At 49.9% G+C, this 246,608-nt stretch overlaps 4 protein-coding genes across 20 annotated transcripts; 2 read left to right on the forward strand and 2 right to left on the reverse strand.

Annotated features, from left to right (window-relative positions):
* Positions 1–1,577: 1,577 nt before the first annotated feature.
* AK8 (adenylate kinase 8) lies at positions 1,578–133,389 on the reverse strand. Of its 7 annotated transcripts, XM_082400801.1 has the most exons (13): positions 133,133–133,389; positions 130,411–130,495; positions 123,463–123,512; positions 121,127–121,240; positions 111,624–111,692; positions 86,972–87,053; positions 86,372–86,443; positions 85,677–85,877; positions 82,120–82,251; positions 74,543–74,632; positions 53,760–53,901; positions 3,095–3,175; positions 1,578–1,914 (listed from the first exon to the last, which is right to left on the reverse strand). In XM_082400801.1, exons 1-13 carry the CDS (start codon positions 133,271–133,273, stop codon positions 1,677–1,679), a joined length of 1,497 nt encoding a protein of 498 aa, XP_082256927.1. In that variant the 5' UTR covers positions 133,274–133,389; the 3' UTR covers positions 1,578–1,676. The 7 variants fall into 7 exon arrangements, with proteins under 7 accessions (XP_082256927.1, XP_082256928.1, XP_082256931.1 ...); XM_082400802.1 differs by lacking the exon at positions 111,624–111,692; XM_082400805.1 differs by lacking the exon at positions 130,411–130,495 and having other exon boundaries at positions 133,133–133,195.
* A 484-nt stretch (positions 133,390–133,873) lies between these two features.
* On the forward strand, positions 133,874–143,258 carry SPACA9 (sperm acrosome associated 9). 5 transcript variants are annotated; one of them, XM_082400843.1, is made up of 6 exons: positions 133,874–134,014; positions 135,225–135,417; positions 138,901–139,078; positions 141,213–141,415; positions 142,174–142,321; positions 143,191–143,258. In XM_082400843.1, exons 3-6 carry the CDS (start codon positions 138,932–138,934, stop codon positions 143,200–143,202), a joined length of 510 nt encoding a protein of 169 aa, XP_082256969.1. In that variant the 5' UTR covers positions 133,874–134,014; positions 135,225–135,417; positions 138,901–138,931; the 3' UTR covers positions 143,203–143,258. The 5 variants fall into 5 exon arrangements, with proteins under 5 accessions (XP_082256969.1, XP_082256966.1, XP_082256965.1 ...); XM_082400840.1 differs by having other exon boundaries at positions 133,880–134,014; positions 135,763–139,078; positions 142,174–143,258; XM_082400839.1 differs by having other exon boundaries at positions 133,881–134,014; positions 142,174–143,258.
* Positions 143,259–144,248: 990 nt separating this feature from the next.
* TSC1 (TSC complex subunit 1) lies at positions 144,249–192,957 on the reverse strand. Of its 6 annotated transcripts, none has more exons than XM_082400715.1 (23): positions 192,743–192,957; positions 183,707–183,769; positions 176,890–177,075; positions 175,331–175,434; positions 174,080–174,232; positions 171,997–172,141; positions 170,298–170,452; positions 169,840–169,913; positions 163,581–163,756; positions 162,848–162,963; positions 162,359–162,470; positions 161,927–162,045; positions 160,107–160,176; positions 159,591–159,695; positions 158,745–159,303; positions 157,620–157,663; positions 156,839–157,005; positions 155,859–156,041; positions 154,851–154,961; positions 153,585–153,707; positions 150,334–150,521; positions 150,091–150,252; positions 144,249–149,682 (listed from the first exon to the last, which is right to left on the reverse strand). In XM_082400715.1, the coding sequence occupies exons 3-23, from the start codon at positions 176,993–176,995 to the stop codon at positions 149,181–149,183; spliced, it is 3,474 nt and encodes a 1,157-aa protein (XP_082256841.1). In that variant the 5' UTR covers positions 176,996–177,075; positions 183,707–183,769; positions 192,743–192,957; the 3' UTR covers positions 144,249–149,180. The 6 variants fall into 6 exon arrangements, with proteins under 6 accessions (XP_082256841.1, XP_082256840.1, XP_082256842.1 ...); XM_082400714.1 differs by having other exon boundaries at positions 183,707–183,909; XM_082400716.1 differs by having other exon boundaries at positions 192,714–192,957.
* A 22,832-nt stretch (positions 192,958–215,789) lies between these two features.
* GFI1B (growth factor independent 1B transcriptional repressor) lies at positions 215,790–222,345 on the forward strand. Of its 2 annotated transcripts, none has more exons than XM_082404487.1 (6): positions 215,790–217,145; positions 217,653–217,793; positions 218,217–218,488; positions 219,079–219,216; positions 220,048–220,312; positions 221,151–222,345. In XM_082404487.1, the coding sequence occupies exons 1-6, from the start codon at positions 217,046–217,048 to the stop codon at positions 221,327–221,329; spliced, it is 1,095 nt and encodes a 364-aa protein (XP_082260613.1). In that variant the 5' UTR covers positions 215,790–217,045; the 3' UTR covers positions 221,330–222,345. The 2 variants fall into 2 exon arrangements, with proteins under 2 accessions (XP_082260613.1, XP_082260614.1); XM_082404488.1 differs by having other exon boundaries at positions 220,147–220,312.
* The last annotated feature ends 24,263 nt before the right edge of the window (positions 222,346–246,608 follow it).

Consider the following 246,608-nt stretch of genomic DNA (forward strand, 5'->3'; position numbering starts at 1 on the left):
GTCACTGGCTACTGTGGCCAGCGCCAGGGTCAGATCTTTGCTGGAGGGACTCTGGGCTGCTCCAGGCTGGAAGGGGCTTTAGCCATTAGGCCTGGAGTCCCCGAGCTGCCCAGAGCCCAGAGGCTGGGGTCTTGGGCCCAGGCTGGCCTGGCCTGCTGAGGCCCGCAGGCAGAGAGCACCAGAGCACTGGGTTCGGGTGTGCCAAGGGTCTGGGTGACCTTAGGCAAGTCACTTACCCTCTGTGGCTTTAGTGTTCTCTTCTGTCGATGGAGGGAATCACCCAAGTATCTTTCTAATGAGGTAAAAAAATAACTGGGTGGGGGGAGGGGGCTCATGAAAGAGGATCAAGAGCTCTGTCAGCCTAAGATGTCACTGTCCGGTCCCTCCAGGATCTCCTCCTGCTTCTGTGGGCTCTGGGGGACCCAGAGGGGCTATTTCGGTGGGAGGTGAAGGCAGGCCTTCCGAGGGGCTCCAGCAAGTCTCAAGAAACAGCTAAGTGTGTCTAGAGCTGCCCTGACATGACAACCACTCACCACATGTGGCCATTTACATTTTTTTCTTTTATATAAACTTATTTAATTTATTTATTTTTGGCTGCATTGGGTCTTCGTTGCAGTGCGCGGGCTTCTCATTGCAGTGGCTTCTCTTGTTGCGGAGCACGGGCTCTAGGCACGCGGGCTTCAGTAATTGTGGCACGTGGGCTCAGTAGTTGTGGCTTGCGGGCTCTAGAGCGCAGGCTCAGTAGTTGTGGCTCATGGGCTTAGTTGCTCTGTGGCATGTGGGATCTTCCCAGACCAGGGCTCGAACCCGTGTCCCCTGCATTGGCAGGCGGATTCTTAACCACTGCGCCACCAGGGAAGTCCCTACGTTTTTTTTTTTTAAAGCAAATATATTTTTCCCACAGATCAATTTCAATTACCAAGGAAATATTGAATTTTTTTTTTTTTTGGCCACACCGCTTGGCATGTGGGATCTTAGTTCCCCAGGCAGGGATTGAACCCAGGCCCCCTGCATTGGAAGCGTGGAGTCTTAACCATTGGACCACCAGGGAAGTCCCCATTTACATTTAAATTAGTGAAAATTAAGGACAATTTTTTTTGTGACAATTTTTAAAACATCTTCTCAGTCGCAGTGGCCATGTTCCCCGTGCTCAGCAGCTACCTGCAGCTCGTGCCGTGCTGGACGGTCAGAGAGCGTGCCCCTCATTCCAGAGAGTTCTACCGGACAGGCTGCTCTAGAGACAGCGGCTTTGGTAAAACTACATTTGCTGAGAGCACAGCCTGTGCCAGGCTCTGTGCTGAGCGCTTTACCAGCGTCATCCCATTTAGTCCCAAAGCAACCCCGTGAGGCAGGGACTGTCATTACCCCATTTTAGTTGTGAGAAACGAGGGGCTCCGAGGATCAGGTGACAATCCCAGGGTGCACAGCACATTGATGCTGGAGCCACACCGCATCCCAGGTCTGACCTGGTCCGCGGTGCTCTACTTGACTGCTTTCCTGGACTTTGCCTGTCCTGTGCTCCCAGACCCCCAAACGAGGCAACCTTCCTGCCACCCCACCTTCAGGACACACGAGACTGCACTCAGCACTCTTTATTGGCTTGGCTGAGTTTCCAGAAGGTCGGGGGAGAAGGAGTAACTTTGTTTCCCTGGGGGACGCTGCTTGCTCTTAACCCATCAGGGAACTTTCCTGGGCAGGGGATTAATGATCCCACTCTCTATGTATTCAAAGACCGTGTATGGGTCCTGGTCCCCGTTGAGGGTGATGGCCCGCCCATAGAACTCCTCCAGCTCAGCGGAATTCCTGTAGAACAGGTCCGTTCTGAGCTTGATCTGCTCTTCGGAATCCTTTGGGCTCTGCAGGAGACGGGCCTGGATTTCCGTGGTCGGAGGTGGCTTGTACATGAGGTGGTACCTGCGAGAGGAGGGGAAGCATGTGACCCCTGGCCCAGCTCAGAGGACAGGGGAGAGAGGGGCCCTCTGTCCTACTGCCAAGCAAGCCGGTCACCGTCAGCACCGCCACCAAACATTGACTCTGCACCAGCTGTGTGCACACCCTCAGCTGGGCCCGGGAGCCGCAGAGAGACCCAAAGCCTAGGCCCTGCCCAGGAGAGAAGAATGCAGATCAGTAATAGGACGGAATATAGTAATATACCGAGGGCCAGATCCCTTTCTTTCTGTCATTCCCTTCCTTTCTTCTTTCTTCTCTTCTTCCTTCCAAACAATATTTATCGGCTACTATGTCTGCCCGGCACACGTTTGCTATTGACGACGCAGTGGCAGGCAAGGCAGTTGCCTCTGGCTTTATGGAGCTCACAGTCTGATGGGGGATGGGACATTATAACACCAAGTGTGAGCAGAGATGACAGGAAGTGCCACCGTCACTGCTGGAGAGACCCCAGGGGCATGGCAGCGTGAAGGTCATTGTACTTGACACAGGTCAGAGAAAAGAGGTCCCCCAGCAGCAAGGCGACAGATCAGACCTATAGTTTAGGAAAATCCTGGTATTTCCTTCGTGCCCCTCCTCACTCCCTACTGAGAAACGTGGTCTGGTGACCAAGAAACAGGGCCTTGATTAGGAAGATCGAAGCTTCTACCTCTTTGCAATCGCAGAGACTATAAATTGTACTTCAACACCAACACAGTGATTGTACGTGGTCAGATGCAGAATAAAACTCAGGATTTACCCCCGTAGCTGTGGGAGGGCTCAGAGGTGAACTGGTTCCCGAGGGGATGCGTCTGTACAGCAACCACCTCTGGGACGTACTGTGGTGACAGCAGAGGCCTGGAGCGCCAGTTCACACGCTGGGGTCAGAGCCGAGCCCAGGACAGAGCCGGCAAACATTTCAACAACTGCTGTAGAGCCCCGGACATTAATTTTCTTGCTGCTCTTCCAGGAAAAGAGGGCCGACAGAAAGCGCAGAGGAGCTAGCTGGGGGAACCCCCCTTCTAGAGTCTTCTGTCAGTCGTCACTGGCGTCATCCCTGGAGCAGCCCCGCCCTGGCATCGGTCAGCTACATGGAGAGAGGGGGTCCCTGGTGGGGCGTGGCCCCTGGAGCCCTCAGAGGGCTGCCCCCTGGGAGCCTGGCACAAACCTTTCTCCTGTGACAGGGTCGGTTCTTCTCAGGGTCAGCCGCTCAATGATGGAATCGAATGGCACATTCAGGAAAAACACCCTACGAGGAAGAACAAGCACCACGGTCAGCCGGAGGGAACCGCAGGCTGGACTCGTCCGAGACCAGGGTGGGCATCAGCCCCCGAGAGTGGGTGGAGCCTCGGTGGCCATCACTCAGGGCTCGGGGTATCAGGCTCTGGACGGCCACCAGGGAAAGATGCAGGCGGGGCCTCCCTGCCGTGAAAGCTCTCCGCACCCTGATTCAGGGACGGCGCCCAGCGCCCATCACTCCCGGGGGTGGGGGGGACTCTCTGGGGGGGGGGCATCACTCAGGTGAGCTTCGGGGAGCAGACGCCCCATCCTTGTGGCAGGACAGCGTGTTCTCTGGAGTCACACAGACTTGGGTTAGAACCTCACCTCCACCATGGACCTGCTGGGTGACCTTGGGCCACTAACACAGCCTCTCTCAGACTCAGTTTCCTCACCAGCAAAATGGGTCCAGTGATAGTTGCTGGTGTTGAAGATGTAAGGAAATGAAGCACGTGACAAGCTTAGTGCAGGGCTTGTGCGTCCTGGGCGCTCAGACACGGCAGCCAGTGTAGAGATGGAATCACATTTCTTACTGGAGTCCCCTCCCGAGGGTCCGGGCTCCCTGGCTGCCTGCGTCCCCCTTAGAGAGGCAGGGCTGCTGGCCTCAGCTTCCTCACTTTCTCTTTCACAGAGCAGTCCTGGACCCAAGGGAGCAGGACCCTCGAAATCAATAGTCCCAGCAGAAGAGACACAGCCCTCGCTTCTGATAACTCAGGACTCCGCCTGGGCCTGCCTGAGAAACCATCTCCTGAACCCCTAGTTCAAATGGTCTAATCCCCTCCCTCTTTGGCGGTGGAAGTCTTTCTTTCTTTTTCCTTTTTTAATTTTTATTGGAGTAGAGTTGATTTACGGTGTTGTGTTACTTTCTGCTGTACAGCAAAGTGAATCAGTTATACATATATCTATTCTTTTTTAGATTCTTTTCCCATATAGGTCATTACAGAGTATTGAGAAGAGTTCTCTGTGCTATACAGTAGGTCCTTATTAGTTATTTATTTTATATAGAGTAGTGTGTATATGTCAATCCCAAACTCCCAATTTGTGCCTCCCCTCCTTTCCCTGCTGGTAACCATAAGTTTGTTTCCTACATCTGTAACTCTATTTCTGTTTTGTAAATAAGTTCATTTGTACCATTTTTTTTAGATTCCACATACAAGAGATACAATACGATATCTGTCCTTGGGAAGCCTTTCTTTATATAGAACCTGAGGAGAGAGGTTCCCAATCAGGGCTGATTTTGCCCTGAGAGCTATTTGGCAACATGTTTGTGGCTGTCACAACGGGGGGCGGGGGGAGTGCTACTGGCCTCTAGTGGGTGGAGGCCAGGGGTACTGCTCAGCACCTCACTCTGTGTAGGACAGGCCCTCCCACAAAGCGTTACCGCCCCGTGTCAGTCGGGAGGCAAATGGAACTGGTGGGAGGTGCCACCGCTCTGGCTGGGGTCCAGCTGGGGGAAGCAGGTCGGGGTGAAGGACCAAGTGTTCTGGCTCTTCCCCACAGATCTAATCCAGGGTCTGTCTTCTGGCGTCAAACCATCTCAGTTTGTTTTTTAAAAAAATAAGTTCTGGAATATTCTATGGCTCACTTACTGTTTATTCATTACTTTAATTAATTCATGCCTGTGTTTACTGAGTGCCTGCTGTGTGCCAGGCTCTGCAGTGAGGCCCTGTGTTTACCAACCCATCGTATGGGACTGAGACAGGACATTTAACAGAATCGTCATCTCGGACGTCAGCGTCCCGTGACTGATGCAACTTCCAGTGGGGACAACATCCGGGACAGCAGTAGCGGTGACAGCCTCACTGCACCCAACACCTTGTTCATGTTACTTCCGAGTAAGAAATTCAGGCGAAAAGCAGCTCTAAGTGTAAGAAAAACGTACTCAGCGATTTCCCGCCTTGGGAGTCTTTTTAGGATGGATCCTCTGTCTCCTCCTAAGTTAGTGAACAAGAAGCCTTCACCGGCATCCCAGGAATTCACCAGATGTGTTGATCAGGCCGCCAAGAGGCCAAGTTTTAGTGGGTCCAGTGGCACATTGGTCCCCATGGGCCCTGGACCAGCCTCTTGGGCTCAGGTGCCACCCCTAGGGCCAGAGCAATGACCAGCTCCCAGCCAGTGTCCTGACACCCGGAAAGCACTCAGGAAAGGAAGGAATAAATGAATAAGTGGTACACCATTCTAGTGCTCTATTTATATAGTCTTTCTGCCTCCTGCCTGACTTTCCTCCATCCCAGCCAAAAAACTCAACCAACTGGTGGAGCTGAGAATGATGCTAAATTCCAGGGTTGGAAGGGATCAACGTTTCCCTAATTCCCAGGGACCAGGTGCATCAGAATCCCCTTGGGAGACTGTGACCCTGCTGGGTGCCAACACCTTGGCCCAGAAATGCTGATTCAGCAGACATTGGAGGGCGCCCAGTATTCCCCCCTCCCCACCACCCAGTGCCTGGAATCCGCTGCCTTGGAGAACACCTGGGCCAGGCACTCTTGAAGGTCCTGTGACTCCTGGAAATTAGACACAAACTATGGAGTACGTGCGATTTTGGGGAGGGGATAGATCCATGTTTCACAACAGATTCTCAAAAGGGTCCTGGTTCTTAAAAAGGGTTAGGAGTCACTGGTCTGAGTTTCACAGGGCAATGAAGGATGCAGCCACAGCCGACTGTGAGGAGGTGGCAGAGCTGGGCCGCCCCAGATGCCGCACTCTGTCCTTACACTCACTGCTTCCCGGCGATTTTCCTGAGCCCCTCTGGGGAGTCACCCCAATGCCCACTTATCCCTGTGACTTGTTTGGAGTTATCTCATCCCCGGGCTGTGGGGCTGGGCGTGAGGGAGGCCCAGGTGTGGCCAATTTGAGTGCCAGCTCCTCCTGGCCACAGGAGTTGGGTCAGGGTGCAGACTGATCCAAGCCAGGCCAGTGAGAGGCTGCCCCAAGGCTTGTCAGAGAGAAAGGAGCTTCACTTTTTCTGGGGCTGCTAAGCTGTTGGCACGGGAGCCTGGGGTTGCCTGGGGCCTGCACCCAGAGACAGCCTACCTGAGAATAAAGCCCACCCCGAGAGAGCAGAGAGATGGTGAGAGACACTGTTTGGGGCCCTGGATCAAGCTGTACCTGAAGCCAAACGCCCCTCAATGTTTCCCCGACATGAATACATAAATCTCTTTTGCATAAACCAGTTTGAGCTGGGTTTCCTGCAATTGTTATCCAAAGGCCATCTACTACATCTAGTCTCTCCAGTGCCACTTGCTTCTGGAAAACGTGTAAATTAAAAAAAAAAAAAAAAAAGAGTCAAGTGTGAGCCAAATGCTCTTCTTCAAGACCAGCATCTTCCGGGCTTCCCTGGTGGCACAGTGGTTAAGAATCCACCTGCCAATGCAGGGGACATGGGTTCAAGCCCTGGGCCGGGAAGATCCCACATGCCGTGGAGCAACTAAGCCCATGTGCCACAACTACTGAGCCTGCGCTCTAGAGCCCGTGAGCCACAACTACTGAGCCCACGTGCCACAACTACTGAAGCCCGCGTGCCTAGAGCCCGTGCTCCGCAACAAGAGAGGCCACCGCAATGAGAAGCCCACGCACCACAGCGAAGAGTAGCCCCCACGCATCGCAACTAGAGAAAGCCTGCATGCAGCAACGAAGACCCAACGCAGCCAAAAATTTAAAAAAAGACCAGCGTCTCCCACTGACTTTCTTCTCGTTCTCTCTTTTTGCCCACACTGTTTGCTGAGGTTCACTTCTGCCCACTTGCCAAGAAACCCTTTGCTGGTAGCTGATGAAAGCTGCAGCCTCCCCTCCACGAAGTGAGCACAGCCTGGGGTGTGGGCGGGAGCCATGAAAATCCACCTCTTCCCCCGCACACATTCTCGACAATGATCTCCATTCCCCACGTGCCTCAAAATAACAGCCACCAAATAAAACATGCGAGATCAGGAGCGTCTGAACACGGGGAGCACAGATGTTTCAATGTGCTTTCATCTCTTACACTCCAAACATGCCTGCCCCGCCTCGCACCCCCAGAACTTGAGAGGCCCAACAGCAACACCAAAACGTGGCTGTCACCGCAGCTGGCGGCTGACGGTGCCGCTCCGGATGGATGCCGACGCCGGTAGAAAGGGAGCCAGTTTGGAAATCCGTGATAATGGATGCTGCTTCATAAACAAAGGAGCCCCAATTGAAAGATTTTTAACCCAGCATATCAAGATCGCTTGTCGTCATTCAAGGGAATGGCTTGTGAAAGGCTGGCGAGATCAGAAGCCCAAGGACACCAAATTGGTACTTGAAACACGTCGCTGGGAAAAGCCTCGCTGGGGAGGAGCTGTGTGCTTCCATGCTGGAAGCTTCTGATTAGCCAGGCTCAGGGCGACCTGGTGCCACAGCCAGGTAGCGGGGAGAGTGGGGAGCCCACTCAGCTCTGCTGCCCTGTGCGTGCCCCACCTGCCGGTTTGGGGTACTATGCTACTCATTTACAGTAGCAGCCAGGAAAGACAGAACGTGAAAGCAGAGAATACTCAAAGCAGGGCGCACCGGGCAGAGACACACCCCTGGTATAGTGCTTGGGTTCACCAGGGGAGGGAGCTACACCTGCCTTGGGGTTCGCAGAATTTCAGGCTGGTGGCTGCCTCAGGAGGGAGCTGGAAGGTACCTCTGATCCCTCGCTACTCAAAGTGGGGTCCCTGGACCAGCCTCGCCAGCGCCAGCTAGGGACTTAAGCCCCACCTCCCACCCACCGAATCAGAGTCTGCGTTTTAACAAGACCTAGAGTGATTTGTATGCACATCGAGGTTGGAGAAGTGCCACTCTGATCCTGTGTTTCCCAGATTTGTCTGACGTTGAGGATCATCTGGAGGGCTTGTCTAAAATACAGATTCCGACCTGAAACTAACACAGTATTGTAAATCATCTATTCTTCAAAAAATAATTATTAAAAAACAGAACAAAACAAAACATTCCAGGCACCCCTCCCAGAGCTACCAAGCCAAAACCTCCAGGGGTGGGGCTGGGAGACCTGTGTTTGTAAGTCAGCAGCTCAGGTGAGTCTCATGCTCGGGCAGGTATGGGAAGCATGGCTGTAATCCCAGGTCTCACCTTGGCCAAACCTTGGAACCAGAAGGGGAGCTTTGAGAATACTGAGGCCTGGGCCCCACCCCTACAGATTCTGCTATAATTGGCTCAAGGTGAGGCCAGGGAGTGGAGGTTTTTTTTTTTTTTTTTTTTTAAGTTTAAGCTAACTTTTATTTATTTATTTATTTATTTTTGGCTGTGTTGGGTCTTCGTTTCTGCACGAGGGCCTTCCCCAGTTGCGGCAAGCAGAGGCCACTCTTCATCGCGATGCGCGGGCCCCTCACTACCGCGGCCTCTCTTGTTGCGGAGAACAGGCTCCAGACGCGCAGGCTCAGTAGTTGTGGCTCACGGGCCCAGTTGCTCCGCGGCATGTGGGATCCTCCCAGACCAGGGCTCGAACCCGTGTCTCCTGCACTAGCAGGCAGACCCTCAACCACTGCGCCACCAGGGAAGCCCCGGAGTGGAGATTTTTAAAAGCTCCCCAAGTGATTGTTGTATGCAGCCAACTTTGAGAACCACTGCTCTGATTGAATCGCTCAGTGTACAAGACGGGGAAACTGAGTCCCAGAGAGGAGAGCGCTCACACTCTGTCACCCAGGGCACTGATGACAGACAGTGAATGACAGCTGGGATCTCCTGACCCACCCCTGTTATGACCCCTCTGATCATACTGCCTGGGGCTCTGTCTGGGGAGCCAAGGAAGCCTTCCTCCTCAAAGGCCTTGAAGCTCACCCCCTGCTCCAGAGCTAAACTCACTGGGGACAGAGGGATAGAATTTTCTCTGGACCCATGGATAGATTTGATAAATTGAGAGATATGACATACAATAACTGGCTTTAAGTAAATATCATGTCCAGTTTTGCCCAGAGGCAGGGGTCTGCCCTTATTAGCCTCTTGATCTCAACCAATAAGTCTCTACTCTGTGCAAAACTCCATACAAAGCACCATGATGTAAGTACAGTGAGATACCACTTCACACACATCAGGATGGTTATTATCAAAAGAACAGCAAAGGGACTTCCCAGGTGGTCCAGTGGTTAAGACTCCGTGCTCCCGAGGCAGGGGGCCTGGGTTCCATCCCTGGTCAGGGAACTAGATCCCACACGCGGCAACGAAGGATCCCGCGTGCTGCAAACTAAGACCCGGCGCAGCCAAATAAATAAATAAATATTTTAAGAAACAGCAAATAACAAGTGTTGGCTGGTGAGGATGTGGAGAAAGTGGAACACTCGTGCACTGCTGGTGGGAATGTCAAATGGTGCAACAAGCGATCCAGCTGTTTCACCTCTGACACACACGCAAATAAGGGAAAGCGGAGATTGGAACAGATATGTGCACACCCAAGTTCACGGCAGCATTACTCACAACAGCCAAAAGGCAGAAATAACCCAAATGTCCATCAGTGGATGACTGGATAAACAAAACGTGACATATACTCACAATGGAATATCTTCCAGCCTTAAAAAGGAATGAAATCCTGACACCTGCTACAACATGGATGAACCCTGAAGACATTACACTAAGTGAAATAATCAGACACAGAAGGACAAATATTGTATGATGGCACTTATATGAGGTACCTAGATTAGTCAAATTCATAAAGACAGAAAGTAGAATAGTGGGGGAATTTCCTGGTGGTCCAGTGGTTAGGACTCAGCGCTTTCACTGCAGGGGACCCGGGTACGATCCCTGGTGAGGAAACTAAGATCCCGCAAAGCCAAGCAGCTCGGTCAAAAAAAAAAAAAAAGAATGGTGGGAGCCAGGGGCTGGGGTGAAGGGGAAATTTGGAGTTGTTGTTTAGTGGAGATGGAGTTTCAGTTTGGGAAGATGGAAAAGTGCTGGGGATGGATGGTGGTGATGGTTGCACAAGGAGAATGTACTTAGTACCACTGAACTGTACACTTAAAGATAGTTAAAATAGGGGACTTCCCTGATGGTTCAGTGGTTAAGACTCCAGGTTTCCACTGCAGGGAGGCATGGGTTCGATCCCTGGTGGGGGAGCTAAGAGTTCACATGCCATGTGGCATGGCCAAAATAAAAAAAAAAAAAGGTTAAAATAGTAAATTTTATGTTATGCATATTTTACCACAATTAAAAAATAAGCACAACGGTGTGGTTAATAGACATTATGATGAAGGTAGGAGGAGGGGTGGATTTCTAGCCTTGAATAAATTTACAATTTAATTAGGTTCTTAATATACATATGTATACAAATAAATGGATGGACCAAAAAATATGAACCATATAATAGTACTAATTCTCTACTAATTATAAGGCCAATGCTATACATACTCAGAAAATAGAAAAGGAAAGAATAGAACTTAATTTATTAGGTTGCCTTTTCCTGATACCAAAAACCAGACAAAGACACTACAAGAAAACTATAGACCAATATTCCTCATGAATACAGATGCAAAAATACTCAATAAAATATTAGCAAATTGAACCCAGCAACACATAAAAAGAATAATACATTACAATAAATGGGGTTTAGCCTAGTAATGAAAATCTGGTTCGATATTTGAAAATCAATCAATATAACCATATTATTAGACTAAAGAAGAAAACTATATAATCATCTCAATAGATGTAGGAAAGCATTTAACATAATTTTATATCAATTCCTGATAAATACTCCAAGCAAACTAGAAATAGAAGGTAACTTCCCCCTCAGTCTAATAAAAGGTATTTACCAAAAAATTACAGCTAACATCAAGACTGAATGCTTCCCCCTTAAGATTGGGAACACAGCAAGGACGTCCATTTTCACAACTCCTATTCAACATCTTACTGGAAGTCCTGGATAGTGCAATATATCAAGAAAAGGAAATAGCAAGCATACAAATGGAAAGGGAAGAAATAAAATTGTGTTATTTGCAGATGACATGATCATCTAATTCAAAGCCCCAAAGAATCATCAAAAAAGCCACTATAACTAATAAGTAGGTTTAGTGAATTCACAGACTACAAAATCAATAAACAAAATATAAACCAACTTTTCAAGACACTAGCAAAAAACAACTGGAAATGGAAATTTTAAAGTACCATTCACTATAATGTAAAAATGAAATACTTAGGTTTAAAGCTAGCAAAATATGTATAAGATCGGTCTGATGAAAATTACAAAACACTGGTGAAAGAAATCAAAGACTTAAATACATATGGGGAGCTATACCATGTTCATGGACTCAGAGACTCAATAGTGTTAAAATGTCAATCCTACTAGATCTGCAGATTCAATGCAATTCTAACCAAAATTACAAGAAGGTGTTTTGAAGATTCCACACAAGTTAATTCTCAAATTTATATGGAGCGTTTTTCTGGAAAAGAATTAGAATCACTAAAACACGTTGAAAAAGCAGAACAAATTGATTTTGAGGCTTACTACAAAGCCACAGTAGTCAAGACAGTATGAGTGTTAGTGAAAGGCTAAACACAATGGATTAAAGAGTCTGGAAATTGACTCATACAAATATGACCAGTTACTTTTCAACAAAGGTACCAACACAATTCAATGGAGAAAGATGGTTTTTTCACCCACGGGGCTGGAATAATTAGACATCCATATGTCTAATAATGATAATAATAATCAATAATAATAATAATAATAATCTTGACCCATACCTCACACCATACACAAAATTTAAATCAAAATGGATCATGGACCTAAATATAAACCTGAAACAATTAAACTTCTGGAAGAAAATCTCTGTGACTTTGGGTTAAAGAGTTCCTACATATGACACCAAAATCATGACACATAGATTTTTAAATTGATAAATTAGATTTCATTAGAAATCTAATAATTAAAAACTTCTGCTCTTCAGAAGACCTTAAGAAAATGAAAGAGATGCCATAGGCTGGGAGAAAATATCTATGAAATCTATATCTGATAAAGGATTTGCATCCAGACTACGTACAAATGTGAATTACACGCACAACTAATGACATAAAGGAGGACGCACAAATAGATCCCTTAGTACCTTGTGTTTCCAAATTTGATATTCAAATTGGGAAAGTCTGGTCCAGGAAAACAGTTTCCTGAAAAAGGCTCAAACGGCTCCTCCTCCCCCAGTTCCTTCAAAGCCCGGAAGGAAGGCAGTGGCACTATCCACACTTTAAACCAAGACTCAGCCTCTGCCATGTGCAGCCCTTTTTCGGGGCTAGAGCGTAGGCAGCAGTGGCTCTCAAGCTTCGATATAATCAAGGGGTTTTCTCTCAAGGGGAACTTTGCAATGACCGCCACTGAAGCAGGGAATCAGAGAGAAAGGAGAGCCACCAAGAAAAAAGGCAAAGTGACACTATACAGTAGAATGGTCTGCTCACCTTTAAAATGTGTGCCCCTGACACATCAGAGAGGTGAGGCAACATCAAAGCTATTGCAAAATAGTCCTCATATGACTACAACAAGTGGGGCCATTGGATAGCACAAAGCGGGAGTAACCATTGACGCGTCAGGACGAGGCCTCCGCCTAGTCCAAGGGCAGGGAGAGGCCGCATCGTGTCTAGAGGTGACTGCATTTGGGGACGGCAGTGAGGGATGGGCAAGCTGTTAGCGGACTCTAATGGGAATGAAAGATGAACGGAGCTGAGCATGGCAGGACTTGGGAGAGAGTGGTTAGAGGGAACAAGTGAATTATGCACAGACTATCACAAAAAACAAAAAATAAGAACTGGGCCAGCTGCAGAAGAATCCACACCTCTGGGGACACTGCGGGAGGAGCTGTCTGAGGACAAGCGCTGGGCTACCTTGTCTGTGCTGCGACCTTCGTGCGGGGATGTGGTGAGGGCTGAATAAACGTGCAGCGAATGAGTGGGTTAGCACGTGAGGGAACCAGCTGTGATGCCGCGGAAGGCGCTATTCCATCTCACAGGGACGGGCCCCGTCAGCTCTCTGGGATCGGCCCCCGGGTCCACCCAGTCACAGGTGCAGGCTGATTCCCATCACAGAATGCCATGCTGGACAGAGTTTGGATGCAAGTCCCCCCTGGAGACCGGAAAAGGCCCTGGCCAGAGTTTTAAATTTTTTACTATGTATCTTTTTTACTCTGACAAGAGTACAATTTGAAAACAAAAGGCCAAACGTCTCAACCTCATTTTAAACCCCCTGCGCGCAGCATGCCTCCTGCCCTCGGGTAGCCGCTGCAGGGTCCCCTCCCCGCCCGCTCCCCACTCCTTAAGGAAACAAGGCTCCCGCTGGCCATTTCTTGTTTAAAACTGTGCATAATTGATAGTGGCAAATCTACACTGCCCACGTCTAAAATCTCTCCAGGGGCAGGAAGGACAGTCTCCATGACTGCCATTAACTGGGAAATTAACGAGCACGCCTGGCGGTTCAGCACACGCTCTTCAGCACACGCTGTGCAAAGTGCAGCAGTCCGGTGTAAGGAGAATGACCCCAGGTTCAAATTCCTGCATAATCGGTCTCCATCTGAGAGTCCTCGAAAAATTTCTGCCTCCATCACCACTGGGAAGAAAGAGAGAAATTCCTCTGCACGCGGCCACCCAGACACTTCCTACACGATCATGAAATGCACATCATTGGAAGTCAGAAAGTTCTGCAAACTTTTCCCGAAGAGAAAGGCAGATGAGTTTAAGGCAAAAAAATGACAGTGGACAAGTGGAAAGCAAGCCAGACCTACACTCCAGGACTAGCCAGTCTCTGCCAACTCGGGGCGCCAGCTATACCAGTGGCTCTCAGACTGGACGTGTGTGGACACAGGAGGACTCTAAAAATTCTGGCTTTCCTCGGGTCCCGGCAGGCCCGGTGTCCAAACTCTCGCAACACCGCCCTCTCCCCGCATCTCTCGTGCCCACACAAGATCAGCAAGTCAGCCATCAGTGCAGGGCAATCACCCGGGCGGGGCCAAAATGGCTCTCAGGGGCCACTGGGCACCTACACTCATCACTGCCTTTCCCTTGGTCGTCCTTCAGCTCCGTGTCTGTGTTTGAGGGGGCCTGGCTCACCACCCAGCTGGTCTTCTTCTGTGTGAGAAGTTCCTGTGTGTTCGTGGAAACGTGTCTTCCCTGTGCGCTGGCCAGAAGCCACACCGCGCCTTCTGTCTTGCGCTCAGAGCACCTGCAGCCACCAGCACCTGGCTGCCTTGGGGTCCCCCCGACAGTGGGAACACTGATCAACGCTGGTCAACCGGGAAGCATGCTGGTGTGGACACCAGTTCAGTCCCAAAAGGACGACTGGGCTGGTGAACATTTTGCCAGTGCCCCGTGGTCTGGCCAACATCCGATGGATGCTCCATCGGATCCCCCCCTTCAAGAAAGAATTTGTGTCTCAGCTGTAAGGGGCAGGGTCAGCTGACAGCCTCCAGCTGTAATTATCTTCCAGGGACTTGAACCCTATGTTCTTTTTTTTTTTTTTTTTTAACATAGTTACTGAGATATAATTCACCTCCCTAAAAGTATACAATGCAATTCTTTTTAGCGTATTTACAGCCTGTGCAACCGTCAACGCGATATAAGTTTGGGAGATTCTCATCACCCCCAAAGGAAACTCTGTTCCCAGGAGAAGGCTCTCCCCACCCCCCAGCTCCCAGCCCCTGGCAACTGCTAGTCTGCTTTCTGTCTCTGTGGATTTGCCTCGTCTGGACACTTCATACAAATGGAATCATACAATGCATGGCCCGCCAAGTCTCCATTTAGGAAAATAAAAAAAAAAAAAGAGGACCTCACAAGGTCATTTTAAAAGTTAAACATAATAATGCATACAAAGCGCTTAATGCGTAATAACGACATAGAATATCCATGTGGCCCTACGTGGCGGGCATCCTTCATTCAGCCTAATGTTTTGAAGGTTCATCCCCATTGTAGCATGTATCAGAACTTCATTCCCTTTTATGGCCAAATGGTGTCCCAGGGTATGGCTAGACCAGATTTTGTGTATTCATTCACCGACTGGTGGACCTTTTAACCCAAGCTTTTGAGCAAGCTCACATTCTTCTGGGGTGGCCCTTGGCCAGTGAATGAGCACAGAGGGGTACCAGGGCCTGGCCACTTCTGCCCCTCACAGCCCTCCCTCAGGAGGTCCCCGCTGGGCTGGCGGAGTCTGGGTCAGCCTGCCCCCTGATCCCACGGCTCCCCCTGCCCCATCCTGCTTCATCCCTTTTCCTGGCTCAGCTCTTACCTGCTCACGAAGCCTTTTCCACCCCATGACTGTCTCAGCCTCTGCTTCCAGGAGAACCCAGCCTGTGACATGTGCCCTGAAAGGCACCAGGAGCCTTAAAGCATTCGGTCCCATTTATGTGAACACAACTTCCTGTTTGCATGCCTATCCTCCACCAGGCTATCATCTGTGAGGCAGGGACCAGTGCATTCGTGTGGCAGTGGAGAAGAGGGGACTGGCTTGGACATGGGTTCTGTGGTCAGAAAGACCTGGGTTCAAATTCCAGCGCCACCTTCCGGCCCACTGTGGGACCAGCCATGTTACCCTCCAAGTCTCCATATGCGAGGATTAAAAAAAACAAAAAGTACCTTGCAAAGTTATTTTAAGGATTAAATATGATAATCCATACAAATTGCTTAGTGTGTGATAATAAGACAGAATATCTATGGGGCCTACATGGCAGGCAGTCTTCTAAGACTTGACTTACCTTAGGTCATAACTCCTCATCGTGACCTTACAAGGGGATTATTATTATGTCCATTATAGCATGTGAGAAAACTGAGGGACAGAGAGGTTCAACCTGCCAAAGTGCCCCAGCTAGAAAGTGGCCATGATGGTTAATTTTGTATGTCAACTTGAATGGGCCATAGGGTACCCAGATATTTGGACAAATATTATTCTGGGTATATCTGTGAGAGTGTTTTTGGATGAGATTAACATTTAAATTAGCAGAATATACAGAAGAAATTAATACAATATTGTAAATCAACTACTATACTTCAATAAAATAAATTTAAAAAAATTAATTAGTGGAATGAATGAAGCAGATTGCCCTCCCTAATGTGGGTGGGCCTCATCCAATCAGTTGAAGGTCTAAACAGAACAAAAAGGCTGACCCTCTCCCGAGTGAGAGAGAATTCCTCCTGTCTGCTTGCTTTTGAATCGGGACATTGGCTTTCTCCTACCTTCAGATCTAGTGGGGTGGAGGTGGGACCGACAAGCTCATGTACCCCATCCTCAAGGCTCACCGGACCCCACTTCAGCCTTCCTGCCTTTTGGCTCTTCCTCAGGCTCCTGCTTTCGGACTCACCCCACAGATCTTGCAGCTTGTCAGTCTCCATAATCACATGAGCCAATTCCTTACTACTACGAATCTTTCTCTCTCTATATAATACACATCCATTGGTTCTATTTCTCTGGAGAACTTCGCCTAACACAGTGGTGGAGCCGGATGCAAACGCAGGCAGCCGGCTCCAGTGTCCGTGCAGCTGAGCACAGCACACCATCATGAATCTGCTGAAAGATGAAGGAAGGAAAGAAGGAGGGAGGGGGGGAGGGAGGGAGGGAGGAAGGGGAGAGGGAGGGAGGTCTTGGCGTCCACTGCTCAGCGCAAACCCCAAACCTCAAATCCCAAATGTGTGGCTCAGCTTTAGCTCTCTGGGCGGAGCTGCAGAGTCAGCTGGAGTCAGAGCCACCCTCCTCTACTTTAAGCAGATCAGCTGGAAGGGCTGTGGGGCAAGAGATGGGCAGATGCTCTGCCAAGGGGGCCTCCGGCATGTGCCTTCCTCTCAGCCGCCCAGCTACCGGGCGCACGTCCCAGGCACTGCTCTAGGAGCAGGAATTTGCATCAAGGACCAGAGAGCAGGGTGAGCAAGATCTGGACCCTTGGACCGCCTGGGAAACAAGCGCACTCACCTTGTTGCCGGTGCCCGGAAAAGGGAAGCCGAGGGAGGGGGAGGTGAATTAATTTCGAGGTTTCCTTTCCCAGAGCCAGTCTCCCTCAGTGACAAATGGCACACGAAGACCTGCCCTGGTGAAGAGTTACATAAGCATGTCCCGGCCACCATCAGAGTCTCCACTCTTGACTTTTCCACTCTCTATTTTTTTAATAAGGTGCTGCAGAGAAGCTTTTGCTTTAACCCTTTCCACAGCTGGAGTTTTCCTCCATGAATCTCTCTAGCGAAAGGCATTTTACTTCTTGGCTTCAATTTTAACGCTTTGCCGCTCATTAATCTCCACCATCACCATCATCACCGTCATTGCAAACCTTTCTATACTTACTACGTGCCAGGCACCTGCACTGATAAGCATATTACACATGTGTGTTGTCCCATTTAATCCAAGTAAGGTCCTGTGATCCTGCCCATCTCAAGGGTGAAAAAACTCAGGCTCCCAAGAGGTTAAGTGGTGCCCCCAGGCTGGGCTCCAGGTCCAGCTGACTCTAGGTCGCCCTTCCACTACCTTCCTACGTGTAAAATAACACCACTTGTTCCCTGCAGCTGTTAGAACACCCTGAAGTCTCTCGTGAGAATCAGAAAATGGGAAAGGGACCGACCCTGAAGCAATTTAGGAGGGGAGCGAGTGGGGTGAGGTCCACACTGCCCATGCACCCCAACCTCAAGGTTCACTGAACCCCACCTCAGACTCCTTCGGGCCAAAGTCCCCACCTCATCTGTGTCCTCCGTCACCTGGCGGACGGCTCCCCAGCCGCTGGGACTCCCTCCTCAGCTTGTCTCCCTGGGGACGCTGTGCACAGCTGCCTCTCGGGGTTAAAGATAAATAATGTGGATTCCAAAAGATCCTTCATCCCCAGTCGCAGCTGTCTTGCCTAAGGATTCCACCACTGTGTTTGTTAAACCCACACTTTAATTACTCCAAAATTATGTTAAAACCTTGCATAAATATTGCAGTGGCATCTTCCGCAGAATTTCATTACAGCAAGTTGGGCTGCTGCCAGAGCTTGGGTTAAGAAGTAAGAGGAGAACAGACACATGCAGAAAAGATATTGTTTTCAAGATAAAAAGGCAGGGAGGTCATCCTTTGTCAGATCACCCAGGTGTCAAAGAGAAACAGACTCCCATTTCACAGACTGAAGGGGGAAAATGCCCTTCGGCCCTCCAACCTAATAGGTCTTACTTCTCGAAAAACCTAAATCTGATTAAATATTAATAACCAGTGGTATTAATTAAGGCGGAAAAGTCCATCAAGAGAACCCCAATATGTTTACAGTGTCCCCAGGAAACCGGGGAAATTCACAATCAAGTGTGTAAATGTTCTAAAAAAGGGTCCTGAATATTTTATGAATATTTGTCATAAAACAGAAATAATAACCACTGTGCAGAGCTATTAGAATTAATATTTATGCTGCCCGCCATGAAATATTCATGGGGACAGAGAAAGGGGGGGGGGCCGTAAGACAAGAATTAATTTACATTGGGCTCGGTTTACCCGCTGGCTTGATGTTTAAAGACGGTTGACAAGCCTCCGGATGAATCCACCAGTCACTTCCCGCAGCCGGTGGAGTGGAGGGGGTGGGGATGGGTCCGGGCTGCTGACAGCTCCACAGATTGAGTTTCTGACAGCCCTTAAAAAACCTAAACGGCCCCCCACCTTTTTTTCCTTCTTCCATTGCCCAAGGCGCTCTGTTCTGCCACCACGCATCCGAGCTCCCCTTCCATCTGCTGAAATTAACGAATTAATGAGCGCGACCCGCTTTACAGTGGGGCCCTAGGAATGTTTACAGGCGATTAAATTATAATGCGGGGCGGCTGTATAATTCATGAACCAATTAAAGGAAGTGTTAGTTGATTTGATGGGATGAGGACGTACAAAATGCATTTAACTAATGGGGAGCCACGGGCTGCGAGGGCCGGCTCCCTCTCTCGGATTACGCGGCTAATTGCCGCACTTTATGGGGCTGTCACTGATAGGCATGCATATTTCATTGTTCTCAAATACTTCAATTGTGTGCGTCCGTGTCGCGGCTGTAATATGGAGAAGCCGGGCCAAACTTGGCTGTAGTTACAGCGGCCGGGCTGCGGCCGAGGCCGGAAACCCGAGCCGGGGCATCGGGTGTCTCCCGCCATTAGGTGATTAAAAGGGCTCAGCGTAGGATCGCCTTTTGTTTTACTGACGATTCCGATGCTGGCTTCAGGACAGTGGCCACACCAGGGCCCTGACGCCCTTTTCTGTGGGGGAGGGGGGAGGGGAAGTCCACAGCCGCTGTATTGTTCCCAGCACGCCCACGGCTAGAGTTCAGGGGTCCCTCGGGTCACCCAGAGGGCCCAGTGTCCCCCAGGGCAGTTCACCAGGGACGCATCCTGAGCTAAGGGTTTCCTCCAGGCCCGACTTTGTCCGTCGGCACGAGGTAGCTGCTCAGGGTTTCATTATTCCCAGTGAGGGGAAGACTTGGACCCATCGTGAAGCTCTGCCATCAGCACACTGCCGTGTGCTTGGAAGGAAATCGCGGAGAAGAGCAAAACTATCCTGATGCTCTGGAAGAGAGAACTCGAGTCCACGGTTCTGGGCCTGAAGGGCAGGGGGAACGCGGCCCAGCGGGGTGCCTGGTTCCGAGAGACGCCACCTTCCTGCCAACCATCCCAGCTCACTCTTCGAGGCCTGGGCGAGCGTCCCCCAGTGCATCCCAGACCATCAGGGCCCTGCCTCAAGGGTCTGCTGCTCTCAGTAGCCTGGCCAACTGGCCGGCCTCTGAAATGGCTCTGCTCTCTCCCCTGGCTTCTAAGTCTGGATTTCACGGGAGCTAAACACACGTGCGCACATGACACACACACCCCTAAAATGAATGATTTAAAAACCCTGGGGTTCATAGCTTCAATCCCCCGGTGGATGTCTGAGAAAGAACTTCTTTGGCTTCCACTTTTGGCACCCAGAGCTGGGAGGAGGGACTGGCCAGCGGCCAGAAGCTGCACTCTCAGATCAATGCTCACACGCTTTCTCCACATCCACACTCAAGAGCTTTGTGATCCTGGGCAAGCCTCAGGCTCTCTGGCTCCATGATGGGGATGGGGATGGGGATGGGGATGCGGATGGGGATGGGGATGAAGAGACTCAGCCACATGCTTAGGGTTGGGTCCGGCAAGTCATAACAGCCCACGTTATTTCAGCCAATATTATTATCGTGTGATATTAGAGATTCTAACTTATGCAAGTAGGGAGGCCAATCTCACCACTTCTCTCCTCCACAATGCACATCATGGTCAGGGTTGGCCTCCACCCCCCCCAGTTGCACATGAATGCTCTGCTGTCCAATGAAGTGACTGCTGGTCTACCAGAAGGCCCAAGGAGTCAGCAGACCCTCCTCTTACAAGCACGGAGTGTCTCTTTGACTAGATCCAGGTGGCAAGGCTGCAGGAACCGAGGGACCACGGGTAAGAAGAGCACCCAAACGGTTGCCACTTCAAGGATGGAAGAAGGGCCAATGGCAGGCTAACAGAAAGTAAGTTAACTCGGCCTAAATTACCTCCTTGCAACCTACACTTAAAGAGCAATGGGTAGTCCAGGTGGTTTTAATGCATTCTGGTTTAAAAGGAAACCAAAGTATCATTCATCAAGTGCTTACCATGGGCAACCAACTGTCCTACATATTTTACAAACATGACCTCGTATCATCTTGCGAGGTAAACAGTAGTATTCTCAGTGCACAAACGGGGAAGCTGAGGCACGGGGCAACCAACCATCTCGGTTCAGGAATTTCTTCCAAGCAAATACTTGTGTTGACATTGGTGAAGAGGCCTAGACACACTCTTAAATTTAAAACAAAAAGTTATATGATAACATATATTATATGAGCCTGTTTAACAAGAGAAGTAAATCTAGAAGGATGTACACCAAGCTAGCCATAATGTTTATTTTGGGGGGAGGGAGTGGGGCAAAAAGGGGACTTTTTACTTTATACATATCTGCTTTTTTTTTTTTTTACAATGAGAATGTATTATTTCTACAATGAGGAAAAACGCTAATTATACAATAACAAGAAAAAGCTAATTTTAAAAAAGGGAAATTATCGATTTTAAGCTAAGGACTAGCATGATGGTGCGAACGCACATGAGTGGACCAGGTTTTCTTGTGCACACAATGCACAGAGTTATAGTTTAATGGGTCCAGGCACCAGCCTGACACCCTGACATCATCATGGAGTCAGCACTTCATTTCACGAGAGCGGGCAGACCGGAGACAGGACACCACAGATGGTGGCCACCGAGAACCACAGAAAGTGAGATGAATCTGTGTGTAGACCACCCTGCTCACCTAGTCTCCCACGTGCCCAGGGGTAAGAGGAGCCAGGTGAGAAAATAGCTCAGTGCAAACCAATGCCTCTGCTTTAGGAGAATCAACTTATGTTCATTCATTAAACAAATATTGACCCAGTCCCTCCTGTGTGCTAGTCACCCACTGTCCCAGGTACCACGGACCTAGCGGTGAATGAGCCAGACACGGTCCTGTCCTCACAAAGCTTCCAAGGTGTGCTCGTACACATACGAACAAAGATTTCCTGTTCTTGGCACTTGGGTTTGGTCCTGCTATTAAAGGATTAAAATATGTAGTATGAAAAGACCAGTTGGCAACCAACAGAGAGATGAGATGCACAAGGTATTTGGCAAATATGGTTCAGGCAAGGCGGGTGAAGCACACCCTAATGTCTTAAGTGAATAATTTTCCAATGAATGGCTGTTGTTAATCAGCTAATATTGACAGTGTTTGTTACGGGCTAAGCATGCTACAGATACAGCAAGTCCCCTACACATGAACGAGTTCCGTTCCGAGAGCGCGTTCGTTAAGTCCAATCTGTTTGTAAGTCCAACAAAGTTAGCCTAGGTACCCAACTAACACAATCGGCTAGATAGTACTGTACTGTAATAGGTTTATAATACTTGTCACATAAATAATACATAAAAAGCAAACACAAAAAATAAGACATTTTTAACCTTACAGTACAGTACCTTGAAAAGTACAGTAGTACAGTACAACAGCTGGGATACCGGGGTGGCATCGAGTGAACAGGCAAAGAGAGTTACTGACCGGAGGAGGGAGAGGAGGTGGGAGACCGTAGAGCTGAAGGATCGTCAGCAATAGGAGGCAGAGGGCAAGCTGCAATTTCACTCACGCCTGACATTCGCATCTTTGAAAGTTCGCAACTTAAAGGTTCGTATGTAGGGGACTTACTGTATAATGTTATGTCATGGAATCTCTCCCTGTACCAGGGAGGTACGACTATTATGCCCCATTTGATGGGTGTGGGAACTGGGGCTCCAAGCAGTGAGTGAAACTCCCAAGGTCACATCCTCAGTAACAGCAGACTTTTTTTTTTTAATAAATTTATTTATTTTATTTATTTATTTTTGGCTGCATTGGGTCTTCGTTGCTGCGCGTGGGCTTTCTCTAGTTGCAGCGAGCAGGGGCTACTCTTCGTTGTCATGTGTGGGCTTCTCACTGCAGTGGCTTCTCTTGCTGCGGAGCATGGGCTCTAGGCGCAGGGGCTTCAGTAGTTGTGGCACATGGGCTCAGTAGTTGTGGCTCGCGGGCTCTAGAGAGCAGGCTCAGTAGTTGTGGCGCACGGGCTTAGCTGCTCCACGGCATGTGGGATCTTCCCGGACCAGGGCTCGAACCCGTGTCCCCTGCAATGGCAGGCGGATTCTTAACCACTGCGCCACCAGGGAAGTCCCAACAGCAGACTTTTTGAGTTCAGGTTAGTTGGACACCCCAGGCTGAGCTGTAACCATTGGGCCACAGTGCCCCTCTGGATGGTCTTGTGCAGAGCACCTCGTAGACAGCTCTGGCTCCTCAGATGCCCCGTGCCTGGCGTCACACTGAGGATGTGCGGACACCACCTCCCCATTTCACAGGTGAGGAAACACACTGCATCACCCTCCAGAGCATTTTCACTACCTGAATTCAAAGGAGACCTGTATTCTGCTTTCTGTCTCTATGGGTTTACCTGTTCTGGACACTTAGTATAAGTGATCTCACGTAGGACATGACCTTCTGTGACTGGCTCCTGTCACTCAGCGTCGTGCTTTTGAGGTTGAAGTCGTTCTGAAACCAGCCCCATTTTACAGATGAGAAAACGGAGGCTCCACGGACGGGAACTCGCCCAAGGCCATGAAGCCAGTCAAGGGCAGAGCCAGGCTCCGACCAGGTCCGTCTGATTCAAGAGCCCATAGCTGTACCAGCTCTGTGTCTAGGCTCTCAGTTTCCTGTGGATGATTTGTTTCAGGAGGGACCAACTGAATGTGTGCACGTGCTCAGCTCACCTCCTGGGTGTCGGCTGCTCGCAGACCCTCAGCCCCTCCACCACCCCTGCTCCTGACTCCCCGGCCACACGGCCTCCTTGTTGTCAGGAGCACACCCTCCGCACAGGTGGCCCCTGGCCCTCGGACTCCCAGTGGCCACGCGGCCACCCCTTTTATTGATCCAGAACTCCGCCGAGACGTCTCCCCCCTGGGCCCCAGTGGTGAGCAGGGTCCCGACCTCTCACACCTCCTGCTTTGTTCCCCTTGAAGCCCCCCTCCCTGGGAGACATCACGGATGCATCTGTTTGTGTTTACTGTCTGTAGGCACAGATGTGTCTGGGCTGTTCTCTGCCCTACTGTCAGCTCCTAGAACTGTGCGCAGCACACAGTAGGTGCTCAATAAACGTTGGTTGACTCAACTATGTTGTCCTCAAGAATCTCGTCCTGGGACTTCCCTGGTGGCGCAGTGGTTAAGAATCCGCCTGCCAATGCAGGGGACGCGGGTTCGAGCCCTGGTCCGGGAAGATCCTACATGCCGCTGAGCAACTAAGCCCGTGCGCCACAACTACTGAGCCTGCGAACCACAACTACTGAAGCCCGTGAGCCTAGAGCCTGTGCTCTGCAATAAGAGAAGCCATGAGAAGCCTTTGCACCGCAATGAAGAGAAGCCTTTGCACCGCAACGAAGAGTAGCCCCCGCCTGCCGCAACTAGTGAAAGCCCACGCACAGCAACGAAGACCCAATACAGCCAAAAATAAATAAATAAATACATTTATTTAAAAAAAAAAATAGAATCTCGTCCTTTGAAGGGTGGGCTGGAGCTGAGGGCAGTTGGAAGAATCGGGGGGAGGGTGGCCACAGACACAAGCCATAGGGACACACGGCTACAAAGGCCACCGCGCAGGGAGGACAGGACTCGGCGCCTGCACGTGTCTCCTCTTATTTCCTCCGCCACCTCCTTCCCCTGCCTTCCTCTGCAGGCTGGATTCACACTCAGCTCACCTTTACTGAGTTTCCGCCGTGCGCAAGCCTCTGGGGGTGGGCCAGGCCTCACCCACCCCCCGTGTCCCCCTGAACTAGCCTCTCCCCTGTCGGGCCTCCACCAGCTTCACTTCGTCCACGCATTTTCCCAGAGCAGAGGCCGCAGAGACCCTATGGGAGACACACCTCCACAGCATTCCCGGCACAATTCAAAGGACTTTCCAGAACGTTCCAACTCTGGGAGATCCCCTCTGAGCTTCCATTCCAGGAAAGGCACTTTCTCTTTTTTCTCAAATGTCTAAAATATGATAGGAAGCTCCTACTTGTGGGCTAGAAAGACATAGGTTCGGATTCTACAAAGCCAAATAGACTCCACCTGGAGAATCCGGGCACAACTCAGACCTACCCCTGTGGGCAGCCTCCGAGAGGGGCTCCCTTGGGCCCCGTCCCCTCCTGAATCTGCACCCAACTTCAGGGTGCATCCAGAGACAGTGACTAATGGAAGTTGGGTAGAAGCTGAACCCTGAACTTCATTGATCAAAACCGGAGGAAACTTCGATTTGGGGGATGAAGGACGCCTGCCCTGGGAGGCCTCGCTCAAAGCACAGCCCCGAGGTTTGGCAGTGGCGGTGCCAGGAGAAGACGCCCCTGATCGCCTACCGAGGAGAAACCCAGGGTTAAACTGTTTATCTGGTTACATTCCTGGGTTAAACTTCTTAAGTGAACCTACCTATGAGGTGAAACCTGAGTCTCCAGCTAAAGCTTTTCCACGTCCTTGGCTGCGGACACAGGTCTGCAACTTAAAACTTCTGGGTTTCGATAGTTGCCTAGGAATTACATCTATTATTCGAGCCCAGAAGCCTACCGGGTCTGGAGTAATCTACCCCAAGGGCATCTCCCTGCAATAATCCTGTGTCTGTGTCGGGGCATAGCTACCCTCAAAGGAGAGCTGTGCGGCCACTAACACAGGGGCCGGGAGAGCGTTTGTGAACGGGGATTCACGACACATTAAGTGCAAGAAAAGGATGGGATACAATGTGCGTAGTTAAAACCCTGTTTTTGCAGAGTATCCGTGAAAATGTCAGAATATGCATACTATATCAAAAAGTTAACAATGATTGTCTCTGGGTACTGGAAATATTCTTACTTAGCTACATTTTCTAGCTGTTCTACAAACAAATGGATTCCCTGTGTAATAAAATGTTTGAAGTATACAGACAATACCCCCAGGCCCCCCGCACTCCGGGTGTCTGAACAGCTCCCAGGGGCCTCCCCTGGCCTCACCCTGGCTTATGAAGGGCTGGGTCTCAGGCTCATGTTTAGGTTTCACAGCCTCCCCGCTACCCCCTACCCCCGCCCCGAGATGAACTGCCCCGTAACCTGCTTGGATGGCTCTTCCTTCCCTCTCCCCACCGCTGGCTCCTTTTCATTCAAGTCTTGGCTTAAACAATCCCTTCTCAGAGGCGCCTTCCCCTTGGAAGCTGCCACTTCGCCCTTCTCCGCCACACTCGGCAGTTTACCTCCCCACGGGGCACTCCGTCCTGGCACATGTTTCCCCTGTGCTTGTTTGTGTGGTGTGTGTCTCTGCCCGTGGGAATGTTCTGTTCACTGCTGTAGCCCCAGGGTCTGGGACAGGGCCTGGCAAAGAGCAGCCCATAATAAACACACACGGAATGGACAGATCGATGCGTGAGTGCTTTCCTTATTAGTAGGACTGGGCTCTGCGTCGAGCGCTCTGCCCCAGGGAGTCACACGGCATGCCCACGAGAGAGGAGCCAATCTTACTCCTGGCGTCTTTCAGTGACGAGGAGTCAAACGTTCGGAGAGGCAAAGTCACCGCCCAAGTCCCCCTTCAACGAGCACTCACATCCCTGGGCCTCTTCATCTTGCCCCTCCACTGCCAGGACGCCCACCGGAGGGGGAGAGCCTGGCCCTCTGCCTGGCCCCAAGGGCGGGGCCCTGGAATATCTATGGGGAAGGGCTTGGGGCAGTGGTCTGGTTAGAAGTGATGCATGAGATGCGTCTGCAGAGTCTCATGTTGCTTAGACGATGGCTGGGAGCTCATGGGGGGCGGGGGCTGAAGCCGTTCTGGACTCTCCCCCAGGTGAGAGTCCTTCCCTGTCCTTGGTAGGGAAGGGCCCGCTGTGGTTCCAGGACATACTAGTTTCCTTGCGGAGGACTGGAGGTCATCCCCCTGAGGTGGCCCCCCTCCCCCCGCCTGCGGGGATGGAACAGGCACCTTCGCGTGGTGGGGCCCTGGCGACCACAGGAGATAAATGCTCTCACGGCCCATCCCTGCAGCCTCCTGGGGTGGCACTACGGTGACAGTGGGTCGGCAGGTGGCAAGCACAAAGGTGTCCTGCCAGCTCTGAATTAAGTACTACTATCACCTCCATTCTTCGATGCAGAAAAGGGGCCTGGAGGAGAAATAACTGGCCTCAGTTAGTGCAGCTCAGAAGGGACCGGCCCTTCGCTGTCACTCCACGGGGCCTCTCCCTCAAGGACCAGCTGCAGGCCGACCCTGAGAATCCACTCAGCGCAGCACAAAGTCCGGGGAAGGAAGAGACAAGGATGCCGATGCCCAGAATCACTGCGCAATGGCTCCCAGGAGACGCGGACGTGCGAGGTCAGGGGACGGGAGACGCGGACGTGCGAGGTCAGGGGACGGGAGACGCCCAGCAGATTGCTCTCTGATGTTTCGGAAGTGCCTCGGCCACAGGCAGGCACACAGGTGCATCTTGGGTCAGGACAGAAATGGCTATTTGCGTTTCATTATCTTTGAGCAGGACTGCAGATACCAACGGGGTGATGATGGAGCAAAGCAGCTTACTGTTGGGCGGGGGGCGGGGGGAGCCCAAGGTGACCCCAGCCTGTAACACTGTCATTGCGTCACCGATGACTCTGGATGATGACGTTTTCCTAGAAGACGGCTAAGCACACAAGTGAGGGAACAATGCCAAGCTCCCAGGCCTACCTGAGTGGACGTGGGGAGTGTCAGGACCCCTCTGCCTTTTAATAGCTCGTCTCCATCCGGCCAGGTGGTGTTTTGGGCTCCCATCACTCCCGCCACCGCGCTCTCTGTGGCTGCTGGCTCGTCCTGCGGCCAGCCGTTCCACGAAGGGACACCTCAGCCAAAGGCAGCTGCCCTGACTCTTCCTGCCCGGCCGTGCCTGCCTCGCAAAGCCAGCTGACTTTTTCCCTTCTGATTCCACTTTTCCCCAACCACTTACAGAAAAAGGCCTTGCGGCCAAAACATTACCGCTGACCCGATTAGCCATGCTTTGCTGATATTTTTATCAGCATCTTCCCTTCTTCCAGCCGACAGCAGGGAGCACTCACTGTCGGGCTGGGATATTTGGATTATAACTTGCTCGTCTGAAATACTTAACAGGGTTTCGTATTATCCGTGTGTCGGGGACCTGGAAGGTCACGCGTCCTTGGCACCCCCTCAATTGTTTTCCTGTTGAGGGTATCTTCCCAGGGTCGAGTGCCCTACCCTACACCCCAGGAAACCCCCCCCAGGAGAGACTGCTATGGGTCGAGCACCCTCGAATCCCCTTCTGAAAGGCAGACTTCCAGGGGGAGGGGACCGCGTCTCACCCATTTTGCATCCCCAGAGCCTGCATTGTGTGCACGTAACACTCATCATAGGGCTAATCCAAGTTTGCAGAATGAATAAATGACCTTCCTATTTGCTGAGATCCATGCCCACGAGCTCCAGAAGCGCAGCCCCAGTAGCGGTGCAGTACAGCACCCCAGAATCAAAGAGAACCCCAGAAGCCCTCCAGTTCCACAAGCAGAATTGCCTCGGACCAGTGACCATCGCTAATTCTCAAAGATTTCCAAGGGAAGAGATTTATCCCTCAGCCTGCTTCGGTTTTTTTCTCTTATCATCACCTTTACAGACACAACAGGAGTTCTTTTTGTCCAGACTCTTGTCCATTTCAATTCTGTTTCCCTTTGTTTTCCTCTCATAGGAAATCCCAAAGCAGCAGCTCACTCTTTATAGGTAGAGAGAATTCCCCTCCCAAAAGGAGCCCCAGGTTCTACAGAGAAAAAGCTTCGGTTCAAACCCTCTTGCCTTCTACAGCTTCCAGAGTAAGGACGACGCTCGCTCAGGCACAGGGATGCTGGGCGCGGAGGGGAAGCAGGGTGGGGCGTGGGGGGGCGGGGCCTGAAACCTGTAAGAACATTAAGTAAATCATTCGCGTATTTTTAAACTTTCACTGTTCTTGGTAACAGATTCCTTCTGACCCACCTGCCCACCAACCACAGACCCACGTCTCGCCCCACAGGGCAAGGGTGCCCTGGCAAGGGGAGGGCAGGGGTGGGTGGGGCTCAGCACCCCGGGGGCCACGCTCCAAAACACAAATCAATCTTGAACCACCCTCTCGCCAGCATCGCTGGCACCCCTGCTGGCATCTTTCCAGTCAAGTCAGAGTTCACTGGATTATCTCACTCTTTTTTTTTTTTTTTTTTTTCCTGCCGCGCCTCACGGCTTGTGGGATCTTAGTTCCCCGACAAGAGATCCATCCTGGGCCCTTGGCAGTGAGAGCTTGGAGCCCTAACCACTGGACCGACCGCCAGGGAATTCCCAATTATCTCACTCTTGGGAGCTGAAAATGTGCTTTCCTATGCAATGGACATGCATCACCTAATTGATTTCTCACCAGCCCCTGGGGGCAGGTGCCATTAGATCACGCCCACTTTATAGAGGAGGGGAGTGACCTGCCAGAGGTCCATGGTCAGTAAATGGCAAAGCAGGATTTGAACCTGGGCAGTGTGGACCTGACTGCCACACGGCTGCTCTACCCAGCCTCAGGGACCACAGCAGTTCAGGGCTTCAAGGCAGGTCTTCCCCTGCACAGCTGCACGCCTGGCTGGCCTTCTGGCTAATGCAGCGCTGTGTACCGGCTGGTACCCCCAGCCAGCTGTACCTCTGCCCCTCGATTCAGGTAGCTGAAGGGCATACAGCTCGAGGCTTGGCGTGAGGCAGTGCCGCCCTCGTGGCTGTGCTCGTCAAATTAATGTCTGCACACCCATAAAACGGCGCACTCAAGATCGTTACCAACCCTACGTATACAACTCACCAGATTGCTGTCTAGAGAGTTCTGCCGGCTGATTTTCTCTGTTCTTCTAAGTACTCCACAACTAAATGTTTCACAAAGCCATTTCCTCCCCAAATATTTATGTTCTCAAATGTTTATTAGCCTCTCTATCAGGATCAAGATTTTATGAGCACTCTATACCAACTGTGAATTAAAGACATAATTTCGAATCCACCAAATTCCAGTTTGGCGCTACATTTGTCTCTATTACGCTGCAGCGGTCGTCATGGGCGCCCGGCAGATGACAACTGAACGCATCTGTCCGGGGGCAGCCGAAGTGACTGATGTTTCAATCCAGAAGCGGTTGGGGGACTTGGTGCCCACCACCAGCAGCGGCAGAGAAGTTTCCATGGCTCACTGGCACGTGAAGGATTTGAGAGCAAAAGGCAAATCTCCGGAGGACACTCTCCCACCCTCGTTCCACCAACCAGGCCGCCCCCAACCCGCTCATCGCTGGGACAGGAGGGCCGGCATCTCACAGCAAATGAAAAAGACAGATGAGACAGAAAGAAAGGCCGTACCTTCCTCTGATGAGCAGCACCTACCTGCCTGGGGGCCTGTTGGTTAATCCAATCCTCTTTTTGAAACATGGAAGGAACCACAGTTCACCAAGCTGGCACAGAAGTGCTAACTGCTACGGTTTATTATTCACATTTAGTAGAAACCACCTTGTTGAACCTAACAGTGACTTTACACCATACAGGCTATTAATTCCACTTTGAAAATTCCGCTCCCACCTAGAGGGTAAGCTGGTCCGTCTGATCTGTTCACCATCCCAGCATACAGTACGTGCTCACTAAACGTCTGTCGACTAACACCAATTCAAACTCAAGTCTTTCAGCCTACGAAATGGGAGAAAATATTTGCAAACTATGAGAACGACAGGGCTTAATTTCCAAAATATACAAACAGCTCATACAACTCAATGACAAAAAAACAAACAACCCAATTGAAAAATGGTCAGAGGACCTAAATAGACATTTCTCCAAAGAAGACATACAGATGGCCAATAGACACATGAAAAGATGCTCAACGTCACTAATTATTAGAGAAATGCAAATCAAAACTACAATGAGGTACCACCTCACACCGGTCAGAATGGCCATCATTAAAAAGTCTACAAATAACAAATTCTGGAGAGGGTGTGGAGAAAAGGGAACCCTCCTACACTGTTGGTGGGAATGTAAATTGGTGCAGCCACTATGGGAAACAGTATGGAGGTTCCTCAGAAAACTAAAAATAGAATTACCGTATGATCCAGCAATCCTACTCCTGGGCATATATCTGGACAAAACTCTAATTTGAAAAGATACATGCAACCCAATGTTTATAGCAGCACTATTCACAATAGCCAAGACATGAAAACAGTCTAAATGTCCATCGACAGATGAATGGATAAAGAAGATGTGGTATACATATACAATGGAATACTACTCAGCCATAAGAAAGAATGAAATCATGCCATTTGCAGCAACATGGATAGAACTAGAGATTATCATACTAAGTGAAGTAAGTCATAAAGAGAAAGACAAATACCATATGATATAACGTATGTGGAATCTAAAATATGGCCCAAATGGACCTATTTATGAAATAGAGTCACAGACATAGAGAACAGACTTGTGGTTGCCAAGGACGGGGGCACAGGGGAGGGATGGACTGAGAGTTTGGGGTTAATAGATGCAGACTAGTACATGTAGAATGGATAAACAACAAGGTCGTACTGTATAACACAGGGAACTATATCCAATATCCTGGGATAAACCATAATGGAAAGGAATATAAAAAAGAATATATATATATATATATATATATATATATATATATGTGTGTGTGTGTGTGTAACTGAGTCACTATGCTGTACAGCAGAAATTAACACAACTTTGTAAATCAACTATACTTCAATTAAAAAAAAACAAAAAAAACCCCTCGGGTCTTTGATTCCAAAGCTCATGTCTTTAACGCTAAACCTACAGCATCTAGAAGACGTCATGGCAATGCCAGCCAGAGGTCCGTCCCCAGGGGAGCCAAGTGGGCCTGCTTCCAGGAGGAGCTCTACGTCCACGCTCTTCCGAGGTGCACAACTGCTCTCACAAAGGACGGATGAGCCTGGCATGTTTCTGCCACCGGCACCAAGACAGGCAGCCTGAACGAAGAGCAGAGTGTCCAGGGCCTTGTCTTCCTGAAGGCTGGAAGCCTGGGTCCCACCCCAATGGCGAGTCGGCGCCCACGCTCTGCATCTGGCAGAGGCACTGAGGTTTCCTGGAGAGGCAACACGGCTCTCACGAGAACCACTTTCCTTCACGATTGGCCTTTACGTTCATAAGCCTGTCATGTTTTAGCTGTGGCTAGAGGCTCAAAGCATTAAAAATTGGAATAATTGTCATTACTTAAATACTCTAAGTAAATCAAAGAGGAACTGCCGTGGGCAATACAACCATTCTTGAAAGAAAACATTTAGGCATCTTTTAAATCCATCATCGAGCCTAAGAACAAAATATGCTCCCTAAAACTTAAGTTTCCTGCGATCAAACATTTCCATAGCTTGAGCATTTGCGTGGTGATTCAGCCGAACTGTGTCACAAACCTGGGTGGTTCCAGGGACCCACTTTGCTGCCTAGGTGTCCTCTGGAGTCCTGCAGCATGGCATCCCCAAACCTCCACGAAGCCTTTGTTCCTTGGATGTCTAGCGGTTTCCACACACACACCTCCTTTGGTCACACAGTGCTTTATCTCCACCAGCAGAGTTAGGAGCTCTCGGGCACTTTGGTAGCACCCACTGAAAATAAAAATTACAATCCAGCAACTCCACTTCTTAGGATTTTAATCTGTAGAGATAGTCCCATGAATATACAGAACCATACTACAGGACATCAACTGTAGCAGTGTTTGCAAAATGAAAGAAGGAACACAGTCTAAATGCTCTTCAGTAGGGACGTGGTCAAATTACTTACTGCCTAGTCTAAGGCTGGAATACTATGTGGCTATTAAAAAGGATGAGGCAGAGCTAACGTGCTACACGGAAATATGTCCAGATACGCTGCCAAGAGAAAAGAGAGAGTAAGCAGTGTGTGCAGTATGTCTCCATCTATATAAAATAAATGCATATATTTATAATCTCCTTATTGATGCAGAGAAATATTCTGGAAGAATACCCTAGAAACTACAAAGAGTTGTTGCTTATGGGGAAGGATGAGAAGAAAATGATATTTTCCCCATTTCTTATTATGACATATTTTGATACATAAAAATAAGTTATGTAACATATAATCATTCAGGCCACAACTCTTTATGGAGCACCTACTATGTGCCAGGTATTATTATTTTAGGAGCTTGAGATAAATTGGTGTATAAGACAAAGAATCCTTTACTAGAATAATTTCTATTCTGGTGGATACAGTCACGTAAGAAATGCATCCCTCCAATATTGACACACTCTGGATGCTCCTAACCAATCCCATCCCTCTGTCTCCACACACATTCCAGGAGAACCACCATCATGAATTTTGAAAAATGTGTATGAACACTTAAACAACACATTACTTATATATAGTATCATGTCATTTGCATATAATGACAATTTTACCTTTTCCTTCCAATTTGGATATGTTTTTATTTCTTTTTCTTGTCTGATTGCTATGGCTAAGACTTCCAATACTCTGTTGAACAGAAGTGGTGAGAGTGGGCATCCTTGTCTTGTTCCAGATTTTAGCAGGAAGCCTTTCACGTTGAGTATTATATTAGTGGTGGGTTTGTCATAAATAGCTTTTCCCCACTTTGGTAAGAGTTTTTATCATGAATGGATGTTGAATTTTATCAAATGCTTTTTCTGCATCGATTGAGATGATCATGTGGTTTTTGTCTTTTCTTTTGTTGATGTGGTGTATCACATTGATTGATTTGCCTATGTTGAATCATCCTTGTGACCCTGGGATGAATCCAACTTGGTTGTGGTGTATCACATTGCTTAGTTTTACTTGTTTTTGGTATCATGCTGTATATGTTCTTTTACAACTTGTCTTTCCACTGACCACAACAAATGCATAAAGATGAGTGTGTGTATACACCATTGTTGCTGCATTGTTTGTAATAGAAAAAAAATAACAACTGTAAATAACTTAAATGCCTGCCAACAGAGGGCATTTAAAGACATTATAATACATCTGGACTATGTAATCCTGTTCAAAAACTATTACTATGCAATAGTTTGCAGTGTAATACTATGCAAACAGTTAACGAGTTATAACTTTACGTAAGGATAGGGAAAGATGTACAAAATATTTTACAAAGTACAAAAGCAAGTTACAAAAGGACATACACATGATTTTATTTTATTTTATTTTTTAAAGAAATTCATTGGAAAGCAGTTTGGGTTTTAGTACCAGCCATGCCACTTGAACAGTTCCCTACTTGGTTCAATCATCTAATTATCAAAGGTGAGCACAATACAGTCTCTGCCCTCATGGAGGAGAAGCAGACAAGGCTGTGAGTGGAGAGGGAGGGGCTTCAGCAAGTTTCCCAGGAGACAAAACTAAATACTCAAAACACAGTGCAGAGGGGCTGACGGAGGTGCTGAAAAGGCAGGACCGTTCGGTGGGCAGGGGGTGTAGGGCAGAGCCAGGAGCACCAGACCCCATCCCACTGCCACCACTCCTTGCCAAGTGACCTTGAGCTCCAGCCTCCCTGAGCCCCCATTTTTAGGGGGTAAGAGATTTGAACTGACGATCCTTAAGGATTCTTCAAAGTCTGAAATTCTATGCTGACATTCGTCAAATGCAAGGTTGACTCAGGGCTGAATCCCAAACCTCTGGGGGAAGCTGGGTGTCTTTAGCCCAAGGGAACCCTCTACCAGGACAGTCCCAAGGGCAGGGACTCCAGCCTCGCAGGTCAGGGGCACTCAGTAAATGTGAGTAGAATGAATGAATGACGGAATGAGTGAAGTCAACATGCAAGGAAGTGCATAACAGAAGTGTTTGAGCACGATTTTAAAGGGAAATTTTTCTAAAATGGTTCTTCAAGGTGATGGTGAGCTTGCCTCTAACAGAGCCAAGTGCTGGGAAGAAAAATCAGCAGACGGGGCTCCCATCTCTCATTTCTCACAAAGCCGAGGCTTTCTGCCCACTGCCACATGCCACTCCTGCTAGGTAATCCGATCGTTGTTAATTAATAAAGCTGTCAGGTGAATCATCCTCTCTGGTCATTAGTATCCGTCCAGAAAGAGAGTCCTGCCATCACCACCCCATCCACCCCTCGGCTTGCAGCTCAATTAACTTAATGCTATGCAAATGAGAGGCTCTTCTCATCATTAGCTTATAGCCCTCGAATGTTAATCGCGTAATTGGGCCTTCAACAGGGTAATTAGACACGATTTCGTCCATTAGTCTTACAAGGCTAATTATTGTTGAGAGGAGAACGGGGGACGCTCCCAGAGCTCCACACGAAGAGGGGCCTCTGGTTAAAGCAAACGCGGGTGGAACCTCCAGCAGGTACAAGGGCGGCCACATTCCAGGCCGTCCCAACCCAGCATCCTAATCCGCCGGGGGTCAGGCGGGGGAAGGGAAGGGGGACATGGGGAAGGACAGCAGGTGTGCCGGGTGGAGAAAAAGAATACACACGGCACTTAAAAGCAAAACAAGAGAGCGCGGGCTTCCCTGGTGGCACAGTGGTTAAGAATCCACCTGCCAATGCAGGGGACACGGGTTCCAGCCCTGGTCCGGGAAGATCCCACATGCCGTGGAGCAACTAAGCCCGTGCGCCACAACTACTGAGCCTGCGCTCTAGAGCCCGCGAGCCACAACTACTGAGCCCGCGTGCCACAACTACTGAGCCCACATGCCACAACTACTGAAGCCCACGTGCCTAGAGCCTGTGCTCCGCAACAAGAGAAGACACCGCAGTGAGAAACCTGCGCACCGCAATGAAGAGTAGGCCCCGCTCGCCACAACTAGAGAAAGCCCGTGCGCAGCAGCGAAGACCCAAGGCAGCCAAAAATAAATATAAATAAATAAATAAAAATAAAGAGGTGATTTAGTTAAATGAAGCTGTCAGGGTGGGCCCTAACCCAATCTGAATGGTGTCCTAGAAGAGGGGGAAATTTGGACACACAAAGAGACACTTGTACACAGAGAACAGACCACACGAAGAGGCAGGAAGAGGGTGGCCGTCTGCAAGCCAAGGAGAGAGGCCTCAGAAGAAACCAATCTTGCCAGCATCTTGATCTTGGACTTCCAGCCTCCAGAACTGTGAGGAAATGAATTTCCATTTTTTAAGCCACAAAGTCTGCGGTATAGCAGCCCTGGGAAACCCATTCAGATTCCTAATAGGTATCTCACTCTTACCGTGTCCAAAATGGAACTGGTGGTCCCGTCTTCCACACCTGCTCCTTCCACATCCCCCTGGTCAGTAGATGGCCAGCCCATTCTTCCCTTGTGCTCCAGCAAAAACTGGAGTTGTCCATAGCGATCGTGTCTGTTCTGCCTTCAAAATGTAGTCAGAGCCCAAGTACACCTTGCCACTTGCATGGCTACTACCCTGGGCCAGGCCACCAGGATCTCTCACCTAGATGATGCCAACTGCCCCCTGCCTGGCCTCCTTGCTTCTGCCCTTGTCCTCCTGCCTACAGTCCATTCTCCACCCAGGACCCTGAGTAATCCTTTCCAAACATAAGTATCATCACTCAACTGCCCATCAGTCCCCACCCCCAGCGGCTCCCACCTGACTCAGAGGAAAAGCCCGAGTCCTCCAGGAGGCCCGTCTACCTCTGACTCACCACCTCCCGCCCCGTCGCTGCTGCATTGACAACAGCCTCCATGATACCCCCTGAACGTGCCAAGCACATTCTCACCCCAGGGCCTTTGCACTTGCTGTTCCCCTGGTCCGAACTGCTCTACCACAGATCATCCCAGGATTTGTTTAAACCTCTGCTCAAATGTGCTCTTATCGGAAAGGCCATCCCTGACCACCTTCCAAGCAATGTGCCACCCCACCTGTCCCTCCCCACCTTCCTGCCCACCTTCCCTTCTCCCCTTTACTCTGTTTTACTGCTCTCCATGGGACCCAGCATAGTATGCATCTGTTGGTTGTATATAGCCTTTCTCACGCCAGCAGGAATGTAAGCCATGTGACAGCAAGTATTTTCGGTTTTGTTTCCTTTTGTGTTCCCAGAAGTCGAGCAGTACCTGCACGTAACAGATGCTCTGTAAATATTTGGTGCTTATCTGAACAAAGTCATCCCCATCTTGCACAGGAGGAAACTGAAGTTCAGAGATGATAGAAAAAAAACCTGCCCAGCCTCACACAGCGTATTTGAGGCAAAGCCAGGTTTCTGGGGCCTCTTGCTTAAACACTGTCCTGTTAAGCTGCTTCCCATCCGCAGGACAACATGTAAAGTGCCGTGAAGGTGCAGAGCAAGGAGAAGCGTCAGGGAAGGCTTCCTGGAGGTGGTGGAGTTTGAGCTAAGCCTTGTAGGAAAGATAGGGTTTGGACAAAAACCCAAGGTGCTCTGAAGGAAGACACATTAGGAGCAAACACTAGGTGTTTAGCAAGCTGGAAGTAGGCAGATGTGCTCAGGTGCGGGGGCAGGAAGGAGAGGGATGGGTGGGAAAGAGGGAAGCCCTCCTCTCCTGATCCCCACCCCACCTCCTACTCTGTGAGTGGGAGTTCCAGGCCTGGTGGGTTTCTTCCCAATGCATGGAGTCCTTTCCTAGGATCTAGAACCTAGGCTTCATGAGACAGAGGCCCAGAGAGAAAGGAAGGGCCCCAAGAGCCACATGGGGGTTGCGGCTCACTTGCCCCTGGGGGCGGGGGCGGGTGTTGGGTGGGGTCTGGAATCTGCAGACACCTCAAAGCCAACAAGGAGGCAAGGCCCAGGGTTCTATAATCTCAGAAAAAGTAAGGCTGAACTTCAATTTGTGGGAGACCTTCTTAAAAGTTTTTTTTTTTATTATTATTAAATAATTTCTGTGATATTTAGGGAGGAGAGCTTCAAGCTTTTAGACATCTGCCACATGAATCTGGCAGAGGCCCAAGCTTTTAAAGCACAAGCGGAGTTCAACAGTTCAGCACTTTATTTATGCCTCCAAGGAAGATGGAAAATTGAAGTACACTCTGATGCCTCCCAAAGTCTCCTATGGGTAAAGAAAACAAATATGATTTCTCCAGGTCATCTCGGCCTCCGTCCTCTTGCCTTTCTCTGGGAAATGAATTTAAGTCAACGGTCTAGCGTTGCACCTGCCAAAAATGGGGGCGTCTTCATCAGAGCTGGACTCAAATGCCAACTACCCTGGGCTCCATTCTGCTAAAGGTCACCTGTCACTCTCCACTGAGGCCTGGAGATTGCTTTGGATGTCTGATAGCAGGGAAGGCGTGTTTATCTCCCCTGATGTCTCAGTCACCACCGGCTTAGGCCCAACTGTTACTGGTTGAATAAAACCCGTTGCACCCCTAATAAGAGCTTGGAATCCACGGGGGAAACAGAAATTGAGATGTGCTTTGCCAATGAAGAATAGTCAACCTTGATGGGGGGAAAAGGGAGAGCTGGGCATGAGAGAAATTTTCTGACTGCGAAGGTTATCAGACACTAAACTAGGAAACTGAGAAAAGTTGTCACTTCCTCCCCAAATGACACATTTACGCAGTGTCACTTGGGGAGAAAGAGTGCTCAAGTAGAGTGTGGCAAACTCACCCTGGACCCCTTCCTAGACAGCAAGAGAGCCAGCCAGGCAGAACCGGGTGCTCTCAGAAAGTTCTTAGGAAAAAAAAATTTTAACGGTTAATATACACACTGAGTTAGGGGCTTCCTTGGTGGCGCAGTGGTTAAGAATCCCCCTGCCAATGCAGGGGTCACGGGTTCCAGCCCTGGTCCGGGAAGATCCCACATGCCGCGGAGCAACAAAGTCCGTGCGCCACAACTACGGAAGCCCACGCGCCTAGAGCCTGTGCTCCGCAGCGGGAGAGGCCCCCGCACGTAGCAAGGAAGACCCAACACAGCCAAAATAAATAAATAAATAAATAAATAAATACACTGAGTTTCAATATACTACGGCAAGACGGTTAGTGTCAGTCTTTAACTAACAACGTTACTAACCAAGAAAATACCACGCAGATCCCTTGTTACACGTGTGCCCTGTCTCTTCCTAAAGACTAAACTCCCAGGCCCTCCATCACCCAGCACAGGCCGTCTCTTAGGCTCCCGGATTGCCAGCTGCCCTGAAGTCTCCTGCCACCAGCACACGACGCAGTGTGCCTTCTGGTCCCCGCTGCCCGTTGGGAACAGCAGAGCTAAGCCTGTGGTCGTCTGGGCTCGCTCTCTCTTTCTGAGAATTCACTGTACTTTTATATTTTATACTCTGCAAGATCCTGGAGGCTGCAGGCAAAGAGTTCAAAGGTCAGGTACATTTTTGATGTCGCTGCTTCAAAAGTAATTGCTATCATGCTCTTCAAGACAGACGACAAACCTTAGTAACAGACTGTCATAAACTAAGTTTTAACCCTCGAAAAAAAGCGGTGCCGACCTTCCACATTTGCTCAGAATCATCCTCACCAGACGTTTTCTTACACAAACACTGGAAATAAGTGGTAAAATGTCAACAGTCCCTAGGCGGGAAAATAATGGGAGAACTTCCCTTTTTCTACTTCAGTCCTTATTTACCGAAGGATTAAAATGCTCCAGCCCCGGGGGCCCCGACTCCACCACTGGCCACAGTCTTGAGCTGGAGGCCCAGGGTGCACCTCCTTTCCTAACTGCAGGCCCGGTGACCCAGCCACCGGCTCTGAGAACCACCGCCTGCATCCCCTCCGACCTCCCAGGAGGCTGCCAAATTCCCATCACCAGCTAGTATTTATTTTTGCCACAAGGAAGCACAACACTCACTCTCAGAGCCAGGACAGTCGGCGCGTGCTGTCGCAATGTGCTAAGTCGCTGTGTAACAAGTGTGGTGGAAACTGAGCTGGTGGCCTGGGAAGATGGCCTACGTCTTGCGGGGAGAGGATGCGAAAGCGAGGACAAGGCAGTTTACCCGAACGGGACGCCGGAGCAGGTGATGGCAGAGATTTCAGAGACGCTGGAGAGATGCAAGTGTTGCCGGGACGGAAGACCTTCGGGTTGAGTTTTAATCTCTTCAAGGCTGTCTCCAAAAGTATGCCTCGACCGCGGAAAGGTGAAGAATACAGAATGAGGACAGGCGGGCAAAGTCCATCCCAAGCAGGACAGGTGTGATATGGCATTTCACAAGTGCTGTCTCGACCCAGTTTTCAAGTCATGGCTCACAACCCTCAAGTCCCCTTCTTGCGCAGTTTGCCAAGCCCCACTCCAAGCACTCCCCTTCCGGGACTCCTACACTCCAGCCGGGGACAGCCCCCAGGCCCCGGAGCCCCCGAAATTATTTAAATTAGCCAATCCAGCAAGAGGCTGCAAAACCTAGCTAACTGCCCTCCTGCCAGACAGAAGATGCCTTCCATGGCTCAGCGGCGGTCACCCTGGCCCCAGGGTGAAGCCCCCGCACCGGCCCCGTGTGGCAGCCGCCTCTCGTTTGGAGCTGTCAGTAACAGAGTTCTGCCTTTCATCTCTCTGAGTGTCATTTGGTTGTGTCCTGCCATCAAAAGAATCTTTAGGGAATTCCCTGGCGGTCCAGTGGTTAGGACTCGGCGTTTTCACTGCCGGGGCCCGAGTTCAATCCCTGGTCGGGGAACTAAGATCCCGCAAGCCATGTGGCATAGCCAAAAAAAAGAAAAAAAAAGGAAACTTTAAATCTTACAAAACAACAGGGGACAGGTGATCCACGCTTTTTCACGGCCGCCACACGACCTGCGAGACTGTTCCAGCATTCAGATTTCCCTGTTTGTCTGGCTCTTTGGCTTCTCTGACAAAAGTGCAGTTTTGTCTTTGTGTATCTGCAGGATCATCTTCTGCCCCGCAAATCGCAGGTGAACAAGGAAGTACCTTCCTCCACCCAGAGGGGAGCAGTGTGCCCCGAGCAGCCGAGGGGCCAGCCCGGGCCACAGTTCCTTGGTGAGGAACTGGTCTGCCCTTGCTTTGCAGAAGCTCTGGTCTCCACGCACAGGCCCCGAGCTCCCAATGTATTAGGAATAAATGCGGCTCCCACACCCGGAGGCCCTCGTACATACGCCAGGCTCTGTGCAGAGTGCTTCCGCATCACCGCCTCCTACCCCTGACCTGACGTCCTCAATGCCACGGTCCCTGGTCCTCAGTTGAGTAAACTGGAGCGCAGAAAGGATAACAACTGGCTGCAGGAAATTCAGGTTTCGATATTTATCTGTTGACAACATCATCTTGGTTGTACGGAGCATTTTCTAATTCCTAAGCCCCACCCATACGCATTTTCCCAGCAAATACGGTACATGAATCCAGCAAAGGTGAGGTAAGAAGGGCTGGGTTATCACCCCATTTGATAAGGAAACCGAGGCTTAGAAAGGTTACGCAGAGCCCCCAGACCGCTTACCAGCGAGCCGCAAAGCAAGATTGTCAGAAACGTGTGTCGAGCTATCAGGAAGGGGAAAGACGGATGAAAAAGAGACAGCTGCTGAATGTTGAAAGAAAGAAAGAACCAGAAGAGACAAGGCCTGGAGCTGCCCCCACTCCCACCTCCATCACATGCACACTTTCTTTTTTACCCTTGAACCCAGACACTTTGTTGAGACAATGGCTACTTCCCCCAAAGCCCTCGAACCCAAGTGGACATCTGCCTAGAAGGGCCAATGGACGCCATCGCTCGTGCGACAGAATCCAAGTGGTTGGGGACCCTGCTGTGGATAGGTGCGCAGCGACTCTGCTCTTAGGAGGGGACTTCCGGCTCACCGATGTTTAGGAAAGATCTTTCTTCCAAAAACAAAAGGCACCGTGGAGCACACAGTCCATGATATGTATTCCAGCCCATGTCTGGTAAACTCTCGGATGGTGGCAGCAAGGCAGGGTCAGCCGGGTTCTATTAGCTCAATTAATGTGGAGTAAGATAAGGCTAACATCCCGCTCGTTGGGCGGCTCGGCACGGGGCTGGAGTAATGGAGTTATTAACCTCAGTCAGCCACTGAATTTTGCTGCTGATTCCAGCTCCATTTCCTAGTTCAGGCCTCCATTAATGGGCTGTTTATTATCCCTAATCCACATAAGGATCAGCTGCAGAAATATGAGAGCTTCCTGGAAGGACCAAGTGATAATAAAAAAGAGAGAGAGAGAAAGAGAGAGAGGAGAGGCGAGAAATCCTCTCGTTGCGCATTTTAATTTTTCTTTGGTCCAACTGCTGTTCTCTTAAGAGATTATAGCATCCTTTTCACTTTGGAACACATCAGAAATGGTGAAGCCATTCTCTGAGGGTTTCGCTGTGCTGTCCTCCAAAACACAGTGTCATATGCAACTAAAAAATAATAAGCTTTTACATTAAATTAGAGAGCTCTGGCATATTAACTATATGCCAGTTCAGTTTTTACTTTCATAATATACCATGATTTTCCATTGTTCAAATTTAACATAGCTGAACCCACGAAATCAAACCAGCATTCAGCAGAATAATTTATCAACATTGTTAAATGCTCTGATCACAATTTTCCAGTTTGCCTGGATCCACAGGGCCCTTCCAGACAAAAAGGTGATTTTTGTCTTTGTCTATTTCAGGGCCACTCTCTCATCCCACACACCGCCTGGTGAACAAGGAGCTACCTTCCCCAATTCCAACCAACGGGAGTCTTTAAAATGTCTTCTGTAGGTAAGAAAAGCAAGCAGATTGTGACTAGAGGGAAAATATTTTGAGTAGAAATGAGTTATTTGTACCAGCCCACCGTGAGCAGATACAGCAATTACTCTCTGACAGTCGTCCTTCAGAGTATAACAGTGTTTGCCATTTTCGCCTCTTTTTATGTAATAGGAATTCAAAAGCACATGGGTAATGATTATAATAAATGTTTCCATGCTTCTTAAAGTGTAGGCAAATCAATAGCTCACCTATTTAGGGCACAGAGTGTGTAATTCATTATGTGAGAACAGGAGAGAAAACTATATCCTACACTTTGAAAGAGAGTCTGTCCTCCCAGAAAGAGCTGTGGGAGGGATATTCGGAGCCAGCTCATAGAGCCCCCCGCAACCACGGCACTTGCCAATTATAAATCACACGCACACATATTCCACTCACTCTCCAGAGCACTGGTGCTGTCAGGTTAAAAGGGTAGAGGTTATTGCTCCATTTGACAGACAGGAAAACTGAGGTTAACTGTAGTTTTTTCAAGCCAGCAAGCCAGGGAGCAGGATAGATGCTCAGGGCACGATGGAGCCGTTCAGAGCAAAGAGCTGGGGTCCCGGCTGGCCTCCTCCACGTGGCCTGGGGCAAGGGACACGGCTCCTCTGAGCCCACATGCCTTTAACTGAACCAACCTACTTTATGGGGCTATTGAATGGATTAAAGGAGATGCAAAGCAGGCACACAATTGGCACTCGGTAGATACCAGATATCACTATCATCATTCTTGTTGTCAGGGTGATGATGAGGGTCCAAGATGAGGGGGCAGGACCGGGAAGGGGAGAAGTGTCCTCAGGGACAAACAAGGCAGGACCACTGCAGAGCAGAGTCAGAAACTGGATGCGAAGATGCAGAGGGGAGAGGAGGAGAGCAAGGGATCCAGCAGCAGCAGCCTGGTCAGAACATTCTGGGCCGCCTCCGACCACTAAGCGGAGGCTTGTTTCTAGGGTCTGGCCCCAGGAAATCTGAAAGCTTTCAGACCCACGTGTCTGAGGGGCCAGGCTTGCGCCGGGCAGGCTCCACTTGGGTGTGGGAGTCCCAGCTCCTCCAGGCTGGGAGTTCATGTCAGCGAGCCTGGGTCCCCTCGGCCGCTCTGCTCTCCGGTTCCCTGGGCGAAAGGGCTATGCTTTTAGCAAAAGCCAACAAGACACCCAGCACCAACTGGGATCCAAGTGCAATGAGAGGAGACCTGTCACTGCTTTCCCAGGGACAACCGAACCCCTCTGGGCTCCCACAGTTATGTGGGACACACAACTGTCTAGTTTAAGAAATAATAATAAATAAAAAATTAAAACCCACCACACTCGAAAAGGAACCTATAGAGCAGTTGCCAGTTTGCACAAAACAACCTGGGACACAACAAGCTAATCGAAAATACCTTCCTTGGGTGATTTCTTCATAGTCCCCAAATTTAGTCCAATGGAGTACAGAAAGAGAGAAATACTAAAGAAAACAGCAATAATAAAATCTCTGCTACCATTCTGCTGAATTCCATTGCCACTGACTCAGCGAGGGTTCCCCCCTTTTACCCTCTTTCCAGGGATTTCTGAGAGACGCAGCAGCAGCTCTGACCTGGGACCTTGCAGTTGGACGTGACCTGGACCTTGCCCGCTGGGCCTACAGCGGTACAGCCCGGGTCGGGGGAAGAGGTTCAAGTCATGGCCCGCCCCGCCCCCTCCTCACAGCATCAAGGTGAGGGAGGATGCAAAGGAAAAAACAAAAAAAAACCACCAGTCTGTCTGATACACTGCAAACTTCCCAACATCAATCAGAATCCTATACTCCCTCTCCATAGTAAACATTAATTTTAAAAGGAAATACCGTGCTACAAACTTGCAGCATGAAATGAATTATTTTACAGCCAGGCAGAGGGCAGATTTCTGGATGGAGCCTTGGATACTTCTTTCTTTGTTTCTTTCTTCTTCTTCTTCTATTTTTTTTTTTTACTATTATTATTACGTTTTAACAAACTTTATAGCCCATTTTATTTGTTCTCAAATAACTTTTTCTCCTTCTTTGTGACACATCAATTACTTTGTTTGTTTCCCTCATTGTGGGATCTTGGAACCAGGAGGTTGATACTGCTCAGAGGAATATAATTTAGTATTATGTGCCATGGGTTTATGAGGTAGGAGTGAAACAAAACATGGCATTTGAACACTATCCATTTATTATCTCTAAGAAGAGACTCATATTTGACAAGGAGACAATAACTTTGTTCCCTGATAAGCCAGAGGGGTCTATTTCTGTGTCCAATACACAGAGTAGCTTACCCTTCCCCAATAACTCTATTTACTAGTATGAATATATTTTTATAGTAAAATTGATAGATATGTAAATTTATTTTAATTTAATTTCATTGAAGCCTCCTAAAAACAAAAAGAGCCTTTGTAGACTGTTTTCATATCTGAATTATAGATTTCTGTATCGTATTCCCAGATTGATTTCTAGGCTATAATTCTGTCAAGATTTCCTCCTGGTGTCAAAAACAGCAGCACCACAGCTAGAGTGCTTTATAATTGGCATCACAACCGAACCAGAATTACAGCCCTGATATTCATCCCAGTGCTAGGTGGGTTCATTTTAGAATGTTTCTCTCTTCCTTAGCCTATATCTGGACTTGAAGGTTCATGGCTAAAATTACTTTCTGAATTAATCACAAAAAATGCTAAATTGCAAGCTAAGGTGGAGGAAATGGATTAGTCAGAGATGAGAAAGAGGAGGGAAAATACACCCTCAGTGATTGGGAGAGAAATACAGAAGGATGATTAAACAGTGGCATATGATTAAATCTACGTTGTAAACAAATACCTTTTTTATTTCTCTGCTTGTCCTCTGCCTTAGGGTCAAATAAATTAAATTGGCATTATTTACTAAGTCTTTAGAAACTGCTTTTTACTTCATGGTGAATGGAGAAGTATTTCCTTGCAAGCCTGCCCTAAATCAAAGAGGTTCTTGAATAATCTTCCCTGCGATGCTTTTAATAAACACTGTGCCCTCCCCCTGTTGGTCGTGCAGTCCTGGCATGGTGCACAGGGTCGGTAAATAAAAGAGGCGTTCCTCCCCTCGGGTTTCAGAAAAATGAGCACTAGATTCTCTCCCTATGTCTTTTCAATGACCCGCTCCCAGCCTTCTTTTAAGTGACTGTTTTTGCATTTTCCCTGATGCCTTTCATCTTCAGGTAGATGAGTTTACTCAGAAGCTAATTATTGACACCAAAGTCTGTTCCATCCCCAGAAAACGGAGGGTGGAAACTTCGCCTCATAGCACTGTGGTCCCCTGGCAATTCCCGGTCAACACAGGTGGAAAGACAGGATGCTCAGGCTGCCTGCTGGGTCCCTGCTGCCCTAGAACTAAACAGACCTTTCAGTCTTCTAGGAGGAAGCTCTCCGGACCCAACTCCAAGGATATAATTAAGACAGAATTGAGGAGAATCTAACCGTGAGGGGCAGAATAATGCCCCCCACCAAGAGGTCCACCTCCTAACCCCCAGGATCTGTGAATATGTTACTTTACATGGAAAAGGGGATCTGCATATGAGATTACATTAAGGACGTTGATAGGTTAGATTATCTGGGTGGACCCAATCCAATCACACGAGTCCTTAAAATCTGAGAACGGTTCCCAGCTCTGGTCAGAGGGAGATGTGGCCACAGAAGAAGATCAAGTGTTGCAACATTGCTGTCTTTGAACACAGAGGAAGAGGGCAATGATCCAAGGACTGGGGGCAATCTCTAGAAGCTGAAAAGGGGAGGAAATGTACTCTTCCTAGAGCCTGCAGGAAGGAATGCAGCCTGTCTGACTTACTGATGTTAACCTTACAGAATTGTAAGACAATAAATGTGTACTGTTTAAGCCACTAAGTTTGTGGTAATTTATTACAACAGTCAGAGAAAACTAATTTTCTGTCTATTTTCTAAAACCAACTCATGCTATTCTTAGACAAACCACAGAGCTATTCAAAGACAAGTGATTTGCAAAATATACCCACCTTGGGACTCAGGTATGGACATTGCCAAATAAGGGTCCTAAAAGTTAAAAAAGAGAGAGAGAGAGAGAGAGGGAGAGAGAGAGAGACATAGACAATGAATACCCTTTGGAAGAAGAAGTACTCTAGGAAACAGCAGAACATTTTAGATAAAACCTTATCAACGTGCTCAAAATAATTTAGAGAGAACAGACTCTGTAATACAAGAAATCAAAGAAAAGAGGATGAGATAAAATTTAAAAGGAGATGAAAGAAAACTGACAACGTTAAGGGAAAAAACTAAGGGAAATGTAAAAGCATTATAGATATGAAAAATAAATTAGAAGCAACAAGAAATAAATATGATAAAAAATAAAGTTATCATGAAGGACAGATGTGAAAAATAATACAGAAAAGAAAAGGAAAAGATAAAAGCTACTAGAAAGAAATTGTAATTATGGAAACAGATAATAAATATCCATCATGCACGTAATTGGTCTTCCTGAATAAGCACACCAAGTGAATGAACCAGAAAAATATTAATATATGTACTAGAAGAAAATTCTCCTGAAATCATGGAAATGGAAAGGATTCATAATATTCCAGAGAAAGGTACTAAAGAGAACCAAGACTGAGGCATGGCCTAGTGAATGTAAATGAACTGAGAGAGAGAGCATCCAGATATAAGAAGAACATTACCTATGATGGAAAAAAATCTCACTGGCCTCAGACATTACTGCAACCCCACAGGTGTCAGAGCACAGTATAGAAATGGTACAGGATGCTGAGGGGTAAGAAATGTGATGGGAGAATTTTTTACTTTGCTGGATGCTGTTTACAGATAAAGCTAACAGAAAGACATTCTCAAATGTGCAAGAATTTAGGAAGTTTAGCATGTCTGTACCCTTGCTGAAAATGACTCAAAGACATAATCCATTCAAATGAACAATGAATCAAAACTGATAAATGGAGAGGTTGAATCATGTAAACAGCTGGTGTTGAAATCTGAATCCAGTTGAAGAGAGAATGAAAACTTCACAAGTACAGTAATACAGCTAAAAACAGAATGTAATTGTTATATTTCTAGAAAGAAAAGCTTAGTGATCTTAAAAATAATAATCTGTGTATAATAGACTGAGGCCAAAAAATTTCAGAATGTGTCTGTCCCTCCCCACCCACAGCCCCAGCCTGCCAGAAATGGAGAGTGGATGGAGGAGGGGAATGAGGAGGTGGTACATATGGGAGCATTTTTTCTTTCATCTTTCATTGACAGAGTCAAATTATTCTGTTTCATTTCAGAACTGACAAATTGAGAAATACAAGTTTAATTAAACCATCTTGACGAGAGTAGTAGAACTAGAAACAGATTATCTTCGAAACCAACTTGGGGGGAGAGGAGAGAAGCCAACAATAGCAATAATAAAACAAAAAGAAGGGGCTTCCCTGGTGGCGCAGCGGTTAAGAATCCGCCTGCCAATGCAGGGGACATGGATTCGAGCCCTGGTCCGGGAAGATCCCACATGCCACGGAGCGACTAAGCCCATGCACCACAACTACTGAGCCCGCGAGCCACAACTACTGAAGCCCACGCGCCTGGAGCCCGTGCTCTGCAGCAAGAAAAGCCACCACAATGAGAAGCCCGCGCACCACAATGAAGAGTAGCCCCCGCTCACCACAACTAGAGAAAGCCTGCGCTCAGCAACGAAGACCCAATGCAGCCAAAAATAAAAATAAATAAATAAATTTATAAAATAAAATAAAAAAAAAGAAAACACAGACCATTAAAAAAAGATGGAAAACAAAGGAAACCATGATGAAGCATAAAATAAAGCGATGAAAGTAAAAAATAAGTGGGATAAATTCAACTGTTGAAAGGAAAAGACAAGCAGGTTGAATAAAAAATGTTAAACCCAATTTCATTCTGCCCTACGTGACAACTTAAAATAAAGGAAGCAAAGTAAATGAAGGTAAGAGACATGCAAATGCAACAAAGCAATCAAGGGCTGAGTTCCGGGTAAAAATGGAACATTGAAACATGCACCACATTCTGTTTCCTCCCCAAACCCGACAGAAGATTGACAGGAAAGGGATTCTGAACACCTAACCAGCAACGACAGGGAGAACAGCGGAAGGGAAGGCAACTAAACAAGTGTTTTTGAGGCTGGAAGGCAGCTGGACCTGTGACAACAAGCAGCAAGACGTCAGCAAGCCAAATCCCGAGTCAGCAGTAGGAAAAGCTGAGAACAAACCCAGCCCTCAGCGGCAAATCCTCAAAAGGCTCAGGCAGAGGTACTGAAACGGAGCAGGGCCCTGTGGTCCTTCCCTCCCATGTCCTCCGCCTGCCTTTTGTCTGTGGAAAAACTTTAGCCAACGAATACGTTTAATCAGAGAAGTGAGAAAATGCAGAGGCAAAGAAAACAGTCAAACAAATAATCATAGTTTAGTCATTAAGCATAGTTAAGGACGTTTAGTTCCTTCTCAAGGGCTATGGATAATATTCTGAGCCGTATCCTGTGAGCCGTCTTGTAGATACTGAAACCCCACCAGGTGGAAGAAGTGAACTACATGATGACCAGGCTGTAGCCGGGACATAAGCTGCCGCAATTCTGAGAACTGGTCTCAAGGAAATGGGAACAAACCAATCCTGCAAATGAAGACTAACTGTACCTAAAACAATCAAGATGACGCTGATCAGACCACCGCAGGACCAGTTTCAAGACGACTGTCAGAGCTGACTGCGCTGTTTCTGCATGTAGCGCCCTCCCTCCGTCTATAAAAGCTCTTGTCCCCTGACTGTCAGTAGGAGGGAGTCAGCCTTTGGACAGAAGTCCCCCCCTCCCCCCTGGGTTGCCAGCATTGGAAATAAAGCAAACTTTCCTTTCCACCAAACTTGCCTCTTTATTGGCTTTTGAGCAGCGAGCAGCGCTGGTAAGAGTCCACTCGGAAACTGGATGGCTAAAATAAGGACGATTGGTTAAACTTGCTTAAGAAGAGATTAAGCCCCAGATCCCCTCCTCACTCCACCCAGCCGAGGGAATGCTCCTCCTCCACTTCGGTAGAAATGGGAGGTTTACTCTCTAGAGAGGATATAATACAGGCTCCTTGGACTTGAAGAATGCTGGGCACAGTTGAGAGTCTGAGTCTGTACCAAAATTAGAGGAATTAGGTTTAAAAAAATATATGCATATGGCATGCAGTACGTGAGACCTCTGCTCGCCTCCTCCCAATTCCCACTGTCCTGCTTCTCCCTCGGACCCCAGACCTTCACCCTCCAGCAGGAGATTGGGTGAGCCCTCTCTGAGGAATCTGACATTTCCAGAGGAAAAGACTTAAAGATGTTGAGTTGGTGGGAGGATTCTGCACAAAAGGCCCAAATAGTTCATCCTACACTGAAGACAAATTCTATGAGCTCCATCTATGCCCTCAGAGCTCCCAAATAGTTTTTTAGTTTCCCATTCTTACATGTGAGCAAACAACCAAGGGTAATGCAACATCTTTCTACTGAGAAAGAATGAGACCAAGACAAACAAAAACTCAGTAGGAACAGACTATGCAGGAGGGGAAAAAAACCTCTCTTCATTACCCTCCTGCAAAAACAAGCTTGCCATTAACATCTTCAAGAGATTAAAAAAAAAATCCATGAAATAAGATCAAGAAACTATAAGAGTAATATTCAGATGACAAAAAAAGACCTCTTGAATGTTATAAAAGTAAAAACTGCAGCAGAAGTTAGAAATTCAATAAAAGGGTTGAAAGAGAAAGTTGAGGAAACCTCCTAGAAAGTAGAGCAAAACAAAACAAAGGCAAACCACACACATACACAAACACAAAAAAAACAAAAGCCATAGGATACAAGAGAGAAAAGATTTTTTTCTTTTAATTTACAAGGCCAGTCCAGGAGATCTAACACTCAAATAGCGGGTTCCAGGGAGAACAGAAAAAAAAAAAAAAAATAGAGAAAAATCAACAAAATAATTCAAGAGAATTTCCCAGAACTGAAGGACATGGGTTTTCACATTAATTTTTGGTCCGATGGAGTAAATGAGACCCAGACCAAAGAAATAAATGAAATTTCAGTGTGAACTTCTTCAGTCTGGAGCACATGTGATGAGGGTGTGACAGCCTACCGTTGTCAAACAATCTTTTTAACTTGAGAAGCAACTGGAAGGTATGCTACACTAAAACAAGGGAGTATGTGAGAAAGAGGAAGATGTGTGATTCAGGAAACAGGGACCCCAACTCAGAAGACAGGCCAAGGGAATCCCTCAATCACAGTGCAGAAAAGTCCTGGAACAGCCCTGCAGTGAACCTACAGAAAAAGCAGTCCAAACAAGAAAGGAACGGGAGTAAATAAGAAAAACCTGGAACTCACAGTTTACGTAATATGATGGACTTTGTGGAATATTGTTCTGAGGGGCTATTATAAGCTGTAGAAATAAGTAGCAAATAGATTCAAAGAAAACTAGGCAAGTGAAGAAACAAGGTGATTATTAACATTAGGAAAAACAAAATGAGAAGAGAAAGGCAAAACAGACAAAAAGGACAAAAAAGACCTCCTTCCAGCTGAGTTAGCTCTCCGAAAACAGGTTTTCTGGAAATTACACTCACAATTTTGTGCTTATATCTCATTGGCCAGAACTTAGGTCTGTGGTTCTACAGAGCTGTAAAGGAGGCTGGAAAATGGGGTCTTTCATTTCAGCACCAACGTGCTCTACTGAAAACTGATGTTTTGTTACTGAGGAGGAAAGGGAAAATTCATGTTGGAGGAGACAAGTAACGGTCCTGTCACAGACAGTCGCTTTCATCAAGATGACACTGCACAATGAACACACAGCTGACAAAAACCTTTATGAACTAAATAACATGGCACCAAAACATATAAAGCAAAAACTGCAGGAAACACAAAATCAAATCATTAATAAGCTACCTCTCCCCCAAAGGGCCAGCTCCAAGGAACAGTTAGTGTTGAAGTTTTAAAAACTATTCCAGATACAGGGGAAGAATGAAAACCTGTGAAATGATCACATCCTTGATACTATAAGCCTGACAAAGGACAAAAAAAAAAAGGAAAAATTCAGACCCATATTACATATGCACATTAAAGCAAAAAATCTAAATAAAAATGTAGCCAATATCATCCAACAGTATATTAGTTTCCCATTGCTACTATAACAAATTACTACAAATTTAGTTGATTTAAAAAGTTCAAACTTATTATACTACATTTCTGTAGGTCAGAAGTCTGGTACAGGCCTAACTGCACTAAGATCAAGGTCGCTCAGGATGACCTCCCTACTTTAAAGCCAACTGATCAGTTACCTTAATTACACCTGCAAAGTTCCTTTTGTCATGTAATATAACATTCACTGGCATGACATGGCAGGGAGGGGGACTGCTCAGTTTTGATGGGGAATCAAAATTGCACCTGCCACAAGCAATATATTGAAAGAATAACACACCAAGACCAAGTGACAGTCATTCTAGAAGTGAAAGGTTGACTTATTATTAGAAAACCTGCTAACATAATTCATTATATTCATACATCAAAAAGAGAAAAAAAACCATTTGTCTTAGAAGATGCTAAAAAGGCCTTTGAATAATATTCAGCATCAACTCCAGATATTTTAAATCCTAAGAGCTATACTTCTTTAACTTTATAAAAACTGTATATACCTCAAATGACAGTAGTGCCTTAGTGGTAGAATGCAGGACAGTCCTTCAGGTCAGGAAAAAAAAAACACCTGTCCATCATGACTCAGTTCTGGAAGTACTGCCCAATGTAATTAGACCAAAGAGTAAAATGAAAAATATAAATATTGGAAAGGAAGAGGCAAAAGGATAAATATTTGTAGATGACATGATCATCACCCTGAAAAGCCCAAGGGAATCAACTGAAAAACTATCAGAAACAGTAAGAAAGTTCTAGTAAGAAGCTGGAGTATAAAGCAAATAAGAAAAATCAATATCTTTCTTATACTCCTGAGAAATCCAGTTAGAAAATAAAATGGGTGAAAATATCCTCTTATCACAACACCAACAAGAAGAACAACAGGTAATATAATACCTAGAAATGCACTTAAAATGAAAAGCATGGGCCCAATAAAGTGTCGGTCGTTTCACGAAGGGGCAAAGAGAGGACAGGGCCATAGACTGCAACAGACCAAGTGATAAACCTAATGCAATTCTAGTTAAAATGTCAATGGCAGGGACTCCCCTGGTGGTCCAGTGGGTAAGACTTCTTGCTCCCAATGCAGGGGGCCTGGGTTCGATCCCTGCTCAGGGAGCTAGATCCCACGTGCATGCCGCAACTAAAAGTTTGCATGCCGAAACAAAGATCCCACATGCCGCAACTAAGACCCGGCGCAGCTAAAATAAATAAATAAAATATTTTTTAAAAGTCAATGGCAGTTCACGATTAAATTATCATAGTGCTCATTTGGAATAACAAACAAACATATAAAATAGACAATAAAGAAGAGTAATGAAAGGGCTTTGTCCTGCACTGACTTGAAATACATGATAAAACTAAAGTAGTTAAACAGTGTGGTACTACTGCAGAAATAGACTTGTGGGAAACAATAGAAAGTTTAGCAGTACAACCAAGCGTACAGAGAGACTGTATTTACGAGCAGACAGTGTTCAGACCATATATAAATACCTATCCCCTGCAGCCACCAGCCCAGGACCCAATCACCATCTCTGCAGCAACCAGCCCCAAAGAGCCAGGACTTGATCAGTAACTAACAGCTTCCCTAATTTTGCCACCATTTCCAGTTTAGAACCAAATTAGAGAAAGCTGAATATGTTCCCCTAACCAAGCACATAGGACACCCTGCTTCCAGCTGGCCGCCCCCAGCTTCCCCAGGCCCACAGCCTCCCTCAGGGAAGCCCTGAAGCCTCACCTTTCCCACTAGAAGGCTCTCCCTCCCCTCTGCCTGCCTTTGAGATTGGGCCAACTCCCTTGCTATATATAGCAAGCTCTGACTAAACAGCCTTTGCTTTTTTCATTTAGGAGGTCTTTGTTTATTTCCACAATATCTACTGTGGCGGGGTGCCCTCAAGTTCACGTTAGTGGAAGAAGGACAGAGTATTCAACAATATTCAACATTTGAGGGGGAAAAAAAAGAGATTTGTACTGCATACCCACATCAAAATAAATATCAGACGCATCAAAGAACCAAATGTAAAAAAGGAAGTTGTGAAAACAGTAGAAGGAAACATGGATCGCTTTGCACCACAATCCCATGAGGAAGGCAAGACTGGTTGCTGCGTATTACAATTCACAGAGGAGACGCTCAGGTCCAGCAAGGTGAGCGGCCGAGCCAGGATCTGAACCCAAGCCTGACTCCTAGTTCCCAGGGTGAATGGGACGAGTGGGTGGCAATGGGAATGACTAAGAGACACTCCCCCCCCTTCCGGAACGTGGTAAGGCTCCGGCAAACTGCCAGCAGTCAGCCGGATCTGGACAGACAGCGCCTGGTGGTGGGGACCTTTTCCAGGGAGGCGGCGTGGCCAGGGCCGAGGCCCCGCTGGAAGCGGGCTGCTCACCTGTTGGGCTTGTAGCCCATGCCGTCCATCAAGCGCGCCTGGTCCCTGTCTCGCGGGAAGCCGTGCAGCACCCACCCTCTCTCAATGCAGTCCTGCTGGTCCAGGCGCTGCCTCAGCACCTTCATGATGATGTTGTCGGGGACTGCAGAGAAAAGAAGACAGCTGGTCACTCGGCCGCCCTGGCCACCTCGCCTGAGCCAACAGGAAGGTGAGGGAGCCTCCGTGGCCTTGGCTCACGGTCTTCCTAACTTTATTTGACCCTGATTTGAACAGGTGAAGAGGCCGTTTTAGGTGGACAGGGCTGTGGGCGCCCGTTTCCCAGGACCCTCCAAGGTCCTGGCAAGGGGAGGAACATGGCCACTCAAGAAGGGAAAAGCATTGGGTGACCTTGACCTTGAGCTGAGCTTTCCCTGACTTTGACAGGATATACGCCCATCGGCAGCCAGGGTAGCTCCCAGCCCTCCAGTGATATGTGGGCATCCCTCCCCGATCCCCCTGCAACCGCAGGGATCCAGTTTTTGCAGCAAAAAGACTTTTCACGGAAGCATACCAATCCCCAGTGGAAGGTTTAGTTTTCCTCCGATGGGATGGCAGTGGTGCCCCCGAGGCTCTCTGCTAATTCACGATACACAAGCAACCCCCTTCTTTTCCCCTTCCCCCAGTTCTCCCCTCCTTGATGTTCAGAATCAAATCTCTCTCAAGAATCACAGCTTTAGTTATAACCAGAGACTGAAATCGAGTCTCAGGGAGAAGGAGATGTTGAGAAGCCTCTTGTTTACATTACTGCAATTGACATTTTCCTGAAATTTATATCTCTCTTCTCAGATTCATTAAAAGGCCTATGTTGCTAATGTACTGCGCTCTAGCAATTTGCACTGCATTTCCTGCACTTTGCACTCATTTTTCCAGAGATACTTGGTAAATATTACCATTGTTTGCTATGAATGTGGGCCCCCCCAGCGAGCAGGTTTCCTGGAGCTGCAGTGACAGGGCAGCTCAGCGGCTTTTCTGGAGATGCCCGGTTCCCTCCGTGAGTCAGCCAAGTGGCCCTGACGCACATGACTGAAACTTCCCCAAAGGACCCCAGCCAGGTGAACGTGGCGGTGAGAGATTCAGAAAAATTACTGCTTTCCTTCACGGCTGTGACATGCCGGGTTACTGCCCTGTTGCCAAAGAACCATAAACCTCATCTAAGTCATTTGCATTTCCCTGATTTTGTTCTTTCTCACATCTTCCAGCCTTTCTTCCCCAGTCCCTAGGAAAGAGCAGGAAATTTGCTCTAATGAGAAGATTTGGCTAAGACAGATCAGTGAGAAGTTGATACAGCTAATCCCATCCCTTCCCTGCTTAAACCCGCCATGGCTCCCCAAAGCTCTGGGGATAAGAGCAGTACACTTCCCCATGGTCAACAGGGCCCTGCAGGGCCCAAGTCCTGCCTCCCCTCCCTGTGACTCTCCCCCAGCTCTTCGCCTCCCCTTGAAGGTGCCGGTCCCTCCATCCAGAGCGTCCTTCCCCCATGCCTTGCCCGGGGCCAGGCCCCAGAGGAGTGTCCGCTCCCTGGACGGCCCGTCGCTGGGTTAGCGCCTGTGCTTCTTCACCTTCACTTGCCACCCCTGTTATTAACTCTCTGGCTAATTCTTTGTGTAATGCTGCCTCTCACGAGGACAAAGGACCATGCCCACCTCGCTTTTCCATGATTAACACAGTGCCTGGCAGATAGGAGGTATGGAATAAATAGACAGGAGCCCTCCCTTTTCAAAGCTTCACTGCAACTAAACAAAGATGTTAAAACCAACTCGACCAGGCTTTGGGGAGCTCAGAAGAAGAGAGGAGGGGGGAGGAGCTGGGCTGGAGGCACACATGAATGCGGGGGCTGGTCTCAGCCCTGCCCTTAGGTGCCAACCGACCTCCACTGGGTCAGGCAGGCTCTCCCAGTCTCAGTTTCCTCAACCGCCGAAAGAGGATGCCGGGACCTCTCACCACAGCATCAACACGACGCATAGCTCCAGGCATGTGGGAGATGGCACTCAGAGATGGGGGCTGGTACTTTTCAGTTCAGGAGATGTATGTCAGGAAACAATGTTTCATGAATACGCTCATGTTTTCCCCAAGGTCAAGGTCACGGTGTGCTGAGTTGGCTCCTGGGATAAAGGATGGTTGACTTCAAACAAGCCTGGGCAGTTAAAGATGGAGAGACTTAGGGACCTCTGTCCTCAGTCCTCTGTTCACATTCCGGGGGTAGTAAACCTACTGATCTCCCTGCCCCCACTCCCCAGGGGCTGTTTATATTCAGGGCAGCGGCGGGGGGGTGGGGTGTGGAGGGACAGAGGGGCAGCTGTCACAGCTTCGGCTCCTCCGCCCCGTGCTCCCCTCCCCACGCACGCAGGGCACACCGGCTCCCACCAGCGGCCCCTGCGACGAGTCAGGGCGCGGGGAGCCAGCCCTCAGGCTACTGTGTGAATAAATAATGGGTCTTTTCTCTGATCCAGAAACCTCATGTTTTCTGTCAAGAGAAATACAGATTAAAGACAATGTGGGTTAAGAATCTGCCCTAGAGCTTCCCAATCCAGGTCTACCCCTAAATATGTACAGATATTCTCAGTGAAATAGTAACTAGTACAAAAACAAGCCTATCCCAGGGATCCATCCAATGGAGCGTTATGCAGCGTCTGTGCTGTGTCCAGGGACAAGGGTTTGACGCTGCCACACACGGCAAACAAGAAGCCAAGGGCCCTGCCCTCCTGGATTTTACGTTCTAGCCAGCGAGACAGACAATGCACAGATAAATACCCATCTCAGAGGGTCATAAATACTATGCAGAAAGCAAACCGAATGATGGGATGCTGCTGGTTTGACTGGGTCCAGGATGGTCTCTGCGGTCACAAGCGGCCGAGGTCTGGACGGTGAGTCCAGCCCGTGAAGATCTGGGGAGGATGTCCGGGGTGGCACTGGCAAAGGCCCTGAGGCTGGAATGACCTTGGCACGTGGAAGGGATGGAGAAAGGGCCAGTGTGGCTGGAGCAGAGTGATCTCTGGGAAGTGGGGGTGGGGAGGCCCTGCCAGGTCTTCAGGAAGGAAGGGGATCTGGCCACCCCCGGGCCATCTTGGGAATGACCATGCGCTGGCCCTTGGTGCATATTTATTGAATGAACGCATGGGGGTTGATCTCAGGATCCTGAGCTGGTAGGTCCTGGAACATGCGCTCTGCCACGTTTGCACAAGGACTGCTTATTTTGTGGGATCAGCCAGTGGAGACCCCGGCTGGGGTCCCCAGGTCCCATGGGTGTGGCTAGTGAAGAACATTTTACCTTCTGTAAAGTCTGCAAAGAGCTTGGGCTGAGGACCCCTGAGTGCAAACCAGCTGTGAACAGCTCCAGCTTTCTAAATTTCTAAAAGGAAACCCCAAAAAAAAAAAAAAAAAAGTAATTCCCTGGTGGTCCAGTGGTTAGGACTTGGCGCTTTCACTGCGGTGGCCCGGGTTCAATATCTGGTTGGGGAACTGAGATCTCGCAAGCCGCGCGGCGCAGCCAAAAACAAAAAAAAAAATAATAATAAATAAAAGGAAAGAAACCATCTTTTGCTGAGCCCACAAGCACAGTGCCCTCAAGTCCCTGGGCACCTGAGTAGCTGAGGGACGCCGCAAGCTTCCAGCGACACCCCATTAGAGAGAGGCCGGCTGTGGCAGAAAGCGCTCTCTGCACCCCTCTCTCAGCCCCAGTCTCTCCATCAGCAGACGGGGAAGGTGGGTGGGCTGAGCTCTAAGTGGGGGGCTGCAGGAAGATTTGTAAATACTGCTGCTTTTATGAGAGTTCCTTAGAATAAAACCCAGAAAAACTCAGCTCTTAGCTCCCCTGGGTTCCTTTCTTCAAGCAAGTGTGAGCGGAGAGCCCAGTGGTCCGGCCGTGGGACCTCCCTGAATCTCAGAGTCCTCCTCTGGGACACCTGCCTCGCTGGCTGTTATGGGGCCTGGAGACAACTCATGGGAGCTGCCAGATCAGAGCTCTTTTGAAGGGATGGGTCTTCATTGCTGCACGTGGGCTTTCTTTAGTTGTGGTGCGTGGGCTTCTCATTGCGGTGGCTTCTCTTGTTGCAGAGCACGGGCTCTAGGTGCGTGGGCTTCAGTAGTTGTGGTGCACAGGCTCAGTAGTTGTGGTGCACCGGCTTAGGTGCTCTGCGGCATGTGGGATCTTCCCGGACGAGGGCTCAAACCCATGTCCCCTGCATTAGCAGACAGATTCTTAACCACTGTGCCACCAGGGAAGTCCCTGTGTGCATATAGTTTTAATTCCTCCTAAAAGTTTACCCAGATTCCCATCAGATGGCTACGATGAAGCCACTGGCAAGAAAATGGGACCCTTAAATTACAAACATGAAGTCCAGCATCTGAGCTTGAATCTGGCTTTAGGAGAAACGGGCTTGCCCTTGGGAGAGGAGGTCCACTGGGTAATTAGTTTGCTGACCAGTGATACCCCAGGCCCATTAAGGCCTCAGTTGTTTGGTGGTGAGAATGGCATTGGGCCAATAATTTGTTTTCTTCAATAGTCAGTGCTGTTTGGAAACCAAGCTGCACTCCAGGAGGGACGTCTGAGCCACTGAGCTTCTAGGGGCAACAGCGGGCTGCTCGTGCAGCTCGGAGCCTTGGCGATTCAGACAGGGAAAGACCTGGTAGGTCATCCCTTTGACCACCCCCCTCATTTCAAAGTTGAGAAACCAAGTCCCAAAAAGATTGTGCCTTAAGTGACCTGCCCAAGCCAGTTTCTCAGCCTGGAAGAAATCTGACTTAAGGTCAAGAAATCTGACCAGATAGAAACACAAAGAGACTTTTTGGTTTGGGGTGTTTTTTTTCCCCCCTATTAAGTTGGCAAAGATTTCTAGAGGGAAATTCCCAACTGGCATCAAAAGTTAAAATGTACATGCCTTTTGGCCCAGCAATCACGTTCCTAAGAATTTACACCTAAGATACAACAGCACATACGACCAAAGATGTGCACATAAAGATGTCCATTTCAGTGCTGTTTATATTAGTGACAATCGGAAACGATTTTAAATGTCCGTCAGTAGACAACAGCTTAAATAAAGGATGCACATCTATGCAATGTGATATTAGGTAAACTTTAAAAAATCATTTATATTTATGTTGACTCAGAAAGAGGCCTCGGACAGAATATCAAATGGGAAAAAAGCAAGTAAACAGTTTGTATAATACGGTCTAATTTAAATGTATATTGACATACATATACACACACGCACATATACACACACTACACACGCACGGGGGAGAGAGGAGGGCCCCACTGATGCCCCACAAGTGACAGATGGTCCCTCGGGGGCTCAGGGTCCTGGAGTTGAGAGAGACAATAACACAAGTCAACACATCCTGGCTGGAAAGGCCTAAGGACATGGGAGGCGTGGCAGTGCTGAGCGATTCGGAGGAGGGCAAGGTCACATTTCCGGAGGACTGGGGAAGAAGATGGATACTCACATGGACTCCAGCTTCGAGCCAAAACCAAAACAAGCCCCTCTCTTCAGGCTCTCAAATTAGCACTTCTCCTCAGAGGACCGTACCACAATTGTGAATCAATCATTATTGGTGCAGTATTTGTTTAATGCCTACATTCCCACCCTCACCCCCCACTGGAGAAAGCAGGGACCCCTGTCAAGTCAGGCTCGTTGCTACACCCGGGCATTTGGTATTGTGTCCCGCACGTGGCAGGTACGTAATCAACACACGTTGAATGAATGAATGAATGCATAGTACCAATTCCCCCAAACCTGGACTGTTCTCCCGAGCTCTGAGTCAAGTCCTGTGGCAATGGGAAACAGCCCTTCTCTCAGGGCTCCCTTCACCCACGCCACAGCCCACCCATGGATTAAAGAAGCAGTCAAGAGAAGACGTGTTGACGTCTGGGATTTGTTTCAAAATACTCCTGATGGCGGGGGGGGGGGGGGGGTCTTCCTGGAGGATTCCAGACACACCGAGGGTGACCACGAGCTCACGTGGGTCCCTTATACTGGTTATGGGTCCCTTCAGGTTCCTTATCCTATTCTCTCTGCTTTCTACATACATTTAAAGGCCTCCATTAACAAAGTGGGTTTTTTGTTTAAAGGAAACGACTTAAAGGCCTAAAGGAGGTTGAAATGACCACTGTGAGAGACCGCTGCGAAAGGACAAAGGATGAAATCTCCCTGGAGGGCTGTCCTTGCACCAGAAGCGGCTCCACTTTGGGGGGACCTGAGGGCTGGATGGAGCCCTAGCCCGTCTGTCACTCCGCTCTGGACCCTGGAAGCGCTGCCCAGGAGCCTGGCATCTGCACGGATCTGCCTTGCTGGGCAATCCCGGGGAAGCTGCTCAGACCCGCACACCGGGCCATTACCCCCTCTGTGTCTCAATCAAGGTTGAACATTGGCAACTGGGGCTCCTGGGGCCAGGGAGACAGAGGCTGGGGGCCACGGAGGCTCGCTGGTCCCTCCGCCCCCAGCACGGACGGCTCTGGGCAACACCAGGGGTCCCCTCGCAGGGACGGGCTGGGCTCCCCCATTGGAGGCTGGGAGACACTGCTGGCGGCAAAAACAAATGACAGACCCCTCTGGATACTGCCTCCGGGGCCCTCCCGGACACAGACACGGCGTGCAGGCCCACGGGTGAAGGGTGAGGCGGGAAGACCCTGCCTTCAGTGCATTTCCTGGCCCTACCCCTGCATCTCCTGTATCAGGTTTGCTGCCCTGTGCCTTTGTTTGGCTGCCGCCTTTTTTCCCCCTGTAGGCCATCGACTCACTTTTCCAACCCCACATGGTCTGACCAGCCGGTTGAGCAAAAATGCAGCCTTTTCAGAGCAGATCTCGGCCGCTGTGTTCTGCTGGAAGTTGAAAGTCTCCTTGATAACGCTGTCCATCGGCCTTCATCCTCCTCTCGGAGAGAGATTTTCAGTGCGCTCTCAAGTCTTTCTCCACTGAGTCAGGTGCCTCAGGCTTGATTTCTGGGCTTGACAGTTAACATCTTACCCTGCGTATAAGCTACTGCCAAGGGCTACCTCTCCGGAATGTCCTGTCAACCCTAAATTTAGCAAAGTGCAAGATATGAATATCCCATTATTTCATAAAGGCCACACCACATGGTTTCGGGTGGGTTTTTTTTTTCTGAAAATCTTCCATAAAAGATGGCAGTCCTCACATTGACCTCGAGGTTATTAAAATCTCAATCCACGTAGTCCCTGCCGGCCGGCTGTGCTCGAGGGGTGGGCGGGGAGCCTCGGTCACGGGCGAGAGGCTCCCAGGTCCCCCACCAACCCCACCCAGGACACCTGGCCCACCCTTGGTCTTGAAGGGGAGGCATTCCTGTTCAAAGGCCTGGGCCCCAGGTCAAGCCCCCTCCTGCATATCAATCCTACGGCTCAGACAGAAGAAAGTACCCCCGTGAGTCAGGCCACCATGAGGTGACTGGACAGGACTCTTCTTCCCAGGCTGCAGGTCTGACATCCTCAGTCAAGTCCAGCTCAGAATGCCAGTGGCATTCGTTAGGGAGGGCCCCGAGAGAATACCTAGGCCAGCTCATGATCTGTCCAGTGGAAGCCAGAGCTGAGGGCAGAAGGGACTCTCTCGGAGCCCTTGCCCCGACCCCTTCCTGCCACCTGTGGTCCAAACCTCTGCATCCCCGTGAGCGTCCCTGACCCGGGACTCAACTGCTGGGGGAGGGGCCCGAGGGGCACCGAGGTTGCTGGCGCTGGCCCTGAACGGCTAGGATGGAAAGTGGAGAAAAGGAAAGAGCTCCCTCAGCCGGGGCTTCAAGGTAAAAAGACCCAAGGTTGATTGACGCACCCAGGACAAGCCATGTAACCCTCCCACCACCCCCGGGCAGATCAGAAAAAGCTGAGGACCTCACCACACACCCTACACACTCCCGACACACACACTCAGAAACCCACCGACACACTACACACACCCAGGCACTCGCCTATAACACCCCTACACACCCCTGCAGGACACGCACGTTACACACCTGCTACACGCCTACCTGCACCCTACACACGCTACCCCCCCATGCGCAACACACACGCTCTACGCCCCACACCCTTCTACACACAATACAGCGCACGCGCTTACCCCCTCCCCTACACACACACACGTGGACACACGCACGCACACACACATGCATGCACACACACATACACACATGCACACACGTACACAGACACACGCAGCCTGTAACTGCCCCTGCAACGTCTTTCCCTCTTCAAGGCCCCATTTGAAATCAAGTAAAGGGGACACTTGGCATCTGTCGGGGGTCGTGGGAGACTCAGCATTTTCTTCTCCTCCCGCTTCGCAACATCCCAGCGCAGCTCCCGGACCCCGCCCCCTCCTGATCAGACCCAGTGGGAGAGTCTTGGAAAGGAACCCAGCTGCGGAGGAGAAAAGAGGGGTTGCTTTCGTTTCTGTTTTTCATTTCCATCTCATGCATACCGATGCTCCAAAGAAATGGGGCTCCCATTCCCCCCACACATCTGTCTCTTCCCCACACTGCTGGGGGCTTGACCCAGGATATGGGCTGGGCTCTTCCGGGCCCCGACTTACTATCACTGTAATTCAATGAAAGCTAAACTCCACCATTTCTGGGAGACCGTTACCCTTCGGATGACACTGATTCCTGGCAGCTGAGGCCTGCAAGCCCTCCTCTCTGCTGTAACCAGAAATCAGGAGTGTCTTAGAAGGACCTGCAGCGCCACAGTGCCAGGACCTCGGGCCAGGCTTTCCATTAGCGACGCTCTTTGTTTGTTATTTACTGCCACCTGCTGGTCAACCATGGATCCTGCGCCCCAAGTGAGCACTTAAAATGATAAACAGAACATTTCTAAAACCCGTACAGCAGATGACCAGGAGAAACCAGCTTGTTCGAATTGGGTGTACTCCACAATTCTTCGGGGGGACCAAGCCCCTGGGAGCGCTTGCCTCCTTCATAAACTCATGTCACTTCCCCCGGCCAAGTGCCTGCCTTGGCCAGCCAGTGTTTCCCAGGCACAAGATGGAACGGATGTCTTTTAAGACCTCTTTAGGTTCCAAAAGTCTGTATCCTAATATCTCTATTACTTAACAGCAACATTTAAATCTGCTTGGCAGACAATGGTGCCAGGAAATAACAATTTTTTAAAAATAATTTTAAAGTTTTTGGGACTTCCCTGGTGGTCCAGTGGTTAAGACTCCACACTCCCAATGCAGGGGGCCTAGGTTCGATCCCTGGTCGGGGAACTAGATGCCAAATGCTGCAACTAAGACCCGGTGCGGCCAAATAAATAAACAAACAGATATATATTTTTTAAATAAATAAATAAAATAAAAGTTTTATTTCCCCCAACAAGTTGAAACTTCCTGGGTTTCAACAGGAAGTTTTCTCCTTATAGTTGCCGACAATTTTTTAATATTGGCTTTTTTTTTCAAGTCCAGAAGAGTACGTTAGGCCTGGGACTCTCACCAGCCAGGAGGCTGGTCTGTGCTGCCCACCCCTCGTGAGTGCTACCCGCTTTCTATCACTCCCCTCTCTGCCACGCCTACTGGCGCCAAAAGCAAAGATAAGATTGAGGTGCCAACACGGCTGACCCAGTCACAGCTGAGAGGCGGCTCTCAAGCAGTGGGCCCTTGGGCTTCTCTTGCTAATGAGGTTTTAGATGAGAAAAAAAAGACCATTTAAAAACATTCTTCTGGGGTGGGGGGATGAACTGGGAGATTGGGATTGACATGTATACACTAATATGTATAAAATAGAGAACTAATAAGAACCTGCTGTATAAAAAATAAGATAAAATTTTAAAAAAACCCATTCTTCTGTAAATAAATGGGGCTTCACTTAGCAAATTAATAAGACTTTTAATAAAAATGCTCACTTAGACACACTGTGTATAACGATTTGGTAATTAGTTAATCTTAAAACGCAGTTTTACATCTTTCAGTGGAAAATGAGAAGAGGCCAGCAGTCCAGATGCGGACCAGATTGTTGTAAAGTGCAGAGTATTAACATTAACGGTACACTGCGGATCAAAGAGTTTAAGGAGCACAATTTTCCTTCCATTTTAATGAAGTCGGGGCTCAGAACCAGTTACTTCCGCCCACATCTCAAGGGCAGCGAGAAAGCTGTTGCCCACATGATCTGTGAGGAGAAAATCAGCAACTACTGGGAAACCAGGGAACAACCATGAGCCCCATATTCTGGGGTCAAAAAGACGCGATGGCATATTTACTTAACAAGCATGTGTGCCATAGTGCTTACTATGAGCTCAGCTCTGTTCTAAGCATGTATTTTCTCTAATACAAGTATTGATTCATGTAATCTTCATAACAACCCCATTTTATGGATTAGGAAACTGAGGCACAGAGAGAGGAAGTAACTTGCCCAAGGTCACACACTAATAGGTTATGAAGCCCAGAATTAAACACAGGCCATCAGGCTCTGGGGTCACCTGCCCCACCTCTGCTCTCTGCCTGCCTTTCAGGGGAAGAAACAGCATGAATTCTGCCCTCCATTCTGCATTTCGTTTGCAGCGTGCTCTTGGGTGAGTGACTTTACCTCCCAGCTGGGGTTTCTTCCTCTTTAAAAGAGAAATGAACTCTCAGTTCTCTGAGCTCCCTGCAAGCCCCTACGTGGCACGTCTGACATCAGGCCACCCCCAGTTCTGAGGACCCATGAGGCCATCTGGGTTCAGCCTCACCCAGTCACAGGATGCAGCCAATCCTGAATCAAACCAGAACGTTCAATGCAAGCCTTCCCTAGGGTGGCAGATTAGAGGTGGCCACTCCTACCGCTGAGAGGGGACTCTAGCCCCCCTCCCCCCCCCCCCACCACCTTGAATCTGGTCTTATTGACTAGCTTGATGGAAGTTCATTCTGGGACTTCTGAGGCTGGCTCAGCAGAAGACATAGCTTACCCCATCCTCCACCCCATCCACCACTGCCGCCTTGGGCCTCCTTGGGATGCTTGTTCTGGGGGAAGCTAGGACCACATAAGGGGGGCTGACCAACCCAAGGCCCCCATGCTGGGAGGAAGCCCAAGCTAGCCACGTGGAGAGGCTGCACAGAGAGAAGTCTGACCAGCCCCAGATGGTCCAAGCATCTCACTCCAGCCCCCAGGCATGGGGATGAAGAATCCTGCCCCAGCAGATGCAATACGGAGAAGAACCAAGGAACCAGGTTGACACCAGAACCGAGAACCCCATGTAGAGCCCCAGAGGAGCCAGCCCAGTTGCCTCTAGCTGTTCTAGCCATGCCAAGTAAGGCCCAAGGCAGTGTGGGGTGGAGTCGTCCCTGCCACACCCTGCCTGAAATCCTAGTGCACGAAATCAGGAGCATAATGAAACAGATGTCCTTTTATGCTGTCACGTTGCAGGGTGGCTGCAATAGATAACTGAGCCCCGGACGTGGAGCAGACTGGGCTCCTGCCAGCTCCTGGTGACCATAGGGACCAGGCACCCGAAGCTGACGTTAGTCACAGGAAGAGAATACGATACCAAAAAAATCCACATGTGAAACATCTGTCTACTGAACAATCTTGCTACTACTACCATGACTTCTCCTACAATTACGACAATGACAATACTGTAACTATTAATAATAATAGTAGTAAGTATCCAATAAGTGGCCTATCGTGTGCCATGCACAGTGCTAAACATTTTACAGACACATTTTCATTTAGATACCTAACAAGCCATGACTTTGATACTGTGAAAAGCTCACCCTTGTAGATGAGGAAACCGTAGTTCTGAGCGGTCGGGTGACTTGCCCAAGGTCACGCAGCTGGGCAGTGGCAGAAACTGAACTGGAATCAAGTGGTGATTACACAGCCCAAACCTGCAGCCGCTCCCTTGACTGTCAAGGAGTGACCATCGCTGGCCACCTGTCTAGAAACCCGTCAGGCTGCCTGCTGCCTTCTATCGCCTGTTTTCCCTTTGTTCCTTTGAGACAAACGGGGTCTCACCTACACAGAAATGCAGGCAGCAGAGGGGAGCTTCTGGGCCCCCGACGCCACGGGGCGTGCCTGCCTGCTCCTGCTGCCCCACATTGTCCCAGGGCACGTGCTGGGCGCTCAGCTGTGAAATCGTTCGTTCACCCGCGAACATAGCTGAGCTCCTAGTATGAGCCACGCTGGCTGTGGGGACGGGGGAGCAGACAGACCATACGCAGAAGCATGCAGCGGGAGGTGCTGGGAGGGGTCCCGGACGAGGTCCTTCTTACCGCCCGGTAACCCAACCGTGACCGAGTGGAGAGAGGGTGGTGAGATCAGAGTTCTAGCAGCCAAGGTCACAGATGGGGTAGATGGAGGTCTGAGGTGAGAGGTGAGGAAGAGGGAGGTGTCTCTCCCCGCCCCCTCCCCGGGGTCCCAGAGCAGGCCCCAGGGAGGATGGGCGAGAGGGAAGGGCACGGGCACTTCCCTTTACGCTCTGTACTCTCCCTCACCTCTCGCCTCCTGCGTCTCTCTGCCCCATCGCACCCCCCCCCCAACCCTTTGCTCTACCCCAAGCCCCCTTCTTGCTCAGGGCAAAGCTGGAGGGCATGGGCCCCGCACTCCCCTCCCCGGCGATCAGAGCTGTGCCACGTTCCCCATGGGGAAGCTGCAGCGCTGCCTTCTAGCTGACAAACCCCGGCAGGTCTCCAGGGACGTGGTGACCGTCCGAGGTGTAGGGGCCGCAGAAGGTCACCGAGGGCAGCCTCCCCTCCACCCCTCAGGCCTCCCTCACAGCCCGAGGAGAAAGCCGACGTCAGCTCCCCCTCTGGGGCGTTCTGAGAGGGGAAGGGGCTTCGAGCTGCACCTGCCTGGAGGGGGTCGTGAGGGGCTGGCCAGACGGCTGCGCAGGGAGACCTCCTAGCTGGAGGAGAAGGCTGGGCCTCGGGGCCTGGCCTGTCGAAGACGATTTCACAGCTGAGTGGGTTGGAAACCACCAGGGCTGCCCGTGGAGGGGAAGTACTTCCAGAAGCTTTGGTCGGAGTGAGAAGGACGCCCTGCACCTCTGGGCTCCCCTTCTGTTTTGTGATCTGCACGCCTGACACACAGCAAGCCCCCGACGAACATTCAGCCCAACAAGAACAGCTGAGCTGCCCCTCTTTGGTGACACGGCAACAGTAGACAGGCCCCTGTCTCTTGGGGGAGAGAGACGTTTCATTGACCAGATGCACGAGTGAACTGAGAGCCCCTCGCTGCCTCAGTTTCCCCGCTGCTCTGGCCATTGAACAAACAGCTTTGCGACCTTTTGGCCACAGACCTTTGGCTGATGCCCCAGCAAAGCATCATTTTAATAATGATGCTTTTGCAGTCAAAGTCTAGTTTTTACAAACTAAGAGCTGGACCCTCTAGGGGCACAAACCTGTTGATAAAGCCTTCTACCGCTGTCCTCATTACAGGCCTCTGGCCCTCACAACGCACCCCGACTTTGAGACCCACTGCTTCTGCTGGGCCGTCTCAGCAGGAAGACTCCTACCTAGTTTCCAGAAGGAAACCTTTGTAGTAGTCCCAGCGGAAAAGTCAAAAGTTTGACTGGAAAAAAGGAGCTACTTCAAAAGCATTGTCAGACCGCGAGGTGAGGGTGCCTTCAAAATGCATAAATTACAGGGGTGTCCATTCGTCAACAGATAGGCAGCCCAACAGTGGGGTTCTGGATGGGGGCACCAAGGGGACGTGTGGGGACACATCTGGGGGAGGTGCAGCGTGTAAAATACACGCCGGGTAAAAGAGTAAATTAATGTGTTTATTACTCACTGCTTGGAGTGCACGTGCGTGCGCGCGTGTGTGCAGAAAAATGAAAGAAAAATGTAGAGTTTTTTCAATAATAAAAAGGGAGTTGCACTGCGGGGCCCCTAAAGCTTGTGAAAAATTAAACTCGATGGATTCAAACTGTCCTATTTCCACTTCAAAAGAGAAGAGGCACTGAGCTCTTCCCAAGTTATCTTCAAACGCCCAGCACCCTAGAAAGTTTCTTTAAAAAAATAAAGGCTCCTGTTCCCCCAAGCACTGTACCGGTTACTGTACCCACTGTCTCTCCCTCTTCTAATTATACCCCTGTGAGTCTATTAATCAACTGGTAAATTATTTAGAGAGTCATGCGCTGTCTTCAGCTGGTACAAACACACCACATGCAAAGACTTGCTGGAAACGGGCCGGGGTCCCTCGGGGTCTCCCCTCTGCAGTAAGACAGCTTGCAGCTCACCGAGGCCGCACCGTTAAAAAACAAGAAATAGCATTCCGCTTACCTCCTCGGATGGGAAGATTTACTTTGTCTTTCAACTCAGCAACTCTTTGCAAGGTTTTAACAAAGGAGAAAAGCTGGTGTATTGTCGAATCTTTGGTGTGCATTTAGTGATGAGAATATTAATTTCCCCTAAAAAAAAAAAAGGCAGCACTTCGGCTGAGCTCTGATCCACGCCTCCTGGGATACGGACTCGTGGAAGGCTCTCGAAAACGCTCATAATCATGCCAATTTGGGGCTGGTTTGGCTTGTTTGTGCTCCGATGGCTGCGTTGGCTGTGGTGAGGTCTCATTACCAGAAAGGGTGCAAATTAGAGTCTGGAATCTCCCTCAAATCTCCCACCTCTTCTCAGGTTCTATTAGGCCATGAGGGACCTTCTCCAGATAGAAATATTTCAGAGGCACGGGGTATATGGGAGGGGGCACAGGTAACACTTGGTAATGATCTGTCTTCCGCGTTACCTTTTCTACACACCAGGACTTGCGCTTTCAGGGGAAAGTTATTACGCCAATTAAATAGCTGTTTTCTCAGCTGAAAGTCAGTATATGTGTGGTGTGTGCACCAAGGAACTTGGGCCTTTTTTAATTGAATCACTCTTGCTGTTGGAGTCCTGGCAGGGGCTGGTTACAGAGGTGAAGTGACTTAGGAGCTCCCTGTAACTTGGCCAGTGAGCCAGGTTGGCAGGTGCTGGGGTGCACAGTTCCGCCTTCCGCTCCTGGAGAGACGGGAGGTGGGAAAAGCTAGGGTCTAACCTGAAAACCCCACCCCGGGGACACACCCTCGCCGGCGGTCCCCCAACCTGACAATCCCAGCATGTTCGGAGCGCAGTGGGGACGGATCTAGACAAGCATCCCACACACTCAGAGCAAAGACTTAAACCAACGAAGACAAAATATGCCTTTGGCTGTTTTAATATCTCCCCTGGGTCACCGGGCTCCAGAGAAAGTGCAAGCAACATTCGAGAATGAAAACACTGGCCAGAGCCCGGGTAGGAGGCAACCCTTCTGAACCAAAGAGACGGTGGTGTACCACTAATGAGACCCAGCAATCTGGAATGAGGTTATACCTACTGCCAACAGCCATGGGACCGTAAGTTATGGCCGAAATTCCCAGGAGAAGGACTAAAAGTAAAGCAATGCAGGCTTCTTTCTGATGGGGTGAGTTGAGGTCCATGAGAAGGGCTGGTTTTGTACTAAGTGAAACTTGGGAAATGAGACAATCCAATGGGCAAAGACAGGGGGCTGCCTTCCTCGGGAAGCTCCGCATCCTGAGGGTTAAGGAAGCTCACCTTCCAGAAGGCCCTTTGGTAGGAATGAAGCCCAGAGAAGGCTCAGGGCACATCATTTGGGGGTGGTGGCCACTGTGACTCATCGGTGATTGAAGCAGAGAATTGAGCTCTAGCTGCTCCTTTGCCTGATTTGGGGGAGAAAACAAGAACAACTGCACGCATGGCCCTAGTGCACACTGGCCATAGCGCTCACCAGCACCGACCGTGGGACTTTAAATGGCATACGAGCAGCTGAGAAGTTCTTTTTCCAAAAGCCCGGAAGAGTTTTTACGTGTTCTGCAGCCACGTAAAAGCGACGGGAGCTCCCGGGCCGTCAAGCCTGCATGAGGTGCGGCCTGGCCCCGTGTGTCGTGTGCGGGCCCCGTGTGTCGTGTGCGGGCCCCGTGTGTCGTGTGCGGCCTGGCCCCGTGTGTCGTGTGCGGCCTGGCCCCGTGTGTCGTGTGCGGGCCCCGTGTGTCGTGTGCGGGCCCCGTGTGTCGTGTGCGGGCCCCGTGTGTCGTGTGCGGCCTGGCCCCGTGTGTCGTGTGCGGGCCCCGTGTGTCGTGTGCGGGCCCCGTGTGTCGTGTGCGGGCCCCGTGTGTCGTGTGCGGGCCCCGTGTGTCGTGTGCGGGCCCCGCTCCGTGGCTGCCAGCGAGGGGCTGCGCTGGGAGCGCCGCACGGAGCCCAGGGAATAGATTTGCTCAGCGCAGCTCAAGTCGGAACGAGTTTGGGAGGTCAGACCTATGCATCTCAACATCCGGAGCACGGAATAAGCATCTCCCCACAGCATCCAGAGTGGCCGCCAAAAGCCCAGGATCAAGAGATTTCGGACGAGCTAAGACGGGGCCCTGGGGTCCTTTGCCCAGTACATGTGGAAAGATGGGAAAGCAACAGTTATTAATTTTGCTGCTGATTTGAAAGGAGGAGGTGTTGGCAGCACCTGTGAGGACAAAAGAGAACGTAACTGAGCCTGCAGAGGTCACGGCTGGGACATCACATCACGAGGCCCCGCAGCGGGGAAATAAGACGAAGGGGCTCCCTGGGGGGAAGGTGGCATCTGGATCTCTTCTCCGAGCTGCTGGTGGCAGCTGGGGCTGTGAGGGTGGCCGGGGTGCACTGTGGTAACCACACTGCCCGTCGCTGGGGCCTGCGGCTCCGAGGCACGTGGGGAGAGGGCAGGGATCCCGCAGAGAGACAGACGGGCAGCGGGTGAGGCCGAGTCAGCCAGCGGCCAGGAGCACGGGGCAGAGTCCCCAGTGGAGGCGGTCCAGCCCCCGGAAAGGCACTGCCTGCCTTCACGGGGCGGGGGGGGGAGGTGGTGAGGGGGGCGGTTTCTACACTAGGTTGGCCGCAGGGCAGGATGTTCCGGCAGTGACACCCGCCAGCTCCGAGGTGCTGGGGCTCCGCCCCCGGGGATGAGGCCTCTATGTCCTTACGGGACTCTCTGCCCCTTTAGCTGAGCTCCCTGAACCGTGTAGGATTTCTGGAACCTTCTGGATTTCACGCGCAGAGCACTGGCAGGGGCTTCCCAGGAATGCTGCTGACCCCCAGCAGAGACGTCCGAAACACGCCCAGGGTTGTGAGAAGGGAAATCTGCGTCGCCTCGATGGTCCCACGAGGCAGAGGGGCAGCCGTGTCTCCTTCTCCCAGGAATTCTGTCAACGGGCTGAAAGCGTTCAGGGCCGTGCCTCGCTGCTCATGAGGATTCGGGAGGAACCTCCTGGTCCAGGGCAGCGCTGGGAGGGTGTATTGCGTCCACCCCGCCTCACTCTTGCCCGGAAAGGAGAATCACTCATCCGACGGGCCTTGTCCCTCCAGCTCCCACCCTCCAGCTGGCGGGCCCTCACCCCTGGTGTGGAGGGATTCCCTTCCCATTTAAGCCCCTACTCCGGGCTCTTCCTGGGGAGGGCCTGGGCTGGTCTCCCCGTCCTCACCTTCGGGGTGCGGCCATTTATTGTAAGGTGTCACCTCTGCATCCCAACTGGCTTGTCCCAAGGCCTGGACTTGGGGGGCGGGGGTCATGTTAGGAAGCCCAACCGTGCCCTCAGATCCCTGCCACGTTCTCCATCCGATGCTCCCAGCAGACCCTGGGTCTGTCTCCTACTGGGTTCAGAACTCAGGTGTGATGTGGTTGATTTCCACCCCCAGATCTGCACCTGCACCTGAGACCCCGGTGCCAGACGCCAGCAGTGCTGGCTTCCAGAAGCTGCCAACCGCCGTCATGCGAGGTGGCCACGCAGAGCTTCCGGGTTCAGTCTGACCTCGTTTTCAAACCCGACTTCAGTTGGAGAATCATTTAAATTTTGGTCCTGTTTCCGCTGGTGGTGATGCGGGCGGCCAGACCCGGGTGGTTCCCGAGCTCGTCCTGCCAGCCGAGCGCTTTGGTTCTCTCGGCAGCGTCTCCACAGCCCACTAATGAGCCCCTGTTAGTGGTGATGAATGTAAATGCATTCTTTGTTATCCCTGTGAGATCAGGATTCGTGAAATGACAGAATTTATTGCTTCTGTTAGGAAGATATGATATTGGTGGTTGTTGGGTCTTTAGTTCTGTAGGAAGTGCAAAAGTATAGGGCTACATTGTCTAAGCAAAGAGAGGGTCGCAGAGGAAAAAATTTAGCACAAAGCGTTGAAGATCGAAGCTACTGGGGTCTTGCTCACTTTATAGGAAATTGGGAATTTTGCACTGTCTCCTAGGTATACACCAAAAAGAAAGAAAGAAAGAAAAAAAAAAAAAAACCCAAAACAACTCTGCCTCTTGCCCACCAGTGAAAAGGCTCCTTGTTTATTTTTAGGGGTCAGAGAGAGAGAGAGACTGGAAGATGCTGTACTACTGACTTTGAAGATGGAGAAAGGGGCCTCTAGAAGCTGGAAAAGGCAAGGAAACAGATTCTCCCCAAGGGATTCCTCAGGAAGGAATGCAGCCCTGCCAACACGTGATTTTAGGACTTCTGACCTCCAGGACTGTAAGATAATAAATCTGTGTTGTTTTAAACCACTAAGTTTGTTTCAGCCGCGATAGAAAACAAATAACTTGGCAATACCCAGAGATGGCAAAGCCGTGGAGGACTCGAGCATTCCATACACGGCGGGGAGGGGGACACTTCACTTCAGTGTCACGAGTCATACCTGCTCATCGGTCCCAGGCATCAATTTATCCTAAGATAATTAGGGGTGTCTGCAAACCTGTGCCGGTACAAGAGGTTGCATCATAGTATTATTGAAGGAGTGCAAATTTGGAAACCGCCTGAATATTTACTTTCCGTAACTTTTTATGTTGAAAAAAATTCAGAAGTACAGGAAAGTTGCAAGAAGAGTCAAGGAATTTCTGCATCCCCTTGCTCGAGATTTCCCCACTGTCAACAGTGCCTCATCTGCTTGGTCATGGTCTCTCTTTCTGAACCACGAAACGCTTTCTCGCGGAGAATTAAACAGATTACCCTCCAGTCTGCACAATGGAATACTACGCAGCAACGTTTACAATGACATAAGTCTATTAACTTGTTATCCTATTCACTCATTTATGCAACAAATGTTCTTTGGGGTGCTAATCACCCCCCCACCCCCCTGCCCCAATAAAGGGGAAGCTGGCCTCGCTGGAGGGCAAGTGTGCTTGAGGGGGCGCCAGGCCCCCATCCCTGCTTGCTGCTCCCATCCCTTGGCGCGCACACCCCAGCCCATCTTCACGGCAACCCTGCAACCCGGGGTTTCTGTCTCCATCTCGCCACTGAGGGGCCTGGGCCACGTGGCCGGGGTGGGGGGCAGCGGGATCTGAACCGGACAGGGAAGCACCAAAGCTGGCACTGGTTTCCGCTGGCGCCCAGGGCTCCTGTGCACACGCCATCCTAGTCACCACCCTGGTGACTCAGGAATGAACAGACTTGCCCACCGAGTTCATCGTGTCTCACCACGCAGATCACTGTGTCTGAGGGATCCCGTGCCGCCTCACCTGAACTGCACCCTGGAGACTAGAACACCTTAAGGAGGGCCTTGGGAGGGCCAGGCCGGGACGTCCTTCCTGGGGGGCTCTTTGGGCTGAGGTCAGGAGCAAGCGGCCTGTCCCGCGCCTCCTCGTCAGCTTACTCCATCCAGAAAACGGTGGGAGAAGGGGAGGGCATCCTCACAACACACACGCTGCCCATCACAATGGCCCCTTCTCTCTGGGTCGGTTTTCTTCACGGCAAGTACCTGTCCATATCAGACTTGATAACGAGCCTGTACTGATTGCACAGAGGAGCTACAGCCCTTTACGTTAAGAGTGGAAGAGGTGGGTGTGGGAAACGCACTGCCCCGGGGACGAGCCCAGAAGTGAACCGGCTCTGAGGTCCTCAGTACCTCGGTCCCTTCTCTGTGGCTCCTTTGTGGACTCAGGAGACTGGAGAGTGATCTCAGTGGTGCCCTTCCTGGGGGTCAGATCTGGGGGATGCTTTCAGAGCGTAGGTCACAGAGGGCTCTGGAAAGATGATCTGGTCCAGCCTACCCTGAGGACCAATGGCTGGTCAGTCCTCCCTATCTGCAAAGCTGTCTGAACCTTCTAGCTTCTGACTGCTAATTAAATTGGAATCTTGGCTGATGGTATTTTTTTGTACACCAATTAATGAAGGAGGTGGGCAGCACTATGGTCTCTCCCAGCTCCCAAGTTTTTTTTTGTTTTGTTTTATAAATTTATTTTATTTATTTATTTTTGGCTGCGTTGGGTCTTCGTTGCTGCACGCGGGCTTTCTCTGGTTGCGGCGAGCGGGTACTACTCTTCGTTGCGGTGCGTGGGCTTCTCATTGCGGTGGCTTCTCTTGTTGCGGAGCATGGGCTCTAGGCACGCGGGCTTCAGTAGTTGTGGCACGCGGGCTCAGTAGTTGTGGCTCGTGGGCTCTAGAGCACAGGCTCAGTAGTTGTGGCGCACGGGCTTAGTTGCTCCGCGGCATGTGGGATCTTCCCAGACCAGGGCTTGAACCCGTGTCCCCTGCATCAGCAGGCGGATTCTTAACCACTGCGCCACCAGGGAAGTCCCCCCAGCTCCCAGTTTTAAGCGTTATCAGTTATGGAAAGCAAGCATTCTTGAGAAACAGGAACATTCCACACCACCAGTGAAGCGCATCATGTCCACAGACCCCTCCCCCTCACTTGGAAGCCAAGGGGACCAACCATGGAACAAAACCAGAGCCTTTGCCTGCCGGAAAGCCCAATTTCCATTCCCTGGTTGTTTTCCCCAGTTTGGGCCCCCGCGTGCCCAGCGAGCCTCACACAGAGGAATCTCTCTTCAGAGCCCGGAAGGTCGTGGCAGTCACGGCAAGTGTGGCCTACCTGCCATCTCCTTTTCGAGAAAGGGCCGGATCATCTCGCCGTACTTGGACTTGTCTGCCATGGCCTCTTTGAGTAGTTGCCCACAGCAGACTAGAGGAGAGAGGAACAGAAAGACGCCCGTTAAATTTTAAATAGAAGGAAGAATGAGAAAAAAAAAAAAAAAAAAGACCCCCCCCCCCCCAGTGCTGCCTGCTGCGGGGGAAAAGAAAAGGTCACTGAAAAAAATATAAAAGGGTTTTTCTGAGTGTGGGTGTGTGTCCAACTGAAAGTAAGTATCAAAAAGGAATAAAAAAGAAGCCGAGGAGGAGGATGTGGAATGAAAAAGAATGCATTTGGCAAAGAACATATTAAAAATGGACGGTGTGGAGAAGACATAACAAGGAATGTCACCACCAGAGAAGGCCCCGCAGGGCCTCGGCGACACCCAGGATTGCTGGCCCCAGCCCCGGAGGGTGTTGAGAGCGAACGTTCTGGCGGAGAACCGCGTGGACCTGCGTGACGTCCACGTCCACGCTGTTATCACGCAGGGGAGGGTGGGGACGCTTCTTGTTTCCACAGCCCCCTGGGATGACGGGTCCACAGACATCATCAGTTTCTACCACAAAGGGACACACAGGTGCCTTCCTGTCACAAGCACCACTGTGTCTCTAGACCCCAGCCGGGGCCAACACACAGGGCGTGTCAGTTAACTAGTGTGGAAGGAATTAACACAGCTGCCCTCTCCTTGGCTATGAAAACCTTAACAGCCAAAGCCAGAAGGGTCCAGCCATGTTTTCATGAGTTGGTAACTGCACAGTCTTACTTTTCTTAACTTTAAAGCTAAGGACTTTACTTCCTGCCTTAAAGAAGCCAAAACCAGTCCTAAAATTAACTGCATAGAGTGAACGTTTAAGACGATGACCACCACCAAAGACGTATTCCTCCGTAATGACATGTTAATTCACTGTGTGATGGCAGTGATCGTATCCAAGGTGGCTGGCAGCTTCGCTCACTAAGGGAAATGTAAGGACTCATAAAGGCTGTCGGCTACTGAGACCTTCAGCTACGCCAAGCACCACGCTAGGCGTGCTTTGTATTATCCAGTCCTCACAGCGAACTGTTGCTTTCTAGATAAGGAAACTGAGAACTGAAGAGGCTGTATATACTGCTCTAGGTCACGGAGCCGGTAAGTGGCAGAGCCGGATTCACACCCAGGTCCGTGTGACATCAAACCTAGGCTTAGCTTCCAGCTCAGGACAGGAGGGAGGCGCAGGTGTCATATTCACCTTCTGTCATAAAAAGCCATAAAACTTAACAAAATATAAGAGGCAACTCTTTTCAGGCACTGGACAAGACAGGCACGGGCTGTGATCCTTGAGAGAAGGGATACACACAAAGTGAGACCCTCACTCGCCCTGGATTTCGACCTATGGGCACTTTCCAAACCATGGCTCGGGAGAAGTGGAACCCAAACACAGCAGCAGGAAACAAGGATTGGAGTTTGGGGCCCTGAGGCAGCTGGACCATGTGGGACAGAATAATGGAGGGGGGAGTGGGGCAGGAGGGGTTCGGGAATCTGCATGAGGCTTTACTTGAGTCACTAGTCAATGCAAAACTGCACATGTGCAGGGGAGACTCCACAGGGCCTGGGAGACAAAAGCTACGGGGAAGCTGGGAACTGAGTGGCATCTGACAGCCAGAGTGAGAGATCTCGCTCAACACCCCAGACACGCAGCTGAGACTCCAGGAAGGCCACGCTTCGGGTGTAGGGATACACGAGCCCTAGGGGAATCCCACCCTAATCCCATAGTAACAAAGACTAAAAATAAGCCTCAGTGGGGTGAAGTTGGTCCTCCAGTTATTTAACTGCCTGTTAGAACTCAATTCTTTTTCATGCAATATTCTCAAAGCAGGATCACACAATCCAGACTCTCAAGAATGTGAGAACCATAATGTCCAGCATATAATAAAAAACTACTTGAGAGGCAAACAAACAAACAAACAAAAAAACCACCAGGAAAATGTGACCCCCTACAAGGAGAGGAAACAGGCCATAGAATCAGATCAAGAGATCACACAGATACCAGAATTTGCACATAAGAACTATAAAATGTCTATTATGAAAATGTTTAAACTTTAAAAGATAAATAAAATGAATGAAAAGATGGGGAATCTCAGCAGAGAAATGGAAACTATAAAAAAGAACCAGATGGAATTTCCAGAACTGGAAAATACAATATCTTAAATGGAAAACATCACTGGATGGGCTGCCATCAGTGAATCTGAAGACATGAAAACAGGCACTAGAAAGTATCCAGACTGAAGCAAAGAGAAGGTGGGGAGGGGACCGGAAAAAAAGAAAAGGAATAAAACCTCAGGGAGTTGGAGGATAATAGCAAACAGTTTAACATACATGTAACTGGAGTTCCAGAAAGGGGGTGGTGGGGGGGGAGGGAGGGGGAGAGAGAGAATATCTGAGAAAATAATGGGAGGAGAATTTCAAAATTTGATAAAAATATCAACCCACAGATCCAAGACTCTGATACCCAAGCAAAATAAACACAAAGTAAACCACACTTTGGTACATCATCGTTAAATTTCTGAAAACTAAACAGAAAATATTAGAAGCAGCTATGGGTGGGAGTAAGATGCTTTATATATAGGAGAACAAAGATAAAAATAATCTCTGAGTTCTCATCAGAAGCAATGCAACGGAATGAATCAACGCAACAACCAAATGACATGTTGAAAGTGTTAAGGTGGGGGGGACCCTGTCAACATAGATTTCTATAAGCAGCAAAAACATCCTTCAGTAACGAAGGTGAAATAAAGACATTTTCAGACAGATGAAAGCTGAATTTCACCAGCAGACTTGCACTACAAGAAATGTTAAAGGAAGTTCCTTAGGTTGAAAGAAAATGATATCAGATGGATCTTGGATCTAAACAAAGGAGTGAAAAGTGTTGATATTGAGTATATATAAAAGCTCTTTCCCCCCACTTCCTGACTTAAAAAAATGACTGTTTAAAGCAAAAATAATTACAATATACTGTAGGGTTTATAACATATGTAGAAATGAAATGTATGACTACAATTACACAAAGAACTAGAGCAAGGTGAAGGGAAATACACTGCTGTCAGGTTCTTGTGTTATACATGAAGAGGTATAATATTAATTCAAGATAGACTGTGATAAGTAATGGATAATAGTTAACCCCTAGAGCAACCACAAAGAAAATAAAGCAAAGAGATATAGCCAAAAAAGGCAACAGAGGAAATAAAATGGATTACTAAAAAAATAGTTGATCAATCCAAAAGTTGGCAGGAAAGGAGGAACAAAGAACAGATAACACAAATAGAAGACAAAAAAGCCAGAATGGTAGACTTGAAACCAACCATATAAAAAATTACTTTAAATGGAAATGGACTAAACAATTAAAAGGCAGAAAATGTCAGGCTGAATTTTTTTTAAAAGCAATTATATGTTGTATTCAAGACACATATTTAGAATATAAGACACATAGTTAAAAAAAAATAGAGTATATACTTATCAGACAAAGTAGACTTTGAGAATTTACTGGAGAGGTAGAGGAGCATTTCCTAATGATAAAAGTATGATTTCATCAAGAAGAGATAACGATCCTTAGTGTATACCCATTTAACATAGCTTCAAATTACACGAAGCAAAGACTGGCAGAGAAATAGAGAAATCCACAGTTAAGAGTTGGAGATTTTAACGCACCTCTCTCAGTTACGGAAATAACAAGTAGAGAGAAATCATTAAGGACGTAGAAGAAATGAACAACACTATCAAACATCTTATCCTCATTGACATTCTTAGAGCACAATATTCAACAAAACCAGAATACATATTCTTTTCAAGTGCACATGGAATTCACCAATAGAGAGCATAGGCTGGTCCATAAAAAGTATCAATACATTTCAAAGGATTGAAATCATATAGGGTATGTTCTTTGACCAACATAGAATTAAAGAAACAAAGAAAAAAAAAATCTGGAAAATTCCCAAATATTTGGGAAGTAAGCAACACACTTCTAAATAATACATGAGTCAGAAAAGAAACCACAAAGGAGATTAGAAAATATTTTGAATTGAATGATAAAACACAACACATTAAAATTTTGTGAGATGCAGCTAAAGAAGTGTTTGGAGAAAAGTGTGTAACATTAATGTTTATATTAGGAAAGAACGTTTTACAGCTCCTGTCTATAGCCACCTCATTCTGCAAGATCCTGTGAAGACAGAACTGCTAACAGTCTTCTCTTCCTAGAGGTTCCAAGTACCAAGGCTTTAGACACACATGACCTGGGACTGCGTTGGGAGGAGCCCCGCCTCACCTCATTCCTTCCCCCAGCAGGGCCGACCTCCATCCTGAAGGGCCTCTCTTATTCTTTCTACATGTTCCCTATCTGTGTACCAAATAACATGCACTGCATATAGCAAGCACTCAGTGAGTAAAATTAATAGTATTTTAATAAAATGCTTCATGGTTGTTTCTGGTTAGAAAATTCATGCTCGGTGCAGGGAAAAAAAAAAAAGTCAGAATTGTGTAATACGTGATTCTACAAAGATAACCAGTTTGGTATATGGATGTTCCTTCAGATGTTTTCTTTTCTTTTTTTTTTTTTTAATAAATTTATTTATTTATTTATTTTATTTTTGGCTGCGTTGGGTCTTCGTTGCTGCACGCAGGCTTTCTCTAGTTGTGGTGAGTGGGGGCTACTCTCCGTTGCGGCGCACGGGCTTCTCATTGTGGTGGCTTCTCTTGCTGTGGAGCACGGGCTCTAGGCACGCGGGCTTCAGGAGTCGTGGCTCCCAGGTTCTAGAGTGCAGGCTCAGTAGTTGTGGCACACGGGCTTAGTTGCTCCGTGGCATGTGGGATCTTCCCGGACCAGGGCTCGAACCCATGTCCCCTGCATTGGCAGGCGGATTCTTAACGACTGCGTCACCAGGGAAGCCCTCAGATGTTTTCTTGAACATAGACTAACACACTTTTTTGAACAAAAATGAGACCATTCGGGCTTCCCTGGTGGCGCAGTGGATTAGAATCTGCCTGCCAATGCAGGGGACACGGGTTCGATCCCTGGTCCGGGAAGATTCCACGGGCCACGGAGCAACTAAGCCCGTGTGCCACAACTACTGAGCCTGCGCTCTAGAGTCCGCGAGCCACAGGTACTGAGCCCGCGAGCCACAACTACTGAAGCCCGTCCCGCAACAAGAGAAGCCACCTCAAGGAGAAGCCTGCTCACTGCAATGAAGAGTAGCCCCGCTCGCCGCAACTAGAGAAAGCCCGCGTGCAGCAACGAAGACCCGACACAGCCAAAAATAAATTAAAAAAAAAAAAAAGAGACCATTCCCTGAACACTGTTGAGTGACTTGCTTTCCACCCAGCCCCAACGTAACAGTATTTCACGGACATCGAGTCACTTTACAGGTTTCTTTTTAATAGCTGCCCAGAGCTTACTTTAACTAACCCCCTTGCAAACAGAGTTTGGGGTTGCCTTTATTTTTCATTATGCGTCCTTCACATCTCTTGTTGAATACTGTGGGGAGTGTTTCAGCAGAATGAAGTCCTGGGCGTGAAATCACTGGACCAAAGGATTTGCAGTTAGCCTGGTAATCAGTAGTGGCCTTTATCTTTCAAAAGTTTGTGCCTGTTTATATACTCGCCCATTATAGACAGGAGCCTTTCAATAAACCTTGTCGGAGTGAATGCTGGTTATTTGTTTGGAGACGTTTTCCCACGACCGAGAGGTTCATAAATGTGGAGATAAGACCCAAGGCAGGGGATGGCCAGGGGGGCTGGGCTGTTGGGGGGCTGGGCGGGCAGCTCCTGGAGCTTTGGGTGCAGACAGGCCTCTGCAGAGAGACCCCAACGGACAGCTCAATGCTTGCCTCTGCAGACCACAGGTCCCCTAAACAGGTTTACAGAAATCTCACGATGTCTTGTATTTCTCAAGAACACCTTTGAGAAATGTCAACTTTCTGAGCTAGTCTCCAAATGCTCAGTTATTGAAAAGAGGCCCAAAATGGCTCTTCTGCTACAAAAGCAAAAACCATGGTGAGCTTTTCTATTTTCATTTTTGGAAAACTCTAGGCAGGTAATTTCATTTCTTTATGATTGGTGTGCTGAAAACAATTTAAATTTTAAAATACTTTTCTTGAATGGGAGTGTCTGCATAAACAAACTTCGGCACAGCGACAGTTATTTAAATTAAGCTGTGAACTATATTAAGGTATCACTGTTGTGTTTTTCAGACCCTCCCTCTGCCATTAAGGCTCTTCTCACTGTAACTCTTCATATGTCTTCACATAACGATAAGTGCAGGCACTTAAATAAACGTGGGTGTGGCCACAAGTAGACTGTGGCTCATTCTTTACAAAGTCATCCCTAACCACAGCTGGAATTTTATTCTTATAATACTCTTAAGAGGTAAACTCAGAAGGAGAAGGAATTATTTGAATAATTCCATTAAAAAAAAAAAACTGTTGATACAAGCAAAAGCATTTTTTATCATAAAGTATCCAGGTGATTTTTCCATACTAATTAAATCAGAATACTACTATTTAGTATTTTTACTAAAATACTAATACAACTATTAGTGTTTTTTTCCATACTAGTCAGAATAATTGCTCAGTTCTCCACCTTCAATCTATGGGTATGATTTTTGTCATTGATTCCTGGCTGGGAATCTCAGTGGCTTTGGAATTTTAAGCTGGAGGAGACCTAATTGAAAAGCATTCTTATTCAAAACTTGATCTTTCTGGGGTGGTATGTATATATTTGTGCGTGTCAGTATACATGTATATCTGTATGGTGTATGTGTATCATTTGCGGGCATATACATGCATATTTCTATATTTCGGGGTGCAGGTCTCATGTCTCCTGCTTAAATAAAGTAGAGGTTATTGAGGCTTCTGGAGCACTGAAGTGGGAGGGGGTCAGTGCCTTTAACTCTCTCCAGTGCTGTGTGTCTGCTACAGCCTCCCTTCCAGCCCTTTATCCTCCTGAAACCAGGCTGGCATCCAAGACCATCCGGGACCACCCCCAGGAAAGACCTGGAGGACTGATTTCAATATTTTCTCTCTTCCTGGTAAAATATTTATTGAAACCGTGCTGAGCTAGAAGTCTTCCTCCGGTTCAGAAACTGTTTGCCTGTAAACACACTGACCTGGGTTGGGGGAACCAAACAAGACCGGAGAAAATAATTAAACAGCAGGTCCACATTATGCAAGAACTCCGGCTTCTGGGGAGACTGCAGGGGCAGGATGGAGGTGCCTCTGGGGCAGAGCACAGAAAAACCACTGCGCCAAAGGACATAAAAAATGATGACCAGAAAACGTTCCAGCTCTTTGGGCTGCGGGCGTGTTTTTATTGGTTAATGTTTTTATGGCCATATTCTTTGGGAGGCAAAAACCTTATCCCTGCAAAGATGGATTAAATGAAAATTGTTCGCAGCAGAGAGCAAGAAAGAGAAGTGATGCCGATCTCCTCGCCGCTCCTGTAACACGGGAAGGTCTGGGAGGGCAGGAAGCAGGGGAGGCTCTAGAAGCCGAGCGGCCGCCGGGGCACTCACCGTTGACGAGGCCATATTTCTGGGCCAGGAGGGCGGCCTGCAGACTTTTCCCGCTGCCCATGGGCCCGCAAAGTAGCACCCTCGGGGTGAATGGGGCGTTAGATCGATGCATGGTTTGGACATAGGTCAGAGCTGGAACGAGAGGATGTGAGGATAATAAACCAGGGTCCTAAAGAAAGGGAACCAGCTTACAACACCTCTGCCTGGGCTCTTTTAACGGCAGTAATTATTTCTCTCTTTTACAGCTCCGTGGAAACCCTCTGTGAATCTGCCGGGTAACCACAGGGTGAAGCTGCGGGGAAGGAATTACCCTTCAGGCCTGGGCACCAAGGCGGGAGGGGACAAGGAGAGGCACAGAAGCCACCCTCCGAGCAGAGCCCTGCCCTGGATCCCTCCGACACAGCACAGGGGCCGCGCTGCCCTCCTGGTCCAAGGAGGGCTGGCTGTGTGGTTGGGGGCTGGTCCCGGGACACAGAACACACACTGAATACTGGGTTAGGGTGTTTCCAAATTGAATCCGGGCTAAGCCTCACCCTGAAGCCCCGGGACCAGGCCGACCTCCTAGAGTCAGACACAGGCTTTGATAAACACGACAGGCCACGCGGGGGCCTCGTACTCGGGGACATCTAAAGGCCTTCGGAATTGGTGGAGGATAATTTGCAGCCGCGCTCCAGTGACACCAACTTTATTGCAAGTCTCCAAAGAGGCAGTGATCAAATGGGTCCCGGGAGTGGGCAGATGTAGCCCTGGCCCGGGGTGCCCCTGGCATCTGAGGAACAAAGAAGTAGGGAGACAGGGCTGAGACGCATGCACCGTGGGGGGCACTGGATGCCCAAAGCTACTGAACGTCACACCAGGTCACCTCCCTCGGGAGCGGAGGGTAGAGGAGGGGGCACGAGCGGGCTGAGGAGGCCGTTGAAGGGCAGCCACTTGGCACCTGGACCAGGGGAGCGGCCCGCCCGCTGAGGCCGAGGCCAGGGGTACCTCCTCCTCAGTCCCCCTTGCATCCAAAGGGGGTCTCCCTCCCCGGCCCCGCCTCCTGCCAGGGACCCTGGACCATCCTGCGCAGGTGCCGGGGCGCCTGAAGTCAGCATGTTGGCCCCTCGCCCGGGATGGAATCCATCCGAAGACAGGAAGGTGTCCCCGGGCACCACCCTGAAAGCCGCGACAGGTGTGCAGGGTCTTCCAACCTTGTGTTTGACGTCGGGGCACCTCCCCGGCCTCTACCCACCAGGTGCTGTCACGCTCCCTAGCTGTGACAGCCACAAATGTCTCCAGACATTGCCACATGTCCCGGTGTGGGGAGAGGGCAAAACTGAGAACCACTGGGATATGTTCACTGGGCAAATTTTGAACTCTCAAATCTTTGTAGGATTTTTTGATTGGAAGGGTCATGAGAGATACTATGACTCCCCTCTGTTTTAGAACTAAAGGCACAGGTAAGTTACCTGTCTTCAGGGTCAACATGATAACCAGCATCATCATGGCAGGGATGCATTTGCTGCTAAGGTAAACTCTACCAGCCTTATCTTATCTGATCCGTGCACGGTCCCACGAGGGATGTGCTTTTCTTGTCCCGATTCTACAGAGAGTTGGCAGGGCTGGGGCAACTCTCCCAAGCCCACTGCCATGGGTAACACTGTCCATCAGCGAGATGAACCCGGAGGAAGAGATAAAGATAAAGACAGCAAGGCTGTCTTTATCCTCAGGCCTTCCAGGATCCAGCCCATCTGAAGAGCACAAATACTACAGGCAAAGCAGCCTGCTTACAAATGATGCTTAATTTACAGTAAATAACCAAGTTAATTAGAAGTAATGATCCCCCAGACGGTCTCAACATCTAATTATTCTTTTTAAAAATATGTGGTTGCTGAATGCACTGCAGAGATATTAAAAAAACAACACAGAGAGAATTCTGCATTCCAATTTTCAATCTCTCTCTCTGCATTATTAATTAATAATAATTAATATTCAGACACTCACATTTTTATTTACAATTTCAGGCATGAATTCTTAATGAACGATCATATGAACTTTTAAATTTAATTAAGTAGTTTGGAAGTAATTAATGTGTAAATTCAGAATCATGGCATAAGATAAATGTTGTGCTTGTTTATCTTCGGAGTGCAGTGTTCGCTACTAAAGACTCTTCCGAGATGCGAAATCACTCGAAATTTATAAGGCATCCATAAGCCTGGCATTTTTCAAAGTAGCATCACTCTCCAGACATGGCCCCTCGTTTACCGACCCCGAAGCTCCGGCTCTCGGTAAAGCAAAGCCGCTCAGACAACAAGGCCACCAGCAGGTGGGGGTCGGTGGGAGGGCCGGTCCGGGGAGCTCAGAACCACCTCCCCACCAAAACTAACCTTCTCTTGAAGAGATTTGAGAGAATATACCAAAAAAGGGCATCGTAAACCGTCAGGTGTCTTAAAATCCCTGCGGAGGTATTTTTATTGTGTCAGGCACCGGCATCGCACAGAAGGGGAAAACTGCGTGTGGAGACAACGGAAGCTCAGCAAGACTTTTAAAAAATGAGGGAGCTCCCTGGTGGTCCAGTGGTTAGGACTCCGCACTCTCACTGCCAAGGGCCCGGGTTCGATCCCTGGTCGGGGAACTAAGACCCCAGAAGCCGCACAGCGTGGCCAAAAATAAAAATAAAAATAAAAATAAAATGAAATAAATAAAAGAAAAAAATAAATTTAAAAAAATTAAAAATGATAAATGCAGCTGCTTTGGGGGAGAACTCTTCTAACTTTCCTCGTCTTTCGGGACCGGACGTTGAATCCTGATGATAGCAGCGTCCGATGGTTACTGAGCCGTTCTCTGCACCAGCTACTGGGCTCAGGGCGGCGGATACCTGCGTCGCAGGATCTCATGGAGCCCTCACCTAAGTCCGTGAGGAAGGAAGGATTTTTGTTCCCATTTTGGGGATGACAAAACTGAGGCTCAGAGGGGTTAAGAGAGTTGCCGCAGACTGCACAGCTGACGTGTGGTGGGGCTGAGGTCACCTGGCTCCAAAGTCTCGGGACTCAATGGTCACACCCCTGACCCCCAAACAGGCCTCTTTCAGCCCAGTTCTGGGAAGCTGCTGTGAACATCTGTTATTGTTCCCAGCGGCAGGGCCGTGTCCGGCATGTGACTGCCTAGCCCTGCCCTCAATGGGCTCAGGACACCTGAGTTGTGCTGTGGTTTTTTGGGTTTTGTGGAGCCGGTGGGTTTGGTTTGTACGTCTGTTTGTTTGAATATTTATAAATTTTCTCCTCCTCCTCCTTCATCCTCAGGGCAAGACTTCTTGCTGCATGTCCCTCCCACCCCGGCCCTCACCTCTCCTCGCCCCACCCCATCACTGTCAAGTCCGCTGACCACGCGGGCTGTAGAATATTAGCCCAGGGTCTCAGAGGACGACGCTCCCAGGGACCCCAGACTCGTTTCTGGGCAGGGACCTTGGGCCTTCCGTGACTTGACTCCCGGGTTCCCAGGCACATCCGGGACACTGGCATCACTGCCAGAAGAGGTGACACCAGGAAGAGAAGGGTCGAGGGTCCACCCGGGTTTACCCTGGCAGAAGACGTCCACGCACGGCTGGTCGGCAGGGATGACTTTCAGGATTTTGGGGTACGAGGGGAGGATCCTGACGATGTCCCTGTGATACTCCAGCAGCCTCCGCGCCGTCTCCCCTTCCGAGACGCCCGCTGGCACTATCAGTCGGTTCTGGATTTCGGACTCGGGGGGCCAGTCGAAGGTGGTGTGATAGATCTCTGCAAGAGAGAGGGACACGTTTAGAGTTGCCCGCCCAAGCTGGGGGCGGGGCCTGCGGGTCCCAGGGGCGCTCGTCCGCCCACCCCAGCGGCACCGCACTCGGCTTTGGCTCCGGGGCTGCTCCCCCGTTGCTACTGACAACCACAAAGCGGTGATGACGCTCAGCACGAGGGGAAGGGTGGCCGTGACCTTCCGAGCGCGTGTTCTGTGCCAGGCTCCCACCCTCAGGCTCTCATTTCATCCTCACGGTGATCAGGTCACAAGGCAGGGCTCGGCGTTTTCAGCCTCAAGTCCAGGTGAGAAAACTGAGTCTCAGAGACACCGGGCAACTTGTCCCATGTCACACAGCTAGAAAGGGGCAGGGGCCACAAACCCGGGTCTGTCTGCTGCCCGGGCCTGAGAGTAAGTGCTCAGTGAGGGGTGGGCGGGGTTGTTATTAGGATTCCCTGTGAGACCCCGCGGGGTGGTTGGGTGGAGGTGGAGACAGCCGTACCTCCTGTCTGAGGGTCGATTCTCTTCCCCAAATTTCTCTCAATCAGGACCGTGTCTGGAGCGCTCAGCACAACTGGGCAGAGAAGGAAAGAAGCAAAACCAGGCACAGTGGGCAGCAGATCTGCCGCTGTGTGAAGACATTAGAAGCACCGCCATCTCCCATCCCCAGCAAGGCCTTAAAAGAGAGGTCAGAACACAGACACGTAATCTCGGGACAGAGGGAGCCCATGCTTGAACACTTCACCCGAGGACAGGCTTCAGTGTCCTCAATAACTCCGTGACATCTTTGTGCAGGACGCTTTTGCCACATTTGGGGATCATTTCCTAAAGAGAGTTTCTCAGATGTGAGATTCCTGAAACAAGGAATCACCAGGGTCAGAGCAAAACCCCACGTTTCTCGGAACAAGCCCCGAATGCATTTAGCTCCGCGGAAAATTCGACTGTGCTGTCCTCCTCTTTCCTGCTGGGTCACAGGCCCATCAAACCCCCTTCCCGGATGGTGCCTGGGCACCGGGGAGCCGTTGACACAGAGTGGAGCGCTCACTCGCGGGGGCTGCAGGTCTGGGGGGAGGGCTCTCCGGGCGCGGGTGGGGCTACTCACTGACATGTCTGGGGGAGACCCCGAGGGTCTGGATCAACAGGGCCTGCTCCCGAGTTTCAGGGATGCCATCCAGAATCCAGCCCTAGGCAGAGAATGTGGAAAGGTGCGCACCTATGTTTACTTTTTCAGATTCGTTTGGAATTACTATAACAGGAACATCATACCTTTATAGAAAGACTGGAACTTTTTTTTTTTTTTTCATTCAATTTGCTTTTATTAGAGAGTCACTTGTGTTTTGAACTGTAGGAATTCTACAAAAATTATTGCATTTCTCTACTAAACAATAATTAGAACTAGATGTTTCATGATAACATTTTGGAAAGGATGGCAAAGTGGAAAAAAAAGGAAGTTTTGCAGAGTTACAAGTTACAAGTAGTTGAATGTCCATAACTATGGTAGTTGAATGTCCATAACTATGGGGATCCGATTAAGGCATCATTTTTTTTTAACATCTTTATTGGAGTATAATTGCTTTACAGTGGTGTGTTAGTTTCTGCTTTACAACAAAGTGAATCAGTTATACATATACATATGTTCCCATATCTCTTCCCTCTTGCGTCTCCCTCCCTCCCACCCTCCCTATCCCACCCCTCTAAGTGGTCACAAACCACCGAGCTGATCTCCCTGTGCTATGCGGCTGCTTCCCACTAGCTATCTATTTTACGTTTGGTAGTGTATATATGTCCATGCCACTCTCTCACTTTGTCACAGCTTACCCTTCCTCCTCCCCATATCCTCAAGTCCATACTCTAGTAGGAAGACTGGAACTTTTAAGGTAAGAGAAAATAAACGTTTCTGATAGCCGCCTCACCTCACTTAACAACTCCTCTCATAATATCACATCCCCTTCTGAATCTTACGTTTATAATGATAATCACACCATACATATTTTCTGTCCCGATTTTTTCCATCCCGTGTTATAACCACCACCGTATTTTTCCTGTCGGCCCACCTCCTCCCTGGCCATATAACATTCCACCGAGTGAGCCGTGCCCCACGACTAAACGCTTCACTTGCTGAGCGTTCGCACCGTTACCAACAACGCCGTAAGAACATCTCTGTGCTACAGCTCTTTCCACATGTCGGATTACTTCCTAAAGGGAGTTTCTCAGATATGAGAGAAAAGGAACCACCAAGGGCAAAACAAAAGCCCACTTTTCTTAAGAACAAGTCCCGAACAGAGCATTAAGAGGCCCGAGTTCAAGTTTCTGTTCCTAAGTGAACTCGTTATAGGGCTGAAATCCCTCAGGCATCTTCTTGGATCAGCTGGGGAGCTGGTTTAGAAGATTTATTTTCATTAACCCTTTAAGTCCAATTGTGAGAGTCATATGTGGTTGTTGTACACTCTGTGGGAACGCTAAAGAGCTGAAATAATAATGCTAGTCACTGGTGACACCACCAACCCAAACTAGCCACTGTTAACACTTAGGTGTATCTCCTTCCAGGCTTCACATACAGAGATCTTTTCTCCTGGCTGGCGGGGCGGGTGGAGAAAATCACACTGCACATACTATTTTGTAGTCTGTTCTTTTCGTATAGTGAGAACATTTCATGCATATTTTCCCATGTCACGGAATGCTCCTCTCCTGGGAGTTTTCGTAGCTGCCAGGCATTGCACGAACTGACCTGCCAAATGCTAATGAATCACATACTGCTGCTCATTTAGTTTCATTCCATTATTTAAAAAAAACTATTATTTAGGGACTTCCCTGGTGGTCCAGGGGTTAAGACTCCGCGCTTCCACTGCAGGGGGCACGGGATCGATCCCTGGTGGGGGAACTAAGATTCTACATGCTGCGCAGCGTGCGGCCGAAAAACAAACAAAAACTATCATTTAAAAAGTGTTATATGTACATCTTGAGGTACACAGAATATCCTGATGATAAAGTTCTAAAAGTTGATACCTTCTTTTATAACTTTTGACACATTTTGCCACCTCATGCTACAAAATTGCCCACCAGTTTCTGAATCCAATGGCAGATCACCTGCTTCCCTGCATCTATGTCAATGTCAGGCTTTATCCTGGGGGAAAATCTGTCCAGCAAAATAGAGTACACCATAGCTGCTTTAATTTACATCTCTTTGATCACTAATGAGGTTCAATATTTTTTCCATTATGTGTATTGGCTATTTGAATTTTTTCTTTTCCAAAATGTCCATTCATTCTGTCTATTCACTCTGCCCTTGGGATTTTGTCCTCTTATTTGTTTACAGGAGCTCTTTACATGTTAAGAATATTAATGCGTTTTGGCAACTGCTACCACAGACTCTGAGAAAAATGATATTGCCAACATTTTCCACAGTTTGTCTTTTGTGTATGGTGTTGTTTCTGACACACAAGTTTTTGGCCAAATCAATCAGTGCTTTCCTCTTTGGATTCTGGTGTTGTGTGGATGTATAAAAAGGCCCTTGCCACTGCAAAAGCTGGTAAGTGTTCGCTTGCGTTTAAACTGAGTTCTCTTAACAGTTTACTCTTTACACTGAAATATTTAAAAGAGCCACATTTTATTTTGGAAATGATGTGAGCCTTGATCTAATCTGTTTCTTTGTGGATCTCCAACTATCCCACGGTCATCTATGAAATAGCCTGTCCTCTCCCCTCTGAATGTCAACTTTTTTTGAGTCACAGCTACACGCTGATATGATGTTGGCTCTGGCATCGTTCTGCCTGTAGACTCGTGTGCCATCCTCACACCATCTGAATTATCGCTGTTTTGTAATTTATTGTTCTATCTAATAGGAGATGCTCCTCCTTCTTTTTCTTTTTTTCAAAAATTTGTTCCTCCAAGTAGGCAGAAGACTATTTTGTCAAATTCCAAAAATATAAATTCTACAAGGTTGGGAATGACATTAAATGTATAGATTAATTTATGGAGAATGGACATTTTTATAATATCAAGTCAAAACACTATCTTCCTGGGACTCTCCTGGCAGTCCAGTGGTTAGGACTTGGCACTCTCCCTGCCGGGGCCCCGGGTTTGATCCCTGGTCTCGGAACTAAGATCCCACAAGCTGTGCGGCCAAAGAAAACCACAAAAAACCAAAAACCATGATCTTCCCATTTGCTTACGCTGTTTTCTTTTTAATGTACCTCAGCAATATTCACATTCAACAATTTCTAAAGTCCTTTCAAATCCTATGAGCCTAGAGTTATACACATATACACTAATGCCTTCAACTTGATGGTCAGATAAAATAGATAAGGTGAGCTTTGGAAGAGTGAAATAAAGACGCAAATTGTCTCAGCAGGTCTCCATTCTTTTTTTTTTTTTTTGGCTGCAGTAGAAAAGGATAGTTTTATTACTTTGCCAGGCAAAGGGGGACACAGCGGGCTCCTGCCTCGAAAAACTACGTGTCCCCTCAGGTCTCATTCTGCGGTGAGGCGGGGTCAGACAGCCCCAAGTGGAAGTCCAGGTTTCTGATGCTGGCTCCCAGAAGGGACCCCGCCCCCCCCCCCCCCCCCCCCCCGCTCTCAGTCATATAAGAACTGGCCTGCCGTAAGGTCAGAGGATGGACTGATAGGGTGAACTCAGACCCAAGGTCACCCATAACTCATATAACACCTGATGTACAGAACACCGCGTGGTTGAGGGCAAGGAATGTCTTTCTTTTTAAAAAAAAGGGGGGAGCACATTTCTTCAATATTAAAATATTTAGGTTCCAACAGCCTCAACTGACAGTTAAAAAAAAAAGCTAAACAAATTTACAGAGTAAAGAGTATTGGAAAAATCAGGCATGCTTTCATTAATTTCTTAAATTATGCAGGAGAACGCGCAGCCACGGAGCCCCTGGATTCTAGAACTAATGAAGCAAAAGTGCAAAAAAAAAAATTTTAACAGCCTTTTGCTCCCTCAAGTCCTTGTTATAGGCAGCCAAGCGCTGGCTGCAGCTCTTAAAAAGAGCAAACACCTACAGACGTGCTACCCCTCCAGGAACCAGGAAGCACAGGGTCTGAGAGCTCCCCCACTTACAGCTCTGGAAGCCGAACCCAAATGTTCTGAACTTTGGCTACATTCAGACCCCTTTATTTCGTCCTTATTTGGAGGGGAGGGAGTCGGAGCCCCCCGACTGCTTCTTCTAGGACGAGGGCTGGTAATTCTGTTTCGAATCCCTTTTTGAAGCTGAAAGAAGGTTGGAACCCCGCCTTCACTCAGCACTGAGAAAGACCTCCGCTTTTAATATTGCATTACTGAGCAATCATTATAATCTTGCCCATAAATTTGCAGCTGATATCAGTATGTGGTCCAAAGCTTTTAGAACTATTCAGGGGAACAGCTCTCGCCGACTGGAGAAAGCGGGCCTTCCAATTACACAGGAAAAGTGCAGCAAAATGAGGAACATCTCCCTAATTAGCTGGCCTCACTGGTGCATCATTCTGGTTTGGATGTGAAATTTAAGGAAGGAGAAGGTGGGTGGGGGGCGCTCGAAGCGAATCCCGGGCCCCCTGCCCTCCGGGTTACTCCTTCACTCAGGGAGACGGTGACATCACCCAGGTGCAAAGAAACAAGGTCCCTGGAGGACCTCTTAGGGCAGCACCCACACCCCACTGGCGCAGCTGTGGAGACCCTGCATCCCCGCATCAGTCCGCTTGGGAAGGAAGGGCACAGTGACCACGGCCTCTGCGTCAGGGAGTGTGGGTCCTGGAGCATCCTCAAGATGGGAGCCCCAGGCTTAGCGCCTGCAAGAGATCTTCCTTCCCAGAGCTCTTGACTGAATAAAGGTTATACGCAACTGCCCAGTGGCAAAATGGACCACACTTCCAAGGGGAAACAGCACTTCTGGTCGAGAGCAAGCTAATGGCTGCAAATGCTGGCAAAGCAAGGAGTCACCGATCAGTCAGTAGCATCCGAGCACTGCCGGGATGGGATGGGACGCTGGTGAGGTGCATCGCGAGGGTCGTGGTTCTGACTTCCAGGAACGGCTGGCTGCATGCGGAGATAGCAGTCAGTCCCTAATTAGAATACATTATCCATCTTCCTGACACTTCAGTGAAATGTCGATTCCACTCTGGAGCTGCAGCTTTGTTCAGGGCAGGTTAATTGATATTCTGCTGCCGTCGCGCGCCGTACCCGTGTGGCTCGGCTCTGTTGTATCACACATCAAAAAGGCCGTATGCTCAGGGCACTCCCTGCACCGGCGCAGAGCTGGAGGTCTGCACAGCTGCGAGGGGTACGGTATCACAGGAGGGACAAGCACCGAGCAGATGTCACAGATGAAAAAAAGGGAAAGAAGAGCAGCCAGCCAGCCTAGGGAACGCGGCGAGGCCCAGCAGAGTGCTGCTGGGGGCCGAGTGGGCGGCCCGCTCTGTGTGACAATGGCCTCTTCTGCCCTCCTGACTGTTGTTAAAGCGCGGTTAGCGACTGCACACTGCAGGACCCTTGCCCTCCGGGCCCCCTGCCTGTTTGATGCGGTGCCCCTTGTCTCCTCCCCTCTCCTCCAAAGGCCAGAGCGGGGTGCTCCCCTGGGCAGGTCTCCCTAGGACCCCCTGATCCAGCTCCCGGCTCCAACTGCAGCCTCTGGAGCCTCCATCCCAGGCGTCCCCCGGAGCCGAATGCTGATTCCTCACCGTCCCAAGGAGGCAGACTGAGGCTGAAGGTTTGGATTCGATCAGACTCACTCAGCTCAGAGTGTGAACCAGGAGACACATCACAAGATGCATCATGGGCCGCCACCTCCCTCGCTTTTTTCTGATGAAACGTTATACGGTTTCCCAACATATAAAAGAGGGAAAAAACGGGAGATTTTTATCGGCCAGAAAAGAAATGCATATTAAAAGATCAAGTTTGGGGGCTTCCCTGGTGGCGCAGTGGTTGAGAATCTGCCTGCCAATGCAGGGGACATGGGTTCGAGCCCTGGTCTCGGAAGATCCCACATGCCGCGGAGCAACTGGGCCCGTGAGCCACAACTACTGAGCCTGCACATCTGGAGCCTGAGCTCAGCAATAAGAGAGGCCGCGATAGTGAGAGGCCCATGCACCGCGATGAAGAGTGGCCCCCGCTTGCCGCAACTAGAGAAAGCCCTCGCACAGAAACGAAGACCCAACACAGCCAAAAATAAATAAATAAAAAATAAATAAATCTATTAAAAAAAAGATCAAGTTTGGGAAATTGATGTGTTTCAAGACAATCGGTGAGAACAATTTGGATGAATACAAAAAAATGTTGACATCAAATTGCCCCAGTACTGGTTCCTTTTGTTCATACAGAAACAGTCTTAGCCTGCCGTGGCATCTTAGGACGCCTTCCACATGCAACTCATCTGAAAGGTGACTAGCGGGAAGTTTTACTTTGAAGTTTCATCTCAAACGATAGGCAACACCTGCTGGCATTCCTGACCACGTTCAAGCACACGCTGCAGCAGGATGAGATACTCCGTAACTCGCCTGCACACCGGCTCTGCCACCCTGCCGAGGCTTTGCCTGGCCGTTCCCTGCGCACAGCCCAAAAACGCACGTGCCCAGACAGGCTGAGATGGGCAGGAGAGATGTTTCTAAACAACTGACAGTGCCAAGTTTCACCCTTGCTAGCAAATCAGTGGACACAGGCCTGACGTTTTTCTATACAAAGGTGAATGTGGGAAAATCCGTATTCCTAGGTCGGCAGGTTAGAAGCCACTGATCTCCAGGGTGTTAAAATTTGGTAAAGCACGAATGTGAATGTTTAAGTGGCTTTTTATTCATTCCCAAATAGCTAAAAAATGTTTTAAAGTCAAATTCATATAAAATGTCTGTGGGGCCGCTCTGCAGAGGAAGATACAGTCAGAAAAACACACTGTTCCGTCCCCAGCGGACCAGTCCCACCCCAGCTCCGAGGCTGGGCGATGCCGAGATGACCAACCGCAGAGATAACGTGTTTCACGGCATCACGTCTAGTTCCCAGGTTCAGACACAGTGGCCTCTGGTTGAAAGCACAAGAAATGGATAATCCAGCAACGTCCAGTTAATGGGTCCATTCCTTCCAAACACTTTAGAGCATGTCTGTGGTGTAGACCCATCTCTTCAGAAACAAGATTAGTCTGTTAGGGTGTCAGTTTATCACGCTGGTGAAGATCAGGGCCTTGGGAATCAGCCTGTGCCACTGCCAGCCGTGGGACTTTCAACCAGGGACTCAGTCCCTTGGGGCCTCGTTCTCCGTCTCTGCAAAACGGGGACACTGACAGCAATCTACCCCACAGCTGCTGGGACGATTAAATGAGGACCATAAACAAACACACACATAACCGACAACAAAACGAGCACAGTGCCTGGCGATGGGGAAATGACACAGTCCATGTTAACTGGTTTTATCATTATTATACTTTTGAGCAAGGTGAACTCTGTTCTTTTCCTCTACCTCCTGCCAGGAAGGAACCCCACTTAAGACTGTAGAACTTAAGGGACTTCCCTGGCGGTCCAGTGGTTAAGACTTCACCTTCCAATGCAGGGGGTGCAGGTTCAATCCCTGGTCAGGGAGCTAAGATCCCACATGCCTCAGGGCCAAAAAACCAAAACATAAAGCAGAAGCAATATGGCAACAAATCCAATAAAGACTTTAAAAATGGTCCACATCAAAAAAAGAAAAAAAAAATCTTAAAAAAAAGAAAGACTGTAGAACTGAATATAAAGAATTCATTTCAAAAGGCAATCTCAGGACTTCCCTGGTGGTCCAGTGGATAAGACCTCACACTGCCGATGCAGGGGGCACGGGTTCGATCCCTGGACGGGGAACTAAGATCCCACATGCTGCATGGTACGGCCAAAAGATTAAAAAAAAAAAAAAAAAATGGCAATCTCTTGGAAAGAGCAGTAACTGGCATCCCAGATGTGAACTGAGGAAAGCTTTCTAATCAACGAGGACGTGGGAAAAACACATTTCGGTAAAAGTGAGGGAGCCTAGCGAGTCGTGGGCTGGCGCACACCCGCTCCAGCGTGCTCATACGTTATCCGGTGCCTGCCCAGGAGCCTGCCCAGGGAGTTTGCTCCTCTGAAACCACTGTCAGGAGCCACCTGGGCTGCCAGCCTGGGTCCAGCACATGGGAAACAACAATCATGCTTTTACAGTGGGGTGGGCATTTCCACAGGGAGACCTGGGGTGCATTCATTCATCCATTCATCAATTCATTGGCGTATTTATCCACCACTGTGTGTGGTACACTGTTCTTTCATATTGAAAAGTTCAGAAGCCCTGGGTTTGGGGGCTTGTCCAATAGATAGCACCTGGGGGTGATCAGTCACTGGTTCATGTAACCAACTACCCCCCCCCCAAGTCTGGCTGACCCAACTCTGTTACTTAGGACTCTTTCCTAATTGGCCATTTGACTTGTGCAAGGCACTGAACTTCATCTGTAAAACGAGAGGATTGGACCAGGCAACTTCTAGCAAAGACATTTATGGTCTAACAAAGACATTTTAAGAGTGAACAGCTATTCATAATTATGCAGGGAAAATAGGCATCAACCAGGACGAGGGACTGCCCTGCCTCTAAGGGTCTTTGCACATTAAAACATGATAATTTACTTGCAATCATGCAGCCTGATTCTCCTGTGAAATTCTGCCAGCTCCCGAAATCATGAAAAGAAGGGGGAAACCCCCGTAGGCAGTGGGGGCAGACCTTGGGGGCCGCTGACAAGCTACCTGGGTCTGATCAACACCTGTAATGACTCTTCTCCCAGGGAATTCCGAAGTACACACTGAAGGTCAAGTGCTGGGTCTGAGTTGGGTACACACGTCAGCCCAGAGCTCCTGGCCTCACTCTCAGAGGTTGCAATGGCCCGAGTTCACTGACCCGATGGTTTCTCAGACCGCATTCCTCTCTCTCCATTCCAAATCCACTGAGCCTGGCACGGCTCAAAGCCAAGCAGCCAGCCTGTTGATTCACGCCTCCTCCTCAAGCTGGTGCTCTCTCCGCCTTATCCTGGGACCGCCACACCTGTCCATCGGGCCCTGGTGCAGGGAAAGCACTGGCCATCGGCAGAGTTGTGGCTGGGTCACAACTCTGGAGTCTTGCGATCGTCAATCACCTAAGCCTTGAGTCTTAGTCTGTAAAATGGGGGCAGTCAGACCCACCTAAGAGAAAATCCCTGCAATGACTGCATAAGATTATTGATAACAAGTGTGATGACAAAGCTCCTGACCCAAAGCAGGCGCCTCACAGACGCCGGTGCCTTTCTCTCTCCTAAGAACCGTCTGCGGTGCAAGGGCATTTGCATTTCCGCAGGACCGAAAGAGGCTGAATCTCCAAGTGGCTGACTTTACAAGGCTGCCGTTTCAGGCCCCAAAAGGTGGGCAGTAGTCTGGGGGACGCTCTGGGCCTCACCTTCCCCAGGAACAGCTGTCCCTCCATCCCCTCCCTCGGTGGGTGCTGGCCACCACTGGTCACTTTCCCTCTCTCCGGCTATCCCTGGCGTGTCTGGGTCATTTCTTTCAGAAACACATCCCATTTTCATTCCCTCTCTCCCAGTCAAAACAGCCTTCTCCTGCGGGCTCAGTTCCCTGGGGACATTCACTCTCAGCCCACCCGGAGGCCGGGACCGCTTTCCACATCTTCCTAAGCTCATCTCAACTCGGGCCTGTGGTCTCCTGCTGCCAGAGGCTAGACACCACAGCGCTGCTCCAGGAAAAACCCAACCTGACCAGCTGTGGAAAGCGCAACGTGAGAGGATCGATTACGTGTTCAGAGAATGAGAACACATCAGTCTAAAGACTAGTGAATTCCACGCAGTCTCAACAAATAAAAGGCACGCCAAAATATATATATACGCTTGCTCTGGTATTCTAACCAATACTCTCATTTATAATTAATATTATAGGTAGTAGGTTTGTAATTAAAATTGGGGGTAGTTAATATGTTACAGATTATAGCTAAAAATCATCCACTTTAGTTTCCACAGTTCTTTCAAATCCCACTGACTGACGGTATTAAGCTACAAGGGGACCCCCCCAGACCCCCACATACCAACTGTTTAACAATCTCCTTATCTGCAAAGTAGGGCTAATGCTGACGGGCCCACACTTCCTGGTGTTCAAGGTTAGGTGCAGTGGTGAGCATGCAGCTCGAGGCCTGGCCAATTGCAGGTGCTGGAGAACGGCAGCTGCGACCGTCTCCGGTCTCTGGCACGCGCCATGTTTTCACGGTTGACAGCTAGCTGCAAAACTAAGCCACACCAAGAGCCTGGGAATGGGGGATTGAGGATGCCCCTCTGTTCCGTCCTCCTGGTGGGCGTTTCCAGCTCTCGGGAGGCAGGTCTCTGATCCGGCCCCTGGATCCGACCTCAACCTGCCAAGGGTGACGTGGTTGGTGGTTCTGAGTCCAATGCGGTCTCCAACATCACTGGGCCTCTCCAGCGCTCTCTGCTGCTCCGAAGCCCATTTACAGTGGCTCGAACATCGGGCTCTGTCCTGCATTCCAGCCATCTCTTTTCCCTCCCCGACGGCAGTGAGAAGGATCCTAAGGGCATCCCAGGCATCTGCTGCCCACAGAGCACCCGGGGTGCCTGCTGCTTAGCCAGCAGATAAGTGGGCCACACATGCCATGAACAAGCCCGAGACCACACCGCAGGGTCCAGAAACACCCACAAACGAGGGACCCACAAGGGGGTACTCACGGCCTCCAGCCCGGCCCGCAGAGCCCTGCCTCGCCGTGACGCATGCCGTTCAGTTCTCCGAGTGGAGTTCAGACCTCCCCTCCAGATGCCCAGCCATCCTGACTGCATTTGTGTTAGAGGAACACACAGCCCCGGGCCTCAGCAGAGCTGTTGATCAATAAACCCGCACTCCTCAGAGGATGCGATTGACATCTACAAACCCGCGAGTGTCAGAACAACGGCAAGAAAATCCCGTGTTCCCACCATCAGAGGATGAGAGCTGCGTAATTCATGCCAGCCCAGTGACGCCGCCAGGAGAAGTAAAACAAACAGCAGGGGGTTCTGTAGACCAGAATCAGGCTCCTGCGTTCCGTTAGTGTTTCCACTATAAAATACTCACTCCCGTTACAGGCGGGGACGTGTCAATCTGTGACCAGACAGGAAAAAGTAAACAAGAGTCTAGAAACCTGCCAAGTAAATGTTAGACTTTCGGTTCCACAGTCAGAAGTGTGCTCCAGCGACACCTCCTTTATCATGAAGTAATGGAGCATCTCCACGATATGAAATGAGATAAAAAAGAAGTTAACCTGTGAACGCAAAGTCTCACTTTGCATTTTCTGTAAAGGAAACACCTCTAGCCTGCACTGATCACGGGAGGTGGTGGGGGAACAACCCCCTTCCAGGGTGCCTCGGAGACCTTCTCCCTGACTTAGCAAGCTGGGGACGTGGTCAAAGTTTTGCCTTTGGTGATGTCGTTCTGCAGCTCAAGGAGGGAGATGACGTGGTGCCAGACACTGGAACTTGCTGGATTTCTGGAAGAGCAGTTCTTTTTTCAGGCAACACACGTATCCTTCCTTTGGGTCAGCAGCGGGGCTCCGGCACTGCAGCCTCCTTTTCTGTAAAGTGGGAGAATCACAGGGCTAAATGCCTACCTGCACCACTAGCCACGGGCCCGTGAAAGCGGGCACTCTGTTTCCTTCGTTCTGTTTTGTCCCTCACACAACCTAGAATGGTCCCTGTCACACAGTAGGTGCCTGTTAAGTCTTGGTTGTTGAAAACCTCGCAGGACAGCTGTGCGGATCTCACCAGAAAGTGCCTCCGAGCGTGGCAGTGACTTGCACCATGTGCCGGTCAAGGTTGGTTAACAACTATTGGTACCTTTACCTCAATGGACCCGTAATGCTCCCCAGCACCTGTGCTGGGCTTAGTGCTGGCCTTCGGTGTTTTGTTTTTTAAATTTTTATTGGAGTATAGTTGACTTACAATGTTGTGTTAGTTTCAGGTGTAAGCAAGGTGAATCAGTTACACATATACATATATCCACTCTTTTTCAGATTCTTTTCCCATATAGGTTATTACAGAACATTGAGTGGAGTTCCCTGTGCTGTACACTAGATCCTTATGAGTTATGTATTTTATATACAGTAGTGTGTATATGTTAATCCCAATCTCCTAATTTATCCCTCCCTCACCCCACGTTTCCCCTTCGGTAACCATAAGTTTGATTTCGAAGTCTGTGAGTCGGTTTCTGCTTTGTAAATAAGTTCCTCTGTATCACTTTTTATTAGATTCCACATGTAAACGGTATCACACGATTTTTATTCTTCTGATCTTCACCACAGTCTCAGGCCTGACGAGTCATGGGGTGGGTTGATATTTTCTGAACTCGCTGAAGGAGGGGCCTGCTTGCATCCCATTTAAGTAACCACAGGTCTCCGGGGAAACGTTCCGTTTTTCACGCCTTTGCTTTTTGTGGAGGCGTTGGGAAGACTTCCTGACCAGCGGCTGGGGATGAGGAGACGGTTAGAACTCAGCACCCTGAGCGCAGGCTGGGGCGGCGTCCCCCCGCAGGCCTCTGCCGGGCCGCCCCGGGGGACACGGGCGCAGCAGGTGAATCTGTGTTATCCGCTCGGGTGGGTGGCACTCCGAGCACGCTGGCTTGGCAAACAGAAAGGAGAGGCGCTGCGACACAGAGCACGGCCGAGGAGGGCGCCGACTCCCACGTGGGCGCCGAGCGTGCCCATCCCTGCCTAGGCCACACTGAAGGTCGCTGCCGACGGCCCGGCTCAGCCTGCAGGGGCTTCTTGCCTTACACCTGGCAAGAACCAGCCCTAACCTCCGGAGCAGTGAACTCCAGCCCAAGGGGACGCTCACAGAAGGAAAGAAAAGCCAAGGCCAATGGACAGAAGCCAGGGCCGGGGAGGCTCCAGCTAGTTTTGAAATTTCATTGTTTTTCCCTCCAGGCACTACAATTAAAAGACTGCTGGGACTTCCCTGGTGGCGCAGTGGTTAAGACTCCACGCTCCCAAAGCAGGGGGCCTGGGTTCGATCCCTGATCAGGGAACTAAGATCCCACATGCTGCAACTAAGACCGGCACAGCCAAATGGATAAATACAATAAATATAAAAAAAAAAAAAAGACTGCTAACTCTCATCCATGCAGGTACGGGATGTTCCAGAACGCACTGGAGCAATGATTCCAAAAGCATGCTGTGGGCTCGCTGGCGGGTCAGGAGCCAACCCCGGAGGGTACAGGACCCCTGCCTAACACACAGGGAGGCCCATGGGGGCAGCAGGCTTCCCCCACCCGTTAGTGATCCTGGTTTGCTCTCACTTGGCTCACTTTGCATGGGAAAGCGGGGTAACCCTGTCTAGTGGGCCTCAGGGCCAGGCACGGTGCTTGTACGATGCGCTGCGCACCCCAGAGCCCCCGAGGCCTGCCTGCAATCCCCGGGCGCCCACACCGAGCCGCACCGAGGCCCGCCCAGCTCTCCCACCAGGTCCTGCTGCCGCCCACCAGCCCAGATGTGCGAGGGATGGCACAGGCCAGCAGGGGCAGACACGAGCCATCCGTGGAGGCCTCTGACTTTTCACGGGGGGTGAAACTCCCAGCGCCTGACAAGCCATCGTAATTGGGCACAGCTGCTTCCTCCCCACAGCTGGGCGAGGTGGCCGACCATACACGGAAACATTTCTTCTGTCTCTCTTAGCCTGACAGTCCCTGCCTGTGACATTCCAATCGGCCTGGTCCTGGTGATGCAGAGATACCTTTGTCAAAGGGATGGCACAGGATCACGGGGTCCCGGGCTGAAGCCGGGCCTGGCAGCCAGGGGTGGTGGCAGTTCACACCTGTCCTGGCCCGCTGGTCCCCTGACCTAGGCTAAGTCCCTTCCTCCATTTGGACCTCAGTTTCCCCTTTCATAAAAGGTTTCAGGTAGGAATAGTTCTCAAGACAATGTTTTAAAAAAAGTTGATGAGACAAATTGGAATTCATCCACAAGGCACAGTGACTTCTATGAAATGCTGTTATTTAATACTTTAAAATCAACTGTCCTGGTGGTTGATTCTTGTTACAGTCAGTTAAAGGAATGAAGGAGAAGGGCACAGGTAGTCTTGACATAGGGCAACAAGATCCAGTTGGAAGACAGGTTCCCAAACACTGGAACCCCGGGTCTGGTGTGCATGGCCACCCCTGGGTGCAGTGGTTGAACTTGATCAAGCTATAGGAGACCAAGGCCAAATGAGAACATTGAAAACACTGATAATGGAAAATAATCTTCAGATGTGATGGGGAAAGTCACTAAGTGGATCTCCACAATTCAGAAAAAGCCAGGGCAACACCCCCAAAAATTCTCCCCAGAGACGCCTTAGGACAAATCTGTTCCTATGGTCGAAACCGTCATTAGGATGTTCAGATTCCATCGAGCAGTCGTGATGGATTTTAAACACCTACCCCTCCTTGGGCCAATAGCAAGTTGGCAAAGGATTTCATGGCCATGGTGGTGCAGACTGGGGAATTATCTGAACGGCATTCATTCATTCATTCACTTCATAAATATTTCCTGAGCTTGGAGTCCGTGCCAGGTACCATGTGAGATGCTGGGGGATTCAGCAGTGAATGGGACAGACGGGGCCCCTGCCCTCCCAGAATTCACAGAGGACAGCAGGATGCTATGAACTGGGGTAACAGGAAACCCATCCTCCCTGGGGCTGGGCGAGGTCAGGGGGCCTCCGTGAAGAAGTGACTTCAACCTGAGACTAAGGGCTATGGGACAGGAGGGGTGGGGTATCTCAGTGAGAAGAGCATGTGTGTATTAGTTTTCTATTGCTTCATAACAAATGATCACAACCGTAGTGGCTTTAAAGCCACACGTTGATCTCATGGTTTCCATGGGTCGGGAGTCCGAGCACTGCTGAGCTGGGTTCTCTGCTGGGGTCTCACAGGGCAGCAATCAAGGTGTCAGCGGGGCTGCGCTCTCATCTGGAGGCTCAACTGAGGAAGAATTGCTTTCACGCTCGCTCGGGTTGTTGGAGAATGTCCTCCCACGTGCTCTGTGACCGCGGGCTCCCGCTCCCTGCTGGCTGGAGGCTGGGGGCTGGGGGGTCCTCCAGGCAGACCACACAGGCTTCTCCAACACGGCAGCCGGCAAGGAGCATCTCTCTCTCTGGTCCGCTAAGATGAAGTCCTACATAATGCAGTGTAATCATGAGAGCGGATCCTCGTTACCTTTGCCCCATTCTGTTGGTCCTGCCCCCATGCAAGGGGAGAGGATTTTCCAAGGTGTGGACACCAGGAGGAGGGACACCATTGGGAGTCCCCTCAGGCTCTGTCCTCCAGGGTCTGCACAGGCCCTGCACGGGGCAAGTGCAGCTGAAGCTGGAGGAGGTCTGAGAGGCAGAGGGCACCGATGAGAGAGGCAGAGGGAGGAAGCTGGGCTGCGCCCAGGCCCAGGCCCCTCACTCAGGGCTTCGAGTATGCACCCCAAGAGGGATGGGAAGCAGGGAAGGTGCTCAGCGGTGGAGGGACACACGACATTTGTTTTCAAAAGACAGATGCTTCTCTATGTAACAAATACTCTTCAGAAGGATGTCCTTTCAAGGGAGTGTTAACAGCAGCTGACTCCAGGTCAGCTTGGTTCCAGGGAAGGGAACCAAGTGGCTGGGGGACAAGAGTTTGAGGGGGACCTGGGGACCTTTTGAATTTTGAACCATATGAATGTTCTGCAGTCAAGAAATAAATTTGTTCATTTTTTTCACGCAATCTCTCTGGCAGCAATATGAAGACAGGATTAGGAAGAAAGAGACCACGGTAGCTGCAGGGAGATGGATTAGGTGTCAAAGAAGGGAAAGGGATTCTTGGTAATCCAAAAAAAATGGAGAGCAAACAGTGACTATGGTGAAGGTGAGATTTAGATTCTCTTTAGTACTGAGCCTTTCCCCTCACATTGCCTGGACTCCCTGCCTTACTTCTTAGCTTCCCTTTGCCCTACAGATGTAGTCTCAAGAACTGGGCACTCCCGGACTCCAAGAACTCGGCTGCCCCTAAAGAAAAGCCAGTTGGTCCCTGAACGTAGCGCCCACCTGCTTTCGATAATTCCAATACAAAGTGCTCATTTCTCTTTCTCTAATGTATTTGATGGTCACTTCAAAGACGTTCTTCAAAGAGATTGCATTAGACCAAAAAAAAAAAAGAAAGAAAAGGAAAAAAGGCAACATTAACTACAGAATCCTGATGGGTTATGATTGCACTCTTTTTCCCTGAACACTATTCCCTGCCTCCTTTTTGTGCTCTAAATTACCAATTCTAGTCCCTGCGAAGCTAAATAATAATAATTACCATATAAATGAATATGCATATGTGTCATTTTTCTCCCTAAAAGCAAGAAAGCCTGTTTATTTTGGATGAGGGTTTGTTTTGTTTCTGAACAACCAGAGCACATAATTAGGAGCCTCATCTCTTACTCTTGAAATCCTGTCTCCACCGGGAAGAGATGAAAAAGGTACTGGATGTCCCTGGAAGCTCAGAGAAATTTTAAAACAAATTAAAGAAGATATTTCTTTACTCTGCAGGCAACAATGGCTTGGACACGATCAGAGTCAGAATGTCAGGCCAGAAGGAGCTCCAGTGCTCAAGCCCCAGTCCAGTGTTTTACGGATAGAGAAACAGAGACCCCGGGAAGTGAAGTGCTCACTGGAGACACACAGCGTGTGATGGTTAGACAAGAACAGAGTGGCCAAAAGCATGACTCCATGTTTGTATCTTGGTTCTGGGACTGACTGTGGGGCTTTGTGCAAGACTCTGCGAGTCTTAAGATGCTACATCCCTAAAACAGGGGCGATGACAGCCGCGAGGCTCCACTGCGTTGTTGTACAAATTAAATGAGATCGCTGACGTGGCACTCAGCCCTAAACCCCCAATCAGTGGTCACCATCAACAGTATAATAATTACGGCCTCTCTGCATGGTGTACTCTCGATGAGGTGCAGGGGACGAAGTGCCAGACCGGGGCTCCCAAGCCTTTGTTTGGAGTCCAGACAACATCTGCCACCATCATCAAAATAGGAATGATAATGATAACTAATATGATAAATATTAATACAAATAGTATTAATTCAACCAACAGTGTTAAGTATAATGCACAATACAGTCATATAGTACAATACGACTAATAGTAATATCCCTTATGATATAATTAATTAATAATGCTCGTAAATGTTATGACCATTTTGAGGATGGTGGTACCTGTCGGCAAGGACCTGGGATGCCTGGGCTCACGCTTTGTCCGTGCTGCAGGTGAGCTGTGCAACCTGGGCTTTCAGATAAGCTCAAGAAAGGCTTACAGAAGTTAAATGTGTGTTTAGAGACTATTCTAGATTACTGAGGGCAAATCTGGGATGCCCAGTTGAAATCACAGAGAAAGTCATCATATTTTCCCCAGAAACCATGACTCAGTGACTTACAGAGATTAAAAAGTTTAAAATAGACAATCATATGAACAAATCAGCCCAGGCCAGCTGGCTCCTGTGTCTGGATCCAGTGGCTGGATCTTCGCAGCATGAGTCCCAGGGGGTTTATCTCACCGGTGGGATGCACCCAACCTCACGATTCCACACCTCTGAATTCTAGGCTGAATGCTTACACTCCGGAAGCATTTGACTTGGGATGCAAGTCAATTATAAAAATAACTTTCACAAAACGAGATTGTTCCAAATATTTCAAGATTGGGAAGGACGGCGTCTCTAGGGTCACTCAGTGGTCCAGACGCCCGGCTTCCATGCCAGTCGGTTCAGGGTCACCAATAAGTAATACGACAGTGGTTCCTCCCTTCCTTTCTTTCCTCCCTGCCCACCTCCAACAGGCCCTTGGCCCTCCACACAGCTCGCAGGCGTGGGTTGGGGAGGGTCCCACAGAGGCATCCCTCCCTCCTCCTACATACACCTCTCTGCTGGGAGTACCTGCCAGGCCCGCTTTTTTTTTTTTTAAGTATTTATTTATTTATTTATATAGGTTGTGCCAGGTCTTAGTTGCGGCAGGCGGGCTCCTTAGTTGCGGCTTGCTGCCTCCTCAGTTGCGGCAGGCGGGCTCCTTAGTTGTGGCTCACCAGCTTCTTAGTTGTGGTACGTGGGCTCCTTAGTGGCAGCATGCAAACTCTCAGTTTTGTCATGCACGTGGGATCTAGTTCCCTGACCAGGGATCAAACCCAGGCCCCCTGCATTGGGAGCGGGGAGTCCTATCCACTGTGCCACCAGGGAAGTCCCCTGCCAGGCCCTCTTTCTGGAAGCATACCCTCCTGGGCGCCCATCTCTAGCTAACATCCTGACTGCACACCCCACTTGTTTCTTTGGTTTATCGTCTGTCTCCCCACAGCTAGAATCTGTGCTCCTTGATAGCAGGCGTTTAACTCTTTTGCTCACTGCCTTGGCATTTGTTGCACAAGAGAATAAACAGATGAACAAACGGAAACTCCGGCAGGTGGGTCGGCAAAGCCTGGCGATGCCTTTGGATTTGACGGTGAAGGAGGCGCCGTCAAACCTGGGCCGGGCACGGCACACTCGGCCTGTGCTCGGCCTCGGAGCCCTCAGCCCACAGCCTGGGGCCAGCAGTCAGAGCGCCCACCCTGTGCTCCACAGGCCCGGGTCCACGCTGGCCAGCACTGCCACTCCGCGCTGTGGCTTTGGGCGCTCTCAGGCCCTGCATCTACAAAATGGGGTCGATAATAATAATAATAATAACAGGGACCTCACAGGGCTGTGTGAGGATGGGTGAAGCACTGAGCGTGGTGCCTGGTCCAGGGCCCCCAGCTTTTCTCAGGGCCTGGTGGGAGGTCTGAGCAGAGAAGCTGGGTCTGTGCTCCCGCCTGCCCGAACCACAGGGCCTCTTGCATCACCACCGTGGGGCTTGGGCCCCGGGCCTCTGCTGCACCAAGGCAGTCAGTGAAAGCGAACACTCTTGAGGGTGAGGGAGGCCCTGCGAGCAGAACAGCTGGGACCCGGCAGTTCCCGCTCAAGCTCCTGGATCACAGGGTGGTTGGAGGTTTAAGCGTCTTGAAAGGGAATCTGGACTAGGCGTGGGAGGCCCTGCTGCCTTTGCTGAGCCTGAGCCAGATCATGGAGCCGTCTCCACCGGGACTTCTGTTTGGCGGGGGTGTGACCATGGCTCCCGAGCTGCCCGCGTTCCTCAGGGCAAGTGCATCCCTGGGGCAGGAACGGAAGACGGACGTGCACCCCGCCCACTGTTCACGGCCACAGCCAGTCACGTGATATCCTGCTACCAGGAGCTCTTGGCACACTGAATTTGCTGATGGGCAAGGCTGTGTCCAGCTGTGCTTTTATTTATTTATTTTTTTTAGTTGTGGCTCGCGGGCTCTAGAGAGCAGGCTCAGTAGTTGTGGCGCACGGGCTTAGCTGCTCCGCGGCATGTGGGATCTTCCATGACCAGGGATCGAACCCGTGTCCCCTGCATTGGCAGACGGATTCTTAACCACTGCGCCACCAGGGAAGCCCCCAGCTGTGCTTTTAAATACAGCCCCCACGAATGTAAATTGGTGCTGCCACTGTGGAAAACAGTATGGAGGCGTCTCAGAAAACTAAAAATAGAAGTACCATGTAACCCAGCAATTCTACTCCTGGGTATACCTGAAAAAACAAAAACACTAATTCAAAAAGATGCATGCACCCTAATGTTCATAGCAGCGTTATTTACAGTTGCCAAGATAGGGAAACAACCTGAGTGTCCATCAACAGACGAATGGATAAAGATGTGGTGTATATACAGTGGAATACTACTCAGCCACAGAAGAGAATGAAATTTTGCCATTTGCAATGACATGGATGGACTTGGAGGTCATTATGCTAAGTGAAATAAGTCAGACAGAGAAAGACAAATACTGTATGATATCACTTATATGTGGAATCTAAAAAATACAACAAACTAGTGAATATAACAAAGAAGAAACAGATCCATAGATTTAGAGAACAAACTAGTCGTAACCAGTGGGGACAGGGAAGCAGGGAGGGGCAAGATAGGGGTAGGAGATTAAGAGGTACAAACAATTATGTATAAAATAAGCTACAAGGATATATTGTACAACATGGGGAATATCACAAATATTTTATAATAACTATACATGGAGTATAACTTTAAAAAATTGTGAATCACTATACTGTACACCTATAACATATAATATTGTACATCTACTATACTTAAATTTAAAAAAATACAGGGCTTCCCTGGTGGCACAGTGGTTAAGAATTTGCCAATGCAGGGGACGTGGGTTCGAGCCCTGGTCAGGGAAGATCCCACATGCCGCGCAGCAACTAAGCCCGTGCGTCACGACTACTGAGCCTGCGCTCAAGAGCCTGCGAGCCACAACTACTGAGCCCGCGTGCCACAACTACTGAAACCCATGTGCCTAGAGCCCGTGCTCCACAACAAGAGAAGCCACCGCAGTGAGAAGCCCGCACACCGCAACGAAGAGTAGCCCCCGCTCAACCCAACTGAAGAAAGCCCGCGTGCAGCAACAAAGACCCAGTGCAGCCAAAAATTAATTAATTAATTAATTTTTTTAAAAAAAACAGCCCCCATCCCGCTGAGGGGTTCCGGTCTGGGTGACTTGGATGCACTCATACCAAAGGAGTGACGCCCGCCATGTGACAAGCAGTGCTGGTGAAGAGGAGAGACGGCTCAGCTCTGAAGGGCAAGGAGACAAAAGGCAGACCCAAACGCTTCCTGCCTGGGCATCCGCAAGGCCAGAGTTGAATTAGACTCGGCAACTCATAACCAATTACGGATTAAGGCATAGGGCGTTTTGTACGAGAAAGTCCCGCCCCGTTTCCAGTCACTTAGGGTGCTCTGCCCTCCCCTCCCCTCCCCTCCTGACAAACGATTCTCTCACCATTTCCCAGATAAGAGGGTGACCGATGGGTGGGTCAGTTTTAGGAAGAGTTGGTCTGAGGCTGGTTGAACTAAGGCGGCGGTAAGGGTCGGGGGAGCTATATTCCCAGCCCTGCCTTGTCTGCCTGCTGGCCCCTCTGCCCAAGACGGCCCCTCCGCCGACTGCCCCGCCCCCACCTCGAGAGGCTTCGGGGACAACTCGACTCCCCTGGGCCTGGTTTCCCTTCACACTGTGTTTCTGGCCCCATCACAAGCCTTCCCAGTGGCTTTGCTCTGGGCACATGAGCCTCTGTCTCCAGCTGAAGGTGGTGAGCCTGGGGCCCAGGGTACCACCCTGCCCATGGGGGATTGAGGAGGATGAGCGGGGGCAGGGGGCAGGGTCCCAGCAGGATGGACAATGCAGTGCCTACAGTGGGCACTTGATTGGAGCGGGTGGAATCGGGCCGGGGGGCTTGGGAGCCGGGTCACAAGGAGGGAACTTGGTTACAACGGAAGTCTGTGGTTCAGTGGCCTTTCTCCTAACATTGCTGGAAGGTGGAAGTCTGTTTTCTATTTAGAACTGAAGAGAAAGGGTAGAAGTGTTTTTATCATCATGTGAAAGTATCATTTAGGACAAGGGTTAGCGAACTACAGCCTGCTGCCAGTTTTTATAAATAAAGTTTTACTGGAACAAGCCATGCCTTTTCATTTATATATCACGTATGGCTGCTTTCACATTTTACTACAGCAGAGACCGTAGGGTCTGCAAAGCCTAAAGTATTTACTATCTAGCCTGGACAGAAAACAATGTGTCTACCCCCCGCTGTAGCCTGGCCTCTGAGCTCTGGGCGCTTGCCTAGGCCTGGGCGGTAGGAGACAATCAGCTCGCTGGGAACAATTTGAAGTCAGAGGAAAACAGGCTGTTCAGACCAGACTTTGAAACTCAGACTGCAGCTTACTTGAGGCTCTCTCGCGATTTAGACCCACATGGCTGAGGACCACACAGAGCAAGCCTGTGAGAACTGCCCCTCCTTCACCAGTGCCCTGGGAAGGTGCCCGGGCATCTTTCCAGATGTGGGCCTCCCAATCAATTTCTAAGCAAGAGAGTGTGTGTACGTGTCTGTGTGTGTGCGCACACGAGTTCTGGTTCTGGGCAGGACAGGGTAAGCCCACTGTAACCTGTCACCCCCACTGAAAGCAGCTGCAATGCACGGACAGAATGCAAAGGGCGGCTATTAGAGGACTCAGAAAGTATACAGTAGTAGGTGAATTGGAGAAGAAGATCAAAATTCAAGATCCCACCAAACCAGTATCCCTGAGCTGGTCTCTCCAGGCAGCCTGAAACCTGAGATGGGCAATAGGGAGGGACAGAGACAGGGCCAGGAGCCCCTATTTCTGGCTTGAGCAGTAAGGAAGGGGACTCCCAACACGCAGAGAGAGCAGGGGAAACCTCCCTGTGTTTTTTTTTTCTTTTCTGTTTTTCTGCACCCCTGCCTTGAGGCCATCCTGCGTGACAAAGGGGGCCTGCGGGGGCCTGAAACTCTTACAGCGCAGGGGACCCTTCCTCTCCAGTCCCTAGAAAATGCAGCAAAGCCCCATGAATTTTTCCTCTCACTGTCCTCCCGCCACTTGGCCCTGGTCACAAGCATTGTCACAGGCAGCCTGTGAGAGAGCCAGGTAGATAAAGGCCCAGCTTTCTGGCCAAAAGACCAAATAGAGGGACACCAGGGAACTAGAGGTCACCAAGAAGACGGCAAGGAGGGGAGCGCAGGAAAGCAACCAAATGAAGTCGTTTATGGACTCCCGGCTCCCCCCCGAGCTGTGCACGCATGGGGCTGACCCCGAACAGCCTTCCAGCCTTCCTGAGAAATGACCTACAGCACAGCCGCTGCCCAGGCCCCCCTGAGTGGCACCCACACAGCACAGAGCTGTAGAGAACCACACAGCACTGCAAAGGCTTGCGAACAGAACTGAGGTGGAAACCACAGCCCAGAGAAGGTGGTTAGAACTTGCGACCCGAGCCCAACTGAATCAATTGTCTGCTAAGACGAAAATATCAACATTCGCCATAGGATTCAAACAAGACCCAGAGTCTCAGGGCAATATTTTGAATGTTCAGGGTACAAAATTACTTAGCGCAGGGAGAACCAGGAAAATTCAGCTCACATGGGATGGGACATTAGACACCACTACCAACATGACTCAAGGGTTGGAATTGTCAGACAAGACAGTGAAGCAGCTAGTACTAAAACAACGACAATGACAAAGCTCCCAGTAAACGAATGCACACATAGAAATCCTCGGCAAAGAAACAGAAGACGGAAAGAAGAACCAAATGGAATTTTTAGAACTGAAAAATACAATAATCAAAATTAAAAACTCACTGGACGGACTCAAGAGTAGCCTGGAGATGAGAGAGAAAAGATTTAATGAGCCTGAAGCTAGTTCAATACAAATTATCAATCTTATCAACAGAGAGAAAAAAAGATAGAAAAAAAAACCCAAAACAAAACAGTAGAGCTTCAGCAACCCATGAGAGAACACCAAAAGGTCTGACCTTCATGCCAGTGGAGTCTCGGAGGGGAGAAGAAAGAGAATGGTGTGGGAATTTATTTGAAGAAACAATGGCTGAAAACTTCCCAAGTTTGGAGAAAAACATAAACGTATAAATTCAAGGAACCCCACAAAGAATAAATCCCAAAAAATTCATGCCCAGACATATCATAAACTTCTGAAAATTACAAACAAAGAAAACAATCTTGAAAGGAGCAAGAGAGAAAGGACATATTATTTATGAGTTTGAATGACTATGGATTTTCACCAGAAACCACAGTGTTAAAAGTGAAACATTTTGCAAAGTGCTGAAAGAAAAAATTGTCAGCCTAGAATTCTGTATCCAGAAGAAAATATCCTTCAGGAATGAAGGCAAAATAAAGACATTCTCAGATGAAGGAAAAGCAGGAGAATTCATTGCCGGCATACCTACCCTAGAAGAATTGCTAAAAAGTTTTTCAGACAGAAAGGGACACTTGGAACATCAGGAATGCAGGGGGGAACAAGAGAAATAGTAAATACCTGGATAAATATAACAAACTATTCTCCTCTTGAGTTTTTAAAATATGTTTGATGATTGAGACCGAAAATTATAACATTTGCCCGATGAGATTTTTGATGCATATAGATGAAAACATAAGACAGCTACAACATAAAGAGAAGAGAGGAAAGAGACCAATATTGCACATTCTGCCTGAAATGGTAAAATACCGATTCTAAGTAGACTGTGGAAATCTAAGTTTGTATATTGTAATCGCTAGGTCATCCACTAAAAAAAAAAAAAACCAAAAAACCTACAAAGAGATACAGTAAAACACACAAGCGAAAAATTAACATGGAATACTAAAAAAATCCCAAACAACTGATAAATTGGACGAAGACCAGATACACATTTCTTCTTATAAATCAGAGTATCACGACCCCCGTCCACGCCCCAGGAGGCTGACCTCCACGGACGGCCTCACCTGGACCCCTGCCCTCTGGCTTCACGGGGTCTGGCGGAAGAGAGTGCTGACGAGAGGTCAGAGGATGGAAGGAGAGCTCGGGGCCCCCCCAGTCCTCCCTCTGCCCCTCCAGGTCCGGGGCGCCTCCCTCCCCACTTCTGCAGCTGTCCTTCCATTAAAGGCTCTCCTGTGACCGCGTGGGGTGGGCCAGCTCTTTCCTACAGGAACCCCGATGGGCTCCCCAGATGCCACCTTGTTATTTTTCCTCCATCCAAGGTGAAATCCACGTGCACAGCCTGACCTTCCCCGAGTTTCAGTTCTTACCCTTCTCTGCAGGTCACCTCTGCTCTGGGTCATAAACACGCGGCCCTCAGCCTCCTTCATCTGGTAAAGGAGGCCCCCTCCCCCCGGAGCCCCCGCTGGCTCCACGCAGGGCTTCTCACCCGCCTGACGCAGTCCTCTTCCCTCAGGCGTTCCTGAATCAGTCTGACGAGCAGCGTGTTGGGCAACGTCTACAGGGGAGATGACACAGGATGAGAGCCTGACCTTCCGTGTGGGGCTCAAAGGGACACAGACTGGCAGGCCAGCGGGCTCGCTAAGAACCGAGGACCCGGCCCTGAGGACACGAAGCTTCTCCAGGTCCCGGACCAGGGCCCTGTGGCCTCCATGAAGCCCAGGCCCAGCTCGCGGCCCTGCCCTCGTCCAGCCTGGGCTCCTCTTTGATGACCACCCCCGCAACATGCACACGCGCCCACCTCCATGCTCTGGCTTCTCCTGTGCCCCCGCCCCGATGCTCTGCCCCACCGCCACCTGGGTGACTCCGGGCTCCCGCTGAGCCTCAGCCCCAAGTGCCACTGCCTGCAGGCAGCCCTCCCTGACCCTTCCCGGGCTGGGTTGGCGGCTGCCATAATCCTCGATGGCAAACTCTGTTACTGCACTAACCAGACGTCCTTCCAGGGGCCTGCTCACATGTCTGTCTCCCCAGAAAGTTTCACAGTTCCTGGAGGAAAGGGACTGAGTCTTACTCGCTTTGTCCCCCAGGCAATGGTGTACGAGAGGGAGTCGGTGGTGCCCATCTCTTCCCAAACCCACGTTCCGTGACCTCACGGTGGTAGCCTGAAGTGGGCCCTGGTATTCTGTGGCATTTGTACCACGGAAATGGGCAAATGCTACCAAGGAGGGCGTTCTCCCTCAGAGAGCTGGTTGTGAACTACTGACCAGCACACCTCTGCCCCTGCACCAGAACAGCGTCAGGGGTGGAGGCAGCCCCCGCTGACTGATGACTTAACGAAACTCCATGTTCCCTAATTCGCTCAGTAAGTACTGAAAACGCTGGTGGCTTCTGCTGAGCGTGTGCTGGGTGCCACGTACTGTGCCAGGCCACAGCAGTCAACGTTTACAGCTCTGTGCTGTCTGTACTGCTTTCATCCCCTTCATACGGATGGGGAAGCTGGGCGCCAGAGAGGTTAGGTCACCTCCCTGGGCTACACAGCCAGGGAGGAGCAGAGGCAGGACCTGAACCCGGGCAGGCCAGGCTCGGGAAGGACAGACAAGCAACGGTCGGCGGGTACGCGGGAGTGATACCCAGAGTGGCCTTCCTTCTGCTTCCCCTCTTCTCAGCTGTCTCTCTCGGACCGGAAGTGACATCCCATTTTTCACAACCGGCTCTGCTCTTTCTAACAAAACCTCAAACGCCCCAGAGCCCATGCCCCCTGGAAAACCCGCTCCCAGGTGTGCCCTTGACCCCTGGTCACTAAAAGCAGGTGCTTCTCCCCAAACGCCCCAACACTCGGCCAAGGGAGACTCCTGGGCCAGCCCCGGGCCACACATCCCAAGCTACGTCCGGGCTGACCAGCCTCCAGGAGGGGGCAGGGCTTCTGCCAGGTGCGGGTGAGGGCCCTCAGGGCCACGGCCCAGCAGGGGAGCCCAGAGGCACCCAGCTGTGCGGCGAGGGGCAGGGGAAATCTACCTTACACTCCTTTTGCCAAGCTGGGGACCCTGAAGGGGGAACACGTAGGCCCAGGGGGACGAGCACCTTTCCCTAATTTCCCAAAGTATCCTTAGGGCAAGCGGTGGGCCTGGCAACACGTCAGTGATGCTGGAGAAAAGTCTGGACCTCTCATTTTAGAGCCAGTGTCCAGAGTGACCAGATCCTGCCTCGGGAATGCTGCCGTTTCTGCCTGGAGTGATGAAGGAGCACCTAAAGGGACAGAGAGCTGGGACATCACGGAGTCTCTGGGAGAGGCTGTGGGAACGCTCGGGGCTGCTGACTTAGAAATGGCGTTTTAATAAGCATCCATGCATGTGGCAGAACCCATCCATGCCTCACTCTCGTTACGTCCTGGGAGCAAGAGTCAGGGGAATAGACAGCACTCGGCCCCCTCCGTGTTTACCTGCGCGCAGTGAACCGGCTTCGGTCAGTTCGCACACAGAGCGATTCCCAGAGAGGGAGTTGGGTACCAGATGTGCAGAGAAGGGCTGGGAGGTAGGAGGCCAATCCCCACGGGGGCTCGAGTTCTCCTGGATTCTACAGGCAGCACCCTGACCTGTCTTCTCTTTGAGCCGTTTGAATGGGTTCCCCGACAAGAGCAGGCTGGGCTTGGGCATGTGGAGGTGGCAGTGAAGGGTGTCCCGGGAACCGGCTCACAGGGGAGGGCCAGGGGCTAGAGGGGGAGGAGGTGGAAGGCCTGTGAGCCGTGATCCAGGAGGTTCTCTCTGGCTTCAGGAGAAGGATGGTCCGAGTGGGGAAAGAATGTTCCCAGGGAGAACCCTGGGGGACCACTGGATTGGCTGGGGACGCAGGCACTCATGATTTGGACCTTGGTCACCCGCTGAGTGACCCGGGACAGTGCCTTCAGTGCTCTGAGCCTCACTTTCCGCGTCTGTAAACGAGACGAAGACCAAGTGCTTCAAAGAGTTGCCATGAGGATTAAATGAGGTAATACACGTGACGCCTGGGACATGCGTGGCCCCCAGCAAGGGCTCGGTGCTATGGCAATTGTTACCCTCAGGCCCCCTTAATAAACCCTGCACCTCCTTCCTCAGCGAGGATCTGGATGAGGAAGCAGCTCTACCCACTGGGCCACTGATGCCTGGTCTGTGTCACCTCCCCCTGTAGTGTACAACCAGGGGCCCAAATCTCTCCCAACTCCCACTCACATCTCTGATAAAAGATGTGGGAAGTCAAAATAAATTCCAAATGCTAAGGCCCATTGCTGGGGGGTGGGGGATTCCTGGAACAGGCGTTTTTATGTAGAGCAGAGACTCACCCTCAGCATTAGGGCTCATCCCCCCAACCCCTGCCCAAGGCTGGCTCCATTCATGGTTCAAACTCCCACCTCTTGCCTACATAATGGCTGCTGCAGCTCCAACCAGCTCGGTGACCTTGGGTCTTGCCCTCTTCAGGCCTCACACACTACACCAGTAGAAATGAGTAACAGTACTCCAGTGTTTGCTTTTATTTTCTGCCCAGCATCCATACACCCCGCCTCCAGTAATATACAGTCCCCCAAAGTTCCTTTGAGGCCACACTGTCTTGCCCTTCAGCCTTTACAGTTTCTGTGGGGTCAAGCCCACCATTGGATCCAGAGGAGGGCCCTGATTGGTCCAAGCTGATCAGCATATCCCACTCCTGGCCACTGTGATTGTTTCAGAGGCTGCCCAAGGCCCAGTCCCAGCGAGTGAGAGTCAGGCCCAGGACATGAGTGCAATCATCAGGGGCAGGAACCTTGCTTTCTGCTGGATCTGAAGCTGAGAGCATGTAACAGCTGGAGCTGCAGCAGCCACTTTGCAGGCACGGGGGGAGTATAAGGGAATAAAACCAGCACAAAAGGAGAGAGAGAAACCAGGCCTCTCAGCCCCAGAATGGCTTTTCCAGGATGTGGAATTGGACGAGGAAGAGCAGACAGCAAGAGGATAAGGGAGGGGGCGCCTCCGACGGGAACTTGCAATGTCTCCCCTTGAAAGTTATGGGGCCACTATGGCTTCTAGAAGTGGACAGCAAAAGTCAAGAGCAAGAGTGAGCGGGAGAGAGAGAATGAATGAGTGAGTAGCCCGGAGACGAGAGGGAGGCTGGCCGGCACCTGGGCCCTGGTCTCAGAATCTCCTAAGACACCTCTGTGTCCTTACATCTGCCCTCTGCCCATTTCCTGCTTAAGCCAGGAGCTCTCAACTTGAACGTGCACCCCAGAAGAGCTTGTTGACTCACACATCACTGGCCTCGCCCCAGGGTTTCCGAGTCGGCAGGTCCGGGTTAGGCTGGGAATCTGCATTTCGCGTAGGTTTTCGGGTGATGCTGAGGGTGCTGGTCGGGGGACCACACCTGGAGCACCACTGACTTAAGCGAACTCCAGCACCCAAGACCCGACCCCACGTGGAAGAAGTTGCTGGAGAGGGAGAGTGTCCTGCTGGTGCCCATATGGCCCAACGATCCCAGGAGCCGCCCCACCCCCGGGGCTGCCAAGGGGAACAGGGATTGGCCTTTCCCACCGCCGGGTCTCCCTTCCCGGCCACCTCCCTCCACATGGCTTCTATCCTTTCCTGTCCCCTGGTGTCCCCCGCCGACCCCAGGTGCAGCCAGTTTCCATCCCGAGATTCCTCTCCCTTCCCTGCCATCACCCATTCGGGAAGCAGCATTCAAACAGGTTCTGGGACGCGGGGGACGAGGGGGGTGCAAGCCAATCAAAGAACACGGGTTGAAAGGCGACAGGTCCGGGTGGAGCGCGGCGCCCCCCATGGCCCACGCGGCGGCGGGGGACAGGCCGGCAACTTTGAGCGCGGCCCCTCGTGAGTGCCCCCCACCCCCACCCCCCGCCGCTCACTGCCTCTGTGCTGTCTCGGTGCCAGCTTTGATGTGTCACGTCAGCAGCGGGGGCTTCCCAGGGACCGCTGCTCGGAGCCCTGCCAAACTGTCTTCGCAGGAATCAGGCTCCCTCCTTCCCGAGCTCTGCTGTGCTCTCCCACCCCAGCCCCCAGAGCCTGGCTTTTGGGGGCGAATCAGGGACAAACAAATGGATGGAGCCCAGTGCAGCCCCTGCTGGTCACCTAGAAGGCCCAGCCCAGGTGCAGGCCCCGGCCCCTCGGCATCCCACTCGGTGGCAACGCGACTGCCAGCCTGCCTCCTTGCCGTAAAGGGCAGCATCAGCTGCGTTGGCCCCAGTTTGGACCTTTCTTCTCCTCCCAGCTCCCAGTGCCTGAGCCCAGGACAGAACCGCTGGCCTGCGAACCTCGGAGGTGCCGCCCCTGCCCCGAAGACGCAGCCCCTGGAGGCTGAAGCCCTGGCTCTGGCCCCCGGGCACCTCACTGAGCTTCTCCTGCCTGGGCTTCCTCCACAGGATGATGGTCCCATCACCAGGCCCCAGCCTCAGGGCCCCTGACGTCGCTGTGTCACCTTTGGGTAACGCTTGCTCAGGAGTTGTGGGCATCTTGATCAACTGTATGAACTTCCATCTGGAGCAAAGCGGGAAGGGGAAGAGTTGAGACTCCTGGTCTGCCAGGAGGGGAGGGGCCTCCCTAGAGGGGCTGCTGGTGGGGGAGGGAAGGCCCCTACTTGGACTTGCGCTCACTTAAGAACTGATCCGAGAATCCTTTAAAGACAACTCTCCTTTCAAAGTTTCTGCTGCTTCTCGGGGCTATCAGAGCAGGTTTACGTGGCAGGGACTCTCCTGGTTCTGAGAGGCAGGGCCCAGGCAGAGCCTGGAACGGGAACAGGAGGTGAGAGGAGGGAGAGGACAGGAGATGAGGCTTTGAAGGGAGAGCGGAGACCCCACCACGGGGCACCGACGGGCCCGCAGAGGGAGGTGGCCGGGAAGGGAGACCCGGTGGTGGGAAAGGCCAGCGAACTTTAAAGGAGCTACGGAGACTGGTCTTTGGGTTTCTCTGTCCCCGTCCTGGGCTGTCCCCATCCTCCCCCGCCCCAAACCTTCCAAAAGGGACCATTCCGCACCACTGCCTTGGGTGTCGGACAGGGAAGGACAGAGTGTGTGGGCTCCTGCTGGCTCTGTCTGAACACAGCCCCCAGGACAGAGAGCAGCCAGGTGGGAGATGGAATGGCCGGAGGGGAAGGAGACAAGCCAGAGGACTTGGAAGCCAGGACTACCGGGCAATGCCGGAAATCCTCAGAAACGCTTGCAGGGGACCACACCTCCCTGTGTAGACAGAGGCAGGATAAGGGCACGAGTGCTGTCATTTGGACGTTAAAGAATGGTGACTGACAACTGGCCACTTGGGTACATCATGTTACATCAGGTTCTTGATTTTTACATGGGACTGAAGTTGGGAAGAATCCAGCTTTGGCTCCTTCTGGTCTGAGCAGCCTTTAGAGTGGGGCTCATTTATTCATTCGACAAACACAGGCAGTTCTGCTCTAACGCAACAGTTGCGTTCCAAAGAAACCTTGATTTAGCAATAACTGTGCTGTAAAAGTAATAACTGCTGTGAGAAAAGGGGAATGGTGTCTGGGCTGGGCTCCCAGATGACCAGACGAGAACTCCCTAGGGAGCATGTTTAAATGCAGATGCCTGGTCCCCCACTTCCAGGGATTCAGACTAAAAGAGTCTGGTGGGGCCCAGGTGACTCTAATGTGCTGCTCAGGTTGAGCACCTCCGGACTCTGCAGTTTTAAATTTGCAAATACATATGCTTCCTGCAGGGATTTCAATAATAAAGCTTTTCTTTTCTTTCCTTTTTTTTTTTTTTTTCAGTAAAATTCTAACACACTCTAGAGCAATCAGCTCCATCCAGCTCCTGCTGCAAAGAAATGTCCTTTCCCCACGGAACCTGTATGCTCTTCCCCGCCCAGAGCCACGTCTAGGGCTTAGCAGGTGCCCAGAGGACACTCAGTAAATGAATTAGTCAAGCGAGCCACCGACTGCATGAGGGCTTTCTGGCCCTGCGCCCTCGGTTGGGTACCCTCGGTCTCCCCCACTGGCTAGAAGTCCCCAGGGGCGAGGAGAAGGAACTCATCTCTGGGTCTCCCACGGCACGGCACGCAGGACGGTGCTTGGCATACAGGAGGTGATGAGGAAGTGTTTCAGAAACCATTTGGAAATTCCGAAGATGGAAGCGTCTTGGTTAACACCCGCTACATAAGAGAATTCTGTACAGGAGGGCAGAGCCAAGATTAGCAGGAGAAAATTACGTATTTGAAGGTATTATTGCTGCCTGCAGAAAGAGCTATAAAGGCTCCAGATCAGCAGATGCTTTAAAGACAGCACTTAATGAGTGGCCTCGCCGGGCGGGCGGCATCTGCGGCAAGGCCACGCACCCGCCCCGGCTCCTCAGAGCCCTTCCCTCCTTGATCAGTCCTGACGCCTCGGCCTTTCATCTTCCCTCCACCCGCGCTTCCGAACCAAAGAACCCCAACAAGACACCCTTGAAAGCACTTCGATGTGGTCTGAAATACGCTGATAATTAGAGTAATGAAACCCAGGAGGAATTTCCTTAAACGCCCTCCTCGCCGTTGAATTTTCTAACCCTAATAAAAGCATCTTTATCCTAGAAATGAGCCTGCCTCCCCCACCCTGAAAAGCTCATCTTCTGCAGGAAATGATAGCCACTTTCTTTCTAAAACTGTATTCCCACCCCAAAAGCTGGGATCCCCCAAACCCTGCCCACACACTCTGACCCCTGCAAGACGGCAGGGCAGTGCAGGGGCGTCACCTGCTTGCCCTGAGAGCCCCGGCCAGGCGACGTGGGGTCCGGAAGCGCTCTGGATCAAGCGGTGTTAGAACCGGTTCACCGTTTGGGTAGCGGGGCGGGGGGTGGGCGCTGACCTTGCTGAAGGAGGCTTTCCTTCACGTCCCTCAAACTGTTACTATCGGCAAACTTGAGGCTGGGAGTTTGCCTAAGTGACACCTTCATCTCCAGGAACTGCCCGCACCCTCCGGGCCCTCCTGGCCGAGGCCGTGCTCCATGGCCTCGATGTACCTGCTGTACACACCCCTCCCCAGAGCTGGCCCGGCCCTGGGGCCACCTGACCAGCTGGCCCACACAAATCCCTTTCCTGGAAATTTGGCCTTGGAGCTGCCTCTGTGGGTGGTGTGAACCGAAGACACGGGAACCTGGACGAGGGTGGTGGGCACGAGTGGCCGTGGAAGGCAGAAGACGAAAGGAAGGGAGAACCACGGGGAGAACGGAGACAGAGACAAGCAGCCGCACAGGGCAGAGGAGGCCAGGGTGCTGCCCAGTTCCCGGCCACAGAGCTTCCTCCATCCGGGGCCCAGGAGTCACTGCGTCCCCTTCCGATCCCCTCTTCTGCCCTGGGCAGCCCGGGCGATCTCCGCTACTTGCCCCACCAGCCATCATTCATGGGCAGCCCACGAGGCCCGGAAGCTTCCTTCCGAGTTCTTGGAGGAACAGTGACCACACGGCCGCATGGTCAAGACCCGGCCCGATGAACGAAGATGAAGACAAGACGGGCGGTGACCAGCTCTCGGCCGCGGCCTCTGCAGAGACGGGCAGGAGACCCTGGGTTCTCACCCCGACTGGCGGCTCGAGCCCTGGGCAGCCCCGGGTGGGGCCTGAATCCTGCCCTGGCCCTGGGCACTTACTCAACCTCACCAGGTATCAGCACACCTCGCAGGAAAATCGTGAGGGGAGGAGGGGAGGCCTGCGCACGCTTAGCGCTCAGCAGACACCAGGACCCCTACTCTTCTGAGCCGTCTCCGTGTCCCGGAAGAACGCCTGAAGGAGCACCCGTGCTGCTCTGGGCTGAAGGCCTGCGTCCCCACAAGTTCATGTGTTGAAATCCTCAAGGTGATGGTACTGGGAGGTGGGGCCTTCGGGTGCCCTTAAAAAAGAGGCTCCAGAGAGCTCCCTGTCCTGTCGCCACGTGAGGCTACCGTGAGAAGACGGCCGTCAGCCAACACTGAGTCTGCGGGCGCCATGACCTTGGACTTCCCAGCCTCCAGAACTGTGAGGTACGTTCTGTTTCCCAGTCACCCGGTCTCTGCGACAGCAGCCTGAGTGGACTGAGGCATCTGCTTACGCTCCAAAGGGGATTTTGAAAAGATATTTGGACATTTCTATTTGCATTTAAGAGAACCAACATGATCAAGCCCTATATTTCCCTTTTAAAAATGTCTTTCGGGGCTTCCCTGGTGGCGCAGTGGTTAAGAATCCGCCTGCCAATGCAGGGGACACGGGTTCGAGCCCTGGTCTGGGAAGATCCCACATGCTGCAGAGCAACTAAGCTCGTGAGCCACAACTAGTGAGCCTGCGCTCTAGAGTCCACGAGCCACAACTACTGAAGCCCGCGTGCCTAGAGCCCGTGCCCCGCAACAAGAGAAGCCACTGCAATGAGAAGCCCATGCACCGCAATGAAGAGTAGCCCCTGCTCGCCGCAACTAGAGAAAGCCCGCGTGCAGCAACGAAGACCCAACGCAGCCAAAAATAAAAATAAATTAAAAAAAAAAAAAGTCTTTCAAATACAGTGTTGGTGGGATTTTAGAAACAGACCCCTGATCCTCCTGGGATGCCACAGGGTGCCCACCCCGAGGGGCGGAAGGAAGTGCCCCCGAGCTGCAGCACGCAGGGTCTTTCCACTCTGGGGAGAGCTGGACCACTGCCCTTTAAACCCCCCGCCAGCTCAGGCCTGCAGGTCCTGGTGCAGGCCGGCAGGCGCACCACCTGTGGGATGGAGACCCCCGCCCTGCCCCCACCCACGTGACCTGGCGACCCTAAGAAGAGCAGGGCTGGGCCGCTCCCTCGTTACCGCACCCTCACGGTTACTGATCCTCTCCCACCACAAACCCCTCACCTCCGTACCCACTGGGATCCGTGGGCCCTACTAAAGAATCCTCTCCTTCCTTCTGTCACATCCTGCCTGTATTTCATTTTACCCCAGTATTTTCTCTCACTTCATCCACCAGGAAATGGCAAGAGTGGGGTAGGTGATGGGGGAGACTTGGGAGCTCTCACCCCGTCCTGTTCCCCAGGACCCATCCTACCTGGAACTTCTGATAATGCCTCCTGGCATCTGCAGCCAGAGAGGAATATTCTTGTGCTATCAAGCTCTCCACGCTGAGGAGATTGCTATTCAGGTGTTTGCCAAGCCACATTGCCTGAAGAAAGGAAAGAGGAAAAGAAAATTTTTGTGAAAGGATTAATTAAGAGAACGCCATTACAATGCCCGGGTCCTTCCATATGCTACTAGAAAAGGCTGTCACAGGGAAGCATAATTATTTCTGGCTGGAAGGAGGCCACCAAGGGAGACAAACCCATGAAGTCCCTCCCAGCCGTGGAATTCTGCTTGCCTGCCATTTCTTCTTCAACCAGCCACTGACTCTAAAGGGACCTAGGAAACCCATGCTTTACCGCCCTGGGCCTGCCTCTTCAAGCTCTGTGGACCATGAGTTCTTAACTCAAGAAAGGTTTAGAACAGGAAACACGGGAACAGGCCCTAATAGGGGTCACGACCCATACTCAATGTTCATTTTTTCTTAAAGAATGGGGGATGGCATATTCTCGCCAAGTGAATGTTTAGTTCATCAATGGCCACTACATATACTCTACCAGGGAAGAACACGTTTTAAGGTATAATCGTGCAACAAAATGTTCTTAACACCAAGATTAGACTGATGACCATTTCAGCAGCGGGATGATTCAAAAGGCCCCGGAGGGGGAATTCCCTGGTGGTCCAGTGGTTAGGACTTGGCGCTTTTGCTGCCGGGGCCTGGGTTCAATCCCTGATCAGGGGACTAAGATCCCGCAAGCCGCACGGCATGGTCAAAAAGAAAAAGAAGGCCCTAGAGGTCCCCCAGGGCAGGTATGAACCTTCATCTTTCTGCTCCTCGTGCTGGGAAATGTCAGCGACAAGACCAGGAAATAGCCTGTTAGGCTTTCACCATGTATCACCTTATTGTAAAATGAGATTTGTGTGTCCCTACACAGCAGACAGGGGTGGGAACAGTGAATTTGCCCAAAGGCTTGTAGCTGAAACACCAGTTAGTGCCAGCGACTGCCAGGTCCCCAGGTCCAGAAGCCCCTGGTTTCTAACAGTGAAATGGCGATCGGGAGGGCGAACTGCGGAGAGGAGTGAAAGCTGACAGCCTGACCCTGAGGAACGAAGCAGAAAAACCACAGAGAGATAGACGGATGGATGGATGAACGGATGGACAGACAGATAGGTGACAGATAAATAGAAGAGCTGGCTATCCTAACTCCAAAAGCAGGGCCGATGCACGTGGTTTTATGTAAGGACCAGACATCTTAATTCCTTTTCAGAATAAAGCCAGGCGCCAGCGAGTCGGGGGAAACCACCTGCCGCATCATCTGGGCCCAGGAGGAGAGCTGACAGCGATGATACGTGATCGAGGAAGAGTTCGCTAATGTTTATTTTTTTAAGCAAAGTATATAGTTGATTTACAATGTGGTGTTAGGTTCTGGCGTATAGCAGAGTGACTCAGATAGATATATATTCTTTTTCAGATTCTTTTCCATTATAGGTTGTTACGAGATATTGAATATAGTTCCCTGTGCTCTACAGTAGGACCTTGTTGTTTATCATTAACTTATGTTACCTGATGCTCACTAACCAGGCTTTTGAAAAAACAGAGCTCCATCTCAGATGGTAATAATTTGAAGACACTTTTGGCACTTAAAAAAGGAGCTGAAAGATTAAAACCATACATGGAATGAAGCTTCAGCTTCAGGACAGGGGTTGCCTCCAAGGAGGGAGAGACAAAAAGGAGTGAGGGAAGTGGGGTGAGGTATTTGCCGTATCTTTAAAGTTCTACTATCTTTGAAATGGAGAGAAAGTCGTCAAAGCAAATATGACAAGATGATAAGTTCCTGTAAAATCCGGGAGTGGGATACATGAGTATCTCTGGTGTAGTTTCTCTGCTTTTCTGACTGGTTAAAACATTTCATAATTAAAATTTTACGAGTGAATCTGAAGATTCCACACCAAAAGTCTTTGCAGTGTGTGTGCCATTTGACCCAGCACTTCCCCTTCTAGAAATGTATCCTAAGGATGGAACGAAGGGTTTGCCATGATGGTGGCCACGTAGCCATGAGAAAACCCTGGAAGGAATATCCCACACATTCAAAGAATGCTTATCTCTGGATGGTTGGGGAACTCTACTTTTGTTCTTTGTATTTTCTAGGTTTTCTACTACAAACACATACTGCCTCTTGTCATGAGAAAATGAGTTAAGAAGCAGGAGAGAGAAAACATGAAAAAAAGCTCAGTTATGTTGAAAATTCGCAGAGGTGCAGTCTCATTCCGTCTCTGCAGGACAAATGAGATAGTACCGTATTACAACACTTAATATGATACACTTACTATAGTTGTTTTCCCCGAGGCGGGTGGACCTAATATCACAATCTTTGGCACTGTGGAATAAAGAGATTTGAGTGTCACCATTCAATATGACAAAGCAACCTCCCGCGTCTGCGGAGCTCTGGGTGTATTTATTTCTTTCCTCCCCAGATTTCATTTTCTGGGAGTGACGCGGCCGTTTGTAACCCAGTGGCTCCGAGATGCTCCCACCACAGAACATACGCTCTGTGTTTAGAGAGGTAAGTGATCACTGAGATGGTTTATTTTTCTGTCTCCAAGGGGATGTGGACACGGTAACTTGTTTGCCAAACTAATAAATATCAAGAACAATTGGGATTTCAAACACCATAAAGCATTTTAAACAGGGACTTTGTCTCAGGGACACGCTCTCAAATAAAGCTGTATTTTAGGTAAATCGACCTTCAAAGGTGGGTTGTTGTTGTTGTTGTTTTAATATCTATGCCTTTTTATTTAGCAAATTGTATTCCCCATCATTTTACAGAGGGAAATAATGGGGAAAAGCCTGGAGTGTATGGGCCAGATTTATAAAACCCCAGATAGAAAAGGCTTTGTTTTCAAATACGGGCATTTCTACGAAGATGGAAACCACTGGCTTCGGTGTGATACTCCTGGCTCTGGAAGGTTCCCGACCCTGCAGAGCTCCCGAAGACACTACCAGACTAGCGAGTAGGTACTGGCCATTGGAAAAGAAAAAAAAAAAAAAAACAGCATCTTAAGAAAAGTCCTGAGATGTGACAGGGTGAGAGAGTGTCATGGACGTATATACACTACCAAATGTAAAATAGATAGCTAGTGGGAAGCAGCCGCATAGCACAGAGAGATCAGCTCGGTGCTTTGTGACCACCTAGAGGGGTGGGATGGGGAGTGTGGGAGGGAGGGAGATGCAAGAGGGAAGAGATATGGGAACATATTGTATATGTATAACTGATTCACTTTGTTATAAAGCAGAAGCTAACACACCATTGTAAGGCAATTATACTTCAATAAAGATGTTTAAAAAAAAAAAAGTGCTGGAAGGCGTGTGCTTGGGTCAAAACGAAGGAAACGGAATGTGGTATCTGGACAGGTGAACCCACGCTGGTTCCTCCCTGAGTGCCACCTTGATTATGTCACCCCTCCCCCAGCTGTGGGAAGCGAGGGGCGCAGCACCCAGGTTGGGGAACCAGGCCTCTGCCTAGGCCTGTCAGCCTGGCCCCAGCCCACGGGGAAGGATGAACAGGTGTGCACAGCAACGCACGGAGCCCGTTCCTGCCAGGCCTCCGAGAGGGAGCCTCGTCCAGGTGGAGGACCTCCTAGTTTGGGAGTGGACACAGGGAAGGAACTAGAGGGTCTGGCCCCTGAGTTCATGATCTTCAGCAGACCTACACCCAGCCAGGCTGCTTGGGTTTAAAAAGACTTGTGCCCCAATTCACAGCACCTTCTCATTTTCAGGGGAAACGCAGAGGGCAAGTTCAGGATAATTCACCGATTCACTCCACAAATACTCATCGAGCGCCTCATCCAAGCTCGCCCTGGGCTGAATGCTGCCGAGAAAAGCAAGGTGGCCTGAGGCCCGCACCGGGTCAGCGAGGTAATCGCGTTCGACCAGACCTGAGAGGGAGGGCCGGCCTCTGCCCCGTCTCCGCGCGGGAACTGCCTCTCCTCAAGCCCAGGAATGATGTCAGACACGCGTCACAGCTTTCTGCTGCTGCTTGATGTCTGTGTGCCGCCAGCTGATGGCCTTAGAGCAAACACTGTCGCTGCCCATGTTTCTAAATCTGGCCCACTGGCCCCACTGTTGTGAAATGTAAGCAACTTGCTTCTTGGAAGCCCGAAGCCTTTCCTGGGGCTGGTGATGTGAATCAGGGATGTGGGACAGGAAGGCCCCGGTCAGGGCGGCACCTGGCCTGCTGCCAGGAGGCGCTGCCAGGCTCCAGCTCAGCAAACGCCTGCACGTACCCTTTCTCTCCAAGTCACGCTCGGCAAGGCAGCCTCCGGGCCTCCTCAGTAGGGTGGGCTCAGCTGCCAGTGTCCTTCTGGCCAAGGGGCTCTGTGCTCCTTTAAGTCCCCTTGGACCCTTGTTGAGGGGCCTGACCTCAACAGGAGGCTGGGCTGTGTCCTGGGCATCCTCACAGCCTCGCCTAGCTGGGGATCCAGAAGGTCGCCCAGGAGCCCTGAGCAATCCTCTCCCTCGATCTTGGACTTGCTCGTTCTTCCTGAAGATGTTCTTCCTGACGATGTTCTTCCCATGTTCCTACCTTGTCACCTGTCACCTCCCCATCAGGAATGTCCTCCTCACCCCAGCCCCCCCCCAGCCCCACTGGCTTCCTCTTCTGAGATTCTCAGCCCACTCCTGACTAAGGGGCTGCTGCAGCCTTGTTGAGCTCTGTCCCCTGCTGAGCAGCTGAGCAGGTCCCCAGGGGGCAGGGACCGAGTCTCATCCTCCTTTCCTGCAGCCAGAACTGCGAGGAACCACACACGTAGCAGGGCCTTTGGTGGCCTCCTCCTCGGCTGGCCCCCTCCCTGTGGCCACTGAGTGTTTGGTTACCTTCATCACCACCATCACTACCTCCTTACAAAGGCATCTTCTGCCCGTTGGCATTCTTGGTTACAAGCTGCAGGAACCAGGCGTGGCTGAGTCGGGTAGAGGGGGGTTTATTCAAAGGCCAGCGTGGCTCAGAGAATCCTGCCCGGGCGGGAGGCAGGCCCGGGGCCACCTACCAGGAACCATGCCCCACGTGAGGCCCCCAAGGGGTGTGGGCGGAGCTGCACTGGGCACGTGACACTGCAGCCTGTGCCCAGAATGCCGCTCAGGCGCGGCCACGGCCACCGGGAGCCGGGCTCTGCAGGGCCGCCAGGGAGAGCACCTGCCAGACCACGTCCAGAGTCGGGGCTCCACTGAGCGGAGACGCTCAGGGCACAGGCCCAGGGCAGGCAAGGCGTTTTCGGCTGCGGGGGTGGGAGCCAGGGCGGGGCTTCACAGCCCGTTCTCTGCTCCGGCCTTGTAACCTGGGGCAAGGCCTTCTGGGGGCCCTGCAACCTGAGGAGAGAAGCCACAGCAGGCGGAAAACACTGCTCATGGGACGAGTCTGGAAACGAGGTGGCTCTGGGAACACTTGGTCGGGGGAGACTGGAGCTGGGATGCCACGGAAGGCTCGCGGGGAGGGGCCGCATCAGGGCAGCAGGGAGGGAGGTCGAGGGCGGAGGGGCCCGGCGCGCTGAAGCAAAGAGCTCGCTTGGACCGGACCGTGGGGAGAACGCCTGCTTGCGGAAGCCAGAGGAGGAAAGGGCGGTGGGGCGGCGTGGGGAGGAGGGGGGTCTGGCTCAGGTGCCGACGCCCTGCTGCCTCTCCAGGGCTCTAAGCCCAGGCCTCCGCTGAAGCTCCCTAGAACTTGGGCCAGACGCAACAAGGCTCGGGGCCTGAGGGACCGACGAGAAGGGGCTGCCTGCACCTTGACGAGAGCATCTTGGGAACGAGCCGACTCCCAGGTTGCACGTTCATTTCGACAAAGTTGTGAGGCGCCACGGCTGCTGGGGAAGCCCTCCCCTTCCTGGCTCTGTAAGTGGCACCCAAATTGTACACATCTATGGAAATACTTTAAAAGGGGAACATCCACGGCCTTTCTCCCCCCCTAATTTCTCGCACACATTTATGTGATTAATTTCAGTTTCTTAAAATCTAACACCTTGAAACTCCAGCCCTGCTCATGAGTAATTATTTATAAACAGTGTCATAAAAGGCTGCTTGACTGCCAAGAGTAATCAACTTCTTCAACCCACTTCAAAGGAAATCAAAAAACCTTTCCATCCACAGAGCCTTTTGAGGTTTAACTAGGAGCATGATTTAAAATTCACAAGAAAACCCTTAGGTATTGGAGCTCTAATACACAGCTTTCTTGGACAAACGTTTGATAAAAAACGAAACATACCATTATATACACCATCGCCTGCTTTAATATTGCCCAGGGCTACTGTAAATGCTCACTTTGTACTAAATCTGGTTTTCTCGCAGCGAAGGGGCTGCCAGCCCCTGTGCCGGCGGCTCCCCTCGTTCCCTCACATGCACGCTCACTGCCAAGAGTCCAGAGCCTTCTGTCCCTCTACACTAGCCATTGGCCATGCCACCATGCGTCACAGCGAACCCCTACCCTCCCAACACCCACATCCAGGAGGCGGAGGGTTGAGCGCCCGGCTGCAGTTAACACGGGCCACTGCATGGCCGGGAGAAGGCAGGACCGACTGACCTGCTAGCCCGGGGCTGCAGAAGTGCTCGCTGGACATCAGGGGACCTCTCCAGGCCTCCTGTCCTCTTCTAGAACCACGAGGGTTGGGTGAAACTCTTTTCACCTTCCCCCTCTCCTAGAGAAATCCTGGAAGCATGGTCTTCTCCCTTCCTCCTCCTCCTCCCCACCTCCTTCTCCCACGTTTTTCTTCACTTGTAGGTGGAGGCCTGGGCATGGGAGGGAAACCCAGAGATGCCCCTCTCTTCATTTAAGTGGTTGGGACTTGAGCCAAAGGGCAAAGATGTGCCAGCATCCCTCAGAGCTGCCGGCCCAAGGCCTGGGAGTGGGGATGGAGGGCTCTGGGAACAAATCAACCCCTCAAAACAGTGGTTACTGGGATCCAATGACTCGACTCCCTGAGAGAGCATCTGGACCAAAAGCCTGCACTCCAGCCATGGGGGAGGACAGCCAGGAGGCCGGCCCCCAGCTCCAGCTGAATGGGGAGGGTCTGAATTCTCCACCCCTACTGGAGAGCAACAGAGCAGGTGTAACGTGGAGAAAGGTGGAGAAAGGAGGAAGGGCTCCGTGAGGGCAGCCTTGGAAAGGAGGCCCGGGAACGAGTGGAAAGGGGTGCTGAGGAGGGTGGAAGGAGATGGGAAAGGGGAGAGAAGCAGGCTCTTACAGGTGGCTGTAAGGCCAGCGCCCGAGAGGACTGTCCCGCCGACGCCGACTGCACCGCATCAGACGACATTTGAACTTAAAAATTCTGGTCAAGTGGATAGTTTGACACTGAAAATCATTTCTGCACACAGAGGAGGAAGATTAAAGCATAAAGAGGGACTGTGCCTCAGATTTCAGGCTCTTGGATTTCTAGCAGGGAGACTAGCGAAGCCTTGAGGTCTGTGGTAGAACACACAGCGTGGCACACACGCCCCTAAACAGAATTTTTCAAACCATAAGTAGCAAGTGCCACCACAACCCACCTTAGTGTTCAAATGGTTATATTATTATCAAGTATGGTTTCCATTTAGTAAAACCTCATTAAGCTTTTCACAAGTGGACACTTGCATGGCACCACCTGAAGGCCGGCGGGAGCATCAGGGCCTTGTCATTCCTTCCCACGGTGTCACTGACCAGTCGCCATGGATGAGGCCGGAGCTTTGCCGCCTCCATCTCTGTTACCAGACATGCCCATTTTACAGAGGAGGAAACTGAGGCCGAGAGAGAGCAATGACCTCTCGCCATTTCGTCGCACTTAACTAGGAGATGTGAGCACAGATGTGCCGGAGGCTCCCTGGTGGGGGGGATGGCGGAAGGGACACCTCCCTGAACTGCACTTCCCTGCACTTCCCTGCTTTTGCTTCGCTCTTCACTTTGAGTTTACTTCACTGTTACTTTACCTTTATCTGGCTTTCAACTTTTACTTCTTTTGACTTTACTTTGCTGTATTGATTGGGCGGGGGCAGTACAAGAGGGGAACACGGGCAGAAGTGCTCCCAGCAGCCTTCAAGTAACAGAACTTAGCAACACCGGGCCCCGCGAACAGCCGGGGGGGTGCAGGGGGCTGCAGAAACGTCTTCCTTCAGCCAACGGAGGCCACTTGGTGAGGCCCAGGCAGCAAGCTGGGGTCTGGAGCAGGACCACCAGGAAGCAAGGGGGCTTCTCACCCCCCAGAGCAGGTGAGCCTCCCTCCCGCCCTGACCAGAGCACCAGGGAACGGAGGCCCCTTAGAAGACTCTCCGCGGGGCAGACTGGATCCCCCACCTCCGTCTCCACCTGGGGCACGCGCCCTCACATTCAGCATCCGTTCTCGAATATGCCTCCCTGGAGGCTCAGAAAACGGCACTCCTGGGGCTCTCCGCACCACACTGAACCACCCTGCTTAGGTCTCTGAAACGGCCCCTCCCTCCGATGCCCTGACCCTGCCCAGGCCACGCGGAAGAGGCCAGGTGTCCCTGGCAACCTGCAGGCTTGGAGTCTCCTCTCTCACCATTTCTTTTTTAAACTACTTAGCATCCTCTCTCATCTGAGGCCTCTGAACCCCACCACGGGGCATCTCAGGCCTCCATCCCTCTCGGCTGCACCAAGCCCTCATTTCACTGGTGCGCTGGTAGCTCCTTCAAAGCGGCTAATGCTCCAATGAAAGAAACATCAAAGCTCCGAGACACTGGCCTTCCTGACAGCTCACACAGGACGGCAACGATCCTCCACTTGGCAAATCGACCGTGGGACGGAGCGCCTCCTCTCCCCCCTCCCTGTCCCGGGCGCCGGCCTTGGGTCTGGTAGGCCTGCGCTCGCCTGGGCGAGGTTTAGGGAGCTCTGGAACTCATTAACGGGGGCCGACAACGAGACCATCAGGAAAACCCAAGTGTTGCCTGTCTGGGTAGACCAGAAACCACATTTACACCTGACAAGTGGAGTGATCACAGAGCTTAAACCCAACAGGCGACATCAGCTGGGGCGTGCCAAGGCATTAATAATTAATTCCGCGGGCCATTCTGAGGTTTTCATTTTAATCACTTGGCAGGAGAATTTGTATGAGTTGTGCTCCAAAAGAAATTAAGGCATTTTTCAATTCACCATCTCCCCAAGTTGGCAAAACCTTTCCCCACCCTGTTCTGACCTCCCTTTAGACACAGGGAGGACAGAGTGGTTCCCAGAGGTTCCCAGGAGGAGGAGGGGAGGGAGACAGCTGGGGAGGGGGGAGGAGGCCCACTCCAGTGCTCACCGTAATCATTGTCTCGTTGCAAATGATCAATCATGAATGGAATGGGGTCCTTGGGCTGGTGGATCAGGAGCTGCTCCAGCATGTTCTGTGGGCACAGGGCAGACACCCAGGTGGTTAACACCTGCATGAGCACCCAAGGCCCCAGGCTCAGGTGGCCCAGCACCCTGGTATCGCAGTGGATACCAGTTACGGGGCCTGATCTCTCCCCTGCCCCCCACCCTAGCTGGCATCTGTCTGGGTCCCTGTGAGCAGGCCGTGTGGGCTTTGCTGGGGAGGCACCCGGACGGAGGCGGAGCTGGAGGGATGGCACCCCGGACTCAGAGCAGGCAGTCTCGGGGCCCTCGCCCCTCACTTCCTTGGTGACTCCCAGACCAGCCTTCTCTCGGTTTCTCTCCCGCGCTGCACCTGTTCACCCCTCAGAGCCCTAGCAAATGCTGTTCCTTCAGCTTGGAACACTTTTCCTCAGGCCTCAATGGAAACATACCTTCCCGATGATACTCACTAGGTCAACCCTGTCATATGTTCCTGCAGCCCCCGTGCATCCCCTTTATCGCCTCCCCCTTGTCCCAGTGCCTGGCACGATCCCAGTAGGTGCCCCACGTGGATGTCTGCTGGGGGACGTGGCCATCGCTGCTACCTGTGTCCCTCCAGAGTGGAACAGATATCTAAGAGTCCTGGGATTGTCTGGCTATTTAATCCTAAGGGAAAGCAGCTTCCACGGTTCCAGAACAAAAGACTCAGAAATGAACCAGGTGGCTGACAGCAGCGGGGCTGGTGCACTAAGGAGCAGCCTTATGCCCTAGGGACAAGCAGGGAGGGGCTGTAGCCCTTTGGGGGCGGAGGAAGAGCAGGGCAGTAAAAACAGCATGAACCATGAGAAGTCCTAGCCCCACTCCGCTTCTCACCATCAAGACCCTTCCCTTCTCTGGGCCTCAGGTTCCCTGCCCATTAAAAGGAACAGTTGGACGAGATCCCTAGTCACATATCACTAGTGAGATGGTGTGAGCTGATTTTAGATGATTCTCAGATGAATATTTTAAATTTCACTTTTACACAGTTGCATATCTAATGTGTATTAGAAAAATCAGTATGTCAAACCTACGATTTCAAGGATATTGCTTAGGATGAGGTGAAATAAGTTAATTTTTTTTAAAGTGGGTTGATTTAAAGAAATGATTAAGTTAAAATGGAAATATGGTGTTGGTTACATGAATCTATACCTGTGGTAATATTTCATAGACTCATACCCAAAAAATGAGTGCTGGTAAAAATGGATGAAATCCAAATAAGGTCTGTAGTCTAGTTAATAGTACCTATGTCAATTTCCTGATTTTGACAATGTACTACAGCTACCTTAGATGTTACTACTAGGGGAAGCTGGATCAAGGGTACATCAGAACTCTGTACTATTTTTGTAACTTCCTGTGGGTCTAAACTTATTTTAAAATAAAAACATTGGGAATTCCCTGGCAGTCCAGTGGTTAGGACTCAGTGCTTTCAGTGCTGGGGCCCAGGTTCAATTCCTGGTCAGGGAACTAAGATCCCACAGCCTCGCTGCACAGCAAAAAAAAAAAAAAGAAAAAAGCCAGAAAATGGAAATGGTAAAAACCAAGGAGGGAGCACACAAATGACTAAGGACTGGAAATACTGGACCAAAAGCTTCCTCAGGCTGCTCCTTCCAACAACTGCTATGAGATACACCAGATTCTCTAGAGCGGGGCACAGTGCTCCCCGGAGTTGCCCCATCCTGCCCACCACCCGGTGACTTAGGACTCAGCTAGCCATCTTCTTCACTTAGATTGGCCACTCAGTTTTAGAAATCTCTCGTGTGTCCTCTATCAGTTAACACTTTCCAAAGGAAGCCTATGTTTGCTGGAGGGATGGAGACTCAGGTTTCTTAGTCTGAGTTCTTCTCTCAGCGCTGTCAGAGGCTCAAACGGCCACTGGCATCACTAAGGAGGTGCCTCTGGGGACTGGGTGTACCCGGAGGAGCAGACAAACGCTCCAGCTTCCCTTTGGCCCTCAGAACCTCGGAGTGGCTGAAAGTTCCTCCGGTCCAGCTCCTGAAAGCCTTTACTTCCACGAGATGCAGAAGGGAAACCTGGAGCACATGCAGGGGCACGGCTTTGCCTAAGGTCACACAGGGAGTAGGTCGGTCAGGTCAGGAACTCAGGATGAGGGCTTGGGAGATGCCCTGAACTCTTGGCCCTGAGGAGGAAGGGCCAGGTAAGAAATGCTGCTGTCCAAACCACAGGGCTGCTGTCCCAGGAGGTGGCCCTCTCAGACGACGGAGAGGGCCACCTTCAACGCAGACACTCTCCAGCTCAGAAACCAACACTGCAGACGGCCTGGGAATTGTCAGCACCAGATGAGCCCCTTAGAAACCACCTCTTGCAACCTGGCGTCTCACAGATGGGGGAACTGAGAAAAGGAAGGGACCTCTTCCAGATCATGGACTTGACTGGGGCGGGGCCAGGACCAAATCATGGCCAGCATGGCCTGCCCCCTTTCCTCCCTCCAGGGAGGGTCAGGGAGCATCTTTTGGTCGAGCGGTCCCTTGGGATACGATGGCACAGGAGTCGAACAACCCAATTTGGGCGTCCTCGTGGGTAACAAACGTGACCCCTCCCTGATGCGGCGTCGCCGGCGCGCAGCCGGACCGCAGCAAGAGGTTCCCCGGCCACCGCCTGGTGTCGCGACACGGCAGGGCTGCCCGGGTCACCTGCATCAACTCGAAGACGTGGTTCGCCTCCCCATACTGGGGCATTTCCGGGGGGATGCGGTGCGGGGCGGTGGTCGCGTCCATATCGCCGTGCAACGCGTCCGCTCCCTGCTGACCGCCGTCGCTAGGGCCGCGCGTCATCAGCGCGCGCCGCTCACTGGTGACCGCCGTCGCCAGGGGTGCCGCGCCGTTGCGTCATCAGCACGCGTCGCGCCCGCCCACCGGCGAGGCTGGCGCCTGGCCTGGGCCCCCGCTCCTCCGCCGGCAAGCTCAGCCGCCTGGGGCAAGTGCTTCCCTGCCCTGGCCTCGTCCGCGCCCCTCTGCGCGCCCCCAGCGGGGCACCTCAAGTCTCCTCCAGCTGTGGCCTTATGGGGTCAGAGGTGTCCCCTGATAGGGCCCCCCTGTGCTGAGAGACCCCACTACACCCCGAGGACACGTCGGCCCCCGAGAGGGCGGGAGGCGGATCCTGCTTCTGGTTCCGTCATCGCGCCCTGGCCCAGACGTTAGGAGCTCCTTGAGCCACCCCGGCTCTGCTCTCTGGGCCTCAGTTTCCTCATCTTTAAAATGAAGACGCTGAGTAGATGTGGGGCAGGGTGCTTGAAAAAGGAGGGGCGGAGGGTTGAGGGTCCCGTCGGAAACCCTCAGCCCAGCTTGCACCTTCTGAGCCCCCGAGACCCCGCCACTTGCTCCCGGGGCGGGGCGGGGCTGCCCCGTGACCCGATTGCTATGGCACCGGCGGTAACAATCAGGCCCGCGGCCCCGCCCCTTCTCACCTCAGATCTCCCCACCCCACCCACCCCGTCTCCCAAGCCCTGGGAAGGGCCTCCCCGCCCCTCCGGAGCCCCAGACACCCACGGAGACGCTCCAGCTTCAGGGCACTCTGTGAGTGAAGGCCGCTCTAGGACAAGCAAGGTTAAAGCAGGCCCGGGGAGGGGAGGGGAGGGCCCACGAGGGCCCACCCAAGCCCTGGATTTGGAAACTGGAGGGTGAGGGGGGTGGAGAATGGAGGGGGCCGCCGCTGCTGCTGCTGCCGCTGCCCAGAGAGAGAGAGTTGGGGTGGGACGCGGAGGGGGGAAGGAGGTCTGCGAATCGTGTTAATCCCCGGTGGGTAGCCTGGTATCTGACGCGGCACTGAACTGGGAGCTCTAGCTCTTGTCCGTTGCTATTATTAGGAGGAGCTACCGTAATGTGAACATTATGGAGAGGGAGTATGGCATAGCCAATACAGATTGCCCAGAGTTCAAATCCTGGCTCCGCTCTTACTAGTTGTGCAAGCCTGCTCTGTGCCTTACTTTCCTCCCCTATTAAGTGGGGATTATGGAAGGCTTCCATGAGCTAATATGTCAGAAGTATTAGACAGTAACTGGTGTGTAGTAAGTGCACAATGCAGAGGGGCTACTATTAGTAATATATCTCATTTAATCTTTGCACCAACCCTGAGAAATAGGTACCTTCATTCCCATTTTACGGGTGAGAAATTGGAGGCTCAGAACGGTAAAAATTTGTTAGCTGAGCCATTTCCCTTTTCTGGACCTCTTTCCTCATCAGCTGTTGATCATGGAGCATTGGAATCAGAAGAGCCCTTGAAAAGCCTCTAATCCAAACTCCCTCATTTTACAGATGGATAAACTGAGGCCTGGAAAGGGGGAAACTCTAGGCCAAGGTCACTTGTTAAAGGTAGAGCCAGGCTGGAACTAGGCGTCCTGACTCCTAGCCAAAGCCTTTTCCAGCAGCTGCCAGCCCAGAGACGTGCCCTCCAAGGGGAAGAGGCTCGCTCCCCCTCAGAACTGCCTTCTCAAAGCACGTACACACTTTGGTAGGCTTGTCAAATTCAACTGCAAAGACAGCTGGGGAAGAAAAGGAAGCTGCCTCACCCTGAACAAAGAACATAACCACCAAGCCTGCAATTTGCACTGGAGAGGCTCAGTTTGCTTCCTGGACATTTCTGAAATGACTTGCCTTCCTCCTCATTTATTTTAAGCCCTAGGCACTTTTCATACCACGATTTAATCTTTAGCAGCCTGAAAAAATACAAATCAATTAAAGCCTAAAACCTATTGGGTAATCATTTTTTTCCTTCCTCCTCCCACAGATCAAGAAGTGCCTGCACCCTGCGCCTTTCATCCAGACTAATCTGGCTGCAGTGACTCTTGTTCAAGGGACGATCACTTTGGATAGCTTATTACAGCTCCTCTCACGGTACTCCTGGTGTGCATGTCACAAGTCGATAGGATCAAGAACCAAGTCGGTTTTGCTCTCAGGGGCTCTTGGGGCCACCAGTCAAGGTAGGCTGTATCCCTAGAGAACTTGGCAGTCCCAGGAGGGTGGCAGGGAGCTGGGCACACAGGGCAGCCCCCTGAATGCTAGTCCTCATTGCTTTGGCATGGGGAACAGGGAACAGCCTCACTCGAGCGGAAGCGAGGCCCAAGGGTCTAGGTAGTGCAGGCCCTTGGTATCCACTCCCCACCCACCCCGCCCCCCCAGCCACAGTCAATCTGGTATCTGGCGTGTTTCTCTCAATGGACCATCACTGGGGGGTGGGGGAAGGAAGGGAGGTATCCAAGTTAAGATCCCAGGCTTAATAAAGTCGGGCAGAACTGAGTGGGGAAGCCGGTTTGCTCCCATCCTAGCTGCCTGACCTCAGCTCTGTCATCTGTCATGTGGGGGTGATCGTGGTACCCCGCTGAAAGGGCTGTAGCAAGGATCTGAGGTGAAGCCTGTCCAGGGTTTACCTAGAGCCTCATCGAACCGGCTGTTATTAGGAGGATTGGGCCGAGCCATCTGGGATCTCGTTGAAGGCTGAATCTCGGCTCCAGTTCGCCCTGCCCTGCACCCACCCACCTCCTGCAAATGCCCCTCTTGCAGACTGTGTAGCCCTTCTGGCCATTCCCATCTGGCTTCCCTGCTTGCTTTTCTCCTTCTCTGAACTACCGTTCACTTCACTTATCCTCATTGTCTGCCTCCCATTCTTAAAGTCCCTCCAGGGTAGGGAGTCTTGTCTATTTTGTTCAATGCTGTGTACCCAGCCCAGCACCCTGCAGGTGTCTGGCACCTGGTAGGCACTGCAGCATAAATGAATGAACGAATGAATGAACGCCTGGAGTGCTCTGCCCCTCCTTGGCTAGAAGCTTCCGTGGTTGCTCTCACAGCTCTGCCTGACAGTGGGCCCTCAGCCTCGCCCTGCCCACCGCCCCTGCACCTGCTCACGACATTCCCTCTTCCCACCCTCTGCCCGGGGTCCCACCCCTCTGCCCACCTGCCCTCCTCCTCTCCAAAGCCGGCCTTCTTTTCTTTTCTATAAATTTATTTATGTATTTATTTATTTTTGTCTGCGTTGGGTCTTCGTTGCTGCACATGGGCTTTCTCTAGTTGCAGCGAGCGGGGGCTACTCTTCATTGCAGTGCGCGGGCTTCTCATTGCAGTGGCTTCTCTTGTTGCGGAGCACGGGCTCTAGGCGCGTGGGCTTCAGTAGTTGTGGCTCACGGGCTCTAGAGCGCAGGCTCAGTAGTTGTGGCGCACGGGCTCAGTTGCTCTGCGGCATGTGGGATCTTCCCGGACCAGGGCTCGAACCCGTGTCCCCTGCATTGGCAGGCGGATTCTCAACCACTGTTCCACCAGGGAAGCCCCTGGCCTTCTTTTCAAACCTTCCCTCCCCCAGGAGGTCGAGCCCTCAGCAGCCTTGGCTTCTTTCAGGGTGTACATCACGCCTGCTTTTACCTATCTTGATTGCTGCGTTTCTGGCACCCCCTTACCTTTTGCAGCGAGGTGTGGGCCTCGCTCTCCTCACCCTAGGCCAGGTCCTGGTAAGCCTGCCTCCATGGGAGATGACAGAAAACCGCTGCACCCCGGGTCAACTCATTTCTGCCTCCAGGATGGGGCGGCGGGGGGGCCTTGGCTGGCTGTGGCACGTGTTCCACAAACAGCGGGTCCCACTGCGTCCCCACAGCCCGGCTCCCCTCCCAGCTTGTGCTGAATGGGGAGGAGGTTTAGTAGAAGGAGGCCACTGCCCTGCATGGCGCTGGACCAGGCCTGTCCCCAGTGGAGCTGCGCTGCTCAGTTGGCAAACACAGGCTACGGCACCCAGGGGTGGCCTCAGGACGCTGCCGCTGAAGCTGCTCCATTCAGTTTGCAGTAGACCCACCTGGGCTGGTGGGGCACGATTGTCGGGCCCTCTCCTGGCATGGCTCCTTTTTTTTTTTCGGCTGTACCTCACACCTTGCGGGACCTTAGCTCCCCGACCAGGGATTGAACCCGCGCCCTCAGCGGTGAAAGCTCAGACCGCCAGGAAATTCCCTGGCGCGGCTCCTTTATGGCAGCGGGGCTGCGTTTAGCTCCCAGCCCAGGACTGCAGCTCCCAGCTCCAGGTCCCCAGCCCTCTGAAGTTCTCTGATTCACCCCTCCCGTGGTGTCGTGGAGGCCACCTGGTGGTCTGTTCTCCTTTCATCCCCCTGATGCCGTCTCCTCTTACCACAAAGACTCCCTCATTCCGGTCCTGCTGTGTGAGGATGCTGAGGGAGACCCAGCAGAAAGCAAGCCTCCTCTCCACCTGCGACCTGGCAGGAAGCCTGGATGTGTTCTCCGCCCCCCCGCCCACCCCAGTGTTCTGGCCCCTTCCACTTGCAGCATCCCACTGGGGCCCTACCTCAGTGCAGCCTCCTCTGACTGAGGCGGGGCACGTCCAAGCCTGGGCTCCATGTGTGCCAGGGCCTTGTGGTGCAGGGACAGCCAGCTGTGACACCTTCAAGGATGCTGGTTAGACATCAGGAAACCCAGGACCTAGTGCGTCTCTGGCACAAGCTTGCTGTGACCCCCTGGGCCTCAGTTTCCCCCGGAAGTTAAGGGGAGTTGATCTGCTGAGCTTCCAGCCCTAACATTCCATAAATCCGTGACCTGGAGCATTTTGCATGTGCTCAGCAAAACTGTGATGTCATGGAGGGCAGAACTCACTGCCTCTTTCTGCTCAGAGGAGATTGTGGACACGTCGTGGACCTCCTGGATGACACTGGGACAGTTTGTGAGGCACCAAAAGACAGTACTCCCTGCAGCGTCAACTCTTCCAATCAGGGTCATCCCTGCAAACTCCCCAGGAGGCAGGGAGGGGGCACCAGCGGCCAACCCCGCCCTGGGGATGGGAGGACCTCAACTCAGGGCTCCTGCCCCAAGCACAGAGTAGGGAAACGGCATGTCCTCAGACTCGACTAGAAGGGTCTCAGTGCCGACCCTTCCCCTGCTTAGCCTGGAAGGAATCCTTAGACTTTTCCACCAGCTGCAGAGTGGCAGATGTTTTAAAACAATTTGGTCCCAACTGATAAAATCACAGATTTTACATGCTGTGACACATTTCTCCATCCTGGCCTTTGCTGACACCACAGGGAGGTGCTGGAGGCCGTGTGTGTGTGTGTATGTGTGTGAGAGAGAGAGACACCCACAATCTGGAGAAACTGAGGCCCGGAGAAACTCATGTCTACAGCTGAGGGAAGGAAGTCTTGTTTCACAGCAAAGAACGTGTCCCTGGAGGGTAAATAGGCTTGGGTCGGGCTTGGCTCCGTCGCGGACAGCCTGCCGGGTTCTTGAGCAAGTGCACAGCCTCCTAGGGCCTCGTTTCCTTCTCTGCAAAATGGGGATGAAAACCGTCCCTGCTCCCCAGGGTTGCGGGGAGCTGCTCAGCCCCATGCGCCGCTGAGAGGGGCCGTGGGCATCCCACAACCCCCGAACTGGATCCGCGAGTCTGGCCCTGGGAGCTCAAGACTCTCCTCTTCCTCGCACAGACTTCTTCTCGCCTGTGAATGAGCAGACAGGATGATGAATGAGGTGAAAGAATCCCTTCGAAGTGTGGAGCAGAAGTACCGGCTCTTCCAGCAGCAGCAGTTCACCTTCATCGCTGCCCTGGAGCACTGCAGGGAGAATGCCCACGACAAGATCCGGCCCGTCTCCAGCATCGGGCAGGTGGAGGCTCGCGGGCTCGCGGGCGGGGCCGGCCCTCATCCCCTCACTTGAACGCTGAAAACCACCAAGGCCCAGAGAGGGCCAGTGCATGTGTGCCAGCATCAGGACTCAGATCCTAACTGGTGGAATAAGCCGTTCACTCATTCCCTCACCAAATATGTGAGTGAACGGCAAAGCGGTTGAAAAGTGTGGGCTCAAGACTCAGCCGGCCAGGGTTTAGGTCCCGGCTCTGCCACATGCCACCTCTGGGACTGTGGGCCAGTGATTCACCTCTCTTCATACATTTCGTCTGGGAAATGTACGAAGAGCAGCACACACCTCCTAGGGCTGTTACGCGCGCGGGTTTAATGAAATCATCAGCAGAACCCACTCTGTCGGCAGCTGGTGCTGTCGGCCTGGGCTCAGGGCAGGGATGTATGGTGAACAGGTGCACACGGTCCCAGCCACTGGGTTCCACTGCGGTTTAGAAACTGCGACCTGCCGCGCACCTTGCTGGTCGCATTTGCAGACGTGTGCGACCCTTGCCTGGCAGCATCCTTCAAACATTTTTTTTTAATTTTTGTAAAAATTTCTCCCAGTTTTTTAACTTGAAATTTTAAAAACCTACAGAAAACGAACACCCGTATAACTTTCACCTACATACATCAGTCTGTAATATTTAGGGTGCACCCTTGTTTGTATGTACCCTCTTTCCTCTGAACTATTTGAAAGTAAACTGGCTGCATCCTTTTCAGCCCATCCCCCAAAGGTTCAGACTTCCAAGGGCACAGAACAGGTTTTCAGTATCAGGAAGGAGCCCCCGAGACGCCCCCCACCTCTGCTCAGAATCTACAACAGGGCTGAGTGACCCCGACCCACTCCTTCTTGCCTTAGGTTCAAGAAGGCTTTTGGTAGATAATGGCCCCATGTGTGTTGACTCTCAACCTTCACCCTGCCCTTCCTGGACTGAGGTATCCAAAGGTTACCTGCACGCACACCTGGTAGCCCAGTGACGCTGCTCTGTTGTAGTTACGCCACAGTGCAGGTTCCTCCTTACCCCCTGCCCCGCCCCGGACCCCGGGGCAGGTGTGTGTGGTGTTTGGGCATATACCGTGGGTGTCAAAAACCTCTACCCCCCTACAAAGCTATTGTACTTGGGAAGGAACTACTTGAGAGCATTTAGGGAGACATCCCTAGCGACAAAAAGTCAACCCGTGGCAGCAGGAAAACCCTGGTTGTCTTAGAACTTTCTGGGTACTGGAGGAGGTAGGCAATGCCCCCTTCCACCAGACCGTGGAGAGTAGGACCATGTGAAATGGGTCAGTTAATCCTGCCTGGACTGGAGCCAACTCCTCCCCAGCCCTTGCCCAATCTCAGATCCAGAGTGACTGGGGGTCCCGGGTGTGGAGAGAGTCCTGGGCCGGGGAGGATCCCCACTGCCCCCCAAGGAAAGGAGTTGAAATTAGATCAATTTTATCACTATTCTTAGCACCTTTTATGGCTTAAGAAAGGTTTCCCTCCCACTAAAACACGTTCACATGGGAGGTTTCGTTTTTAGTATTTAAGCTCTCCATTCTCTTAGAGTTAATTTTTGTCTGTGGCCTGATGTGAAGACTACATTTTTTTCCTCATATAGATCATTGTTTTCCCAGCTCTACTTACTGACTTGTCCCTCCTTTCTCTAGCCTTGGAAGCATAGGACAACAAAACTACAAAGGATTCTAGTTTGCTCCTCAATCTGGGTGGCCCAAACCAGCAGTTCTCAAAGTGGGTCCTCTAGGTGGGACTATGGCATATAGAGTCAGGGACTAGCCCTCTTTGCTTCAGGTGTTGGCTTAGGTGCCTGGGACTGGTGAGACGTATGGGGCTCAGAGCCCTCGAGCTGGGGTGAATAAGCAGGGCATTTCACCTCTCTGGGCCTCGGTATCCATCTGTAAAATGAGGACTTAAAAAGGTACCCAGTGTATGGCATTTAGGTGAGGACTGAGTGAGCTCAGGCCTGCAAAGCTTTCTGCATGGTGCCCGGGACACTTCAAGATGTTCGCTGTCTATAGACCCGAATGCTTACATGCTACTGGCATGTCCCTCATGACTCTGGGAGGGCCAAGGCAAGTGCTCCCGGGTCCTCCCGGCTCACTCCGCGCGGCCCGTGCAGGTGCAGAGCTACATGGAGCACCACTGCGGCAACTCCACAGACCGGCGTGTCCTGCTCATGTTCCTGGACATCTGCACAGAGCTCGGCAAGCTGTGCCAGCACTTCGAGGCCCTGCACTCGGGCACCCCCATCACCAACGACCTCCTCGAGAAGTGCAAGACCCTCGTTAGCCAAAGCAACGACTTAAGCAGCCTGCGAGCAAAGTAAGACCCTTCTGATCCGGTTCCCGAGGCCTCAGCGCCTGCGTGTGGGAGGAGGGAGGAGGGGTCGGGGACGGGAGAGGAGGGGTCCTGGAGGAAGGGCGGGCTTTTGCGGAGAGGGCAGGTGAGTCTAAGCTGGTGAATCACAGGCGACTGTCCAGACGTCCCCGGCTGGGAAGTCCTAGGCCCCTTGATTTAGTGGACTGACTCTGACCCAACAAATCATCTTATTGAAAATGAGGGATACTGAGGCCCAGATCTAGTAGGACACAAATCCTTTTGCTGGAGCCTGCACCAGGCCAGGAGAAGGGGGTCACAGACCAGTTGTTCCCAGAAGCCCGGGAAGAAGTGGGATGTCTGGAGCCCGGTCCCATGGGCGTCAGCACCACCAGCGTGGTTCCCTAATTCTGAGCCCTGGGGAATCCGCAGCACAGAGTACCAAATTCTGGAGGAAGCTGTTGAGATATTAGGGTAAGAAGAGTCAGAGGGGCTAAACGGTGTACTTGGGAGTGATTAGAGCAGGCTTCCACAGCTCGTGACCCACGCCTTTCACACCGGGATCTCCTGGGGGCTCTTGGGCCCTAAACCCACTCAACCACCATGTCTGGCACCGAGAGCCTGGCCTGGTGGGCGCACAGCTCTAAAACCTCCCAAGGGGGTTCTGCCGTGGAGGCAGCATTAGAAACCCCTGCCCGAGGTCCGGGCCGCGGCACGGGAGTCCCCGGAGCAGGGCTCAGCCGGCCCCTCTTGCCGCCCTGCAGGTACCCTCACGACATGGTGAACCACCTCAGCTGCCACGAGGCCAGGAACCACTATGGAGGCGTGGTCAGCCTCATCCCCACTGTCCTAGACTTGATGAAAGAATGGGTCGCCCACTCGGAGAAGCTGCCCCGCCAAGCGCTGCAGCACGTGAGTGAGCCCCAGGCAGCCACCAGGGCAGCCGCTCGTGCTCCCCAGGCCACAGGCACCCAGCCTCGGTTAAGAAAAGACAAGTGTGGGCAACCGACACAAGACAGCCTCAAACCTAGGGGGAAAAACAAAGAATGTTCAAAACCACCCTGGAGACCACCTGGTGGGAAACTAACTCAGCCGGTGACCTGCTTGATCCCAATCCCATCCTGTCCCGTCCCGTCCCGTGGGGCACTTTGCTACTAAGCTTGGTTTCCACTAGTTGATCCATTTTCACCGGTGCCCACAGTCTTTGCCCCTTATTAACCCCCAAGGGGACCGCCCCATGTATGTCTGAGAACCTCTCTCCCTCTCGTGCTTTAACTTCTAACTTTTCCTCGCCTCCGAGCGTCAGGCTCCGTGCTGATGAAGAGGACCGTCACTTAGTGTTGCTGGTAGAGGGTGTCCCGGGGAGGCTGGGAAAGGGCTAGGGCACCGACTGTGCCGCCCAGGCCCAGCTTTCCCAGCTGAGCCGCTCAGCTGGAGGCGGCCGCTCAGCTCCCTTCCCGCCGCGGCGGCAGCCATAGGCGAGACGCCACTCTCTGCAAGACAGGGCTGCTCCCGCCTCCCGGGGTGCCGAGGGCAGCTCGCTGCACTGCTCAGTGTGATCAGGTCTCTGGACCAAAGCCCAAGGGGGAACGAACCCGCCTTGCCTCTCCTTTACTTGGGAGGGAGACTGAGAGAAGCCGGAAGAATTGACTTTGTGGCTCCCGTCCACGGACAGTTACCTGGTTTCCACAACATAATTGAGGCCCAGATGTTGTAAAATGCGTCACTGGCTTCCGAGCTTGCCAGAAGTACTGTCTGACTGTTGGTTTTTGCCTTCACAGGGGGCGACTTAGCTTCTGTATTCTTGCTTCCTCGGGGGCGATGTTCAAGAATAAAAAGTGTTCTGCCACCTCTTTGCCTGGCCTGGTTTCCTGGGATTTATCCCTTAAAGAAAACGACATTCACCCTAAGACCCCAGAGGACGCTGGGCAGTAGCCTCACAAGCAAAACCACTAGCAAAGCGCTACCACTGTGGAGGGGAACACACCCCGCTCCAAACGGGGTCCGCTGTGAAGAGGTTCCTGCCAAAGGCCCACAGAAGGCCAGCCCAGTAACTCCTTGTATAGTTAGAGACCCACTCAGACAAGAACATCTGAATTTTCCAGACAAAACTTACAACTGCCACCTCGACGTCCTGTCCCAAAGGAGCTGCTTCCGCCGTTAACTGGGCAGAGCCGACCAGTTTCCAGGGCAGCTGGGCGGAAGCGAGCAGTGGAAAACCACGCTGCAGACGTGGCTCTTCACCACCGCTCCTTTCCCAGTAAGGCCAGGGCGGACCTTGCAGTCGTTTAAAGGTAGTTTCCTGCCTTCCTCCAAACACCTGACGGCACAGGGAAGGGGGTGGACGCGAGCTGCACTCCCTCCTCAGCACACTCGTAAGACACAGTCGGCAAGGCTCAGGGTCTGTAAGCGTTTGACAACTTCGGTGCCACCTGGGCTCCTCCAGAAGGGCTGCATTAAACCCGATGTGCCGGCCAACCCCTAGGAAGGCAAGCACACACCAAAAGCAAGGCTGGATGGCTGTGCAGACCCGGCCCGCCGCCTGGTTTTGAGAGCTTTCTGCTCGAGATGGCTCCAGTCACCTCCCCCAACACCACCATGACACTTTGTGGGAAGAGCGTGAATTTGAGGCAGATAAAGGTAGGATTTGTGGCTCTTTGCCAGAACAAAAGGATCTTACAGGGACTAAAGCCAGATTCCACTTGTCAGCACCCCCTCCAGCCACCCAAGGTAACCAACCAATCCAGACCCTGAGGCTTTCCATCTTTGGACAAGTTCCTACTTTGCCTATAAGCGCCTCAGAGGCCAACATGAGTCACTTCATGTCAATACAGCAAAGTAGTGCAAAACAATAAATTTTTATTTGTTCACAGTTAAACACAAGCAACTGCCTTGACATTTTAGAACATTCTAAGAAGGACAGCAAACCCTTTTGATTCCAATTCCCATTCACTAAGATTGTACCATTTCCTCTTGCAGTTCGCATTTATGGCATCTGATGTGGATTGTTTGACATGCTTTTAAGATCAAGACGGGAAGGTGTAAACCTTTTGACAAGAGATGACTTTCTTAAATTTAGCTAAAAGCAGTCAGCCAAAAAAAATCTCTTTTTCAGTGATGGGACCCCTTTAAACTGCAAGTTAGCCACATATGGTTGATCCATGATTGAGTTACAAAACTAGATTATGTCTTAGCAAAATCTGTTCCTCCATAATATATTTATGGTCCATAGACGTCTTCTGAAAAGTGATCACTGATTCTTCCTAGTGCAAAATGCCTGGCTGCCTCTTCAATAAGCCCAAGTGTCTGCTGCCAAGAGCAGCGCCGCACCCTCCCGTCCAAACACTGTATCAGGGTGGGGCAAGGGAGGAGGGGTTGGCCTGGGGGGGAGGGTCTCCTCTAAAACGTCTACTCCAATGGTTCAACTAGTTTACTTATCCCCAAGGATGGACAATTTTGTGGCACCGGGACGGGAAGGGGGAGAGAAAGCTCCTCTGCCTTCGTTAACTCGTTTCAAGGCCAGAAGCCGTCGTGGGCCCAGGTGTTCGACTATCGCAGGCAGGTTCCCCTTGTAGCTACAGCCATCTTCTCTCAGGGCGGCACATACAGACTGCAGGACGGAGTGGAGAAGACGGAAACACCGCTCCCCCGGGCACATCAGAGTCACGGACGGGGAAATGAACCACGTGGGGACAAGGGTCACAGCAGCAGCCCGGGGGCCAGGCCCCAACCTCAATGTGTTCTTTCATCTATAAAGAAAAGCTTAATCAAGTGCAATCAATTCCTCTGTCACAGTCTGGGGGAGGGCAGGGGCACATGTCAGAGAACTCTGGATGTAAACAGATACGCAAACATCTTCCCATACTCATGGCTGGTCAATTTTAACGCACGTACCTCGAAGAGTGAAAATGCCCAGAGTGAGACATGCCGATTTGGGTCATTCCACGAAAGACAGCTTTCTTCCCCACGCGAGACACACACTTCTGGGTGGGCTCGGGCTGCTCCCGGAGCCACTCTGAGGAGACGGCGGCCTCTCAGAGCATCCGCACAAGGTGGGTGGCACTCCACCTCGACAGCAGCTCTGGACTGAGTCTTCACTCTGCCCAAACCCTCCTTAGACCTGTCCACACTTTCTAACACCTCTTACTGTTTTTGGTTAGAAAAACCGCATCTCCATGTAGTACTGTCTTTCACTTGTTCTTCAGTTATTTCTTTCTGGCTTCAAGTGGTATGTTCTAGTATTTGGTGAAAATTCACATTGACTGGTCATAGCACTTTTGTTATATTCTCTACACAGCAACACCCAATTTTTTACTCTTAACTGTGAGTCTGAACCTCTGTGGTCTCCACGGACCCTCTCTCATCATCATGATCGTCTTACTTATCCTTTTTACAAAACTACTAGAGTTTTACCTTTCTCAACAAAAACACTGGAAACTACATGTGCTGTTGCAAATGGGGACAGCCCAGGTCTGGAGTTTTGTTTCCCACTGTCCTGGTTTTGCCCAGTGGGGAGCTGGCCTCTGTGGCCATGGTGGCACGGTGGGCTAATCTTTCCAACTGTCAGTGGCTTCCAGGACATTTCCCTGGATTGTAACAGTTTACCTTTTAAGAAGAGTTTGGACTATTTCCACCTAAACACATGACATATATTCTGGCTCACAAAGCAGCTTATCTATCATTTCTCTCTCCACTCACAGAGCCTAATAAGAACCTTCAGCAGCTTATTCCCAAAGGTTGGGTAGTTTTCCCTCCTGAAAAACTCTGCTGACAAACCTAGGGAGGTCACATCTACCCACCCACCTTATGGGGTTGGTCCCGGCACTCATCTCCAAGGAAACCTCTGACCCAAGAAATGGTCTTCATCTCCTACCTTTGGATTTCAGTTAGTTTTCTTATTCATGACCAGATATGTCTTCCAATTCCACAGTAACAAATTTCATAGGCTTGTGACAGAACCTTGTCAAAAGCTTTTTTAAAATCCATGAAAGTTCTGTCTGATAGAGATCCATGTACTTATTTACCTGTAGTAGATTCAGGAACTCATTTTCTCTACGGAGACCATGCTATCATCTCCCCTCCCGCCCCCCCGCAATGATACTGTAGTGCTCCCTTTTAAAACAAGGTTTCACGCTCCCAAGACTCCCAAGAAGCAGACTCCCACCTTCTCTCAGGGTCTACGCTGACCCTGGTTAGCGTCAGGTGGCGAGCGGAACAGGTTACGGGCACTGGCCAAACAGCTCTGAAGCAGGCAAGCCTGCTCCAAGTGACGCCGGTGGAGCTTAACCCTAACGTCTGGGAATACAGGCTCTGCCTTGAATGTGACGGTTCTACTGCCTTTGCCCTGCCTGTTGCCAGGCCTGAATTCTCTCTCGGGAGTTCCTCTACCACTATCACCTTTCCATCCTTAAAAATACTCACTGCAGCATAATCGAGTGACCCGCTGACTCTTGGCAAGTCTATGATTTTCAAAACCAAACCAAACTTTATTATCGACTCAAGTCCTTTGCAATATAAAAGCCTAAATTTTCAGGCTGGGTAACTTCAGCATGACTCCAGGCCTCCATCCCCCAGCCTTGGCTGAATAAAATCCATGGCCTCCTAGAGCCCAAAGGAAGCTGAGTGCAGCTGCTGGGGTCAGCCATGGTTATAAAGCTGAGCAAACGGATGCCCCGGCTGGAGGAGCATGCCAAGGCCCTCCAGCCCAGGCCCCAGTCCACTTTACCACGCTGCCTCCTTCTTCCCTGTATTTTTACAATCTGTCCATTAAAAATTTTTTTTTCTTTCTTTACATTGGCCTCCTTGCTTTTGCAGTTAGGGTAAAGGCTTTGATTTAAGTGCCTGGTATCTTTGTTCTGTGGCACAGATCTCCTGGGCTTGGGGAGGGGATAAGCATTTAGAAGCAGTTTTAATAGTTACCTGGTAACTTTTTTTTTCCTGGATTTGTTCATGTTTTCCTTTTCTAAATAAAACTGTAATAGGAAACCAGAACATATTGGATTTTAAGCTTTCCTTTGGAAAAAGCTGAATTAAACATCCGTGGTGTCATTAATACTCCACATCAGGCATCCAGCGGCAATTGCTGGCCCCGCGCTGGGCTGGAGCAGTCGGGCACACACCCTCCCTCAAGCTGGGATCCATCAGTCACACCCAGAAATCCTGTCCCAGGGAGGTGGTCTGCCAGTACAGCCATGGTGATGTGGAGTCTCATTCTCTAGCTCCCTTTGGTTATTTGGGAGGCTAGAATATTTATTGCCACACTTTAAAAAAGAGACTTTTACCCTCATGTGCTGGAAGCTTCCATATGCACTAAAGTTTCGTACCATTTCAGTTTGCCATTTCCCTCTTCATGGATGAACGCTTCTACACTTTTAACTGAAAGATGAGAAAGAAAAAAGCCAAGTTCACTGGCTCTTTCCTACCAGTCTCCCCCGCCCCCACCTCAGCCTCGGCTGGATCACTAGGCAACAATTCTTAGGCTTCTAGCATTCATTTCAGGAGCACCTGCTGAGTTCAGATTCTCTGCCACGACCCATGTTCTGACTTGTGTCACCTCTCCCAAGCACGTGCAGGCAGCCCACTGGGCCCAGGCAGTCAGCTCTGTCAACCCTCTCCAGGACTCTCCTTTAATGCTCTGCCATGACCAACACGTGCAAGGGGAGCAGCATCAAGCCCCCTGCAGGGTCGGCCCCTGAAAGTCAGCATTGGTGTGAAAAAGCTGTTACCTTTTTGGTGGCCTAGAATCTACTATAGCGAGGCAACTCTCACAGCCTGAGACACGATGGTCATAAAACGTTGAAGAAACTCTTTGGACCTTCAGAGCCTTTCTGCTGCAGCATTCCAGAGAAGCTGACGTAAACAGGAGGCACACGGGACAGGGAAGAGAGGCAAACAGCTAGCACCGCCCCGCCTGCAGGCGCAGGTCCTCATCCCCAGCACTTTCCTTTCCAGGGAGCTGCTCCAGCCACCATCCTCCCTCCTGCAGAGAGCACGCCTGACCACCCACACCCCAGCCTGTAATCAGAACAGTACCAGCTTTCGAGCAAACGCCACATAAGCAAGAGGTAGTGGGGCAGGGGGACAGAGCATTCCCAAAGGGGAGCATGGTCTCCACAGTGCCAGCTCCAGACTTTTCCAACAACAGACCTTTGTTCACATGGAACTTTCTAGGAAGCTTATCAGAACCGCCAAAAGAACTTAAGAGAGAATAAACCATTGTTTTTCTAGATCTGCGGCTTTAGATGATGGATGTTAGAACCAAAAGCAGTGACAACATCTCATGTGAAAGCTCTCATGTGAAGATGATCAGCTTTGCATGTCACATCCTCCTGGAAAGGGACAAAACCAGACTTACCTGTGATGCCAACAAGGACCTGGGCTCACGGAGAGCCCGCCCAGCTAACTGAGCTTCAGGAAAGGAGCGGGTGGTGTGTGAGACTCCAGGATTAGATTTGGCCTCATATTGCACAGGACACAACCATTTGGGGGGAAAAGGAAGAAAATAAAGCTAGTGAGGAACGCACCCTGGCCCTCGGGTTAGTACACGCTGCCAGGTAAATGAAAGAGAGGGTGGCCGAAGGGAAACTGAAGAGGCATTTCAATGCCAGATCCAAAAACCGTTCTGCATTCAGTCAACTGTCAAAGGACCCCCACCCCATTTCCGCTGTGGGAGCTAGCCCCTCAAACCCTGGAAACGGGAGAGCTCCGAAACGGGCGCTCACACGTCCCGCTCCAGGCCGGCGCTGCGCGGTAACACTGCCTGGCACCGTCCCTAGCTGTGCTCGTGCTGTGCCTCATTGTAGTCCATGATACGGAGCTGCCCCACGCTGTCTGGCTTCGGGGGAGGCGGCTGCGGGCCGTCTAGGTTCAGGGGGGGCTTGGCTTCCACACCCGAGTCTTTGCCCAGCTCTGTCTTTAGGGTCTCAGAAAGGCTACTGCTGGTCAGGCTGTCCTCATCGCACTGGCTCTCACTCTTATTACGAAATAGCTCTCGAGCCTTCATGCCCAGGAAGCTTTTTGAACTAGGAAGGGAGCCGACAGTCACAGGGATGCCCGCGGTGGGCTCTCCCACGGCAGTCTCCCAGCGACTGCTGAGCGGGCCCACCCTCGGGTTTGGGGGTTTCTCCGGGGTAGAAAGCTCACTGCCGCCGCTGCTGCTGCTGCTGCTGCTGCCTCCGGGCCTGGGAGGCTTGGTCTCCCCGTTAGGGCCAGATGCCTCTTCATTGTTGTGCCCTGTCACAGAATCCGAGCAGCCGTCACGACAACAGTCGAGCCTGTAAGAAATCCGAGGATGAGAAAGGGAGCTGGTGGTTGCAGTGCCCGTGTTTGGGAAGCATGGAATTACGCGGACGCGCACTCGCACCGACGCTGAGCTCTGCCGGCCCGCTCTACGTTCTAGAAGAGAGGACTCCCGTGTTGAGAGCTCATGAAGAGAAACCTAAGCCACAACCAGGGATATCAGACGGCGATCTTAAATAGGAACGCTTCCCAGGACCATTATCAAGTGACTCGGGCCCCAGGACAAGGAACTCAGAAGGATGGCTGGGTGCTCTGAGGGACGCAGCTGAGAGCTGCAGGCTCGCCTGTCCGGCTGGGACCGCTGCTAACATCACACGATGCCTCCCCGCTCTGTCAGCGGCAGCCTCACGACAAGGCCACGGCTGCCGACTCTTTGCTCCTACCTTTCTTCCGCTGCTTCGGCTGCTTCTGTTTTTTCTTCTTCAAGTTTTTTCAGGAGGCCATCCTTCTCCAACCTGCCATATAAATCTAAGATCTCCAATTCAAACACTTGGGTGATCCTCTTCTGAGCTTCATACCTGCTCTCTGCGGCCTGCAGCTGTCCTCTGAAAGATACAGACCACCCCAGAATGTGGGAAGTTCTACCTAAATACATCACAACAAAAACCCTTCCCCCTCCAAGTTACCTTGCCTGGAGTTTGACATCCTCTAAATATTTTTTCTGTTCCAAAAGAAGGTGGTCTTTCTTGGCTAGATGAGATTCCAGTTCCAAAATCCGTTTTTGAGCAGTATCCAGCCTCTGATTCTGCTGGAGAACATGGCTTCTGTTTTTTTCTAGTTCTTTCCGATATGCAGTTTTCATCATTTCTACTTCCTTAAAACAAAACAAACAAACAAAAAAAGGAATTGGAGTTAGTACTTTTAGAAAATGAAAATGCCATACCCACTTTGCAAAAGCAATGTAACAAACATTGAGAAGGTACTTTATTAGTATATTGCTAGTGGAAATAGAAACTAGTACAACTTTCTGGAAAGTAGGCTGGCAGTAAGTACCTACTAATCCTTCCCTGAAATCTATCCCTTAGGAAATCATTTGAAACATGAATAGACATTTGGGCACAAAAATAATCAGCACAGCATATTCAGAAGAGCAAAAAACTAGAAACTATGAAGTCTAACGTCAAGAAAATAAGTAAATTAAAGTACACTTTCTATTTAATAAGTTTTAAAAAATTATGTGTATCAGTAAAAGATAAAAAAGCAGATTATAAAGGCACGTGAATAGTGTGATCAACCATGTTAACACACACATTCTGAAAACACGCCAATATTCAGTTATGATTTCAGCGCGGTGGCGGTGTGGGCCGGCGCGGTGGCAGCGTGGTTCAGCGCAGTGGAGGTGTGGTTCAGCGCGGTGGCGGTGTGGGCCGGCGCGGTGGCGGTGTGGGCCGGCACAGTGGCGGTGCGGTTCAGCACGGTGGCGGTGCGGTTCAGCACGGTGGCGGTGCGGTTCAGCGCGGTGGCGGTGTGGGCCGGCGCGGTGGCGGTGTGGTTCAGCGCGGTGGAGGTGTGGTTCAGCGCGGTGGCGGTGTGGGTCGTTTGTTTTCTTTTCTACTCTTCTCCCTCCCCTAATACCAACTAAGATAAAGCCTGAGACGCAACAGGAATGAACATCTGCAGACCAGGTACCCTGACAAGGTTTGTCAATCATGCCAGGAAGACAAGCTGCCTGCCGACGGATGGAAACAGCAAGTGTGCACTATGCTCAGAAGAGAGGTGGAAAGGATGCTTTTCTAACAAGTATATGCTACGTTTGTGTTGTGTGGCTTTTTTATGGTGGTAAAATATACATAAACTTAAAATTACCATACGTTGTCTTTTTAAAAAAGATAATAAACCATAAGGAGCAAGGAGATGAGCTTCCCTGAAGGCACCCCACCTCGAAGATGACCAGCAAGTCCAATGCTTCCTCGGTCAGAATGGGATCGAGTTAAGCTCAGGACTGGGACCAGATAATGTGGCCGTTCTGGCTATGCCTAATGGCTCCAGACTTCGGCATAGGTTAGGTGAACAAACTGAACTTTTGTCGGAAACGACAGTAAGTATTTACGGAGAATCAAGCAAAGTATTGAACTAGGAACATCTATGCGCTATCACTAACTCTCACAGCCATGTAAGAGGGGCTACACCCAGTACCTACCAGCCATTCCCCACCTGAGGCTCAGATACCCATTTCTCGTCCCCTACTGGACTGAACAAGAGGAAGCCCAGCTCCAGGTCCAAAAACAGGTTCAAAGCCATGGCTGGCTAGGGATGGACACATGACATAATCGTGGCCAATAACAAGGGTGGGAGGTCTGGTGGAGAGTTCCTGGGAAAGGTTTCCTTGATGAGAGAGACCTGCAGGAGGCGATGCTCTCCTCCTCCAGGGGACATCATGACATCTACCTGTGACAGTGTTAACTGTGGCACACACTTTGCAACCAGGAGCACAGACAGCCCAAAGACAAGGTTGAGAGGATAGGTCGGGTGGTGCAGAAGAGTGGAAAGAACCAGGCTCCTTGCTGCTGTCCCTCAGCTGCTGACTTGACCAACCTGGAACTCACCTGCCTCGGGACTTCTTGTCAAGAGAAATAATGAAACTCTTTATGGTTAAGCCAGTGTAGTCTTTTTTTTGTTGCTGCTTATGGCTGAAGGTTTGCAAGTCAGTATCACCATGCGCATTTTATGAACTGTGAAGCCAGGCCCAAAGAGGTCAGGTGGCTTGCTTGAGGCCCCAAGGGCGTAAGTGTTCCAACCAAAAGACGGCACCGCGGCGCCCATCCACATTTCTCTTGGGAGAGTTAGGACTGTGTTTAAGTAAGCTTTTTCAGAGGTTCTCCAGTCCCTCAGGTCTCTTTTCCCTTCTTTCTTTCTCTGAGGCCATTATACTTCCAAAATAAGTGAGAGCTGGTTTCTAGAGAAAGTTCCACATTCAACATCCTTCTAAAGGGAGTCTGAATCTGAGAGTTGAGAGAAGCTGAGAAATAAGAATAACTATTATGAAAATTCCACCTCTCTGATTCTAAGACTACTCCCTACATTTGGCCAAGGAAAAAGAAAAAAAAGCTTTACAAAGCACAAGCCCAAAAAATCCTAAAAAGAAAGCCTGTGTGTGATGAAGAAGTTAGTGACAGGAGGCATCTAAGCATTTATTCTTAAAATTCCATTCCCAACTCATTCACCAACATTACCCGAGGCTATTTATAAAGTGACATAAAACTTCTGCCTCGACACCACTGGTAAGGCACTAATTAATGTAAGATCATCCCGACGCTGGCCTTGTTGCCAAGACTGAACCACCATCTGCTGAAATTAAATTCAACATTACGAAGAAAAAAAATATTTATAGCAGTATAAACCTACAGCCCTCAGAGTTATATGCTAAACAGAATTGGCTCCCCATCCTTTTTCTTTATCTGTCAGCCTGTCTCTCTCTCTTTAAAGAAGGGGGCATGGGTAAGAGAAGGAAAACACTTTTGGGACTTCCCTGGTGGTCCAGTGGTTAAGACTCCACGCTTCCATTGAAGGGGGCACAGGTTTGATTCCTGGACAGAGAACTAAGATCCCGCATGCCGCGCGGTGTGGCCAAAAAAAAAGAAAAAAAAAAAAAAAAAGAAGAAAAACATTTTTATCATCTAGTCTGTACCCATTACCATTATGTGCTTTCACATATAACTGATTTAATTTCAAAGCAACCCAACTAAGGGAAACAAGCTTGTGTGATAGCTGGAAAGTGCCTGTGTTGCCAGACCAGGGAGAGGTGGAAATGACACTAGGTCTGCCACGCCATCTTTCAGGAAACAATTCATAAGCCATTCTCTGTGCTGTGCCATAGGCATATTGCCTGGGTCCTAACAGCATCCCAGGTAGGGTCTGGCTCCCCAAGCCCACATACCTTTGTGGTGTCTGAATGCTTGTTCTGCAGTTGTTCCAAATACAGCTCGTTGACTTCCCCAAGAACCAACAGCTGCCTGTTCAAGAACTCCATCTGCTGTTGGACCGACTCACTATTTGAGAGCTAGCAAAAACACAGAAACAAGCAAAGTGAAAGACCTGACGACACAAAGCTAGCAAATGGACATTAAACAGGGAACCAGCTAGGAGCACACTATTTCAGGGCTGAGTCAGTGTAAACAACCCCCGTGGTTTCAAAGGCCACAGCACAACGGCTGGTGGGGAGGAAGGCATACAAGGGCAACAAAAATGGACAGAAACGTACTTCAAAATTGTCCCTATGCAAAGGGGAAGAGGCACAAATGCTCCACATCAAAACTGGCCACCCACAGGGCACCTCGAGGAGATGGGTATGTACACAACCACCACAGCAGGGATGTTAGGTCCAGGGGGATAAAGCCCTGGGATAAACCCACAGGTTCTTGAGTAAGTGATTTACATACGAGTGCAATGACTTCCAAAGAGGAAAAGATCATAGCTCAGAAGCCTGAACGAACTCTTCACATTTATGTAAACGAAGTACTGAGAACAAGTTCCCGGGATACACACAGACCAGGGCTCAGGCTAGGCAGTCCCCTGCTGCAGGGCCACCCACGCACTGTCTGATGTTGAGGAGCACCTCGGCCCCTGCCCACTCGGTGTCAGTAGCATCAAAAATGTCAACCAGGACTTCCCTGGTGGCGCAGTGGTTAAGAATCCGCCGGCCAATGAAGGGGACATGGGTTTGAGCCCCGGTCCAGGAAGATTCCACATGCCGTGGAGCAACTAAGCCCATGCGCCGCAACTACTGAGCCTGCGCTCTAGGGCCCGCGAGCCACAACTACTGAGCCCGCGAGCCACAACTACTGAGCCCGCGTCCCACAACTACTGAAGCCCGTGTGCCTAGGGCCCATGCTCTTCCACAAGAGAAGCCACCGCAATGAGAAGCCCACGCACTGCAGTGAAGAGTGGCCCCAGCTTGCTGCAGCTAAAGGGGGCCCGCGTGCAGCAATGAAGACCTAACGCCGCCAAAAATAAATAAAAAACAAAACAAAAAACGTCAACCAAAAATGTCTGCAGACATTGCCCAGTGTCCCCTGGGGGGAGGGGAGCAGCGTCACTCCCTGCTGGGAACGCCTGACACAGACACACAAGTAATGCACGTGTCCTGTCTGGAGGAAGAACATCAGCAGTGGTGTAAGCACAGCCCAGCTTGCCCGTCTCTTACCTTCTGAGACACCTGGCTGAGCAGCAGCTCGGTGTGGCACACCTTGCTGTTGGCCTTCTTCAGTTCTATGCGCAGCTCCGCGATCATGTTCCTGCAGTCCTCCAGCTTCGTCTGCCCAAGGAGACGTGCCAGGAAGTTACAGAGTGCCAGCAGGCCAGGCCACGGGTGCACCTGGCCATCGGCCCACAGAGAGCCAGGAAAGCCTCATGCCTCTGTTGCTCTACTATTCTTGGGCCATCAGGCTTAAAACTAACTTCTTAGTTTTAAAAAGTAAGTTATAGTTAATTTCTGAGTTTCTGACTGATTATCAAAAGGAAAAACAAAAACCAAAAAAAACCCTTAAATCTGCAGTTCCCCAACTGTGCACCAAAGAGCCCTAGGGCTACACAGCAGGCTCACAGAGGCGCTGTGGGGCTAGTTTTAAATTTCGAGGGAAACACAGCGACATCTACTGGTCATGATGTGAACTACTAGCTAGAGGGAGCTCAGCGTTTCAGTATCAGGTGTTCTACGTGCCTGTGGAACACGTATTATCTTTGCAAAGCTGGGCTTGTAGGTGGTTGCTGTGACAAACATCACCATGAGAAAACCAATGTGAAACAGGAATTGAGGGCGTCAGTGTCTCATCTGATTCCAAGGTCTGAGACTCGGCAGTGCCCAACAGGTACACATACCGCATTTGTAAGTGACCATGGTCACTCAAAAATGAGATTGAAAATTGAAAAATAAAGTATGTGTATTATTTTCTAACAGCTACTAAGTCGTTAGGACCTAAATCCTAAGTTGTCTGGATCTACTTACTGGGCAGAACAGTTAGATGTTTCTTTTGGCTGTGGAGTACCAGGAAAAAATTATTGAAATGCTAACAGAACTGTGAACCCAGAAAGCTGGGGACTCTCTGCCCTAAATAAAATGTAGATGTGAAATCTACCTGCCACGATTTCAGAGATGAATCAGGTGCTTTCCCGCCCTTTCCTGGCGGCCTCTGCTGGGCGCTGCCGTTCGTACCTGTAACTCCTGGCTCTGGTTGTAGAACTCCTCCCGGTCGTGCTGAAGCTGTCTGATCTGGCTGTGGAGCTGGGTGACCACCGTGTCTCGCTGCTCCTGAAGCTGACTGTATCTGGCTTGTTCTTTCTGCAGACTAACCTTCCATATCTGGATGTCTTTCTCTTGTAACTTCAACTGGTCTTTCTAGCAGAGACCAAAGAGGCCATCATTTTAGCTGCCTTCCAGCATGGGCAGTGACCCTCAAGTACAATGTGTGCTGCAGACGCTTCATCTGAACAGGCACGAGCTAACCACAGGCCCAGAATCTGACAGCTCACTGCTGTCTAACTTGGCTTTTGGTCAAGGGTTTCCAAATTCCACATTAGCAAATGGATCAAAAGTTGCTTAAAGGACTTTTCTCAGCGATCAACTTGCTCCTGATACTTTCAAAAGTCCTAAGCCCCAGCACTGAAGTAAGTGCTGGTACTGGCCAAGGTCACTAAAGTGACGAACACTGACTGAAAGCTTACCTTGTACCAGCAATGGGCAAATGCTTACTGACACGGTTTTTTTAACCACCACAGTTAGAAAGCAGATGCTGCGATTATTCTTCTCATTTTACACAACGGGTAACAGAGGCCTCCAGAGGCTAAATGACTTTCCTAAGGTAATGAGTGTTAGAGCCAAGGTCACTCTCCAGGTCTGACTGGCTTAACTGCCCTCCAAGTTTCTGCCATAAAACTGCTCCAGGAGAGCTGGTTTTACCTTTGGAGAAACAAAATCATCTTTTCCCTCTGTTACCATCATAGCCAATTACAGACCAACAGACACAAAAAAAACACTTGTCCCCGTGGGTTCGAAGAGCTGCAAGGGAATTTCGGGATGTGGCCGTTCGCGTATTAACCGCAGAGACGGAGTGACCTGCCCCAGGCCGCGCCAGTGGGCGGCGCCAGGACGGAGAGCTCTGGCCTCGAGCCCCGCCCGGGCCCCGAGGTGCTCACCATGGCAGCGTTGTGCTCCTCCAGAGCAGCTGCCCTGATCACCTTGCGCAGGAGCCGCCTGTTCCGAAGCGCGTGCTGCTGCCTCTTAAAACGCTCATAGAGTAACTGGTTGTGCAGTAAGAGCAACTGGTTACGGAGGGAGCGGGTCTCATCTGAGGGAGCGGAGCCTGATTGTAAAGCAGAGGGAGGGCGGCAGAGATGCCTTTTACATAGCGTTCAGTCAAGCCCCGGCCACGATTCTCGATTCGAAGAAACAAAGTCACTCACTTTGCAAATGACCACCTGGTTTCCAGCCACAGTCACTCACTGGGGAAGGGGGAGGGGCAGTACCTACTACCCATCTTCCTTTTAAAGGAACGCACAGGGGTACAATGTAGGATGGCTCTTTGAGAGCTCCAAGTGTTTTTCCCCACAAATCTGCTAGCTAGCTAGCTAGCTAGCTAGCTAGCTAGCTATGACTCCTTTTCTTGCTTCTTGGTAGGTTCTTGCTCAAGAACTGTCCCAGCACCACTCACTTCACTTGGATCTTTTCTAGGGAAGGCTGGCATGAGGCCTGCCTCTTTGCACTTCTGCTCTCAAGCACGTGGTACTTGCCACTTTACAAAAATAGGAAATGCTGACTTTGCAACATGTGAGAGACTCTGTACCCAAGCAGATAACCTGGCTGGAGCAGTAGGGAAGGGGAGATGTTTCCTACAGGGCACCTCCTTCAAGGAGAGAAAAGGCAACAAGCAAGCAGGATCTCTATGGGCTGGATTTGGAGCTAAAGTAACAACTTTACCTCCGAAGTGGGTCCAGTCGACAGACTTGCTGGGTAAAGACAACCTAGGAAAAAAGTTTTTGAGTGACAAAGTTACAGATCTTACCTAGAAAAACTTAACTGGACTTTTAATTGCAGTAACATTAGATCACTTCCTTGTGGTCACAAGTGCACAGGCATGAGAAAGTTTCAAACACAAAGCCCACCTGGGGTAAGAGGAGGGGCCTTATAGTAGATGGAAGGGGCCCCCATTAAGCACGACCAAGTTTCCAGAGTGGAAAGGCCCTAACTTGGAGCTCATACTGTAGCCTCTGAATTTTGGTCAGCTCTCCAAGGCAACTGAGTGATCAAACACACTGAGAGCTGTTTTCAGCCCTCTCTGTTGAGAAGCTACTGTCACCCAAGGTTAAGGAAAAAGCAGGTAATTTACCTGAGTCTATTACACTAAACTTCACTCAAAAAGAGATCTTAAACATTACAGTTATCTGTCAAATTCCACCTTAGGTTATTCTACAGAAGAAAAATTAAAACTAGCATTCCCTAAGAGCCTGTTTAGAAATGGCATCACTGTGGACCAGTGATTCCCTTACTCTTTCTCCAGATCACCTCTAAAAGTGTAATAAAGAAGGGGTGAAAACAGCGCTCTCTGACAGGTTCCTAAGCCATGTGAGCAGGGGCAGGCCACCATGAACTTGCATTGAGATGCTGACGGCTTTTATCTTCCATCTAATGGACTATGTTACCAAAACAGAACAACAACAAATCTGCAGCTGGAGAAGGAGACTTTGTGACTGCTCTTTCTGTATTATTTGAACACCATAACCTCATCCTCAAATTTCCAGAGAGCAAAGATGAAAGCATTTGAGCTTCCTCACAGCACAGTGGCACGGAACAGCCCAAATATAAACGACTCATTTTTAAATGGCCTGTTACCTAAGGAATTACCTGAGTTTAACGCGCCTGTGCGGAGGATACACACATTCATGTACATGAAAGGCAACAGGCTAGGAGGACGCCTGACAAAACAGAGAACCAGCTGCCTCTGGCGAGCACAAGAATAATTCCTGTTTCCAACCACCGGCTTCTTGTAGTTTATAATCAAACGGAACGTTTAAAGAAAAAGAGAACAGCGCTGCCGCGCCTTACCTGTTGAGCTCCTTGCTGTGCGCGTCCGCCCCTTGCTGTATCAGTCTGTCCAGCACTTCCATGGGGGAGGCAGAGGGCGTGCAGTCCTCCTCTGTGTTCCCTTTTGCTTTCTTTAGCAGTCCCTCCGTCTTCTTGCTGACAAAATGACGGGCAGTCTTTGGCAGTGCCACCTCAAAAAGATGATCGTATGGGGGAGGCTGCCCACTGCCAAACCCCACTCCCCTCTGAGGTGGAATCTTAAAAGGGCTGGGAGCGAGGATGCTGCTCTCCAGAGAGGCCTGGCGCTCTCTGTCCCCGGCAGGGCTCTCCTCGGCGCCTCCGCAGGGCAGCTCTATGGGGGTAAAGGCTTGCTTTGGGGTGTCAGGCCCCAGCCTGTCCAGGGTGGAGTTCAGAGGCTCAGGGTTCGCACCGGTGCCCTGGGCACTGGAGACGGCTGAGTGGGTCTTCCGCGGGCAGCCCGGGAGACTGTCCCGGTAGAAGGGAGAGTCAAAGCCTCCGCGAGGAGCTAGGGGCTCGGCGTCGGCTGTTGTGATCTCAGAGAGTTCTTTAGATATTGCCGCTGCGAGCAGGGAGGGAGAGAAGAGACAGCACAGTCAACAGGCCAACCTGGGGAAGGCCAGGCAGTGTGGGGCCGCACGCCGCCCTGGGCCCCCCAGAGGGACAGGTACACAGTGGCCTCCCTTTACCGGGCACAGGACTCAGAATACAACTCCCAGCTCCTCCCCCAAGAGAAGAAAGACCAAGCAAGCCTGTGTGTGTTGACGCTAAATCCTGGTACTAGGGCAGAACAAGGGCTTTATCAACTCGCAGCAATCCCACACAAGCCCAGAATCCCGCACATGTTACCTTCTTCTTTATCTTTTTCTATACTATCTTCTTCAGAAGCCAGGTCACCTAGAAACCCTGGAAGATCACTGAGAGTGACAGACCCTTTGCTCCCAGGTAGCTCTTCTGAAGAGAAACAAAGACAAAGACACACACTGGTCATCCCCGTCACTGTGAAAACTGCTTCCACTGTAACAGAATGGGTCTACTATGATTCCTTCTGCTGAAGAGAGGAAGCTCCCACAGAAAGCCAAAATATTACAATAATCTAACTAAAGGTACCAAAAAATCATCCCACAGAAGATATAACTCTCTGTTCTTAACATCTCAGAGAACAGATAAAGCCACAGTTTGACCAGCTCAAAACACAGGTACTTAAAAGCTTTGGGGGATGTTGTTATTAGGCTGGCTTTTAGAATTAATTATATGTTTCGTTATCTCTGGGCTTCAGTGATTTGTGGTGTTCCAGAATTTCCCTGTTTCCACATATAACCCATCAAGAATCAAGCAAGGTCTACTGTTACCCAGAGATTTTACCTAATCCTCTGTCATTCGGAAGATGGTGTTGTCTATGTAGACAGGGCCTTGCAGAATCTGTTCTCTCTTCCTGAAAAGACAGGTACCATTTATATCACAAGGCAGAAAATTGTGTACATGTTCTCTAACATTAGAGAAATATCCTAAACACCTAAAATTTTAGCATATTATAAAGGAGTTTAAAGTTAAGCCCCATGGTTCTCAAACTGTTTGGTCGCAGGATGCCTTCCTATTCTTAATAATTATTGAGAATCTCAAGGACTTTGTTTATGTGGTTATACCTATTGATAGTTACCATGTTACAAACTAAAACAGAATTTTAAAATTATTAATTCACTTAAAAATAACAAACCCAGGAATTCCCTGGAGGTCCAGTGGTTAGGACTCCGGCTTTCACTGCTGAGGGCGCGGGTTCAATCCCTGGTCAGGGAACTAAGATCCCACAAGATGTGCGGCGCGGCCGAAAAAAACCGACCCAATACATGTAAACATAAATAACATAGTTTTATGATAAATAAAAATAAGTTTAGTGAGAAGCGTCAAGCTGTTTCACATTTTTGCAATCCCTTTCATATCTGGCTTAGGGGAAGAAAGCTGGGTTCTTATGTCCGCCTCTGCTCTGCTGCTAGGTTATTCTGGCTCAAGTGTATGAAGGAAACTCTAGAGCCCACAGATAAGTAGTTATAAAAAATAAACAGACTTCTTAGATAACGGTGGATGAGCATCTTTGATGCTCCACTAGAACTCGACAAGGGGTGTTTCTTCCAGGTTAGTTACAATGCAGAATCTGAAACCATGGCAATTCACTCTTCACACTGGGTCAAGATCCCCTGGTCTGCCTTGTCCCCCAAATGCGTCTTTTACCTACGTGTGATTCTATAACATATACACTGGGCATGTAGAATGGGTCACCAAGTTATGCAGATCTTCTAAGTGTGGCAACATTTCATTATACAATATCAAAAACTCAAATTATTAACCAAGCTTCCCAAGACTTCTCAATCTCATCATAAAAGACTTGGAGAAACTATTAAGCTCTTGGTGCCAGATATCAGTTTTTTAATATTTTAATTTCACCTTTTTATCACTGGCAACAAATACCGTCAGTTGTTTATCTTGAAGTGACAGACCCAGTTTGTCATCTAAGAAGCTAACTGCCTGCCAGACACTCAAGTATGAGTAACCATAGTTTGTCACCAGTTGTTCTTTCAAATAAAACTGCTGCTCCATGAAAAAAAAAAAGCAACTAGTTCAGCTCTTAACTCAAATAATGGCACAGGTGCTTGTGGTGACCACCACACACTGGTATGCACTCGAGGCGCTTTATGTCTATTTCCTACTTCATCACAAACAATATTAAACATATGCGTTCTTTCTATGGAACACTCAAGGTTTGTTTTGTTGTTGTTGTTGTTGTTTCTTTTCTTCTGTTAAACTGAAAGAACACGTCGAGGAAGAAGAATGCAATGCCTACTAGGAGAGTATGATTTATACTAAGGGGCCAGCCCTTTTACCCACCATTGTTTCTGTGCCATGAGTGTAAGTGCCAATGTGGTAAAAAGGGCGAATAACCACTTAATATTACTATGAAAGTAGTTCTGACCTGGCAGATGCCCTTAAAGTGTTTTGAGACCCCTGCAGTCAGCAGATCACACTCTGAGAGCTGCTGGTTAGTCTATTTTGAATTGATCTGATTCAAACCCATTACATTCTAGGTCAAACTTCTATCTGGCATAACAGGCTTCACAAAGTGAGGCTGGAAGCAAGTCACTGTGCTTGGGTGGGCGGGTGGGGAGGGCAGCAGAGGAGCCCAGGCAAACCTTCTTGGGGGCTGTGGCCATGGCCTGCGGGAGTGAAATGTGCACGTAGTCATCCGAATGGCAGGGTGGGGCTGGAGGAGGAGAGGTTGCAGGGGTTCCCAGAGGAGTTCCTTTTCTACCTGCTCAGAGACAAGAGCAGAATATACACACTTTGAGGAAGTAAAACAATTAGGAAAACTGCCAAATTTTTTTCAGCTTAACTATTACTGCAAAGAAAGCGGCCAGAGTTAACTTTCTGGGGATCTAGATCAGTCTTTCTTTTTTTTTTAGGTTCACTTTATGTGTTCTGAAAGCTCCAGGGGTTTGTATTGTCAAAAATAGGTTTACTACTACAAATGGCTCTCAAACTCACTATTCGACCTAAGAGATAGTTCCTTATCATAAAAGGCTGGCCCGAACCAACCAGTCAAATCTAACCTAAGACATACATACCCGCTGTACCAAAGACTTTACTGTAAGGGTGTGACAAATCAGGTGGGACATTTCCAGGAGAAGTTGGAGGAGTGGTCATCCCACAAACCACAGATGGGCTCCAAAGAGTAGCCTGGAAGTTAATAAGGCAGGTCAGCGATGAGGAACGAATACCCCCGAGGGTATACCCCCCGAGGTTTAACGAATACCCCCGAGGGTAACCTCCCGAGGTTTAAGTCCATGACCAATGATCTTAAATTTAGCCTTTCAACTGGAAAAAGGCATCTTATTAAAGCCTTATCAAGAGACACATTGCATTTTGTAAGTCTAGACTCCAAGAGAAACTCAAGTGGCAACAGTAACTTTTCTTGCAAATGTCATGCATCCTTAAAAACTAACTCCTGAAATGAGCAGTGAGAGATTTTCCCAACCATAGGCTAAATCCTGACCCAAATGGTCAGCTTCACCAGCAAGCAGAGAAGAAAGCAGGCACACTATTTGACACCATACTTGTGGCGGCTCAGTTAACAGCCGTGTCGACAGGGAACTCAGAGTCTGAGGTAGCTGCCCTGGCGTGTTTAACAACATCAGCCGAGAAGTGGAGTGAGGGGTAGAAGTAGCACTCCCTACAATGGAAGGGAAAGAACACAGGGGGGTCAGTGTGTGGCTTCAGATTATTCTGATAAAGAATTATGGTCCTCGAGACCATTTGATAATTTAAAAGCCTCTTTAAATACCCTTTGGAAATAAAGTTTAGTAAGGTTTGATGTCTAGTTAAGCTTTAGGATAACTTGAAAAAGCACAACCTGTATGACAACTTCGCTGGGTGCTACCTATAGATAAGCCTAGACTTTTACATGAATCCAATTCTGAATTGTACAGATTCATTCAAAACTGTGTCAACGTGACAGCCCAGAGGGCCTCACTAAAAGCGTCTGAAAAAATCTAAGATTCCTTTATGAGCTGGAGCCTAGAAGCCAAATCCTTTAATCCATTTTCTTTGTTAAATGTTGACACATCCCAAGTCTGTTGACATACTATCAAGAAGGAGATCAAGGACATGGGACTGTAAATTAAACTTAGGGGAAAATGGAGGCAAATTCAAATTTTAAATATTTGGGAAACAGTTCCTAGGAGCTGAACTAAGTCTTATTCTAGGAAAGGGAAAAAATGTCAACAAAAATAAACAATGCTTTCTAGAGACAAAGTTGTAAAGCAGATAAGTACCAAAGTCACTTTTTACCATAGCTATTCTGTGTGTCAACATAAGAGCTGGCGGTCACATCGGCTGAACGATGAGGAAAACGGGCTGAGATTTGGTGAGACACAGAATAGCCATCTTCATAGGAGGCTTCGGTAGGGTCCAGAGAGATTTTGGCACATTCTATGACAACATCATGTGTTTCTAATCTCTTCCACCTGTAAAAGGCAATGAAAGTCAAGAAGTGTAAGTTATAATCCATTTATTCAAACCATCAAATACTGAAGAGCGCTACCTCAATGCCAGCCACTGAACTCTGACTAGCAAAGAACAGGCAGGACCACGCCAGCCCAAGCACTAATCAGCACTATGATATAAAGAATTAGCCATTCATTCTACAAACCTATACCCTCCCTATTTAAAATGGTTATATCAAGTTATCAGAAACTAATCCGAAACAAAAATTCCATCAACAAAAGACCAGGCATAGCCTCAGAACAGAACACAAACTATGCAGAGCAGTCACCAGGGGAAACTCTCCTTTGGCACAAAGGTAATCAAACAAGAGGGAGACCTGGAAACTGCCAGGTAGCTGAGGCTGACTTAAGGTCTCCTATCAAAGCCTCAGGATTCTAATCCATCCCTAGACCAGAAATACAGCACAGCAAGTCTCAAACTGAGAGAAAGCCCCTGAGGATATTTGAAGAATTGTCTAAAGAGTCCTGTTATGTGATCCAGAGTTCCACTTCTAAGAATTTAGCTTATGGAAATAGACATACATCAAGATGGACAACACTCATCACAGCTTGTAATAGAAAGAAGAAAGGTCCAACCAAAGAGGTAGATTCTGCAGAAGAAAACTTATTACACCACCATGAAAAAGCATGCTTTCAGCAGATCAGTGGTTGCCAGGAGTGAGAGAGGAGACTGAACACCTCTCAAAGGGCATGAAGGAACTTTCTGGGCAGCTTCCAATTTTAGCTGCTTCCAGCTGAATTGTTACCCTACCTCCATATTTCTATGCTTCAAATTTCCTGATGTCTGAATTTTTAGACATCAACTATTTTTTAAAATTAATTAATTAATTTTTTGGCTGTGTTGGGTCTTCCTTGTTGTGCACAGGCTTTCTCTAGTTGCGGCGAGCTGGGGTTACTCTTCGTTGCGGTGCAAGGGCTGCTCATTGCGGTGGCTTCTCTTGCTGCAGAGCATGGGCTCTAGGCGTGCAGGCTTCAGTAGTTGTGGCACACGGGCTCAGTAGCTGTGGCTCACGGGCTCTAGAGCACAGGCTCAGTAGTTGTGGCGCACGGGCTTAGTTGCTCCTCAGCATGTGCCATCTTTCCGGACCAGGGCTCGAACCCGTGTCCCCTGTGTTGGGAGGTGGATTCTTAACCACTGCACCACCAGGGATGTCCCAAGATATCAACTATTAAGGTCCTTATGGTAGGTGAGGATTTAGGTCACTTCCGTATATCCTTTTCCCTTCTCCCCAGTGCTCTCAAAACATAGTATATCATTGTTTGGTTGTTTCAAACTTGATTTTGAACAATTCATTATAATGACTAGACGAGCACTACTCATATGCTACAGTATTTCCTTTGCTGCTGAATCTAGTTTCTCCTGGAGTTTGAATGTTGTTCCTTTTCCTCAGTCTTCTGTGTGTCTATTACTAATCCTTCCTAACGTGGCTCCAGCAGTTCTGAAATAATGCCTAATATAATTTGTTCATAATGAAATGCAAATAGTCTACCAGGGTTTTTCACCCTCTCCTAAAGAGCTCCCTGCTGGAGCCCTCCCTCTCCCACTGGTTGTTCTCAACATTGCTGTGTTATACCAAGACTTCCCCTGACCAAGACCCTAAGTCAGGTCCCCCATTTTGTGAACTCTGTGTCTTCCTCGATTTTACTCTCGTTTTCGTGGAAGACATGCTCCAGTGGTTCACTGAGGAAGGGTATATGCGAGGTAAATTTGAGTCCTTTCATATCTAAAAATGTCTCATACTTGATAGGCAGTTTGGCTGGGTACAGAATTCTAAGCTGATAACCTTTTTTCTCTCAATTTTGAAGGTGTTTCAGAAGCTAACCTCATTCTGATTTCTGATCTTTATAGCTTTGGTTTTTTCTCTCTTTAAGATTTATCCTTGGTGTTCTGAAATTTCACAGTATTGAGGCTTAGTAGCATTCTTTTCCATTGACTGTGCTGGGAACTAGATAAGCACCTTCAATCTGGAAACTCACTTCCTTCAATTCTTGTGTTATTGTATTTTCTTGTATCATTTGTACTTGTATTGGAAATTTTCTTCTGTTATTTCTTTTTTTTTTTTTTAAAGCATCTTTTTTTTTTTTTTTTTTTAAAGAAAGCTGCGTTCTATAGCTACTTTATTTATTTATTTATTTTTGGCTGTGTTGGGTCTTCGGTTCGTGCGAGGGCTTTCTCCAGTTGCGGCAAGTGGGGGCCACTCTTCATCACGGTGCGGGGACCGCTCTTCATCGCGGTGCGCGGGCCTTTCACTATCGCGGCCCCTCCCGTTGCAGGGCACAGGCTCCAGACGCGCAGGCTCAGTAGTTGTGGCTCACGGGCCCAGCCACTCCGTGGCATGTGGGATCTTCCCAGACCAGGGCTCGAACCCGTGTCCCCTGCATTAGCAGGCAGATTCTCAACCACTGCGCCACCAGGGAAGCCCTCTTCTGTTATTTCTTTCACAATTTCTTCCCCCACCAAAGTTTTCTCCTCCCCCTTAAAGACTCTTCTTTACTAGGCTTCCTGGACTGATTATTTTAAATTTCTTCTTTCATTTTACTCATCTCTAGCCTTTGATTCTGCTTTCTGAGATATTCTCAACTGTATCTTTCAATTCTTTTACTGTAATGTTTATTTTCGCTATCATTTTTCATTTTCAACAGTGCTTTCTTTAGTCTCTGACTGTGCCCTTCTGTGGCATCCTGACCTTTATATATGCACAAATGCTTCCTCTCTGTAGCTACTGTAGATGTTCTCTTCTGCTCTCTGTATTATCATTGTTTCTAGCTCCTTTTTCTTCTCTTTACATTGGTCTCTTATCCTTGGTGTTAGAACTTCCTTCAAAGGCCAGATGACCCATCTATCCAAGGTAAAGGAGGCTCCGTAAGTTGATCCAGGAGGCTTCCGAGTTAACACAGTAGATTGGACATACACATCCAATTGTAGACTCTCCCCAAACCCCACCAAGCCTAGAGTAAAGATTCCTTTGTTTCCTTTTAAATATAAACCCACAAGAAAGAGAAGAATGAGAAAAAAGAGAACAGCACCACGTTTTTGAAACTAGAAAGCAGATAGCAAGTAGTGACTGACTCAGTGAATCCAGGAAAGCAGAATCCTAAGCTGCCAGTGTTTCAAAGCTAAAAGTCAACCTGATTTATACTGAGGAACCCTTAAAAAGCTGAAGAATTTGTATACGTCGAGTACTTCTGTACACCTGTACTTCTGGAGATGAGTGACAGGTAGGTGAGGGCAGCTAAAATCAGCAAGACAGGGTAAAATCTACTGAGGAGCAGTTAGAGCCCTGAGACTCTGTCCCTGACTCTACACTCCCACTTTTCTCACCAGAAATCCAGATTATTCTCTGAGGAGGTTAAACAGAGAGTATCGGGATTGAGGTACTCCAGAAATGGTTGAGGGCACGAGTACTATTCAAACAAGAGGATTAAGTGAGCATGTACATTCTGAATGCCAAGACCACTAACCTCTCCCCACCAAGCAGCCTCTTCCCTCTAGGAGTAGCCAAATCCTTGCCAGACTAGACATCAGAAGACCCTTTCCTGAAAAAGTCCGACCAGCTCAAATGGAAACCAATACTGACATCAGCGTCTCCAACAGATGCTCAGATCGACCTACAAGGAAGCTCAAAGTCAACAAGCCCCATCCCTGTGAGCAGAGCTTTTTAGTCTCCTCACCCAGATATAAACCAATCTTTGCAGAAAGCCTCAAATTTTTAAAAAGAACAACAAAAGCGCAGTTTAAAGGAAACAGATTATGTAGGGAAAAGAAAACCTTACAAAACACCTATCAATCTTATCAAAGACATGAGAGACTGCATCCATGAAATAAAAACAGGCTACTGTAAAAAAGGAGCATTCAAAGGACTAAAAAGAGCTCTTAGGTATTGAAAACGTGGCAGAAATGAACTATAATAGAAAGATTAAGAGCTAAAGACAAGGAAACCTTTAGGAAGATTTCCTAAAGAGAAGAGGAGAGCAAAGAAAAGCAGAGAACCGCTCCAGGAAGTCCCAAGCAGAATACTAAGAGTTCCAGTAAGAAAGACAGAGACAGTCAAGGAAAAGAAATCAAGCACAAATAATTAAAGAAAATTTCCTAGAATTTAAAGATAGGAGCTTCCAGATTGGACAATGAGAACACATTCATATCAAGGGACATCACTAGGAAATTTCAGAATATTATAAGAACAAACAGAAGACAGTAAACACAGATGATCAGAAATCAAAATTTCTTTTGATTTCAATAGCAGCATTGGAGGCACGGCAGGAATAGAATAATGCCTTCAAATTGCTGAATGAGAATGACTCCCAATCTAGAAATCTATACCTACACAGAAAATGACATCCTTTCTCTAAAAGCTACTAGAAGATATATTCCATGAAAATAAGAGTGACCCAAAAAAGAAGGCATGAGATACAGGAAATGGGAGAACCTGCACAGGAGAGAGGCACAGAGAAGCCCCAGGAGAACAAGATGATAGCTGTGTACGAGGCACAGAAGACAACCCGGTCAGATCAGAACAGACATGCCAAGAGACAAGCGTGCTGCAGGCCATCTCTAAGGTTTCTGCTGCCACCATATCCTCTTTCTAACTGAGGGAGTGTCTAGGTGACGATAACTTGTTGGTACTGAGCTTGTCTCGTTATGCACTAATGAAGTTCCTACTCTCCCTTCTCTGCCAGGATCAGCTGAGGACATTCATTTCATCCCACAGAATGATTCTGCTCTGACCTATTCCTGGAAGCAGCCGCAGTGAGTTCAGGAGCACAAACAGAGCAGTCCCCTCCCTCTGCCATATTTCGGCAGCACATCCAGCCCCTGGCCCTCACTATCTGGCCTCGCCAGATGCCCTGACTAGGGGAAGGCTTATGTTTCCCAGGACTTGTTCATGACCTTGCCCGCCGACTTCCCTGGAAGGGACTCCTGTAAACTCTCAAGGAAGGGGACGCCCAACCAAGACTCAGACACTCAGTTCCTCCTCTCGCCTCCTGGGAACCTTCACCTCATGATGACAAGACGGCCTTTTCCAAGGCCAGACTTTGCTTCCTAATTAGCTTTTCAAAATGAAACAAACATGTGGTCACACTATAAAGAAAAGAAAGAGAATGATTAAAATAAAAGCAAGAATAGTAGGTGCCTCTGAGGTGAGACATGGAACAGGGAGAAAGATGGCTGCAACTGCGGAGGTTAATGTCCCATTTTTTTCAGCCAAGTGGCAGCTACACAAGTATCCATGCGTTACTACTAAACTTTTCTTACACATTTGCTATGTTTCTCTACATATATCTCACAGCAAGTTGCTTTAACCTGAGGTTCGTGTGGCAGAAGGAGGGCTCGTAGAGAAGTGAAATTGGCTGAAGGGGGATCAGGCAGTGAGCCACCTTTCCCAGTGGGAGATCCTCCAATGTCAATACCCGTGGACCCCTTCTCCCCCAGAAGGTTTCACTCCCCAGCCTGGGGAGCATGAGGCTGGCAGCCAGCCAGAGAGAAGCGGAGGGGAGGGGCTGAGCCTCTCACAGCTCAGTGTGTAGGATTTCACCCTGGTCCCTCCTTTCCAGTCATGACTCAGCTCCACCCTCCATCATGCTTGGCGTCCTCAAATCAGGAGCCTTGCAGGTTCCACTTCCCCAGAGAAGGAACCTGGGCACTTCTGCCAAGCCCCGTGGAGGATGGCAGTCGCTTGGCTGAGCAGGACAGAGAAAGGGACCCGGGGGGCCTGGCCACTCGACGTCCAGACTCTCCACAGCGCGCTTGGTTCCAGCCACACCCCTCAGCGCCCGCCCTGCACAATCACACTGAGCTGCGAGCCTTTCCGGGGTTCTGCGGTGCGGGTGCCTGCACTGCACCTCCTCCATCCTGCCTGTGAGGAATATGCTCTAGACTCACGCATACAAAGTTTTTTTACTGTACGAGTCCTTTAAAATGGAATGATTCCATAAATAGAAGAACATGCTCCCCCAACAACACCTCAAAAGGGACATCTCCGAGGTCACATTTTCAATTTCTTAAGTGAGCCTATAAAATTCTGTCACTAGTTCAGTTTCTATACCTTCGAGGGTCCAGTTCATGGTCCTTGGATCCAGTCACTAATTCTGGGTGAATTCGCACATGCTCCATCATTGGCTAGAAGAGTTTGGGTTGACAAGTTATAAAAGGCTTAACTTCTGTGGTATTTCTACACAATGAAATATTATTTGACAATAAAAAGGAATGAACTACTGATACATGCCACACGTGGATGAATCCCGAAACATTATGTTAAGTGAAAGAAGCCGTTAACAAAAGACCACATATTATATGATTCCATATAAATGAAATGTTCAGGACAGGCAAGTCCTATAAAGGCAAAAAATAGATCAGTGGTTACCAGGGCTGGGGGCAGTGGGCAGCACAGGGAGAAGGCTGAATTTCTTTTCAAAATTTCCCTATCATTTAATACAAAAGTTATAAATGCAGCCTATTTACACAGTATGCTGAGTAGCTAATAAATGAGTTTTTGCTACTTACCTTGACCACCTCTTCAAAAGTCTCCAGGTTCTCCTTCATACTGTAGTGAGAACGTAGGAAGGAGACAAAGTTGCAAGGGTACATCCCATACAGGCGATGGAAGAGAGCGTAAACGCTGGCGTGGAGGTGGACGAGATAGATTTCCGTTACGTGGCCTAAAAAAGAAAACCATTGAAAGGAGTCACCAAGCTGGACACAAGACTGATGTGTGTGAAACAGACACGAGCACAGGGCTGCCAGCATGACTCTCCGCGTACGTGTGCTCCCACCTCGCTCCAAAGATGGTAAGTAAGAGCGGTTTTCTAAAATCCAAATCTGAACACACCGGACACCCCTGTTTGAAATCCATCAGTGGCTCCCCATGGCCTCTGGATAAACTCCCATCTACTCAGAGTGACCCATTAAGGCTCACACTGATCTAATCTCTGCCCTCCTCTCCAGTCACCCCTAAAACAGGACCCCAGACATTCTCATAATACTGAACCACCTTCACAACGGTACTCTCTGAAATCTGTAATCATGCTTCTCCACGGCCCTACTCAGTACGCGTCTCTTGAGAACAGCACTGACTCACTCACCTCTGTACCCTCATTAGTGCCTCGCACTGGGCTTGATGCGTAAGAGGCGTTCATATGTTTGTGGAACGAATGCGCGAGAACGTTTTAAAATCAGTTTGTAGTCTTAGCGATGCAGATTTGTAACTACAGAGTGAAAAACTACCATCCAGAAATTAGCTTAAAAAGCTAAGAGTGGGAGAAATAGAAAATTTAATTCATCTAGCCTTACCTAGACCCTATGGAAAACCCCAAGTCCACAGTATACATAAAGCTCCTCGAAATTAATGGACAGGCCATTTCTTTCTCCCCAGGAAAAGCCTACGAGACAAGTCAGCATCATATGCGCCTCAGGCTTGTCACTTAATCTTGCACAGGAAAGCCAGCATATTCCATTTCCCAGGGCTTACACATTTCATTCTTTCAACACGAATATCTTATACTGGGGTGACCAAAAGATTCCAAATTTCGCGTGTTTATATAGCTTCTGAATCATTTTGATAGAGCCGTACTACCTGTCGATATGGAAACAAAACCCCACTGCATTGGAAACTAGAACACTAATTAGGACGTGCTGCATTCTCTCTCCTCCTTCCACATTTACAATGGACAAGTTCTCTGAACCAGAAGCTTGTGTTCTGTCACTATAGACCGGCAGAGGAAGACAAAGATGTCCCACAAGCTTAGTCCTATACTGCTATGACACAGATTGAAGTTGTTTATCAGTTTATTGAAAATCAGGAAGTTGTACCTACCACTCAGTTTCTCTGACAACTAATCCTTTTAAGCCAACAAAATAAGGAAGGTATCTCAACAGTCGTGCTGCTTCTTTTTTTTTATTTAATTTGTTGGCCGTGCCACACGGCATGTGGGATCTTTGTTCCCTGACCAGGGATCGAACCTGCACCCCTTGCACTGGAAGCATGGCGTCTTAACCACTGGACCACCAGTGAAGTCCCAACAGTCATGCTTCTTATTTGTGCCTCTGGTGGACGTGCCTGAGGTATTTCCTCATCTGGCTGGTGACAACCAGCCATTTCAGCTTTAGAATTCTACATGACCTTCCCTTCCAGCACATGACCTGTTAATCAATTATGAAAGCACTCACTTGGTGGGGCATGACAGGTATAGAAGGAGATCTTTACCTGGTTTCTTCAGGCACCATGACGAAAGACGGCCAAAAATATCAAAGAAATCATGAAGGTGCTGTTTCCCCGACTGCGGAATCATTGGTAGCATGGTTATCAGCACTAAGACCCCTGTTGTGAGGACGATGACATCGGTGTCCATCTGCAGGCAGGAAGGTCAAGAAAGAAGAAACACCTGTCAGGTGCAGCATTAGAATCCGCCCACTTGGAGGGTCTAACACCAAGGCGTCACAGGTTAGACGCCCAGCACAGACTTATCCTCCTACCCCTAAGGGTGGGGGCACAACACTGAAACACATGCAACCAAAAGCCACTGGGGACCAGCGCGACCATGCTGAGTCTGCAGGGACCACGCTGACGCACCAAACTCATCCAGGGTAGGGGCTTAAACGGGGCTTGGGGACACCCAAGCCCAGAGACTTAGGATGTGCTATTTATAGCCCTTGGAGGGAAGTACAAGAAGCTGCTTTTTAACAGAACGAAAGAATGTTGCTATTCTTGTTCATTCAACCAAATCATAAAATACTTACTTTTTTAAAGTCAATTAAAAAGAACCTTATACATTGACAAGTCATTCACTATTTTCAAAGGATTACAACAGAAGTATAATTTAATAAGAAATTGGTATAGCACTAACAAGTCTACTTAATGGCTCACCTTCACAGCAATATTTAGAGACCAGCAAATAAAAGAAGATATGGTGACCTCTGACCATGTCTACAGTTGAAATATCAAGTCATATAAATTTAGACTAATTGAAGACACTTAATAACCAATGAATAATGAATCAACTCAGACTAGCTACAGCAGCTCACACGATCCACAATTAAGTTATGAATGTTTGCCAAGTAACTGGAATTCAGGTTGAAGAAACAAAATATTAATCAAAAGACTACCATGCAGGCTAAGACGTTCATTATTCCTACTAAAAAAGGAATCTACGAGTCTGGAAATAAAGTTTTAAATATATTTAGTTTTTACATCAAGCACCAAGCCATTTGTTATGGCGGATATCTAGTAGGAAGAACATACAATCCTGGTAGGAGAATCAAGAATCTATAATGAGTTCGGGTAAAAAGGACTAACCCTAATTTTGGTTAACAAAACATTCTTACTGAAGGTTTGAATAACAGTCCGTAAGTAATTTTCAAGGCTTATCTTTTTGGAAAAGATAAGTATTTTGCAATCTGAACTAAACAGTGTGCCTCAAAATCAGATTATATTCTCGTCTATCCATTCACTTAAAAAAATTGTTAAAACTGTTCCTGCTTTTCCTGAACATTAAATGCACATTTTTATGATACCCTACCAATGTGACTCCCTGAGGTCCACCTCTAGGGAGATTAAAACAGTTACCCTTGTTGGCAGAGACAAAAATCAATTTGCATGGTGCTGTGTCAGATGACTCCAAAGGCACTGACATTCTGGAACAAATACTACTGGATATTTTCATGTCATATCTCTGTGAGGTACAGGTAGTTCATATTAACCACATTTCCTTATTTTATAGATAGGAAACAAGTCCAGGAACTAAAACAGACTAAGCAAATAACGCTGAGTATTTCAGCAAGCCATGGTCAAAACCAAAAGCACAAAGTTCTACTCAGGTTTTGACTCCCTCTGTAGAAAAACGCACTAAGGTTAGTGCAAAAAAGTAGAATGCAACTCAGCTGCAACCAGAACATGTTCCTAAATAGCTGAAAGAGCCTTTCAGCCATTTTTCTATTAGCCAAAAGAGAACTTAGAAATGGGGGTTCCCCCAAGACAAACCAGTATGTTTTCAACTGAGGAAAGGCTAGACAATGATGAAATCAAAGAGGGCTGGAACAGCATAATGTCAACCAATCTGACCGAAATGTAACCACATTTGCTTGGACTAAACATATTGCAATAGTCACAGTGATGCACTGAGAGCTTACTAAGTACCAATTTTGGACTACGTTACATTTGAGAAAAAACAAATGACCAGAAGTTTTCAAACTCTCAAAGTTAAAATCCAGCTTGCTTGTTTTAAGGTACTCAGAATTTCAGAAATTATTTTCACAAAGCTATTTCGTTCAAATCCTTACAAACATTGTACCTTGAGACATTTTAGTAAAGAAGGCAAAAGAGGTGCTTGAGAGAGCTTATGCTTCCAAGACGGCTGCAGCCTCACAACGTGGCCCAGTAACGAGAGGGTGGATAACCGAGAGGCGGCTTTGCCCATGTATTCATTCATTTTGTCCAAGAGGTGCTGAAAATGCACAAGAACAAGAGAAATATATCTCAGTAAAGCTGGGAAAAATCAAGGGAACCAAGGGACACACATATATGAATGTATGAAGTTCACACAAGGAGAGACAGCAGCGATATAGCCCAGTCTCTCAAGTCTTCCCTTTGAGGTAAAGAAAGGCTCATGCAGGTAGAGATCACATTCAAGATTTTTTAAAACCATGCTAGCAAACAACCCACTGTTGCATTTGGTCTGAGAGAGGGAAGCCAGTTTGCAACTCCTGAAAGAGGATCCCACAATACAGGTCTGTAAGCGGGGAGGAGGACTCCTTCATAGGCCCTCTTTTTGAAATACATATAGGCCACTTCTTATAATAACCAATGTTATAATAAGCCTGTGGTAGGTTGTTGAAGCTTCACAGGATCCTGCTAGAAGCAGTTACTTATTGCTCCCATAGCCCAGCCTACATGGATTTGGCCCCAGATATAAATCAGGTAGTAGTAGAAGTTAAAATTCAGCCCAGAGTAAAAAAAAAACAAAAAACCCCAAGATGTACTGTAAAAGGCAAGGCAGGCAATTGCAAGGCCTTCAAATCCCAGTAAAGTAAATCACTAGCACATACAAACACAAGACGTACCAAAATCTGCAATTGCAATGCTTTGTTAGCTATTTACCATCAACAAAAATAAAAGCAAAAACATGAAGGAGTCTTCCAAGTGCCTGGTGCTGTGAAACAGCACTAGTCAATTAGCCCCATTAGTTGCCACACTTACAGATTCTGCCATATTGATCAAAAGTCTGAAAATCCTACTCAGAGCATGGGTTTAAAGATGGGTACCTTATGGATCAAACTGTCACTATACAATTATAGGTTAGGATTACAGGAGCAGCAAGAGCCTTAAAAGCCTCTTGAATATGTTGTATTTTGAAAACTTTTCAGGAAACATAGGTCCTGACAATTGTTTTTCTATGTAGTTATAGTCTGGGGGCAGTATCATCAATGGCACGTATAAGTCGAAGGAGTGAGCTCTGGACAGGCTGTGCACCGGGGCTGCACAGACACTGTCACACCACTCATAGAAAACGTATCAAGTCTCTACCATTAGTTCCAGCAGTTACCTTATCATGTGGCTCTTGCAAGGTAGTCAGGATGTGCAATACAGGCTGAGAATTGGTTTCCAGGTAATAATCCACCAAGGTGTTCACAAGCATTGGACCACGGTCTAAAGAAAGAAAAGGGCAGTTTATAATAGTGATTTCCTTTAACATTCTCAACTTACCTCAAATAGTTGCCTGTCACAAAATCCAGAAAACGTTTCTTTGCATGCTACCCAAAGTTCTATGAAGTGTTGTATTTCTGCTTCCTTAAATGAATTTAGGTTTAACAATAGGATACTACCAAGTTTATTTGCCTAAATAGCCGTAAGAGCACATGAAATACTATCTTCTTTTTTTTTTTAATATTAATTAATTTATTTATGTATTTGGCTGCATCGGGTCTTAGTTGCGGCATGTGGGACCTTTCATTGTGGCGCACGGGCTCTCTAGTTGTGGCACGCAGGCTCAGTAGCTGCGGAGCACGGGCTTAGCTGCCCCGAGGCATGTGGGATCTTAGTTCCCCAACCAGGGATCGAACCCGCGTCCCCTGCATTGGAAGGTGGATTCTTAACCACTGGACCACCAGGGAAGTCCCCTAACTTCTTTTTTTATTGCTTTTTTAATTACAAAAATAATTCATGTCTATTGTTATAACAATTCAAGTTATATGAAAGTACATAAAATACAAGTGAACATCTTCCTCACCACCTGCCTCCCAACCCACTCTCCAGAGACAAACACCCTTGGGTTTGGTTCATGTCCTTTCAAAACTTTTCACACTTGTACAATCACACACACCTAGGCCCCATGTCCATATATCCATGGTCTGTGTATGTGTGTTTTTTCCTCTCAGCGAGGTGTTGTAGACACCTTTCCACGACAGCATCTATGACCTACTTCATTCTCTTTCCTGAGCTCCTTGTTCTCCACTGCATGGCCCTACATAATTAATTTAACCATTCACCTGCTGAAGGGTACGTAGGTTTTCCCAAGTTTCCACTACATTTCGTTCAAGGCTATAATGAAATACAGATTCTTGTAAGTCGGTAAGCCAAATGGCACATGCTTTCAAGTCGATGACAGATGCTCCAAAAGGGCAGAGCGCCCACGTATTGGCCTGCTAACAGTGCCCATTTCTATGACCAATATTTCATTTCTGCCAACCCGGCAAGCAGGAAAGGGTACTGTTTAAATTTATATTTCTCTGATAAAAAGAGAGGTTAAGCATGTTTCATATTAAAAATCACATGTGATTTACAGATGAAATGATATACCTGGGATTTGCTTTAAAATACCTGGGTGGGGGGAAGTCAGGGAGGTAAGATGAAACAGGAAAGGCTGGGTATGTGGGGTTCATTATGTGACTCTTACTTCTATGTTTGTGTGTATATTTGAGTATTTCCATAACTAAAAGCTTGAAACACATGTAGAATGAATCCACCGATGTATGCTTTTCCTTGGTGGTTTTAAAGACTCTCTTTAGAAGATGAAAACCAAAATTTATCAGCAGGATTCTAGTCACCTCTAGGTCAATCTCGTCTGATTAGCAGATAAGCTAACCAGGGTACGATTCTGCTTACCAGAACTGAGGTTCTCTTTAAAGACAGCTGTTACATCATCACGCACACTCAGCATGGGGGAATCCAACATGGAGAGGAGCTCCCCAATATTTGCTTGTTGGGCCATTATCTTACACGAATGCGCTGTGCTGGGTCCAGGATGTGTGTTAAAGACTTTGAAGGCTCTTCATTGGTGCCACTACCAGACTGAAAAAAAGAACAGGAATGGTGTAACAAAATGGCCCCATTTTTCCCCACAAAAAACTACCTGCCAGACAAACTGAGCATATATTCGAAGCAGTGAAAAGTCTGTCCAGAACTTTGCTGATAAAAGAAGCTAGGGCGTGTAAATAATTCTGTCCTTGACAAGTTTACGAAGAGGAGTTCTAGGGAATGCAACAGAGAGAAACCTTAAAAAAAAAAAAAACAATACCAGTTGGAATCATCACAGCAACTTAATAATGGGACTAAATCTAAGTTTTATTCCTACTCTGATTCTACCTTGGGTTTTGGCTAAGACTATGTTTATGTTTCAAATCAGTGATCTAAAGAGTAGATGAACTATTTTCAGAAAAAGAACTGAAAGCATGCTATCTTCTCCTTGACAAGCCCATCAGAGTCTAGAAGTTAGTGTGGCCAGTTAGGTCACAAGTGCGTAAACCTCATTTGAACCAGGGATGGCTCCTCTATTTTTAGTGTATGCTCCTCATCCCAGACATCTACCACACACTCAAATGCTGCTAGTTACAGGGAAGTAGGCATGAACGGGGGAACCCTGCACCTTCAAAAACTCAGTCCTTTATGGCAGTGGAGCAGTCACCTTATCTTTATAGAGAAAAAGCAGCTCATTCTCCAGTGTCACTATACACATTTACAATTATTCATTTCTCCCCACTATGGTCCCTAAAGCTATATTTTCAAAACCAAGTAAAGACAGCTACCATTTATTAGACAGGCACTGGACACCTTTCACAAACATCATCAAATACACTCCTTATATAACTACAGTATGATTGGTTCTTTTGTCCCCATTTTACAGGGAGAGGAACAAAGATCAACCCCATTTGCTTACGGTCAAAAAGCTAGCAGGAGGCAAAACCAGGGAGAACTGAAATTTGAGCCGAAATCTGCTTCACTCAAAGCACTGAGACCGTAAATGTGACATTAAACTAACTTGTGGCTTTGATCCTCACAGCAACTGTGAGGTAAGCAGGTATAATCCTTATTTTACAAATGAGAATATGGATACTCAAAAAGGATAAATAATTTTGCCAAGGTCACATAGTAAAGCAGAACTTAGATGCCTCAGCTCCCAGGCCAACAACTGTATACGTCACTTGCAGTCACATTAAAATATATTCTTATTTTCTATTTGCTTGTCTTTGGGTAAGCTAAAGTAGCAGTTCTCAGGTTTCAGTGTGTATCAAAACTACCTCGGATCTAACTTCCTGGGCCCATTCCAGAACTGAATTGTGGGCTTAGGAATATGCATTTTAATAAGCACAGCAGAATAATTCTTATATGGGTGATAAATAAGCCGCATTTGAGAAACACCACGCTAAGGAAAAACTCCGCTAAAGAGTTAAGTTCCTACAAGGATGCCAATTTTAAAGTAGCAATGACCCCTGAAACTGGTGAGTATTAACTTACTATCATCTATGCTCTTGTTTAATTACAACCTGGTGATATTCACTGATTTTGCTCTTGGTGAATCAAAAATTCATTAGCCAGAAAAATCAATTAAAATATATAAATGCATTTTTGATAGCAAATCCTGATGTAGAAAGTATGATGTAGGAATATAATACAAATTTATATTTACATAAATATAAATCTTACAGGTAAATCATAAAGGAAGTCAATTTCAAAGGACTCAGAAACGTGAGACCATAAGCGGTAAGATTTTATTGTAAAAGTTCAAAGCTGAAAACAATAAAATTTCACCTTATTGTGAGTTGGATTAAATTAAATTTACAAGTGAAGATAATACCAACCTGTCAGGGTTTATTGTTCACCAAGAGGATTAAATGAGATAGCGTGTATCACACAGTTAGCACAGTACCTGGCACAGATACACACTCACTGAGTCGTACTCACGTATTATCAGAAAGAATACTGGTAAAAACCTTTGGGCCACCACTTTCAAGGTGACTGGAATAGCACATTTATCTAGCTAGCCTCCACATTCATTTCTACTTCAGGTAAATCACAAATGATTCTCAGGCTTAAAAGTAATTTGTCCCTAAGTTTGGTTTTGTTTCAATAAAACTGCTACTTACCCAGTCTCAGGCTAGTGACACTCCGCGTTTGTCTTTTGTATATTCAGAAGATGGTAATGTCAGAGCTGTTCCTCCAAATGCAGGCAGCCCAGAGCAGAGTGACATGAGCTCAAATCTAAACAAAGATGGCGCCCATCCAGTCACCTTGGCGATACTCAGGGCTGACCGTCATGGGTCACCTAGCTTGTTTTTCAGATTGTAAATGTAATTTAGGTATCAAAGTCTGATTTCTGGAGCCTACTCTTTCCAAATGCTTTATAGAAAGCAAAAATAAGGTTTTATTCTAACATACATTAGTATCTTTTTTTGGCAACAAGCTTTTGTTGCTCTTCTCTCGAGTTCTAAAATTCTACCTTTTAACCATATTTTTTAAACCTCAGAAAAAATATAAATCATGGGCTTTGTGTGGGATTCTTCATTTAAGTGCCTCAAGTTCAAGGATTTTTGACATTCTAACAAGCCCTCACGGGAGTTCAATCATAAGCTTTTGGAATTAGGTCCATGATTGGAATATCTCCCCTTTTAAACTTATTCAAATATTTCTGGAGGGACTGAGTGCAGGATGCTAAGTAGGGAAGACAGACTTAGCAAGTGCAAAGAAGAACTGTATGTACACGAGCAGGAAATGGACATGATATAGTGAGTACACAAAGGAGGGAAGGGACCAGCTCCACCTGGACGTGGTGGGAATGGGTGAGTTGCACACGTGTTAAACACACTTTACAGCCTAGAGAAGATAAGGGGAAAGTCCCTGAGAGGTTAGCACCACAGGCACATGAAGCATCCATTTCAGCCATGAAAGTCTCTCTTCCGTTTTGGAAGTACCCAAGTATAGAAAATAGGAGACAGGAGAAGCCAAAAGCCAATATTTAGTTAATGCATTTCTGTATCCTACGCGCCAAAGCAACATTCCATTTAGTTTACTATTACCTTTGGCGGCCACAAGCCACAGTACAGTGCTATCAATGACGCTATTTACATTAGGAAGCCGTGACTTTCAACGCCCACTCCCCACCCCAAAACCTGTCACTCTGATAGCCTCCTGGACCTCAGCAAAAGGCATGATCATTAGTCTCTAGCAAATGTCCAGGTGACATCCGTGCTCCTCCACCACTCGTACCCTCACATCTAATCCTCTGGCAAACCCACTGACTTATCCCTTTTGTTGTCACCCCAGCCCAAGCCCCCCTCATCCCCGCTTGGAGACAAGGGAGCACCAGGCTCCCTCACTACCCTCACCCTACAGCTTACCTGCCACCAAACAACCACAAAAGACTCTGAAGTAGGGAAATCAGAATCTTTCACTCCCCTGTTTAAAATCATCCAGTGGCTTCCCACGGAGCTAATAAGCGCCAGCTCCCAAGGGGCCTGCAAGGCTCCACCAGACTGGGCCAGTTGTGAAGTCCCCACTCCCTCTGCCTTCGTTTCACAGCACTCCACCCCCTCGTCTCTCTGCTCTAGCCTCAGGCTCCTAAACTCAGGAAAACAGCTTCTTGCTCAGGCCTCTGCACTTGCTGTTGCTCTTCTCCCAGATCCTCGTGTGGCTGTTTGTTTCAAGTCTCTGCTCAAAATGTCACACCGTCTCTGAGAGGCCTCCCTGACCACTCAATCTAAAGCAACAGGGGGGCTCTTAGTCACCACCTTTGAATAAACCAAACTGAAACTCTACACTGGTAACCAGATTTGAGATTTATGGTTGGAAAATAGAGATTTACCAAAGTTCGATTTTACTCTCTATACTTGGCCAAAATCTGGCTGCGGCCTTGGTCTTTAGGACTGAAAGCTGAGCAATCGCCCACTTCAGCAGCATTTCTGGCACCTTTGACTGTGCATGTGTGACCAACAACTATATGTTAATGTTACCATCACACCTAATCCACATGATGTCAGTAATGCGACAAGGCATGCATACGGAATTACTATTAATAGCTGAATAAAGGTAAAAACATTCTAGATGTAACATCTAAGTTTTGTGTTTTATAAGTTGAAATTCTGTCAATACAATACTTATTTATACATTTATTATTACAAAAATAAAAGCTTCAGTTAACGATGTGATTTTTATGTTCAAAAACAATTAAGAACTTCCAAACAGTTAAATATATTAACTAATATTATGAGTATTAAGGTAGATTCGCTAGATAGCTTTACAAATAACAGTAATTATTCTTTGAGCCAAATGTTTATAAAAATTTTAGTAACACATGGCTAAATAACAGAAATTAAACTATATTTTAATTCTAACTTTTATAGAATTGCTTTATAACATTTATTACAAACGGAATAATCTTTAAGAACTTCACTTAATTTGTAGTCCTGATTTGTAGTCTTTCAAGAAAAAGTCATAGTTGGGAATACCTCACATCTTGTGAGGGTGAATTAAAAATAAAATGCCAACCTGTCACCTCAATTTTATGACATGAAAAAAACCCAAAATCACAGTCAACAATATCCATGATAAATCATCTTCAAGCCAAACATAAAGAATATATAGAGTATGAAGAGAAGAAAAGAAAACAATGTTAAGAAAAAATGAAATACTCAAACACATTTTGTACTCACTAATCAAATTTCAAAACAGACTTTACAAAAAGTCTGTTTTAAGAAGACAATTTCTTGTAGCTGTGTGTATACGGAGGCTAAAAATTTAATCAAAAAGCTTTTCAAAATGATTGGTATAGATTGTCAACAATTTTTAGTAGCTGAAGATGAAGGATCCTTGAGGCTTGCCCAAGCTATGAATCCCAGGTACAGGTTCCTTCCAGAAAACAATTTACCAGAAACTCTCCCAAATTACATTCTGCTTTGTCTAAAAAGGTTAGTGATGGGACTAAACGTGGCAGCTGAAGACAAATGTCCTTCCGGTATCACACACGTGTTAACCCAGGAGCAATCTAGCAGCTGACACAGCTGACCAATTTGTTAAAATTTCAAATTTTAACAATCTGACTACTAAAACGGAATACAAATGCAATATTGAAAAATGTTTAATAAAATCTGAGATTTGTGGGACTTCCCTGGTGGTGCAGTGGTTAAGAATCCGCCTGCCAATGCAGGGGACACGGGTTCAATCCCTGGTCCGGGACGATCCCACATGCCGTGGAGCAACTAAGCCCGTGCGCCACAACTACTGAAGCCTGTGCGCCTAGAGCCCATGCTCTGCAACAAGAGGGGCCACTGCAGTGAGAAGCCTGCGCACCGCAATGAAGTAGCCCCTGCTTGCCGCAACTAGAGAAAGCCTGTGCGCAGCAACGAAGACCTAATGCAGCCAATAAATAAATAAATAAATGAAAATTTAAAAAAAAAAAAATCTGAGATTTGTGATGTGTGATGTTCAGCTTGGGCCTCAATGATTTGATCATGACCATCTGACATTGGGTTCAAATTCATATGCAGTGGATTTCCGACAAAGGACAGGGTGAAGTACACATAAAATATTTGAAAGTAAAAAGTCAAACTTAGAAAGCTTCCCCTACTCCTGAGGGAACAATACTTCCACCTTCTTGTTAGACAGTCTACAATCTGTATTAAGTCCCTGTTTGTGAACAGACACCAATCTTTAAGGCAAAAATCTCCACCTTATTTCACAATTCCTAGGAGGTAAGGTGAGGCAGACAGTGACAGAATACAGCAAATAGCAACCAGTGAGGCATTAAATGAATCCCATTAGCCATCTGTGCATAAAGACAGCAGACCAAACACTTCCCTATCTCCCCTACACCCTTCCTGTAGACACGGAAAGCTGTTGCGCTGCACACTCCTGCCAGTAAACTCAAAATTAGAGCTCAGGGATCAGTCAGGTCACTCAGACTACATTAGTATCCACAGAAATGCCAAAGCCTCAATATTTAGGAAGGATATATTCCAGGACTCTGAGAATTGTCCAATTCCTAGAAACCACGATAGCATGCAACTCATCCCCCAAAAAACGAATTAAGACAATTAATAAGTAAAGCCATGTTACAATGTAAATGCTAATTCGTTAGCTCAGGGGTCCTCAGCCCAGGACGTACATTAGAATCACCTCGAGAGTCCACACAATCCTGAGCAGGTTAAGGGGTGGGGTCCAGACAGGACATCTGGCTTGTTTTATAGGCCTGTGTGGATTGTTAAGGCACAGCCAGGCTTGAGAACCTCTGTGTTAGTTAAATGACTTGCTCAGACACACAGGTTTCAATTTTATCTAGGCGTTAGAACCAAATTCTGCTGCTAGATTGAACTGATTTGAGTCGCAGGTACACCAGGAAAATGACGTAATTTCAGAGCCCAATTGCTCGTCTGTAAAACGGAGATACACCAAAAGTGTGGCTGTGAAGAACAAAATAAATAACCACAGAATGCACTTAACACCATGCCTGGCACTGAATAAGCAGTTAATAAATTACCGGTAATTTGACTAATTACTTCACGGCACAGAAGGTCTAGCTCCTAGCAAGTAGCTAAAAACATCAACGTTAATCCTGAATGCAAAGAAACATCTTTGCCCCCGTACAGCCACAGACAGGATAAATGATTCTCTTCCACCTTCCCCCAACCACTGGACTGAGTTTGTACCTTACCTGTTCTGGGGACAATTGGTACTTCAGTTTCCAGTGCTGTCAACCTGGTGTCTTTCATGGTCACTGAAGAGAAGAAACACGCATCTGTCAATACCAATCTCACAATGAAGTGAGATCCCAGACACAACAGAGGAAGTTCAGGATTCACTGGCTTCCACCTCTTTCCTACTGCACATCCCTGACAGGTGGCCATCTGGTTTCCGCTGGAATGAACACTTATAATCAGTGGGTGCACGTGCCTCTCCCCGTCTACATTTCTGAACAGTTGGTTGCTGGAAAATTCTTTATGTTGTGCTGAACTTGTAAACTCTGCCTTTTGTTAACTGTCTTTATTAGAGCTATAAACGAATGGGCAGGAAATGCATGGGCAGGATGGGCTCCAGAATTAGGGCTCCGAGTTGAAATCCAAGCTCTGCCACTGAGTAGCTGTGTAACTTTGGGTGATTTATCTTATGTCTCTAATGTCCAATCTTAAATTACGTCACCTGTACAGTGAGAAGAACGGTGGCGTCTACCTCCTAAGGCTGCGTGAGGCCTGCAGGAGATGAACGCCCATAGCCCTCGGCATGGTGCGTGGCACAGAGAAACCACCTGAGGAGCCCGAGAGGAAGAACAGCGCCAGGCATGAAGCACTTGGTGGGTCCACATCACCTCAAACCCACCACACCCCCTCCCTCCCCACGGCCCTGCCCCACTAGCCACACACGTCCCCATTTCAGGACCAGGTACATGTTGTCCCTGTGCCCGAGAGACTCTACCTCTGCCCCCTCCCAAGCTCAGTCTTCACCCTGAAAAACCTCAGCTTAAACATGCGCTTCATCAGAGAAGCCTTCACTTCCCTCCACTCAGGGCCAGACCAGGTCAGGCCCCGTCACATACTCTCAGCAGCCTGTATTTCTTGGTGTCACGGAGCACACCCGACTAAGCAAGTGCAATTAGTTACTGAATATGTCCCCCTCACCAGAACAGCAGCTCCAGCCAGGGAGAGACAGGGGCTTCTCTAGTACTGCGCCTCTTGCAGCTGCCACAGTGCCTGGGACTTGTTCACTGAATGATTAGGAGTTAAAATATTTCTTAAATAAATGTACAAAGTTGAATTCTGCCTTTGAAACCACACAACCTTAATCTAATCCTTCTACGTGACAAGCATAAAATATATGAGAACAGGTATCATTTCTCCCTATTTTCTTTCCCTTTTTGCCCTGCTTTCTACCTAAATTACCTCATATTAAATATCCTTGTTAAATATGAGTATATGTAAATACATTCCAGTTTGCTCTTAAAATGTGGGCCCTTCAAACTACGTTTAGGTACAGCCTGATCACCAGATTGTAAGCTCCATGGGGACGGGGACCCCCACTGGTGGGGGACCACCAGTGCACACCCAGGGCCTATTGCAGCATCTGGCACACAAGGGGCAAATATACCCTGTTCAGGTCAACAAAGATTTCATCAGCTTCTTTGGTAGCCATTCCAGGGTTGAATACAGATATGAAAAGCTGAACCTCATACACTATATATGCCTAATTACACTGAACACGGAAGAGCTTGGAAACAAGCCCTTCCACATACAATCCTGGTCAAAGTTGACTAGTGTGTTGAGCAGCTCTCTAACAATTAAAACCTCTTGCTCCAGATGACGGGGTAATTATATTTCCTTGTAGAACACATTCTAGGCATTAACGCCATTAACTGTGGTCCTCAGTGGCATACTGCAAGTGTGTGTGCAGAGTTGGAAGGCAGGCTGGCCTTCCAAAAAGGCCAACGAAACCATTCACACAGGGGGTGCTTGCCCAGCCACAGTCACTCAACCAAAAGAGCTAGAATTAAAACACTGGAGCCTCTAATCTTCAGAATCTTAACTTCAGCTGTTACTCCACTGAGTCATGTAGACTTCCTCTTGCAATTAATCCCAGTTGGATCTTTTACCTGAAAAGGAATATCTAAGGCAAGGGTAAAATTAGGATGTATACAAGATGAGATCTTATAGCCTGCCTAGCCAGGATCACTGTCCTAGATAAAGGAACTGGCATAGGAAATCAGAATGTTTTTTGTCCAATGCTCGACATTAAGACTTCTTACCTTCTTTATTGCTATGCTAAAAAATGGTAATGGTGATAAATGTTGGCCAGTCAGGGGCTACCTGGCATTATTTATATTTTTAAGTGTTTACTTATTCATTTATATTTAAATCCTGCCCTATGGATGTACTACTAGGTAAAATCATGCGACCTGTGAACTTCCTGATCAGAAGTGAGGAATGGCGAAGACCCTCCTCAAAAATGTGTACCCCTGAGGGGTATGGATGGAAACACCTGTCAGAGCATAACAGGGCCAATCCATGTTCTTATCTTCGAAAGCCAAATTATAAAAGAAACATGCCCTCAGATCTGGACTCTTCCTCTTGGACCCAAAATTTGTATTCTCACCAGAAAGCAACACTGTAATTGCACTTCTATGGGTCTTTTTGAATAGAAATAAAGGGTAGGTTTGAGGAAGATGATGGCTCTGTGCTTTAGTGTTTTGAGATTAAGCAGAAGGAACACAGGTCAACTTGTTTTCACATTTCACCTTCATTTCATTCTGTACGTGTTTACAGAGAGATGGTGTGTATATGTGGGGTACACACAAACTCCAGCTGAACAGCCATGTAGAGAGTCATAAGCAGGACTTGTACACATTTTTTCACACATCTCTGCCCTAGGCAAGATGCATTACGAGCCATGAGAGACCTGAGAGCTGTAATATACCTTTATGAAATACTAGTGGCAGGTACCTAAATGCCTTCACGAAGTATTTTATCTGAAAATATCAGCTGAATATTCAGACTTTTGGAAAATCAGTGTTGTGTGTGGCCTTCTAGCCCCTAGGACTCCTCAGAACCCCAAATCACATAAAATATGTAACTGCATATCACATCGCCTAGATAATTTTGTACAACTTTTCTATGATGTAAAAACACAACTACAGGTATAAACGAAAGCAGATGTCTCTTCACTGTAACTTGTTTTCTGTACTGAGGTTTTTATCTAAAAAAGTTCAAAGACAATTCAGATACAGGTTCAGGCATAGATGGACTATTTCATTATCAAGTACAGTATAGGTAGAACAGAAACATTACACAGATAATACAGATAATAATAATATGTCAATAACACACTACTGGGCTTCCCTGGTGGCACAGTGGTTAAGAATCCGCCTTCCAACGCAGGGGACACGGGTCCGAGCCCTGGTCCGGGAAGATCCCACATGCCGTGGAACAACTAAGCACGTGCGCCACAACTGCTGAGCCGACGTGCCACAACTACTGAAGCCCACACGCCTAGAGCCCGTGCTCTGCAACAAGAGAAGCCACCGCAATGAGAAGCCCACGCACCACAACGAAGAGTAGCCCCCGCTCGCAGCAACTAGACAAAGCCCGCGCACAGCAACAAAGACCCAACGCAGCCAAAAATAAATAAATAAATAAATTTATTAAAATTAATAATACACTACTACACAATTATGTTTGACTCTGGCTCAGTAACGCTCAGGTGACTTCTTAGAGTAATATTCTATCAAGTGAATAAAGTTGCCTTCAGCACAAATGCATCCAAAAAAGGTAAGATACAAGCTCCAATTCACTCTTCCTACCAATGCACAGAAGGAAAGAAAGGGGTAGGAAATACCACTCAGTGTGTGAAAGTAAAACAGCTGGTAGCAAAACCTGCCAAAATGTGTAGTCACGTGTGATTTACATGGTCTCAGCAGTTGTGGCCCCTCTCAAGGTTGTACAAACAGGGGCAGGAGAGCTCCAGATTCTCCATTCAGAACTTTTGCCATGAGGGACCTGGAAGGACAATTTGCTGAAGCGTATACCCTCTTTCAGAGGTAAATCCTCTAGTAACTTGCCTGCAGGGACAGAGCTTGATTTTGGTAAGGTGTAGCTCTTCTATAAATAATGTTTCTTATGTTTTAACTTTCTATTAGCATGAACAAGATTATTTACCAAGAAAATAAACCAAATATCATGTATGTTTCAAAAAACAGAGCTTCCCTTAAAAGAAACCTGAGAAAAATTGTGACGATTTCTTTAGGTTTCAAGTTCACAGGACTAAAACAGAAATATCTGAGGGAATAAAGGCACAGGGTCTGATAGCCTAGGACTAAACATGTGGTTCTCAAATGTGGTCCTCACACCAGCAACGTCAGCATCCCCTGGGGATTTGTTAGAAATGCAAATTCTTGGGCCTTGAGCCTTGGTGGTCAGAGACCTCTGAATCTGGGAGTGGGGTCTTCATGGCAATTCTGATGCCCACAAAAGGTTGAGAACCACTAGCCTAGGAAGAAGGATGAAGGCAAGAAATATTAAAAATATATATTTAATATATATTTTATATATACTTTTGAGGTTCAAAGGGAAAAAAAATAGTGCATAAACCTTGGGGAAAAAAAGCCCAATGGAATTCTGCCAGGTGCTAAACGTACACACAGACTGAATGCCAAGCTTGACAAGCATTTAGCAAGTTACACACCTGAGTTCTCCACTTATAATTTTTTTTTTTTAATGTGACACCTAAGGTTGATCTTCCAGTGAAGTATAAAGAACCTTTCAATATAAAGGTTTAAGAAAATGATTTATAATACAAACAGTACATAGTCCATCTTTAAAAGACGTGGGCCGTTCCTATCTACTGTTTTGTTTGCTGTTTGTTTGTTTGTTTCTTTTTTAAAGCCCAAGTCCATTTTTAAGAGCAGTAATCTATCTAGAATGATCAGCTGGGCTTCAGGCTGGGTCTGTAAAGTTCCTGAAGCCATATCCAAAATTTCATATCTGTATGAATTTTGTTCTTGGTGCTGATGGGACAGAAAAGGATATTTGGTCCACAGCTTCCCACAAATTCTCAGAGGGTAACGGAGGCCCCCCCAAAACTTAAGAACCATTGACCTCTGACTTAGTTTCTCAGATCAGCAGTTCAGACAATTTATCCCAGTGAAAGATTAAATGTGTGTGTTCTGGAGTCAAGCAACAGGGCTCCAATCCCAGCTCAGCCACTGAATAAGTGGCCTTAAAAGCCTCAGCGTGCTCATCTCTCTCTCCCGTCCCTTAAGGCTGTGGGAAGAGCTAACAGGATCCCGCACGTAAAAAACACAGCACACTGTTTGGCACTGTGCCAATAAATATAAACTTTATTATAACAACATTACTACTAAACAAAATGGGTACATAAGCCTTAGAAGTCTACATTTAATAACTTATACTTGAAACATTGATACAGTCATTCTGTAGCTTAGAATGGATACACTTCATGTTTGTTTCTGTACTCTTGGGCTCTGTGGAACTACTCAGAGCAGCACAGGTCTTAACAACTGCAGACATTACGGTCACCACATCTGTTTTTTCTTACCACCGCCCGTTGTGTCCTCCATCACCGACCGAAGGGTAAAGTTGTCCCTTGTTACTCAAATACTTCTTGGCTTCTACTGCCATTATCTTTACTTTAGAAAGTGACCTGTGAATTCTAGGCCAGTAACTACCACGTCTTGCTCTGTATCAAAGCTAGGTTTTTAGGGCACTTTACTCATTAGATGACAATCTGAATTCATTCAACCTTAAAAAGTGTTCTATAACCTTTTGCTACTTCCCTGTATAGAACAAAAGTTAGTACTGCACAAGAGAATGGACAAGAAGAAATTAGCAAGGTCCTGGGATTATATATGTTTTATATATACATATTTTTTTAAATTCTCCCCCTCCCAAAAATAGACACTAGACATTAAATTACTAATGTCTAGGAACTACATGCTTAACAAGTAAATCAGAAAAAGAATAATCTAAAATTGCTGATGGTGATTTTAGACCAATTTAACTGGTCTAAAACCCTTTTCAGACCAATGGAAAAAAATCAGTATTTCATGCAAACTAAACACTGAAGGGGGAAATTCAGTTTTTGAGTATATGCTAATTATAAATATATATGTGTTTTTAAAGCAAAAAGCTCGAGATTTAAATGCTATCGAGTATACTTTTCTTTCACGCCTGCAGCTACTTAAATAACAAACAAAACTAATACAAATAAAACTAATCTCTCGAAATTTATAATATGAGGAACTTTTAAGGAATACCTTCTTAAAAATGTGATATAAAGGAAAGGATAAAAACAGGTCGCGCTAAAAGTCATCCATTTGCTCAGTTATTATAAAGCCATTAACACTTTGATTCAATCAATGTAGAATCTTTAACTGAAGCCCCAGAAGGACTTGAAATCTCAGAAATTTAGACTTTGAAATACTCATTTACAATCCAACTCTCTTATTTCACAAATGAATAAACTGAAGCTCAGAGAACTTAGTGGCTTGTTAGAAGTCGAAAGCTATTTGACTTTTAGAAAAGCTTGAAATGGTTGATGTATTGCTGTATTTGGCTCATCTGCAGCCAAGAATATCCAGTTAATTCCAGAAAAAGTTAACTTTAGTCTACCATGGCCCTAGAACCTGGAAAAGAACCATACCTGTACCTTAACAAACTCTGAAAGAAGACAGATCTGTAAGATCAAGTCAGCTGTAATTCAGAGCCCCAAACTTACCCACCACTATATACACCAGAGGTTAGAAGCTATTTTAAGAAATGCCTCTGCAATAAATTATAAATTAAAAGAAAAATAGCCGAAGTGGTTACTTTAGCCACTGGTCCGCAACCCCTGGTGCACATCAGAATCACCTATGACTTCTTCCAAAATACACATCCAGGGTGTCCTTAAAGACCGAATACGCAAATCTACCTACTATGGGGCCAGATACCTGTGCATGAAGGTTCTGATGGACGCTACTGTTAGAGATCTCTCGTTTCCGGTAATTTCATTACTCTATAAACATCCCATAGACAGGCATGTATTTGATTTGTCCTAGTAAGCCTGTTCAGTTTCGCCTCACAAATGAAAACAGGTACGCACAGAAGGCATCTTATTACACCTGGACAGCAGCGGCATGGGACGTCTTTGCTCTTAAGAAACCAGTGAGGAAGAGTACAACTGAGTCACAGGATTTGAGACACTCCAATTGAATGAAAACAAGTAAGAATGCGTGTAGCTGCCTAGGAATCTGTCTAGCTAGGCATTTAGGAGCATCCCAAAGTCTTTATGACGCCAGGAAATGCGTGAAGCAAAGAAAGCTTACGTCGTTCGCCCTTCCATGCACGTGAGGTTAAGAGCGTCTGGGTAAGATAGGAAGTTTGGTAAGAGGATAGTTTCCATTGACACCCTCTATAAATACCCCTTAAGTTTACACCAGGTGGTTAGAGGGAGAACCTGTGACTCCCCAGAGCAACAGCAAAGAATCTGTCAGTGTTTCTGAGGCACCTCATTAGCCTGATGCGTGACTGTTAAAGGTGCATTTCCCCACACCACCCTACATCAGTTTCCACACGTGCATGTTCCAGGTTTACTCAGGAATGGTCAACTTAAGAATCACAGGTGGTTGCTCTGTAAATCAAGGGCTCCCACAAGGTTTGGTTTTATGACGCTTCTCGAAATTTACAGCTCCACTTTGCCAGCATGTGTGAATTCAGACGACTCCAAGTTGATCCCCAAATTATAAACCTATGAATCTCAGAAGAGTATTATTCTATTTTAGTACTTTTACCGCTTACGCTATGTAAAGTGAAGGGCTATTTCCATGCTTTCTATAAAAAAAATCCAGCAAGGATTTTAGCACGACTTCTTTCTGCAATAAACGTGTGAGTTTTATGAAAACATCAAATACTTTCCGGCGTAATTTAGACTAACATGTTTACAGGCACAACACTGTCACCCCCAACAAAAGCTAAGGTATAGAAGCAAGGGTGCTCCTCCTCAAAATTAAAGACACACACACACACAGGCACAGACCTCGGCCAACTGATTAATTCTAATCACCTACTTGGAAAGAAAGACGGGCCAGCTTAGATCAAATAAGAGATAAATGAGAGAGTCATGGGTGTACAAATAAAGACAGGAGCACAGTCTGGGAGGCAGTCAGACCCCAGTTCCCGTCCTGGCTCACATAATCCTAGAGGGGTGACCTTGGGCAAGGGACCCTCATCTTTCGGGGCCTCAGTTTCCTCATCTGAGAAATGGAGGCGTTAAGAGTGGCTGCCTCTCCCCTTTGTCTCGGGGGCTACAGGAGAGGATGACCGCAAAGCACTTGCACAGCGAGTGCCCCATAAACAAGCTGCTGTTGTCAGGAGGACCGCGCCCCCTCCAAAGCCTCCCCCCACACCCCCAAATCCAAAGCACACGAAGCAAAACTCTTGAACAGGAGACACAAAGAAACAGCTTTCATTCTCCAAGGGCTCTCTGACTGCGGGCTCTTCGCCCTCCAGTTCCTCAAATGAATGAATGAGCGTCTAGGACTGGCTCTGCAAATAGCTGTCTCTTAAGAATCACCTCTGCTGACTCGAAAGCAACTGTCTTTCACCGTCGATTAAATACCCACGAGCACACCCGGAGCGACGCGCTCGGTCATGCAAATTTCAGCGGAGACACCGAGTCCAGGCGGGTCCCTGATGCCCACAGGCAGCCTCCATTCATCCCCCGCCCCCCCCCCAACCCCTGACCCCTCTCAACAAGCCCGGGGACCAGCCCCACCGCCCGGCCCCGCCCTCCAGCCGAGGGTCTCTCCCCCGCTCTCCGCACCCCGCGGGAACCTGTCACCCCACCCAGCGAGGGGCTGGCGACCGGGCCCACCTCACCCCTGCCCTCGGCTCCGCGGCCCGGGGGTGCAGCCGTCCCCTCCGTCGCCGAAGAGGGGCGACGTGCCGGCCGGGGCCGCCTCTCCTCCCCAGAGAGCCGCCAGCCCGGCCGGGCCCCGCCGGAGATAGCGCGTAATAAGAGGGAGGGGAAAGCTCTCCGAACCCCCCTTCCCGGAGTCCCTTCTCCGGCAAGAGAGCCCCTTGCCCCAGCCCCACAGGGCCTCCCAGACTGAGGCCATGGTGCCAGGACTGCCCTGAGAAGCCCCCATGAAAGGGAGGGGGCGACACCCTCATACTCACACACCGTCTCCTCCCCCTCAGCTGTTTACCTCACAGCTCCTCCAGCCTACAGGGCGCCGCCATCTTGGACGTACAGCACCTCCCCCCCGTCGTGAAATGTCCGCGGCCGCTGCAGCCTCCGCCACGAAAAAGAGTCCCAGCGGGGTTTCGCCCCCACAACCCCGTCGAACCCGACGACAGATGACCGCGGTCGGCAGCACCTTTGGAAGGAAGGAGCAGTTCTGCTCATTACTGATGATGCTAACCAGTCGAGAAAGAACCAAGGAGAGTTTGTAAGGTAGGGGGGCGGGGACGGGCGGAAGGATTCCTAAAGGGAGCCGCTGAGAGATCTTGTGACTGCGAAGGAGGCAAAAAGAAGGGCCGGCGCGGCGGGAGGAGCCACGCGAGAGAGCGAGGGGCGGGGCGGCGGGCCGGGCCGGGCCGGGCAAGAGGCGTAAACAAGCTGGCCCGGCTGGGTGTGGTTGGAGTGCTTCACGCATTCCGGAGGTTCCTTCTCCGCTCGCAGACCCGGGTGCCCCTTCCAGGGTCTCCGTGTGCCCGGCCGCAGAGCTGCGTTCATGTTTCCCGAAGAGCCCGTAGGGCCCCTGTGGGCGAAGGGTCCGCTGTGGAGCCTTGGAGGAGAGGCGGCTCATCTGGGGAAAGAGAAAAGCTGCACCAGGGCAGCCTTCTTTCCTTCGCCGAGTATTTACAGAAGCCCACCTCTGGGCCTGCGGAGACCCACAGTGGCTTCTACCCTCTGATTGCTGGCGTTTCAGACCTGGTCGCGACGTCTATGGAAAACCACCCTGATCAGAGCAGGCAGCTTTAAAAGCAGAACCCCTCGGTTCAGTTCCTGCTCCGCTGCTTCCTAGCAGTGTAAACCTGGGCAAGTCTTGAAGTCCCTTGAGCCTCAGTTTCTTCCTCTGTGAAATGGGCATCATAACGGGAGTGAAGTGAGGATGCAGGGAGAAAAAGTGTGGAGAGTGTTTAGCACAGCGACCGTCGCCGAGTGAATGCTCGAAGGATGATGGTCCTTATCAGATGCAGGGTATAGTAGACGCTGTGACTGATACAAAGTAGCGTGAGAGAGGCCACAGTTCAGCTGTGGTGTCTGAAAGGCTTTCTGAAAGAGTGAGCATCCCGCTGGGTTTTAAAGGAAAGGTAGGTTTCATGAAATAGGAATGGGAGAGGCGGTTGGGAAGAAAAGAACTGAAAGAAGCAAGCGCCTGCAGGCAATCAGCGCTGGGGAAGTTACGGAAATAACAAGTTTTGTCATGGGAACTAGTTGGGTCACAAGGCAAGGCAGCATATGGCTTAAGGGGCCTGCGGTGTGAGTGGCTAGCACGGTGGGTGCTGTCAGAATTCCAAGAGGCCCAGCGGGTCGGCTGCTGTTAGCCCGTGGGTTGCCTTTGTGAGAATTAAAAAAAAGGCACTCCTTCTGGGCCCATAGCCCACGTGAGCAGAGCCCGGGCTGTATTTTGGCCTCTACCCATCTCCCCGCACCCCGACTCCTCCTGGGGACCCTTGAGCCGGGCACATCCTTTATAATCACACTGGCTTATGGGGGAGGTGAGCATTGACCTGGAAATTCCACCAGCCTAACACATCATGGAGGCAGCTGGGGGAAGCCAAGAAGTCGTGATTCAAACAGACGAGAGTGTGAAGGCAGGTTTCTGCCATCGTGCTGACTGGGTGAGCCTTAGTTTCCTCATCTGCAACATAGGGGTAATAATAATGCCTACCTGATGGGGATTTGGGGTGGATTCAATGAGACGTTAAGATGTAACCAGCATAGAACCTATTTCAATAAATGTTAGTTTTGTTGATTTGTTAACTGCACTCACAGTCAGCATCTAGTCACTGCCTGGAGTCCCTCAACCCAGTGCTGACTTGCTGTGTAGTCACCCAACATAGTCAGCTTGGGGCCCAGAGATGGAAAGTTTGGGGGAGAAGGGGCGGGGCGGTCTGGGTTCAGGAACAAGATTCCTGCCTTTGCATTAGCACCATGGCAGGAACTCAGGCACATTCTGAGACCACCAGTGATTGGGAGAGTTAGGTTAAGGGGTGGAGTCGGGGGATGGGCACTGCTCCAGAGCTCCAGCCCAGGAACCCCCCTTCCCTACCCACAGTCTTCCTGGGCTCCGTGATCTCATCCTGCTGGAATGCTCTCCTCCATGGAAGGGAGCAATGATACAGGAGGCTCATCAGCTCCTGGACCTCAAGGGGGCCATAACCACGCCGTTACTGTTTATACAGTGTCTGGAAGAAGAATGGTAACTGTTCTCTCGATATGGACCACCAGGGGCTGTGAGAAGAAGCTGGGAAGAAAGGCAGAGGCAACCCTGCCACTGTCTCCGTCCACTCCCCAGGGGCTGCCTTGCTATTTTCTGCTTTTCTGGGGTTGATTTTTGTCATTGGCTAAATAGACGTTAATCAGACCACTACCTTCCACGTACCACCCTGGAGCCTCCCCATGGCAGGGGCTTCCTGACCGGGCTTTCTCCAACCGTCACGTCCAGCCTGTCTGAGTGTGACGGAAAACAGAAGGGGTGAGCCCTTGGAGGCAGGTGGCACCCACTTGATGTGTGTGAGGCACACCTGTGGCGTTCATCCGTGCAGCATCTCCCCCTCCCCTTCCTGGGGACAACCACAGCATCACCCTCAGGCCACAGGCACCTGGACCAGGTCTAGCCAATCCAAGATCCTGGGCATCCAGCCAAAGGGGTTGGTACAGTTGGACACGTGACCCAAGTTGGGCCAATCAGGGTGCTTCCCTGAGTCTTTATACATGGACGCTGAAAGAGGTGTTGTCTTTCCTCTGGGGTCACTAAACTGGGATGAGAAAGCTGTGACCCTCCCCCTCTCCCTCCCCTACACCAAGCGCTGTGAGGAGTCCAGCCAAAAGATGGAAAAGACACAGAGAAACAGAGACAAAGAGAGACAGAGATGGAAAGAGAAATGTAGGTTGCTACCCTCATCAAACTCCGGAGTCCCTGATGCCAGCTTCACCCTGGTCCTCCGAGTTCCATGAGGCAAAAACTACTTCCGCTGATGCTAGTTTCAGTTGGGTTTCTGTCCCTCACAAACAAAAGACCTTCCAGATGCGATGAGATTTGAAGGCCTTTGGAAGGACACCACTAGTCAAAAATATGTCCTTTTCAATGTCATAAGTTCATCCATTTGAGTGGTTCTCTTGCTTCAGCTTTCTGTGTGGCAGCCCTCTGCTTTCAGGGGTCACACACTTACTGGAGGATGGACTCCAAGCTCCTGACCGTAGCCCCTGAGACTCTCAGGAGCCCTGGCCTCTCCAGTCCTGTCATTGTCCCCTTGCTGTCTAGCACTGTGTCCGAATGGACACATATGTATATAAATATATGCATATATCCTTAACTTAGTTGAATGGATTATGTCATAGATGGCAATCTGCTTCTTACTTTTTTCCCCACTCAACTTTATGTTTTGAAGCTTCATGCACCTTGCCCTGTATACGTGCAGCCAGTAGCTTCTAACTGCTGACGATTATTCAATGATGTGGATCTACCCTGATCTACCCTCCACTCTCCCAGGGAACGACACCCATAGTGCCACCAGAAACAACACTGTGATAAACTTCACTACTTGTTCCCGTATGCATCCAGCTGAGAATTTCTTTGGGATACGTAACTAGGAGTAAAACTGGTGGATCATAGAGTATGCATGGACTTACTCTGTTGTTTTTAGAGAAAAAAAATTGGCTTTACAGGGGTATAATTGATACACAGAAGATTAATGTTATATCTTGATGACTTTGGACATGGCATGCACCTGTGGTACCATCACCACAGCCAAGGTACTAAACATATCCATCACCTCCAAAATTTTTACACAGACTTACTTTTAAGAAACACCACCGAACTGTTCTCCAGGACAGCTGCCCCAGGCTACAGTCTCACTAGAAGTCTACAAAAATGCCCACATCCCTGCCAACACTCTTAATTGTAAAGTATAATAGGGCTGTAGTGACCCATTCTTGTTTTTACCTCTCTCTGTTAATGAGATGGAACATTTTTTAATATTCTTGTTAGTCTTGTGGGTTTCATCCTCCATAACTGGTCAGTTCTTATCTTTTGACCATTTTTCTCCCAGGAGAGTTACTATCTTTTCCTTGTTGCTTTGCAGGATTGCAACACACAGAAATGTGTCCTTCGTTGACTATAGATATTTCAAGTGTCTTCCCCCATCCATTATTTTCCTATTAACTATATTGTACTTCGCTGGAAAAGAGACATTAATTTTGATGTAATCAACTCCTTCCCCTTCTTTTTTGACTTATAATTTGGGTTTCTGAGGTTTTGTTCAAGAATGCCTTTTCCAGCCCTTATTCATAAAGGACAGTTGGCATGGCGGCCACAGGTGTGCAGTGCACGAACCAGGCCACCTGGGGAGGACAGAGGGAGCAAGGCTGAGTTGGGATCCTGGCTCTACAGCTTGGCAGTGTGCCCTGGGTGAGTAACCAAGCTTCAGTTTCTATACCTGGACGTGGGGATGCCACCAATACCTTAAATACCCAACTCAGAGGGTCACTAGGACAGTCCAGTGAGAGACTCATGTAAATGCTTATCAGAGCGCATGCCAAAGTGTGGGCACCTATTAATATCGTCATTACTGTTCCCTGATGCATGAGTGTCCTCAGGCTGCTGTGACAAAGTACCACAAACAGCGTGGCTTTAAACAACAAAAGTGTATTCTCTCTAAGTTCTGGAGGCCAAAAATCTGAAATCAAAGGGTCAGCCGGGCTGGTCCCTTCTGGAGTCTGTGATGGGGAATGTTCCATGCCCTCTCCTACCTTCTGGGGGTTGCCAGCCATCTTTGATGTTCTTGGCTTGCAGCTGCATCCCTCCACTCTCTGATTCCATCTTCGCGTGGCCGTCTCTCCCCCTGTGTGTTTTCACATGGCCTAAATTTGGTCACTGGGTTAAAGAGGCGACAGCAAAGAGGTGACACACTTCTCTGTATGTGTCACTGTGTGTCCTCTCTTTTTATAAAAACACCAGTCATGGGGAATTCCCTGGTGGTTCAGTGGTTAGGACTTGGCGCTTTCACTGTCGCGGCCCCAGGGTCAGTCCCTTGGTCAGGGAACTAAGATCCCACAAGCCACGTGGCGCGGTAAAGAAAGAAAGAAAGAACACCAGTCATAGGATTTAGGGCCCACATCAATTCAGTATGACTTCATCTGAACTGAATTACATCTGCAAAGACCCTATTTCCAAATAAGGTCACATTCTGAGGTTCTTGGTGGGTGTGAATTGGGGGGGGAACACTAGTCAGTCCCCTACACCTGCTTTTAAAGTGCATGGAGTCCAGCAGATGAGATGGAAGGGGGACCCACCATAGTGTGACTCAGAGTCAGATCCAGCCCAGAACCACCTTGCACAGTGGTTGCACTTGGAACGATGAGGGCAACTTATTGGTGGGGATGAGGTTTGACCTTTGCTTCCAATTTAATCCAAAGTCTGATAAATGGTGTTGAGGCAGGTGGGCTTTTCAGGAGGAAGACCCAGCTTGAACAAAGGCATGGACGTAAGACCACGTAAGGCTCATTGGTTGATAAATTGTCAGATTTAAGGTATACATGAAACAGGAGATAAGAAAGGCAAGGCATGGAGGGTCCCGAGCTAAAAAAAATAAAGAAGCCCGATGGACGTATATACACTACCAAATGTAAAATAGACAGCTAGTGGGAAGCAGCTGCATAGCACAGGGAGATCAGCTTGGTGCTCTGTGACCACCTAGAGGGGTGGGGTAGGGAGGGTGGGAGGGAGGCGTGAGAGGGAGGAGATATGAGGATATATGTATATGTATAGCTGATTCACTTTGTTATACAGCAGAAACTAACACACCGTTGTAAAGCAATTATACTCCACTAAAGATGTTAAATAAATAAAGAAACCTGAACTGTATCTGGAGGCAAGGAGGATCCTCTGAAGGTTTGAGAGTTGAAGAGAGAAGAGGCGGAAGCTGTCTGTTGAATATTGACAAAGGCTCAATCTTGACTTTCATGCCTACCAATGTAACTTTGAAATCCTGGGCTATCTGTCTCCTTGGCAGGCCGCTTCCTCACCCAAATCCCCGAGCACATCTCTGTACACCCCTTGCAGTATGATGTGTAGGACCACACTACACAGTGTTCTCCATGTTTAAGAGTTTCCTGGTCATCATGAGACCGTCCCCCTTCCCCAAAGCAGAAGCATTCACAACCAGAGGTTTCATTTTAGCTGGGCCTCCCTTGAAGAATGTACAGGGACTATTTGGAAAAGATAAATCTGGATCCCTACTTCACACCCTGTAATCAGGAAAAAACTCCAAAGGGATCAGAGCTCTTAGGTGTCAAAAGTGGAACCATAAAAGTGCTAGAAGAAAACAACACAGGTGAATTTTCTGTAATCAAGAGTGAAAGGGTGGGATGGGGAGGGTGGGAGGGAGGGAGACGCAAGAGGGAAGAGATATGGGGATATATGTATATGTATAACTGATTCACTTTGTTATAAAGCAGAAACGAACACACCATTGTGAAGCAATTCTACTCCAATAGAAACGTTAAAAAAAAAAGAGTGAAGAAAACCTTTCTGAAAATGACTGAAAAGTCAGAAGCAAAAGAAGAAATGGCTGATGAATCAGACGACCTCCAAAACAAAGTAAAAAACAAAACCAAACAAAACCCCTTTTGTAAGGCAAAAAGAAAACAAGCAAAGACAAAACAAATAAGCTGAGACAAAATATTTGCAACTTATTTTACAAATAAGCCTCCTAATATAGAGAGAATTCCTTAAAGTCTTTTTTTAACTCACTTATTTCATAGAAAAAGAGGACAAAAGACATGAACAGAAAGTTCACAGAAAAAGAGGTGGAATTGATTTCAGCCTTCTGGCCTCCAGAACTGAGAGAGAATACATTTCTGCTGTTTAAGCCACCCCGTTGTGGTCGTTTGCTATAGCAGCCCTCAGAAACTAATACACTGACCATAAAAAGGAATTTTTGGAATGTAATGTAAATCATTGAAAAAATACAGATCCATGAGTTCATAGTGATACTCAAAATTAAGGGGGAAAAAGGAGAGAGAAGATTTTAAAAATCCAATTATGCCAACACCTTACTATGGAAATCAGCAATTAAAAAGAAAAGATGAATCATTTACACCCTGATATTTGGAAGAACTCTGGCTCATCCACAGTTAATGAGGGAAAGCTCTTCTTTACAGAAAAAAACAAAAAACAAACAGATAATAAATGTGGAAGGAGTGATAGAATTAGAAGGATCACCATTTTGCAACCATCAATGAAACAGTTGATTCAGCAGTGGAGGCTGAACCCATTAGGAGAAGCTGTGGGGAACAGGATGCTTGAATGATGACAAAGTCCTACTCTACAGTAGGACTGCTCACCTCACCTTTATGATGGAGAGAGCTGGCTGTCACCTCTTTAACCCAGTGACCAAACTTAGCATCACTAAAGTGAGACAACCTGACATTAGGTACCGCCAATGCTGTGGAGCACACAGCATCACCTGAGAAATATCCTTGCCTAAGACATCTCACCTGAACTGCATCAAGCCTTGGCCCTAACGTCTGGTATACATGGGATGGAGGAACAGGTTAGACGGCACCTCAAGGAAACAATCAGACAAATCCGGAAAGCAGGCCCTTCTACCAGGCTGACCTGAGCTCTTTTGAGGGGGTGTGGGTCGGGCGGGGGGTGGTGGTGGGGGGATCAATGTCAAAAGAAAGGGGTAGGGGGCGCTGTTCTATCATAAAGGAGGCTAAAGAAACAGGCAAACACAATGCTTGAAACTTGGCATGATCCTGATTCTAAAAGAGCCACTCTACAAGAAAATTGGGGGAGATTGCAAAAAAAAAAAAATGAGTCTGAACTGAATATGCAATGATACTAGGAAATTATTGACAGTTTTCTTAGGTGTGATAATGACAGTTACATGATGATGTAAGAATATCTGTTTTTAGGAGATATATGCTCAAGTATTTATGGGTGAAGTGTCATGATGTCTGCAATACATCTTCAAAATGTTTTATCAAAACGAAACACATTTATATGTACATATATATGCATATAGAGGCATAAAGCACAGTTGGCAAATGATAACTATTGTTGAATAACAGTGAGGGATATATAGGTGTTCATTAGACATGTTTCACTCGCTTTCTTTTTGGAAATTTTTCATAATAAAAACTTGCAAAACTACGTGAAGATCAGAAAATAATAATTGGACTGCGCAGCGAAGGGAAATCTGAGATCCTCATCACGAGACGGTGAGATTCTCCAGGCTTCACTCTCACTCTCTGTGTCTGTGAAAATGAAGCATTGGGCAGGATGGTTTGTTTTTAACTTTGGTAAACTACGCATCACATAAAATTTGCCATCTTAACCATTTTTAAGCGTACAGTTCAGTGGCATTAAGCACATTCACATTGCTGCGCAATCATCACCCCCATCCATCTCCAGGACTTTTTCATCTTGCGAAACAAACGCCGTACCTATTAAATAACTCATCCCTCACCCACAGCTTCTAGCAACCACTATTCTACTTTCTGTCTCTGTGATTTTGACTTCTCCAGATACCCCGTGTAAGTAGAATAAAGTATTTATCTTTCTGTGATTGGCTTATTGTACTTAACAGAATGTCTTCAAGCTTCATCTGTGTTGTAGCACGTGTCAGAATTAGCTTCCTTTTTAAGGCTGAATAATATTCCATTGCACAGATATACTCTATTTTGTTTACTTATTCATTTGTTGATAGACACTGGGTAGTCTCCCCCGCTTGGCTATCGTGAATACCGCTGCTGGGAAGACGGGCATGCAGGTATCTCTTTGAGTCCCCCCTTTGATGCTTCAGGTGCATACTCAGGAGAGGAATGGCTGGATCTGGGTGGGGTGATTTGTAAAGGATTCTTTCCTGCTTTCCAAATGAGCTTATTACACGTGCCCTTTTAAACTGCAAACCACACATCTTGCAGAAATGCGTGGACAGACCACCTTTCAAGGATGTACCAACTGCAGTCACAAGACTGCTATGTCCTCACCCTCTCCCCAGCTTCTACATTCTTTTCTTCAGAGAAGGAGACCTCCCTACATGCTCTTGGGTAGATAAGAAACAACCGGAAGAGAAAAATGCTAACCCTTCAGGGGACAGTGGTAAAATGGTAATTTGAAAACCTCTGAAGGTACAGGCAAAATAAATGTAAATTGAGTGCAAATCCTAGAAGCTGGAAGGCAGCGCCCCCTGCAGGTCACTCCTAGTGCTGATCAGCCTTGAGATAGACTGCTCTTTCCCAGATGGGTTTGTATTTCGAGTTCTCTGCAGAGAAGTGTATGTCGTCCTGAATGTCTTTCCTCGGCTCTGACTTCTTTATGGGTTCCTTTGAGGCTTTGCTTCCTCGGTCTGGAGGCTGAAGCCATGCCCCAGGCCCAAAGCCCCCTGACCCACGTAGGATGTCGGGGGAGACAGGGCCTCTCCCCGCTCAACAGCCACAGAAAACTCCTCTGATGGCTGAAACTACACAGGCAGCAAGGCCACCACTCCCTGGGGCTACTTGATGGGGCTTGACCGGGGAGGTGAGGACCCACTGGGAGATTTTCACCCTCCTCAGGCTGGCTAATGAACCGCCCCCACACACACACACGCACAGTGCTTGTTGGGAAGAATACAAACTTGCATCCATGCATCACAAGCTTACTGATCCTGGGATGTGCCAGGCATGGTGCTGGAGAAACCCTGGGGAGTAGGAGGTGGGGTCCTTGCCCTGGTGGAGCAGGCAGATGCCCCCACTTATCACTGAGTGGAGTTGGCTGTGGTGCCAGCTGCACCTGGGGGTTGGTGCTTGGTTTCCCGTCATTCGGTCAATACTTCCAAGTGACAAAATGCTACCTGGGACTAAAAGAGGCGAGGCTTGTGAAGGCCCTGCACCCTCTCTGGCATGGAGACTCTCATTCCTTCCTCTGTGCCTGCAGCCTCGCGAGGGCTTCCTGTGAGTATCCAGAGAACACAAGTGCGGAAGTCACCGGGAGTTTATGGAGCAGTAACCAGATGCCATGTGTTTCATTAATAACCAGCCTGCCATGTAAATTAGCACAACCCAGCTGGTAGGAATCAGGCTGACACGCCTTGTTTGCTTGTTTGCCCTCAGCAGCTAAGGCTTCTGGACTATCCCATGAAAGAGAGGGCAGAGTTCCACAGTTGAATATTTCTGATGAGATGTGATAACTTACACATTTAAAGCATTTTAGCGTTTATAAAACGTTTTGCATGTATTATCTCATTTGCTACCTACAGCTCCAAGGGAAGCTTTATCTTAGCCCTGTTTTAGAGACGGCAAGTCTGAGGCTCGGAGAGGCTAATGCCTGCCTATGGTCTGCAGCGGGTGTGTGTCAAGGCCAGGAGCAAGCCCAGGTCTGAGTACTGGCACGAGGCACCCATTGCCCCCAAGTGACTCTGGAGAATCCGACGTTATCCGCTCTGTTATTTGCCACCGGGGATTTATGTTTTATAAAACATATATGAATCATCTAGACGGGAGGCAATAAAACACCAGTCTCCATTATGAAGGGCTGTCAAGAAGAGTTAGGAGGCCAGAGGCCCAGCCCTGGCTCTGCTTCCTGGGAGCTGTGTGACCTTGGCAGCTCTCTCTCTAGGCCTCAGTTTCCCCTTCTGAAACCTCAGGTGGCTGAATTGGGGATGTGCAGTCACCCTGCCTCTCCAGTCCTCACGAGCCTCCTGCCAGGGGGTTTCATGAAGTCACTGTGGGGTAGAAAGAGCAGATGAGCTACTTGATCGTCTGGTTATTTCCTAAACCTAGAAACAGGGTCCCAGCGCTCTGTTTGATGCCCCCTGCCGGGGGTGCTGGGAGGCATCAAGCAGGAACGCTGGCCCTTGAAGCCTCCTCTCTTGTACCCCCTGCTTCCCTGCCTGATTTCTCGAAGCCCCTCTTTCCTGTCGTGCTCCTCTAGGCAAACCAACCATCTTGTGAAGTGAAGGCACCCCAGAACCTCACGCCGTGGTCTTCCACCGGGGAAGCTGCCCATCCCCATCTCGAGATTCGCGGAGGCGGGAGGATGGGAGGGTTGAGCTCACAGACCGAGGGAGATACTGCCTGTGTGGTACCCAAGAGCAAAGGGCCAATAAAGATTTGTTTGAATCGAAAACATTATACACACATATGTATGTGTGGGGATAGGGAGACTGGAGAGAGGGGGAGAGGAAGGAGAGGGAGAGAAAGGGAGGGGGGAAGAGGCAGGGAGAGAGGGAGGGAAGAGGAGAGGGAGGGAAATTAAAAGGATACACGTCAGGATGGAGGTGCATATTTTATTTTCTTCTTTCTGCTCTGATCATATTTCATTCTTGTAATTTAAGCAGTAATTAGATGGATGGATGGATGGGTGGGTGGATGGATGGATGGATGGATGGATGGATGGATGGATAGATAGACAGATATATGGATAGACAGTTTTCGGGCTGGTTTTTGCTAGAGGAAAAGTAGGCAGGAGCGCCACCATGTGGCGAATTGCTGCCTCCCGCGGAGCCTGGGCGCCTGGGAGGTGGGGTCGGCCCGCACGGGAGCGCGGGGCTCCCTCCACCTCAGCTGCCTGCAGCTCCTGGGCTTGGACAGAGCTCCCCAGTCTCCCTGAATGACTGAGTCGCAGCAGGACCGCGATGGGTGCCTTTCCGGCGCCAGGAGACAGAGGAGGATTGGTGGTGGTGGTGGTAGGAGGGGCACGGTTGGGTAGCATCTGGGAGCCCTCACCCCCAGGGCAAAGACCACCTGGTCCATCCTCTCATCCCCAGGACGGGTGGGCTCAGCTCAGCTCCCGTTTGCTGCATTCTGTGGCAATTCTAAGCCAAGGCCATAAATGTACCCAAGGTCACAGAGCTGTTGCCAGCTGATGCTGGGACCAGAGGCTGAACCCTGCAGCACACCCAGCACAGCACAGGCCAGCCTTACCGGGGTCAGTCTGTGCCTGTCGTCTGCTGAGACAGGATTCCACAGGGTCCTTCCCCTCAGATAGCTGCTGGTCTTATTAAGAAGCAGCTGAGTGCCCATGACAATGGATAGAGGCAAGAATCCAAGGGTTGTCGTGGTGGGCCAAATCCTTTGTACTACAGGTGACCCAGAGATGGTGGGAAGCCTGGAAGGCTTCCTGGAGGAGTAGACTGAAGAAAAAGGACATTCCAGGCAGGGGGAACAGGAAGAGCAAAGGCAGGAGTTGGAATTTGGTCTGGTGGATAAAGAACGTCACCTGCCATATCAGTAAACAAAGGATATTGTGGCCACCAAGCCCTCAGCCACTGCAGCCACCCCCAAGGGTGCACCCCAGGGGATTCAGGATGGAGAAAAACAGGATACTGACCCTAGATAGTTAAGATGCATATCAAAGGAATAATTTCATTAAGCCCAGACTCTTGCATTTTCCCATTCATAGAAAAGCCCTAAATTCATTAACTTGAGATGCCTGGGTTTTTTGTTTGTTTGTTTGTTTGTTTTTTGGCTGCGCTGTGTGGCATGTGGGATCTTATTTCCCCGACCAGGGGTCAAACCCACGCCCTCTGCAGTGGAAGTGCGGAGTCTTAACCACTGGATCGCCAGGGAAGTTCCCCAGTTTTTCTTTAATTAGCAATAATCTTTTGATGTTCGACCACCTGTTTTTTTGTTTTGTTTTGTTTTGTTTTTGCAAAAACTCCTATATATCCTGGCTCCTCCCCTACCTCTTTAGAACAGTCCCTTAGAGCTACCTGAGAGGCTGTCTCCTGGGCTTAAGTCCTCAGTAATGCCCCAAATAAAATATAACTCTCAACTTGCAGGTTGTGCTTTTTTTTTTAATCGACAGTCTCCAGCAGGAAGGACACAGCATATTGAGGTGACAATGAGAAGATGGTTAGAAGGTGGCAGCTACAAACACTTTTCTGGCTTTATTCTGTGTCCTTGCCCAAACCCTTTTTCCACTCTCCCGTGGTTTTAGCAGGTCGGCCAGCCCGGGCCAATGAGAGGCCCATATCCCTCTCCCCGCTACAGTGAGTGGTGCAGAGATGAGCCAATCAGAGTCACTCCCTGTCCTCTAATTGAAACTATTGAGAGAGCAGCTTCCTTTCCACTGGAGTTTCTAAGCTTATATACTCAAACTGGTAATGCTGAGGATCTCAGCCGCAGGATAAAGTAAAGCTGAGAGATGGAAAGTGAGCTATTCATGCATTGATTGATTGATCCATTCATTCTGTAACTACATCATCAGTATCTACCATACACTGAGATTCAGCTGTGAGCCAGGGAAAGGAGACCCCTGCTCTTGTAGTGCCCACATTCCTTGTGGGCAGTGAGGCCCCAAAAATAAATAAATAAAGAGGAAATAAATCCACAAGATATTTTCAGTTAATTATGAATGCTAAGAAGAGCAAGGCTGATGAAACAGAAAGTGTCTGGGGTGGGAAAGTCAGGCGCTAGTTGACGGCAAAGGAGGTCTCGCTACAGCGGTGACATTTCAGCTGAGACCTGGATGACAAGGGGTCAGCCATAGAAAGATCTGGGGTTGGGCCATCCAACAGAGGGGACAACAAATGCAAATGTCCTGAGGCTGGAATGAATGAGATCCAGGCAATATCATGTGAGTATCTGGATCCAGCCATACCTGAAGCAGACACTTTTCAGTGACATGAAGTAATTGTTTTGTTGTTGTTCTTTTTTTTTTTTTAACAACTGTGTGGCCCCTGACCACAGGGAACCATTTTCTTTTTAAATATTTATTTACTTATTTATTATTTATTTTTGGCTGCGTTGGGTCTTAGTTGTGGCATGCGGGATCTTTCATCGAGGTGCGCGGGCTCTTCATTGCGGCATGCGGGCTTCTCTCTAGTTGCGGCGCACAGGCTCCAGAGCACGCAGGCTCAGTAGGTGCGGCTCGTGGGCTTAATTGCCCCGTGGCACGTGGGATCTTAATTCCCTGACCAGGGATCGTCCCCTGTACTGGAAGGCGGATTCTTAACCACTGGACAACCAGGGAAGTCCCTTGTTGTTGTTCTTAAGCAAGTTTAAATCGGGTTTCTGCAACTTGCACCTGAAAAAGTTCCATCATTTGGAAGAGTTCTGGCACCATGAAAACACTGAGCGCTAATCTCTGAAGCTGAGATTTTTGTCCTGTGGGCAGAGGGAACTCATTAAAGGTTTTTAAACTAGGGAGGAATCTTCCTGATCTTGCTCCTTCTTTCCTCTCTAGGCTCATCTCTCGAATGTCCTATCCTTCCCTCCCCTTCCTTCAGTTGCCACCCTCCACTCAGACTGAACTTGGCTGCCGTCACTTCCCTGAAGGTCCTGGCCTCCAGCCCTTTGCACATCCTTCCCTACTTTCCTTCTCCCAGCTAACTCAACCTGGCGTCCACTTAGATGCCACTTCCTTCACTAACTCTCCAAGCCTGGGTCCATTTCCCCATGCCCCAAGCTCCTTGTTTACATGCAAACCACTCACATCACAGCACTTCTTAGCCCAAATTGTAAATTTCTGGGTATTCTGTCCCACCTGCTAGACAAAGAAGAAACTCACTAGGGCTCCTGTCTGGTTCTTGTTTGAAACCCTAGCATCTGGCACCTAGTAGGTACTCAGTAAACATGTATTAGCTAAGGGAATGTAATGGACCAAATGTCTGTGTCTCCCCAAAATTCGTTATGTTGATGAATGAATGTGATGGTATTTGGAGGTGGGGCCTTTGGATGGGAGATAGGTTTAGATGAGGTCATGAGGTTGGGACCCCCATGATGGGATTAGTGTCCTCTTAAGAAGAGGAAGAGAGACTAGAGCTTGTCCTCTCTCTGCCATGTGAGGCCTCAGCAAGATGGTGGCGGTCTACAAGCCTGGAAGCTTGTCCTCACCAGAGACTCAACCTGCTGGCAACTTGACCTTGGACTTCCCAGCCTCTGTGAGAAATAAATGCTGTTTAAGTCACCCAGCATGTGGTGTCTTGTTCTGGCAGCCCGAGCTGGGAGGAGGGAAGGGGGGAAGAAGGAGGGACCTGGCACGTGAAAGGTACCAACAGAACTCGAATGAATGAATGAATGAATGGGCACAAGGATGCTGATGTGACCTAGCCCTTGGAAGAGTCTAGATGAAGGCATTTCATTTCCAGGGCTGCCTACCAAGAGGAGTGGTGATGGCTCTGCAGGCAGCCCTGGAGGGGATCCAGAGGCTGGGTGGTCTCAGTCTGCAAGAGCCTATGAGAGGCTGCCTGGGGCCTCCTGGCTTCAACTGATGTGCTCATGGGGCCTGGACGGTGCTCTCCCATAGAGGGGCTCCCAGGTGGCTCCAGGGAAGACCTGCCTTTACTTGCAGGCTGGGATCCTGGTCTAGGAAAGGAGTCCCTGAGTTGGTTACTCAAGGGGGCAGAGAAGGACCCTAAGTGGGCCTACATTTTAGAACAACAGCTGAACTGTACATGCCTGATACAGCAGCTTTACACTAGAAAATACCCCCAAAACTAAATGCCCTGAATAGAGAAGGTGGTTGGTAAGGTAAGCCATGAAAAACCGTGAAATCATTAAACATGTTAATAAAAGCCACAAGAGAATTTAGGAGGTCCTGAAACAAAATAACATTCAGTGAAAAGAAAAAAAGACCTGTTGGTTGACAATAGCAAAATGTGGACATGTGTGTATACCGAAGTGAATTAAGGGACAAGTTCTTGAATTATTTTTTATTTTTCTTTTTATTTCTACTGTAATCATTTTTCTAATTATTTTTTATTTTTCTGAACGTCCTTGAATTCTTTGTCAAGTTTTCTGCATAATGACAAAGAGTTCTAGTTGACTGTGGGCAAACTGCGGCATCCAAAGAATATTCCAGGAGTTTCCACTAATCTCTCTCCACCAAGAAGAGAGACCAGTCGCCTCCTGTGTTTGACCTGCGGCCCACCAGCACCAGCACTGCACAGACCAGGGTGACCCCAGGCTGGTGCTCCCCCGATGACCTGGCCTAGCAGCAGTGAGACCCTGCCCCGAAACCCCGCCTTTCTCTCCCTGTCAGACCTTGGACTTCAGTTATGTCGGGGCTTCCTGTCGCCAAACTTGTTTTCTTTAGGAGGGAAACATAATCTCTCCAGCTCTGGGCTGGCAGAGCATGCAAATCAGCCTAAGAGTGCTCTATTTTGTGAGTTCTCATATGCAAAACCTCCTGAAATAAATCAGCCATCCTGTAAGCTGGGGGAGGCTTGAGGGGCAGAGGAGGAAGGAGGTGGGGGGGGGGATCAGGAGGTGGCCTCTGTGCCCAGTGGACTGAAAGGTCCGAGACTGGCCATCCCAGCCTTCCCGCTGGTGACGGACACCTGGAGGCACCCCCCAACACCCGGCCCTCCCTGTTCTCCACAGCGGCCACCAGATGGCAGCACACGCGGGCCTTGGGACCCGAGAGCAGCCTGCCCGTGGGCCTGAGCGGCTGAGGGTCCCGCACATGCGGGAATCACCCACGTTCAATATCACACCTGCTGCTCCTCATTCGGTCTAGGGTCAAGTCTGGGGCGGCGTGAATTTGACTTTTTTCTCAACGGACAATAGGGGCCCCTCTAAAAGCAGTTTGCAGCAGCACAAGCCGAGGGCTTTGTAGGCGAGTGCTCCAGGCTGGGGATGCTGAGTGCTGAGCTCATGGAGTGAGGGAGGGAGGGAAGGAGAAGAAGGAAAGGGAGGAAGGAGGGAGAGAGAGAGGAAAGAGGGAAAGAAAGGAAGGAAGAAAGAACGACAGAAAGAAAGAAAGAAAGAAAGAAAGAAAGAAAGAAAGAAAGAAAGAAAGAAAGAGAAGAAAGGAAGGAAGGAAGAAAGAAAGAAAGAAAGAAGGGAAGGAAGGAAGGAAGAAGGAAGGAAGGAAAGAAAGAAAGGAAGGGAGGAAGGGAGGAAAGAAAGGAAGAAAGGAAGGAAGAAAGAAAGAAAGAAAGAAAGAGAAAGAAAGAAAGGAGAAAGAAAGAAAGAAACAAAGAAAGAAAGAAACAAAGAAAAGGAAGGAAGGGAGGAAGGAAGAAAAAGAAAGAAAGGAAGCAAGAAAAAGAAGGAAAGGAAGGAAGGAAGAGAAAGGAAGGAGGGAAAGAAAGGAAGGAAGAAAGAAAGAAAGAGACTAACTTATGAGTTCTCTACACAAAATCAGGTTTATAAGTAAATGTTTTATTTTAACTTCAATTTTTAAAATTTAATAATTTAGCCATTACTTTTTAAATCCACATGTTATTAAAAATTTCCGGACAGTGAGTGCTGCTGCAGGAGTGGAGGGTTAGAGAAGAGAATGGAGCGTCTTGGCTCCTGGAAAGCTTTGATAAGCAAATACAGCCCAGCGCTCTGGCGCGCTCTCTATTGGCTGTTTCTTCACCGCCAGATTTTGACACAAATAATCAGATTGAAAATCAGGTAGGGAAACAGAAGAGGAAACACACACGCACGCGCGCGCACACACACACACACACACACACACAGAAGGGGGGGAAAAGGAGAAGTATCAACTTGAGCAGAGAGTCACGAATTGACCGGGTGGCACCGTCCCCAGAGGGAGCGACGAGGTTCCCATCGTGGACGCGGAGCTCCGGACAGGTGAGTGAGTAGAGCGCCCCTGTCTCTTCTTTTGAAATTTGCATATCCGACTTAGATCGTTTCCAAGCGGTTTACCTAGTCCCTTTGGCAGTCCTAGGAAGACTAAGGTGGGCTGGAAAAATCTCTTTTATGAGAGGTGGCTTTCAGTCCTTGAACCCAGAGAAGAGGTGGCAAGGAGACAGTCTTCTCTGAGATGCTGCGAGCCCCCGTGTACCCGTGGAGGAATTACCTTCCGCCAATTGTGCGTGTATACCCGTTGTTGTTGTTATTTTTGTTTTTGCTTTTTGGCCGTATGGCATGCGGGATCTTAGTTCCCTAACCAGGGATGGAACCCGTGCCCCCTGCAGTGGAAGCGCGGAGTCTTAACCACTGGACCGCCAGGGAGGTCCCATGAACGCCCTTTCAAGATTTGATTTTAGGCTGACAGAGATCACCTACCTGCACGATGTCAGACCCACACCCCAGCTCTCCCAGGGACCTGGGCAGGCGAGGCAGGACACACGTGGAGGTGCCCGAGTTGGTGTCCATCTTCGGGGACAGACTGGCCCTGTCCCCAGGGCACTCTGAGCCTTTCTTTGGCTGTGAAATAAGAGAGTGGGATTGAGGACTCTGAAGGAAGTCTTAGCTTCAGCACCCGCAGTCCCAGGCGACCTTCCCCAAAGTTCCTGGGACACTTTGAGAGGGAGGCGCTTCACATTCAGAGCCTCCTAAGGGGAACAGGGGACTGCCATCTCCACTGCACCCTCCCACCCAGCCTCCAGGGACAAGAGATGGGGAGGTGGTGCCTCAGCCACTTCTACCTAATTTTGAAGAAAAAGCCAAGTTAGAGTCTGGGCGTCTGGGGAGAGGTGCTTGCTCTAACGTAGGGCTTGTTAAGGGGGGCAGTCCACAGAATCACTGTGGGTATGTGCCTGTGTACATTTTGCTGGGAAGAAAGTCCGCAGCTTTCATGAGATACTATGGTGGGAGGTGCAAAGTAACTTTCGGTCTCTGGAGGTGGATCTGGTGGGAGCCAGCTGAGCTGCACCTGCCCACACGGGCTCACTCCTCTGCACATTTCTTAGTGGGCAACAGGTAGAAGACTTCAGTCTTAGAGAAGGGGCAAGTTTCTTGTCCTCAGAGGTGGTGCAGAAGGGATTCTTTGGATAAGAAGATGTGTGAGGTTTCTTCCAACTCAGATTTGGGGATCGGAGGGAATTCCCTGGTGGTCCAGTGGTTAGGGCTATGTGCTTCCATTGCAGGGAGCACGGGTTCGATCCCTGGTCGGGGAGCTAAGATCCTGCAAGCCACTCAGCCAAAAAAAAAAAAAAAAGATTTGTGGGTTGGTATGTCAGTTTCCCAACAGAAAGTTCTTGGGGACCACCAGAGAGTTATACTTGGGTTAGGTTTGATTGATGGAGTCACTCAAAACCAGTGCAGAGCATTTTCTCAAGGCTTTCAGGAGACTGGGTGGCGGTGTCCTACTGGAGAGTACAAGGGCTCCCGAAGCCTTTGGGGCCAGATCGCCCCCTTTGGGAAGACTAACCTGATCACATGTGATACTTCACTGTGACACAACCTCTCAACCCTTTTCAGAAACAACAGAAAACTTTACCCTTCCTCAGTCTAGAGGGTGGTTTTTGTTCCTTTGTTTCCAGGAATTCAAACCAATGGGAACTGCTTTAGCCTCTAATTCAGAGATGCTCAGGAAATGTTTTGTTCACTCCTTTTTGTTTTGTTTTTGTTTTTTAAATTAATTTTTATTGGAGTATAGTTGCTGTACACTCCTTTTTGTTTTTATTGAGGTAAAGGACACATAACATGAAACGGACCATTTTAATCATTTTTTAAGTGGCCGGTTCAGTGGCATTAAGCACATTCACATTGCTGTGCTACCGTCACCACCATCGATTTATAGAACTTCTTTCATCTTGCAAAAAACTGAAACTCTGTCCCCAGTAAACAATAACTCCCCATTCCTCCCATGCCCCCAGCCCCTGGCCCCCACCATCCTACTTTCTGTCTCTGAATTGGACCACTCTAGGTAACTCACATAGGTAGAATCATACAGTATTCATCCTTTGGTGTCTGGCTTAATTTCAAGTGGCATAATGGCCTCACTGTTCATCCATGTTGTAGCGTGTGTCAGGATCACTTTCCTTTTGAAGACTGAGTAATATTCCATTGTTATGTCTATACTATATTTTGTTTATCCTGTTCATCCATCAATGGACACATCGGTTGTTTCCACCTTTCGGCTACTGTGAATAACGCTGCTATGAACCTGGGTGTACAAATATCTGTTCAAGTCCCTGCTTTCGATACTTTTATATACCCAGAGGTGGATTCACCTCTTTTTGACATTGCATCCTCTGAACTTAGGAAGAGACATGTGAGAACTCCTTCCAAATTTCGAGTAAAAGTAATGACTACCCTCTGCTGGGGCCCCAAAAAGGACCTGGGCTCACGTCCCCTGACTCCTACGTGGAAAGGGTGATTTTTTGTTTGTTTGTTTGTGTTTCCCCTTGAGTCGTGTCTTTAAACATAAAGGAAGTCCAAAGGGTCCTCCGTAGCAGACTCTGAGAAACAACGGAGTCTTACTCAACCCTCCCAAAAAGGGAACCCGAGTGATGAGTTTCTTAGTCAAGGTAGGTCGCTCCCGTGCTAAAAGTCAACGAACCCCAGCATGGGATTTTAGAGCAAAAGGGAAGTTTAGAAATCTCTTAGTCCAACCGTCCCTTTTGAGAGATAGGAAAACCAGGCCCCAGGTTGGCGGCTGACGTGGTTAAGCTCAAGGTCACAGAATCCGATTCAGCCCCACGGGAGGCGCCTCATTGCACGGAAATCACAGGCCTGCGGCTCTGGCTCCACCTGGAAGTCGGGGTGCAGGGCTGCCCCCCTTCAGAAGGACTGGCCAAGATTCTGACTCAGGGTTGGGGAACCCTCTATTGGGATTGGGGGTTTTTGAAGAGATATTAACAGTGAGGCTCTTTCCGGAGGCCCGATACCATCAAGGCCTCTGTTTTATGAAGAAATCTTGGGCTTCTTTCACAATCTCTGCTCTTAGCTCTTTCTCAGGACAGGTTAGTGTGAATCAAACAGTGTGGTTGTTAATTAACTACAGTATAGGTGATTGGTTCCTTTTTTTTTTTAACTCGGCTCACAGGGGTCAAAAGGAAGTTCTCTGGGTGCACTTGGCCTCCACAGTGAGCTTGGTGGCTCAGCTGTAGGGTTGCCTTCGCCACTGTCACTTTGCCAGGCTTAGCGGAGAGAATGTTCTAGGGAGGGAAGGGGAAGAGATTGGGGGCGCTGGGGGGATCACTAGAGTGGGCCCTGAGAATCACCTTCCTGGGACCCCCTTGCTCCTCTGTGTACGTGCTTCTGAACCCCAGAGGGCCATTGTGTTGTCATCCCAGGTTCCAATCAGCTGACCTCTAGGGTCTCCTTGGGTTCTGAGCCCAAGGGATCACCGAAGCTTCCTAAAAGAAGCCTGTTCCCTCGCCTGCCTCTCCACCCCAAACTCCTCACGAGCCTAGGTGGGGCCTGCTGGATCCTGGAAGGGTCCAAAGATCAGGGGAATTTGATTTGTCCCCCATCTTGCCCCACCAATGAGACTTCTCCTCCCTGCTCCAGGCAGGCTATCTTCATCCGGTGTCGAAAGGACTACAGGTGCAGATGGGCAGAGCTTGGGGCCAGGAGTCAAGTCCTAGCAGGCAGGGGCTCTGGGTCTGGCTCTGCTGTGAGGCCCTCGACAAGCCACTTGCCTCTCTCAGCCTCAGTTTCCACCCCCCATCCCGTGACCCGGGAAGACAATCACTGTTTCCCTTGCCCCCGTGGGTGTCAGATTCAGTGACACAGTGCACACTGGGGAACTTTACGTGCTGTCCTGGTTTCCTCCTTAGCTTGTCAGCTCAGTTGCCACCGCCCTGAACAAGAGCCCACCCCGTGGTCTGACAGCCAAGAGCACGGAGGCCTGGGAGGCAGAGGACCGAGTCCAGCTCTGCCTCACTCTGCCCTGGGATTGTGAGCCCGTCTCTCAGCCTCAGTTCCTCCTCTGTAAAATGGGGTAATAGCCACTCAGCTCACAAGCCAGGATTATCAGAGCTGAGGCTCTGCAGATCCAGGCTGCAAGAAGTATTTCCTGGTGTTCTAGCTCAGCAGCTTTAATACCTACTTTTGGTTCTAGTTGATTGACTAATAAAATACTATGTTTTTAAAAAATCATGGCTACGGAGGTCCCCCCAGAACAGAAGGAGAGGGGAACTCAGCCTCCCAGCCCTCCCCCAGAACGTGGGGGTCTCTTCTCACTCTGCCCAGGCTCTGGCCTCTTCAGGGGGGCTCCTGAAGCCAAGAGTTAGAAGGGGGAAGGAAGGGGGAGTGTGGGGAGCCCTGGGCGGGAGGAGGGGAGGAGGCATGAGGAAGAAGACTGTCCCTGGGAGATAAGAGCTGCCCCACAAGCCTGCGGAGGACAGCAGGCTGGCCGAGCCTCTTGAGGTCAAAATCTGACAGCTGGACCGGACCCCAGAGGCCATCAGGTCCCACCCCCTCATTTCAGGGCCCAGGGGGAGGAGCCTGGAGCGTGTCCCGGCTCCTGGTCAGGGCTTGACCCCATCCATAGAGCGTGCCGGCTTTGGGTCCGGCACTGGGGATGCCACCAGACCAGACAGGACCCAAGCAGTGCCTGCCTTCCCAAAGCCTCTCCTCTGTGGGCTGAGTACCTCCATCCCCCAAGCAGCCCAGGCACCACACCGGGCCCCTTACACAATTGTTTGTACTAAATAAAGTTCCTTTCTCTCCCCAGCAGTCCCAGGAGGTTGGTTTGAGATCGCCATTTAGCAGATCTGGACACTGAGGCCTCCATCCAGGAAGGCTGGGCCTGGGATGGCCCCTGGCAGAGCGGCATGGCCCAAACTCCTGCTGCCCCCAGAGGGGCGGGCAGGTCTGGGCACGGGTGTGGGTACCTCTTCTGCCTGCTCCGGGTCATCCCCTTGGGGAAGGGGTGGCTCCTAGGGCCGCTCCCAAGGCAGAGCTCCAAGCTCCCTCTCTAATCTGCCTGCTCCCAGGCTGCTCCTTGGCCACGGCCTTATCAACCAGGCCCTCGCTGTTGTTCAGAGCTTTTTCCCGCGATCTTTTTCCCTGCGCTTGGCCCTATCACGCCTGCAGCCTTGCCTGGTGCCTGGGCTGGCCCGGGAGTGGGGGACTCACTCCCCCTCTGAGGCCTGGGGAATGGGCCCAGCAGAGCTGCCATCAGCACCGGCATCGGCTGAGTATTTCCTCTGAGCTTCTGCCTGGGTGTGGCATGGGGGTGGGGAGGAGAGAGGACCACCAGGAGATGTTCTGTCTCCTGGCAGCCCTCAGGAGAGCCTCATGGCTGGGCACAGGGATGTGAAACATTTTGGGGGGGGGTGGGGGACGGCGGGCAGGAGATGCTCTCTGCCCCAGAGGGCTCGGCACCAGAAGCCAAGAGTACCAGGTAGTCAGGGTGGTCCAGCTCCGCACTCCCCGCCCCGCTGACCCGTGGGTTCAGTGACGGGCCTGGGCTGGGCTGCCCTGTGCTCAGTCCCCAGAGTTGGTGGACATTGGCCTCTTCCTCCCTGTGCACAGAATGACCTCAGGCCTCCAGTGGGGTCCTCTCGGGCCTCGAGCTCCACATACAACCTCAACCATCCCCTCCACCCACGAGGAGAGAGAAAAAGCCCCTCCCTCTCTGGGGACCAGATTCTGGGCTGGAGCTGCGGACAAGGTGCAGCCCCGCTCTGGCTACATCAGCACCCAACTTGCACCATAACGTGGATTTGCGATTGAGGTGGCCCCCCTCGTTGCACCCCAGCTGCCAGGCTCCTCTCTGATAGGCGCTGAGCACATACTATGCACTCACCAGCACCATAAACCTGGATTACCATCTTACAGAAAAGGTAATAGGCCCAGAGAGGTTAAGCGTCTGCCCCAAATTGCACAGCGGGTGAGCTGGGATTCTAACCCATGAGCATCTGACTCCAAAACCTGTGCTCAGACCACAACTTTCCATGGCCTCTGAATGCAGACCCCACCGGGATGCAGATGCAGTTTTCTGGGTGCAGTGTCCAGAGTGTTTCACAAATGGAGGTACCCCTGCCCTTCCTTCTCTGCTCCCAGTGTAACTCAGGGCATGCAGCTGGAGCAGGCTGACCTGGGGTTTTCTAGAAGTGGGTGTACTGGTTTTCCAGCAAGAGAGGAGTGAGGGACACTAGGCTTTGTAGCTGCTGTAACAAAATACCATAAACTGAGTGGCTTAACACAACAGGAATGTATTCATTCAGGGTTCTGGAGTCTAGAAATCCAAAATCAAGGTGTCAGCAAAGTCAGCTCCTCTGGAGTTTCTGAGGGAGCGTCTGTTTCAGGCTTGTCTCCCAGCTTCTGGCTTGCCAGCAATCCTTGTCTTGAAGCCGCATCCCTCCAAATCTCTGCCCCCATCTCCACGTGGCCCTTCTTCCTGCGCGTGTCTGTGTCTGTGTGTCCAAGTTTCCTTCTTCTTATAAAGACACTTGTCACATTGCATTTAGGGTTTCTCCGCACCTAGTGTGATGTCAGCTTAACTTGATTACATCTGCAAAGAGCCTATTTTCAAATAAGGTCACATTCACAGATTCTGGGTGGACGTGAACTTTGGGGGACACTATTCAAACCAGGACAGTGGATTTTGACTTTAGGAGGAGGTCCTAAAATGTAGAGGAGTATCGTCCTCTTGTCCTGCCTAAACTGTCTCATCTTCTCCCCCGTAGGTGTGGGGCACCCGTCGACAATGCCACGCTCCTTCCTGGTGAAGAGCAAGAAGGCTCACACCTACCACCAGCCGCGTGCCCAGGAGGATGAGCTCCTCTGGCCTCCTGCCCTTGGCCCTGGTGAGTAGAGCCCAGGCTGGCCTTCTGCTGTGCCCACCAGGACTCCCTGCCCACGTGGTGGGGAGGCAGCAGCATTCCACCGGAAGTAGCCGCTCTTCCAAGTCTGGAAACAGGAGGAGTTCAGTACATGTGGGTTGAATGAATGAATAAATGCACCCATCTCTTCTCACCCCATGGGGGTGATGAGAGCATCCTGATTGGAGCTGTCTTCAGCAGCTGACGTGTGACTCGTAATCAGAGGGCTGATCTAGGGCTGAGGGTGGGTGCTCGGAAAAACAGAGACTGGTCCAAGAGCTCTCCTGGGGGACGGGAGGGGGAGGGGGAGGGGAGGGGAGGGGGAGGGCGGGGGTCTCCTCCTGGCCTCCACGCTGCTCCCACCATCCTAGGCAGAACCGCTGAGCGTGTGCAGCCAGGGGCGGCAGCAGTGGCCTCTCTCTGGTGCCCCTCCTTTCCCCAGTCCCTCTGGACTTCCCAGAGCTGAAGTCTGACGGTCTTGTCTCTCCACAGTGGCCAGGGACCAGGTCCTGGGCACCAACCCTGTCCTCAGCACCCTGTTCCCAAACCAGTGCCTGGACTGGACTGACCTCAAACGGGAGCCGGAGCTGGAGCTGGACCAGAGCTTGATGACCAGGATGGCCTCCGCCCCAGGTACCCAGCGGGGGACCCCCGCCACTCCCCAGCGGGTGCAAGGGGAATGGAGGATGGATGGGCCCGTGGAAGCAGGGCCCCTTGGAGTTGTGGAGTCAGGGAGGATCGACAATCCGGGCTCTCAGGCTTCTGCTTGAATCCCTCCAGGACGGGGAGTTCATTCCCACATGAGAGCTTCTGTGTGGTGGGGCAGAGGAAGCAGCTGGACAGGCCCACGTAGTGGGTGAGGTGGGCACTCTGCGGGGGTTGGGGCACATTTCCGGACTGAAAAGCCAAGGAGCCACAGTGAGGACCCAGACCACCCCCCAGTAAATAACTGGGGCTACACACCAAAGTCTCAGCATGAGGTCACAATGGAGGGTGGCGGGGAGTGGCTGCCCTGATTTTAATGTCACCACTAGGTAAATGTCCCACTCTCCACAGAGGGGCCTGCTGTGACGTCCCGACCCCAGGATGGGGACTCGCCATCCTCCGACTCACCCCCGTTCTACAAGCCCAGATTCTCCTGGGATGCCCTGGCTTCATCCTACGGCCACAGCTACCAGCAGGCCCCCTCCACCATGCAGTCTGCCTTCCTGGAGCGCTCCGTCAGCCTGTATGGCAGCCCTCTGGTGCCCAGCACCGAGCCGCCCTTGGACTTTAGCCTCCACTACTCCCCGGGCTTGGACACATACCACTGCATCAAGTGCAGCAAGGTGGGTGGCCGGGATGCGGGTGGGCTCTCGGGTCCTGCTTGCATCCCCTCTCCAGCACCCTGGCAGGTGCGGGTGTTCAGAGTTGGGTGCCCCTTGTGATGTGACTCTTGGGTCCTCTGGTGGGATCAAGGACTCACAACATTCGTCCTCATCACCATTCACTGAGCCCTGACCATGTGCTCAGCCCTGTGCTAAGCACTTGACATGCATGAGCCCCGGGGGGTGGATGAAGGGCTAAGGTTCAGAGACGTTGAGTCACTTGCCCAATAGCACGCAGCAAGTAGATATCACAACCAGCATTCAAACCTAGCTCTGCCCAACTCCCACTTTTTAACCACCATTCAGCCTCCAGATAGGGCCAGGAGGGACCTTCCAGATACCCCCTCCCAGACTCCATTCTACAGACAGGAAAGCCAGCCACAGAGAGGGAAAGGGACCTTCCCAGGACACACAGCACATGGCAGCAGAATCGGCAATCCAGTGTTCCTTCTCCTGTACACCCACCTATGGCTGAGCTGGGTGCAGAGGTGGGACCCCGGCCCCTCTCCCTCTCTGCACCCCCGGGGCCTCATGCTCTGCCCCTCCTGCAGGTGTTCTCCACCCCACATGGGCTTGAGGTGCACGTCCGCCGCTCCCACAGTGGGACCCGGCCCTTCGCCTGCAACGTCTGCGGCAAAACCTTCGGCCATGCAGTGAGCCTGGAACAGCACACGCACGTCCACTCCCAGGTGGGCAGCTGGCTGAGCGCAGCACCCTCACTTCCCACTCCTGCTCTGTGCTCCCCCCAGGAAGCCTAGGGGGCTTCGGTGGGTCTCTCTCTGTGCCCCTGAGGGTGACAGATCGGGGGGCCCTCATTATCTGCCGCCCTGATCTGGGTCTCTATCACCCGCCCTTAACACATTTGAGTCCCTGATGGACCAAGCTGGCTTCATGTACAGTTGGAAGAGGCTAGGAGCTCAGGTGGGATTTCGGGGGCAGCGAGATGTCTGTGATGCTGAGGGATGACCCCACCTCCTGGGTGGTCAGGACAGGTTTCTCACCTCTGAGACCCCTTGACTCTTAGAATCTTGAAATCAGGCTTAAATGTTCATCTCATCCCACTCAGCCCTACCTGACGCCGAAATCCCTTCCTCAGAATCCCATTCCAGGGAAAGCACCTGAAACTGACCTGAGTTGCTAACACCTGGGTAGATATAAAAGCTCAGGTGGGAAACGCAGGAAAAGATGGTTAGAATGTACCACGTGCCAGTTGCCAGCTCAGTTCCCGACCTCCAATCCTCCCAACCATCCTTTGAGGTCACTACCCATAACGATCCAATGTACAGATGAGGAAACTGAGTCCCAGGGAGGTTAAATGACTTGCCAAAGGTCACGTGGCGAGTAAGAGGCAGAAGCCAGAATTGGGCCCCAATAATTCAGCCGCTTAAACAGACCACAAGGGAAAATCCCCTAATAGGAGGCCACTCAGGGGCCAGGCCTCGCCCCCTCCTGGGAGGCAGGAATGGGGGTCCCTGGGCCCCATCCTCGAGGCCACCCCAATGGAGTGTCCTGTTCCTCAGGGGATCCCGGCCGGGTCCAGTCCCGCGCCCAGCTTGGCGGTCCCGGGTCGCGAGGCCCCACCTGCACCTGACCCCCCGGGGCCTCGTTTCCTCCGGCAGGGGCGCAGCTTCGAGTGCCGGATGTGTGGCAAGGCCTTCAAGCGCTCGTCTACCCTGTCCACCCACCTGCTCATCCACTCGGACACGCGGCCCTACCCCTGCCAGTTCTGCGGCAAGCGCTTCCACCAGAAGTCGGACATGAAGAAGCACACCTACATCCACACCGGTGAGGCCGCGGCCCGCGCTCTGCCCCGGCGGAGCTCCTCCCCGGCCTGGGTCCGCCGACCCTCCCCCCACCCCGCCCCCACCAAGCCCCGCACCCCAGGGCCCAGAGAGAGCCTCCGGGCACCCCCCCTTTCACTGTTAAAAGGTGCGGGCTTTAGGACCCGGGTGAGGGGGGATGGGGGTGTCAGGTTACACAGGGGAGGCCACCCCCCTCCAACAGGAGGGCTGGACACGCTGTGCTACTTAATGCCTAGAAAAAGTACTGGAAGGAAATAGCAAAATGTCGACACTGATAATCTGTGTGTAGAAGTGAGACCGGCAGGTGAATTTCTCCTTCGTTCGTCATTCCTTCATTCACTCATTCCTCCAGCCATTCATGCCTTCATTCCCGCATTCATTCATTTCCCATTTGGTCATTCATTCATTCATTCATGCTGCTACTCACCCTTTTGGTCCCCCACTCATTCACCCATTCCCCGTTTGGTCACTCATTCATCATCCCTCTAGCCATTCATTCATCCTCATTCAGTCATCCATTCCTTCATTCCCCCATTCCTTCATTCCTCAGCTGTTAGCCAGTGCCTCTTTTGTGCAGGGCCCTGTACCAGGTTCTGGGCTTCATTGATCAACAAGGTGGACCCAGTCCCTGCCTTAAAACCGGGATACAATTGGCCGAGGGGTTGGGTGGTCAGAGTTGTATTTTTCTTGTCTCCCTTTTCTAATTATTTCCTAAAGTGAACGTGTGATAAAAGATAATAAGGTTCCAGAGAACAACTGCAGGGCATTGGGGCAGCAGGTCTGGTCCAAACAGCCCTGACCCTGTCCTTGCCGCCCCGCAGGTGAGAAGCCACACAAGTGCCAGGTGTGTGGGAAGGCTTTCAGCCAGAGCTCCAACCTCATCACTCACAGCCGGAAGCACACGGGCTTCAAGCCCTTCAGTTGCGAGCTGTGCACCAAGGGCTTCCAGCGTAAAGTGGACCTGCGGCGGCACCGCGAGAGCCAGCACAACCTCAAGTGAGGCTGTCCCCGCTCCCAGCTCCTGACCGGCCCGCCCCAAGATCGTGTCACCTGGAGGGAGGCCAGCCTCACACACCCAGATCCCCAGTCTCCTGGAGGCAGCACTGGACAGGACTCGTCAAGCCTGTTTTGAGACTCACGAAATTGCTGTGTGACCTCGGGCAAGTCACTTTCCCTCTCTGGACCAACAATTCTCCTGCTGCAAAGTGTGGCAGCTGGATCTTTTCTGAGCTGATGTTGTCTACAGGTCTAAGAGCTCGGTGCCTTCCCCCCGGGGCAGAGCCCAGGAGGCCAGAGTAGCCCCAGGTGCACAGCGATACCAAGAACAGACCAGAGCTGGGACCCACAGAGAAATCCTCCCCCTGCCTGCTGTTCGCTGGGACCTGGTCAGCTCGGTTTTCAGCAGGCCCCTTTCTGGCTGCCACGGATGGTCAAAGCTGTCTCCTGCCCCAGTGGGAGACCTAGCACCCCTCTGCTTCAGCCAACGTGCTGGCCGCTCCCCACTCCTGACGGGCACTCAAGCCACGGGGGTTCCAGTTCTGCGGTCAGACCACGGGGAAACCAGCAGTTACTGCTGTCAAAAGCCTGTTCCTCTCAACAGCTGTAAATAAAAGACACAGATTTACTTACATTTCGCCACCATTTTTTAAACACGTACTGGGTGCAAGCTAGTGCCCGAGGCTTTGGGGAGGGATGGTGGGGAGGCTTGAGAAGCATAGAAAGCTCTGTAGTCGCTCACAGACACATTGGGAGACCAAACTGATAAAGTGCTGAAACAGAGGCATGAGAGACCCGTGTGACAAGACCCCAGGCAAGGGCAAGGTGGATGCAGCTGGGGCGGTATCAGTTTCCTGTGGCTGCTCTAACAGATCACCGCAAACTCCGTGGCTTCAAACAACACAAAGGGGGACTTCCCTGTGGTCCACTTATTAAGGCTCCGTGCTTCCAACGCAAGGGGCGTGGGTTTGATCCCTGGTTGGGGAACTAGGATCCCACATTCCAAGGGGCACAGCCAGAACATTAAACACACACACACACAAACACACACACACACACACACACACACACACACACACACACACACAAAGGTATTCTCTTACAGTTGTGGAGGTCAGAAATCCAAAATGAGTCTCACGGGGCTAAAAGTCAAGGTATCGACAGGGCTGGTTCCCTCTGGAGGCCCCAGGGGAGGTTCTGTTTCCTCATCTTTTCCAGCTTTTAGAGGCCGCCTGCATCCCTCAGCTTGTGGCCTCTTCCTCCATCTTCAAAGTGCGTCACTTGGACCTCCCATCAGCCCACCTCCTTCCTCTGCTTTTGACCTTCTTGCCTCCCTCTTGCAAGGACCCTGGTGATCCCATCGGGTCCACCTGGGTCATGCAGGGTAACCTTCCCATCTCAAGGTCCTTAATGGAATCACCAGGGTAGGCAGAATAATGGCCCCTAAAGATGATATCCACGTCCTAATCCCTGGAACCTGTGAATGTTATACGGCAGAAGGGACTTTGCAGGTGTGATTAAGTTAAGCCTGGTGCTGCCCCTCACTAGCTGGGTGACTCCAGGCTGAGCCCCCTCCTCTGTAAAATGGTAAACGTAGCAATCCTTTCCTGTGGGTTACTGGGAGGATCCCCTGAGGCCATGAGTATATGGCAGTGAGGAGGGCCTAACACAGGGTAAGTGTTAGTAGGCCATGAATGTGCCCTCTTGAAATCCTGCCCATCCTACAGGCCTGCTCAAATGCCGCCTCCTCCAGGAAGCCTCCCTTGGTCATTCCAGCCAGAGGTCTTCTCCTGCTTCTAAACTGAGCTCTTCGGGTTCCTTGCTTACAGCTCAGGACCCACTGAACCTGGACTGGCAGTTAACTGTGGGTAAGTTTCCGCTCTGCTAGAAGGAATTCCCTCTGGGCTCTAGCCTTCAGCACTAAGCCCATCCCTGGCCCACCACAATGAACACTTCTGAATGAGTCCCTTCCGGGTAACAAGCTGGGCTCAGGGTTTCCATACATTGTCTCTAACCCACATAGCCCTCTGCAAAGGAGCTGTCATTATCCCATTTTACAGAGCAGGCAACTGAGGCTCAGGGAGGTTGGCCATCTTGCCCAAGGTCACCCAGCAAGCAAGTGCAGAGCTGGGATCAGGATATCTGATCCAAGTCTTCTTCTTCTTTGAGTCTCTGTCTACCCTTCCTCCCAATGACACCTGCAGGTGTTTCCTCTCTTCCGCTGTGAATCTAGAGGATTCTGAGGCTCCTTAAGGAATGGTAAATCCCTTGACTCCCAGGCTCTGGGTTTGGCTGGGCAGGACCCCATGGTATAGTTCATTGCAAAGGCTCTTCCTGTTTACTTTAGCAAGAATTCCCCTACACAGACCTGTCAGGTGTGCAGAGGGTGGGGTGGAGGTTCGGGATTTGCATACGAGGGTGGTCTGGTCTCCTCAGCAGGCTTTCAGATCCTGTCCTGCAGGCCTCACTCTTGAGGTCAAAGGAAGACAGCCTCTGGCAGCCAACCCACCAGAGCCACCAGAGCCTTGGAGAACACCTGCTCCCCCCTCCTCCTCTTGCCCGTGAGGACCGTGTAGCCCAGAGAGGGGAAGGGACTTGCCCAAAGCCACACAGCAGGGCCAGGCTCGCCTGGGCTTCTGAACCCGGAGTGAGCCTGAACTTCCCAGAGGACGGACGGACACACACACGCACGCGCCCGCGCACACGGAGGAGCTACTTTGCATGCTCCTTGTTTGCTAAACAAAACCACACCAATATCAGGATTTCAGCCACTTCTGCAGCAGGGTGGGGCAAGGAAGTGTAGCCAGACAATGTGTCTTTCTTCATCTGCTGAGGTTGGGAGCTCGGGATTTAGTGTGTCGACCCCTCCACTGTGTGCCCACAACGGTGGGAGGGCCCTGCAGCCTCAGAGCAGGGGGGCTGGACCCCCATTTGTACACACATTGCAGAGAAAGGGGGCCAGTGGGTGGGCAGGTATGGTAGGGGGGGGAAACCTGCTTCCCTGGGGAGAGTCGGCACCGCGTGGAGGGGGAGATCCAGGCCGCTGTCCCTTCCCCACGCCCACCCCTCAGCTGCAGGAACCGCAGGGCGGTCACAGGAAGGATGGGCTGTCCTGCCCACACAGAGCGGCGGCCCTGGAGAAGGCCTGCAGGTTGGCGCCAGCCCACAGGCCACCGGCAACGATCCCGCCAGTGGGAGCAGAGGTCCCGTCAAAGTCCCGTCTCCTGCGGGATGCGAGGGCTGCGCTCATCGTGCTGGGGTCGGGGGCCCAACTCAGTGGGTGCGGCGGGGCCCCCAGCTGCTGTCTGTGACCGGAGGGAGTGCAGTCACCGTCCTCAGCTTTCCTCTCCACTTCCACTCCCCACCCCCCGTCTGAGATTCCCGGCATCCGAGTCCCAGCCTGTGAACCGGGAGGCCCCGTCCAGCCCCGTGAAGCCTCGTGCAGCAAAGGGAAGCCACGGGCCCAGGGAGGGGTGAGCGGTGGCCCCAGTCACACGGGCGGTCGGCAGCGACGTCACACAGGATCCAGGTTTTCTGACCGCCCAGCCTAGGGACCTCTCCACCAGAACTGTGGGGTTGACTGCACACCTCCAGGGGACTCTGCTTACACAGAACGCGGAGCCAGTGGTGGCTTCTGAGGTTGTACGGGGAGACGAGGGGCCGCCGGCCTGCGGCGCCGACCCAGCAGCTGAGGGCTGGGGGATGCAGGTAGAGAAAGTGAGGCTTCAGGATGGCACCGGTAACTCCACCTGTGGGATCGATATGCCCCACGGTGAGTAACGAAACCAGGATTTTCATATGGAAACAAACCAGTCACCTTAAGGCGCAGAAACCAACACCGGAATTCATTTTCCGATGAAATGTCCTGCCAGTAGTGTCAGCTTCAGGCAACATCTCCAGGCCCCTGCCAGCCCCTGAGGGACATTCTGGGAGATGCCCGGCGGCCCTCCTAGGAAATCACTGGTAAGGATGGAAATGCGCCTCCCAGGGTCAGCCCAGGCATTCACACGGGTGGCTGAGCTGACCCCAGCCCGTCCCCAAGCGTGACCGCCCAGAGCTGACTGCACTGGCCCGGAAGGCGTGGATGGGGGAATGGAGGTGGCAGAGCCTGGGCGCTGGGGCAGTGGGGAGAGCGGAAGGATGTAGGGCTCTGGATCATCTAGAAGAATAGGACCTGTTCTGAAAGTTCACCAAGTGTGCCTCCGTCCATCACCTGCAGAATCAAGTCCGGCCCCTGGCCATGACCTAACCTTCCCAGCCCTGGACGGGCTCCCCTCAGGCTGGCACAGGCTACTCCAGAGGGAAGGAGCAGGACGAATAAAAGGGTGAGGGTGGAGGACGGGGGATAGAAGAGACACGACCAGAGAATGATGAAGAGTCTGGGCCGGCCAGAAGCATCCAAAGCTGGGAGGGCCACACACCTTGGGGCAGAGCCTGGCACGGGCCAGGGGCAGCAGGAGAGACCCAAGACCCAGAAGAATCTTCCCAAGACCCAGAAGAACCTTCCCAAGGCACCCGAGCCATTGATTGTTTTGGACCAAGGGAGGAGCCCGAGAGACAAGGGAGCTGAGCTTCAGAAAGACAATCCATGGTGGATTCACGGTGTGGTCTGGGGAGCCCAGCGGGAGCACTGGGGGCTAGAGGCGGTTCCAAGTCAGGTTCTGAGTCAGTATATTGGGGATGGCAGCGGCACCAGCTGCCCTGAGCTCCTCCTGGCTCCCTGCTGAGGCTGGTCAGAGAGGCGAGCCCCCTGGGATGGAGGGAGGACGCACAGGAGACCATCACGGCTGCACCATCCCACTTCCCTGGGATTCTGGACAGGAAGCCAAGTCTTTCCTGTTATTCCCCAAAAGGCCTTTAGGGAATTCCCGATGCCATTTCCCACCCTTTGCCCGCGGTGTTCCCTCCTCTAAAATCCCCTCTTCCCTCCCCTGAACCCTTGAAACCCAGCTCAACTGCATAGATTTTTCTTTTCTTTTTTCTTTTTTCTTGGCCGTGCAGTATGTGCGATCTTAGTTCCCTGACCAGGGATTGAACCCGCGCCCCCTGCATTGGAAGCAAGGAGTCTTAACCCCTGGACCACCAGGGACGTCCCACAAGTGCATAGATTTTTCAACACGTGCTCACCCCCTGACCCTCCATTCCACTCCTAGGAATTTGTGTGAAAGAAAAGTAGTCATGAATGGGCCACAGATTAGCTACAAGATCATCTTCTGAAACCTGTTGGAAATGGAAAAAACAAATTGGGACCGTCCTAACCTCCCAGGAGAGGAGGTTGGCTATGTGACCGATGGTGCACCCAGACAATGGTCATCCAAGCAGCCACTGAAAGGAGCCAGTGTGCTTTACCTTTTTTTTTTCTTTTTTGGCTGCATTGGGTCTTCGTTGCTGCGCGTAGGCTTTCTCTAGTTGCAGCGAGCAGGGGCTACTCTTTGTTGAGGTGTGTGGGCTTCTCACTGCGGTGGCTTCTCTTGTTGCAGAGCACGGGCTCTAGGCGTGCGGGCTTCAGTAGCTGCAGCACGCGGGCTCAGTACTTATGGCTCACAGGCTTAGTTGCTCCGCGGCATGTGGGATCTTCCCAGACCAGGACTCGAACCCGTGTCCCCTGCATTGGCAGGCGGATTCTTAACCACTGTGCCACCAGGGAAGTCCCTGGACCCAGTGTGCTTTACAAGGACTGACCCAGAAGGGGCCTGGGTGCTGGTGTGTGGAGTGAGAAACGCTTGCTTCACGATTGCGTGCTGGTTCTGTAAAAACAGCACAACGTACATTTGTAGATGCTTAGAGAAACAAATCCGAAGAAGGTCCATCACACCATTGATAGCAGTTGCTTCTGGGGGCTGGGAAAGAGAGTTGATTTCACTCTCAATGCTATCTATAAAAGAGACTTGGATTTGTGTGTGTGTGTGTGTATTTTTTACTAAAAAAAATTGAACAGAAAATAGATTTTGCAGAATAAATGCATCAACATAGGAAGCTGTTCATGATATCTTAAGTGAAAAAGTGGTTTAAAATCAGTATACACCATATGATTCCATTTTGTTAATTACACGCACAGAAGGAAGCTTGCAAGGATAAAGAACAGCATATCAACAAGGGCTGCACAAAGGGGGCTGCGTATTTTCTTCTCCTTCCTTTTCAGTGTGTATGTTGTATTTTTCTGTCATGGGCACGCATGATAACACTATCACTGGCATTACAAAAAGACTCCTTCTGCACGAATATTATTTCCCCGCTTTGAGGTTTGCCTCTCCACTCCTCCCTCCAAGCTGCTGGCCCTCCACAGCTCCTGGGGTCAGTGTCCTTTCTCCTTCCTCAGTGCTGGCTCTCTTGAACCCCACCCCCAACTCTGAGAGCCACCTCCCGGTAGACACTGTGTCCAGTCCTAACACTCAGCTTAGGACCCAGCACCTAGGAGGCCCCCAGTAATTCTGAGAAGGATGTGCAAGCCCATCAGGGCCCCTGGCTCCTTCGTGGCAGGTGGGGTGGGACCCCTAAGGTGGAGCCCCTGGCTTGGGAGCAGTGGGTCAGATACTGGACACCCAGCTCTTCCTCCTGGTCTTGGTGGAGGGCTGTTCCCTCCCACCTCCCTGGGGTCCAGCTGGGATTGGGCAGGGCCTGGGTTTCCAATGGTGGGGGCCGGGGGGCTGCAGGAAGGCAGGAGGAGGGAAATCTGAGACAGAGGCTTGTGCTGAGCGGCCCATGCTCAGGTTTGGCCTGATAAGTTTATCAGACGGTGCCGCCTGCCAACCGTCAGCATGGAGCAGGCCAGCAGGCTTTGGCGGGAGGTTGCTCCCAGGCCGATAGTGCCTTCCTCGTGTTATCAGGGGCCTGGCGGCCCAGAGAGCGGGAGAAAGGGAGAAGCAGAGAGAGGGAGAATGAGAGAGAAAGAGAGGGAGGGAGCCTTCCAACCACTTCACCCAAATGACAAGAACCAGGGAAAAGAGGCCTCTGGGGGTCCTGGCGGGACCTCGGCATCCCAGCCACACGGGCAGATGCAGCTGGGAATCGGTACCACGGAGGCACGGGTGGGAGCCTCCATTTCTCCCTGGGCACAGCCTTCCAGGCCACAGAACGGGCCTGATGCTGCCCTGCTCTTCAGCAAGGCTTAAAGAAAAAGTCCCCTTTTCTGGAAAGTTCCATGCCCCAGAAGGCACAAGGGAGCAGGAGGGCACCCCTCCACCATTCTTTCCCACTCCAGCCTTTCCTCTCGCAGCCCCTGTGGTCTCGGGGTGAAAGCCAGTCTCCGTTCACATTAGGGACCAACCCCTCAGGGAGTCGGGTCATGGTCATCCCTGCCTTACGAATGAGGAAACTGAGTCTCAGAGTGAGTGTAGACGGGGATCTGGAGGACGAGGACCCAGGAGGCCAGGAGCGGGAAGACGGAAGGAGGAGGGATGAGGGGCTGAGGCCTGGGACCCTGCCCCCGCCCCCCGGGTCTAGTGCCCCCGCCCCCCGGGTCTAGAGCTCCCGCACAAAGAGCCTGTGCTCGTCAGGGCAGCCGCTCCAGACGTGGTGCTGGTCCCCGGCCCAGAGCCATGCACCCAGGCCCCCGCCCTCCGCGATGGCCATCAGAGGGAGGGGCACACCCCCAGGTCTGCAGGGCTATCTTGGGGGGCAGCATCACGGTGGATTTTTATAATTCCCTTTTCTAGACTTTTCCTGACTTTTCCATGATTCCTGTGATAAGAATGTGGGAGTGTTGGGGGCCTGGGGGAAGAAAAGTGATTTGTTTACTTTAAGAGGGAGAGAAGGAGAGAGGGCAAGGGTCCCTGCAGGGCCAGGAATGCTTGGCCGGGCCTTGCAGCCCAGGAGCACCACGCCTCGCCTCTGCCCATCCTGGGGCACAGGCATAGGGCCAGGCCTGCCAGTGTCTGCAGAGCCGACAGCCGAGTCCCCCAGACTCCCATATGACAGCCCGGGTCCAGGACCTTCCAGAGGCACAAAGGCTGCCCTAATGGGTCAGAGAGCGTTCATTCATCAACTCCTATTTCCCGAGTACCTGCCATGAGCGAGGCTCCTTCTAAGTGGCTGAGGATAGGGCAGTGGGAGAAGCTCACAGAGCCCGTGCTCATGGGGACACAGAGGAAAAACAGACAAAGCCAGCAGGAATGGACGCAGGGAAGGGGGCGGGTGTGTCGGCGTGGGGATCGCAGTGCATGGTACTGGGGCAGCCTCACCCTGGAGCCGGCCTTGTGAGAGGTGGGGAAGGAGAGAGCCCAGACGGGGTGCCGGGAGGCTGCGATGTCGCGCTGGCCCCTGCCTGGCCGGGAGTCTTTCAGGCACTTCCTTCTGGTCTTCAGTTTCTCTCATCTGTACAATGAAACCGGTGGTCTTCAGAAATCTCAAGATTCAGCCTGCACCCACCAGGTCTCAAGATTTCCTTCCGTCGACTCTTTTTATACTTTTTCTTTTTTTTTTCGTGCAGTCTTTTGCATTTTAATTAATGGATTAATTAATATTGAGATCGAGTTGACATATAACATTCTGTAAGTTGTACGTGTAGCCCATCATGATTCGATGTTTGTATATATGGTGAAATGGTCACCACAGTACGTGAAATTAACATCCATCACCACACATAGTAAAAAATTTTTTTTCTTGTGATGAGAACTTTTAAGATCTACTCTCTCTTTCTCTCTCTCTCTTTTATTGAAGTATAGTTGATTTACAATATTGTGTTAGTTTCAGGTATACACAATTTTTTTTTTTTAGGAAAACAAAGTATTTTATGAAAGAAAAGTAAGTTAAAACCCGGTATCCACATCTACGAGCTGCAAAGGTGTACAGCAAAGTGATTCGGCTGTATGTACATAGAATTTTTCAGATTCTTTTCCTTTATAGGTTATTACAAGATATTGAACATAGTTCCCTGGGCGATGTGGTAAGTCTGTGTTGTTTATCTATTTTACACATAGTAATGTGTATCTGTTAATCCCATACTCCTAATTTATCCCTTCTCCCCTTCCCCTCGTGCTCGTTTTTTTTTTTTTTTTAAACAACAGCTCCTGTTTATTTATTTATTTATTTTAAAATTTATTTTATTTATGGCTGTGTTGGGTCTTCGTCTCTGTGCAAGAGCTTTCTCTAGTTGTGGCAAGCGGGGGCCACTCTTCATCACGATGCACGGGCCTCTCACTATCGCGGCCTCTCTTGTTGCGGAGCACAGGCTCCAGACGCGCAGGCTCAGCAATTGTGGCTCACGGGCCTAGTTGCTCCACGGCATGTGGGATCTTCCCAGACCAGGGCTCGAACCCGTGTCCCCTGCATCGGCAGGCAGATTCTCAACCACTGCGCCACCAGGGAAGCCCCCTCGTGGACTCTTGAACAAGGGAATGGAGGGTGCAGGTGACAACTGTCGGAGACAGACGCTGGAGCTTGCACATTCATGGGCCGGCAGCGCACGTGACTCCAGGCCAGTGTCCAGACGTGGAGCACGGTTTGAAATTCGGGAAGATAGAAAAGGGGTGCCTGACGCACTTCTGCAGCTTAGACCTCTGCCGCTCGCGCCTGGTCACACCTTGACTCTGAGCCTCTGCCCTTTGTCCACGTTACGCACAAATAAACGTAGCTGTTGTTATCACCTTAGCCAGTGGCTCTGACCTTGGAGCACAGGCCCCGGGGTTGGATCCCGGGTCCAGCACCCTCCCGGCCACCATGTGATGAACTGACCCAGGCCACCCTCGTGGGCTGTCCCTGCTGACAGCTGGAGCCACAGACGCCAGGCTGAAGTTCAGAGCTATTTCTGCAAAGGGTGACTTGGGACTTCCTCTCGGATCTCTTAAAAATAAAGGGTTATCGTGGTCCTCAGGCTCTTTCCTCCACATGAGGAACCCTGACATGATTTCTGGGGAAGAACTGCACCCCCCCCCCGAGCCTCCCTCAGCCCAGCGAGGACTTATCTCTGGGCTCAGTCGGGCAGCAGGAAGGGAGAGAAGCGACCACCGCGGCCAGCTCTTCCTGCCCCAGAAGCCCCTTTTGGGAGCAGCAGGGGATGTGGCCCCTGACTCAGGGGCGTCAATCACCCCTCTTCCCCGGGGCTGCGGTCGCCCACCGGACTCCGGGGGGAATCAGAAATCAGGGGGGCAGAGAGCGTTCTGGGGAAGCCTTCAGCTCGTCCAGCCCAGCCTCTGCCCTGGGCCTCTCACTGCACCCAGCACCACCCTGTCTCTGTATGTGGCCCACGCCCTGCCTGCAAAGCTGATGGGACGTCAGTCTCCACCAGACCACCAACTCTAGCGGAGGCTGGGAGACCCGCTCCCAGAGGTCGGGCCAGCCTGCAGGGAGAGCGAGGGCCGAGGAGGCAGAGGCTGCGGTATCCAGGGCCCAGGTGGGGCCCACCTCCCCCTGCCAGGGGGTCCACTCTGCAGCAGAGAGCGGCCCAGGGGCCAGCCCACCCCCTCTGGGGATTCCTTCCCACCTTGCAGGCCCCAGGATTTTAGTCCCAATAGAAGGCAACTTCCTCTCAGTGTTTCCGAGGAGAGAACCTCAAGGTTCTGTACAACAACCTGGGCATCCACTCAGGGCTGGGCCCTGATGCAGTAAGACCCAAAAAGGGGACATCTAGGGGACTCTAGGAGGCTGAGAGGCCACCAAGCCCAGCCCTGGGTCAGGGAAGTCTTCCTGGAGGAAGGAGACATCTAAAAAATGAAAAGAATTTTTTTTTTTTTTTTTTTTAGGCCACAGGGCATATGGGATCTTAGTTTCCCAACCAGAGATCGAACCCCTGCCCCCTGCACTGGGAGCACGGAGTCTTAACCACTGGACCGCCGGGGAAGTCCCATGATGAAAAGAATTTGATCTGTCAAAAGTGGAGAGGGTTGCCCCAAGCCAAGGAACGGCAGGTGTAAAGGCCCTGGGGAGACATAAGGCCTCCATCTGCTACCAGCTCCATTCCCAACCTGCTGGGGGCTTTGGCGCCAGCCAGTGCCCTGTTGGGGCCACAGAGGCCAAAGTGTAGAGCAAGGTGACCTAGAGGGGTCACAGGAGCCATCCCGGGGCTCTCGGTGCCCGGTCACATTCACCAGGGCTTGCTGTCGGCTCTCCCGGTCCCAGCTGGCCAGTCCCTGCTGGCTCAAGGATGCCCACCTGTGGCCGGCCCTCCTCTGGGAGCAAGGTTCAGGCCCCTGAGCTGAGCGAGCGCCCCCAGGGCAGCTCTGCAGAAGCCAACAATCTTAGCTGGAAACCGTCGCAGCTCGGGGTTTCCTCCCTGCCCGGCTCCCTGCGTCCCTCAGCCCAGCCTCAGACTTATCACTGCCCTCCAGCTGCCTCACCCCACGGCCCCCTCCAACCACCTCCCCTGGATGATTCAGCAAATCTTCCCTCCCTGGGGGGAAAAACAAGGGTAAAAAAAAATCACAATGTCAGATTACAAAGCCCCAACTGTAGGACAGGCCCCTGGCGGGGAGATAAGGGTCCCACTCGCCCTCAAAGCCCCTCTGGCAGATAAACCTTCTAAAGCAGCAAAGGCTGCCGCAGGTGTGGGATGTGGAGGCCTGGCCTCGAGGCAGTCGCGGAGGCATGCCATTGGGTGGCCAGAGGGCCCAGGGCCACCGCAGAGCAAGCCAGGCAAAGAGGAAGCACCCCGCCACAGCAGCAGCTGGAGCTGGTGCTACCATCCCACCCACACCGGGGAGGGAGAAAGAGAAGGGCGGGGGCCTTCGCAGAAAGTTCAGTGGGAGCATACCCACAGATGCCCTCCACCCCGGGTGGCCCTCTGCAGCTCGGCCTGCAAACCCTGCTCCGTGCGCGCCCAGCCACGTGAGGAGGTGAGGGTGCCCGTCCTCTGCAGGCCCGGGTGGAGGGAGCGGCGGGCCACTGCAGGGCTGGGAGCATCCTCTGGGGAGGGCAGGGGGAGACCAAGGCCACCTCAGCCACGTCAGCCCTGGAGACCTCTCCAGCGGGAGTCCAGGCTTCCAGGCCAAAGTCGGGCCAGACCTGGAGCCCCACCCTGGGTCTCTGACTCCGTCTAAGGAGGCCTCTGCACATGGGAGGAGGCGGGGGACTGAGGCCACTGGCTTCCTCTACCAGTGGAGTCGGACAGATGGACTGATGATGGGTTTGAAGTTAGGGCTTGTGTGGGGCTCTGCCATCCTAGGCAAGTCATTTCTCTACTTTGGGCCCATCTGCCCGTCTGTAAAAGCGATCACAAAACCCATGGCAGGGCTGTCCTGGGGAGTGAAGGTGTACATGCCAGGCAGGAGCAACCCCCTGGTCTGACCTCCGTCTCCGAGGCTGGGGGTGGAGGTCAGCATTTGGCTTGGGGACAAATGCCCACACAGTGCTCGGCGCCCAGAGCCAAGGGTCCGACTACCTGGCAGCTTTCTGAGGTCATTTCTCGGGAAAGGGTGAGATGGCTAGAGTGAAACAGGTACTGGAGGGGACCTCCAGGCACAGGCTTGGGTCCAAGGGCCTTACGCCTATTTAAGTCCTCCGAGCCAACTTGGAGCTCCTCAAGCCTTTGCTGTGACTTTGAGGAAGTCCTCTTCTTCCTCTGGGCCTCAGTTTCCCAAGATGCAAAAGTGAGAGAGCTGTTCAAGAGGGGTCTACCATCCCTACATGCTACAAGTTTGCAAAATATCAACTGCTCATGGGGTGTGTACTTGGCCCAAGGTGTTGAACCAGAAGCAAGAAAAGCCAGTGGGGTCACAACAGCCAAAAGACAAGCAGCCCGTGTCCATCGAGAGATGGTGGATAAACAAAGTGTGATCTGTGCATACAATGGATTATCTTTCAGCCTTAAAAAAGAAAGAAGTTCTGACACATGCTGCAACATGGATGAACCGTGCGGACCTTATGCTACGTGAAACAAGACAGACACAAGAGGACAAATCTCATTTCTATGAGGGACCTAGAATGGTCAAATTCATAGAAACGAAAGTAGAATGGTGGGTGCCAGGGGCTGGGGGTGAGGGGGGATGGGAGTTAGGGTACAATGAGGACAGAGTTGCAGTTTTACAAGATGAAAAGAGCTATGGGGATCGATGGTGGTGATGGTTGCACAACAATGCAAATGGAATTGACACACTGAACTGTACACCTAAAAATGGTGAAAATGGCAAATGGTATGTCATGTATATTTTAGCACCATTAAAAAAAAAAAAAAAAAAAAAGCCGGCGGGTAGAGTGTAGCCTTAGTGTTTGTTGAACAAAGGCTTTGGAACCAGAGCCCAGCAGCAAACAGCTCGTGGTGCAGGTGAAGAGACGGGCAGCAATGTCCTCTACCACCGAGGCCAACCAGGCCAGGCACGCGCTGAATGGAGCAGGAAGGGACCTCAGGGCTGCGGGAGAGCTCAGGGAGAGGCCCCTTCCCTCCAGGGCTAAGCAAGTGAGTGCCCCCAATGCAGCTGCACCAGAATCCCAGTGTCCTTCTCCTCTTCCTCCCAGAGGGGATGTGCTGGCCTCAGGGTCTCCCAGAAAACTGTTCCCTCTGCCTGAAAGGTGGTTCCCTCAATTCTCCACCAGGTTCGTTCCTTCTTCATTCTAGTTTCAACCCACATGCACCTTCCGAGGAGGCCTGGCTTCGCCAGGGACAGACTCTCACAGCCCTCAGTGATCCTCCCCTCCGACATGGATCATAATTGTCATCTAATAACCATTTGTGCCATTGTCTGAACACAACCCGTGAAGGCCCCCCCTGCTTCCCCTGCATCTAGCAAGTAAATATTTTTCAACGGATGGATGGACAAACAAAATAATGGGCCTGTCCCTCCCCACCCCAAGGGGCTGGTGCATGGTGAGGGCCCAGGGCTGGGGTGGGGGGCTGTGACTTGGGGTCCGGAAGCCCCGGTCAGTCCTACCTGAGCTGCATGGACTTCCCGGCCATTAGCGAACGGATGTGAGACCCTGCCGCAGGGAGAGAACACCACTACCCATCGGGAGGACCAGCCCTCAGTGTGACCCGATCGTCTCGGAAGACCCATCCCAAATGGGACCCTGCATCCACACGGAGGACTTCCCGCGTAAACAGCTGCCGCTATGTATCCCTGTTTTACAGCCGTGGAAACCGAGGCGTAGGCTTGTCCATAGCTTGGCTGAATTTTAGGGGACCTCTGCCCAAAGGCCTTTTAATCCGAAGGTAAGCCCTGCCCCAAGGATCGGGGATTCAGTCCCGGCTCCGTGGCCCGCTCTCCTCCCCACACCCGCACACCCCCGGTCCTGGGTACCGAGGTGGCATCCCTGCGCTGGGCAGACCGCGAGGGGTCAGGAAGGACGGAGCCCGGAACGCTGGCGGTAGCATCCAGGACCGCAGCGCCCCTTCCCTCCCTCTTCCCCTCCCCCTTCTCCCCCTCCTCCTCCCCACTCCCCCCTTCCCCCCTTTCTCGCCCACCTCTTCTCCCTCCCCATCTCTCTCTCCCTCTTCCAAGCCTCAGGTGGGGCCGTAGCCCTGGCTAGTCCTGAGGCCGGAAATGCTGAATTATTCGGGTCATTCATCCCTTTCCCGCGGGGACCCGGGCGGGGTCCCTGCGGAGTGGGGAGGGCACGGCGCCCCCTGGTGGCCGCGCCCGCAGGGGGCCGCGCAGGGCGGGAGCGCGCGGGACTCCCGGCGCGGCTCTGCTTTCGCTCCCTGACGATCTCATTCACTAGCCGCCCTCTGTCTGTCTGTGAAAGGCGCCGGGAAACGGGCCAAAGAGACCCCACCAACCACAAGCAAGCAGGCGGGGGTGGGGGGTTCGGGGTGGTGGGCACCACGTGTGCCGTGTACAGGGGCCTCTCCAAAGTAGGAGACGTTCACCTGTTCTCAGAGGTCGCCCTGAGAAGACGGGGAGGGCGGGGGCAAAAGCTCGGAGGCTCTGGGGGGCCCCTGGAGCCGCAGGGTTAGGAACTGGGGGAGGGAGGGGGGAGAGGGCAAAATGGATGTGGTTTGGAGAGTCTGGGGGAGCAGGACCCCCAGAATCTCTGTTAAAGGCTTTGGGGTCCCCGCCTCCCTCAACCCCAGCAATGAGCAGCCAAGGCTCACTGAGCGAGAAGCGCCCCCTGGCTTCCGCGGGGCGGTAAGGCAGGCACCAAGCCCTGCGAAGGCGGTGAAGCCGAGGAAACGGGGAGGTGGAGGTGCCCAAGGGGGTCAGGGCTGGAGGATGGCCTGAGGCCCCAGAGGCCCCGGTGACCCTCACACAGCCTGGCCTCGTGGGGGGTGGGGAAGGAGAGATCATATAGGGTTGTGGCCCCAATGGGAGAACCTTTGGTGCCCTCTAACAAAATCACAGATGTACGTGCCCTTTGAGCCAACAATATCTTACAGATATCTGCCCATGTGTTAAGTGACACACAACAGTGATTCATTGCTACCTTGTATTTGCAAAAGGTTGGAAACAACCTAAGTATCCCTCAAAGAGTTCTGGTTAAATAAATCATGGTCCAACCATACAGTGGAACACTGTGCATCTGTTCAAAGAAATGAGGAAGTGCCATGTGAATTGATATGGACTAATTTCCATGACATATCGTCACGTGAAAAAGGCGGGTATGGAAGGGAGTGTAGAGTAAGCTATCATTTGTCGTCAATTCATTTAGAGTTGACTTTTTTTTTTCCTTGGCCCCACTGTATGGCTTGCGGGATCTTAGTTTCCCGACCAGGGATCAAACTCATGCCCCCTGTAGTGGAAGCACAAAATCCTAACCACTGGACCGCCAGGGAATTCCCTAGAGTTGACTTCAAAACAAGAATCCATATTATAATCGCTAGGAAGCCAGCAAAAGCATGTGCAGCCATTTATTAGAGGGAAAAGAGAATTAAAAAACTCCTTTGTGGGTTAGTTCACTTTTTTAAGGGGGATGAACAATATCTATACAATTTTGCTTATAACTGTGTAGATTATCTCCAGAAAGAGAAATAAGAAACTGATAACACCTCCAGAGAAATGATGATTCCCGTGTCTGGGGAAAGGAGTGGGATGGAGGTCTTTATACCAAAGGGCTTTGGTGTCTTTTAGATTTTGAACCACGTGTATCCCGTTACTCATCTTCCTGAAAGGAAAATATATAAATGGATGTGGGACCCCCTTTAGGAGGCTGTCACGGTGGTAAAGTTGAGAGGTGACATGAGCTGGGGTGATGGAAGGGGTGGGAAGGTGTGGATTCCCGATGCTGTTAGGAGGTAGAGCAGACCATGAGGCTGTGGGAAGTGAGGGGCCAGGGAGAGCGGGGAATCCAGGGTGATGCCCACATTTCTGGGGCTGCCATTCCTGGGAAAGGGAATCCTAGAGCAGGGGGCTTGGAGGGAGACGGATGAGTCCAGTTTGGGCTCATTTGTCTTTTTCCCCCTTTGACTGTCCAGGACGCCCTCTACCTTCCTTGTGGAGAAATTTCCTCCTGTAGGTGGTCTCGAGGCGAGGGCAGTTTCCAGGCGATCCTTGCATGTCTGAGTAAGCCCTGGGCTCAAATGCCTCCTCGGTCACCCCCCAGAGCCCCTGGACCCACGTCTGTTTTCTCCGCCCCGACTGGTGAAGTGACTAACTGCAAAGGGAACTAGCAAATCCTTTGGGTAAAATATCCTGTGTCATGATTGAGGTGGTGACTACATTCATATATTTGTAAACTCATGGAACTGTACACTTCAACTGGATGTATTTTACTGCAGGTAAATTATACCTCAATGAAATTGATTTAATACATATACACATATGTATACATGACATGATAACACAGAAGACAAGAGGGGTCTGTCTCAATGTGTCTTTGTGTCATGGAAGTGATAAAAGTATTAATTTATGTTTGACTTTAATAGATCAAGGGTTCATATTATAATCTCTAGGGTAACCAGTAAAAGTATGTACAACTATTTATTAGTGGGGACATGGGTTCAAGCCCTGGTCCGGGAAGATCCCACATGCCACGGAGCAACTAAGCCCATGTGCCACAACTACTGAGCCTGCGCTCTAGAGCCCACGAGCCACAGCTACTGAGCCCACACGCCACAACTACTGAAGCCTGTGCACCTAGAGTCCATGCTCCACAGCAAGAGAAGCCACCGCAATGAGAAGCCCGTGCACCACAACAAAGAGTAGCCCCCGCTCGCCGCAACCAGAGAAAGCTTGCGTGCAGCAACGAGGACCCAACACAGCCAAAAATAAAATAAAATAAAATAATAATTAAAAAATAACCCTTTGATCAAAGAAAACGATCACAAAGTCTGTTGGAAAATATTTTCAGCTGAAGGGAGAGGGAAAGGGAGAAGGAGAGGGGGGAGGAGAGAAGAGGAGGGGAGGGGAGCTGGAGGGGAGGGGGAGGGAAGAGAATGAAAGGCGACACCAATATAGGTGCTACAGACATTTAAAAGACCCTAAGAGAAGTTTCAATTTCAGTTAGGATGTAGAAAGTTGTGAAGGACAATTGCCTCCACCATAACAATGAAAAAATTGCGGACAGTTCCAAGATCTGGGGGACTTGATGCTTACACAATTTTAGGGTCGTTCTTTAGGCCAAAGAAAACAAAATTAAGAATAAAAAATAGGTATCCAAGAAAATAGCTATGTGGGACGAGAGAAGAAATCCTAACAAATGATAAATTCTATATGACAAACGTTAAAAAAAATAAAAAAGAACCCCAAACAAACAAACAAAACAAAAACAAACCAAAAAAAAGTAAAAAAGAAAAAGAAATTTAAAAAGAAGAAAAAAAGAAAGAAAAATTTAAAAATCCAGAAAAATATGTATGTTAATTAACTGTTGGACCTCTCTTTACAGTACCTTTTCCCTACAGTTTTTTGGCTCCACACTCTTTGCTCACCTCCTCTTACAACAATGATGTTGTAATATTTTCTACAGAGAGAATGGAAATTCTTTAGCATGGTTTATCAAAATGTAGCTTTGGGGGGTTTCCCTGGTGGCGCAGTGGTTAAGAATCCGCCTGCCAATGCAGGGGACACGGGTTCGAGCCCTGGTCCGGGATGATCCCACATGCTGCGGAGTAACAAAGCCCTTGCACCACAACTACTGAGCCTGCACTCTAGATCCCGCAAGCCACAACTACTGAAGCCCACACGCCTAGAGCCCGTGCTCCGCAACAAGAGAAGCCACCGCAACGAGAAGCCCAGGCACTGCAACGAAGAGTAGCCCCCGCTCACCGCAACTAGAGAAAGCCCGCGCACAGCAACGAAGACCCAATGCCGCCAAAAATAAATAAATAAAATAAATAAATTTATTTTTTTTAAAGTGGCTTTTGTAATCGCTAGTTAAGAACTTTTTTTTTCAGCTTCATAACCTATGATTGAGGATCCTGAGGTAAGATTTGGTCAAATATGTTTAGGGAGCATGAAATATGCCACTTTGCCCCCAGACATGCTGGCTATCTGACGTGCTGCTACAGAGCTGGGCCCCGCACAGAACTCTGATAAGTCCTATTTTGTGTGAACTTCATCAAAATCAAAAATGTATGCTGCATTTATACCTTTATACTTTGCATTATCACATCTATCCCTGATGGGAGAGAACTTCCATTTTCACTGTCGATGAGAACCAAATCTTCTGCTTACAATTTTTTAAAAACACTGTGGTGAAAAACACATAAAATTTATCATCTTCACCATTTTTTAGTGCATAGTTTGATAGTCTTAAGTACATTCACGTTCTTGTGCAACCATCACCACCATCCATCTCCAGAACCTGTCCATCTTGCAAACTGAAACTCTACATCCATTAAACACTAACTCCCTATTCCCCCTTCCCCAGCCCCTGACAACCAATCTTCTACCTTCTGTCTCTATGGATTTGATTTCTCTAGGTCCCTCATATAAGTGGAATTATACAGGATTTGTCTTTCTGTGACTGGTTTATTTCACTTAGCATCATATCCTCAAGTTTCATCCATGTTGTAGCATATGTCAGAATTTTCTTCTTCTTTTTTTAAAATTTATTTATGTATTTATTTTTGGCTGCGTTGGGTCTTTGTTGCTGCGCACAGGTTTCTCTAGTTGCAGCGAGCAGGGACTGCTCTTTGCCGCGGTGCGTGGGCTCATTGCAGTGGCTTCTCTTGTTGCGGAGCATGGGCTGTAGGCACGCGGGCTTCAGTAGTTGTGGCACACAGCCTCAGTAGTTGTGGCTCACGGGCTCTAGAGCACAGGCTTCAGTAGTTGTGGCGCACGGGCTCAGCTGCTCCACAGCATGTGGGATCTTCCTGGACCAGGGCTTGAACCTGTGCCCCCTGCATTGGCAGGCAGATTCTTAACCACTGCACCACCAGGGAAGTCCCAGAATTTTCTTCTTTTTTAAGGCTGAATCATATTCCATTGTATGAACGGACTGTATTTGTTTATCCATTCATCTGTTGAAGGACACTTGGGTTGCTTCTGCCATTTGCCTATTGTGAATAATGCTGCTATGAACATGGGTGTACAAATATGTCTTTGAGACCCTGCTTTTAATTATTTTGGATGTGTACCCAGGAGTGGAATTGCTGGTTCATATGACCATCTTATTTTTAATTTTTGAGGAACTGCCATACTGTTTTCCACAGTGGCTGCACCATTTTATATTCCTCTGTTTACAGCTTTACACGTCTGCAGGATGGAGGAAATTTCCATAGACAGGCCTCTGGCTCTGGCTGCTATACTGCCTTTGGCCGTGGACCTTCATATCACACCACCAGCAAACTGTCACAGAAGGTGGTAAGAGGGTATTTCTGGAAGCCATTCTTACATGGGTTGGCCAGCAATAACTTACCTATCACAGAAGTGACTACATTCTCAAACTAAAAACAGAACTATGACCCAACAATTCCACTCCTGGGTATATATCTGAAAAAAACAAGAACACTAATTCAAAAAGATACATGCACCCCAATGTACATAAAAACATTATTTACAATTGCCAAGATATGGAAGTAAACTAAGTGTCCACCAACAAACAAATGGATAAAGATCTGGAGTGTGTGTGTATATATATATATAAATAATGGAATACTACTCAGCCATAAAAAAGAATGAAATTTTGCCATTTGCAACAACAGGGTTGGATTTGGAGGGCGTTATGCTAAGTGAAATAAGTCAGACAGAGAAAGATAAGTACTGTATGATATCACTTATATGTGGAACCAAAAAGCCCCATCAGACTAAAGAATATAACAAAAAAGAAGCAGACTCACAGATGTAGAGAACAAACTAGTGGTTACCAGTGGGGAGAGGGAAAGAAGGAGGGGCAACATAGGGGTACGGGATTAGGAAGTACAAACTACTCTATATAAAATAAATAAGCCACAAGGATATATTGTACAACATGGGGACTATAGCCAATATTTTATAATAACTATAAATGAAGTATAACCTTTAAAAATAGTGAATCACTATATTGTACACCTGTAACTTACATAATATTTTATATCAACTATATTTCAATAAAATAATATATATAATAAAAAAACAGAAGAGGAGAGAGACACAAACAGACACAGAGAGAGGAGACTCCTTTGAAGATACAGATACACAGAGGGAAGATAGCCCTGGGCCCATGCAGGCAGAAACTGGAGTGATGTATCTATATACAACCAAGGAATGCCAAAGACTGCTGGCCGCTCCAGAAGCCGAAAGAAAGGCATGGAACAGGTTCTCCCCCAGAGGCTTCAGAGAAAGCACGGCCCTGCCAATATCTTGATCTCGGACTTCTAGCCCCCAAACCGTAGGAGAATAAATTTCTATTGTTCTAAGACCCCACCCTCAAAAGTGACTACAGAACAGGCACATATATTCCACTCAGTCCAAACGGAACGTACTCCCAATGTGTCTTCCCCTTAATCAAGCCTCCCAAATACCAGTGACCACTTCACTGCCTCCCAACACAAGGGGAAGTGTGACAGGAGGGCAGGTTAGATGGAAAGAGACAGCAGTCTTAACCAACGGCAGTTGAAATATCTTACCTTTTCCCTTTTTATAAAGACATCTGCCCTTGTGAACACAACACCAAGGGGCCTTGAAGGAAGGTACCTGCAACTGAGGGAGCCTGATGCTTAAATTTTATTAGCTGCGTTGAAATTTGCCTCTGCCTGGCACATTTATGGAAATATTTAACTAGGCCACATAAACTCTATTTACGAACAGTCTTTGACGTTCAGTCTTGTAGATATTTAGTTTAATTCTGCTTTGGAACCAGTTGACTGGGAACACGAATGTCCTCTGGAACAGTGTGTCCCACTTGGAAGTAAAAAGAAAACGGAAACCGCTATATAAATCCCATCCTCCACGTCCCCATCATCTGCATCGCAGCGGCGGGGCTGTGTGAGAGGATGCCTGGGCCTGGGCGGGCTTGTACCTGTGCAGCCGGGGAGAGGGGTGGCCACGCTCCCCCGCGGTCGGACTTGAGAGGGAGCTGGCTGCTGACCCCAGCACGAACTTCTTAGGAGGCTCTGCTCCCGGCGCCCCTGGTCCGTTTCCCTTCCTTTGCGGCCGCTTTGCCCTTTCTTCCAGGGTGTCATGGGCGTAGCGTGACCACCAGGTGGCGGTGTTTGCCTAGGTGGACGCTCTGTCGCCACCTCGTGGCCGAAAGTGAACACTACGCCTTCTGTCCCGTCCTAAGGGCGCAGTGAGAATCCAGGTCCGGCTGGGGAGTGTTAAACCCTCACTATGTGCTCCATGGACTAACCCAACGGCCTAGGAAGAAATATTCAGATTCTGGGACCCAAAGGAAACATTTTCCAAAACCCTCCTTGCCCTCGGTTAATAGAGGATCAATAACCCCCCCATCCCAGGTACCATCCCACCCACACACAAAGAGAATGGGCTCCCCGGCCAGGATTCAGTATTCAGACCCTGGACCGGAGTCAGATGCGGGAGGTGTGGGTTAGAGTGGTGTCAGGCTGCTTCCCCACCCCGCCCCATGGGATTCTGCCTTGCCAATCAGCCAGCAGCCCCTTTCCAACGCCCTGGGGTACCTCTGCAGATAGGACAGCTATGTGTCCTCAATCAGGGAGCGGGGACTGGGACGCTGGGACAGCCCAGGGGCGGGAACAGAGGATAGGAAGATGTCGAGGGTGCCGGCCACCGCACCCACTCCCAAACCGGGGTGCCCAGATACCCAGGGAGGATCTCAGCCTGCGCGGACTTGGTGGAGAACTCACCTTGTGACTCCCTGGGGTCTGGAGGAGTGGGGTGGGGCGTGCTGGGGAAACACGCTGCAGGACCCATTGCAGGAGAAGACAACATACACTGGACTTTGTTTCTCCCCTGCAGCCTCATTGCCTGGTATTGTATTAGGTATTGATTTGCTTCCTTTGCTTGCTGTCTGTCTCAGCTGATCAGACGTGGTCTCTGCCCATCTCACCGTCTTCCCCGCTGGTCATCGGTGCCTGGCACAGGGTCCTGCACACGGAGGTTGCCCAACGAGCTTTTGTGAAACGCCTCTTGCTGCCATTCAACCACCTAGGTCGTGCATGGGGCATTCAACACTCTGTGCCACCTCAGAGAGAGCCTCCAGCCTGGGAATGGTGGTCTCTTTCTCTCTCTCTCTTTTTTTTAATTAATTTTGATTGGAGTATAGTTGATTTACAATGTTGTGTTAGTTTCTGCTGTACAGCAAAGTGAATCAGTTATACATCTGCATATATCCACTCTTTTTTAGATTCTTTTCCCATACAGGTCATTACAGAGTACTGAGTAGAGTTCAGAATGCTATACAGTAGGTTCTTATTAGTTATCTATTTTATATATAGTAGTGTGTATATGTCAACCCCAATCTCCCAATTTATCTCTCCACCACTTTCCCCCTTGGTAACCATAAGTTTGTTTTCTGCATCTGTGACTCTAATTTCTGTTTTGTAAATAAGTTCATTCATGCCATTTTTTTAGATTCCACATATAAGTGATATCATATGATATTTGTCTTTCTCTGTCTGACTTACTTCACTTAGTATGATAATCTCTAGGTCCATCCATGTCACTGCAAATGGTGTTATTTCATTCTTTTTTATGGCTGAGTAGTATTCCATTGTATATTTGTACCACATCTTCTTTATCCATTCATCCGTCAATGGACATTGAGGTTGCATCCACGTCCTGGCTATTGTAAATAGTGCTGTGATCAACAGGGGGGTCTCTGATTTCATGAAAGGGGTGAGGGATGAGGGGGAGGCCTGCCATGAAGTGAATGACTTCCAGTAACTCGAGAGAGCAGTGATAAATGGAATATTTATAAATGGAATATTCCCTGCCATATCAATAAACAAAGGATGTCACAGTCACCAATGATTGCAGCCCTCCAACGTGAGCTGGTGAGCCCTGAGGAAACTCAGGGCTGAAAAGAATACCTGCCATCTAGCAGCCATCAGACTGCAGCCACTCCCTGCGGTGAGCGCTGAGGAAATTCAGGATGTGAAAATACAGGCTCCAGATAGCTAAGGTGCACATCAATCAAGGAATGATTTCAGTGAGCCCAGACTCTTGCATCTTCCCATACATAGAAAAGCGCTAACTTCCTTAACTTGAGATATCTGGTTTTCTTTAATTAACAATAATCCTTTGACAGTTCCCCACTACCTGCCCTTTGTTGTAAAACTCCAGTATATCCCGGCCCCTCCCCTGGCCTCCTGGGAACAGTTTCTCAGAGCCATCTGAAACGCTGTCTCCCGGGCTGCAGTACTTATTTTGCCCAAAATAAAACTTAACTCGCAACTCTCACATTGTGCATATATATTTTTAAAGTCAACAGCAGAAAAACTGCCCCACTCGTGACAGAAAGTGTCACGACTCAAAAATGAATCTTGAAAATGCTTTAAAACCCAATGACTCTGTCCTCCTGTACGAGTTTCCTGTGGCTGCCGTAATAAATGTCCACAAACTAGGTGGCTTAAAACCCAAGAAAAATGTATTCTCACAGCTCTGGAGGGCAGAAGTCCGAAATCCAGGTGTCAGCAGGGCTGGGCTCCCTCTGAAGGCTGGAGGGGAGGGTCCTTCCTGCCTTGTCCAGTGCGTCTGCTGGCTGCCAGCAACTCTTGACTAGTGACCACATTACTCCAATTTCTGCCTCTGTGATCACAAAGCCTCCTCTTCTCTGTGTGTCCAATCTCCTCTGCCTTTCTCTTCTAAGGACATTTGTCATTGGGTTTAGGGCCCAGCTGGATAATCCAGGAAGATCCCATTATCTCAAAATCCTTAGCTGAATCACTCTGCACAGACCCTTTTTCCAAATAAGGTCACATTCGCAGATCTCAGGGATTAGGATGCAGGCATGTCCTAGGGACCCCCATTCAGCACACCACACCCCCTTAGGCTGCCTTTTTTCTTAGCATATATAATACACAGCATGCCAGGTGTGAGAATTATGTACGTGTTTATTACCTGTCTCCCTTCTTGCCAAGGGACCTACTGCCTGGTGCATGGTGGAGACTCAGAAAGTTTTTGTTGAATGATTGATGAATGGAACTAATGTTTGTCTTCGTATTTGACTACACTGAGTCCTGTTTTACACTCCCAAGGTAGAAATAACCTGTTTCGCCTTGATGATGAGAGCTTTATCTATCTAATACCTCCTACCCCCGCATTCCTCCCCAGCACTCACGCGTGCCATGGGAAAGAAAACATTGAAGCAGGCATAAAGTTTCAAACCATGTGGGCCAGTCTCCAGACACTCCAGTGAGGACCAGTGGGTGAAGCAGGCCGTCACCCCCCCAAGGGCAAGTCGGAAACTCCACTTGGGGTGGACAGACAATACTCGAAGCTTCGAGATGGCAAAGCTCCTGCAAGGCTTAGGCTGAGGCCAGGATTCAGCCTGAGACCCAGGAGGACAGAGCTGGCTCCTCTGCCTGTCTCCGCGGAGGGTCTCTGAGCCGGGGAAGGGCAGCTCAGCCACCACAGTGGGCAGTGGAAGGCGCACCCTTCAGTGTCTCGTGCCGGGGTCCCCACCTTTTCCTGAGCAGCAAACACTGGTCACCAACACCCAGGTCTCTTTTGGCGGTTGCATCTCTGCTGGGTGGGAGTGGTATGCACCAGCCGCCCCTGGCCCCCACCCCAATCCTCCAGACCACAGGAGGTGGCGAGAGCTGCAGAGACCCCAAGCCCTTCTGTCCAAAGGGATGAAAACTCCCACTGCAGGAGGACGAGGGTGGAGAAGGATGCCTGGACACGGGGCAGGGAAAGACCCCCTCAGTGTGCAAATAGTAAGTGTCATTGTTACCTGCTCCCAATGCTGTGATGTTTGGGGAAAGCCCCAGCTGCTTCTTTAACTGGGTTCCTGAACCTGCCTGGCCTCCCTTTCCTCCCAGCCTGGCCTCACTGCCCTACTCCTGTCTCTGACCTCACCACCTTGGATCGCAGGTAGGACAAAGTCCTTGCCCTCAGGAGGCTGCAGCTCTGGTGGAAGAG

Source organism: Balaenoptera borealis, assembly GCF_965194805.1.
Source record: "Balaenoptera borealis genome assembly, chromosome: 8".
Lineage (NCBI taxonomy): Eukaryota > Metazoa > Chordata > Mammalia > Artiodactyla > Balaenopteridae > Balaenoptera > Balaenoptera borealis.

Excerpts from the sequence above, each read along its gene's own strand:
- TSC1 (XM_082400713.1), bottom strand. The coding sequence starts at position 183,899 with ATGGCCACCTGTCAGGGATGTGCAGTAGGAAAGAGGTGGAAGCCAGTG. Across the intron at positions 170,453-171,996 it reads ATGGTGCCTGAAGAAACCAG|GCCACGTAACGGAAATCTAT; the intron begins GTAAAGATCTCC and ends TTTCTTTTTTAG. Across the intron at positions 150,253-150,333 it reads GATGTCAAACTCCAGGCAAG|AGGACAGCTGCAGGCCGCAG; the intron begins GTAACTTGGAGG and ends TGTATCTTTCAG.
- SPACA9 (XM_082400840.1), top strand. The coding sequence starts at position 138,932 with ATGATGAATGAGGTGAAAGAATCCCTTCGAAGTGTGGAGCAGAAGTAC. Across the intron at positions 139,079-141,212 it reads CCGTCTCCAGCATCGGGCAG|GTGCAGAGCTACATGGAGCA; the intron begins GTGGAGGCTCGC and ends CGGCCCGTGCAG. Across the intron at positions 141,416-142,173 it reads TTAAGCAGCCTGCGAGCAAA|GTACCCTCACGACATGGTGA; the intron begins GTAAGACCCTTC and ends GCCGCCCTGCAG.
- GFI1B (XM_082404487.1), top strand. The coding sequence starts at position 217,046 with ATGCCACGCTCCTTCCTGGTGAAGAGCAAGAAGGCTCACACCTACCAC. Across the intron at positions 217,146-217,652 it reads GCCTCCTGCCCTTGGCCCTG|TGGCCAGGGACCAGGTCCTG; the intron begins GTGAGTAGAGCC and ends GTCTCTCCACAG. Across the intron at positions 218,489-219,078 it reads ACTGCATCAAGTGCAGCAAG|GTGTTCTCCACCCCACATGG; the intron begins GTGGGTGGCCGG and ends CCCCTCCTGCAG.
- AK8 (XM_082400801.1), bottom strand. The coding sequence starts at position 133,273 with ATGACGCGCGGCCCTAGCGACGGCGGTCAGCAGGGAGCGGACGCGTTG. Across the intron at positions 82,252-85,676 it reads CGTGGACGTCTTCTGCCAGG|CTCTGACCTATGTCCAAACC; the intron begins GTAAACCCGGGT and ends CTCTCGTTCCAG. Across the intron at positions 1,915-3,094 it reads GACCCTGTCACAGGAGAAAG|GTACCACCTCATGTACAAGC; the intron begins GTTTGTGCCAGG and ends CTCCTCTCGCAG.